Source organism: Pieris napi, chromosome 24 (assembly GCF_905475465.1).
Source record: "Pieris napi chromosome 24, ilPieNapi1.2, whole genome shotgun sequence".
In the NCBI taxonomy this organism is placed as follows: domain Eukaryota; kingdom Metazoa; phylum Arthropoda; class Insecta; order Lepidoptera; family Pieridae; genus Pieris; species Pieris napi.
Genome location: NC_062257.1, coordinates 2,053,685 through 2,274,707, shown reverse-complemented (window position 1 = coordinate 2,274,707; position 221,023 = coordinate 2,053,685). Strand labels below are relative to the sequence as shown.

Genomic DNA, 221,023 nt, shown 5'->3' with positions numbered 1-221,023 from the left:
CTAAATAGTAATTGTTTATTCAAGCCTCGGCTTCTCGGCGTCCTGGTCGCCTTCGGCGACCAAATATTCATATACTAACTCTAACCTAACCAATCTAAATAATATTTTTTTTTGTGAACAGCTCCGATCTAAATAGTAATTGTTTATTCAAGCCTCGGCTTCTCGGCGTCCTGGTCGCCTTCGGCGACCAAATATTCATATACTAACTCTAACCTAACCAATCTAAATAATATTTGTTTTTGTGGACAGCTCCGATCTAAATAGTAATTGTTTATTCAAGCCTCGGCTTCTCGGCGTCCTGGTCGCCTTCGGCGACCAAATATTCATATACTAACTCTAACCTAACCAATCTAAATAATATTTGTTTTTGTGGACAGCTCCGATCTAAATAGTAATTGTTTATTCAAGCCTCGGCTTCTCGGCGTCCTGGTCGCCTTCGGCGACCAAATATTCATATACTAACTCTAACCTAACCAATCTAAATAATATTTGTTTTTGTGGACAGCTCCGGCGCTACGGGAAATGCAGCCCCTCCACCCTTGCGTACCAAAGCACAGGCATTTTATTCAAGCCTCCGCAACCTCGGCTTTTTGGTCGCCTTCGGCGACCAGCCTCAGCCGCTACAGCTTTCATAATGCCTGTGCTTTGTTACAGCGGGTGGGGGCTGCTCTTCCTCCGCGCCTCCGATTATTTATATACACTCTAGGGGTAAGACAGACAAGACCACGTGGATAGTGGGGTGCTCTGATTCGGTTTTGGGTACTTTTTGGATATTAAAGTAAACACTTTATTCTAGTAAAAATTAAATAATATAGAAAGTTGCAAACAGTGAAATACAAGTACTAATTAGAAAATACAGACGAGTAGGTATCGATCATTTAAAAAAATTTCGGAACCCTATAATCTATCAACACGAAATTAGGTTAATTTCAATGTTGATTATTCTATAACTTTAAATTTCAAAAATGAGGAAATAATCGATAAATAAATAAAACGATTATTAACAATCGATAAATTAAAAACACGATTTTTTTAAGTAAACGTCACATCACTTATAACCAATAGAAAAGTAGAAAATGGCGGATTGTTTACAAATTTTAATACATTACACAAAACTTTAAATTTTTTATAAAAATATTAAGACGCGTTTCCGGAGCAAAACTCACTTGGAGGTGTTCCAATGAAGGTCCCCCGGACACTCCTAGATAATTAGTATCGTCAAAAACGTGAGGTGGTATTTAACACCCAACCCTTACTTTAAGGGTATTTATTATACAGTTATTGTAATATATAATTAATGGATAGGTAGAGGAGGTAGGGGTGGCCCTATGGGTGGTCCCCCAGAAGGGCCTCCCATGCATGACCCACATGAGCCCAGTGGTCCACGACCTATGCCTCAAGGAGCCCCTGCACCCACACCCTACAAACGAACAATTGGGCCACCACATGGAGGACTGGGGGAGCACCTAAACGCGAAGGTAGGTTTATTATACTTATACAGAATACCTTATACTGTATTCTTATTTATTTCATTAATTATTTATTGTACAATTCATCCGTGACACCTAGTCCTTTTTACAATAATTGCTTTGGCTATGTAGGTTATTGATATATAACTCTCATCCCTGAGGTCGCAGGTTCGATACCCAGCTGTGCAGCAATGGACTTACTGTCTATGTGCGCATTTAACATTTGCTCAAACGGTGAAGGAAACCGGCTTGCCTTAGATGAAAAAGTTTAAGGAGGCTGATCACCTCATCCAATAGGCAAGTGCCTATTAGATTGAAATGATCAAAAAACAGATGCAGAGATCTGAGGCCCAGACCTAAAATTGGTTGTAGTGCCACTGGTTTGTTGAATTTATATACCTTCAATTTATATTATCACTACATAACACACATTTTATCTAAATTGTAGTGGTATTTTAAAGACCCTAGTTATTGAATACATGTTAGTATTTAGTCTTATTGCCATCAACACATTGATTGGGTAAAAAGGTTGACGGATTCATCAGATAATTGTTGGTACAAACCCCCCTTATTAGGAGTCGCTCCTTAATTCGGAAAAATACATTCATGCAATATTCAACTTCTTTATGGCCCAATACAGCCTTACCATAACATATTATATATATATATCTAGGTTTGATGGCCCCCCTGGAGGTGGTGGTGGTGGTGGCAGACCCTCAGCGGGAGGTTACCAGCCACACAATCCAGCCCCACAGGCCAATGGATAAGCCACTGTAAGTAAACACAAATTTAATAAATATGAAATTTAACAAATTTAATAAATATGACATTTAACAAATTTAATAACTATGAAATTTAACAAATTTAATAAATATTAAATTTAACAAATTTAATAAATATTAAATTTAACAAATTTAATAAATATTAAATTTAACAAATTTAATAAATATTAAATTTAACAAATTTAATAAATAAAGAATATGAACCATTTATATAGTAGTTTGCGCTACTGTGCCACTTTCAACATCGGCTGTGTTTTTGTGCCAAATTAATTTTATAATCGTAAAGAGATCGTGAATTTAACTGTCAAAGACGTGCATTACGGCTCGCAACGTGTGGACAAAGTGAAATCAAGACACCTCACACCGGTGACCGGACTAATCAAACAGTGTTCAAAACAGCGAAAACAGAATACGCACATACAGTGAGTGACTGACCGTGACGGTGCAATACCAATTACCAGGACATTTGCCTTCGGAACTCTGTGATGAGTGGTTTTCAATTTGAAAGACTTAATTATCTACTATATAAAAATAAGTCGGGTTTTCCTTCCTGACGCTATAACTCCAGAACGCACGAACCGAGTTCCACGGTTTTGCATTCGTTTGAAAGGTCTCGGGAAAGAAAAGAAAAGAAAATTCAGGAAAAATCAAATTCAACAGAAAAGCGGGATCACCAAACGAAATGTTACATAAAACGAAGCCATCTGGTGGCGAAACGGAGTTCGCCGAGTTTGCTAGTAACCTATAAATAGTGAGTCATCTAACCGTCAAACACGAAAAACATTGCGTCAACACCGCCTCACGAAGAATACAGGTGCTGCCTCGTCGCACGGAAACTACGAGAAACTAACGCTGCCTACTGGGGAGTGGCAGAACTTCATCCGCTTTGAAATATTGAGCTCAGATATCCCTAAATTGCTCTGCACTTCTATTTATTTATTTATTTATTAACACTTCGTTGCATATACATTAATATAGTACAATTGACATAATTAAATAAAAAGGAGAGCAACTGGCGGCCTTATCGCTTTCGAGCGATCTCTTCCAGGCAACCACTGTGAGAAAAAATAGTATTAAATTACATAAGGCAAGAAGTGCAAAAATACATGTATTACATTTAGTTGTTTAGAAAAAGAAACTTATCAGGAACAAAAAACAAACTAAACTAATCAAGTATACATGAAAAAAAAACAATAATAATAATAAAAAGTGCACATGAATCATTTTTAATCTCCTAAATTAAGATCAGTCTCACGACAGTTGGTAGGTACCTATTATTAAAGTTAGGGATACGATGTGGACAGGTAATGTTTGTAAAGAGTTTTTAGTTCTAGTCTTGACAGTAGAGGGCGCAAAACTTAATTACCTTCATCGTGCAAGTGCCAAATTGAACCACTAGGGGTCACTACCAGTATACAGAAGAAATCAAATCAAGATCTCAATTATTTTACCTAACACAATGGACGAGGTTTTGGCGGCACTTTGCAAAATTCAACTTGAGCTGAACGAACAGAGGAAATTAATAAACAAAAATGGGGAAGAAGTGACAGAAAAAGTAACAACAAATATTTATAAAATTTTGAATGAATAACTCAGTATTATAGAAGAAAAACATGAAAACCTCAAGTTAAGAGTGGAAAGCCGAGAATAAAGAATCTGCTACTTATGGCGCGTCTAAACGGGCCATGTTTTGCTGCAATTGATGGCTGCACTGTTGGCAACTAATTAATAATAATAATAATAAAATATTTATTTGTTTTCTCTCACACAAAAAAAAAATACAGACACAAAATACAAATTTCAGCATTAACAGGCAAAATCTGTGTGAGAGACTGGCGACTGTACTAGGATACCTGTATTACAGATTGCCAGTCCCTCCGCATCCGGACCGAATGGAATTTAAGTAGGTACATCAATTTGATCGAGAAACTATTACAAATATTACAAATATACTCACATTTAAGTGGGTGTATGTGATGGTGCATGTATGGTTTAGTGTATGTAAGTGTTAATGTATGTATGTGTTAGTGAATTTATGACTTAGTGTATATATGTCTTAGTGAAGCATATATGAGCATGGGTGATAGTGTACCTATGTACTCGTATACATAACGTGTTAGTGCTAGGTATTAGCTGAGGACTACTAACAACTTCTCAGTCCCCTCGTAGTCTAGATTTTTAAGCCATTTGACTGTAGCTTTTTTACACTCATATTTAGTAAGCGGATATATGTTGATCAACCTGTTTATCTTGTTATATAGGTGACAGCCCATAAAACCAAAAAACCTTCTTGAGAAAGCTGTGGACCAACGGGTATCTGAGGTGCAGACTTTATATTTGCATCGTTTGTTGTCATTCAAAGAAGGATCATAGCGAGTTATGGAGTGTTGTTTGAGCACAGTGTTCAGTATAAATAGTTGACGAACACTCAACACGTCAGATAAAAGATATAGATCTTTGGTAGGGTAAAAAAATGGTTTAGAATAACTTACTTTCAATAACGCACGCTGAGCCCTTTCCAGTTTTATAAGATTAGTTTTACAAGCCCCTCCCCAGACAGTAACACAATAGCTTAAAACGGATTGGCAGAGGGATTGATAAACCACTTTAATTATCGATTTTTCAGCAATATTACGGAGATTCTTAAAGGTGAAGATAAGTTTCCGAGTTCGCGATAGTAGCAGGTCAATGTGGTAGTTAAAATTTAGCGTGCTATCAACAACGACACCTAGATACTTAGTATTGTTGGCAACAAAGATCTTTTGACAGTCACAAGAATCAGTATCAGAACATACATGAGCAGTTAAACCAAGGTTAGTACTAGAACCAGGAGTTTTTATATAGAACGGTATACATTTAGTTTTATTGACATTGATAGTTAGGGCATTCATTCTGAGCCATTTGTTAACAACGTCGAATCCTCTTTGAGCAATGTCGACAGTATCTTTCCAGCTATCACCATGAAACACAAGTGCAGTATCATCTGCAAATGTTATTATTTTACCATTTTGTAACTGGAGGTCACAAAGATCATTGATAAATGCCAGAAACAGTGTCGGATCTAAAACACTACCCTGTGGCACACCATAGCGTATCGGCAAATCGTCACTAACAATGTTGCCCACCCTTACTCTTTGCTGTCTATCACTCAAGTAGCTTTCAAATAGTTTAAGCTGCAAACCACGTATACCCAAAGCCTCCAATTTATCCAGCAGAATAGGACCAGCGACCGCGTCAAAAGCTTTTGCAATGTCCAAAAATACAGCTAAAATTTTATTTTTCTTATTTAGTTTTGTAACAATATGATCAGTTAATTGATGAACTGCGTCGCTTGTTGATGAACCCGGTCTGAATCCAAACTGTGAGCTGGAGAGTAGGTTATTACTTTCTAAATAATCGATGAGGCGTTTGTTTATCAATTTCTCAATGATTTTGGATAGGGTAGATAGTTTAGAAATAGGTCGGTAGTTACCGACACAATCTCTATTACCACCTTTAAAAACCGGAATTACTTCAGCTAGCTTGAATAGGTCCGGAAAGATCCCTGTAGAAAGAATCAAATTAAATATATATGTAAGTGGAGGGACTAAGATTTCATGATAACGTTTGAGAAAGGCTCCAGAAATATTATCTCTGCCCGCAGCACCGTCCTTCTTCAGTTGCAAGATAAGAGATTGAACTTCAACTTCATCAGTAGGTAGCATGACGAATGAGGACAGTGTAGGATTGATTGATGGTTTTTTATAACAGCTATTAGAATATGATTTTTCGGCAATATCCTTCCCGATAGAAACGAAATATTTATTAATGTTGTTGACTGAGACCATCGGGTCTAGTGGAGAGACCAATTCAAGTGCAGTGCTAGTTGTATTGTTAGAGTAGGTTAGTTGTTTGATAGTGTCCCAGAGAACTTTTGTATTAGTCTTAGTAGCTTTAAGTAGGCGGTTGCTCTCATAAGTATTTTTAATATTTTTTAAGTGAGTTGCAAAAATTTCTATACCTCTTGTAAGTTAACGTTAATATTTCGTTACTAGGATTTTTTCTTGATTTTTGATGTAGTTTGTCACGATGCTTTACACATCTTAGTAGACCTGCAGTCATCCAAGGCCTCTTGATCCTTTTACGATTTGGGATGGTTAAAGTTTTCGTATTTGCTTTAATTACAGTGTCAAGCGCAGTCAGAAGAAATGCTGTTGCCTCATTGGGATCAGTCATTTTATATACAAGGCTTAGATTTAAGTTCTTCATAGCATCGTCCAAAGACGGGTAATCAATCTTTTTCAGAGATGAGTATTTGTCAGTCATAGTGCTACGTTCAAGTTTCAGAATTAAAGTGTCGTGATCCGTGACTGAGGTTTCAGCAACATAACAAAAGACGCGATAAGAACATTTTAATATTACATGGTCAAGACAAGTCCTGCCATGAGTTGGAAATATGTGGGCTGGCAATAAACCGTGAGAAGCCAACATATTCAAATACGTTGAAGAATTAACATCCTTATTGTTATCCAATATATCAATATTGATATCACCTATCAGAACTTTATGTGGACTACTAATCTCAGAAAGAAGTTTGTCAAGAGATACCAAAAACCGTTGAACATCTTTGTAACCAGGTGGTCTATATACTGCAATTAGTGTTACATTATCCTCAAGGTTAATCAGTAAACAGTTGGCATCACAAAGGTCAGGCTCGGATATAACTAATTTCAAATGTTTTTTGTAAAATACTACAACTCCTTCATTCTGTGTGAAGTTTTTCTCGGTTAGAGCAGAGTTGTATCCCTCAAGAGATGGGAAGTTACGATTATTATGCAGCCAACATTCCGTTAAGATTATTAAGTCCCAATCAGTCCTGGATCTAAACAATAAGGTTTGAAAATCAGAAAAGTTACGATTTATACTACGAATGTTTTGATGGATAATTTTTAGACACTTATTCGGGCAGTTCATAAGTCTCTGGCAGTCCTCTATGTCACAAAGAGAAGATTGTGCAACATCAAGTTTATCGATATCATTTATAATTGCATTAGTTTTATCGAATTTTATTTATTGAGTCCGCAACTATGGTAAGACAAAAAGGCACGCGGTACAGCACAACCCTACGAGGATTCCACAATCCCGGGGACAACGCCACACAAATGAGACCAACACAATACACATACACACGGCACGAAAACAGACTGAGATAGTTGTTAACAGTTACATTCTTTCTATGAGTACACTTTGTATAAATTGAGTGCAAGTGATGTATAATTTCAGTGAGTGTGTGAATATAGGTTAAAATAAGTGTAAGAGCAAATACAAATTCAAACGAAAATACATTATAGACTAAACGAGAACTTAACATGAAAAAATTGACTAAGGTAATTTTATTACTAGCAAGACTAAAGTAAATCAATAGAAATAAATAACAATATACAGTTAATTGGCAATATAGGTTAATGAGAAAGCAGTTACATGCAATGAGTCATGATTCCTTTGCCAGCTGAGATAAGCATTTTTCTGATTGGATTAAAATCGGTCTACCAGTCGAATCCTTACGCAAAAGTATTCTTCCATTTGAATGCCAGCACGAGTAGTTATGTTTCTTGGCAAATTGACGGGTTTCAAACATAAGTTTTCTTTGAGATGGACCTAGATGTTCGTCAATGTAAAGTGGAGTCTTTATTCCTGGCAAACCGATAGTATGAGTATTGAGCTTCTCAGAAACCGGCCTTCCTTTGTTAAAGTTTCGCAGCTTAGTCAATAAATCATTTTTAGCATTAACACTCGTAAATTCAACAACAACAGGTCTTGATACTCCTGGTCTACCCGGCAGCCGATACAAGTCACGTACAACACTCCTATTTATATCGACATCCACAGCTTTGCCGATGACAGAAAGGGTCGAGAGTAAGTTGTCAAACTTTTCGTTTTCAGAAATCGGGATATTGCGAATCTCCAGAGTTGCATCTCTTGTACGAAACTGTATATCCTGGATATGCGATTCTAAGTTTTTTATGGCATTTTTATTATTTTTTTGGTTAGTTTCAATTTCCTTTACTCTGTCATTGGTCTCCTCCTGAAACTTGTTAATAAATTCTATTCCTTTTTCTATTTCTGAGTTAGACTTCTTTATTTCCTGGAATTCAGTTTTTATATTGGATAATTCAGAAAATAATTTGTTTAAGGTGTCATTTAGAGTGGACTTCCATTCACGTAGGTTTCGTTCTTGATCCTCTCTCCATTCAGAAAGCATTTTCAGGACATCCGCTCTTAAGTCGCTACTTTCGGAACTAGAATGAGCATTCGGGGAAGAGGTCTCCATTCGTTGTCGCTTGGAGCGCGTTGTTATATTGGTGTCACCCTTGGCAATACAGCCCGCACTCGTCATCGGAGACTTCGAAAGATCAGACTCCGATCGGGAACAAGACATCACAGAAGTGTTACGAGGGGGTGAGCGTAGGATATTGGGCATATCTTCAATGAACCCAGAGTTCAATATCGCAAAGCAACAATAGACAATCGCACCAGTTGATCGTAGTAGGTATAACAGCTTTGTAGTACCGTAGCAAATCACAAGCGTCGTAGTCTAACTTACGTCATTAGCCGAATGTGATGTAGAATTTCGACTCGCCGGCACTCAACCGTTTGGTGTAATGGCAAACAACAGCGCTCACTTCACAGCTTATCCAAGAAGAGGCACGGGTTCAAAACCACAAAAGTCCAAACAGTTCAATTTAGTATTTTAATTTAAGATTTTAAATTTAAATTTCTCACAAAACTCAACACAGTGGACACGTCCAAGCGCTTCCGCGGTCCGGAGGGGAGAGGTTGAGAATTGTCCGGCCATTAGAAAAATATTTTAATGCAGCTGATGGCCGAACAATCTATGGCTGGGCAATGTGTTGCAATATGTCTGCAATAGTATGGCCCATGATGCAGACTCCTAAACGGGCCACACAAACCGGCAACAATGGCTGACGAAATCACACTTGTCCCAGCAGCTTATATTGTTTTAAAAAATAAACAGAAGAAGAAGAGATTGTGGATTCGACCTTACTTAAATAGGCATGAAACTGTAGACAATTTGAGTCTAGAAATAAGTCTTGATAATAAATTATTCAAGAACTAGAATGTCAAAAGCAGTAATTTTTAGCATAGTAATCTAACGTCAAATACAGCTGATCGCAAAACACAGAATATAGCAACAGGCACACTTCACTCATAGCAAACGTCATGTCGCGTAGAAAAGGATACACTATGCCATAACAAAGAGAGTGACTGAAACAACAATAGAACTGGCTGTGCAATATTGCAGTTGAATTCGATAGCCTAGCGATCGTCCGGCCACCCATCGGGGCAACAACGGCTATATGTGGCTATACAAAACATGTTTGGCTATATGGCCGGGACATTACTACAATATTGCATAGTGTGGCTGCTATTGTTTGCAATGTTGCCGGCCACAGTGTTGCAGCCATCAATTGCAGCAAAACATGGCCCGTTTAGACGCGCCATTAGAAAAACATGCAAAACAACGGAATGTAGTATTTTTTTGGACTGCCAGACGAAGAGAACTCCTACTCTAACTTAGAAAATTACACAACAGACTTCATACATAAATACTTCCCAACAAAAATAGATTATAAAGACCTTGAAGCCATCAAAAGACTGGGAAAAAGTCTGATAAACCGCGACCGGATGCTTCAAACATCAGATGTGCCTCCTGCCTGTTTGTTCCCTTTTCTATAAGAAATATTTAGACAGTTAATTTCAAGGGAAACAAATTCTTTAATTGACAATGTCATTCCATATATTATGAGATATTCAATTTACTAGTTTAGGTATTTTGTTAATAAAAAATTGGCACGTTCTATTTCCAATACATACAAAGTTTTTTCATAAACATAATATGTTAATATTTATCATACTATGATGAGACTGTTTTGATAGGAATTGCCGTCTGATATATAGCTGCAGATATAAACAACAGTACTGATAGTTGAAAAATAAACAATAAAAAGAGAAAATAGATAGACCTGGTATTCACAATATATACCTCGCAGCTCCTATCAAGGAGGCAGTTACTCATCTCCGGCTCCAGCGCCAGCTTCGACGGGATACAATTCGGGCTACGGCTCTAACTATGGCTACTCAACAGGCCAAGGGGGATATGAAAATGATAGTTACAGGTAATTATAATATAATAGATGTTTATTGGAAATTCCATCTCACACTTCATCCTTCTTAGGAAATTCATTCACGATCTCCGCCATTAAGTTGTGGAATACGCTGCCCGACTCCGTACGATTGGCTACCTCTCTTTCATCTTTTAAAACTCTTCTGTATAATCATTTCTTAACCTTATCCTATCCTGATCAATCGTGACTTGTATAAATCTTGTTTCCTTTTACACACTATTTGCTGTCCATGTATTTGTAAGATTAGCTTTTAAGTTTTTAGTCTGTTGTTAATATTTTTTTTTGTATTACAAGAGTAGAGTTTGTATTATTAGAAAACTGTTCTCTGCAGTGTCATCTTTCTTAATAAATTGTCTCCAATACAAAAACTTCATAAGTCCAAGTGTCCAGTCTGGTGTGTTGACAATTTAGAGAATATACACAAATCCGGGAAGTGGAATACAATTTCTTTCATAAAAAATCTCCAAAAATTTGCGTGACGTAATACTTACTAAACCAATTTTTGTTTAATGTTCTTTTACTCGTTTAAAACAAATTCAGACGATATTGAACTCCCAAAGTAGTATAAGTATTGTGTTCTCGGTGGTTTGGTTAATTTGTAATCGTTTTATTAAAAAAAATGATTAAATCTGGAATTATGGATTTTTTGAATAAATTTGTGTTTATTTTAAGGCCATGTTTTGTACAGATACTTCTTTATAACACTTTTGTTATTCTGTTCTTCATAATTATTATAAATGTTTCAGTAATTCTGGTGGGGCCGGAGACGCGGGCTACGGAGCAGCGGAGGCCTACACGGCCCAAGAATACGACTCGTATGGTCAGCCCGTATACTCACAACAACAACAACAACACCAACAACACCAACAGTACAACCCTAACTGGCAGGGCTGCTCTTATCTCTTTGTCAATAGTACTAAGGTTCCATTGAGTTCATTTAAGCGATCAAAAATATCCTCCGGATATACAAATTAGATTAGTTTATAATATAACCTCATTTTCCGCTGCCAACAACCAATGACCATGGTACACTGTTCACTTAAACTGCGGAACACTGATCTATCTATGTGATTGTTTGCATTACAGGCAGTTGGTGATTGATAAAGAAACTTAATGTCACAAAATGTTGGATTAAAACAAGAATGGATGTAATTGGATTGTGAAATAGTACATTATGTATATACAGTGGTAAAATTACCATTTCTAGAAATTAAGAAATAAAATACAGTAGAATCTCGTTTCGAACATCCGATTATCCGGACTCATTCGTCTCGGCTTGTTTTAACCCAAAAAACTTTATTAAAGAAAAAAACAACAAGAGAATAATTTTGATAATCACTCACGTCAAATCTGATTTTTATTTTTAATTTTCTTATCTAACCTCATTTTACTGTTATTCATAAAAAGAGGTTGTTACGTCAATATTACTAGTTAAATGAATATAACCAGATTTGAAGCTTTTTACATTAAACATGCCGCGGCCCAAGGACTATATGGGTTCTTTAACCGTGGAAGATACAAACATCTGAACCTTAACTTAAATAGAGTGAGAATCTACAAAACAAGACTATGAACTATAATTTAATTAAGGCTCTGAAGCAGCTAGAGGCAGAGGGCACAGTTTCGTAACTGGTCTCTTAAATACACGATCCTTAAATTTTAAGGAGACTACACGCGTTACACCGTCTGCTCCCGGATGCTTCGCCACAATTCGTCCCAAAAGCCATTTACCTGGAGGTAAACGATCATCTTTCACTAAAACAACCGTACCAACATTTAAGTCGGGGTGATTCTGGGACCATTTGTATCGATGTTGCAACATAGTAAGATTGCCAACGTCGCCACAGACTTTGTACCATACTCAAAAACACACTTATGTAAGCTTTACAAGTTTTTGTGCCAGTACAGAGTACAGAGTACAGTTTCAGCGTAAATGGACCACAAAAGTCTACGCCGCTGGTCAAAAATGGGCGTGACGGATTGACTCTGCACTGTGGTAAATTACCCATTAACGGAGTCATAGGTCGTGCAATTTGGGTAAAACAAGGTTTACATAATCTTAAAATCTTTTTTACCAAGTTTTTTGCTCGGAGAATCCAATATATTTTATGTACAACATTTAATGTGAGCGAATTTCTACCATGTAGTGTTCTCAAATGAGCATCAATTACAATCAACTTGGCTAAGTTACATTTGTGATGTAAGATTATAGGAGACTTCATATCCGGTGGTATTTGAGCATTTACAAGACGTCCACCGACTCCAATAATTTTCTCATTGTCTAGGATCGGATTTAAAGGTAAAAGTTTACTATTTTTTGGGATAGGTTTGCTCTGTGATAAGAATCCTATTTCACTTTCAAAGTAAACAGACTGACATTCGAATGCAAGTTTTTAATGCATTTTTAATTTCATCAGTAGTGAGATATGTCAGTTTTGTTATCGTTTCTTTTGAGAACCTTATCTTTACATAGCCGCAAAAATCGAAAGCAATAGGCTGTCACACGTATAAGTCTAAGTAGATTTGAGTATCTATTGAGGTACATAGTACATTCATTGGGTTCAGAGGTGCATAAATAACTAACTTTTGCTCTCGGTTTTGCTTCGAGTGTGGTTGCAGGTATAGTGAAATTAGGGTAACAAATCTCAACAGACTCGCGAAGAAAAGCTGGACCTTCCCACCATAGTTGTGACTGCATCAGCTCGCCAGGACTGATACCGCGTGAGGCGCAGTCCGCGGGGTTATCCGCAGACTTAATATGATGCCATTGACTACTATTCGTAACATTCAAGATTTCGGTAGTGCGATTACCAACGAATGGCTTCCAAGTATTTGGAGTTTTACGCAACCAAGCCAAAACTATTGTGGAATCTGTCCAAGCAAATACACAATTATCTTCAATATTTAGACTAGATTTGACATACAGTATCAATTTAGACAATAGGACTGCTCCACAAAGTTCAAGACGTGGCAATGAGATCTGTTTAACAGGAGCGACTTTTGTTTTGGCTGCGACCAGACTGACTTACTTTTATCTCATTGTCCGTGATGACTCTGATGTAAATAACCGCAGCGTAGGCGGCGCAAGAGGCGTCACAATAACCGTGCAATTCAATTTTTACATTATTTGCAATCCCTAACCAACGTGGAAGCTGAAGGGCTTGCATGTGTTCAAAATTAGTCAGGTAATTCTGCCATTCATTTTTCAGGTCTTCTGGAAGTTCAGAGTCCCAGTCCAGGCCGGCTAGCCACAACTTCTGCATAAACATTTTTAACATAACTAATCAAGGTGCTAGCCAACCCAGAGGGTCAAACGTTTTTGCTATCGCAGATAGCACACTTCGTTTTGTAACAACATCGTTGTCATGAGGTAAATTAACTACCAGTTCAAATATATCACTTTGTGGTTTTCAGGCTATGCCCAGAGCTTTCACCGAATCATCCATTTTAATATTCACTGAACTTTTTAATGCCTTTTTCGAATCGGGAATCTCATTTAAACAGTTTCACTATTAGACGACCACTTATGTAGAAGAAAACCGCCACGTTTAAACAGTTCAGTTAAGCGACGTTGAAGCCGTTGAGTGTCTTCTTCTGTAGATGAGCCCGTCATCAAATCGTCCATATAGAGATCAGTTTTTAGAAGCTCAGCTTCAGGAAACTCTCCACGTTCGTCTTCTGCAAGTTGATGAAGTGTCCTTATGGCAAGATATGGAGTACATGAACTGCCATATGTGACGGTAAGTAACCGATATTCTCTAATCGGATCTTCCAATGACTCGCGCCACAAGATTCTCTGGTAATCAGTGTCTTGCTTTGAGATAAGTATCTGTCGGTACATTTGTTGTATATCAGCTACTATGCAGTACTTATGTTGTCTCCACCGTGTTACTAATTCTCGTATATCTTGTTGCAGCGGTGGGCCGATGAGTAGCTCATCGTTAAGTGAGTTTCCGTCTACAGGTTTAGCGCTTCCGTCAAAAACTACGCGCAACTTTGTAGTGAGGCTCGAGGCACGAAGAATAGCATGATGTGGTAGGTGATAAGCTCTATTCTTCTTTTCTGTTTCAGGGACGACCTCCATGTGACCGAGTGACTCATATTGCCTCATGAACTTGCAGTATTCTTCGTGAAATTCGGGTCTTCGCTTAAACTTATTCTCCATCTGAAGTAAGCGCTTCAAAGCAAGTTGTCTGGAGTTGCCTAAATTTGGAGCGTCTTCGTCCTTGAAGGGTAGGCTAACCTCATATCGACCGTCAGTGTTTCGAGTGTGAGTTTTCTTAAAATGCTCTTCACACTGCATTTCAGGTTTTTACAGAGGCTTCACGTTTGGTGAATATTCATTGATCTCCCAAAACTGACGTAGCAACTGATCAACTTCGAATTGTGTGTGCATAACAACTACATTGTGTGGACTGATGGCCAGATTGCGCAACTTCGCCGCTTACTAGCCATCCCAATCTTGAGTTCAAAGCGACCAGAGACTCATTGCGTTTTATTATTCCGTCAAGAATAATATGCGCATATACAACTGCACCTAATAGCACGTCGATAGATCCTGGCTTGTGAAAGTGTGGATCGGCAAGATCCGAAATCTCAGAAGGCCAGGTATCTGATGGTAGCTCTTGTGATGGTAATCTCGAATTTATTCGTCTAAGGACGTACGCCTTAGCTGTGATCATGTGTGATGGATTTCTAATAGCATGAAAGTTCAACGTAACTTGTGACTTGGTTGTCAGCGGTATAGATGATATGCCAGTAATTTTTCCGCTGATTTAAGTGCGTTCGAGATTAAGCAGTTGAGCTGCCGCTTCAGTAACAAAGTTTGATTGCGAGCACGGATCAATCAGTGCTCTCAAGACTATAGTGTCGCCGTTCCTCAACTTAACTGCAATTCGTGCAGTTGCCAATATTACTTCTTCACTGTCGCTGTCAACCTCAGCTTTGTAAACGACGGTTGATGTGGTTTGGCTTGTTTCAGGTGTACTGGATGTTGCTGCATCGCTTTCTGGCACTGATGTGGTCTTGTTAGGGTTTGTGAAGTGCAGCAGAGTGTGATGTCGTCGACATTTTCTACAATTAGTGCTCTGCCTACATGCATTAACGGAGTGACCCTTTACAAGGCAATTAAAACAAATGCCATTCTTCTTAATAAAATCGTAACGTTGAGGAACACCTAATGCGGCGAATTCTTTACAATGACAAATATAATGGTTTTATGAGCAATAAGTGCATTCGCTGCTTACTTCTGTGACAAATGATTTCATATTTGTGGGTTTTTGGGTTGTATAATTGTTAACTAAGTCTTTTTTCTGCGGTTGGTCTTTTTTGTGAGTAACATTTACCATTTCCATAGAACGAAAACGATTTTCTAAAAATAATGATAAAATGGTAAATGTGGTTATGTCTTGAGATGATCCAAGTGACTGTTCCCATTGTTTGTGAGTTTCTAAGTCCAATTTGGATACAACTAAATGTACCTACGATGATTGCATCCCATGTGGTATCCACGCCGAGATTATCAAGAGAACTCAAACATTCCTTCGTAGTATCTAAAATTTCCTTTAAGCTTTTAAAACATTCTGTGTTCATCTTCTTTTGATTTAAAAGGCGGCTAATTATTGTAGTGACAATCATACGTTTGTTATTGTATCTACTCTCAAGTGTGCTCCAAGCCTTATCGTAATTAGCCTCCGTGAGTGCAAAATGTTTTAGAAGTTGTTCAGCCTCTCCCGATAAACTAGTTTTTAAATAATGATGTTTTTCAATTGTTGTTAGATGCACGTTGTCATGTACGAGAGCCTTAAACAAATCTTTAAAACTTGTTCAGTCGTTATAATTACCGGCGAACTTTGGAATCGATAAAGGAGGTAATTTAGCTCTAATCGGGGTGGTCTCGCCATCATTTGTTGTTAAAAAACTCTGCGTAGGTTGACCTTGACTTTTCGAAAATTCCAACAAATAATTCAACTCGCAGTAATAAGTACTTAGCCTTTTACACTATTGTTTTTAGCACTTATTACACTTTCTAATCCGGTTCAAGAAGGACCAAACATGTTTTAAACTATACTTTTAACCCAAAAAAACTTTATTAAAGAAAAAAACAACAAGAGAATAATTTTGATAGTCACTCACGTCAAATCTGATTTTTATTTTTAATTTTCTTATCTAATTTTTAAAATTTTTAAAATTTCTTAGTTAAATGAATATAACCAGATTTGAAGCTTTTTACATTAAACACGGCTCTAATTATCAATTTAAAAATGTTTATTCCCGCCTCCGACGGGAGTACACCGGAGGCGGAGGAGGCTCTCATTTGTTGCGGGATAGTGTTTGCAATTGTTTCGTTTCAGTTTCAGTCTTTTATCAGCAGACGACAGTGCAATAGAAACGTTAAAGTTTTTTAGTGAAATTAAATAAAATATTGTTGTTATCTGCTGGTAGAAGCGTGGAACTCTGCAAACATTGAAAAGGGCATGGAATATTAAAATTAACTCTACCTAATTCTTCTTTTTATCAAACTCAAAATATCTTTATTCAAGCGGGTAACCAAGTATACTTTTGAATTGTCAAGTTAAATTAAATGTAAATTTACATTTACTACCAGTTCGCAAGCCAAAGGCGTAGAGCGGGTAAGAAGAACTGGCAAGAAACTTTCCGCCACTCTTTTTAATCGCCAAGTATTGTCATACAAATTGTTTGAACTTGAGCAAATCAATCCCAAGGATTAAGATCATTTAAGTATTCCTCAAATTTATAAAAAGCTTTATTGATTAATTTCCGTTTAATTCGACAACTTTTTCACTATACCGTTTTTTTTATAAAACGTCTTTCGTTTATGGCTTCTAGGTGGTCGCATGAAGAACGGCCCCATTTTTATACTTTACAATACAAATACGACATTTGATTGAGTGAATAGAAGACAGGCCCATTTCTTCAAAATGGGCCGTTTTTCTTCGGACTGGCAACATCGACAGGTTATGTCACTGTCAAACGATTTTGAGGTTATTTTCTGTTCGGCGGTTTAAATTCAATGATGATGACTCCTCCGACGCCTCTCTCAACTCTATCTCCCCTCTACAAAATTTAAGGTTAGACGCGCGATTGAAGTAAAACTTCTTTGGCGTTGACGGCATAGTATATCACTGAAATTATTAAATATTATTTAATTTTTCGTATGCGGAGAGTCCGCACGGGTCGAAGGCCAAGACCCACGTCTCTTTCGTGTTGAAGGGGGCCGCGGCCCCGCCACCTCTTCGACTTCCATTTCAGCTCTACAAAATTTTAGGTTAGAGGGTACATTGACACAAGATAAATTTTAAAATAATATTTATCTATTTTAATACGAGATCATAAATACACAATAAAATATAATGTAGTCTATATATTTAGAAAAAAAACTATGTATTTCTTCTTTGTCTTTTTGAGCGAGGCGTGGAGGACCACCCTTGTCTTGTACGGCACGTTCTTGTCGCGGCCCGAGCGCCTCGCCACGTACAGGTGGTTGTGCGAGCGCCGCACGTGGCGCGTGAGCGACGCCGCGTGCACGAACTTGTCTCCGCAGTACGGGCAGGCCTTGGGCCGCTCCTCGTGCGTCTCCTGGTGCCACAGCAGCTTGGCCCGCGGGAAAAAGGCTCCCGCAGCGGCACACGAAGTCGCGCACCTTGGCCTTCTTCAGGTGGTGTCGGTCCCTGTGCCGAAAGAAACGGTCGCCGTGCCGTGCAACCGTGCTAGCTCTTTCTCATGTATACGGTTTACACACGGTCCCCGGCTATGGTAGTCGCAGTATTATCGAGAATTTTGGGGCTCTTACTATGTACTAAAAACTGGCTCGTATTAACTATTTCGTCTTCGTCTTTTTGTCAGAGGCGTAGAAGACCACCCTTGTCTTGTACGCCTCGCGGTGCGGCGCGGCGAAGCCGCGGTGGCCGGAGGAGTTATCGGAGGCGCCTCCTCCGAAGATGACTCCTCCGACTCCAACCCCTCCGGTCTCAACTCAATCACCCCTCTACAAAATTTAAGGTTAGACGGTACATTGAGGTCTGCTTTTGTGCAACTTGTCCTTGCTTAAAAACCTTTTCTCGCATGTTGCGAAGAATTATATGTTTGGCAGTCTTTATGAAACCAGCGAATGGTTTCAAAATACCTCACTCGTGACCCAACTTATAATTTGGTTCTTGTAGAAGACTGTCAGACAAATGTTCTTGAAAGCTCTGGGATTTTTTGCTTTGCCAATTACACTAATTAATCCAATTTGTGCGTTCCACCAGTAGCATTTGAACACGGCATGAATGTGATTCTATCTTTACTCACTTTACGACCTGGTGCACTTGCTTCTTAGAAGATACGAATGTTTTATTGGGCAACAGTCTCCAGAACAGACCACTCTAGTCTGCGTTATAGACTTGCGTCAGGAAGAAGACCCAGTTCTTCTACATTGTTTTTAAAATGCTGAATAGATGGCTGTACTGCAGATTCGTCGCTTGATAATTTCTCACCAGATATGGTTGATAGACGGATAAGAGATCATTTTTTTAAATTTCTCCAGCCATCCATCGCTGGCACGAAAATCATCTTTGTGGGTAATTTTTTTATAAAATTCGATTGCTTTCGCATTCAGAATTTCTCCAGGTATAGGAGTGTGTTTAAAACGCCGTTGTATGAACCATATGTAAAGAGCGTATTCCATCTTTGGACAATCGCCAACTTTTATTTGATACTTTTTGTTTTACGCTTTCCTGGCCCCGATTCCATTGTCTTGATGTGGTCTACTATCTTTTGACTTTGAACGAATAGGAACCTTGTCCCATTTGACTGAAAAATGAAATGAAAATTACAATATAGGTTTGTAATTTCAAATATAAATTTTCAAATGATATTTATCTATTGTAACACGAAATCGTAAATACACAATAAAATATAATGTAGTCTATATATTTAGAAAAAAACTATGTATTTCTTCTTCGTCTTTTTGAGCGAGGCGTGGAAGACCACCCTTGTCTTGTACGCCTCGCGGTGCGGCGCCTCTGTAGCCGGCGCCTCTCCGTCAGAGGACTCTTCTGAGAACTCTCGCCTCACGCCACGTAACTGAATTATGCCTCTACAAAATTTAAGGTTAGACGGTACATTGACACTTAATAAATACACAATAAAATTTCGTAAATACGTACTGCGTTCGAAATTGGTAACCGCTATCCCCATTCCCCATATTCTATCTGAAAAATGAAAATGATAAAAATTTTAATATGAAGATTATTCATTTAATTTAAAGCCAGTCACCGAAAAAAAAGTGTGAGCGTGTAACCTTTACGCGCGATTGAAGTAAAACTTCTTTTAAAATATTAATTTCTGTTTGTAAAGTTAAAGACATTTTTTAACTTATATTATCATTTTAAGGGGGCAGTATATATATACTGGAAACCTTGGACCTTTACGTAGTTTTTAATTTGAATAAACAAATTTATTTACAGAAATTATTGGAGATCTCGATCGTATGATGAGACATGAGTCAGTACTAAGTTCTCCTGTTTTTGAAATATTAAAAACGTTTTATCTATCTCTAATATTTCCCTTTGAGATTCTTATTTCCTAACTAATTACCTCTATAGAGATTGTAACATATTATGCAAGAATTTTACTAGATTTTCTCTACTCGAAAAAAAAGTAGATGAATTAATTTAAAGAAGGTAAATCTCTCTTTATCTTACGATGTTTAGCAGCGGCCTGAATACCATGGCATAGGCGCTGCCTATTGTGAGATGTGTGAGGAGTGGATTAATTCATTAAGTAAATTTTTATTGCTCACAGTTTTGAAAAACAAATCTCCATATATCTTCCAGTTAAAGAAATATATGTAACTAGATGACCCCGTGAACTTTGTTTCACCAACATATATTTGTGTCAAAACTTTTAAAACAGACCAAAGAGGTCGGTGACAACCAAGTGACAATTTTTTATTTCTAAAAAGACGTTCAATTTCCCATCTAAGAACAGTTTGTATTGGGAAATTCAACTGTCGTTTTTAGTATTATCTTTAATTATTTTTACGTTTCCCATCGTTTAATTGCTCGTTCAGACACGGCGGGAACCGCGGGTCTTATTTGTATGAGTTATTAAGTAATCGTTCAGACATACCCGCGCGGTTAATCAAACCGCACGGTTTCCGCAACCCAACAGCCAGAAAATAGAATCGCGATACTCCCGCGCGGTTCTATTACTATGAAGATCTTACCCAGCGTTCATAAGCATTGCGGGCACCGCGCGATTAACACGTCATAACAAGAGCACCGTGAGCTCGCTATCGCTTCGACACTGAGTTATTTATTGATGAAGTGGAGAGTTTTTCTTCTTGTAACACGCTTGCCCTCATATGTGTTTCAGAGCTTGAAATACCTTCCCTGATTAGTTCAATGAGTTCATCAAAAGATTTTATTGACATTCTCAAATAGTCAATAGTGTTACAAATTTACCATGTGTCATTCGATCCTCTCTGAATCTGCCTTCTCTTTATCAACCACAGACACGTTAGTTACTCTTCGACTTCCATCTTGAAACTGATCGCTAACTAACCACCAATGTTTGAACAGTCGAAATTTTTGCGGTTCAATCCGCCATGTCTGAACGAGCACTAAACCTTCCCGGATCTCCCACAAATATTTCAAGATCATAATTATCTACTGGGCTATTTAACATAAGTTTAAAAAGCATATTATATTTTATTACTGACTATAGAACCTACCCATATTGTTAATTTTAATATGTTAAGGTAATGCGTTTAAAAATTCAAATTAATAGTTCGTAATTTCAAGAATGCACCGAAAATCTTTTCTAGGAATGGCGATTGCGTCGCACCAGCCTCTATGAAGTTCCATGCCTGTAAACACACAACTAACGCCATGTTTTATACAGATCGCATTCAATAATATTTTATTATAAAGTGAATAAAAATAGTTACCGCGATTCGGATTAGACAAATCAAAAATCATGTACGAATAGTATTCTTGTAAAATGTAAATATTATCTTCGCCTGTCTAATTACAATATTGTTTGCGGTCGAAATAATAAACTTGACTTTGGTTGGTGACGTGTTTATAGGTAAGGTACGTCATAGGGACACAACGCTTTTCAGGCAGTCGTTTGGCCAATGAAATTATGAATGTTTACTTTAAATTTTTGAAGCAATAATTAACAGTTTGTGTAATTTTAATAGTAACTAAAAATTTATACTAATAACAAAAAACTTTGTGTATAAAAATTTTGTGTATTTTGTGTGTGCCTAACATAACATATGTATAACATACTTGACATTGACAGTCTGTTGTTTGTGATTAGTGTTTACATATTTTAACTTGTATATTGTATTACTAGCTGACCCGGCTAACTTCGTTCCGCCTAACATTCTTATAATATCGTGTTAACTTTAGTTATACTTAATTTAGAATTTCATAAAAAAAACTAACTATTTTGGAAATACAGAAATGTTTTATTGCTTGCCATTGCGAAAGAAGAATGACAGTTTTACATATTCTTCTCTCTGCGCCAATATTGCGATACTGCATGTTAAATCACTTTCTGATATAGGTACAACATTTTTTGATGAGGTAAACACATGTCTTCGATCAAGATCAAAGCCTGGTTATGCATCTCCTCATTCACTTCAAGATCGGAATTTCTTGAACTGACACGAATTCGATGTAAAATAGTGCGCTATTTTGTCAACAGATGGCACTACATGGTGTTTGCATTCGTAAAATTAATTAATTAATTTATTGTTATTAGATAACTTTTCCGATATTTTATTACTTATTCTGCTATTCGGAGTGAGCTATTTTATCCACCAAAAAAGAGATGATTAATCGATCCAGCCGTTCTCGAGTTATAAGTGTTGTAACAAACACGACTTTATTTTATATATATAGATAAGCAGAAATCGCAGTAGGTGGTTTCGATCCCCACCCGCCTTCTATATAAGAAAGGCCTCAGTGTGTCACGGGTTCTGCCCACTCGTGCGTCCATCAAGTCCATCGGATCACGGAACACATCCTTTCCGGGATGAACAGCTCCCTGAAACCGAGAGCCATGGGTGCGCTCATCTTCGACATAGCAAACGCTTTCGACAAGGTCTGGCACAACGGCTTGGTTTACAAGCTCTACCACCTTCAAGTGCCACTAAGACTCGTGCGTATCGTACACGGCTTCTTGTCCGACCGCTCTATGCGCACCGTGTAGACAGCGACATCCCTTGGGCTCCCGATGTGGAGCTAGCCCTCTATGCCGATGACACCGCTCTCTATACCACTCACAAAGATAGAGGTGTCATTGTATACAGACTCCAGACCGCAACCACGTCGCTAGGCGAATGGTTTTGGAAATGGGGCTTCCAAATAAATCCCGAGAAAAGCGTCGCAGTTCTCTGTGTCAGGGGCAACCCCGGTGCGCTCGCTCATTCTCGGGAAAAATTCCGACTCAAAAAAGAGGTAACCCTATACGGGCAAGCGATCCCATGGCAAAAGTCAGTCAAATATCTAGGAGTCGATAGCAGCATGTCTTTCCGTGTCTGACGGTGCATGACATACGCTAGAGTAGTCTTTGCGCATTGTGCCTCTCCCATATCCACCGGCTACAGGTGCTTCAGTCGCGTTTCATGAGAATTGCGACCGGCGCACCCTCCTACGTGAGACACGTCGATCTCCACCGCGACCTGGAGCTTACCTACCATAGCCCAATGGATGAAGTTGGCGTCCACACGCCACTTCGACAAGGCTAAACATCATCCCAACCCGTTGGTGCGTAAAAGCACCACCTTCCCGACGAAAAAGGCTCGTAGGAGGCCCCGACACGTTCTAACGGATCCGGACGATCCAATAACAATAGCCAATGACAAATTAAAAGCCGCCCCGCGCCGCCAATAACAATAAAAATCCTAATCAGATTAGGGTAGAAAACCGGGGAAGGCGAGGTCCTTTACTTCGTACTTCGCTCACTCCAATGAGCTTCCGTCCTGCCCATCAGGCGATTGACCACCCCGTCACTCACAGGAGACGCCCTTGCGTTAGCCGCGGGAAAAGCACCCATTCAGGCCGAGCTGAGCTGTAAAGGCCCTTAAGGCCGACAGCGAGATTCCTTACAAAAAAAAAGTCACGGGCTCTGTTGTTGCTCGGACGTTGACAAGAAAGGTGGTTGGTTTCGAGCACGCATACTGTGAGTTCGTTCTGTGTTATTTTTATTCGGTGGTTTTTGTGTAATTGTTTTAAGGTTAGCGGTTGTTTTTAAAATACCCAAAGTCGTGTTGTTTTGATTGTATAAGTTAATTTTAAGGTAGATTTAGTGTGATATCGAGAATACCGTGTTTTGTTCTATAATAAAGTTAATTTTTGTTATTTCAAATTGTTTTTTTTATTTGACTATCACTTCTGGTTGCTAAGTGTATAATGTAATAAACGTACGTATATACTATATATTGTATTTGTTTTTAAAATACCCAAAGTCGTGTTGTTTTAATTGTATAAGATAATTTTAAGGTAGATTTAGTGTGATATCGAGAATACCGTGTTTTGTTCTTTAATAAAGTTAATTTTTGTTATTTCAAATAGTTTTTTTTTATTTGACTATCACTTCTGGTTGCTAAGTGTATAATGTAATAAACGTACGTATATACTCAAAACTCAAAAATCATTTAATCTTATAGGTAACACAATGTGCACTTATGAACGTCTAAAAGAAATTAAATGCTTCTAATTTTACATTTACTGCCAGTTCTCAAATCAAGGGCGTAGAACGGAAGAGAACTGGCTATAAACTCTCCGCCACTCTTTATAATCGTCAAGTTTTTTGATTACACAACGTTTGTAAGGAGCTGCAACCATGACGCATGGCCAGCCATCGGCCCCCTAGCCATATTTTAGGGAGAGAGACAACCCAACGCATGGACGCCAGTTCTCCAGTGGCATCTCGAAAAAAAAGTTGCCTAAATACGAAACCAGGCTAGCGCACTTCACTGAGCTACTGCCGGTCTTCTAGCTCTAGATTATGGTGACGTTTTAGTCGACTCACATACTGTCTACTAATGGTGAGTTGGCGAGCAAGTTCATTCGGGTGACAGCTAAAATGTTATTAATTCGATTATTTAAGTCGATCTTTAAGTTCTATGCAGTGAGGGCTCCTGGAGGAGACGGTTTTTCGCCGGGCTTAGCTCCGGCAAAAAACATGACATGCACACACAGCATGAGGCCTAAGTATTTTACAAGTAGGTAGGTACATAATTACACTTACTATAATTATGTCTTAATAAATCTGATGACAAACATGAAGCGTTCTGTTACTACCTACCTACCTTTATTTATTTAAATAAACCATTAATAAACTTATTTTTCACAAAATAATTTTGCCTGTATATTTTTACCAGGCGCTCTGGGGGGGAATTGTAATAACATTGTTCGATATCTTAATTCCATGATTACCTACGAAGATTTGAATACCTAGGAAGAAGCAAAATATGAACTATGAATTAATTGATAATTCATTGTAGTGAGTACAATAGGATAGGTGACCAGCCATTCTGACGTCAGAATGGACGGTCACTTTAATTCTTATGGTTCTCCCAAGATACTAAGGAAGCAAATGTCTTATAGTAGGAATTAAATAGAAGCAATTGGGAAGTAATTTTGAAACTATATTTGAACGTTCTACACGACTAGTGACCGTCCATTCTAACGCTCACAGATGTTTTCCTTCACCGTTCGAGGGAATGTAAAATGCGTTTTAGGCAGAAAGTCCATTGGTGCACAGCCGGGGATGGAACCTACGACCCCAGGGATGCATCGTACGATAAAGCCACTAAACTTTCAGTTCTTATAACGTAGTTTAAATGCATATTTTAATCTAAAATATATGTATAGTTTGTAGAGCAATCTAAAACAAATTTTAGAAAATAAATCCCGACCTAACAAGTTATGCACGATCAAAGTTCACTTCAATAAAATTTCAAAGTTTTCCTTTAGTACCTAGAAGCAATTTACATCCCTCTTTACGAGCGTAACATAATTTCTCTACAAAATTAAGTTAATATAACACCGCTATATCTCATACATTTTTGTTAAACATTGTAAGTCAACCGCCAGATTATAACTTGGTAAGTAGTAATAAGAGCGAAAGCGGTATGGGTAGTGTGTGGTAGTGGGAAATGTTAAGGGTAGTCCACCCCTAAATTATTATTTTTAATTTTTAGAAAAAAAAAATATTTTTTATTTTTTTATGATACAGCATTATCATACATCCAACCCCTAATTTTCACCCCTCTACGATCAACCCCTATTTTTTATTACAAATGATATACATGGCAAAACGACGATTGCCCGGTCAGCTAGTTATCTTATAAAGCAGGACGTTTTCATCTCGCACTTTGACCTGGTAAGTACGAGCCAAGGCTGTACATTTTGCTCACTCAAGCTTTCTTAGTTTTATAAGCATGGCGCTTTCCTAAATCGTCAGAGTTACGCCCCTAAAGCCAGACGTAGGCCGTAGCCGTACATAGCAATTAACATTTCATTATTGTGGGCTGATCGGTTTTAGAGAAAGCATTGCCTTTCTCAAACCTAATTTCGCTGTTTTGATGATGATTTTTCTTTTTTTTCTGCTCTAAGTGCCAACAAATTTCTGTAATTTTATTTCATTTTATTGTGTGCTTTTACTATCGTATATGTTTTAATTGTAATTTTCAATTTCTATTTAAAAATTTTTATGAAACTTATGCTTACTGTTGGTGACGAGGCGAAGAATTAAAAGACTATTTTCGAAAAAGTGTGCAGCTGCGGAAGCAGTGTCGAGCGACGTGTAGTGTGGTCAGTGACCTCAGGTGAATGCACGAGACGATAGCACACCACACGCTCGCCCGGCCCCCGCCCCCCGCAGTTGCATCACACTATTTATTAACAAACTAAACAAAACTACAATTTCATCGTGCACATTCTCCCCCCAGTGCGTCCTGCGCACTCTCCGTCAGCAGCACGATGATTTTCTTGGTTGGCCTCTTTAGTACTCCAGCCTTAGTCTGCACCTCGACCACGCGAGTGACGCCATCTTTGCCCGGGAAAGTCGCCACGACCCTTCCCCTAGGCCACGAATTTCTGGGCAGGGTTCCATCCACAACGAGCACCAGAACTCCCAGCTCTGGAATCTTCCCTCAACCAGCCAGCCGTTGCCACGCCGCCAAATTCGCCCGTGAACCGAAGCAATAATTTGAGTTCTGTGGGATAAGATAATGAACTTTAAAACTCCCCCCGTCATTCTTATTAGGCGCATCCAGGACGAAAATCTGGATGCGTCAGGCAAGCCAGTGATTAGGCGATTTCTTCCACAACTATCGACAACTGACACTCGCTCTTCTCCTGTAGTTTCTTCAGTTACCGCCTCTTCTATTTTTCTCGTAGGCCAAGTCTCTTCTGGAGAATATAAGAAATTGGATCCCCGAAACCATCGATGATCTCTATTGAAATTTCGAGGTACATCTCTAGTGGCATCATCGGCCACCAAACAACCTGGATAACAATGAGGAATGTACAGTTTCTTGTCCCATACATGACCGACGCGCCACGATTTTTGTAATAACCCTCTTGCGGGCAAAGTTATCGATGTAATAAGACCCAAGGGATCAAAAAGAGACATAATAACTTTTAGGAATCCTCGATTAGTGGTTCGCTTGGTCCCTTCGAGTACTTCCAGATTAGCCTTTTTAATATTTAGATTAAAAGTAAGGTGATCATCACTGGTTCTCCAAACTAGACCCAACGGCTTTTCCAACGGAGCTAATGGGCTATTTTGAAGCTCGACTTCTTTACTTCTATTCTGGAGTTGCGGCTCCATCTCGGCTATAACTTCAGGTTCGTTAGTCGCCCATTTTTGTAAATAAAATTTACCTCGACGGTGCATAAAACTGACTTCTTTTGCTATACGCTTAGCTTCTTCCACAGAATCAAAACTTTGGAGATAATCATCCATGTAGCGATTGCGACAAATTGCATCTGCAGCTTCAGGGTACTCCCGTCGATATTCTTCAGCATTTAAATATTTAATATAAATAAAGCAGGCAGTACAAGGTGAAGACGCCGCACCAATAATTACTCTTGTCATACGATATTCTTGAGGTTCATTTTCGCATCTATCACTTCGCCATAAAAAACGCAATGCATCCCTGTCCTCAGTCCTAATTTTGATTTGAAGAAACATTTCACGAATATCTCCTGACACAGCAATTGGTCTTTGTCGAAAGCGCATCAAAACTCCAGGTAGTGATTGTAACAGATCTGGTCCGGTAAGTAACATGACATTCAAAGATATCCCATTCGTTTTAGCAGCAGCGTCCAGAACGATTCGCGGTTTCGGTTTTGATGGATTAATCACAGCAAAATGTGGTAGGTACCAAGTGAGGCCAGAACGAGACGAAGGTAGGGCCTCCTCAGCATAGCCACATTCTAAAAGATACTCAATTTGAGCATTATACTCCATCTTCTGCTTAGGGTTTTTATCTAATTTCTTCTCAATCGCTATCAATCTTCTTAAAGCATTCTCTCTATTTTCTGGTAACTCCAGTTCTTCTTTGCGCCACAACAACCCCGATTCAAAACGTCCATCAGGAAGACGGTGGCTGTAGCTCTTTAATAATGACAACGCGCGTTCCTCTGGATCATTTTTTTGACGTTTTGGTTCGATTCCTAGTGAATCTATACTTAAAAACTGCTTGAACAAATCTTCTAATTTATTTTCATGATTTTCATCTTCTTCTTCATTATGATTTACCAGCTTTAATACACTAACTTTTCCAGGACCCTTAGTAGGCCCATGCAATACCCAACCTAATTCCGTTAGTGATGCAACTGGATCTCTGCACCCACCACTTCTTATCTTCCTCGAAATAATCAAATGCCAGTTGTCCTGGCCAATAAGAAGAGTAGGTGTACCTCGATCATATGTAAGATCCTCGGTTATTTCCAGAAGGTGATCACAACCTTCTATCATATCTGCATCCACCGATTGGTGATTAAGATTCAAACTATCTATTGTTCGTGCTTCTATTTTATGCTCCTTAGCCATGTGAACACCATTAATATAGAGACTCACTCTCCTTGAACTGGAAGCCTCCGTACGTGCTCCTGCTACCCCTTCAATAATAAAAGACTCTTCTGGACCTGTAAGTCCAATCTCAGAAGCAACTTCTTTCTCTATAAGAGTGACCGATGACCCCTCATCAAGCAATGCAAATGTAGTCATGGTCCCCTTGGGACCTCTCAATCTTACTGGCACAATCTTCAACAAAGCTCTACCAACTTTCTGTCGAGTCGCAGCTACAACAGCTGATTTTCCTGCTGGTTCTATTGGCGTCTCTGAGGGAGACGCTGAAAAATGCAGAAGTGAATGATGAGACGCCTTGCAGCCTTCGATCCCACATGGCTTATAGAAACACCTATGACGATGATTGCGACGTCCTAAACATCTAAAACACAGGTTCAAATCTTTAGCCTTCTCCCATCTACATTTACACTCTAAATCTATGAACTGTTCACAGTCTTTTATGTGATGTAAATGATGACAGACAGTACATTCATAGCTCTGTTTCTTTGGCGTTATGGACGTTGCAGGTGTTGCAGTAGTAGATGCTACATTTGTTAGAAACGGTCTTCTTTGTGATGACGAATGATTAACATTTTCAACTTGAGCATACCGACTGCAAAGGTCCGCCTCGCGGGAAAAGAAAGAAGATAATTTAACTAAGTCCGCCTCTTCCTCAGGTCGCCCCGCAGCGTAGTCATACCAACGGTACCTCAAAGTCGGTGTCATCTTCTCCACAACAGCTCTCACAGATTCCGGGTTAAACAAGTAGTACTCCTTTTTTAAAGCCTTTATGACTGTTACAATATTGACTATCTTGCTTGAAAAAATACAAATATCACGAGGATTATCAGAAAGTTTAGAAAGTTGTTTAATCTTGTCCATCTCCGTAATAACTAATGCATCAGGTCGTCCAAATCTTGCTTCCAAGAGTGACAAAATCTCTCCAGGCTCCACATCTGCTATAAACAAAGAAATGGCAGCTTCCTTGGCTGCCCCTTTCAGGCTTCTTCTTAGCCGCACCAAATTTTCCAATTTAGAGAAATTACTGCTAGTTTCATTATATGCTGCTCTAAATGCTAACCACTCACTACTTGCCCCGCTAAAAATAGGTAATTCGAATAGCGTTTTTGGGCTCTGCATCGCTCGTGCGGCTTCAGTAAGCGCAGATACGAGTGTCTTAATATCGAGCTGCTGATTCGAAGTTGTTTGAGCATCACGATCGTTTGAATCCAACCAATCTCTAACTAAACTATCTCTCTCTCTGAAGCCTTTATTTTCCGCCAAGCTATCCAGCTCACTACCCTGCGCTTCAATAGCCGCTAATTCAGCTTCAGCGAAAGCGGCCTTAGCGCAAGCCTCTTCTATTCTTGCAGCTGCTAATCTTTTTAAAGCTTCTGCCCGCTGCACACTCTTCTTGCTCACCACTGATCGCTTCTCTGAAGGAGCCTTAGGGTATTCGTGTAATGACTTCTCTGATTGATGATGAACGGCTGCCATTGATGCAGGAGCTGGCGCTTGCGGATTTGCTAAGTTATCGTCTTCTTGTGTAGGATGTACTGGGGCCGATTCACATTTTACGGCCTGGCGTCTGAGTGACCTAGTAATTGGCATGTTTGGGAGAAAAAAATTAATTAATCAATTTAAAAGAAATCTCAACACTCAACACACACGCCACGCCCAAACGCACATAAAAATATAATATTATTCACTACACAACAAAAGTTATTGAAAAGAACTCGTTACTACGAAACGAAAACGAAAATTATTTACGTATTACGTACGAACACAACAGCAAAATACTATTATTTATAATTGTAATACCGCACTCGAACACTATTATTTTATTTCAAAACGCAACGTAAAAATTAAATCACGAAATTATTCACACTGATATTTCATAAACACACACTTTAATATTATATAAATATAACTTAATGTCCATTTAGTTTCACAAAATATACAACGAACCGAACAACTATTAATTACTCACTAACATTCACTTTAAACGTAGGTACCTAGGTTCACTATCACAAAAAAATAATGAATACCAGTATGAAACAAATAACTATTTTAACAAGTATTTATTTAAATACTTAAAACGAATCGAACGAACAATAATTTTATAGCTATTTATCTCATAATAGTAACTATTTTCACCTCACTAACACTTAAACAGGTATATTTATTACGTACTTCGATGAAACGAAACAAATACCTAATTAACTATTTAAATAATAAAACGAAACGAACAATAATTTTAAATAGTTATTAGTTTTCACGAAATACGTAATTTACCTATAAAATAAATCACTGTACATTCCGCAATAAAAGAATATAAGAACCGAGAACAAAGGAAACAAAGGGCGTGCGCGTGATTCACTATAATATTCACTTGCACACAAAACTTCACGATTCAAATCACTTTTATACGATTACACACTTCACTAATTGTCTATAAATGTTCAAAGATCCGGCCGAAGACCAAAATGTTGGTGACGAGGCGAAGAATTAAAAGACTATTTTCGAAAAAGTGTGCAGCTGCGGAAGCAGTGTCGAGCGACGTGTAGTGTGGTCAGTGACCTCAGGTGAATGCACGAGACGATAGCACACCACACGCTCGCCCGGCCCCCGCCCCCCGCAGTTGCATCACACTATTTATTAACAAACTAAACAAAACTACAATTTCATCGTGCACACTTACATTAATTGTCACACATTTAAGATGTGTGACAATTAATGTAAGCATAAGAATTACTAATTATTTTTTGTAAAATAATTAGTAATTTTAGTACTGTGTGTGATGTCATAAGCTTAATAACTAAATTAAAAAAAAAAAAATATTTCGCTTATTTTTTTTTTTTTTAAAGACAATTCACACCAATTGACCGAGTCCCATGCTAAGCTGGTGAAGCTTGTGTTATGGGTACTAGGCAACGGATATACATACATAGATAGATAGACATATAAATACATATTTAAACACCCAAGACCTAAGCACAACACCAAATGCTCATCACATCGATGTTCGTCTTAGCCGGGGATCGAACCCGGGACATATGGATTTGCAGTCAGGGATACTAACCACTAGACCAATGAGTCGACAAAAATATTATATTGTTGTACGCGAGTGGTTAATATAGAGTAAAACTAAAAATCGTCTATTATTTAAAGATGACTCAGGAACTAACAAACTAAATACCAACTGTTTTATAAATAAAACAAGTAAGAAACATGAAGAAATTAGCTTTATTAAACGAATTGCTTTAATAAATCTTTCTTATCTGTACATGATTATACATAATTCTAAATATGAATAGAAATAGTGGACTCCGTTGCATTTCTAAATGTAAATACATATATAAAGATATATTAAGTCACAATTGACAAACTTTTTGATAGGTCAACCATCGTTTCGTAATAGTAACAAGTATAGGAAACACGTTTTGGAACTAAACTCAAATGTATGAAATGTCAACTGTCAAAATTGACATAACATTGATTAAACTGTCGTAGTTTGTTTATTTGGAAGATATTTCTGAAAAAATCAATGCTTTTTAACTATAGTTCTCTCTTAACATTATATCATCATTTTTTTGTTCTATTGGAAAAGGTGGCGTACCATACTTCTTCATATGGAATAAAACTCGAAAGGGCAAATAGCAATTTTTTATATTCTTAAGATGTAATTTTGACTTTTAAGTGCCTTTTTTTTCTTCTTTTTAATGGCTCTGGCACGATTTGTGCATTAGCCAGCGTCAAGTATAGGACTTTTTATAATTCGTGCTTGTCTTTAAAAATTCGACCGGGTCCTCCATGTACGGTTTAAGCACTCGCCCGGTACCGCACAACCCTCCCAAAGGTCGAGAACAAATTTAAATTAAATTAAAACTTGCCCTCGAACCGGGAATCGAACCCGGTACCCCTCACCTAGCTGCCACTTAATAAGACCGCTAGGCTATGAGGCTAAGTGCCTTTTTAATAGGCTTAATTGAAATAAATGATTGGATTTTGACTAAGGTGTTAAAAAAAGGCCTCTAATACTTTTCGCACTTCATTATATTATACATTGTATGTGATTCGTGCTTTCGTTTAGTTCCAAATACGCTCACGCAGCGCTGTCCACGCTTTTCCGTATATTTCTTACTATCAAGTAAAGTTTCTTACATAAAATTATCAAATTAACTTCATGTGAAATGAAATTAAAAGCAATATTTGTTTAAATATGACGAAATTGATATATTATTTACATTCAGAAATGCGTTTTTAAATTGCACTGGATTAAATAATACTAAATAACTTCCTTGCTTGGGGTGGATATGCCTAAAGCTTCTTCGTAACCGAGTTTTGTTCCGTGTTTGTCTGGAAAAGCGTAAAAAAACCTTAATTCTATGGAATAAAGATATAAATATACCTAAAAACTTGGTAATGGTAGCGGTGGGATATTTATCGAAAACGGCATTTTAGAGAGCGACAATTTAAAGGCCGATTTACATTATCTTAGTGTTTAGGAGAGTGCTTTAGTACAACTTGAAAGGCAAGTTCTTTAGTGCTTTAGTGCGTTGCGAGTGAACGTTTACATTTCTTCCAGTAGAGTATCATTACAGCGCCACAATGAACACGCAACGACGTCGGCAAATACGCTCTATTCTACGCACAATACTAACTGTAGTTATGGAACAAATAGAAGACGAGATTTTATTCGAAATAAATAAACTAAATATAAATAATAAACAAAATAGCTTCTTTTAAGGCAGTGTATGCCGAATGCGTAGCCTATTTGTATAAATTGTTTTTAACGTTCCACAAACATTCGTGAACAAACGAGTCAAGTAGAACCGTACTAAAGCAAGTAGCGTTTACATGTTTCAACTAAAGTACTATCCTAAAGCACTCTCCTAAACACTAAGGTAATGTAAATCGGCCTTAAGACAAAAAGTTTAGTCAGATTTCATTGACAAATGACGTCATTAAAGTGCTAACTTTAAGTGTTGCAGCGTACGACTCCTATCCCTAATGTCATTAGTTCAAGAATCAAGGTACAGATACATAAATCTGAGGTCCAGAGCTAAAAGTTTGTAGACACTTGTTTTATATCTGAACTACGATTAATTGCTGCATTTCTCTAGATTACATTTTACAGTCGAAACGGCATCTCAACTACACAAAAGCCGGCAGCGCATCGATTAGATGTCCATGGATTAAATTAAAAGACGCAAACTCGTCTGGATTGTTGTCAAATGTCAAACTTCATACAGATGGTTTGACAGCTTTTAAAACTAGATTTATGGTCTAAGATGCTTATTTAATGAAACGTATTTTATATTTAATTTAATATGTCAATAAATATTATCCATATGAGTTGCCTAGCAAGTTTCAGTCCAGAGTATTTTAATTAATATTTAAAAAAAAAAATTTTTTAAACATTTATGGTATGATTATTAGATAAATTCTATACCAATCGAAAGTATGAAGCCCATAGAATATGCAATCGTTAGGTTGTTTTTAATCAATTATTTTTTTATGTGACACTAAAGTATATATACATCTTTAGTAAAAAAGAAGGTTATAGTGATACATATATAATACTACCCTGATTAAAAATATTGATTGAAAAAAAAAAAAAATTTACTACATGCAAATTATAAAAAAAAAATTTTTTTTTAAATATTAATTAAACATACTCTGGACTGAAATTTGCTAGGCAACCCATATGGATTATATTTATTGACATTTTAAATTAAATATAAAATACGTTTCATTTAATAAGCATCTCGGTGAAGGTCGTTGTATATCGGGATCTTATACTATTAAGTTTGTAAAATCAAATTGATTTGCGTAGATGAGGGATCAATATATATTTTATTTATTGTGTTTGTGTATTTATAAGAAAAAATTGACAAGCCTGACATTGAATGACATTTCGTCATAGTCGTAGAATAGTGACGGATCTGACAAATAGTAAACTTTACAGGGCAGCCATTTCAAAATAATATAATCATGTCAGTTTTTTCATAACTACTTTAATTCATATTCTGTTATTATAAAAATTGGCATACAAGCAAACAAAAGGGTTTGTTTTGAAATAAAATAAAAATAATAGCAATAAACTACACAGTTTTCTAGAAAAATCTAATGTTTCTATCAAATACGTCACTTTCCGACTGATTAATTTGAAATTTAAAACTCATGAAATTTTTGAAGTTATACTTCTTTAGGCGCGTTATGAAAATTGATGAGAGTGAAATTTTACGATTGCGCGCGCACCGTGACACAAAGTTGTCAGTGTGATTATAGCGTGCGCGAGCGAGATGGGAATAAGACATTCTACAAGTAAAAAGAAATAGAATATGCGTGAAGTTAGCAGCTATGCCAAGAATTTTGAATGACCATAATGACATTTATCTTTTAAACAAATAAAGGAGTTTTAATTATTTTTTCAAAGAAATTTAGCCATGTTTTTTCACAAAGACCTATTGTTACTTAGTTAAAAGGTTATGAAACATACCTAGTTATTAAATTGAATGAATAATATAATAAAATAATAAATAATAATAAGTATTATTATTAATATTAATTAATAATTGAATAATATAATAAAATAATAAATAATAATAAGTATTATTATTAATATTAATTAATAATTGAATAATATAATAAAATAATAAATAATAATAAGTATTATTATTAATATTAATTAATAATTGAATAATATACTAAATATTAAATATTTAAAAAAAATAAGAAACCCAAAGAAGTATAACTTCTTACGCGCGTACATAAATACACGCACCCTTTTTTTTAATGTAGCCGTAATATTTAGTCGATGTAGTATCCAAATATGATAAAAAGGGGATTTTGGATTTTATCAAATCCGACATTGTTCTACGATCATGACGATTTGACACATTCATTGTCTATTGAAACTTTCCGACAAATACAAAAAAAAAAATTGTATATTTTAGCTGGCTTTTAATAGATACGCAATTAAAACATAATATCCAAGAATAATTAAATCGAAACGACACTACACCACACTTTGACAGATGACAATGAGAATCAATAATGACATCTGAAATGTTGCCATTTAAAATATATAAAAAAGTAATATGAATAATACCTTTTTTAGATTTCTTTTTCTTCGAATCCTTTTCTTTCTTTGTCTTGTGTTTATCAGTCTTGTCCTTTGCATTATTTACATCAGTTATCGGTATTAAATCCTCAGTTTTGGGTTTGGATCTCTTCTTCTTCTCTGTTCTCTTCTCTTTCTTCGCTTTTTCTAATGTTACTTTCTCTCCCGGCGCCGGGTATTGTTTCACTCTCGTGACGAGTAACTCTTCATCGCGTAGTGGTCTGAAAATAAAAACATTTAAAAAACCAAATTTATCTGGTGTAACATTCTATTTTAACAGCAAAATGTGTTAGATTGAATAAAGGAGTTTTAATTATTTTTTTCAAAGAAATTTAGCAATGCTTTTTCACAAAGACCTATTGTTACTTAATTAAGAGGTTATGAAACATACCTAGTTATTAAATTTAATGAATAATATAATAAAATAATAATAATAATTATGATTAATTAATAATTGAATAATATACTAAATATTAAATATTATTAAATTATTAACGTTAAATATTTTTTATTCATTATTTAATATTAAAAAAAAATAAAGAAAACCAAAGGAGTATAACTTCTTACGCGCGTACATAAGTACACGCAACATTTTTTTTAAATAAATTTTCATTTAAATCCGTTAAAAATACTTACACATCAAGATCCAAGTCCAAAGCCCGGTGAGGGTCGGACGCCGTTGGCTGCGTGTCTTCGTCAGAGAGCGCAGCCCCTTCCGGGAGTTCGCCCCCCGTCTCCACCTCGGGACGTCGAGACAAGGCTGTCTCACCATCTGAAACAGAATTTTGGAATTAAAATATTTGAAGTCAAACTTCTTTATCGGCGTTGGAAAAAAATTTACACACATTTGTCACATTTTTCGGTTACGCGCCATCTTTTTCTTGTCTCTACCACGGTTGATCCGAAGAGATTCGAAGCCATTAGTAACAAAAATATATAATAACGATAACAATGATAGTAATACTAATAATTCTATTACAATTAATGAAATTCTGTAATAATCTTAGTACTACATAGTAGTACAGTAATAAGTTAAAATGAAATAATTGTATTTGAATTCATGTCTATGATATTAAAAGCCTTTTGTTAAACTTTATCTAATTTAACTTTATTTAACCAATTTCTGTAAAGTTGCATATAGTAGATCATTTTTCGAAAAATAAGGTCATAAAGAAGTTTCACTTCTTACGTGTGTACACCTAGTACACGCACACATTTTTTTTTTGTTATTATGTTTTTGATTAAGGTAATAAAGTATAAATAAATAGCTTATGTCACTGAAAAAATGATTAAAATCGTTTCAGTAGTTTTGATTTATTCATTACTGCCCATGCCCGCACGCGTCCATTTTGAAGTAAAACAATTCCCCTACCCTATACCATGAAGATTCCTGCTATCTTTAAGTTATGTTGTAAAAGGCCATATCTTAATATATATAAATTACGTGTCACGTTGTTTGTCCGCTATGGACTCCTAAACTACTGAACCGATATCAATCAAATTTGCACACCGTGTGTAGTTTAATCCAACTTAAAAGATAGGATAGCTTACATCTCAATTTATACCCGCAATGTAATTTTATTACAAATTATTTGTTTATTATTCGACACAATTCTAACAGATGGCGCTGTGTTGAAAGTACCAACGTTTCACATAAGCTACAATTTAATGGCATTACCACCAAAAAAGCATGGTGGTCCACATGACTGGTGTTCTCCTACCATTTCCCTTGAATAGTTTGCTACTATGTAATATAACAAAAACCTTAGCCACAGCAACGCTTGGCCGAGTATGCTAGTAGCTATATATATATTAAATCAATAATGTATTTAAGATATTTAATTGGATAAGGATTAATGCTGTATTGGTTAAAATCGCTTCGAAAAATAGCCATTATTTGTCGTAAAAAGTAAATGACAAAAAAATTATTGTGGGATATCCATAAGAGATAGACATATACAATCGCGGAGTTTTCTGTAGACCTTTTCAATGTGTAAGCGAAAAAATGTAATTATTTACGACATCACATTAGAAACCTCAAAAATAACAGTATTTCTCCACTATTTAATGGATGTTATCTAATATATAAAATTCTCGTGCCGCGGTATTTGTGGTTAAACTCCTCCGAAACGGCTCGACCGATTCTCATGAAATTTTGTGTGCATATTGGGTATGTCTGAGAATCGGACAACATCTATTTCTCATCCCCCTAAATTATTTGTATATATTTTTTTATAATACAGTATTAAAAAATACATACAACCCCTAACTATCACTCCTCTACGATCAACCCCTATTTTTTTATTATAAATGATATACATGGCAAAACGATGTTTGCCCGGTCAGCTAGTTATATATATATAAATACATATAAACCTTCCCCTTCAATCTCTCTATCTATTAAAACACATCAAAATCTGTTGCGTAGTTTTAAAGATTTAAGCATACAAAGGGACAGAGAAAGCGACTTTGTTTTAAACTATGTAGTGATTATGGTATTTGCAATATAAACTCACCATCACTGTCCGATTCCGTGGTATGTTTCTGCTTGCTCTTGCGTTTCTTCGTCGGTCTCTTCTCTTTCTTTGTCTTCTTGGAACTCTCTCTCGAGACTAAGTACTTGTCAGATCGTTTAGCTGAAAATATAATTAAATATTTTGTTACGTAAATTGTGTTATTAAAAAAACGTTTTTTTTTTGTTTTTTTTTTTATATAATAACGTGTGGCACTCTGAGACGGCCGCGGTAAAGCTATTGAATTATTTATTTTTTATTAATGCAGTATTTTTTTTTATATTAATTCAATCTTATACCACTCTACCAGATTCAGACTAACACACCTATATAGTCTGTCTCACTCTAACGTGTACCGGCTGCACGGGCCGCGCTTACGCTACGTCACCGATCTGTTCAGAGAGATGTGAATACGCAGTATGCGTTCTGTCCCACTCTAACGCGTATTGACCGCACATATATTACGTCATCGTGTGTTAAGTTTATTTCATTACGGAATTTCTTGATTCGGTCGTCGCACTCAAAGCCCGCGATAAAATCTATGAAATAGCTTAAAAATATTTTCTCCAATACCATAGCGACAAGTTTGTTTGTTTGCATACTTTATACAAGCAAGATTTATTAAGCAAATCGCGTTCCCGACGTGTCTTAATTACAAAAATATCTAATTGTTTATTATTTTATTGTATATTTTTGGACGACTCATTGGTCTAGTGGTTAGTACCCCTGACTGCGAAACTATGGGTCCCGGGTTCGATCCCCAGCTGTTATTATATTATTATTATTATCTATAATATGTATGTATATCCGTTGCCTAGTACCCATAACACAAGCTTCACCAGCTTAGCATGGGACAAGGTCAATTGGTGTGAATTGTCTTTAAAAAAAAAAAAAATTGTGCACATAAATCATTCTTGAGTCCACTTGAACACACAATTTAAAATCAGCCCAGCCGTTAGTTTTACAAACGTATACACAAATGATTTATATTTATTATACTATGACTTGACCACATTTCATGGCCTTTTATTTTGAGGGTTTCCAAAATCTCCAATAAAAGCAAGTCCAGGGTCTGAAGATTTCAAAAAGATTTCAACGGCCCGCCTAAACGGAGACACCTAGCGGAATCGCATTTGCGGAATTTGAACAAGAACTGGTAGCAATTAGATAGGGTGGAAATTTAAGTCCAAAAAACCCAAAGACAAGGCTGTCACACTTGCGTTACATCACTGGTTTTGGATTCATATGGTTAACTACTACTTATGCGTACCGAAAGCTAGTTTAGATAAAAATTAAATCTGTTATATTTAATCTACTAATTGCCAAGCTGTCAAATGCTACCTCATTTATAACTTTTTAACCGACTTTAAAAACGTGAAGGATATCAAACTTGTATTATTAATTAGCCTTAAGGGGTCGTCCATAAATTACGTGAGGTGTTTTTTTTAAATTTTCTGTCACTCCCTCTCCCCCTGGTGAGATGTCGTGAGATTTTATTCAACCCCCTCCCCCATCCCCCAATCTCACGTGAGATTTTTAAAAACGAGCTCGAAGATCTCAAAAGCATAAAGAAGCTATCTCTTTGAGTTCGGAGAACTCAAAATAACACAGAATTCGTACTTTTGAGCTCGAAGAGCTCAAAAACAAAATAAGCGAAATGTTGAGCGTTTCGGTATGGAGTTAGCGGGAAGTTGCAGAGATGGCCTAGAGGGTCAACCGTTTTCCTATTTTTTTTTACAATCAGAAAAAAAATTAAACACCTCACATAATTTATGGACGCCCCCTAATACATAATATTTTAGTTAATTCAACCAGCAAAACAAATAGTACGAGATCCGACCGCGTGATTTATACGTTCATATGTTTGATTAATAAAATATAATTTTTATCGATATTTATAACTAAACCAATGCAGATCCGCAAAGGTGGCCATCCAAATTTGGCCGCAATTAATTTTAATTAAAATGTAATTAATTATTTATTTTTGAACAATTACGTTCACTTGTAATTGTTAAAAAATATATTTCATTAGAAAGAAATATACCTGAGATACCGAGAAAGTTCAAGGTGCCATCCCTCACTTGGCCGCAACCTAATGTCAGCCAGGTGTAAACAGGTATAATTTCGTTAAATATATACGTTCATAATGTATTATCATGTTATACATACCAAATTGAAGATTAATTCTTTCCCTACATGATGAGATATAGGTGCCTATGCAAAAATGCCCGCAAATAGTGACTGCCAACGATTAAAGATAAATAAAAGCGAGAGAAACTTAAGATAAACACCACATGTCGAATAAAGATAGAGCATCCCAGCTGCTTGTCGTTTTTATGCTACTGCGCATGCGTCCATAGATAAGGTGCTCAACTAGTAGCTCGCGTATTTGCTTGGAGTTTAAAATACTCCAAAAATTGAGCAGTAAAAATAATATGTCATAATAATTAATCTACCAAACTAGTGTTTTCAATATTTTTTTAATTATATTCAACTAAAACAATATTGATACGATTGCAATATTCAGTACGGTATTTAGTTGAGCACCTTGCCTATGGACGCATGCGCAGTAGCATAAAAACGACAAGTCATCGTTTTTCTCAAACGGCATTTAATCCAATAAATCAGTGGCGCTACAACTTTTTAAGTCTGGGCCTCAGAATTCTGAATCTGTGTCACGATAATTTGTCAATCTAATAGGCGAGTAGGGGATCAGCCTCCTGTGCCTGACAGACGCCGTCGACTGTTTGGGTCTAAGGTAGCGTTTAATTATTACGTAACGAATTTTGGGGGAGGGGGGGTCCTTTTATAAAACGTTACGATGCGGAGCGGGGATTGAATTACGCGTTATTGTTAATTTAGTTTCGACTTTCCAGTACTGCATGGTCACTAAACGATTTACTATACTTGGGTACGGAAAAACGTTACGGCGCGTTACTTGGGGGGGGGGTCGTCAATAATCTCCAAAAATTGCGTGATGTAAAACTCGAACGCTCCCTAAGACATGTCGGTTTCCTCATGATGTTTTCCTTCACCGTTCGAGCGAACGTTAAATGCGCACAAAGAAAGTCCTTTGGTGCACAGCCGGGGATCGAACCTACGACCTCAGGGATAAGTCGCACGCTGAAGCCAACGAAATGATACTCACATTGCACCTGTAAGGGGACTTCAAGAGCGATCTCAGCGATTGGGATGTCATCTTGTTGATACGAGCGCGGAGAGTCATCTTTGAGGTAATGCGGATTGTTCGCTTGCTCCTGTCTTCGGGCTTCGCGAAGCTGGAATAGATATCATTTCCAACTTCAGAGAAAAATTATTATTCGTAAGATATTTCTTAAGTTTTCGGATTTTTTGGCTATTAATCATAATAACAGGAGCTTGCAAATTATGTTGAGTTTATGCACCAGACACTTGTAATCTACTAAATTAAATTCTCGTGTCAAAATGTTCGTACCCATACTCCTCAAAAACGGCTCGACCGATTATTATGATTTTTTTAATGGATTTATGAATTTTATATTCAGTAAGCCGATTAGCAGACTTACTGAATGATAAATAGTAGCCGATTATCAGAATCGGCTACTATATGATATACGTAGATATACAAATACATGGAGTGATCATATAGTGGTACATGATCATCTATTGGGGCTTTTACCTTAGTAATAATTAATTAATACAAGAAAGTTTCACTTCTGGCATATGTACTTTGTACGCACGCACTTTTTTAATAAATAAACAGAACCAGCCCTGCGATTCTGTAACTCTCTTTTCGAACTCACACAGCGGTTTTCGCATCGGCGGTCGCTCTCAAATCAGTCGTGAAGCAGTCATTTTATGATTTGGCATTCTGACAAACAATAAAATACAAGCTCCCACCTTTTCAAAGAGTTCGAAAAGTGAGTTACAGAATCGCAGGGCTGCACTGAAATATTACCATCTCCAGCTCATCCTGTGTTAAATGCGTGACGGGCCTTGCATCAGGCTGTGGCACGGTGAACACCGCACTGCAATCATCTTCGGAGCTGGAACTGTCTGAGGACCAGCGCTCATGTGACAGCCATTGGGATAGATCCAGGCTGGAAATCACGTAATAGTACACATTTGTCAAAAAGATCTTGGGTTCAATTCTCCTTTAAACATAGTGCTGTGCTTTTAAATTTACTTTTCCAACAAATACTTTCAGATAAAATTCTATATTAAACGGGTAAGTAAATTAATATCATATTTGTATTTCTTTTTTTTACACGCTTTATATTAGCTTCACCTGTATGTATGTATGTATGTAACCGACTCCTTCGGACTCGATTTTGACCCACTTTTAACGGACAGATTTAATTCAAACTTTGCGCACCTGTCAAAGATCGATGACAATGCAATAACCCGAAAAAAAAATGAAAAAAAATAAACTTAAAAATAAATAATAGTTTAAAAAAACTAAAAAACATTATTTATTGAAGTTATACATACGTCTTTAGGCGCGTTATGAAAAATTGATGAGAGTGAAATTTTACGATGCGCGCACACCGTGACACAAAATTACCAGAATGAAGTTGCCCACGGAATATGCTACGGCATTGGACATAATTTAAAAACAACATTCGAATAATAATAGAATTTATGTTACACTTAATGTTAGAGAATAATAATAAATATTTATTTAATTTTTCAAATGTAAAGTGAACTTTATTGACTATAATGACTCCTTTTCCAGTCTTTGATTATTTAATTGTAATTAATTATTTGCATGCAATCAAAAACTATTTTTAGTAATGCCAAAGAAGTATAACTTCTTACGCGCGTACATAAGTACACGCACCCTTTTTTTTAATTCTTCTCATTTCCAACAAATACTTTCAGATAAAATGGGTAAATAATAATAATATTTTATCTAGTTTTTTGTTTTTGTTCCCGTTCAGTTTCTTTTCTTTCTTAATAACTATATGTCATACATTGATATACAAAAAACCCAAGATGCACACTCAACGTCAAAAAAACGTCCTCAAAAAATGAGCGCAACATTTTAAATTGTGCGCTCATTTCAAATAGTCTCGCGTCTAATAAGTGGAGTCGATGTTATTTATTTGTGTTTTTTTTTATAAATAAATTTATGTACTTTTGAACTTTTTTGTCTGTAGTTTTTGACAAATATATTTGGTCAGGAGGTAGCCATTTTAACATTTTTTTTTTTATTTAAAGAAAAAACCTTTTAACCGGATTAAAGTTATGTATTATTATAAATTTACAACTATTTAACATCCAACACCTTTTGTCTTCAGTCACCGTGACCACGCACGCTGTAAAGCACCCGAAAAGTCGGATAAATTTAAAATTATGTTAAATAGTTGTAAATAAAAAAGTCATGTTCGACTCCACTCAATACCTTGTCCTACCGACCACGGTCGGTCGTAAAATTTTATTGCTTTAAGTACGTATACACTGCGTTGTAATAACAACTTTAAGCAATTCGCGTAAGGTTGATTTTGCAATAATATATGTTTGTAACATATACTGTTATAGACATACTGTTATAGAAAGGGACAGAAATAGTGTTTCGGGACACTTTCGAGCGTTACTTTTATTCGAGACTGTGCATCTTGGGTTTTTTGTATATCAATGATGTCATATGTATTTTTGCACTTCTTGTCTACCCTATCTAATTTAATACATTTCTTTTTTCTTTTCTCACAGTGGTTGCCTGGATTTTTTTCTGCTCTCAAACATCACACAAGGAGTACAATCAGATACTTATGAATATAATATGTTATATTCACACGTGTGAAAATGGCACGTTTATTGCCAGTTCTTTTCTTCCGTTCTACGCCCTTGATTTGAGAACTGGCAGTAAATGTTAAATTAGAAGCATTTAATGTATTTTTTTGACGTTCATAAGTGTACATTGTGTTACCTATATGAATAAATGATTTTGACTTTGACATGAGTACTTAAGGAAATGAAATCCATGCAAGTTCCTCAGCAGTAGCCCAGTACACAACTCCAAGGGGACCAAGGCACATGGGTCGACCATGCATCCGCGAATATATTTAGATTTAGAGCAGTGTTGGCCTAGTGGCTTCAATCATCTCATCCCTGAGGTCGTAGGTTCGAACCCCGGCTGTGCACCAATGGACTTTCTATGTGCGCATTTAACATTTGCTCATGAAGGAAAACATCGTGAGGAAACCGACATGTCTTAAGACCCAAAAAGTCGACGGCAGAGGACACTGGAGGCTGATCACCTACTTGCCTATTAGATTTAAAAATGATTATGAAACAGATTCAGAAATCTGAGGCCAAGACCTAAAGAGGTTGTAGCGCCACTGATTTTTACACGCTTTATATTAGCTTCACCTGTATGTATGTATGTATGTAACCGACTCCTTCGGACTCAATTTTGACCCACTTTTAACGGACAGATTTTATTCAAACATTGCGCACCTGTCAAAGATCGATGACAATGCAATAATCCGAAAAAAAAAAAAAATTTAACCAAAAATATGAATAATAGTTAAACAAACAAAAAAACACGCTTTTAAAGCACATCAAACTAAAAAGTGAAAAATAATTCCTACGCTTTTTCACAATAATACCAGTATTTTTTGTTCATTACCATTTTCAGCCTAAATTAGGAATTATTTTTCACTTTTTAGTTTGATGTGCTTTAAAAGGGTGTTTTTTAGTTTTTTTAAACTATTATTTATTTTTAAGAAGCATAGAGTAAATAGATATTATGATTATCACTTACTCGGCAGGCATCGGGACTTTCTTCTGCGCTTTGGGCGCGACCGGCTTAAGTTCTCCTTCGAACAAACTCGCAAACTCTTCTATCAGCCCATTACTGAAGTTCCCAGTCTCGCCGTTCAACTCTACGTCGTTTGTTAAGCCGTTACTGGAAGAATAGTTCTATATACTACTGGGAAGGGAGCGTTCAAGTATTACGTAACGCAATTTTCGGAGATTATTGACCCCCCCCATGTAACTCGCCGTAACGTTTTTCAGTACCCAAGTACAGTACTGCCCTGCGATTCTGTAACTCACTTTTCGAACTCACACAGCGGTTTTCGCATCGGCGGTCGCTCTCAAATCAGTCGTGAAGCAGTCATTTTATGATTTGGCATTCTGAAAAGGTGGGAGCTTGTAGTTTATTGTTTATCAGAATGCCAAATCATAAAATGACTGCTTCACGACTGATTTGAGAGCGACCGCCGATGCGAAAACCGCTGTGTGAGTTCGAAAAGTGAGTTACAGAATCGCAGTGCTGTACTCGAGTATAGTAAAACGTTTCGTGACCACCTATTGACTCTTTAGTTACTATTATCCGCCCCGCATAGTAACGTTTTACAAAAGGACCCCCCCCTCCCAAAACTCGTTACGTAATACTTGAACGCTCCCGAAGCTGGAATCGACTCACGGTTGGTCTTCACTGGGAGATTACTTTCAATAGGTTAAATTAATTCTATAATTTAAAATGTAGGGAATCTTTTTGAAGTGAAACTTCTTTATCGGGGTTGGAAAAAAATTTAGTGTAACATTTTTCGGTTACGCGTCACATGTTTCGGTTACGCGTCACATTTGACCGTTACGCGCGTCTTTTTCTCGTCCCTACCACGGTTGATTCGAAGAGATTCTAAACCATTAATAACAAAAATTTATAATAACTATAACAATGATACTAAAAATTATATTACAATTTATGAAATTCTGTAATAACCTTAGTGGTAATAAGGTAAAATGAAATAATTGTATTATTTGTATTTGTATTCAAGTCTGTGATATTAAAAGCCTTTTGTTAAACTTTATCTAATTTAACTTTATTTAACCAATTTCTGTAAAGTTAGTTGCATATAGATAATTTTTCGAAAAATAAGGTCATAAAGAAGTTTCACTGCTAACGTGTGTACACTAGTACACGCACATTTTTATTTTTTTTATAGAACGGGGGGCAAACGGGCAGGAGGCTCATCTGATGTAAAGTGATACCGCCGCCCATGGACACTCTCAATGCCAGAGGGCTCGCGAGTGCGTTGCCGGCCTTTTAAGAATTGGTACGCTCTTTTCTTGAAGTACCCTAAGTCGAATTGGTCTCTTAGAGACAAATTCAAGGAAATTAATATACCTATTATATATTTATGAAAATATTATGTATGTATATGTCACCGTAAAATTGTAAAAACCGTTAGATTGTAATCTATCTCGCGAGATTGTAAACTGTCGAAAGATTGTGAACCTCAACGAACTGCTTACAAATTAACGTATTATTATTCGGTAGTTATATGAAATTGTTGGGAAGTAAAATTAATCTGTAATTGACCAAAGAAGTTTGAATGATAACTAAGTTAGTGTAGTACAATCTACCGAATACCGATAACCGATAGATTACAATCTAACGGTTTTTACAATTTTACGTTAACATATACAAAAATAGTGATAAGTTAACTAGAATAGAACATACAATGTTAATACTCGGAACAAACGCAGGCTGCAATTTCCCCGTACTAGACTATCTAAAGTTAATTCTTTTTTGGGAAAAGGGATATTTTTCTTTAATAAAGTGGGTCTTTTATCTCTGCCTTTCAATAAATTTAAGAAATGTATTAAAGAAAAGCTGTGTAAAAAGGCTTACTATAAAGTCAATGATTAATTATCTAGTTGATAAAAGGGCCTGGGACTAGTGCTAGACAGGCTACTTCTAATTAATTTGCGATATTTGTTTTAAAATAAGTGTTGTTTGATGATTTGCTATTTTAAATTAGTACCGAGTGGTTTATATCCGGCTTTTTCTCTCGGCCTACTCACTGTCTTTTTTTGCCGATGAGTAGGAATTAATAATTTAATGACGTGGAATAAGTGATACCTGTATATTATGTTATAATAATAAACATATTATTTATTTTATTTTAAAGAGTATACTCCTCCCTGAAACACCCACCCTCTAAAATAGGTGCCTATGAGCTGCGATGACCTCCTTTGTGAGCTTCCCCTATGATCGTATCCCCCCCTTGTTAATACCCTTTATCATATAAAAAATATATATATATATATATATCCAGAATTGCGTGCGTACAGATTTCGCTTGAACATTAAGCAGCAAAAAAAGAGTACCAATTCTGAATAGGCCGGCAACGCATGTGCGAACCTTCTGGCAATATGAGTGTTCACGAGCAGCGGTATCACTTAACACTGGGAAACTGTACAGCGTGGATATTTCAAACTACTTAACCGATTTTGATGAAAGTCGGACTGATAAAAGAGTTAATTTTAAATAAATTATCAAATATCGCATTCCTATTGTTAAATTACTCTTTTGATGTCGGTTCAAAAGTACTTTTCCCAATCGTAGAGAATTTAATTAAATTTTTAATAAGATTTTAAAGTCTACCCACGTGTGATTTTTTGGATCTACCCTCAAAAAAATTAAATACCTATTTTTGTCTGAAACACTACTCTAATCTAATACAAATATATGTATATATTATACCTTTCATGTTCCACCAACGTATCGACGATCTCTTTTAAGTCAGCCGTTGGGTCAATCCGTTTCAGTACTAATGTTAATAGGGCCGTAGCGTTGTGGGCCCTTTCTTGCACTTCCATGTCCTCACTACATAACAGGGGCTTCAGATTGGATATAGCTTCTTGTATCACCTGTAAAACATTACTTTACCGGATTAAAACTCGTTTATGATAAATAGACTAGACTTTGAGTTATCCTCTTTTTTCTTTACATACAGAGGGCAAACGGGCAGGAGATATGATAAGTTACACACATGGACACTCATTGACAGAAGGCTTGCTAGTGCGTTGCCGGCCTTTCAAGAATCAGTACGCTCTTTAATAACACCACAAAAATTCATTTGTTTTCTATACTTAACACCATCGGGTGAAATCTTGTGTTTTAAATAGGGTAATCAGAAATCCCCACTATTAAAAACACAAAAGTTTATCAAAAAGGTCGGCAACTCATTTGCGAGGCTGACATTGGGGCTGTTAAGTATTACGTAAGCACTACATTGGGCCGTTAATTTTCTTATTTCGTGACGTATTGATGAAATTATTACTTTTTTTTACACATATTACCATTGATATACAAAAACCCAAGATGCACAATCAACGTCTAAAAAACGTCCTCAAAAAATGAACGCAACATTCTAAATTATGCGTGGAGTCGATGTTATTTGTGTTTTTTTTTATAAATAAATTTATGTACTTTTGAACTTTTTTGTGTGTAGTTTTTGACAAATATATTTACGCTATATAAAGTGTAGGTCAGGAGGTAGCCAATTTAATTTTTTTTTTTTAATTTAAAGAAAAAACTTTTTAACCGGATTAAGTTATGTATTATTATAAATTTACAACTATTTAACATCCAACACCTTTTGTCTTTAGTCACCGTGACCACGCACGCTGTAAAGCACCCGAAAAGTCGGATAAATTTAAAATTATGTTAAATAGTTGTAAATAAAAAAGTCATGTTCGACTCCACTCAATACCTTGTCCTACCGACCAGGGTCGGTCGTAAAATTTTATTGCTTTATGTACGTATAAACTGCGTTGTAATAACAACTTTGAGCAATTCGCGTAAGGTTGATTTTGCAATAATATATGCTTGTAACATATACTGTTATAAACATACTGTTATAGAAAGGGACAGAAATAGTGTTTCGGGACACTTTCGAGCGTTACTTTTATTCGAGACTGTGCATCTTGGGTTTTTTGTATATCAATGCATATTACCCACACATTGTCTATGACTTGAAAACGAAATGCATTTTCGAGGATTCCTACAAAAACTTAATTCTTTTTATTGTTATATTATTTATGAGAGCTTTGCTTACTTTTGCTGACAAATTCAGACAAGGAGGTATGTGTGTGTGTGTATGTGTGTGTGGTAAATTGCAGTAAATCTGCTTAGGTAATACTTGATCGACCCCTGAGCTTTCTGGATTACTTACATCAATAGCACTATCCCGATCTCCTCTCTGTTCGTAGAGCAACAAAAGTTTCGCAATGAGCTTGATGGCTGCGTGTACGCACACGGCACGTGCTCGCATCGCCCCACCCCCTGTGCGTGCGCATCCAAGCACCGACGATATCGACTCGCGCATCACCGATTCCTCACTGATTAAACAATAAATGTAATTAAAGATATATAAACTTACTTATAACTTAAAAATATTAAAAATAAATCAGTGGCACTACAACCTATTTAGTTCTGGACCTCAGATTTATATATTGTTGATCATTTGTCAATCTAATAGGCAAGTTTGTGATTGGCCTCCTGTGCCTGACACACTCCGTCGACTTTTTGGCTCTAAGGCAAGCCGGTTTCCTCACGATGCTTTCCTTCACCGTTCGAGCGAATGTTAAATGCGCACTTAGAAAGTCCATTCGTGCACAGCCGGGGATCGAACCTACGACCTCAGGTATGAGAGTCGCAAGCCACACAGAAATATTCAGTTAGGCTGCCAGTCCACCAGAGCGGAGCGAGGCAGCGGAGCCGAGAAACGGAGAAATATTAACCAATAGGATTGCACAAAATCTCCGCTCCTCTTAAGTGGACAGGGACTTGCGAGCTAGTTTAAAATTTCATATAAAACCGGTATGCGGAGCGGGGAAACGGAGCGGGGAAACGTGCGGGGATGCGGAGCGGGGAAGCGAGTGCGGGCGCGGGCGCACTTTGCGCCGGCAGTGTGCCGCCGTATTCCGACCAGTGCGTATGTGACCGAAGATAATGGATGAAAAACTTATTGAAAGTGTGAAAAAGTTTCCGTGCATTTGGAACACATCTTCAGAATTTTACAAATGCAACGAAACAAAAGATGCTGCGTGGGACCAAATTATCATTGAAACAAACATATCGGATGGTAAATAATATGTATCTTTATTCTATAATACCTTCTAGTAGGTACATATTGATATCTTTTTTTTTATTTAACAAAATAGCCTATATAATGTAATAGCCTAAATAGTTAAATAATGTCCGCAGCTGGCCAAATTATCTATATCTGTCTCACATCACTGACTATTATAGATTCTTTTCAAAATTCGAGTATCTTGCCATGGTACCTTCCCCTGATTATTAAAGTATGAACAATACATTTCACGAACTTGATAACCATCGTTACTAGAATGTTGTGTTTCTATAATATCACCAACTGATAATAATGATTGCTCCATGTTATTTTCAATATTGTTTATATAATTAGGTTGTCTTTGAATTAAATAATTGTGCAAAACACATGTTGCTTTTATTACCTTGTCAACTGTTTCTATTTTGCATTCAAAATCTTTATGATACACGTACCACTTTCTCGTCAATACACCGAAAGTTGCCTCAACAATACGACGTGCTCTTGATAATCGGTAATTAAAAATTTTTTTTTCTGCGTTAAGTCCATCACGTGGGTAAGGCCTCATAAAATTTTCCATTAATGGAAAAGCTTCGTCTCCTATAAATACGAACGGCATTTTTGCTCCACCTTGATAAAATGGTACCGGCTGAGGTAAATTCAATCTCTTTTCTTTTAGACTCTTTCCGAAAATGCTGTTATCAAAAATTCCTGCATCAGAAAATCTTCCCATAGATCCCACATCAGCCATTATGATTTTCCTTTTGGCATCAGCTAAACACATCAATACTACAGAAAATCTCTTTTTGTAGTTGAAAAACGAGGACCCGGTTTTCGAGGGAGCCTTGATATATACGTGCTTGCCATCAAGAGCACCTATACAATTTTTAAATTGCCATAGTTCATCAAAATCTTTTGCGATTTCTTTCCAGTCGTTTTCTGTTGGTTGTGACATGACAAGAGGTTGCAATATATTCCATAAAGCATCACAAACCTCCTCAACAATTCTTGATACACTTTTCAATCCAATTCTAAAATTCTCTCCCATCGTTGTAAATGACTGGCCGGTTGCTAAATACCTAAAAAAAAACGTATTTAATTGTACTTCGCGTAAGTGATGTAATATTTTTGTCATAAATAGACCATGTAATACATTTTTGTGTTTGTTGATTGTTTCAGTTACAACTGCCAAGTCGCGATGGAAACAACTGAGAGATAACCATCGGGATGCCTTAAAAAGACAAAATGCAACAAGGAGTGGACAGGCTAGAAAACAACGAAAAGAATGGAAATATCAAAAAGCCATGTCATTTTTATTGCCTTACATGAGTAACAGAGACCGGTCAACAAATTTTACGCCCCTGGACCACTCAGTAAGCGAAACTTCAAATCCGCCAAATACCATTGAAGAGAGTTCACGGGAATCATGCAATTTTTTGCCATCAAATTCAAATAATCTTCCTTCTGCCGATGATCCTAAGAATCCAACAGCTTCGGAATCTCTTCCATCAACATCCAAAAAAAGAAAGAACGATGAAATTCTAGATTATTTAAAAAAAAATCAAGAACGCCGCGAAGTGTTGGAACGAGAACGGATGGAACTTAAAAACATGATGTCAGCCAGTGATAAATACGATGAAATAGACTTATTTTTTTTAAATTTGGCTGCATCGACAAAAAAGCTGCCGTATTATTTTCAACTTCAAATTAAAAAAAACTGCTTTAATGCGGTAATGTCAGCTGAAGAAAGTAATCTTCAACATAGTTGGTATTCTCCGAATAATTATGGTTATTCTACAGGCTCAACACCTACATCAGATAACATCAACACTAGTATCGATACTCCTAGTGCTTCAGATAATATCAACACTAGTATCAATATTCCTAGTGCTTCAGATAATATCAACACTAGTCTTAATATTCCTAGTGCTTCAGATAATACCAACACTAGTGTCAATATTCCTAGTGCTTCAGATAATATTAACACTAGTATCATTAATCCTAGCGCTTTACAAATTCCAACAACCCAGGATATTGAAACATCTGCAGCAGAGCCAACAGAACCCAATGAAAATGCGGTCAATTTTGAGACAGATTACGATTTTTAAATTAATATAACATGGCTTCTATAACTGTATGCAAAAATAAAAGTTACTTTGATTTAAAATGTGTACTTACTTTAAACACACCGCTAATCTTTCACGGCTACTAATTGAATTTCTGTAATTTGTGTCTTGTTTCCGAATATATGGTTCAATCAGGGAGTGAAGTTCATAAAAAGTACATCTTGAAACTCTATAAGAATTTTCGAAAGTTTCTTCATCAGCTGTTTGGAAAAAAGTAAAATATTCACTGTGTTCTGAACGATGTTTGATATGATTTCTTAACCAAAATCTATGTTTCCTCATAGAATTGTTCAAATGGTATATGGTAAGTATTTCGGCTTCTTCTGACTCCAACTCTTCTTCCTCAAGCAATGTAAGGTAATAATGTATCAACTTTTTCGATGGCATGTCTGCTATCACTGACATTTCGCGTAGAATTAAACCAATCGCCCCACGCCGGGAGCTCGAAATCACTCGTCGCGTACTTGCTGCCTAGCTCCGCATATTGAAAAACACAGCAACTCCGCTCCGCATTACTTCCTCACTCCGCTCCGCAGCCTCGCTCCGCTCCGGTGGACAGTCACAGTACGCAACTCCACTCCGCATTAGTCCGTTTCTCGGCTCCGCTGCCTCGCTCCGCTCTGGTGGACTGGCAGCCTTAGTGTCTTACTAAAACCCTAAATGGGGGCCTCATAGCCTAGCGGACTTATTAAGTGGCAGCTAGGTGAGAGGTACCGGGTTCGATTCCCGGTTCGAGGGCAAGTTTTAATTTAATTTAAATTTGTTCTCGGCCTTTGGGAGGGTTGTGCGGTACCGGGCGAGTGCTTAAACCGTACATGGAGGACACGGTCGAATTTCTAAAGACAAGCACGAATTATAAAAAATCCTATACTTGACGCTGGCTAATGCACAAATCGTGCCAGAGCCATAAAAAAACCCTAAATCATGTATTAAAAAAAACTTCAACTCACGTGCTATATTCAGAGAGAACATATGCGGCCGCATATAGAACCTCCCTAGAGGCGGGGCCGGGGGGCGTGGCCGCAGAGCGGGCGCACATAGCACTGCATTCGCGCGCTGCGAACGCTCGCACGTCAGCCACGCGCGCACCCACCTCTGTCAGCTGGGATGCTATCATGCAACCTACAGAGATTTATGATTAAATTCCAAATTTCATAATTTATGTAACAGGCTTTATGTATTAGGGAGCGTTGAAGTATTACGTAACGAATTTTGGGAAGGGGGGGGGTCCTTTTGTAAAACGTTACGATGCGGGGCGGGGATTAAATTACGCGTTATTTTTAATATTTTTTTTGACTTACACCACATAATAGTAACTTAAGAGTCACTAAGTAGTCACGAAACGTTCTACTATACTTGAGTACAGTACTGTACTTGGGTACTGAAAAACGTTACGGCGAGTTACATGGGGGGGGGGGTCAATAACCTCCAAAAATTGCGTGACGTAAAACTTGAACGCTCCCTTACTTATATTTAAATCCTAATGGGGAACAGTCCCAATTTATCATCTCTATATATATAGTGTATACTCTTTATAACGAATTTAGGAGAACGATCATTTTTTTTCGTTATAGAGAGCGAGGAGAAAAAAAAAACAAAATTAGCAAATTAATAGGTATACTATTCTAAACACATAATACACAACGCTTTTATTTTAAGATGGCCATCTTGACAGTTTCAAAGTTTGTTTACGACTGATAATACTCGATAGGTGACGGTGGTGCGTTTAGTTACTGAGAAATTTCCTACAGGCAATGTAATGTTAGAATAACAACGTTTCAATGCAATTAACAATAACAAAGGAAATTAAGATGATTATAAAAACAATTACACTTAAGTATGTTGTTGATGTCTAAATATGACAATATTTATTCGTTATAGAGAATAGCAGCCTGAAAAGGTGGCAGCTTGTAGTTTATTGTTTATTAGAATGCCAAATCATAAAATGAATGCTTCACGACTGATTTGAGAGCGACCGCCGATGCGAAAACCGCTGTGTGAGTTCGAAAAGTGAGTTACAGAATCGCAGGGCTGTTGCGTTATAAAGACTGAATAAATCTATGCGTTTTGTGTTAAGCCAAACAATTGTAACTATTTTTACGTGTAGAGAGGTTTTCGTTATAACGAATGACGTTATAAAGAATTTACACTGAATATAAAATTCTCCAATCACAATGTTCGTTCCCATACTCATCCGAAATGGCTCGACCGATTCTAATGAAATGTTTTATGCATATAAATTAAGTCTAAAAACTACTATCTATCTTTCAAACCCCTAAGTGATTAGGGGTGTCTACACCAACAAAAAAAATTTTTGGACCATTTTTTATTGTGGCATTAAATAATACATACAACCCTTAATTTCCACCCTCCACCCCTGTTTCATGTGCGAGGCGAGGTTTCCATTTGTATTATCCATCGCCGTGAATATTAAAAGTTGGGGCGAATTCTTACCATGTTTAGAGCTGGTCTCCATCTCCGTGAGTTCAGCGAGTACTGTGACGTACCACTCAAAGTCAACGACGTGCTGGTAGTTATTCTGCGCACAAATCTCGATCATGCGAGTCAACAGTTCGTCCCGGTACAATGTCCCTTCCGCACGTTCCATGTGGGCCATTAATTTCTTCACTATTTCCATTAGATTCTTCTTCGATACCTGAAAGGGGCGGAACCTTTTTAAATAATTTGTCAACATTTTTGAAGTGAAACTTCTTTAGAATCGTTGTGATTTCAAACCGGATGCAACGGAAAAAGCGACAGTAAAAAGAGACAGACACATAAATTAATAGGATTTGGCGTGGGAGAGAGTGAGATACTAGATAAGTTTATACAGTGTATAAACTTTAAATTAGTGTGTATTTGAACATTTTCTAAAATAAAAAAACAGATTTGATGAAAATTAAATAAGTAAGTCAAGTAAGTAGTTTAATTATAAAATTAGATTATTTATCAATTTTATTTACAAATCATTAGTTATAGAAACTTTTTGAAGTGAAAACTTCGTACTACACTTAATTAAAAGTTTATACACTGTATAATGCTTCCTATCTCATTTTCTCCCACGTTGGATCTTGTGAATTTATTTCAAACTTTTATTATTTTAGTTTTTACCAAATTAAAGATTGATATTAAAGTTATAAATAAAAATTTAACATTAAAATATATTTTTTTTTTAAGAAAAGATCCTACATTTAGATAGAGAAAAAGTCTAATTTACATATTTTAATTATAAAAACTTTGTTTTTGAAGGTTTCACTTCTACCACGTGTGAATTGGACACATGATTTTTTTAATCGCTATATAATATATACTAGCCGTTTCCCGCCCTCTATGCTGGGCGAATTAAAATGGGAAATAAATAAAATTTATGTTTCATTATTATTATTTTTTTCATATTTTTTATTTTTTAACTTCCCGCTAAGAAAATTGGAAATTTTCGAAAATCGAGTTATTAACAGATGTTGACGTTTAGAGGTTCTAGGAAGCCTCCCCGAATGTTTCCGCGGTGAAGTCCGTATGTATAAATTTTCATAGGAAAAATTTCGCATCAGGCAGTAGTTTCATTTCGATATTCTTGTAGATTCTTCTATGTAGTGCTAGCTAGTGCATTTTCTTTTTAACAAAATATTCCCATTTTGAAGTTATACTTCTTTAGGCGCGTTATGAAAAATTGATGAGAGTGAAATTTTACGATGCGCGCGCACCGTGACACAAAATTAACAGAATGAAGTTAGTTCTAGGTGGCATGAAAATCGATAATAACTATGTTCAAGTTGTATATTCTAGTATTTTTATATTTAGAACACGTGTTTCGTAACAGTACGATTAAACAGTGTGAATAAATAAATATTATTTTGGTGTTTTTATTAAATCAATTTCATATACGACGGTGATAGTATTTACTAATAATAATTTTATTGATTGATTTTAATATTTATCGTTAATCACTACTGCATTTTTGGTCTAAGATCCCGCTATACAACGACCTTCACCGAGATGCTTATTTAATGACACGTATTTTATATTTAATTTAATAGGTCAATAAATATAATCCATATGGGTTGTCTAGCAAATTTCAGTCCAGAGTATTAGTAGAGTAGTTTAATTAATAATTTAAAAAAAATATTTTTTCAAACATTTCACCGGTATGATTATTAGATAAATTCTATACCAATCGAAAGTATGAAGCCCATAGAATATGCAAACTTTATGCTGCCCATTCTTTTCCGGTCACAACTATCGGGTTGCCAGGTATCAACAGGTAAATCTGTACTAGCATTTTGCAACGGTCTGTTTATTGAATGAAATTTAAATGAAATTAAAGATTATTTTATTCTGAACACGGTGGTATAGGGTTGGCTGCGAAAAATCAGTCCAGAATTGCGGTTGTCGAATTTTCAAAAGTAAAATATTGCTCCGAGTGAATGTGTGCGACTGAGAGGTCCCAACCGACCATCCCATGCGATAGAAGAGGACACAGCATAGCAGCTGTTTAAAGTCCGCCCACTTAAATAAAGAGCGTGCGCATGCTATTTGGCCTTGGAAAAGAAAAGGATAGCGATGGACTCGTATATACTATGCATCATTTTGGAGTAGTTTATTATTTAAATAGAGAAATAGTTATTTAATTTTTTTTTAATCAATTAATTATTTATGTGTATATTTTTTATGTAACACTAAATATAAATATATACATCTTTAGTCAAAAAGAAGGTTATAGTGATTCATATATAATACTACCCTGATTAAAAATAGTGATTGAAAAAAATAAAAAAATTTACTACATGCAAAGTATAAATCTATAAATGTAAACAGAGATATTGAAATCAATTGAAACTATTGGAAAAAATTCAAAACCCATAAAAGTGAATTTTTTTTAATCAGGGTAATCTTGCAAATTTTATTTTTATTATAAGACCATATAAAAAAACAACAATTAAAGAATTACTTCTATTAATTGTAAAAAAAAATACATTTTTTTTTTATTATTCAGAATCCGAGTCATCGGACATAAAACTACGATCTTCAACGTCTGAATCTTCTTCGTCATCACTCTCTGTTTCACTTTTTTCGACAATGTCATCTATCTTTAAAGGTGTATGATCCCCAATGAATCCTACTGGTTTTAAATATTCGTAAAACGTACACTTGTGATTTTTTATCTGTATTTAAGCTTGGAATGATGATCTGTGCAAAACGCTAATCTGTGCACAGTGTTAAAACGTGTCTCATTTACATTTACTGTATATTCAGCACTAAAATTAAGAAATTCTTCGTTAAATTTTTTATTCAAAACGGTCACTTTTTGTAGCACGTGGTATGATAACCTACAAATTGAAGAGACGCACTGGGTAGCTCAACAAAATTGTATTTAAAGTATTTTTTTTACGAAAAGATAACTTTAATACACAGTTTTTAAAAGTTTCATCATTAAAATCAATTATTTCATCATCCGATCCACACAAAAAACACTTTTTTGCCATTTTTCCCAACAATAAATAGTAGCACGTTTTTTCAATTGTATTTATAGCGACACTCTACTCCAAAATGATGCATAGTATATACGAGTCTATCGCTATCCTTTTCTTTTCCAAGCCCAAGTAGCATGCGCACTCTCTTTCTTTAAGTGGGCGGACTTTAAACAGCTGCTATGCTGTGTCCTCTTCTATCGCATGGGATGGTCGGTTGGGACCTCTCAGTCGCACACATTCACTCGGAGCAATATTTTACTTTTGAAAATTCGACAACCGCAATTCTGGACTGATTTTTCGCAGCCAACCCTATACCACCGTGTTCAGAATAAAATAATCTTTAATTTCATTTAAATTTCATTCAATAAACATTGAATGAAATTTAAATGAACAATGCAAAATGCTAGTACAGATTTACCTGTTTATACCTGGCAACCCGATAGTTGTGACCGGAAAAGAATGGGCAGCATAAAGTTTGCATATTCTATGGGCTTCATACTTTCGATTGGTACAGAATTTATCTAATAATCATGCCGGTGAAATGTTTAAAAAAATATTTTTTTTAAATTATTAATTAAACATACTCTGGACTGAAATTTGCTAGACAACCCATATGGATTATATTTATTGACATATTAAATTAAATATAAAATACGTTTCATTAAATAAGCATCTCGGTGAAGGTCGTTGTATAGCGGGATCTAATACTATTTAGTTATTTTTTTCCATTCGCCAAAGAAGTATAACTTCTAACGCGTGTACATTAGTACACTCTTTTATTTTATTTTATTATAAAACAAGTGATCATGAAATGAATTCTTACCATTCCGTATAAAAGTCCCAAAGCCCTGAGTCTTATAGATTCGTCCTTATCATCAAGACAGGCCAATACTAGATCCTTGTGAGCGTGCACCGACTTCGGATGAGATTTCAATATTCGCGACATAGCCAACAGACCCAAATATTTCACTGAAAATATAATTTATTAATTAGAGTTGTTTGCATTATACTACACTAGCTGACTAATAATATGTTTAAACTGTTATTACATTAATACAACATTTTTGCAGATACAGAAATGTTTTATTGCTTGCCATTGCGAAAGAAAAATGGTAGTTTTACACATAAGGCCTCTTCTCTCTTGAGCCAATACTGCGATACTGCATTTTAATGCACTTTCTGATAAACATTTTTTGATGAGGTCTAAGCCTGGTTATGCATCTCCTCATTTACCTCAAGATCGGTATTTCTTGAACTGACACGAATTCGACGTAAAATGATGCGCAGTTTTGTCAACTGATGGCACCACATGCTGTTCGCATTCGTAAAATTAATTTACTTATTATGTTATTCGATAACTTATCCGATATATTAGTACTTATTCTGCTATTCGGAGCGGAGAAGAATCCATCAAAAAAGAGATAACTAACATCTGTCCAGCCGTTCTCGAGTTATAAGTGTTGTAACAAACACTACTTTCTTTTATATATATAGATAGAAGATGTACGTAAATATCAGGAAGTCCGATAGAATCAATAATAAAATCATAAGAAACCACACGAAGATTGAAGACGTCACAACGAGGATACGAAGATTGCAATGGAAATGGGCTGGTCACATAAGAGGTATAGAAAAGTGGAACAAAAAGATCGTTTCGTACCCAAGAAATAAGAAAAGAAAACGAGGTAGACAGTTTCGAAGGTGGGAAGACGAAATAAAATCCGTAACTGGGGAAATATGGACAAGGAAAGCTCAGAACAGAGCTTGGGCAAACAGATGGGTTGTCGGTGTCACCGACTCACTAGTGATAATAGTTTAAGTTTAAAATTATGTAAAATTTTCTATCTGAATAAAGGCTTTTATTATTATTATTAAATGTACCTACAGTGCTTACGTACGTACGTACATACTTTTCTTGGCGTCTGAAATTTGTAGTACCGTTTTTTAGGAATAATGTTTTATTAACCAACTAGCTAGTTAAATTATAAAGCAAAACAAAATCAAGAAATATTCATATATATAATATATGACGACTCATTGGTGTAGTGGTTAGTACCCCTGACTGCGAATCCATGGGTCCCGGGTTCGATCCCCGGCTGAGGCGAACATCGATGTGATGAGCATTTGGTGTTGTTCTTAGGTCTTGGGTGTTTAAATATGTATTTATATGTATATCTATCTATAATATGTATGTATATCCGTTGCCTAGTACCCATAACACAAGCTTCACCAGCTTAGCATGGGACTAGGTCAATTGGTGTGAATTGTCTTTAAAAAAAAAAAAATCTTTTTCGTTCTGTAAAAATAACGAATTATTATGCTTTGTTATAACCGTTTTTTTTTATTCCCAGTCAAAAAAAAAAGTCAAAATAATAAAATATGTTTTTGTATGACCGTTTTCTTTCTTTTCTGAGTCAAAATATCAAATTATTTTGCTATTGTATGCCAGTTTTTTCCTGCTTTCAGTCAAAATAAAAAAAAAATTGTTTTTATGACTTTTTTTTCCAGTAATTTTTTTTTTGTACTTACAATTCTGATCGCTATCTTCAATGAGTATTCTTAATTTCTGCACACACAGTTGAACTGATGCAGTATGTCCCGGCATTCCACTGCTGATGCTTATCAGCACTGCTATCACTGTGTTGATGCATTCGTACAATAACGACATTGCCGATGTACTAAAACATATTTAATTTATTATATACTAGCTGACCTGGCTAACTTCGTTCCGCCCTACAACCTTATAATATCGTTGTTACTTTAATTTAACTTATTTTAGGATTTCATTAATGTTAAGTATTACATTAATACAACTTTTAATACAAATACAGAAATGTTTTATTGCTTGCCATTGCGAAAGAAGAATGGCAGTTTTACACATTAGGCATCTTCTCTCTAGCGTCAATATGGCGATACTGCATGTTAAGCACTTTCTGATATCCAACATCTTTTGATCAGGATCAAAGCATGGTTATGCATCTCCTCATTCACCTCAAGATCGGAATTTCTTGAACTGACACGAATTCGACGTAAAATGATGCGTAGTTTTGTCAACAGATGGCACCATATGGTTTTTGCATTCGTAAAATTAATTTATTTATTTATTGTTATTCGATAACTTATCCGATATTTTATTGCTTATTCTGCTATTCGGGACGGAAACAAATCCAACAAATCAAAAACCATGGCAATCGGTCCAGCCGTTCTCGAGTTATAAGTGTTGTAACAAACACGACTTTCTTTTATATATATATAGATATAAAATTCTCGTGTCACAGTTTTCGTTGCCATACTCCTCCGAAACGGATTGACCGATTTTGATGAAATTTTTTGTGCTTATCCGGTATCTATGAGAATCGGCCAACATCTATTTTTGATCCCCCTCAATGTTAGGGGTAGTCCACCCCTAAATTTTATTTTTTATTTTTTAGACAAAATTTTTAATTTCTATTTTTTTATGATACAACATACAAAAATACATACAACCCCTAACTTTCACCCCTCTACGATCAACCCTTATTTTTTTATTATAAATGATATGGCAAAACGACGTTTGCCCGGTCAGCTAGTTATATATAATAATAATAGCGATTATATGATATATTGTACGAGTTATTTAAATTAAAACATGAGGCGTTACTTCATTTTTGTTCCGCGAAACACCGTATCGTCTCATCTCACGCAAACTTCAGACCGATTGTTTCCCTAGTCACTAGAGCGGGCGGAGAGAGACGCGCGGGTAAAATCAAGAATGTTGCTAGCTCTTAAACATTATTTTCTATAATAGTTAGTAGTAGCAAGCTGTAATGTTTTTCTAAATAAAATTATTAATTTCTTCTATGCTTAGCATTAACTTGACATCGTCCAGTTTCCAATATTACCCAACGAATAGTTTGATAATTGGAAAACCTATTTACATGCCCTTTTGTATGGCTGATTGTGCGGTTTTTTTATAATTAATCAATCTAAATGTACCACTTTACTGGCAAACAATTTATTTACGAAATTAGGACTAATATGCCCAGCACAAAAGCAAATTTAATTGATGACATTTGACAGGTGTCAGATTTAGCTTCATAGTAATCTGTGTAAAATTGTGAATAAAATTGGTAATCCTCTTAATTTAAAGAGTCTACTACCTGTCAAAACAGTAAACGGGGGCTAGAGACAGGCGGCACCCACTACATCTGGTATAGTTGGTCCAAGCGAACTAGTATGAAAATGGTCACGTGACTAAAGATAAGCTAATGTCTGTCCCATACAAATTCCTTTAGTGTTAGTGTGTTACGCCTGGCGAAAAGAGATTTTGTCTCAGGCCCCACACATTAAATTCTGAATATTTTAAAATTAATACATTAATAGAGCCTATACAGAAATAATAGTCGTGGTATTTGAGTAGGCTGCAGTGATATATTACCTCTTCGTGTTAACACATTCTAGTACGACATACATAATATAAAAAGTTTTTGTGCATTAATGAAATTACGACAAGAAATATATTTGCATAACTGCCATGTCAACTCTTTCCACGCAGACTCTACTATACATTTTACAGATAAAAACAAATCTAGTGTCAAATGTCATCTGTCATAATTCAATAAAGCGAAATAAATCCGATGTCCTAGCATATCACGGTTTTTATAAATAACTTTAACACCCGGTTATACGTTCCAGTCTTAATTTCTACGGGTCGTATTTGAATATAGAAACCGGGCTACAAATACATCAGCAGCAGCCTTCTGTGCAGACGCCGTGTTTGGGTCAAAAATATGAGTTTCCTCACGATGTTTTCCTTCACCGTACTATAGTCGTATTTTTAATTAGACGAAGTCAACTGACGTTTACGGTGTTGTCAGTTTTTAATGAAATAAAAATAGTGTTGTGACAAAGTAAAAACCCCTGAATTAATGATCGGTGATGGCACTAGTCGACGCGCCGCGCTTTGTAATAAGACGTCAAATACTGATTGTAGTTACATAGTACTAGTACCTTACTTATATCAGAGCACTTTTATACAATTTTGAAATAGAAATAATATTATTTTATTGATTGAAATGATTAACTATTCACACTCATTGTTCATTCATCTGATTGAACAAGAACTGAACGCATCACTATTACTTTAAATATAGCAACATTATTTTACAAAGTGACATTAGCTACTGTCAGTTGGCTTCGTCTAATTAAAAATACGACTATAGTGATAAATGCGCAGATAGTAATTTGTGCACATTGGTGCAGAGTCCAAACCGACTTAGGATATGAGACGCTAAAGCCGTATAAAAATAGCTATATATAATATATATATTATATATATTAGCATATAACAGTGATATCTATTGTGAGTGACATGTATTGCAATAATCTAGCTTGCCTCAAACATTTGAGTGATGTTTCGTGATAAGTGCAATTTTGCAAGTGAAATACCTTCAACAAATATCCACTGAAAAATCGATTAATAAGCATAACTTAAACTCCCTTACTTATAATCGCTTAACTTTAAACTACAACTAACCTAAACACTATACTAAAAGCTAAGAGGTCAGAGGTATACCCCACGAGTACTAAAGCCTTATTACTGAGGAGCTATTGAAGTAAGCTTGCATTTTGGAACGAAGTTCCTTATCGCGCGTTGTGAAAGGGGGCTAGACGGAATAAATTCTTACGAAAAGTTGTCACGACACTTTTTTGCTATTTGCTATTGTAATACACCGGTTCTCGTCCGATCACCGAAGTTAAGCAACGTCTGGCGAGGTCAGTACTTGGATGGGTGACCGCCTGAGAACACCTCCTCCTGTTTTTTTTTTTTCGTCGTAAGATTGGTGTCGAGAAAATCTATCATACTGTTATGATACCAATTAACATAAAAATGGAAAGGAATTTCGTTCCATTCGGGTGTCCCTTGACACCTCTAAAGTTTTTTGTATTACCACTATTGAAATATATATTATAAAATATTTTTTTATAAGTAAGAGAGAAAAGCGATAGAAGCTAATAGAAAAGCCACCTCTAAACTCCCTTCACCCCATAGAGACCAAAGTATCAAGGATCATCGTTATCGACTCACCTATGAATTAAATTAGTTAATGGTTCAATCAGTTTCTTGCCAAGTCGAGGCTCTAATGGGGTCAAGGCACCAAACTGTAACAAATACAATGTCACTAAGACTAGCTTATGAGAGAGCTCTATGAGTTTGTAGTCCTCTATCCTCTTTGGTTTCGGTGTTGCCAGCAAAAAAAATCACATGCCAATTGTGTTCCTTCCGGTTGACAGTGCTACAAGTTTGTTTTGGCACAGATTAAGAAAACATTTTGGGCTAAGGTTATTTTGTCTCTGCCAAAAGATCCTTGTACAACTGTTGTGTAATGAAAATGAGCTGAAAATAAGCTGCTCTGTGTGAATGCTAGCGTTAATTTGTACCTGCAAATAAGATCAATGAGGCTTTGTGTTATTTTTCTCCCGATATCAGGCTCATAATGTGTCATTAAACCAAACTGAAAAATTCGCAAGTTAATACTTACAATATTAGTTATGTTTAACATGTTTCTTCTCTAAAATATACTATATGAGAACATATGTGATTATTTTATCAATAATATAGTGTCTATAAGTTAATTTAATTTTAATTGAAATATTAATTAATCTTTACAAGTGACAGTTCTGTGTTGCTATAATAAACATGACTGAAACTAAAAAATAAAAATTACTTGTGTTGCATTGATATATAAAAAACCCAAGATGCACAATCAACGTCTAAAAAACGTCCTCAAAAAATGAGCGCAACATTCTAAATTGTGCACTCATTTCAAATAGTCTCGCGTCTTATACGTGGAGTCGATGTTATTTATTTGTGTTTTTTTTTATAAATAAATTTATGTACTTTTGAACTTTTTTGTGTGTAGTTTTTGACAAATATATTTACGCTATATAAAGTGTAGGTCAGGAGGTAGCCAATTTAACATTTTTTTTTTAATTTAAAGAAAATCTTTTTAACCGGATTAAAGTTATGTATTATTATAAATTTCCAACTATTTAACATCCAACACCTTTTGTCTTTAGTCACCGTGACCACGCACGCTGTAAAGCACCCGAAAAGTCGGATAAATTTGAAATTATGTTAAATAGTTGTAAATAAAAAAGTAATGTTCGACTCCACTCAATACCTTGTCCTACCGACCACGGTCGGTCGTAAAATTTTATTGCTTTAAGTACGTATACACTGCGTTGTAATAACAACTTTAAGCAATTCGCGTAAGGTTGATTTTGCAATAATATATGCTTGTAACATATACTGTTATAGACATACTGTTATAGAAAATGACAGAAATAGTGTTTCGGGACACTTTCGAGCGTTACTTTTATTCGAGACTGTGCATCTTGGGTTTTTTATATATCAATGTTGTGTTGCCATTATCAATATCACAATAATCTTTTACATCATATGTAAATATTATTAGTACTGTTGCTACAATAAACATACCAATTTGATAATCTTTATCAACATCCAATTATTAGTAGACGTTGTCATCAGTTTGAAGAACACCGGAGCTAAAGATAAATAATTTTTAGGATTCTTTCTTGCTAATTCACACACTACATTCACAGCTGCCGATTGTACACCTGTAATTAAATATTATTTATATATACCGACTGTAAGTGAAAACAATGCATTCTTTACTGTACTATTGCCTCATTGGTCTTGACTTAGGTTTAACGGTTGGAGAAGCAAATATAAAAATGCCATTGCATTTCTAAGAGAACACACAACCTTTCTTATATTTGGACAGTTATGAAATAAGATTGTTGTACACACTGGTGTACATATATCACATGCCAACGGCCAATATCAATAGAGATAAGCCGAAATAACTGAATAGGTCTCCATTATAATGTATGTAGATAAAAATTACGAATAATACATAGCCTCTGTTCATCTAAGCTCGCATTTTATACTAAAACTATATTTGCTTTGGGACTACTAAAGCTGGTCACCCATTCTTCACCATTAAAAAAACAGATAACTTCTACACAGCCTAATGCCATACCATATAAATCATAAACAAACTAAAGGGCAACGTGTAACAAAACACAAAAACTTCATTAAAATCAGTTGGTTATGTTCTATCTCTTGTATGTCCTGTTTGCAGACAAATATTTAGCACCATTAATTTTGCGAATAACCAATATTATTAGATCAATCATTGATATAGGTATGTTATCTAAAGCTGGCGGCTTCAACACATTTACACTTTGTGCTTGTGTAGTGTCTGTGAATAAGCGCGAGACGTGATGTCAAACTAAAATGTTGATCTTTACTGTACATGTTGATCTTTTTTTTAAACATTACCAGGGCAATCTCGTAAAATGGTGCACAATGTTTTTAATTATTTTAAGCATCTTAATAAAAACAGTTTAATGAAAAAATGTTTTATTTAATTTGACATCAGATGCGACTGGGGTTTCTAAGAGGAGTATTGAAAGAATAGTTAGTGCAGTCAAAGTGAAGTGTGTTGAGCTAGATGGAGCTTATGTCGAAAAATGAAAAATTATTTACACAAACTACTCTTTTACGTTCTTGGTCGGGCTTACAACTTTGGGTTCCACCATCGTATCACGTATGCACATGATATTTATATGTATTTGACACATTTTTATTTATTTACAACCCACCCAACCTTACTAAAACCAGAGTAGACTAAAATATATAGCTTGGCAAAAAAGTCATATTTTTAAACATACTGTATAGTGAAATTGCATTAGTGTGAGTACTGTGAACGTGCCAGCTTTCGATAACCGACCTATACAGCTACTTTATTAAGTCCCAAGGACTATAGGAGATTTATTTCCACATCATTATAATTTGACATTAAATAATAATAAAATAATTACTCTTTCCTATCGAACAACCTATTAATATTTAATAAAGTATTACCAGGATCGGGATCTTCTAATTTCTCCTTAAGTTTAGGGAATGCTGGCCTAAGTGCTTCTGGATACCTTAAAAATACCTTATACATCATCAACACTGCTTTCATTCTTAGGTAAGGCTTAGTTGAACTCATCTGTAAACAAATTTTATATGAATATATAATTTGACTATCTCATTGAAAAAATTATCATACACAACCAATCAAAGGTTAGTAACATGGTAATAAAATTAACGATATTAAAATAGTGATGAGAACTATTTTTGTGACCTGATTTACATAATTATATCACATTTAACAACAAAATAAAAGCTTTTAAACTAAGTGGTTGATATTAAAACCACAAAAAACTATAAAAATTAATTATAATAAAGATGATTACTCCAATAGTGTTGAGTGTATTAAAATATTATCTAAACTGTCGAAAGAACTTGATTCTTCAAATAAATATAATTACAGTCGACTCTCGATAATTTGAAACTCAAGGGACCAGAGATAAATTTCAAATTATCAAGAGTTCAAAATAACAAGTGTTTGAATAACCACGAGGGGGAAGGAAATAAGAATAAGATCAAAATTTGTTACTTATTATTTCTATATTCTTATTATGTATTAACAATTATTCACAAATTTTTATTTTGAAAAGAAGTCTGTATGTTTTTTTGAGTGAGTGACTCATTTATGTAAACAATTGACAAGTCTGTGCATGTATGTAAATAAACGACAGGTATGTGCATGATAAACGCTTCAAATTATAGAGAGTAGGGAAGACCGGATTTCAAATTATCGCATGTTGGCGAGCAAGATAATACTTTTTCAACTTCAAATTACCGAAGGGACCAATTATCATTGATTTTATTCAATTTATCGAGTATTTTTCAAGGGACCGGAAAAAATATTCAAATTATCGAGAGATTCAAATTAACGAGTGTCAAATTATCGAGAGTCGACTGTATATAAATTATATTTTTAAACAAAATTATCACATATAGGGCACTTATGCACACTATATTTCATATAGAGATATATTTTATGTTTAATCATGTTTTGTTATCTAATGCAATATGTTATTATTGTCGAGAATTGTATGAGAGCTTACCAGTGTCATGATGTCATTAGCTAAATCTCTGGCCAAGTCATGTGAAATAAAACAACTTAGCCCACTTAAAGCAAGTCCAGCTTCATATTGATTTTGAGCATTCAGATCTTTTCTTATCATATTAGTAGTTAACATAAGTAACTCGGAATCTGCATGGAATGATTGACTAGCAGCTAAATACCCAATCCTTTTGAATGTAAACTTATTCGAACTCATAACTTCTATAATATTAAAAATTGCCCAAGATATATCATATCCAAGCATTTGGAGCTGAAAGAAAACAAATTTATACAGTGAGATAAATTTAGAATAATTTTCATCTGTAACTGTTTTTGATTATGTTCAGTCATAATTAAATAAATATTTCTAATTAAGTTTTTATTTACTAATAAACACTTATAATACAGACAATTATTTTCAGAGAAGAGCAGAAAAGTCTTCAAATTTATTGTAAAACGTTTATACAATATATATAGGTACGTGCGCAATTTGTTTAAAACAAAATATTTACATTATACTTACATATGTTAGTTTCGCGACGGCATTCGCTTTCACTCCTATATTATCTTGTCGTAATTCCACCTTGATTTCTTCCATACATTGTGCTATATATTTTGCCTGAAAGCATTTTATGTTATGTATGGTATATGGCCAAATAAATAACAACTATAAAGATATACATTTTATATTGAGAAACAAGTCATTTACCTCATTATCTTTGTTATTTCGGATCCCACGCACTAAATCCGTGAGATTTTTATCAAACATCCTCTCAAAGTTACCTTTAACCTTTTTTAAAGCCATATTGTTTGTTTTTCTAAAATATTCATCACTTTTATATTAATAATTTAAGAAATTTAATAAAAACGATACCGAATTGAGAAAACGAATAAATCCGCTATCATGAATTTCTATTGTAAAATGTGTCAAAAAAGAATAAAATTGACAATTTAGTTGACATGCAATGTTGGCGTTTAGTATTGCTATTTTTCAAATTAGTGGTGCCAACCGTAGTCTGTATATTTTCAAAATCAATTAATGGCTCATGGTTATTTGCAAATTGCGAAATTTTGCAGACCTGCCTTTATCATAATTCTTATACATAAATATAGTTTCCTCTTCCTTTATAGTTGTGATTTATTATTAATATAAAAATAAGTCGGGTTTTCCTTCCTGACGCTATAACTCCAGAACGCACGAACCGATTTCGACGGTTTTGCATTCGTTGGAAAGGTCTCGGGCTCTGTGAGGTTTATAGCAAAGAAAATTCAGGAAAAATTTCAACAGAAAAGCGGGATCACCAAACGAAATGTTACATAAAACGAAGCCATCTGGTGGCGAAACGGAGTTCACCGAGTTTGCTAGTTATTTCATAAAAAAGAAACCGTGGTAAATTTTTAGCCTTTTACACTCGCGCAGGAAGAAGTTGTAGTTTTTTTTTATGGCAAGTGGAAACCATAAAATATAATTGTAAAATTTTAGTCCTAGTAACACAATTTGTTAAGCCAATAATAAAAAGAAAGGCGGGAAACGGGAATTAGCTTAATATTTTTACGTCTTGCTAATTGTTGGACTTGTTAAGTTAAAAGTATCGCTCTCAGTTAAAAAACTATTACTAGCTTAATTATGAGTTCCGTAACAAAGGAATGTAAAAATAAGTTCATACCAGACGATATTGAAGATTTCATAACGTTTGAGCCAAAACTATCGCCAAAATGTAAGAAGACTCTAAAGCGTCGTAAACTAGTTGATGAAATGGATCAAGACATTCGTGGAAAAGATGTTAACAATAAAAAAGGCAAAAAAAGTAATAGAATTACTAATGACTCCCAAATATGTAGCGAATATAAACAGAAGATATTGAATAATATGAACGAGCAGTTAAACTCCGGGTAATCCCTAGCTTACTTACTAATTGTTATTTTAACTTAATCTCAGTATAAGTTGTTTATCAGATACACTATGAATTTTTTATAATGCGTGGAAATATATTCCATAAAAATTTGTGTATTACCATATTATGCAAGTTTCATCTATCTTGTACTTTTTGGCGCGTTAACATTATCTTGATAATCCCTATATATTAAATAAATTAGTACATTATGATGTAAAGGTCTGTTATGTGTACGGTTTGTGAAGGTTATTAACATTATGTGATAATTTCGTTGTGTCTTCTGCTGTAAAAAACATCAGCATGTATAGGACCTATATAAGTGTTATTTTGCTGCATACATATTCTAAAGGTGTCTAAACTGCTTGTATAATGTATATTTATCTTCTGCCTGAACCGAATATGGTGATTTCATGCTTTTGTCAGATAAATCTACAGACGACCTTCTTCGATGATCTTCTTAGTTCCATACAGGATGGATAAAGTAGAAATATTTTGTTTGTCGTGATCGTCTACATATAGGAGTAACAGCAAGGGTATAATATATATGTAGAAGGCATCATTCGCAACATACCATTAAGTGTTGCTATTGTTATGGCAGCTTTTGTAATAACAGCTCGTAGTCGTCTTTAAAAAAATACATCATGGTATCAATTATATGGTCCTATGACGTATCGAGTTGTCATCCTCTTCTATCGGTTTTTATTTTAATAACTTTCAGAAATCAAATGAACGAGACTATGCAAAAGAAAGTTTCTGAATTCATAACAGATTTGGAGAGAGATTACTCTGTCTTAAAAAACAATGTGAAAGAGTTGGAAGAATTCACTACTGCCACTATGAATTGCCTGCATCAAACTACAACTGCGATTAAGCAAAAAATTGATATTTTAAAGGAAATGGAGCAGACTTATAAAAAACAGTAAGAAAACTGCTTAATATCTTTTGAAAACCTTTTTATAGTTCGATTAAGCGAAATTGGGTTTCGTTATCCGATGACGTCATTAATATTATTTATTATATAAGCTATAGTTAGCTAATTATTGAGAAATCGGTTCTGAATTCACAAGGGGTTAATACTGGACAATTATTTTTGTAGATGTAAAGCTACGGAGGAAAGACACCAATTAGAAATAAACCAATTAGAGGAAGATTTAAATAGAGAGGTGGAGAAAGTAAAAGAAAAATTGGCATCTGAAACTAAGAAGACTTATTTAGACATGTTTCAACGATCGTTTATTCAAGCTATGAAGAATAATAATTAGTTTTCTGTAATGCATTCAATTTGTTACTAATAAAAAACTTAATTTCTTCTTTAACAAAGAGATTGATTAATTGTTTTTTTTTTCGTTTTAATATTATATGCTTCCAACGCCGTCAATGTCAACACTCAATGTTAACAATTCTGTAGCGATTGTCGTTGACAGTTGACAAGCAATCATAATATCAACTAAAACTAATAACATTACTTATAAATTAAATTATTTATATAAATCTAAATTGAATATTATAAAACTATTATTAAGATTTAAGACTTCTACAACGGGAATCTGAGTATTTGTAATATATACAACGATAAATATTAAGGACATATCCAATTAAAATACGGATCTAGTAAGAAATCTTTTATATATAATAAATAAGGGCTTAGACTGATCGATTACATTGTAAACTTAGTAATTAACGCATTAATCAAGTGCATAGATTTAATATGATCATATTTTTGAGTGAACTACAAAAGGAACATCTCAGTTTGCTTCATAATCATTCTCCACAGGGTAAGTAGAATTTAAATTCTAATATTTTTGTTAATTAAATTTCAATGTAGTTATTATATGTTGTTGTCTATTATTGAATGTAAATACAATAGGGACAATATATTCTTGTTGACTATGGAGCGTATTCAATGATTTGTGTTGTATTATACAGATTAACCATACATCAATTTGAGTTGTCCGTAGTACAACTTCTAGATCAATACAATAAACATTATTAATTTTATATTTCAGTTCTAATTGATTTCTGCAAGTTAACAATTGATTATCTAAATAATGGAATTAATGAAAAGAAATACGCCTTGGCAGCAGGTGAGATAATTGTATTTTTATTTCAATGGTTTCTTAGGTATTTTTTAAATACTTTACTTTACTCTGATAGGTTTGATTAGCTATGATCCTGTAAGAAGTCTAGTGTTGTTGCTTGACAATAAAAAAATGAACAAAATGACAATAAAAATTCTTTGTAAAGGCTGATATATAATTCATTGAATGTAATCTTTAAATATATTTTTTTATAGTACAATATAAATTTGACATAACTTTATGGTGTATCTGTAAATCAATATATAATATGTATTTGTGTTACCTACCCACATTAAATGACATAAGTATAAGATTATCATAGATAAGGTTACTGGCATCTACTTAAAAATTATTAAATTATTGCATTACAGAGAAATTGGAGACATTGCCATCTGTTATTCAAAATTTGATTCAAGCCTTAGCTCACCTCATTTTAGAAGGTTGCAAACATAATGTAAGTATTTCTATGTACCTAAGCTGTTTAATAACATCATATGTTGATAAATTTGTCTAATTAATATCAAACTATAAGCCTTTTAAACAGTGGCACATTTATATATTTCAAGGCTGTTTTTGCCGCCTTGCCTCTACAATTGTTATGTCCTAGATTTTCATATGAGTCCTATGTTTTTTGAGCACAAAATTATACACAATCCATTCAGTTTGCAGTCTCCAGTTGTAGAATGACATGTATGGGTTGATAGGGGGAAAGAGGGAAACAGAAAACAGTTATTCAGTTCCCAAACTTGCCGCCCCAAAAATCTTCCAGCCTAATCAACCTGCTGGTAAATCTGCCACTGCTTTACTTATTTGCAATGTCATAATGACAAATCAATTGGACAGGACAAAAATATACAACAATTAATGTTTTTTTTTTTAATGGCTCTGGCACGATTTGTGCATTAGCCAGCGTCAAGTATAGGATTTTTTATAATTCGTGCTTGTCTTTTTAGAAATTCGACCGTGTCCTCCATGTACGGTTTAGGCACTCGCCCGGTACCGCACAACCCTCCCAAAGGCCGAGAACAAATTTAAATTAAATTAAAACTTGCCTTCGAACCGGGAATCAAACCCGGTACCCCTCACCTAGCTGCGGCTTGATGTTTATAAAACAGACAATATGTAATTTATAACTACTTAGTTTGTATACAACAAAACAAAACAATTAAGTGTAGGAGGGGTTGGACAAATAAAAATTCCTTAAAGACAAAATTTTCGTTTTACAGTTATCAGAGCAGAATTTTAAATCATCACTAGCTATCGCAGGATTTTCTGATGATCACCAACAAGTGTTGGTAAAATTCTATTCAAGAAAGAAAGGAGAGCTTTCCGCTGCATTAAATTTACTCCAACGGAAAGATCCTACATATCAGGACTTGGCTTGGAGATTTGAAGTGCAGGTAATGTTAAACAAATTCTTTACAAACACACATAGCGTGAACAAGTATCATAATATATCTTAAGAATATATTCAAATTCAAATTCAAAAATCATTTATTCACGTAGGTAACACAATGTACACTTGTGATTCGTCATTAAAGAAATAAATATTAATGCTTCTAATTTTACATTTACTGCCAGTTCTCTAATCAAGGGCGTAGAACGGAAGAGAAGAACTGGCAATAAACTCTCCGCCACTCTTTTTAATCGCCATGGTTTTTTTTTTTTTTTTTTTACACAACGTTTGTAAGGAGCTGCAACCATTACACCATGTTCCACATGACATTTTAAGTAATTAATAATAATAACATAAATAAAAACAAAGACTTGTCCCCTATCAGCAGGAGGCATGGTGAAATAGGAGCACGCACTTACATTCTCGTGGGAACAACACGCAAACACATAGTCGAAATAATTAACATCACCGCATACACGCATTCAAGTACGACCAGTCACCACAAGTAGCACCCGTTCACGAGTATGACGCATGGCCAGCCATCGGCCCCCTCGCCATATTTTAGGGAGAGAGACAACCCGACGCATGGACGCCGCCACAAGCAATGACATTTAAGCGAGCATGACGATCCTTGAAATGTGGACTTGGCTACATAAGAATAATATTTGGGTAAAACGTTACGATGCGGGGCGGGGATTGAATGACGCGTTTTTGTTAATATTATTTTAGAATTTCCGGATCCGACAATTAAAATTAAAATAGAAATGCATATTTCCCGTGTCATAAAAAAATAAAATTTCAAGTTTGACTATTCCTTTTTTTCAGATGGCATCAAAAAGTTGTCCAGAAATAATGAAACCCATGGTCACTATGGACTATGTTCTATCTGTACCGAAAAGTTACGACCATAGTATAGACAAACATACCCATAGAGAATCAGATGACATTTGTATAAGTTCTTCAGTAGAAGAAGCAAAGGCGGCTAGTCATTGTCAAAATGTAGTAAAACATGTTATAATGCAATGCGATCTACCAACTTTAGTACATTTAACCAATACATTGAATGAAGCTGCCAACGAATCGAAAAGTCAACATATACGGAAGATTCAAAGAGCATTGTAAATTAAAAAAAAAAAACAGCCATAGACGAAGTATCTTCTAGATCTGTGCCGCATGAGATTGATTGAAAATAATATTGAATTACATCGATGTTGTTTTATTAATTAGTTTTCAATGCTGTCAGAAAATAAATTAGAATATTTATATATATCATTGCGATAATAATTTATAACCCCTATACATATAAGTACCTAAAAATAATCTAAAACAATTAATTCGGCCTCAGTAACTGAAGTTAATCGGCAAAATATGCAAAACGAAAGACAAGATGTCATTATTTCGTTATGTACGTTTATATACTCGTATAGTGCTGTCTCTTTTATTATTTCAATCCAAAATTCATTAGTTTGTCGAGAACTTTAATGCCAGCCTTTATTATGTATGTCATTCCCAACCTATGTTTTGGTGTCAATAATTACTTTGACAGTCAGAAATGGATTGAAAAATCAATCTCTAGTAGTAAATAAAGGGTGCGTGTACTTATGTACGCGCGTAAGAAGTTATACTTCTTTGGCATTATTAAAAATAGTTTTTGATTGCATGCAAATAATTAATTACAATTAAATAATCAAAGACTGGAAAAGGAGTCTTTATAGTCAATAAAGTTCAGTTTACATTTGAAAAATTAAATAAATAAATATTTATTATTATTCTCTTACATTAAGTGTAACATAAATTCTATTATTATTCGAATGTTGTCCATCTTCCGTGGGCAACTTCATTCTGTTAATTTTGTGTCACGGTGCGCGCGCATCGTAAAATTTCACTCTCATCAATTTTTCATAACGCGCCTAAAGATGTATAACTTCAAAAATAAAGTAAAAAAAAGCCGTTAGACAGTAAATATATTCTAGATTACTGTCTATTAATTATAGTATTGTTAATTGTAAACGTATTGTTTTCTTTGTAAATTTTAGTATATTCTGTAGAATAAATTATTTGAAATATATCAATAATCAAGGAACGAAGGAGGAAGGTTTTTTTTGTGTTTAAAAACTCCTATGTATAGAAGATTACTTCGTGGCTCTGTTGACTTATGCTGTGTTAAAAATTAAAACAAGGAATCTACCATCTTCTGACCATCTTTGTAAAACCTGTGTCGGGTTAGATCAACAGTCGAAACTTTCTGGTCTTATTTTCGTAACTCGCCCACAAAACTACTTTACAATAATTTACCAAAAGAAAAGATCTTCCGACTAGAGTCTTTAAAAAGCGACTTGGTGTATTACTTTTGGAAAAAAATTACTATTCAATAAATGATTATTTGCGTGAGACACTGTAGTTGATATAAATTTAATAAAGTATGATATACGTACGATACAGATAATATAAGAATTGACCAAGTCATTTGACTATTAATAACGTAAAATTCCTTTATGGGGCGTTCCCACGGAGCGTTAATCACGACAGTCAACTACGCTAGTCAACTGTCGTTCGTGACACTCACGAAAGTGTGAATTGATGAAACGTTCACATGGTTGGGGGATTTCGTGCCATTCACGCTTCGTGTTTCGACTTAGTCATTATCGAAACATCGATATATAAATCTCTATCACGGTATTCCTCCAAACTTGGACCATATAACACCTTTTCCATAGAATATAACTCCAAAAAACGCGTAGTTTCACTGTCGTTAAACTTAATTCCACGTTGTTGTGACGACATCTTGGCTTCACGAACGGTATATCACGACTGAAAATCAAACACGTTTGATCTATCCACGCTTGAGTCGTGCGCCGTTCCTCACGTAAGCAAGTTTAACGCCTATGCGTTCACACAGAAGTGTATTTCACGAAAGCGTGGTTGACTGTCGTGATTAACGCTTCGTGGGAACGCCGCTTAAAAGACAAATTTGCGCGCCATTGTGTGTGGCAGAATATGCGAACTTACGATTGTACCACCTTACACTTTATAATTCTTGCAACAATTATTATTAAGTTTCACTGAAGAACGTCAGATACAGGATTTTCCGGGCATTGGAATCGTTAGGTCCCAACTTCGATTACCTGATATTGCAATGCAATATTTTATAGATTTTGTCATGTGTCATAGACCACTATAATACTCGAAACAGAACTAATCTAAGCGTACGACCAACCAGGCTCCAGAGGATAAACCACTGCGTATAATGAAATTTAATTTGTTTTAACAACAAACTCAATTTTTTAACAACAATCAATCGTGACTTGTATAATTCTTATGTTTCCTTTTACATCACTATTCGCTGTTCATGTATTTGTAAGATTAGCTTTTAAGTTTTTAGTTTGTTATTAATTTTTTTTGTATTACTTTAGATTAAGAATTCTGCACTTCTCGCACGCATGTTTCTTTTTTTTTAAAGTTTTTCTCTTAACTAGGGTTGCCTGGAAGAGATCGCTTATTAGCGATAAGGCCGCCCGTTGCATCCCTTATAATTTTTATGTATTGTGTTTCTTTCATTTGCAACGATGTGTAAATAAATAAATAAACTCCCAAGCGAAATTAGAGAATTATCATTGAATAAATTCAAAACTCTCGTTAAACATAAATTAATCAATTAAGCTTTTTATAAATTTGACGATTATTTAAATGATCCTGATCCTTGTGATTGATTTCCTCCAGTTCAAACAATTTGTATGACTCAAAACTTGTCGATTAAAAAGAGTGGTGGAGAGTTTCTTGACAATTCTTTTTGCGCGCTCGACGCCCTTGACTTGCGAACTGACATTGACTTAGTAAATGTAAATTTAGAATCAATTTAGCATCTTTTCTGTTGACGTTCATAAGTGTACTTCGTTACCTATATAAATAAGTTTATTTTGAGTTTCAGGACAGTAGTGAGCTCAGTAGTACGATGCGACCACATATCCAAAGAGAGAAAATTTAGGGAGTTAAATAAATATAGTTTAAAAAAACTATAAAACACGCTTTTAAAGCACATCAAACTAAAAAGTGAAAAATAATTCCTAATTTAGGTTGAAAATGGTAATGAACAAAAAATACTGGTATTATTGTGAAAAAGCGTGGGTTGCTCGATAGACGAAAAATATGAAATACAGGTGAAGCTAATATAAAGCGTGTAAAAAGCGTATCTCAAAGGTTATGCAACGCACTGGCTCACTGGTATGAAAATTGTGTGTAAATGTAATATAATTTTATAGTTTTAAGCCATTTGAAATATTACCGAAGTAGCCTAGTAAACGTGCGACTTTCATCGCAAGGGCGTAGGTTCTATCCTCGACTCCTACTGTTTACTTTCTATGTGATAAATGGTCGTGTGCAGTGCCGGATTAGCCACAAAGCAAGAGTAGCAAATGCCCTTAATCCGCGGGGCCCCGCGCTCCAACGCCTGTCTGACCGTAATAAAAAAAGCATTAATTTAGATAGCAACACCTGCATCAGCAATTTTATAAACTTGCAGTAGCGAACGTTCTTTTTCAATATTAAATGGTATTAAGCAACACGATGGGCCACTTTGTTCAATATAGAGCATGATTTTCTTAAAGAATTTGATATCGATAGTGTTATCTCTAAATTTGCCCATATTAAATCCAGAAAAGTTTATTTGAAACAGTTTTGTTTGTTTGAAGGGGCAATTAGAATCTTTTTTATATTATACTAGCTGACCTGGCTAACTTCGTTCCGCCCTACAACCTTATAATATCGTTGTTACTTTAATTTAACTTATTTTAGGATTTCATTAATGTTAAGTATTACATTAATACAACTCTTTTGCAAATACAGAAATGTTTTATTGCTTGCCATTGCGAAAGAAGAATGGCAGTTTTACACATTAGGCATCTTCTCTCTAGCGTCAATATGGCGATACTGCATGTTAAGCATTTTCTGATATCCTACATCTTTTGATCAGGATCAAAGCATGGTTATGCATCTCCTCATTCACCTCAAGATCGGAATTTCTTGAACTGACACGAATTCGACGTAAAATGATGCGTAGTTTTGTCAACAGATGGCACCATATGGTTTTTGCATTCGTAAAATTAATTAATTTATTTATTGTTATTCGATAACTTATCCGATATTTTATTGCTTATTCTGCTATTCGGGACGGAAACAAATCCAACAAATCAAAAACCATGGCAATCGGTCCAGCCGTTCTCGAGTTATAAGTGTTGTAACAAACACGACTTTCTTTTATATATATAGATTTGACGTTCAAAGGTGCCATTTTAGGTGGTCTGATTGAAATAAATGATTTGACTTTGACTTTTGCATAAAAGTCAACCTTGGTACGACAATATCAAGTTTCTGGGTCATCTAAAAGTGGGTTAGGTTTAAGTCGTCTAAGTCTCGGAAACCTAAAGTTTTTGATTTGTATAAATATGAACCAGAGTTAAAAATTTGTTTGCCAAAGAAACATCACTTCTGACATGTGTAATTTGTACACACGCACTTTTTTTTTAATTCTTAACTTACCTTCCCGCCAATAAAAGTCCGTAGGCGTCCTCAACATATCTCAACGGATCCAATAACAAAAAAACTTTAGAGGTGTCAACGGATGGAACGAAATTCCTTTCGATTAATTTATATGTTAATTGGTATCATAACAGTACGATAGATTTTCTCGACACCAATCTTACGTCGAAAAAAAAAAGCCAACATCACGAGGTGTTCTCAGGCGGTCACCCATCCAAGTACTGACCTCGCCCGACGTTGCTTAACTTCGGTGATCGGACGAGAACCGGTGTATTACAATAGCAAATAGCAAAAAAGTGTCGTGACAACTTTTCGTAAGAATTTTTTCCGTCTAGCCCCCTTTCACAACGCGCGATAAGGAAGTTCGTTCCAATAATGACAAAATACAAGCCATTTCGCGGTAAGGCAAATTCAAAGATTAGGGTAAAAAACCGCCTTCACCGAAGAAGTCCTTTACTTCGCACTTCGATCGTTCCAGTCTGCTTCTGTCTTTCCGGTGCTTGACTACCCTGCGGCGGCCCAAGCCGAGATCCAAGTGTAGCAGGAAGATGCGCCCAGGCGCTAGGCGCGGGAAAAGCCTATTACGCACGCCAATACAGCCCGAGCTAAGCTGCCAAGGCCCTTGAGGCCAACAACGAGATTCCATTGAAAAAATAGCCTTAACCTTCACACAAGTAATTCTTTAAAAATGGCCGTGGATTCTCCCTTTAAGTTGGAGAAAGACATCCTTCCACTAATTCAGTGTTTTCCAATGTGGGGCCCACGCCCCACAGGGGGGAAATTTGATTGTTAAGGGGACAATAGAAATCAGCTGGATATAACACAACGAGACTTGAGACTGAAGCTAACCTAAGCTAAGGTGGGAAACAAAAAAGTTTGCACTAAAAAACATTGGTTCGAATTGAAATAGAAAAAAAATTGGTTCAAATTCATTCAAATGTCGAAATGGTTCGTGTACCACAAGCAAGCAATTTAAAAAAAAAAAATTGTTTTTGGCACTATGTGCACAGAATATAAATAATAAAAACTTAAGATAGAACCGTATTCAAATGTAATAAAATAACGTAAATATTAAGAAGAGATTATATATAATCTTATATTTTATATCTTAGTTCCTACTCAGCATTAGTAAGGGGAGAACGGAACTAACATGAATAGTATGTGGCATTGTACAGCTTTATAACGGCTAGACAATCGATGAATTATATAAAAACAAGTCCACCAAGATAAAATCAAAAACTACTTTTTTTGCGGTTTTTACCGATATCTAGAATGATTCATATAATATAATAATTCAAGGTTGTCGGGTCGGTAGTATATCAATTACTTTAGCTTACCTTGCAATTTAAATTAAAAAATAACTTGGCATGTTTCTCATTCTACCTTGCATATTATTTGCCTATTTTGATTTATTTTTATAGCTCAAACTAAAAACTTGGGGATAGCAAATGGTGGCGGTGAGTTTCTTGTTATTTGCCCCTATTTACTCCGAACTATGTAGAAGGAAAAGTTAATTCGACCTATCTTTTTAAGTGAAGGTATTTTTTTTCATATTAGTAACCAAGTACACTTATTGGGGGCCTCATAGTCTAGCGGTGTTATTAAGTGGCAGCTAGGTGAGGGGTACCGAGTTCGATTCCCGGTTCGAGGGCAAGTTTTAAATTAATTTAAATTTGTCCTCGGCCTTTGGGAGGGTTGTTGCGGTACCGGGTGAGTGCCTAAACCGTACATGGAGGACACGGTCGAATTTCTAAAGACAATCACGAATTATAAAAAATCCTATACTTGACGCTGGCTAATTCACAAATCGTGCCAGAGCCATAAAAAAAATAAAAAAAATATGAATAGGTACGTCAATGACCTCTGTCAATTGTCACTTGAAAATTACGTTTCGCATAAATACAATTGAAAAACATTTTTAAAAGTTATTAATAGCTATGTCGTCACAATTTGCCGAACTCCTATTTACACTCGCATATTATTTAATAATTATTTTCTCATATTTTAATAAATAAAAAATAATGTGTTTACCAACCTTTTTTGTCCCACCATAGCGTTTTTGCTAAAGTTCTTACGTATGTACATACATAATATTTAATATTACACAATTTATTTATTTACATAAAAACTTAAAAGTTTAGGAAGAAATTATGTACTAGGAAATTATTAACGAAAGACAGTAAGTAAATAACAATAATAACAGTAATAATAAAAAACAAAACATAATGAAACTGCCCACAACCAATGCGACTTTGGGTCCTTCAAGGAAAGGACGTACCAATTCTTAAAAGCCTGCAACGCACTCGCGAGCCCTCCGGCATTAAGTGTCCAAATGAGCTTCCTGCTCGTATGCAAAAAAAAATTAAATTAAAATTCCAAATCATTTGAATAAATTTTCGAATAAGCCTGAAATAAGATTAGATATTGAAGCTCCCTTATCACAAATTAAACGGTTTAACCAAATGATCTCTCTATTTTTAACAAATTATAAACAGTTTTTAATAGATAGAATCTTTCGTAAAACACTGCAATAGAACTGAATTCATTGTTTATACTTAAATCTTTGTACTTTGGACGTGGGAGAGTTGACAATGGTGGAGTAATAACTGGTCATTACAAAAGTACCATGTACACGCTCGGGTATATCATATGTTTACTGAACGTGATTCAGCATAAACCGAGAGCAGTTTTTTAGTTTCAGATAGGAAATTACAGGATATACCGAAAAACAGTAGATTACTAATGTTTATTTATTTATTTAATTATAAGTAATCTTACAGCTAACATACATAATATTACAAAACAAACACTTAGACAGTACAGAAAGCCAAAACAGATTACATAGATAAACAATATTATATACGAAAAATAAAACAAATAATAGATAAAACTATATAAAGAAAACTGAAATTTAATATTTTAAACAACAAATAAAACTAAACATTTCGAATCACCTGAACAAAATTAGAGTCTTCCCGCCTCTTCAAATATTTTCTCACTTGTTCTTTGGTGAGGTGGAAAATATCAATATCCTCAAAATTAGTGTCATAGTTAGATAAAACCCGAAACACTGGCGAATTATGCAGGTATGTTGTAAAATTTATAAAAATTATATGGAGTTTGAATTTCACTTTTACGTTCTATGTTGTTTCACTTTTCCACACTATCCATACAGTACCAATCCAATACGATAGTGTTGAAATAAAAAAAAATGTTTTTATTCATTTAAATAAGTATTACAATGTGTTAGATTTGGGAACCCTTTATAGAAGGAAGTAAAGTTAGTCAGGATTTCCCAGCTCTTCCATAACAAAGTTAATATTTAAATCCTGAACAAATTTAATATAATTTTAAAGTTTTTTTTAAAATTACGATTTCGAAATTACTTATATGATTTGAATAAAGGCGTAAATTTAAATTTAATAATCCATGCCTAAATATCTTCTTGGGCGCAAAGTAAGAATTACGTATTGTAATTTAATCAGAAATCTGAATTCTATGATTTAGCAGTTTTTAAGAAAAAGGTACATTATTAATTTCAAAATAACTTCCGAATCGTAAATAAGGTCCACCAGTGTACAAGTATTATATGATCAGAAAAAGTATAATAACTAGACATTTAATGAATAAAAAAATAAAAACTTTAGAGGTGTCAAGGGACACCCGGATGGAACGAAATTCCTTTCGATTCATTTATACGTTAATTGGTATCATAACAGTATGATAGATTTTCTCGACACCAACCTTACGACGAAAAAAGAAGCCAACATCACGAGGTGTTCCCAGGCAGTCACCCATCCAAGTACTGACCTCGCCCGACGTTGCTTAACTTCGGTGATCGGACGAGAACCGGTGTAATACAATAGCAAATAGCAAAAAAGTGTCGTGACAACTTTTCGTAAGAATTTATTCCGTCTAGCCCCCTTTCACAACGCGCGATAATTTTTTTAATATTTATCGAAATCACTTCTCAACTTATCTATTTTTCTCATAAACCCTTGACAACCCATACAGGATATATTTATATTAGGCGTAAACACAATTCACATTTTCTGTATTACTTTTATGTGAAATTTATTACCATTGTCAACATTTAATTATATTGACACTGTTTTTTGTAGGTTAATGCAATACGCGACCTTAATTATATCCTTATCCGTATGCAATATGCATTCAATGTATTATATGTATATATAGTTCAGAAACTTGTGTCACACCAAAACCTCACGAGCGCGATCGCAGGTATAACGAGAGAGAGACGGACCGATCTCCCGTCTCATCTCGAGCGCTGCCAGTCATTCCGCGAATGTATGAAGAAAAATGTATATCATAGTCGAATAAGTAAACTTGTCATTTTACACCCGAAATTTATCATCAAAAGTGTGAATAAAACGATAGATGTAATTTAAAATTTGAAAAAATTGTTATCTTCATTAATTCCTTACTTCCCAAAAACTTATATCACCAATAAGACGTTATCACGTAAACATCTCGATCGTAAACCTACTTTACAAACAACCAATATTTTTTTTCCAGTAATAAATGGCAGTCTACTGAAATAACAGTAGATCGGGAAGCATGTAAAGATATCAAATACGAGCACTCGACTCGAGTGGCACGGGCGGGTTAACTCGGCAGTCGGCCACTACGTCCCTTGTTCGCTGCTCCTATGTAAAAACATCGATCGACACACGCGACGCGCGTTCAAAATCCCGTTTGTTAATATTTCCACTCACAATTCTATTTATAACTCACTGTGATACATTCGTTTTTAATACGGAGAAGATTCGTGTTGTGTTGTGTCCATTGTGATTCCTAGAAAGTTGCCATTTTGCATAATGTGGCGTCGAACCTAAATTAGGACTGGAAGACTATTTTGTGCCTTATTAGAAGTAAATTGTGAAAATGGATTCAAAAGTCGTGCTTAAGGAGAAAAATCCACATGATAAAGCGAATATTATTTCGAAGATATTTTTATGGTAAGCAATTTTAAAACATTTACGTTGTATTCATTATGAAGGTAGTGTATTAACATTTAAATAACAGAGCTAAAACGTCGCGAATATTGGATTCGCTTAAATAACTATTCATGTTGATAAGTTGACCAAACGGTTGTGAAGGTCAAATCAGAGACCGTTACCATATCATGGTGACACGGATTTTGAGACGGTATAACAGATAAATAAATTGATCGATACATTTACATGTGCATAATAATTCAAGAGATATTTGATCTAGTTCAAAAACAAAACGTATTCTTATAATTTAAATATGTTGTTTTTTCGAACGCGTCTGTGTGACAATAATTTATTTTTAGATTAGGTATAAAACATTTCGACGACATCTTTTTTAAATGGGTAAAAAGAAAGGTCACGTTTGCCGTATTGTAAAATGTCATGAACAAAGAGCGTTTATAAATAAAAAATTACTGAGAAAATTATTCACTTCCTAATTATAATGTACATATTTACAATTTTCTTAAAATTAATAATACAAAAAAATAGAAATTAATCAAAAGAAAATTAAAACAAATTGTGGCAGCATTTCCTCGCTGTATTGCGCTATTTACTCGTTGAGAAAAGCAACAGCTCTGGGGTCACCGGTACTATCTACCAGGCGTCAACTTAAATCTTTATTAGCGCCTGTGCACTGGGAACAAAATCGAAATTGGAGGAAAGACTTGAGCCGTTTATTATTTTCCGCCTGCTCTGCGGCCCAGCTTCTATGCTTGTAACAAATAATTATATTATAACCTACAAAAATTACAATACCATATCCCAATTGCTCTTTACTAGTTTGAAGCTTAGAGCCATGCTTCATAATAATAATCTAGTGAATATTACGCTATTATTAAGGACGCTAATTAATTAAATACTTTAAATTTTCCCTTTCGTTTAGTTGTTTAGTTTGTTAGGTTAGATCAGAGTTCCCCAAACTTTTTTGTGTCGTAGACCCCTTGCCATGTTTTTCCGTGTCGGGTAGACAAAATGTATTGCGACCATAAAGCGAATACCAACATCCTACAACTTACACAATTTTATAAACATACTAGCTGGCCTGGCGAACATCGTACCGCCTAACAGTCGATTCTTTATTTTTAAAAAATACTTATTCTGCTATTCGGGACACCGGTGTAGCTAGTAAGATAAAAAAAAGAAAGTTGATGATACAACTAATAAAATATCTCAAAAAATAAAAATTTACCTTCCCGGAACCCCTCCACTAACACTTGAACTTTATGATATGGTATTAAAGTTCAAATCGCCTTTAAATATAATTACGAATATTTTGTATGGGAATATAGAAAAGTGTTGGTTTTAGACTTTTTCACTCAATTTTTTTTAATTTTTCTCTCTGTAAGAACCATCCTCGTACTTCAAGGAATATTATAAAAAAAGAATCAGACAAATCGGTCAAGCCGTTTTCATGTTATGTCGTGACAACGGAAAACGGGTTTCATTTTTAAGATATAATATTTTTTTTACTTCATAGGTACTTTTATAAATAATGTATATGTTTTGATATTATAAGATAGTATCGATACCTCCTAAGTATACTGAGTCAACTGACATTTTAGTAATTTTACAGGAGAGCCATTTTAAGGCAAATTGTTTATATTTTAATGAAATCAAACTAATTCGGAATAAATTAAATGTTTTTTTAATAAAGATTGAAAGCTCTTTCTTTGGTATAACATGATTTTGCTGAATTTTGTTTATAAATGATATTTTATGTACATGACTCATTATACACGGGCGGGACTCAATAGTAAAATGGTTTAACTACCAGTTATATTCATGTACGTTGTACATGAAAATCCATGGCTTACTCGAGAATATTACGAAATATGATAATCATTTTATTAATATCATACTACTTTTGGTTATTTTCGATTTTTTTTGTCCCACTTAATAATAAAATGTTTAAATTACATCACTTGACTCATTATACTAGGAAAGTACTTACCTATGTTAGTAGTTAAAACCTCAACGTATACTGGACTAATATAAGTAATCGAGGCTTTTTAACTCATTTTAGGTATTTCGAATACCTCACGAAATTAATAAAGGTTAGGAAGAAGTAGTCTCATTAACAAAACAACACATTTAAAGAATCACGATGTATTTTTCGTTTATACTAAGTAGGACCCTTTTTTGTAGCATGTAGTATCATTAAAGTTTCTTGAAAAGTAACAAACATCAATAAAAATAATAGAAACTAAAAATAGTAACTTACGTTAAACAATATTAATAAAAATAATAGATATGAATAATATAAATATCTAAAAATCTAGGAAATTCTAACGCTCAAAAAATTGCTATAAGGTTAAACAAAATAAATAAAAATATTAAAGGTTGAACGAATCAAAAATCAGTCTGAATCACTATCTTCTGCTCCATTAGAGTTATTTAGATAGATAGATAGATCCATCATTAGTAGTTGTCCAGTTGTTTATAAGTTTTGACTTTGATTTGAAGTCCTTTATTAAATCTAAAAGCTGTATATCATTGATCAGGCATATAAAGCTTTTTATCTTTGTCTGTCTTTCAATTAAAGCGTGCATACTGTCGCCTTCACTTTGTGAATGACCCACTATTAGAAAGCGATGGCTAAATAGCTATACTACACTTTAAACTACCTAACATATACATTAAGAAATAAATCCTATTTCTATTTTGACCTTCACCACCCGTATCTTCTATAAACTTAAAATGATAGCTGGAAATTTCAATTGCACCTCTCTTTGCTGTCTGTTGATACCATCAAAAGCAATCACCTTGGCGAAATCCCAGAATTAATATCGTGAAATTATACAAATAATGTTTCCGTTTATAATAAAAAGTACTCACGCTTCCGTGAGGTACATACATTAAGACACTTTTGAAGATCAGATGCTGATGTAAGGATTTCATCATTTTGTAACGCTGATTTTTTATCTTTTGTTTTCATCTTTCTAGGTTTCTCTTTTTTTTTAAATGCTCTTCATGCTTTTCTTTATCTACCTGCAGAACTTGCTTGTTATTTTCATAAATGTGACATTGTTCACAAATATCTTTTTTGGGTTTATAAAACCTATATATAGATATTGTCTCACGGTAGTCCATAAACCATTCGATTCATGAACAGTTTTGGGAAGGATAAAAAGCCTTCCGGATAATGTTTACTTGATTTTTGGCGAGTGTAATGTGACTCTACAGGAGAAAATGCTTCATCGTGATCTATAACACTGTGAACGTTATCGGATGGATTATATGTTCATCCAAAGACCACGCTGATCTGATTTAATAAATCCATTACCTTTATCGGACTTTTCTAAATCTGTATAAGCAAAATCAAAACTAATAGAAAGGGTTCTCAAGAACATAGTTTTGCAAACCGATATTTTTGTGTTCTTAATAATATTATCTCCTTCACTGCTTTTTGTATCGACAATATTTTTTCTCTTTTTTTCCAGCTTTTACAACATATCTTGCCAAAAAACCCATTGTCTTCGGTGGTCCAATAATCCAAAACATTCTGTTAATTTCTCACTCCTTTTTTTTTCGACAAGTTGAGGGGCAAGAAGTTTTCATAATTCTCGTAGCATGTACTCTTCCGTTTCTACTGACATATTCCAATCCTCTATTAAGCTTATATTTCCTCTCCTTATCCTTAGATTTTTTATGAAAACTCTTAGCCTTTCTTTATCTTTTTTCGCAATGGAAATGCGCTTTTGGCGTTATTGGACGATGAGTATGGGATGTCATTAATGTCAGAAATGAACAAGAGATGAGTCAAAAGAATTATACGGCGATGGTACTGGAGTAATATCACAATAATTTTCTATAATGCTATTCTGGATGGGCGAATTACCTGGAGTGTTCTCTATGACTGATGGCGATCGATCTCCTTTTTGAGTTCAGTTATCAACATTCGATACCCAAGGCGAAGAGCAAAGAATATAATCTAGGTATAATATGTAAGCATTAGAAGGGATATTCTGCGATACTTCCTTGCTATCATTCTAATCAATATCATCAAGTATTGATAGCTCCTCTTCCATAAAATTTGCATCCGGTGGCAATGGAGACTCTAAAACAAACAACAACAATTCATATTTTTATATTTAACGTGCCAATATCAAGTTATAAAATTTATAACACATAAAAAAATATATTATACCACAATTAAAACAAATATATCAAAAATTGAATTAGTACATTATTATAGCCAGATAAATCAAGTGTCTTCTTTATAAAGTTTGTTCGTTGTAAACAGGTGTAAATATAGTTGTATCAGTATACGGCGTACTAAGCAACGTGTAACAATTATCAAACAAAAATGGCAAAATCACACTATATTATGTAACATAAATAAAGTATATCAATGTAACTTACCATATTCATCCCTGTTTTGGATTATATCACCGATTCCTGAGATATTGCTAATTGTATCATTAGTATTATTCACCTTATTATTGAGAAAATTAAAAAAATTTCGCGCCCTCGCCGTCATTTATCGTATACTGAGCCATAATACACTTGTATCAATGCGTCCCTCCTCACGCCCCGCGAATACTGATACAATGTTATTTGGATCAGTATACAATGTACGATTTTAACTGATGTTGAAATTGATTTAGTATTCGTGAAATTATCTCGGTAATTATAGGTCTTTTTTAAAAAAAAAATAACACTAACATTAAGATCATGGTTTATTATGTACTTTTGTATAAAAAAAACAAAATACCTAAATTTGTTAGATGACTCAGTATACTTAGGAGGTATCGGTATGATGTAAGTAAATAGGTACTATCAGTGTATGTGTTGAGATCCACTATCGTGGACCTTTTCATTTCATGGATCCCCAAATTTTTTTTCGCTGACGTAAACCCCTGGCAGGTTGTCATAGACCCCTAGGGGTCGATATAGACCACTTTGGGAATCACTGAGATACTAACTTTAATTATCTAATAAAAAGCGTCGGGGAAACTTAAATGTGACGCGGGGAGTGTGACATTTAGTTCGTGAGGTACCCACTATAACCTAATTACTATTCGGCAAGCGTTATTTCATTTATTAACATATTGGTGGTTATGCCATTAAATTGTAGCTTATGTGAAACGTTGGTAATTATTTTGATAAGGATGTATTTTTATAAAAAAAAAGGACGCTTATTGTGACGTAACTATAAAAGATAGAGACATGCTGTCGGGACAATTTTTATAGATAGTGATGAGTCCTAAAAAAATGTAATACATCATTTTGTTCTATCATTAATAGTTTTCGCAGCGCACACGATTGAAGGAAGTTTTTTGTTTATTTTTTACACCTCGGGTTAGATTATTCAAGTTTTAGTAAGCATCCCTAATTTTTTTTGAAAATAAGACATAGCCTATGTCACTCGGGAATAGTGTAGCTTGCCAACGGTGAAAGAATTTTTGAAATCGGTCCAGTAGTTTCGGAGCCTATTCATTTCAAACAAACAAAAAATCAAACCTTTCCTCTTTATAATATTAGTATAGATGTTTTTAATTATGAAATCGAATGTAGGACTATGACATAACTTTGTCATCAGAATGCAGATAGTATGCACTGACCTCAAATCTCACGGTTCTCTTTTGTTGGGCGAAATATTTTATTACGTTTAATTTTAACTAGTTAAGATAAAGTAGGTTAAGGAACGAAATTATCTTTAATCTGTTTTATCATATAAATAAATATATCTATATATGTATATTAATATAATGACAAACATAATATATCATGACGTTATATCGATATTTACCAGATATTTTCAATAAGTATAATATATAAAATTATTAAAAATGAATCCCTATTTCCCTTGGTTACGACATCACGCGTGAACGGCCGGACCGAATTCGCTAATTTTTTTTTTGTTAAGAAAAAACTAAGAAAACTGCGCGGAAAATAAGAAAATTTAAGAATATTTAACCATCATACAATTCAAACTTTTTTGATGTAACTTATGGCGTTTGACATAATATTGACAGAATGTGTGCTGCAAATATTGTCAAAGAGGATGTAAGAAAAATGAATATCGTTTAAAATAAATGCTTCGATCGGAGTTGTTATAGTGATAAAATACATTTAAAATAATATCCAATAAATTTATTTGAAAAAGGTAAAATATGTAATAGACTATACTTATAACTAGATCAGAACAACATCAAAAAGCTTTTAGAAAGGGAGACAAGAAGAAACTGTATGAGCTAATATGTAGGTATATAATATATAATTCTGCTGAACGTGTGTATGTCACTGAACTCCTCTTAAACGGGTGGACCGATTTGAATGTTTTTGGATGCGTTTGGCTGACGGTGGTTTAGATTCAAAAATCAGCCCAGCAGATGGCGCTGCACTCGATTCTTTCATACTTTGATTCATAAAATCCCAAAAAAAAATTCATACTTTGTTTAATATCCTAATCGCTTGAAATATCATGCAGGGCAACGTCTGACGGATCCGCTAGTATATTCATACAAATTAAAAAGGAGTGCTAATTCATATTTAAATTAGTCATTTTTTATGTATGTATATCCTTCACTTTCATCACTTTTATGTCAAAAGTATTTCCGAACCAATTCGAGTCTCAAGAAAAGAGCGTACCTATCCTTAAAAGGCCAGCAACGCACATGCGAGCCTTCTGGGAGGCGGTATCGCTTAACATCAGGTGAGCTTCCTGCACCTTTACCTTCATAAAGTAAATAGTTATATATTTTATTCCAATATATCAATATCAATAACATAACATGCTTTGATTGATATGCAAGGTAAACTTTATATGCACAAATATATTTCTCAACCCACTTATTAATATTATAGTATGTTATAGTAAATGAACTTTTAATAATCCTTATCTCAAAAAATAATGAACCGATTTTGATGAAACTTAGACTTCTCAAATCATCTCCATATGACCGTATTAACTGTCAAATATGTCAAAGTTTACAAGTCTATCTATACATACATATAGATCTTGATCTAATTATCGCTAAGGATGACATTCAGAGTCCAGAACCGTTGTCTGACGTACGTCAAAAACATATTCGTTTTGACATACGATAATTCGCGCCAAATCCTACGCCATGATTGTCTCTAGTTGTCTTTGTTCCTTAATTACATAAAAGTAGTTTAGCAACTGTCACATAATAGAGGGTATTAAAACATGAGCGTAGTTTTTTGATTTAACACGAGTGTATACAGGGTGGCCAAAAAGTCGTGGATCAAACGCAAATAGGGGATAGATGAGGTCATCAGCGGCAAAAAATTGTTCTACGGGAGGTCCCTAAGGTCAACCCCTGCAGAGTTATGATTTATTTTGGTTTTTATATGAAAATTGACTTTTTTTACTAATTCTTCTTAAAATTCGAAAATATCTACATCCTGTTTCTTTCTCATAATATTCACTAGATTGGTACTGATGAGTTCTTGCGTTAGACATACTATTTATAGTTGTTTATTGAGTGTATTCAAGATAATATTAAGTGATCCGATATAACATTTTTTCAAATCATAATTTTTTCTTTACTTTGGACCCCACTGTGAAAAAAAATTACTCTACCGAAAAGTGTCCCTGTACTACAAGTTTTGGCGCATTTAATAGGGATTCTGAAAAGGTATTACACGTGGCCATGAGTTGCTCTAATATCTTTCTAGGAAGAATTACAAACAACGATTGTGAAATAATAATTGTATTAAAACAATTATTTCTCAATGGTTGTTTGTAGGAAACAAATTATTTTACAATAAAATATGCTCAAAATTCCTGACTCTGACCATAATACTTAATCTGCACCGTCTAATCAAATTCCTACGTAACCCTCCAGCCATCTGTCCAATTTTTTGAATTTAGTCCGATTCACACAGTACTGGTCACAGGTAGGTAAATAATCTATCATAAGTCCGAATCGTTGTTGTTTTTTCGTCCCAGAAAGATTTTAGAGCAACTCATGGCCATGTGTAATACCTTTTCAGAATCCATATTAAATGCGCCAAAACTTGTGATACAGGGTCACTTTTCGGTAGAGTAATTTTTTTTCACAGTGGGGTCCGAAGTAAACAAAAAGTTTTGATTTGAAAAAAAAATTATATCGTATAACTTAATATTATCTTCAACACACTCAATAAACAACTATAAACAGTATGTGGTAAGCAAGAACTCATCAGTACCAATCTAGTGGATATTATGAAAAAGATACAGGATGTAGATTTTATCGAATTTTAATAAGAATTAGTAAAAAAAAGTCAATTTTCTTATGAAACGCAAAATAAATCATAACTCTGCAGGGGTTGACCTTAGAGACCTACCGTAGAACAATTTTTTGCCGCTGATGACCTCATCTATCCCCTATTTGCGTTTGATCCACGACTTTTTAGCCACCCTGTATATGCAGTTGCATACACTACTTTATTTAATCTCATGACTATAGGTAGCTTACCACAGATAATATGTACTTAAATTGGATTAAAACCTTCTTGGTCGGGACACATTGTACTTTAATAATTAAAAAATTGTTTTAAAGCATTGTTTTGTTAGGAGAATAATGCTTTAATTTAATTTTTTAATATTCTTAATAAAGTATGTAAATAAAATATGTCTATAAAAGTCTGTATTTAATTTCATAATTAGAATATAAGAATATGAATGAGATTATATAAATATAATTAACATAATAGTTATTTAAATATATTTTCATAAATATGTTGTGTAAACGTAATTATGTACTTTAAAATTACAGTAGGTAACTACTGGTATTATCAATGTTTTTATGCTATTGACAGAGTATTAACGTAATGAGTATAATAGATAAAAAAAATATTGTCTATACTATTATTGTCTATATATTAAAATCGTGTGTCTACTTTGATTTTTCTATGCAGTTAAATACTTGATCGAGAAACCACATTTACTAGAACTATGACACCCGTATCTTATCTATATTGTATTCATACATTCTATATTGTTTTATAATCATAACAATCAAATATACAATTTTCTTAATCTATATAGTAATAATAAAAAATAAAAATTAAAACAACATGCAGCATTTCCTCGCTGTATTGCGATACTTCTTCGTTGAGGAAAGCACCAGCTCTGGGGTCACCGGTAGTACCAGACGCCTAATCTTTAATTAAATTCTATAATTGTATTCAAATAAAGTCAAACTATACTGTGTGCGCTGTAGCATGGTGACAATTGCGTGTTGTTCCCACGAGAATGTAAGCGTGTGCTTCTATTTCACCATGCCTCCTGCTGATAGAGAACAAATCTTTGTTTTTAATTTATTTTACTATTAATAATTAACTATTAGTTACTCAAGATGTCATGTGGAACATGGTGTAATGGTTGCAGCTCCTTATAAAAATTGTGTAAAACAAAAAACTTGGCGATAAAAGGTGGCGGAGAGTTTATTGCCAATTCTTCTCTTCCGTTCTACGCCCTTGATTTGAGAACTGGCACTAAATGTAAAGCATTTCATATATACGTACCTTTGTTTTTTGGCGTTTATATGTATACATTCTGTTACCTATATGATTAAATGATTTTTTACTTTTATAAATAAATATTACCAACAACACAGGAATGTTCTAGAGTCGGCTATAAAATGCGTTAATCAGGTGTAATTAATGTAGTTATTATAATAATAAAAATAAATACTTTTTATACACGAGTAACTTATGGTTTAAGTTGGTTAGTTCGTGAATCATAGGCCGGGTGATTTGTACCAGTATGGCGGTTCTACAGGGAAAAAGTTAAGTTCTTTCTTCTGCAATGAAAAAAAGAAAAATGATGGTCAGAGCGCTGGTACCGGCAGCCTAATCGCCTTTTCTTGATCGGTCCAGCGAGTAGAGGATTGCCCTCGAGGTCTACTAGATACGCTAAGCTTTTCTAGACTTTCTGGATCTCTGTCTAAAAAGCTCAGGATGTGTGGGTAACAAAGTGTCGATTTTTTCTGTCTTAGTATACACACACATAGACACGTTTATTTGCTTAGTTTCCTCCTTCCTGTATACAATATATGTATTCAATTTATTCACCTAAAAAACTACATGATATAAAATCATAGGCGCCATTTTTTACGTAAGCGTAGGTCAAGGTTGAAAAACAGGAAAAATCGATATATTTCTTACTGATTGTGTTGTACGCGTCTATGGTTTGTCATTGTCTTCAATGCTATCTACTTCTATGTAAATTGTCAGAGCTGTGTTTTTTTTTTTATTGAACAGGAGGCAATTGGCCAGGATGGAAATATTTAAAAATAAATAAATCAGTAGCGCTACAACGTCTTTAGGTCTTGGCCTCAGATTTCTTAATCTGTTTCTTCATCATTTTTAAATCTAAACGCCGTCGACTTTTTGGGTCTAAGACATGTCGGTTTCCTCACGATGTTTTCCTTCACCGTTCGAGCAAATGTTAAATGTGCACATGGAAAGCAAATTCATTGGTGCACAGCCAGGGTTCGAACCTACGACCTCAGGTAAGAGAGTCGCACGCTGAAGCCACTAGGCCAACACTGCTCTAGATGATAACGTTTGGTTTTCCTATTTATTGATAATAAAAACTGGAAGTAACTGTACATTTAGAAGCAATAATTATTTTACTGACGTTCATAAGTGTACATCGTCACCTGATGTTAACTGATACCCCCGTGATACCGCGGTCAAGGACGTGACAAGGCCGAGTATTTTGGCTAAGATTCGTTAATGGATTTTTTTTTTTAATTTTTAAAGACAATTCACAGCAATTGACCTAGTCCCATGCTAAGCTGGTGAAGCTTGTGTTATGGATACTAGGCAACGGATATAAATACATATTATAGATAGATACATATATAAATACATATTTAAACATCCAAGACCTAAGCACAACACCAAATGCTTATCACATCGATGTTCGTCTCAGCCGGGGATCGAACCCGGGACCCATGGATTTGCAGTCAGGGGACTAACCACTAGACCAATGAATCGTCAAACTGTTTCCAGGGGAATCGATTAATGGATGGTTAAAATGTGGCGGATTGTGAGGTCCGGTATGGCTAAACAATATATTGAAACAGTAATTTAAGATAATAATTATTTATGATCAATACGTGGAGTACTAAACCGAATTTGAAGAAATTTTGACTGTTATGACACCGGGATATACTCGATATTAAGACTTAAAGCCCTATCCCAACACGAATTCCTGTGTTAGTGTCTCGGGGTGGACTGCGGGGCGCAGTGGAAAGCTGGAGCACTGAGGCGCGCCGGCCCGTAATGACAATTAGTTGTCTAAAACATTAAATGAAATTTTGTAAATTTCTTTTAACTGAAATGGTAGGGGAGCCCACGATGCTAAATGGGGATTTACTCGAGCGTCGTAGAGACCTATTGGGATGCAAAGCTTAGATAATAAGAAGAAAAAAATGTTATATGATATATACCTTTTCATCGGTGGGGGAAGCGGCTATAGATTGTTAAATATGTAAAAAAAAACTGTTGCATGGACATCCTCGAGCGCGTCAGATATTGATAGCATCAATGCCCTACGTATTTTTAATAATGTACGTATGTTAATCTGATCGTTTGCATGATGCGGGTGGTTGTATTTAAGGGTTGAAAATGAAAAAAAAAAAAAATATCGAGCGCGTCAGATTTTCTAAGGGAGTGTTAATCACTATGACGATGTATTCACTAATCTAACGATTTCGATGGGACGCTATCCCACGGCCATTTTCATAATTTGCAAAAAAAAAATCGCAATTTTGAAATACTCAAGCGCGTCAGATTAAGATATATGTGGTTCATCTTTATGTTCTAAACGTACTGTCTCATAATCTGACGATTATCTAGACTCTAGATTCTAGAGGGATTCGCCTGATCTGACAAATTTTTTTTAGAAAAACGGTTCACCTAAAGGGCCATCCCTGCAACTTCCCGCTAATTCCATTCGTGGGCGCTTAAAATTGATATTTTGAGCTCGCTGAGTTCAAAGAAATAACATTTCTATGCATTTGAGCTCTCCCAGCTCGAAAGTCTGATAGAAGTTTCATAGAACACTATTTTTGGAATTTTCAAACCGCAATAACTTTTGAATGGATCAAGCAATTTTTACGCGGTTGGTGGCATTCGACGCAGTTTTATCATCCTCTTAAGTAATTTTACAATTTTAATTTATCGAACCACAAATTTCGGAGTAATCCCGAAAAAACACTTTTTCGGGTTTCTTTCGTTCACGATATCTCTCGAACGAATCAACCGCTTTTGACCAGCTTGGTAACGATCGACGTGGTTTTTCAAGCTCAAAGGCGGATTAGTTTTTGAAGTTGATCGATAAAGAAACCACTTAAAAAAAAATATTTCTTATTTTTTTAAGATTTTTCAAAATTTCTCAAAATATATCGGTCCGAATCGGTTCAAATTCACAGGAAATGTAATTTTGAAGGAAATATTTAGAACGCCGTTTAGTAGATTCCGATCGGTTTAAGGAAATGTAGGCATCACGCAGCTGCACGCATTTAACTTTATCAACTAATTTTTGTTATTTCGGCTTGCGGAAATCGTCAGATTATATATTTTTCATTATTCTTGAATTATTTCCTTCAAAATAAAAAAAAATTAGCTACGCTCGAGAATGTCGAGATGACGTTTTTTTTTACAACTTTGTTGCCCTCCCCTTCGTCACTCTCAAATTGTCAGATTAGTGGAATATACACTTTTTAGGATGTAATTAACTCACCCTACCTTAATCTGACGCGCTCGGGAATTTCTGATGGTCAATTTTTTTTTACTAATCTGATCCTGTCTCCTTCACAGACGGCCTTATATATGGGCCTCATATTTTGTGGAGGTCTTAACCGGGTACAAGGTATCCCCCTATATCTTAATCTTAATCTGCCGCGCTTTAGTAAATCCCGAAATCCCCTCTTCGGCTCCCCTACCAAAATGAATTACTTGGCTTGCGATAAAATATATCGTGTATTTCAAAATCATGTTCAATATACACTTTCGTCATAAAATGAATTCAAAGTGTCAAAAATTGGCTTTTTTTATTTTATAGTAAGGGGCAAACGAGCTTGCGGAACGACCAAAAAGGGTACTTTTCACAGCCCATAGACACCCATTTTTAGTGGGTGCGTTGCCGGCCTTTGTTGCTGGCTATTGTTGGATTTTTTTTATCGAGCGAAGTTATTTAAATCGTGTACCGATGTTTCAAAATGGATACATAAACTACTCAACTTCCCCATTTCCCCAAAATGGAAAGAAACATTGTATTTTTTTGTTTGAGTTTGCCGATCATATCGGTCCTTAACGAAATTGGACAAACATACACTTATAATAATAAGCCTTTATTTATCCACATCTTATTTACAAAACTAAATGTATACAATTTTACTTTCCAACTTTAAGAAGAAGATTTCCAACTTTTTCCATCCTATTTCATTTCTTGCCGTCATCATCAAATACATACCAGTACCAATCTTGTCGGCCCATCACTCTTTTGGCCAGCCCTTGGGTTTCCTTTAAGAAAAACATACTTACCGAGACCTACATTAATCACACTACATCCAATCCACACATTACTTCATCCTCCTTTTGAAATCGGTTAAAAATTGTTGCGAGAATTCCAACGTTATCAACACAACGTATAATTGAAAACACGCTTCAATGTTTTTTTTAAATTGGCTTGTGTTTATGACAATTTCAAAAGTTGTTTTGTTGATAATTTAGTGATTATGATGCTTGTATGGACTTATTCCAGCTGTGGGGCTGTACATCCAAATAATCCAACGATTCCAAAGTGCACAGGAATATCCAATGCTCCCTGGTAATTTTGCAATAACGATCTCCATCGGGACCTTAATGTACAGGACTTCGCCACAATAGTCAAAAAGATTGCTGGGGCCCACGAACAAAGGCTCCATACATGAATGTATGTAATGTTATAACATTCCTTAATAAAAGGTCTACAAAAGTTTATTTTCATTAAGGGTCTGTTTCACAATGTATGGATAAAGTACCAAATAGCTATGCAACACATATTTATGTGTATATCAATATGTGTGTATAAATAATTTTATTTGGAAGATAAATTGTGCTATTTGACATTCATCGGACTCATAACTTATGATGGACTTTATGTGACGAAAAGCGCTATCTGAGATTCGTGAAACGCAACAATGATGTTTATCCTACCAATAAGTAATAAATAGCTAATTTGGAACTTATGTAGAACTTATCCGTACATTGTAAAACAGACCCTAAAGCAAGACATTACTTTTTAAATCCAAATGTTTAACAAGCAATGACAAATGATTTCGCGCCTTTTTACTGTTGCTTACATTTTTCTTTTTAATTTGGCGCGCGTTTAATTGACAGCCATGTTATACATTCGTGTACGACCTCTTTGGTAACGAAAACTATTTTACTATATCCATATTTTTATCTTTTAACTATTTATAGGAAACCTTTATTTAAGAATTAATTCTACTATCATAGTATGTGCGCAAATCACTTGCTTAGCTTTATCACGTTATCTGTTTATATTTGCACTACATATACATCTGTTATCTTTGGAATGGCCGCGTGCCAAATCAACACAGCATTGTTCTAAATAAAATAAAGCCACGAGGAACGTTCGAACCCCGTCTGTGCACGAACTTTCTATGTTTATTTATAAAACCTTTTTTCTAAACTTTGCGAGAAAACTTGCTTATGCCTTAGACCCAAACGGTCGACGGTGTCAGGCACAGGAGGCTAATCACATGCATTACTGTTCTTATCTCTTTGACGGCTCATTGGTCTAGTGGTCAGTACCCCTGACTGCGAATCCATGGGTCCCGGGTTCGATCCCCGTCTGAGACAAACATCGATGTGATGAGCATTTGGTGTTGTGCTTAGGTCTTGGGTGTTTAAATATATATTTATATGTCTATCTATCTATAATATGTATGTATATCCGTTGCCTAGTACCCATAACACAAGCTTCACCAGCTTAGCATGGGACTAGGTCAATTGGTGTGAATTGTCCAATAAAAAAAAATAAAAAAAAATATAAAATATAAATATATCTCTGGACGGGAGCTCCCCATTACCAGCACCTTCCACTTGACCGTATTCAACGAAGAGCGATTCGGATCGTCGACGACCAGTCACTTTCCAAGTAGCTTGATCCCTTGACGTTGCGTAGAGATGTGGAGTATCTCCTACCGCATTTAGCATGGAGAGCGTTCAGAGGAGTTGTTCGGATTAATACCTGCAGCTGACGCCCGTCCGTCGTTCCACAACTGAGCGTTTTTAAGGCAGTTTCTGCCCCGCATTACCACTTTTTAGAGCCAGCTACCCATTGAAGTATTTCCGAACCAATTCGACTTAGGATCCTTCAAGAAAAAAACGTACCAACTCTTAAACGGCAACGCACTGGCCCTCTGACATTGAGTGTGTCTATGGGCGGCTATATCACTCACGTCAGTTGAGCCCCCTAATTGCCCCAAGTGATATTTAAAAAAAACACATATTTGCCTGGTTAATTTGTTTTTTATGTGCATCATACTTGAACGGTACCTAAATCTACCTGGCTTCAAAAATATCACGCATCAATCCAAGCCCAATACTACACACACACACATATACTGTGTGGTCTTTGTTGCACACAGAGCGTGCAACAAAGATGTCGAGAGGGGTGAGCTTTAACCCGTTAGGGGCATATGCCCTCTTCGGGTGGTGTTTCCATGTTCGCCCTGCTAATAAAAGGCGGCACAGGGGCGGGCATTATAGCCCTTGGTGGGGCAAGAAGACGTGGGCTTAACTGGCTGCGCGATTTTAGAATCATGGGTTGTGAATCCAGGTGGTGAGGGGTAATCTCAACGTGGCCCTGGTGTGTAACCGAGAGAGACCCAGAAAGTGAACAGCGATCCCAATGGTCTAAGATCCCGATATACAACGACCTTCACCGAGATGCTTATTTAATGAAACGTATTTTATATTTAATTTAATATGTCAATAAATATAATCCATATGGGTTGCCTAGCAAATTTCAGTCCAGAGTATTTTAATTTAAAAAAAAAAATTTTTAAACATTTCACCGGTATGATTATTAGATAAATTCTATACCAATCGAAAGTATGAAGCCCATCATAGAATATGCAATCGTTAGGTTGTTTTTAATTAATTAATTATTTATGTGTATATTTTTTATGTGACACTGAAGTAGGTATATATGTCACCGTAAAATTGTAAAAACCGTTAGATTTTAATCTATCTCGCGAGATTGTAAACTGTCGAAAGATTGTGAACCTCAACGAACTGCTTACAAATTAACGTATTATTATTCGGTAGTTATATGAAATTGTTGGGAAGTAAAATTAATCTGTAATTGACCAAAGAAGTTTGAATGATAACTAAGTGTAGTACAATCTACCGAATAATAATACGTTAAATTGTAAGCAGTACGCTGAGGTGTTTGCAATTTTACGTTAACATATACACATCTTTAGTAAAAAAGAACGTTATAGTGATACATATATAATACTACCCTGATTAAATAAAAATATTGATTGAAAAAAATTTGGACTGAAACTTGCTAGGTAACCCATATGGATTATATTTATTGACATATTAAATTAAATATAAAATACGTTTCATTAAATAAGCATCTCGGTGAAGGTCGTTGTATATCGGGATCTCATACTACAAGACCGAGGGTGTAGCGCCACTGTTTTATTCTTTAATCAATTCGTTTGGCTATATGATTCAACAAATGTCGAGTTGATTATCATCAATTGAACAAATTGAGATCTATTTCACTACAATACAAATGCATGTCGCAATGTACTTGGCTTACGTCAGGAGTTTTAAATGATTTAAACAAACAAATCTCGTTTTCTCACGTTCGTTCTTTTAAATGAACCTGATGAATATAAAATAAATGTGTGCAATTCACACGTGGTAGAAGAAAAACCTTCAAATATTTTCAAGATAATGAGACGAATATAATTTTAATTTTTATAACAGGTAATTAGTTAGTGTGCCTTTTAAAATAAATTAAATTAGACGTTTTTCATTATCTAAATGTATTTATACTTTTCTTTAAATTAATTTTTTATTTTAAGTTTTAATAAGTACATTTTTTTTTTTCTCACAGTGGTTGCCTGGAAGAGATCGCTCGAAAGCGATAAGGCCGCCAGTTGCCCTCCTTTATATTTAAATATGTTAAATTTTTTATTGTAATGCTACGAAATGTAAAAAAATAAATCAATCAAATAAATAACGTTGGAAATTCGATGAAACGACAGTGAAAGAGACAGACACATAAATTCATAAGATTTAACGTGGGATTTCATGAGATAAGAAGCATTATACAGTGTATAAATTTAGTCGAAGTAAATAGTGTATATAAGGCTCAAAAGAAATGTATTAGAGCAATTTGTGGAGCAAACTGTCTTGATAGTTGTGTACCCTTATTTAAGAAGCTCAAAATTTTATCTCTTTCCCTTTATTTATATTTTAGAAATGTCCTTATTCGTGCATAGAAACATACATATTATTAAGTCGAATGTAGAAGTCGAAGTAAGAAGTATACATGGGGAGAAATTGGCTGTGCCAAAAATCACTCTGGAGCTGTTTCGGAAAAACACCTTTTGTATGGCAATTAAGGTTTACAATAATTTACCAAAAGAATTAAAAGATCTTCCGACCAGTCTTTAAAAAGCGACTTGGTGTATTACTTTTGGAAAAAATGCTACTATTTAATAAATGATTATTTGCGTGAGACACTGTAATTGATATAAATTTAATAAAGTATGATATTTACGATACAAATAATATAAGAACTGACCAATTCATATGACTAATAATGTAAAATTCCTTTAAAGACAAATTTGCGTGCCATTGTGTGTGGCAGAATATGCGAACTTACGATAGCACCTTACACACTTTTGTACCTATATACTTGCAATAAATAAATTATTGAAGTGAAACTTCTTTATCGGGGTTGAAAAAAAATTTAGTGTAACATATTTTCGTTACGCGTCAGCGTCACATTTTTCGGTTACGCACCATGTTGCTTTTTGAAGTCAAACTTCTTTATCGGCGTTGGAATGAAAGTTCTTTATCGACGTATGGGAGAAACCATGGGACGCCATCTTTTTCTTGTCCCTACCACGGTTGATCCGAAGAGATTCGAAGCCATTAATAACAAAAATATATAATAACGATAACAATGATAGTAATAATTCTATTACAATTAATGAAATTCTGTAATAATCTTAGTAGTAATTAGGTAAAATTAATTAATTGTATTTGTATTCATGTCTATGATAGATAATAAAAGCCTTTCGTTCAACTTTATTTAACCAATTTCGTTAAGTTGCATATAGTAGATCATTTTTCGAAAAATAAGGTCATAAAGAAGTTTCACTTACGTGTGTACACCTAGTACACGCACACATTTTTATTTAAATTATATGTGTGTATTTGATTATTTTCTGAATTAAACACATATCTTAGTGTTGTTCGGCATTTGAGTAAAGAAAAATTTCTTTTCAGTTGGAGCCTGCCATTATTTTACAAGGGCTACAAGCATGGTATCAACGTGGAGGACCTGTGGCAAGCGAGGGATATCGACCATTCAGGCAAACTTGGCGACCGTCTCGAGGAAGCCTGGAATACAGAACTGAAAAGATCACGCACTAATAACACAAAGCCATCCCTACAACGAGCTTTGGTTTCGTGCTTTTGGCTGGAGTATATGTTGATTGGTGTACTGGTCGGAATACTTTTTATTATACTATGGTAAGTTGGATCTGTAATTTGTTATCTGCGATATGCCAAATCTCTGACAGCTGTCATGTATTAGTATTTCGATGGAGCAGTGTGTGACTTAAACTGTCGTAGGTTCGAACTTGCACAAATGGATGTTATGAGCGTAAAAAGTCGACGGCGTGTGTCAGGCACAGGCTGATCAGCTATTTGCCTATTAGGAAACAATCAAAGAATACAGAAATCTAAGAACCAGACTTTAAAAGATTGTCACGGTTTATTTTTGACGTGACAACGTCTTATAATTCGATGGAGCCGGCTGCACGCACGAAAAAACATGACTCATGCGGCGTTACCTCGCTCTGAGGCGTTCCATTTAAAATTGACATAATTGTATTTATGCGTACAAATAAATGTAACTTGATTAATTCAATTGTGATTTCCATTTACCTCCTTCTCTATATCCATACATAATACCTATCAAACAAATATTTTTTTTTTTTTTTTTAATGCAACCATCTCATCAATATTTTTTATGATGTTGTCACGTTCAACTATCGTCAGTAAACCGACTTTACAGACAACCGATTTTTTTAGATAATTTGTAATGGCGGGTTAAGTCGCTATCAATTAGAATTTGGTACTTATCTATTAAGCTAAAACGGATTATATATTTAAACAATATACAGAAAGTATAAGTATGTATATGTTAACGTAAAATTGTAAATACCGTTAGATTGTAATCTATCTCGCGAGATTATAAACTGTCGAAAGATTGTGAATCACAGCGTACTGCTTACAATTTAACGCATTATTATTCGGTAGATTGTAATCTATCGAAGTGAAACCGTCAAATTGTGAAACGGATCGAACCTCGCGCGCTGATTGGTTGAACGGAATATGCCCCGCGCCATATTTGTTTGTTAATTCGTTTGTTGTCGAACGTAAATTGATTGTTTTGATAATTGTAAATTGATGCCGTGTTGAAAGTAACTCACAGCTTTAGAATTAGTTATATGAAATTATTGGAAAGTAAATTAAACTGTGGTTGACCAAAGAAGTTTGAATGATAACTAAGTTAGTGTTGAAAATGAAATAAAAGAAAATTTCATTAATTTTTCAATTTTAATTTGTGTGAAGAGAAAATATTGTTACGTTTCTGATTTTTTTATTTTGATATATTTTTTTATCATGTGATGTCAGATTTATTGATGTGCATTCATTTTATTAGACGGATACCCTTGTTTCATTCCTAACTCTATAGACATATAACGGTCTAATATAAAGCCGACCAATCAGGGACAACCTTCGGACAGTTGACAATTTTAGATTGTAATTTGACAAAAGAACAAAATCAAAGTTGAAGAAGAGTCCTATATTTGAGCTGTTTATTATTTTCAGAAATTAAAAAAAATCTGTGGCGCTAGGTCTAGGTCTTGGCCTCAAATTCTGAATCTGTTTCATGATCATTTTTAAATCTAATAGGCAAGTAGATGATCAGCCTCCAGTGCCTGACGCCGTCGACTTTTTGGGTCTAAGACATGTCGGTTACCTCACGATGTCCTTCACCGTTCGAGCCAATGTTAAATGCGCAAATAGAAAGAAAGTCCATTGTTGCCGGGGATCGAACCTACGACCTCAGGTATGAGAGTCGCACAAAACTTGCTGAGTTTCTTGCCCGTTCTTCTTAGAACAAGGCCTCCTGGTAGTTTTGCGAAGATGGCGTAGTCTTGCTCTTTTGTGAATTTTGTAAACGTTGTTGACATTCATAAGCATGCTCTAAGAAGCATCTAAATTGAATAAACGTATTTTGATTTGATTTGATTGATTTGATTTGCACGCTGAAGCCACTAGGCCAACACTGCTCAACTTTTCAGCAATTACATCTCTCTTTTGTTTCAGGCCCATGATTCCATTTACGCTAGCACTATTTATTGGATATTTCTCCGGGGAAAAAACACCGGAGTCGTACAGAGACGCTCATATCTACAATTTCCTTTTGAATTTCATAACAGTCAACACAGCGATATTTTTATGTCACTCACAATTGGGTCAAGGGTGCGTTGGCATGCGGGTGAGGATAGCGTGCTGCTCGCTGATATACAGAAAGGTATATATAATATATATCTTGATATATAAAAATTACGTGTCACGTTGTTTGTTCGCTATGGACTCCTAAACTACCGAACCGATATCAATCAAATTTGCACACCGTGTGTAGTTTGATCTAACTTAAAAGATAGGATAGCTTACATCTCAATTTATACCCGCAATATTATTTTATTGCAAATTATTTGTTTATTATTTGATACAATTCTAACAGATGGCGCTGTGTTGTAAGTACCAACGTTTCACATAAGCTACAATTTAATGGCATAACCACCAAAAAAGCATTGGTGGTCCCCATGACTGGTGTTCTCCTACCGTATCCCTTGAATAGTTTGCTACTATGTAATATAACAAAAACCTTGGCCACAGAAATGCTCCGAAACCGAATTTTCAAAATTCGTATAAATGTTCATGAAACAGATTCAGAAATCTGAGGCCAAGACCTAAAGTAGCGCCACTGATTAATTTTTTAGATATCCATTGTACATTATTTCCTGGAATGTACCAAACTTATAACTAGACACGTTTTATACACGATAAAACTAAAGTTATAATGTTTCGAAAGGTTCTAACAATGAGGTAAACTACCTGGCAACTATGCAATCTTTAGATGAGATTTGCATTATTATCAACTACCTTGGAATGGCATTCACTGTAAAAAACAAAAACAGAATTTATGCCTTGTTTACGCTATCGCGGAATTTTAAAAGCAGTATTAAGAATATCCATAGCGCTCAACTTGCATCATGAGCACATTACATACACAGCCACACTCACACCATCACACAACACACCCGAATTTAGGTATTACTGTTATTATATAGTTTATTAAAACATAACAATCAAATATATATATATATATATATATATATATTTATACAATTTTCTTAACCAACATAGTAATAATAAAAAGAAAATCAAAACAAATTTAAAAAGTTTGTTCCCTGTGGCAGTGTACCTTTAATGCAACATTTCCTCGCTGTATTGCGATACTAATTCCCTACAGCTCGGGATCACCGCTAGTATCTAGCAGGCATCAACTTAAGTCTTTAATTAGCCAAAAGTATTACTTAGTTAATAATTGATTTTTCCTGTCGTTAAGAACCTTTTCGTGTATAATTTATTTCATCTTTAGTATAATTGTTTTTCGTTATATATAATTGATGTTGTAGGAATAAGTCAAAAATCATTAATTCATATAGGTAACACAATGTACACTTATGAACGTTAAAAAGAAATTAAATGCTTCTAATTTTACATTTACTGCCAGTTCTCAAATCAAGGGCGTAGAACTCACCACTCTTTTTAATCGCCAAGGTTTTTGTTTTACACACGTAAGGAGCTGCAACCATTACACCATGTTCCACATGACATCTTAAGTAATAAATATAAAATAAATTAAAAACAAAGATTTGTCCTCTATCAGCAGTAGGCATGGTGAAATAGGAGCACACACTTACATTCTCGTAGGAACAACAAAATAAACAGTCGAAATGTATTAAGAAATATTTTTTTGACGTGATAACGTCTTTAAAATCGTTTTAGTCGGGTGACATGTTCAGAAACTTGTGTGACACCAACGAGCGCGATTGCAGGTATGACGAGAGAGAGACGGACCGATCTCCCGTCTCATCTCGAGCGCTGCCAGTCATTCCGTGAATGTATGAAGAAAAATGTATATCATAGTCGAATAAGTAAACTTGTCATTTTACACCCGAAATTTATCATCAAAAGTGTGAATAAAACGATAGATGTAATTTGAAAAAATTGTTATCTTCATTAATTCCTTACTTCCCAAAAACTTATATCACCAATAAGACGTTATCACGTAAACATCTCGATCGTAAACCTACTTTACAAACAACCAATATTTTTTTTTTTAATAAAAATTCTAAACATTCTTCTAGATCCTCAAACTAAACCGTGCTGGAATGAGTAATACAGAGCCTGGCCAAGTGATTAATTTAATGTCAAATGATGTCAATCGATTCGATTTGGTTGCCATGTTCCTGCATTATATATGGGTGATGCCTATCGTTGTCATAGTGGTGTCATATTTGGTCTGGCAACATATACAGTGGGCTATGTTCGCCGCGCTCGCTGTTATATTTCTTCAGACTGTTTTTATTCAAGGTAACACTAAGATTTTTAATACATTTATGTAATTATTAGGGGCCATCCATAAAGTACGTCACACGAATTTTAGGACTTTTGAACCCCTCCCCCCTCCCCACATTTTTATAACCCCCCCTCCTGATGTGACGTCACACATTTTTTTAAATTTATGTATGTTTTTAAAAATAATCGAGAGAACAGTTATTTTCATTTTTTACTTATTTTTATTAAATAATAATCTAATAAAATCAACATAAAGTCCAACATTTTATAAAACCGAAAAAACAAACGACAAGTTAGAAAATAATAAACGATTAATTATATTAATTAAAGATAAAAATATTTATATTTTTTATATATCAATGTAAATATAGATCAAGTTCGTAAATTTTTAATTCACATCCAAACTTTGCGTTTTAGTATTTTAAATTTTAACATGTGACGTCACAAAAGTATTGACCCCCCATGCCCCTTGTCACACGATGTCACACTTCGGTGAGACCCTCCCTCCCCATTAACGTGTGACGTACTTTATGGATGGCCCCTTATATGTAATATATTTTACATATGTTATTACTTTGCCTTTTTAGTAGCTACATACCAACAAATGGTATTATTATGCTAACCCATAGAGACTGTTTGCTTTTCCTGGTTTTCCTGGTTTTTCGTGAAATTTTTAAATTTGTCTTCATATAAAAAAAATATCTTAATTGATCTTCGAGTTTTGCGCTTAGATATTTGGCGATTTATATAGATTTTATTCTAGGTTAATAAAGCACGTTTATTTCCAATCTTACAAATATTAAATATATATACGTAGTTTAGGTTTGCTATATAATTTTTTTTCTTGGTATAAGAATATATAATAATAAAATAGAAATAATTAATTACAATTTTGATCAAACTTATATACTTGAGCACACCCCCCATATACCCCCTCGTGGTTATTAAACTTGGTAATTTGAAATTTATTCCTTGAGTTTCAAATTATCGAAAATCGATTGTATCTATTTGTAAAGAGCTTTTTTCAGTCTGTTTAAATCGCCATAATTTTTGAGTGGAGTCAATATGAATTTTATATTTCCAGCGTATTTGAGCAATAAGCAAGGAGTTCTTCGCGGGAAAATAGCGAAACGGACGGACGAGAGAGTGAAAGTGATGAGCGAACTTGTAAACGGTGTTCAAGTTATAAAAATGTACGCGTGGGAGAAGCCATTTGAGAAACTTGTTGCTACCCTCCGAAAGTAAGTATAGATACCGTCACACAAAATATGAAATAAATAATTCTTGACGTTATACTTCTTTTGGTGCGTTAAGGAAAAATTATAAGAGTACATTTTTACGATGCATGCGTCACAAAAAACCGACACCCGTTCACCGTCACAAAAAACCGACACCCTGAAGTTAATAAAGTCAACATTTTAAAATAAAAAATGACAATTCTTTCATATATGTAGAATTTTTGTGATATTTAAATAAACTTAATTTAACTAGATAATGCGTTATAATAAAACTTTCAATGTATTAAATATCTTTTTTCTATTGTGTCGTTTTTTCTACAAACGTAAAATACAATTTTTGCAAAGATTTTTATCTTGTAGAAGTCTGTCTCTAAAGAAGTATCACTTCTAACTCGTGTACATAAGTACACACACTTTTTTTTTTAACATCCGTATACTTCATTAATTCAAAGACCGCCGTTTAAAGCTTGGGGTGATCATTTCGTAAATGACATACATATGTCATGTTTCTGGCGCGGAATGCGACTGCTTAGCATATAAGGGTAAAAAACCTTAATCAAGGAAGGTGTGGATGATTACTTTGCTCACTCCAACGAGCTTCCGTCCTGCCTTTCAAGGGAATGACCACCCGGCGATAGCCCAAGCGGAGGTCCGAGTCACGCAGGAGACGCCCTTTCGTTATTTGCGGGAAAAAGCCTATTCCGGCCTAGCTACGCCAAAACAGCCGAGCGGGATGCTATTAAAAAAAAAATTTTTTTTATATATACATGTGTCTTTACTAAGACATCATGGCACATTACAATCTTGCCTAACTTAAAACTAGTAAGTAATTTAAGTCTAACCTAATTTACTAACAAGGATTTTTACATAAGAAAGTGTCCAATAACAGTTACAGTCTCTATTAAAGGGAAGACACTCTGTTCTTGTTCTATTTTTTTTTCTTTCACTCACTGTGTATTTAATACAGATGTGCACTAACACTAATTCACTAGTTCAAATGGTTTTGTCCTTTTAAGTCTTCGAGCCTATTGCGGCCAACAAGTTCAATATTTCATATTATTGTTATCAGTATATTTTAATATCACTCATATCAATTTAATCCTGACATTATCAAGAAATCGATTGGCGTTATTGTCTTCTAATCGAGATATAGCTTAAACTTAGATAGTTAGTACCGTGTTACTATTATTTTTTAAATTTTGACTTGTTTAAGTTATCGCGGAACTTGCACACACACGTACAAACCCTCGCATTCACACCAACACAGTACCGAATTATTACGTACTAGCTGGCCTGGCGAACATCGTACCGCCTAACAGTCGATTCTTTATTTTTTTAAATACTTATTCTGCTATTCGGGACACCGGTCTAGCAAGTAAGATAAAAAAAAAGAAAGTTAATAAGACAACAAATACATTATGTCAAAAAATAAAAATTTACTTTCCCGGAACCCCTCCACTAACATTTGAACTTTATGATATGGTATTAAAGTTCAAATTGACTTATAAGTATTATTACGAATATTTTGTATGGCAATATAGAAAAGTGTTGTTTTTAGACGTTTTCACTCAATTTTTTTTAATTTTTCTCTCCGTAAGAACCATCCTCGTACTTCAAGGAATATTATTTTTTAAAAATCAGACAAATCGGTCAAGCCGTTTTCATGTTATGTCGTGACAACGGAAAACGGGTTTCATTTTTATATATATAGATTTATTAATTTTCTAGATTTTTCCATTCGTAAATATTGGAACCTATTTGTAGTCGCCTGGTTTGAATTTTTGGACTATTTGGATCTTATTAGAATGTAATCTTACTCGAAGGCCAGAATTCGTTGAAGTCTTGAACGGTGGAGGCTCAAACAGGCAGCATGTGCTCTAATTGATCGTCGTGGATGCTCCGCGACCGCAGCGGAAATGCGGTCGATAGTTTCAATCGATCGCACAGGTCTATTTCAATTAATTGATTCAGTAAAAATCCTGTCGCTCTGAACTCTTCTACCTACGAGTTTATTAACTGAATGCTAGGGGCGTCATTTAAACGGCGGATTTCAAAACTTGCACTCAAGGTAAATGCTCAAAAGGCTCGTAGGAGACACATACTAACGGATCCGGATACAATCGCTTCAGCTAACTAAATAATAATAAAAATCGTAATCAGATTAGGGTAAAACCCGCCTTCACCGGAGCGAGGACCTTTACTGCGTACTTCGCTCACGCCAGTGAGCTTCCGTCCTCCCCTTCAGGCGATTGACAACCCCGCGATGGCCCAAGCCGAGGTTCGAGTGTCACAGGAGACGCTCTTGCGCTAGTCGCGGGAAAAAACGCCCATTCAGGCCGAGCTACGCTCGCCAAAACAGCCCGAGTTGAGGCCAAGGACTTAAGGCCAAGAGAGATTCCACGTCAAAAAAATTGCTTTTACGAAACGGTATTACGCCAAAAACACCCTTTGTCGCTACTCCTCTCTTCGATGACACTCTCTTAAAACCCACAGCTAGCATAGGACTACTAGGCGTTGACATATCGAATCACGTTCAGTTTCGCGTTATTTGGAAGGGAAATTAGCCTCTAAGAAGCTTGGTGTGAGATGGTACTTCACTTCGGGCCACCGGTTGCAACGAAGAGCGGTACGAATCGTCGACAACCACTATCCGAGCGGCTTGATCTTTCGGCGTTGCTTAGAGATGTGGGGTCTCTTCTACAGCATTTCCCATGCAGAGTGTTCAGAAGAGTTGTACGGATTAATAGCAGATGAGTTTCATCATTGGACATGCAGAATACGAAATTCCACCCGTAGTCTAGTCGACAAGTTGAAAATGGTATAAAATAGAGATACTGCTCTTAAAATTATGTGCGATAGCTCATTGGATCCGGAATGACGTCTAGAAAAATGTGCCAAAAGCGTGTATTAGCACATAAAAAATTGCAGAAGTTATAAACAATTAAAGATGGAAAAAAAAATGGCATTTCGTTTTTTGCCAATATTTAATAAACTATTAATATTTAAGAAATTTCAAGATTCTGAAAGAGGAGGAAATTTCGAATAAAAAACTCCTAACTCCCGGAACTCTATCTCCATTATTTATAATTTTAATTTAACGCTGAAAATAGGTCTGCGCGTGATATTTTTAGGATTCGCGCGTGGCGTCAATAGCGAGTACGGCTCATTAATTCATTTATTTAAGGTATTGAATATTTTTTTTTTAAATTTGAAAAAATTATGATGTGTTCTGAACACTATAATTAATTTATTCCCGTTGGAAATTTTACTTAAAGTTAATTTTTCAACAAGTTAAACAATTGTTAACTAACGAAATTTTCTCGAACTACCGTCTTAATTGTAAGTGAAAAAAAATGTTTAAATAATGGTCGTAAATATTTTTCGCTTCGTAGAGCCTTTCTTACATACATACTTAACTAGATCGTGCCATAAAAAATAAGAAAAATATTTATACTTTGTTTATAACAATTTTTTTACTTGAAATTGAAATTTCTTAAATATTAATAGTTTATTAAATATTGGCAAAAAACCAAATGCCATTTTTTTTTCATCTTTAATTGTTTATAACTTTTGCAATTTTTTATGTGCTAATACACGCTTTTGGCACATTTTTCTAGACGTCATTCCGGATCCAATGAGCTATCGCACATAATTTTAAGAGTAGTATCTCTATTTTGTACCATTTTTAACTTGTCGACTAGACTACCGTATCAGCTCGACGTCCGTCATTCCGCAACCACCACCGCTATTTGGAACTAACCCAATTCGATCATGTTCATGGGCGGTATCACATAACATCAAGTGTTCTCCTGCCTGTTTGCCCCGTAATATAAAAAAGAGAGACATTAAAATATGAAGTATTCCTAAATGATCTCTAAAACAGTTTTAAGGTTACGGGCCAATGTTCTCTTATCGGAATGACTATTAACTAATAACGGATTGTTAAGTCTCATTAACTAAAAATTCTCTATAATTAACAATTGTATTTGGAATTTATCAGTAAGTGTAAGTAAATGTTTTCTCTAGTTGGAGAAACTTACAGCAGAGGGCTATATCTAGCCCTTATCGGGAAGTTATGATTATAGAATTTTTATAAGAAAAACATTAATTTATTTGTTTGCACCGACCTATTATTCAACACAAAAAAACATGTGTGTGTACTTATGTACACGCGTAGAAGTTATACTTTGGCGTAACAAGATAAAAATCTTTTTAAAATTTTTATCTTTCGCCTCAAAAAATAGAACAAGTTATTTTATTCATTGAAACTACTGACAGAAAACTGTCTATGTGTATATAAAAACAAACAATTACACTAAAAGTAGCTAGCCATAGTAAATACATAGTATGAAATACATAGTATTTACAAAAAGGTTTCAACATTTATAAATGGGAAAAAGCAATAAAAAATATTCAATACATTTAACTAAGTAATACCATTCGGCTGTGTTGTGTGATGGTGTAAAAGTATGTGGGGTATGCTCATTATGCAGGTGATTTTGCGCTTTGGATATTCTTTATACTCCTTTTAAGTATATTCCGCGATAACTAAAACAAGTCAAGGCGTAAATATTGGTCGTTGTATGTCATGTAGGGCTGTGCGATACAAACTGGGTTTTTTGTATAGTTAGTGTTAATGTGAGGAACATGAAACAATAATGTCGAGAAGTTCAAACTCAAACTCAAAATATCTTTATTCATGTTGGTAAACAAGTACACTTATGAAAGAAGTTAAATTAATTGTAAATTTACATTTACTACCAGTTCGAAAGTCAAAGGGCGTAGAGCGGGTAAGAAGAACTGGCAAGAAAGTTGACAGACGATTAAATTTTATGTACTTTAGTGTTGCCAGTGTAAGCACATCGAATATAAATAAGATTAAACTTTGAGCACATTAGTGTTGCCAGTGTAAGCACATCGAATATAAATAAGATTAAACTTTGAGCACATTAGTGTTGCCAGTGTAAACACATCGAACATAAATAAGATTAAACTTTGAGCACATTAGTGTTGCCAGTGTAAACACATCGAACATAAATAAGATTAAACTTTGAGCACATTAGTGTTGCCAATGTAAGCACATCGAATATAAATAAGATTAAACTTTGAGCACATTAGTGTTGCCAGTGTAAGCACATCGAATATAAATAAGATTAAACTTTGAACACTGTAGTGTTGCCATGTCGCACTTTAATAAGCTTAAATTTTGTATTTGTTTCAGATACGAAGTCAAGTTTATCCTACACACATCCTTCATAAAGGGATTCTCCACAGCCCTCACTGTATTTACTGAGAGATTCATTTTGTTCTCAGCGGTTGTTGCCTTTGTCGTGATTGGAGGTGACATAAGATCAACAATAACATTCTCACTCGTACAGTATTATAACTTGCTGCAATTGGCATGTAATATATTCTTTCCTCTTGCTCTTGCTTGTCTCGCGGAAGCAAGGGTATCTGTTCGAAGATTGGAGGTGAGTAAACATTCATAGACAACATTTTAGTTTTTTCTATTATTAGTGTCGTACTATGGAAAAGATTTTTATCTTGTTACGCCAAAGAAGTATAACTTCTAACGCGTGTACATAAGTACACACACGTTTTTTTGAAGTGAAACTTCTTTATCGGGGTTGGATAAAAATTTAGTGTAACATTTTTTCGTTATGCGTCACATTTTTCGGTTACGCGCCATGTTGCTTTTTGAAGTCAAACTTCTTTATCGGCGTTGGAATGGAAGTTCTTTATCGACGTATGGGAGAAATTTTGTAGCAAATCGCCACGTTTTTCGGTTACGCGCCATGTTGCTTTTTGAAGTCAAACTTCTTTATCGGCGTTAGATGATCTTAGTAGTAATAAGGTAAAATGAAATAATTGTATTTGTATTCATGTCTATGATAATAAAAGCCTTTTGTTAAACTTTATCTAATTTAACTTTATTTAACCAATTTCTGTAAAGTTGCATATAGTAGATCATTTTTCAAAAATAAGGTCATAAAGAAGTTTCACTTCTAACGCATGTACATAAGTACACACACGTTTTTTTTTCCTTTAGATTTTTCTTTATTTTAGTTATAGTACATGTTTTTTGTGTTGTTTGTTAATTATTTATGCACTGGAGTTTCTTCTTTTATTGTTCCATATTAGGGTTGCCTGAAAGAAATCGCTTGTCAGCGATAAGGCCGCCCGTTGCCTAATAACTTATGTAACATGATTCGTATATGTATGTTTTTGTATAAGGTAACGAAGCGTAAATAAATAAAAAAAGGGTGCGTGTACATGTACGCGGGTGAGAAGTTATACTTCTTTGGCTTTCTTAATTTTTTTTTAAATATAATTAATTAATATTTAACGTAAACAATTTAATATTTAGCATATTATTCAATTATTAATTAGTATTAATAGCAATTATTATTATTATTTTATTATATTATTAATTCAATTTAATAACTTGGTATGTTTCATAACCTTTTAACTAAGTAACAATAGGTCTTTGTGAAAAAACATTGCTAAATTTCTTTGAAAAAATAATTAAAACTCCTTTATTTCTTTAAAAGGTAAATGTCATTGTCAGATGTCATGGTCATTCAAAATTCTTGGCATAGCTAACTTCACGCATATTCTATTTCTTTTTACTTGTAGATTGTCTTATTCCCATCTCGCTCGCGCACGCTATAATCACACTGACAACTTTGTGTCACAGTGCGCGCGCAATCGTAAAATTTCACTCTCATCAATTTTTCATAACGCGCCTAAAGAAGTATAACTTCAATAATGTTTGTTTCAGGAATTCCTTAGCTTAGAAGAACTAGATTCGCCGGAGAAAGTTAAAGGTGCGAAGTATATAAAGGAAAATGTTATTTTAAATGGTGGTGAAAAGGAAAATGGGTATAAGGACAAAAATCACAACACAGGACTGGTGCTATCCAACGTCACGGCCAGCTGGTTACCAAATCCAATCGTTCATACATTGAGAAACATAAATATAACAGCTGCACCTGGAGAGTTCATCGGTGTCGCTGGACTGGTGGGTGCTGGGAAGGTCAGTTTTTCCTATCTATACTAATATTATAAAGAGGAAAGATTTGATTTTTTGTTTGAAATGAATAGGCTCCGAAACTACTGCACCGATTTCAAAAATTCTTTCACCGTTGGCAAGCTACACTATTCCCAAGCGACATAAGCTATGTTTCATTTTCAAAAAAATTAGGGATGCTTACTAAAACTTGAATAATCTAACCCAAATAAACTAACTTCCTTCAATCGCGTGCGCTGCGAAAACTATTAATGATAGAACAAAATGATGTATTTCAATTTTTCAGGACACATCACAATCTATAAAAAATGTCGCGACAGCATGTCTCTATCTTTTATAGTTACGTCACAATAAGCGTCCTTTTATTAATTTTTTTTATTAAAATACCACCGCTAGAAAAGGCTATTTATTCGTACCTAGATCCTTATCAAAATAAATACCAACGTTTCACATAAGCTATAAGCTATATTTTTTTTAATATTACATATATATATATTTATATATATATGTAATATTAAAAAAAATCTTAGCCACAGCAACGCTTGGCCGAGTCTACTAGTCCCTGATAATGTACAAATCCGAATAGGAACAATCATGAAAAGAGTAGGTACCCAAATTTTGAGCTTTCTGGTGGTGTGATTGGCGGTTTTTTTTATAGAACAGGGGGCAAACGGGCAGAAGGCTCACCTAATGTTAAGTGATACCGCCGCCCATGGACACTCTCAATGCCAGAGGGCTCGCGAGTGCGTTGCCGGCCTTTTAAGAATTGGTACGCTCTTTTCTTGGAGGACCCTAAGTCTTCTTAAAAATCTCGGAAATACTTCAGTGGGCAGCTGGTTCCACAAAGTGGTGGTACGCGGCAAAAACTGCCTTGAAAAACGCATACGATTTAACATCAGATGAGCTGCCAGTTCTAGCATTTTTCTCCCACTTTGTTGTATAAAATGTGTATCATCATCATTTGTTTTTCTAATAGGTGATCATTGCCTTCTGTGTACACACGCCGTCGACTTTTGAATTGCGAATTTCCTTACGATAAAAATATCGTACGTGCGAATGTTAAATGCGCACACAACGATAACAGCTACACGCTAAAGTCTAGGCTAACTCTGGTCTTTATAATCATGCGAATATTTTAAAATCAAAAGTCATCAACCTAAGTCTATATAATAAATTTGTATAAACAATTATGAACATAAATGTCAAACAAATAATTTTCTAATAAATACCACAGCTAATAAACAAAAAAGTCCACATGAATGATAGACAATTCAATATACATCTTAGTACTGATAACGCAAACAAAACCCAATCCACCAACCATAGACAACAAATTATAGATTTAACTAGCTGACCGGCAAACATTTGTTTTGCCATGTATATTTTTTAGTTCAATAAAAATAACTATCTACAATCTATATCTATCTATCTCTCGATCTAGAGGGGTGAAAATAGCGGTTTAATGTATTTGTATGCTGTATCAAAAAAAAAAAAAAACTAAAAAATAGAGGGTGGGCACCCCTTATCACTTAGGGGTTTGAAAGATAGATAGTAGCCTAGTCTAGCCTAGCCTAGTAGATAAGAATCGGTCTAGCCGTTTCGGAGGAGTATGAGAACGAACATTGCGACACGAGAATTTTATATATTAGAAGATAATAATCGTTATAATTGCCCACAGTCATCATTGCTGCAAGTCATACTTGGCGAATTGAAGCCCTCACAAGGCACACTCTCCTTGGGCGGTGCTCGAGTCTCCTACGCAAGTCAGGAACCTTGGCTCTTTGTAGCTACTGTTCGACAGAACATCCTCTTCGGCCTGCCATATGATCGCCTGCGCTACAAAAAGGTATTTTGCTTATAGAACTATTGATTTACTTCTCCGTAGATCCGTCTCTTTTGTTCACAGCGTAATCACAATTTGTAAGAAAGAGACGAAACTTTAATGAAAACCGTCAGTTTATATTATCTCATTCGGTAATATTCTAATTATGAAATGAAATACAGACTTTTATTGGCATATTTTATTTACATACTTTTTTAAGAAAATTAAAAAATTAAATTAAAGCATTATTCTCCTAACAAATCAATTCTTTAAAATATTTTTTTAATTATTAAAGTACAATATGTCCCTACCAAGGAGGTTTCAATTCAATTTAAGATCACAGTATTTGTGGTGAGCGCGCGTAACGTGCTGGTTCCGAGCCGATAGACCAATAACAGACTTACAATAAATAAGTTTCTTTTATATTGCATTTTATTTAAGGCGAGTTTCAAAATAAGACTACACTCATGTTTTAATACCCTCTATTATATGACAGTTGCATAAACTACTATTTGTCAACAAGAAAGAAGACAGATAATGATTTGTACGCACGTATTTTCTTGATAACATAGTGTTTTTGCCTATAAATCAATGTACAGTGAAATTAGTCTCGAGAAATTTTTGCATATGTAGTGGTGTGTATATTACTCAGATCTTAGAGCGCGTTTCCACTATATCGTTCTGGCCTATACAAAAATGTTTCGATATCCTAACATTACTATTTAATATTATACTTATCCCTAGCAACACTCTGATTTTTGTTATCAATAAAAACAAGTTTTTATTTAAAAAAAAAGGTTTTGACTTTATAAAAAAAAGGTGTGTGCGCGATTCACACACGATAGAAGTGAAACTTCAAAGAGGAGAGACCGATATATATTTTTTTTTCCTTTCATCTAGGTTTTTAAAACTCCGGGGGGTCTACGGGGGGGTCAAAATTTATTTTTGGCCTAGGACGCACCGTTTCCGAGATATTTCAATCTAAAGCAAAAAATCGTCACTTGATAGTGGAAAGTGGAAACACGCACAAAACCAGAATAAACCAGTTTACGCTGTCCGCAGGTGCCACGTGCAGTCCGGCGTCAGTCGCTTGGTACTGTTAGAACATAAAGCACACATTTCATTCAAAAATTATAATTATTACGTTAATTGTTAAATTTTGTATTTGTTGATTGTTGTTATTGTTTGTTATTATTGTTATAATATTTGTTGAAGTGTTTAATTTGTGTGTAAGTGTTGCAACTTTATATTGTTAATTAAAAATGGCTCCAGTGTTAAAACATGGTCGAGGCAAGCCTTTGACTTCTCAAACTAAAGAAGTTTTGTACTGTTTGTACAAATATTTCGAAAATGAGTGTAATAACAACCCGAGCAGTATTATGACTCCCACTCAATTAGTTGCTAAATCAACGGGAATTTCAATAGCATCCGTCAGAAAGGTAGTATCAGAAAGCAAATGTCGACCTTCAGATCAGGAAGTAACATTTAAATCTCCTAAAAAGAAACCGAATCGTAAACCTACAATAGTAATCGATAACTTTGATCAGCAAGTTATCAGAAGAACAATTCATGACTTCCACATCACAAATAAAGAAATTCCCACTTTGAAAACTTTGCACGCAAAATTAAAAGAAGATATCGATTATAAAGGTTGTGTCAGCACGTTACGAAAACACGTCATGTCATTAGGTTTTAATTGGAAGCAAACAGAAGATAACCGGAAACTTCTTATGGAAAAACACGAAATTAGATACTTGCGAATTAATTATTTGATGAAAATTGCTGAATATCGTGAACAACGCCGACCAATTGTTTACACCGACGAAACATATATACATACATCACATACCCTCTCGAAATCTTGGTCAGATGGAAGCACTTCAGGTTTGAAGCAACATATATCGAAAGGCAACCGCTTAATCATTGTTCATGCCGGTGGTATGGATGGCTTTATACCAAATGCATTGCTTATGTTTAAAGCCAACCAAAAAAGTGGAGATTACCACGACAATATGAACTATGACAACTATTCAAGGTGGATTCAAACTCAATTAATACCCAACTTACAACCAAATAGTGTTGTTGTTGTTGACAACGCACCATATCATAACTCAATACAAAATCCTGCACCGAATAGTAATTCTAGAAAACAGCAAATGATTGACTGGCTGACATTGCGAAACATTGAGCATTCATCCACGTTGCTTAAGCCTCAATTATATGAACTGATTCTGCAAAACAAGGCGAGATTTGTAGAGTACAAGATAGACGAAATATTACGACAGCACGGTCATACTGTGCTGCGTTTACCACCATACCATCCGGAGTTTAATCCTATAGAAAATATATGGGGGATAGTGAAAACATATGTCGCAAAAAAGAATGTCGCAATGAATATGAAGGTTATAATGTCATTAGCTGAAGAAAAAATGAACGCCATAACTGTAGAGGAATGGAGAAAAGTTTGTCTGCATGCTATTGAGGAGGAAAACAAATATCAGGGTAGAGACGCAGCTTTAGACACAATATCAGAACGAATCATAATTAATTTAAATAATTCATCTGATGAAAGCGAGGATGGGGATGATTGTGATATGCCTGGGGTTGATGAATTATTAGAATAAAACATTTATGGCCGGAGAACACCTAATTCATACACGTCTTCACTGAAGTGAAAACCGGCATTCACTGCTTGTAATATTTGGAACTGGCTTATCTGCCTCATACAGTTCCATAGATTACAATGCAGTGGATACACATTTTCACGTCCGTATTAGTACGTAGTGCGTATGCGTAGACGTGTACGCATTTGGTGTGCTCCAGCCACAAACGTATATTACCTTTAAAAAAATAAAAACTAAAAATAAAATGTTGTTTTTTTTTTATTTGCTGACCATACACTACTACAAACGCAAAAATTTCTCCAAGCTAATTTACCTGTATTGTGGGACTGCAGTACTTGATAAGTACGTAGATTGATACGAAATCAAATTTTGTATCGTTGTCATCAATATAGCAAGTAAGCATGATATGGCGATTTCCTATGTAAAAAACAACTGTTGAACTTTATGTAATACTTTCATACTTAGTTAAACAGCAATGGTAAAAATAAATTTGGAAAATATATATAATTGCTAAGCGTAAAACTTGATAACGGCTGGACAAATTCGAATGTTTTTATTCCTTGAACTCTGAGGAATTATAGGTGGTCGAAAAAGAAAAGTAATAATATTGTAATAGTGCCGCTTTTTTTCTGTACTGGCGGACCGCACTGCCGTACCCCTTTAAAGGCCGATTTACATTATCTTAGTGTTTAGGAGAGTGCTTTAGGATAGTACTTTAGTTGAAACATGTAAACGCTACTTGCTTTAGTAAACGCTACGCTAAAGAACTTGCCTTTCAAGTTGTACTAAAGCACTCTCCTAAACACTAAGATAATGTAAATCGGCCCTAAGGCGAAACGAAGTTCGCGGGGCCAGTAATAAAAATATCATATCACATATAGTTCCAGCTTTAGGGATGAAATTGAATCGAAACTAGCATGGCATTTTCTTGGATCGTCGTGATCTTCCCTGAGAGATACGAGCTCCAACTATTCAAAATTCGAGTGTGTTCCTCCCTCAAAAGCCGGCAACGCACCCACTAAAAATGGGTGTCTATGGGCTGCGATAACTGCCTTTTTTAGGCGTCTCGAAGGCTCGTTTGCACCCCTATTATATAAAAGTAAAAACTTAATTTTTATAAGTTATACTTTGGCGCGTTAGGGAAAAATGTTGAGATTAAATTTGTACGATGCGCGTGTCACAAAAAACCGACACCCTGAAGTTAGCTATAGTCAAATTTTTTTTTTTTTAATTTTTTACAATAATTGCTGCTGTATTTGTACGATATTTAGACGATGTTTCTACAAGAATATTTGTATCATACTTTAGCTATCATAAGCCTCTTGTAAGTTGTACCTCACATGTCTACTGAACTCCAACCAATGGGCGTGAATTAAATAGTAAATATCAATATGTATAAGTAAAAACTAAAATAAAATATGTCCATTTATTTAATTATGTAGAAATATTTTTTGTGATATTTAAAGAAACTTTATTTAACTAGATAATGCGTTATAATAAAACTTTCAATGTATTAAATATCTTTTTTCTATTGTTAGTGTCGTTTTAAGTACGTAGAATAGAATTTTTGAAAAGATTTTTATCTTATTACGCCAAAGAAGTATAACTTCTAACGCGTGTACGTACACACATGTTTCTTTATCATTCTCGTTGTATTCCCAGGTGGTGACCGCCTGCGCACTTGTGCGTGATTTTGAGCAACTACCTCAAGGAGATTCTACGTTAGTAGGAGAGCGAGGTATCAGCCTGAGTGGTGGGCAGCGCGCGCGCATCGGACTGGCTCGGGCTTGTTATAGAGAGGTATGTGGTCATTTTGATTTCGTGTAGTCTGCTACTATAATCGTTAATTAATATACGTAATGAATTACATACTTAGGGTCTGTTTCACAATGTACGCATAAGTTCTACATAAGTTCCAAATTAGCTATTTATTACTTATTGGAAGGATAAACACTATTGTTGCGTTTCACGACTGTCAGATAGCGCTATTCGTCACATAAAGTCCATCATAAGCTATGAGTCCGATGAATGTCAAATAGTACAATTTATCTTCCAAATAATTTATGTGTTGCATAGCTATTTGGTACTTTATCCATACATTGTGAAACAGACCCTAAGTGAAGTCCGGCGGCGTTTTTGGCCTTAAGGGCCTTAAGGCCCTATCCCAGCACGAATTGCTGTGTCAGTGTCTCGGGGTGGACTGCGGTGCGCAGTGGAGAGGCGCGTCGCGTCGGCCCGTAATAGCAATTAGTTATGTAAAACATTAAATTAATGTAATTTTATCATTTTTTTTTCTGAAATGGATTACTTGGCTTGCGATTAAATATATCGTGTATAAAATTATGTTCTATATACATTTTCGTCATAAAATGAATTCAAAGTGTTAAAAATTGGCTATGTTTGGATTTTTTTTCTATCGAGCGAAGTTATTTAAATCGTGTATCGATCTTTCAAAACGGATACATAAACTACTCAACTCCACCATATATTTTTTCTATTCGCCCTTCTTCAAGAAACGACGACGAAAAATGGGAAGAAACAATGTACTTTTTTGGAGTTTGGCGATAGGATAGGCCCTTAAAGGATTCGCCAAGAAAGGAAGATTTGTGATATGGGATTTCGAGGATGTTTTCGGAAGAGGGCATCCAAAAATTTGAAAAAGGTTTTGAGAAACTAACGACCTACAGTGCCACATACATTTCATGCCCGGTAAGAGCGTCGCTGTCATGGATAGTTGCCAGTAAATAAAAATTAACCATTATAAGGGGAATAATTTGAAGTAATGCTAACTTAATAATGTATTGAAATGTCTTAATAAAGCAATGTATCTAGAAAAAACAGTTCTAGGTTTAAATAAATGTGACACAACCGTAGGAACATGAACTGATATGGGGTTTGTTACCTGTACTATTAAAATAATTACTTGTAATTAATAATTAAAAAATTAAAAAAATGCAAGGAATAAATATAAATACGTTTTAGTTGGATTTTTATTAGATGTTGGTAGATAGTAAAATTAATTATTGTACGCACCAAAATGGCGGTGGTAGTACCAATTTCAGCCGCCGACCTTTTAGGTTTTTATCTCGATTAAAATTTTATTTTATATACAAATTAAAAAAATATTTTATAAAATTTGCTATACTGCATTTTTAGTGTTAAATTGCGTAACTGAAAGATTATAATTCCAAAGGTCACAGATAAGGTCACAAACCGGTTGAATTTTCTCAGAAACTTACAATAGACAATAGAATTGTTTGATTAACCCAGCGTTATATCCAATCCAACGGGTTTAAACCGATTTGATTCGTAATCTAGTGCAGATCTATAAAATAAAAATCAATCTAATAGGCAAGTACTTTTGCCAGCCAGCCAGCCAGGGACCGTACATTTTGGTCCTTCGAGCCGGATGTACGAGCCAAGGCTGTACATAGCAATTAACACTTACTTCGCGACTGGCTAATATAGAGCAAAAAAAACCCTCTATTATTTAAAGCACCCCCATGACCCAGTTTATATAACAGGAAATAAAGATGAATTTGATAATTACATGTTAAGTGCATTGTAATTAATGTTTTGTTATCTTGATGTCAATAACCTTTGTATGTTAAAACACAATTTCGAAATAATATTGATTAGATTATTTTATAAGTGACAATCAGCAACGTGACTATAAAATAAAATAATGAAACCCAAAACGAAGATATTATTTGAATACTATCTTAAATGTAAGATTTATAAAATATTCAGTTAGAATTTTGAATTTCAATTTTTTTTTGGCGCCAATATTTTTTCGTATCGGTCAAATATCAAAGAGCAGGAATAAGACTCTCATCCTTGAGGTCGTAGTTTCGATCCCCAGTTGTGTACTTTCTTTCTATGTGCGCATTTAACAAACGCTCGAAAAGTGAATGAAAACATCGCGAGTAAACCTACTTTAGACACAAAAAGTCGACGGTGTCAGGTACAGGAGGCTGAGCACCATCCATATTAAATTGATCATGCAACAGATTCAGAAATCTGAGGCCCAGACCTAAAGAGGTTGTAGCGCCACTTATTTATTTTAAGAAGGTCATAAGCAGATAAAAAGAAACTTACCAGACCAGTTATACAAACCAGAAATAATGCATGGCCTCGATAATATGTATACGGTATGCACAAACATAATGCTGATAATATATTATGTAAATTATATTTACATATACAAAAAAATACTAAAAATTTACATTATAGCAAAGGAACCTATGGAAGTGATAATGAGAAAGGATTCCCTGTGTGGGCTAGTATCTTCCATTTTACATATTAATATGAGTACCTACTTATTTATTTATTTACAACTTCAACGCTCGGCACACTGATACACACACACACACACACAATAAAATACAATTTTTAATGGGCAAACATAACACACAAAGAGATAAAACGAATTAAACAAAATAATTAAATGATAAAACCTAAACGAGAATCGATTTCAAAGTGCTATGGATATCCAGACCTAGCTCGATATTAGTTTTTCGAATACTGAAAAACATTTTTTTAAATACATTATATACTTAAGAAATTCTTAAAATCCTGACCATAGCAAAACTTGTACAAATTATGACAAAACTCCATTAAAATTGGCCATTACGGTTAAGAACTAATAAAAGGATGCACTCGCGAGCCTCTGGCAATTATCTATTTATTTCTTATAAATAATATATAACAAAAAACAATTATACTAAATATACAAATATGGTATACATTATATACAAAAAGGTTCAAACATTTATAAAAGGACAGAAACATTAAAAAATATTAAATACAATTACCTAAGTAATACCTAATTCGGGTGTGTTGTTTGATGGTGTGTAAGTTAGGGTGTGTAATGTGTATGTGGGGTTTGCTCATGCACGCCACTGGCGGCGGTATCACTTAAGGATCAATCCGGTCGCCAAACTCCAAAAAAGTTCATTGTTTCTTCCCATTTTTCGTCGTCGTTTCTTGAAGTAGGGCGAATAGAAATAATATATGGTGGAGTTGAGTAGTTTATGTATCCATTTTGAAAGATCGATACACGATTTAAATAACTTCGCTCGATAGAAAAAAAATCCAAACATAGCCAATTTTTGTTGTTGAGTTCATTTTATGACGAAAATGTATATACACGATTTTGAAATTTACACGATATATTTTATCGCAAGCCAAGTATTACATTTAAAAAAAAATGATAAAATTACATTAATTTAATGTTTTACATAACTAATTGTTATTACGGGCCGGCGCGCCTCAGTGCTCCAGCTCTCCACTGCGCCCTGCAGTCCACACCGAGACACTGACACAGCAATTCGTGCTGGGATAGGGCCTTAAGCATATTCCGCGATAGCTTGAACATCCACGGGCGGCACCATCACATACCATCGAGTTAGCCTCTAATTTTATCAGAGTCAAATGCCAAGATAGAACCCTAATCAATCAATTTTAACAGTTTTTGCTAATATTATCTTTTATAACATGTTTCCTATACTGATAAGCGTTCTCTGAAAATATCAAAGCTGCTTTATCATCGATTCCTTAAGTACTTATTACTGACTGATTTTTGTAGATAGTTCACTTGCGTCATTTGCCAAATAATTTTAAAGACAAAATATGTAGAAAGCTGGAAAAATATTAGTGTGAAATGTAAGGAGAATTTCTCGGTTCAAAACATTGAATACAGCGTTAGACGTAGTTGATATAAATTTAATTACGTATGATATGTAAAATTCGTTTAAAGACAAATTTGCGCGCCATTGTGTCTGACAGAATACGCGAACTGACGATTGTACCACCTCACACATTTTTGTACCATATTCTTGCAATAAATTATTATTATTAATAAAAATATGTTTATTCATTATAACAATGCATGTGTAAGATTTGGGAATTTGTTTTTTATTGAGGTTTTCCAGCTCAATAACAAACGGAATATTTTTTTTAAACGTTTCCTTTTTTTAACAAAAACATTACGCTAGAGAATGTGGATTTCCATGTATTCATCTCTTCAGTCCATCGAGCTGGTAATGGAGTTGTCTACTGGTCTGCGCACACACTTCTTGTGTCTCCCACTTGTATATCCCACCATCACCACAATACACCTGTCTCAATACTTATTTTTTTGCTATGATTATTCTTCATAGGCTTAAATTTTAAATTTTCGTAACAATTTATTTAAAAATATTATCACACTCTCAAATACGCACATACATACATACTCATACATTCACGAGGCAAGGCCCATTTAGATGGAGAGAGAGAAAGAATAAATTCAAGCAATAACTAAATTCTCACCTACTATTACATCATACGAGATTCGCCAGTGATCTATCGCTAGGCGATAATTTCCTGCGTATGTTTACACATTACACATTTCAGTAAGAAGATTTTTACTTTATACTACGATATTACACCCATAAACATGTACCACGGAATAATTATAATCTAGTTACCCACAACACTGGGATGTGGGGACTACATTAGATTAATTTGTCACAACCATATTTCTATCTAACCATATTCTATCTAGATGATGTTAGTTATTTCGACTATGTATTTGCGTGGTCTTCCCATGAGAATGTAAGTACGTGCTTCTATTTCACCATGCCTCCTGCTGATAGAGGACAAATCTTTGTTTTTAATTTATTTTATTATTATTTATTACTTAAGATGTCGTGTGGAACATGGTGTACTGGTTGCAGCTCCTTACAAACGTTGTGTAAAACTTGGCGATTAAAAAGAGTGGCGGAGAGTTTATTGCCGGTTCTTCTCTTCCATTTTACGCCCTTGATTTGAGAACTGGCAGTAAATGTCAAATTTGAAGCATTTAATGTATATTTCTTTTTTGACGTTCATAAGTGTACATTGTGTGAACCTATATGAATAAAAGATTTCTACTATATATACAGGCTAAGTGATCAACCCATGCTTATCAAAAGATTTCCGCCAGATAATTCTATAAAAGATATGCTATCTGTATTAAAGTAGATTAAACTTGACAGACAACAGTTGAACATTGACAGTTGACATTTTATATCGATTACGTTATCGTAATTACATAATATATTTCCTGATTTATTATGATAAGAATATTTTATCTTTTCTTACGAATGTAAATTTTAGGATAATATGTGCTACACAAAAAGTGAGAAATACTAGCACTGAGAAAATTGCGCCAATCTATTAATTTTATTTATTTATTACAGAACTATATACAATATAGAAATAAAAATAATCTTCTAATATATATATAAAATTCTCGTGTCACAATGTTCGTTCCCATACTCTTCCGAAACAGCTCGACCGATTCTTATGAAATTTATTTTGCATATTCAGTAAGTCTGACAATCGGACAACATCTACTTTTCATCCCCCTAAATGTTAAGGGATGGGAAATAAATTATTTAAAACAAAAAGTTGTCTACAAAATAAAAATATAGGGGCTTAAATAAATTAATGATTAATTATTATTTCAAATAATAATTAATCATTAATTTATTTAAGCCCCTATATTTTTATTTTGTAGACAACTTTTTGTTTTTTTTTTTTATGATACAGCATACAATAATACATACACTAAAACAATATTAGATAGTTATTCTTATTGAACTCCTAGAAATAATATACATGGCAAAACGTTTGCCGGGTCAGCTAGTAAAGTATATAATATTAAACACATAATATAAACAATATCGCTACTATGAATTCATTCTGCGAACATATAAATATGTCGATAGTGTCGGAGACAGCATTCAGTTTCAACGTCTTTGATAACGAGGATCTGTGCAACAGACTGGTTCTAGCCCTCACACTAATAAAACATCCCCTGACATGTCGATGACAGATCAGAACAGTCAGAAGGCTGATAATGCTATCTGAGGCTAAGATCCATAGGGTTGTTGCGGTTTCCTCACGATGTTTTTTCTTCAAAGTAGGAACGAGTGCAAATTACGCATATAAACTAAAAAAAACTATTCATAGGTAACCAAATACACTTATGAACGTCAACAGAAAAGATGTTAAATTGATTCTAAATTTACATTTACTACCAGTTCGCAAGTCAGGGGTGTAGAGCGGGTAAGGGAACGTTCAAGTATTACGTAACGAATTTTGGGGGGGGGGGGGGCCTTTTGTAAAACGATGCGGGGCAGGAATTGTATTACGCGTTATTGTTAATATAATTTTCTAATTACACCACATAATAGTAACTAAAGAGTCACTAGGTGGTCACGAAACGTTTTACTAGACTTGGGTACAGTACTGTACTTGGGTACTGAAAAACGTTACGGCGAGTTCATAGGGGGGTGGGGGGGGGGGGGGGGGGGGGATCAATAATCTCCAAATTGCTTTACGTAATACTTGAACGCTCCCTAAGAAGAACTGGCAAGAAACTTTCTGCTACTCTTTTTAATCGCCAAGTTTTGTGTCATACAAATTGTTTGAACTGGAGCAACTCGATCATTTAAATAATGGTCATTTTTTTATGATTTAAATTTATTCAGTGATAATTCTCTAATTTCGGTAGTCCATGGTATCTTTCTACAAATGGCGTGTAATTTAATAAAATAAAATATGTTTACAGGCTGATATCTACCTCTTAGACGACCCACTATCAGCCGTCGACACACATGTGGGGAAACACCTTGTCGCCGAATGTGTCAACGGCCTATTGCGTCACGCCACTCGGATCCTCGTGACCCATCAGCTCCATCACCTGAAGACCGCTGATAAAATTGTTATACTTCATAATGTAAGTAATACCAAGCAATTTTAACAAATACTTGGTAATATACTTTGCGTGTTGTTTTGTCGATGTATGCGCCTGCGCCTATTTACAAAATGCCTATTGCTGATAGAGAATTCCACCGTCGGACGTCGAAGTAGACGCAATATTGCTAGTGTTCCAGAACATAGCGCTTTTTGGCCATCTTTTTTTTATTGAAGTTATAACTTCTTTAGGCGCGTTATGAAAAATTGATGAGAGTGAAATTTTACAATGCGCGTGACACAAAATTAATAGAATGAAGTTGCCCACGGAAGATGCTACGGCATTGGACATAATTTAAAAACAACATTCGAATAATAATAGAATTTACACTTAATGTAAGAGAATAATAATTAATATTTATTTGTTTAATTTTTCAAATGTAAACTGAATTGACTATAATGACTCCTTTTCCAGTCTTTGATTATTTAATTAATGTAAATGTAATTAATTATTTGCATGCAATCAAAAACTATTTTTAATAATGCCAAACAAGTATAACTTCTTACGCGCTTACATAAGTACACGCAACATTTTTGCTTTAAGATGTGATGTGATAAAAATATTTTGTTAAGTAAATCTCATAAAGTTACGTGAAAATCATAAAAGTGCCATAAAAGTCTCGATTCTTGTCGGCCGAGAGAAAAAGCCAGCGTAACGTGTTTCTGTACCCAAGTATAACCCAACGTTTCGTGACCACCTAGTGACTCTTTATACCTAAAAGTTACCATTTTGTGGTATAAAGTACTGGAAAGTCGAAAATAATATTAACAATAACGCGTAATTCAATCCCCGCCCCGCATCGTAATGTTTTACAAAAGAACCCCCCCCCCCCCACAACATTTGTTACGTAATACTTGAACGCTTCCTATGGAATACCATAGATGGCAGAAACAGAAGGAGGGAAATCCATCCGCTCTTTATTTGTATTAAAACAAAACTGAACGGAAACCTCAACGTCCATGGCTGGCTCTTACGTCATGCTAGAACCCCCCCCCCCACAAAATTTGTTACATAATACTTGAACGGTTCCTATGGCAACCATAGATGGAAGGATGGAGATACGGTGCGCTCTTTATTTGTATTAAAACAAAACTGAACCACAACGTCCATGGTTGGCTCTTACGTCACCTGTTTACCAGCATGACGTACGCCAGCCATCGTTTCACACATATTTGAGGAAATTAAACGACCAGTCATACAACAACACATTGAAAGAGATGACGCTAAAGATGCCAGTCAGAATGACGAGTCGAATAGTACGATTTGACCCGCACAGGTTATCAGAACTCAACAACAGTCAACGTAGAAATCGTATAGCGGTACTGATAACATATTTATTCTTTACTAGCTGGCCTGGCGAACATCGTACCGCCTAACAGTCGATTCTTTATTTTTTTTTAATACTTATTCTGCTATTCGGGACACCGGTCTAGCTAGTAAGATAAAAAAAGAAAGTTGATAAGACAACAAATACATTATGTCAAAAAATAAAAATTTACCTTCCCGGAAGTGGAGTTAGTGGAGGGGGCACTAACACTTGAACTTTATGGTATGGTATTAAAGTTCAAATTGCCTTTAAATATTATTACGAATATTTTGTATGGGGATATAGAAAAGTGTTGTTTTTAGACTTTTTTACTCATTTTTTTAAATTTTTCTCTCCGTAAGAACCATCCTCATACTTCAAGGAATATTATAAAAAATGAATCAGACAAATCGGTCAAGCCGTTTTCATGTTATGTCGTGACAACGGAAAACGGGTTTCGTTTTTATATATAAAGACTAGTGGACCCGACCGACGTTGTCCTGCATGATATTTCAAGCGATTAGTAAAGCAAAGTATGAAAGAACCGACTGCAGCGCCATCTGGCGGGCTGATTTGTGAATCTACACCATTCCCAGATCCCCATGAACACACACAACAAATTTCATCAAAATCGGTCCAGTCAGTGAAGTTCAGTGACATACACACTCACAGAAGAATTATATATATTAATATTTTATTATTCATTGTTCTTAATGAGTAAGCAGTGTTGGCAGTGGCTTAAGCGTGCGACTCTCATCCCTGAGGTCGTAGGTTCGATCTGTGCACCAATGGACTTTCTTTCTATGTGCATTTAACATTCGCTCGAACGGTGAAGGAAAACATCGTGAGGAAACCGGCTTGCCTTCGACCCAAAAAGTCAACGGCGTGCGTCAGGCACAGAAGGCTGATTTTTTAAGTCTGGGCCTCAGATTTCTGTATCTGTTTCATGATCATTTTTAAATCTAATAGGCAAGTAGGTGATCAGCCTCCAGTGTCCTCCGCCGTCGACTTTTTGTGTCTAAGACATGTCGGTTTCCTTACGATGTATACCTTCACCGTTCGAGCGGTTAAATGCGCACATAATCCATTGGTGCACACCAGGGAATCGAACACTAGGCCAACACTGCTCATCTTAATATATATATTTCTTGTGTGCGTGTGTATGTGACTGAACTCCTCCTAAACGACTGGACCGATTTTGATGAAATTTTTTGTGTGTGTTCAAGGGGATCTGGGAATGGTTTAGATTCACAAATCAGCCCGCCAGATGGCGCTGCAGTCGGGACTTTCATACTTTGCTTTACTAATTGCTTGAAATATCATGCAGGACAACGTCTGTCGGGTCCACTAGTATATATGTATAACTTTATTTTATATAAACATAAAAACAGATATATGAGATTAGCTTTGCGTTTACTAAAGCTTTATCTTATTAACTGAAATTCTGAATATCGTTGAATAAACACAGATTTCATGTTATCATTAACAATTCCTTGTTTGAACATCTTTTGATAAGAGCACGGATAAAGGTCACTTAGATAAGCTGTCTTTATCAAGCGTTATACGAATTAAATACTCAACAGATTTGAAAGATATACATTATACGTAGATATAACATTTATTACTAATAAAAGTTATGTGTATATTAGGAAATGATATTTTTTGCTGGAAAACCTTAGAACGAATAATCACAAAGGGTAATGAATCCCTCCCGGAATCTATTGTCAAAAAGCAGTAATACTAATATTTTATTATTATAAGTTATAATCTTAATATATATAAATCTCGTGTCACAATGTTTGTCCTCAATGGACTCCTAAACTACCGAACCGATATCAATCAAATTTGCACACCGTGTGTAGTTTGATCCAACTTAAAAGATAGGGTAGCTTACATCTCAATTTATACCCGCCATATTATTTTACTGCAAATATTTGTTTATTTTTTGATACAATTCTAACAGATGGCGCTGTGTTAAAAGTACCAACGTTTCACATAAGCTATCTACCTTTCACATAAGTTCTACCGTTTCCCTTGAATAGTTTACTACTATGTAATATAACAAAAACCTTAGCCACAGCAACGCTTGGCCGAGTCTGCTAGTTATAATAAAAATAATATTGCAAGCGACAAATAACTCACATAAATCTTTATTGAATTCTATTTTATTTGAAGTATCCGAATTAGAAGTTGAGATATGGGGCAGTAGTTGTTGTCGACTTCTTGTAGGTTTCTGTCTTGCAGCTAAATGGGAAGTAGCATGCCAAACACGTATATACCTAACTATTGAAATAAGCACTATCAATGAAAAAGTACCAAAATATGCAATAATGCTGTAAAAATAGAATTATATGCATTTGCATATGCAAACATGCAAATGCATATAATCCGATGTCTAATTATAACCCATAAACAAAACTGTGCTTAGGTGCTAACTAGGCTTAGGTGTGCAACAGTGTACCAGGATCATAAATCGATACTGAGATAAAGTAAACAGTTACTAAACATAATAAGAATAAATCGTTTATCTGCAATGGAGCAGTGTAGGCGTAGTGGCTTCAGCAATGCGACTCTCATCCCTGAGGTCGTAGGTTCGATCCCCGGCTGTGCACCAATGGACTTTCCTTTATGTGCGCATTTAACATTCGCTCGAACGGTGAAGGAAAACATCGTAAGGAAACCGACATGTCTTAGACAAAAAGTCGACGGCGGAGGACACTGGAGGCTGATCACCTTGCCTATTAAATTTAAAAATGATCATGAAACAGAATCAGAAATCTAAGGCCCAGACCTAACGAGGTTGAAGAGAAAGTGGTACATTCAACCAGCCAAATAGGCATGCAAATATCATATTAATAATGTCATTAATAATAAGAACAGTTATTTATAATTGTTGCCAAAACTTTGGTCAAAAACTCTCCCATTAAAGGCACCATGCCATGCCAAGCATCAGTTATCTATAACTTCTGGTAATGGAAATATATGAAAATTGTTTTTTTTTTTTTAAATACAGCTGTGCTGTGTTATTAGGAGGGTATTAAATTAGTTCTTGCAAAATAAAAAAAAACGCTGTATTCAGAGTTAATTATCTTTAGGCTTAGATATATATTAAGTTATATATATATACATACTATATAAACTCAAACTTAAACTTAAAATATCTTTATTCAAGTGGGTAACCAAGTACACTTTTGAATCGTCAAGTTAAATTAATCGTAAATTTACATTTACTACCAGTTCGCAAGTCAAGGGCGTAGAGCGGGTAAGAAGAACTGGCAAGAAACTTTCCGCCACTCTTTTTAATCGCTTAAGTTATAAAAATTAAGTGAAAATCTCTTTCAGGGGGAGATCGAGACTCTTGGTTCATTTGAAGTTGTGTCTAAGAGTCCGCTATTTGAAGAGTTATTGGAGGAAGAGGAGCCGGCTCAAGATGAGATGAAGAAGACAGGGCTACAAAGACAACGGACAATGTCTATTCAGGTATTATTGTAGAAAGCTTTAATTTAAAAAAATATTTTATAGATGACGTCAGATAATCAATAAAATTAAATATAGTTACCATTTTTCGTTTTCTACATATGTTTTACGTCTGAAGTACCTTATTTATTTCCTATTATTACAGTAACTTAATACTAATACAATAGAAAACTTATTAATATAAAAATGAAAAAAATATAATACAGTGGAATCTCAATAACTCGAATGTCAAGGGAAATGCAAATCGAGTTTTCGACTTAAAAACTTCGATATATGATTTGTTGAAAATTGGCAATATTTTCAATAAAATTGGTAGATTTCTTATTAAACCAATGTTTAATCACTATTACAATTTGCATTACACTGTTACATATTTTTAATGTAAAGAAAAAAAAAAAATTATATTTATTCAATATGATTTAAGTACTGAAATTTTGACAAAAAAATCTACCATCTGCGTGCGCTGCCAAAACCGCTAGAGTTACACATATATAATGTGTGATGGAAATGTTTATATTAAATAGTAAATATCTTAAGTAGCTAATATAAGCTACTCGAAATACTAATCCAGCGCAGACGAAGTCGCAGGCACCAGCTAGTAAATTATTAATATTAAACATAAAAGCTCTTCTAGTTGTGTGTTAAGGTATTAAGGTTTGCATTGCAATACAATAAAAGCTTTTGGTGTTTGCCCATGAGCGGCGGTAACTCGCTTGTCCCATAATGTAACTAACTAAGCCTTTAAGAGCCAAAAACATCTTTGTACTACGAAATCTAATTGTTGGAAACCATCTTTTTCAGTCTCACACCAGTGTCAGTACAGTAGTCGAAGGAGCTCAGGAAAACGATGAACCAGAAGAGACTGCTGAACTAATGGAGAAAGGTATTATTTCTTATTATTTTTACCAAAAGAGGTGAGGAATGTAAAGCAAAATGAAAATGACGTTTAAGATCAAGAGCCCAGGACTGCCAGACCAAAATCAAAATCCAAAATCTACCTGTTATCTACCAAAGTAACCACTATCCAAACTCTATAGTCTCTGGTCGTTCTTACCTGTATAGGGGACACGCACAGAAGAACTTTCAGCTTTTATAAAATGACGAAGGTCTGGCCTAAGCAAAGAGCCCTGGGCTCTTAGGATATTTCGTTTATTATCACAATCGGCTTTCAAATAGCCCATAAGCGATTATCGAAGCTATACAAATGTTGAATTATGATGATGGCTTTATTACCAGTTCTTCTCTTCCGTTCTACGCCCTTGATTTGAGAACTGGCAGTAAATGTTCAATTAGAAGCATTTAATGTATATTTCTTTTTTGACGTTCATAAGTATAGGTACATTGTGTTATGACATGAATAAATGCTTTTTGACTTTTGACTTTTTAAAAATTCAAATGAAACATTCATAATTTCAAAAACCCGCCAAATCGCTTCTCTAGAAATGGCGTCGCCCAAGTCCCGTTGTCAATGTCTCTCTCAGTACGTAAATAAATAATTGCTTTTGACGTGAATTAAGTTCAGTCACGGTTGTTGTATGGAGATACTAAAACACTTTGAAGCTAGGTAACTACTGACTTTATTACGTGTTAATTATCAATCTAAAATTACAAAAATAATATTACGTCATCGTCGATTCGACTAACATGTGACCGGTTTGAGTCACGTGACTCATATACGACGAAAATCGACAGTTTTAACTATGGAGTTAGTGTATAAATGAGTCTTTTGTAAGTATTCAATTTACAATTTGACAGTAGTTAAATGTCGGGTTTTGTATACCATTCGTCTTTTGTTTCTTAATTCCGTTTTTAAAAAAGGAAATGTTCGCGTCGTGTTGTGATTGGTCAGTCTCTAGACCAATCATAATCAAGCTACATATTCTATAGTTTTAAATGGTTTTGTTTCGCTTGACCTGTATGGGTCAAATCTCGTAATTGAAATTGTAAAGCCATGTTAGATATACAACGATATCGAATATAATATTGTCATCAGATCAAAAGGTGCAAGACAAAAATTCACATAATTCCTATTCGACGAAATTATAAGCCAGCTTATTTTATTTATATTTAATTATTTTTCTCCAGGTCGTGTCCCGCCATCCGTATACAGAAAATACTTCCATGCCGGGGGTAGTTGGGGGCTGTTAATCTTCACTGTGATATTCATACTCATAACACAAGTCGTCACCTCAGCTGGTGATCTCTGGCTGACACACTGGTAATATTTAATATTACAGCCTTTCACGAGCTTATCCAATGAATAGCCTTAATACCAGCCCTGCTATTCTGTAACTCACTTTTCGAACTCACACAGCGGTTTTCGCATCGGCGGTCGCTCTCAAATCAGTCGTGAAGCAGTCATTTTATGATTTGGCATTCTGAAAAGGTGGGAGCTTGTAGTTTATTGTTTATCAGAATGCCAAATCATAGAGCGACCGCCGATGCGAAAACCGCTGTGTGAGTTCGAAAAGTGAGTTACAGAATCGCAGGGCTGCAGCTGAGCATCAACGGACGTCGAGGCAGAATTTTCAATGCCATCCGTATCACCTCGACGTCCTCCGTTCCACAACTGAGCGTTTCTTAAGGCAATACTAAACTACTATTGAACCAATTCGACTTTTGGTCCTTCGAGAAAAGAGCGTACCAATTTTTTAAAGGCCGGCAACACACTCGCGAGCCCCAGAGGGAGAGTATCAGTTAACATCAGATGAGCCTCCTGCCCGTTTGCCCCCTGTTGTATAAATAAAAGCTTTCTAACAGTCAAAGTAATCTAGCTGATTTACTAGTAATAATAGATAAATAGTTTTCAGCAGCATTTCCTCGCTGTATTGCGATACTTATTCGTTGAGGAAAGAACCAGCACTGTGGTCATCGATACACCGGGGTTTAAGTGGACAGGCGCTAATAAATAGATAGAAGAATAATTAAATAGATTTAAGTTGGCGCCTGGTACTACCGGTGACCCCAGAGCTGGTGCTTTCCTCAACGAATGAGTATCGCAATACAGCGAGGAAGTGCTGCCAGCGTTAAAGGTACATTGCCACTTTTATTACGCTTTATATTAGCTTCACCTGTATGTATGTAACCGACTCCTTCGGACTCGATTTTGACCCACTTTAAACGGACAGATTTTATTCAAATTTTGCGCACCTGTCAAAGATCGATGACGATGCAATAATCCGAAAATTTAACTAAAAAATCAAAAATAAATAATAGTTTAAAAAAACTAAAAAAAACACGCTTTTAAAGCACATCAAACTAAAAAGCGTGGGGCGCTCTGTGCCATATTTTTCGTCTATCGAGCAACCCACGCTTTTTCACAATAATACCAGTATTTTTTGTTCATTACCATTTTCAGCCTAAATCAGGAATTATTTTTCACTTTTTAGTTTGATGTGCTTTAAAAGCGTGTTTTTTAGTTTTTTTTAAATATTTTTTTTTTATTACTATGGAGATAAAGAAAATTGTAAAAACTGTATGTTTTTAGGATGAATCAAGTGGAAGCCAACCACGCAAAAGACACACTAAGAACCCACTCGAATACCACAAATGCGACTGACATATTGCCGGAAGGAAACCATACAATTATAGGCACTATATTAAAAACTGGTGTCGTCATGCAGGAGATAGCACAAGAGGAACCTTTTGACCATAGTTTTTATATTTATTTGTGGGCAACCGCTATTCTTGGATGCATACTATTCACTACTGGCCGGTAAGCTTTTAAACTTTGGTAATTTTAATCTACTGCATAATCTTAATATATAAAATTCTCGTGTCGCGGTGTTTGTAGTTAAACTCCTCCGACACGGCTTGACCGATTCTTATGAAATTTTGTGTGCATATTGCGTATGTCGGAATCGGACATCTATTTTTCATCCCCCAAAATGTTAAGGGTAGGCCAGGCCACCCCTAATTTTTTTTTTATTTTTAGATTTTTTTTCAGTTTTTATTTTTTTATGATACAGCATTAAAAAATACATACAACCCCTAATATTCACCCCTTCACGATCAACCCCTATTGTTTATTATAAATAATATACATGGCAAAACGACGTTTGCCGGATCAGCTAGTAATTATTATAATTATCGATCCAACGATGCTGTATGAGTTACTGATTGGAAAGTATTTTTTTTTAAATATATTTTTGACATTTATCTTTTTTATATTATAACTATTAATTAAAACTGTGTCTATGTCTCATATGAGAAAATAAAATCGATTCATTCATTCATTATTTAGAGGAAGACAAAATCTAGAAAATTTGCTAGCTATAATAATATTAAATTATTACAAAAACATCGTTTGAAAAGCAATTAATTATAAATTATTAACCACAGACCATCCTCCATAGACTACAACTTGATTACACGCAATAAACAATTCCTCACAGACTACTAAAAAAAATTAAAAGTAAAACAAATGTCTCGCCTTGTTTCGAAGCATTATTTTTTAATGGCATTTAAATATTATCTACATTTAAATGCAAATCAATTGACACTAATTATTTTTTATATAGTCTGTTGTTAACTTGTTATTTTTTATTTGTTTTGCTATATTTTTATTTTGTGTATTGTTAACTGTTTGTGTTGGTCTATTAAATAAAAATAATCTGTGGTTGGCGTTTAATGTAGATAATATATCATTGTGTTATATATTATCTGTGATGGCCTCTAGCTATATAAATAAAATAGTAAACCATTGTTATAGATCTCTGGTATTCCTGTTCGTGTGCATGCGCAGTTCAATCAACTTGCACAATAAGATGTTTAGCAATATTTTGTCTGCTACAATGAGATTTTTTGACACAAATCCTTCTGGTCGCATCCTCAATCGATTCTCTAAAGATATGGGTGTGGTCGACGAAGTTATGCCTAGAATGTTCTTGGACAGTATCCAAGTAAGTACTCTACAATCTAAGACATACTGTTGTTTATAATCTGTATAAATTGTAACATAGCGAGAAAATGTTGCCAGCACTAACGGTGCCACAGACCAAACTTTTTAACTGTAGAGTCTGCGCGGAAATAAATGTTTGGCATACGATATAAGCGAATTAATATACTACTTTTTTATGATGCCAACTTTCAAACGGTAATTTGGCCCAGCAGCGACCTTTTGTCGTTGAGTCATAGTTCACATAATCTATATAATTATACTACTTGTCATAATTCATCTTATAATTTATTTATTCAATAACAGATGGCGTTGTGCATGTGTTAAACGCGATAACAAAATGACGTCCTAGATATATTAGTATTTTAAGATTTCATATTCATATCTATGTTGATCCCATTCCGGACGAGCTACGCTCGCCAACACAGCCCGAGCTGAGCTGTAAAGGCCCTTAAGGCCAACAGTGAGATTCCATTAAAACAATTTAAAAAAAAAGGCCCGCGACCCATCTTAACTGATACGAATGATCCAATCACCGTCTCAAACAGCAAAGACATATCAGACTAAAAAACTGTCTTTTCCGGGGAAGGTACGATCCCGTCTTGAGGTGTGTCGTACTAGGTAAAGGACAGCCCTAGGTCTTAGGAGTACAAGTACTGAAAAAAAACTAGATAGAGAGTTTGCGCTAGATGCGGGAAAAAGCCCATTTCCGGCCCGAGCTGAAACTCGGCCAACAGCGAGGTTCTTTCAGAAAAAAAATGTGTGCGTGTACTAGGTGTACACACGTAAGAAGTGAAACTTCTTTAGGACTTTATTTTTCGAAAAATGATCTACTATATGCAACTTTACAGAAATTGGATTAATAAAGTTAAATTAGATAAAGTTTAACAAAAGGCTTTTATTATCATAGACATGAATACAAATACGATTATTTCATTTTAACTTATTACTGTACTACTATGTAGTACTAAGATTATTACAGAATTTCATTAATTGTAATATAATTATTAGTATTACTATCATTGTTATCGTTATTATATATTGTTGTTACTAATGGCTTCGAATCTCTTCGGATCAACCGTGGTAGGGACAAGAAAAAGATGGCACGTAACCGAAAAATGTGACAAATGTGTGTAAATTTTTTTCCAACGCCGATAAAGAAGTTGGACTTCAAAAAGCAACATGGCGCGTAACCTGCTTCAAAATTTCTCCCATACGTCGATAAAGAAGTTTCACTTCAAAAGTTGGCGCGTAACGGAAAAATGTGACGCGTAACGAAAAAATGTTACACTACATTTTATTTCCAACCCCGATAAAGATGTTTCACTTCAAAAATTAAGTTGAAGTTTTCACTATTGTTCAATGTATGTGTCCCTCTCTTTGATTAATAATAAAGGATAGTGTGTGGTGTGTCATTCCGTATGTTATACTCTGCTTTCAAATTCCGTAGAATTCTGACATTTCATAAATGTTTCTACTAAAAAATTCTCCACTGAAAAAGGGACAAATTTGACCCATTTTAAGGCAATAAAATAAAATGCTACGTATTTTATGTTTTACCTACAAAAAGGTAAATCTAAATATTTACACACTCAAGTAACCTAATACAAAAATAACAAATATTTCAATATCACGAACAATATATCGAATTAACTTTAATTACTTCTTTTATTGTTTAGCTGGCATCACTGCCTAGTAATTCCAGGTTTAGTAAACCTTTAAAAAAAAAATGTTATCTTTACTTGTGCGTTTTTTACTGTTTGTGATGAAAAGAGACGTAATTATGAACCGTCGTAAACCTAGCCGTCGTTGATATTTTGAGTTTGAGTTTGAATAAATAATTCTTCCGTCTAGAGTCTAGACCAGAGTTCCCCAAACTTTTTTGTGTCGTAGACCCCTTGCCATGTTTTTCCGTGTTGGGTAGACCCCCTACTTACCTGATATTGATTTCCTGTAAATTTCTAACTGTAGTGAAGTTTAGTGTTAAAAACTTAAAGTAAAAAGACATGTTAATCCATACATTTATTAATTGAATTTAAATTAAAACTACTCAAAATATATTTTTTTATCTGATATGTAGGTACTTTTATAAATAATGTATATGTTTTGATATTATAATATATGTAGTATGATGTAAGTAAATAGGTACAATCAGTGTACGTGTTAAGATCCACTACATTTTCATTTCATGGACCCCCAAATTTTTTTTCGCTGGCGTTGACCCCTTGCAGGTTGTCATAGACCCCTAGGGGTCGATATAGACCACTTTGGGAATCACTGGTCTAGACTAACATTTAGTCTTTGACGTGACGCGTACCGCTTTAACCGAACCGAAAATTAAATGCATAATTTTCAGGTGTTCATGGTGATGGGTGGTATTATTGTGATGGTGGCGATTGTAAGCCCATACATGCTGTTGACAACTGTCGCCTGCGGCATACTGATGTACCTATGGACTTTGGTTTATCTAGCAACAGCACAGGCTATTAAACGGTAAGAAATTTAGACAGCGCGGTTAAAATATTGCTCGCATTATAATTCTAGTAGCTTCGATCCCCGGCCGTGCACCAATGGACTTTCTTTCTATGTGTGCATTTAACATTCGCTCGAACGGTGAAGGAAAACATCGTGAGGAAACCGACATTAGACTCAAAAAGTCGACATGTGTCAGGCACTGGAGGCTGATCACCTGCTTGCTTATTAGATTTAAAAATGATCATGAAACATATTCAGAAATCTGAGGCCTAAAGAGGTTGTAGCGCCACTGATTTATTTTCATTTATTTATATACTAGCCGTTTCGCGCCCGCTTTGCTGGACGAATTAAAATAAATTTTATGTTTCATTATTTTATTTTTTTTCATATTTTTATTATTCTTCTTTTTAACTTCCCGCTAAGAAAATTGAAATATTTCGAAAATCGAGTTTTTAACAGATGTTGACGTTTTGCGGTTCTAGGAAGCCTCTTTTGTTTTTATTAGCGGGAAAAATTTTCATAAAAGTAAAACAGCAATAAAAAAATGAAGGAACGTTGGAATTAAATAAATAGCCATAAACCATCTAGGATCGAATGGTGGTAGTTTCATGTCGATACGATCAGTGGTTTAGGCGTGATTGAGCCTCAAACGAAGACCATTTTCATTATATATATATTTATTTATTTATATATAACATTAATATATTTAATTTATAGAGTTGAAGGAGTGACCCGCAGTCCAGTTTTCTCTCATGTATCGGCAAGTATGGCTGGTCTTAGCACAGTGAGAGCATGTGAAGCCCAAGATATGCTTCGGATCCAGTTTGACAAGAAACAGGACGTGCATACTGCTTCATGGTAAGATTTTAAAACCTTTGGCTTTTTAGATAATTTTGAATTTGGAACAAAAATTTGAGAAATAGTAGACGCAATTACAGATTTCAAATTTAGAACATTAATTTGAGAAATTTTAAATTTAGAACACTAATTTCTATTTTTTGAGAAAAAGAAGACGTAATTACAGATTTTAAATTTAGAACACTAATTTGAGAAATAGTAGACGTGATTACACATTTCAAATTTAGAACACTACTGTCAGAAATATTAGACGTGAAGAATTTAAATTTAGAACACTAATTTGAGAAATAATTTCAAATTTATATCTCTTAAAGTTTTGCTTTAGTTCGACAAGACTAAGTTTATATAAATAAAGTTCAAGTTCCTAAGTTATTATTATAGCCTAATATGTCAATTTGTATATATTTTGTAGATCTAGTTGTCATATCGTAAAAAAAACAGTTGAGATTCTATACCCCTAATCTAGTTTTAATTTCCATACATTTTCAGGTACTTAACCCTCGTAACCAATACAACGTTCTCAATTTATCTGAGTTTGATATCTGCCCTCTACGTTATCGTCGTTGCATATACATTCCTCTTACTAGACGATGGTAAGTGTTTATTCATAAATTTTGCTTAAGAATAATACCGTCAAAAAAGACCGGCAACGCACTCGCGAGCCCTTTGGCATTGAGAATGTCTATGAGCGACGGCAACATCATATGACCCTCCTGCCCGATTCATCCTGTTCTAAAAAAGGGGTTCTTACACATTGGTATTATATTGATAAGGAATATTTTTCCGAATAAATTGTCAATGACTTCATTAAAAGATATTCAAACATTTAATCATATTAATGATCTAAGCTACCTCATGTCTTTTGTGACTGAAACATGTCAGGAATTAGATCGTGGGCGCCAGATTGATGCTATATATACTGACTTTAGCAATGCCTTTGACAAAGTCAGTCACGCGTTACTGATTCAGAAGCTTCGTGGTTATGGCATGGGAGAGAATTTGCTGAACTGGTTTAAGTCCTATCTTCGTAACAGGCCTCAGTCAGTAGTTGTTGGAGGCGCTGAGTCTACTCCCTATATTGCGCGATCTGGTGTTCCGCAAGGTTCCCATTTGGGACCGTTGCTATTCTTACTATTTGTAAACGACGTTAGGAATCATATAAAGCACTGTAAAGCGTCTCTCTTCGCTGATGATTTAAAAATTTATAAAGTTATTAACACTGTCTGTGATGCTGCTCTAGTTCAAAGTGATCTTAATGGTATACAACATTGGTGCTTTTTAAATGGTATGATCCTCAATATAAATAAGTGCTTTCATATTAAATACACAAGAAAAAAAAAACCACTTGTTACTGTGTATAAGCTTGACAGCGCGCCATTGCAGGAGGTTCAGGAGATTCGTGACTTGGGTGTTATTATTGACAAAAAATTAACGTTTACATCACAAGTCAATAAAGTAGTCACCACATCCACACGAATGCTTGGATTTCTTAAACGGAATGCGGATTGTTTTGGTTGTACGACTAAAACAATTTTGTACAACGCTCTGGTGCGCAGTCATGTAGAATTTGGCAGTATTATATGGAATCCACCATATGCGATCCATTCGCAACGCGTGGAAAGCATCCAAAGATCTTTTACGCGGCACCTAGCTTTCATAAGCAGAGGATTTTCACATAGGCACCCGTACCATCAGCGACTCAAAAAATTTAATATGATATCTCTGTACAATCGAAGAACTTTAGCCGGTGTTACCTTCTTGCATAAATTACTCAATAACTATATACAGAGCAGTGACCTCTTACAGGAAATCAAATTTGTCGTCCCTCACTCATTCCCTAGGTTTAAAATCAATAATATCTTTCAAATTCCTTTTGCCAAAACCAACCTAGGAGTTCAGGCACCTCTCGTTCGAATTCTTCGCGATTTCAACAAATTGAACACAGCGTATCCAGAGCTGGATATATTCGGTAGTGGGCTGATCGGTTTTAGAGAAAGCATTTGCAAGTGCCTTTCTCAAACCTAATTTCGCTGTTTTGATGATGATTTTTCTTTTTTTTCTGCTCTAAGTGCCAACAAATTTCTGTAATTTTTATTTTATTTTATTGTGTGCTTTTACTATCGTATATGTTTTAATTGTAATTTTTATTTCTATTTAATTTTTTTTGTGTGAAACTTATGCTTACATTAATTGTCACACATTTTAGATGCGAGATTTTTTGTAAAATAATTAGTAATTTTAGTACTGTGTGTGATGTTATAAGCTTAAACTAAATAAATAAAAAATAAATAAATAAGCTACCAGACCCCAAATCAAGGTCCGTAAAGAGGGCTCAAAAATTGTGGAAAAAAAGTGTTTTAAGTTTAATATGGCAGATCTGGGAAACACATATGTTTTACTTAAAATGGTTTCCAAAACGCACAATTGTAATAGATAAACAAATTTTTACGATAGATTATATAGACTCACAGATAACGTTTGACAGTTGACAGCACATTTTATATTTATGTTTTATTTAACGTGACGTAATGTCTAAGAAAAGAAATCAATTGTCATCGTGACGTAAGATTATATAGACTCGCAGATAACGTTTGACAGATGACAGCACATTTTATGTTTATGTTTTATTTAACGTGACGTAATGTCTAAGAAAAGAAATCAATTGTCATCGTGACGTATATTTTGCTAATCACGATGGCTTTGATGTCTCGCAGATAACATGTGACAGATGACAGATCTAAAATTAGATGCAAAATTTATCTGCTTGTCACGAATAAACACATTCTTTATTTATGTTTATCTTACGTGACGTAAAGTGATCAATTGTCATCGTGACGGATATTTTACTAATCATCATGGCTTTGATGACTCGCAGATAACATTTGACAGATGACAGTTTTAAAATGAGTCAAAATTTATCTGCTTGTCATGAATAAACACATTCTTTATGTTTATCTAACGTGACGTAATATGTAATAAAACACATCAATTGACATCGTGACGGATGTTTAACTATTCTCTGATTTTTAATTCCGTAGAATTCTGACAGCTATCATGTGACACTGTTCAAACATTTTTTAGTTCAATAAAAATAACTATCTACTATAATAAAAAATAGGGGTTCGTAGTAGAGGGGTGAAAATTAAGGGTTGTATGTATTTTTTTATGGTATTTGAAGGTATATTTTAATTTGAACATTAAACTCTCAAACTCAAACTCAAAATATCTTTATTCAAGTGGGTAACCAAGTACACTTTTGAATCGTCAAGTTAAATTAATCGTAAATTTACATTTACTACCAGTTCGCAAGTCAAGGGCGTAGAGCGGGTAAGAACTGGCAAGAAACTTTTCGCCACTCTTTTTAATCGCCAAGTATTGTCATACAAATTGTTTGAACTGGAGCAATTCAATCCCAAGGATTAGGATCATTTAAGTAGTCCTCAAATTTATAAAAAGCTTTGTTGATTAATTTTCGTTTAACGAGGGCTTTGAATTTATTTAGTGATAATTCTCTAATTTCGCTTGGGAGTTGTTGTAAAAACGAATACAATTTCCATATAAGGAGTGGTTTATCTTTTGGAGCCTGGTTGGTCGTACACTCAAATTAGTTCTATTTCGCGTATTATACTGGTGAAAGTCACCATTTGTTTTAAAATCGTTTATATTTTTTTGGACATACAACAAGGCTTCAAGAATATATTGACCAGATAGTGTCATAATATTTAATTCCTTAAACTTATTCCGTACCGACTCCCTCGGAGAAACACAACATTATTTTACCAATAGAAAGCCACATTATTTGTTTGTGTCATAGACTATATCCGAAGAATAAAATTACTTTTTCGTGGTAGTCCTTTTTTTCTAAACAGGAGTGAAAGCCTTCTCCAAAATCTTCCATCAGTCTCTCATCTTCGCTATTTCCAATCTTCCGCTATCTCGTTTATTTCATCTTCCCAGGTTTCTGGTTCCATTTTCTTTCCACTGAGCCATTTCGGGATGTTTTTGACGCATCTGTCATAGCGAACGCGGGCAATGTGATTTTATTATATTACATACTAGCAGACCGGCCAAGCGTTGCTGTGGCTAAGGTTATTGTTATATCTTCTATCTATCTTCTATATATATATAATGAAAATGGTCTTCGTTTGAGGCTCAATCACGCCTAAACCACTGATCGTATCGACATGAAACTACCATTAACATTCGATGCGAAATTTTTCCTAGATGGTTTATGGCTATTTATTAATTCCAACGTTCCTTCATTTTTTTATTTCTGTTTTACTTTTATGAAAATTTTTCCCGCTAATAAAAACAAAAGAGGCTTCCTAGAACCGCAAAACGTCAACATCTGTTAAAAACTCGATTTTCGAAATATTTCAATTTTCTTAGCGGGAAGTTAAAAAGAAGAATAATAAAAGTATGAAAAAAAATTAAATAATGAAACATAAAATTTATTTTAATTCGTCCAGCAAAGCGGGCGCGAAACGGCTAGTTTATATATATTAAGATTTATATAATGGCTCATTTCCAATATAACTTTATTAGTGTCCTAATTTTCACCCTCTTACAGGTAATACACAGTCAGGAAACGTTGGCTTAGCCCTCAGCCAAGGTTTGATATTGGTCAGCATGATGCAACACGGTATAAAGCAAACCACCGAGGCAATATCGCAAATGATAAGTGTGGAACGTGTCATACAATATACGAAGTTGCCACAAGAGAAATTGGAGGGAAAGACTCCTCCAAGCAACTGGCCTCAAAGAGCCAAGGTTGTGTTTAAGGATCTCTATCTGAGATATGATTCGGAAGCTGAGCCAGTTTTGAAGAATTTGAATATTGTTATCGAAAGTGGATGGAAGGTATGGATCTATATGTTAACGTAAAATTGTAAAAACCGTTAGATTGTAATCTATCTCGCGAGATTATAAACTGTCGAAAGATTGTCAACTCAACATACTGCTTACAATTTAACGTATTATTATTCGGTAGATTGTAATCTATCGAAGTGAAACCGTCAAATTGTGAAACGGCCATTTTCTACTTTTCTATTGGTTATAAGAGATGTGACATTCTCGTTTTCTATTGGTTATAAGTGATGTGACATTCTCGGTAAATTAATCGAATCTATTATTTCCTCATTTGTTAATTTTAAAGTTAAACCTAATTTAACCATTACTTGTCAAATGTACATACATTACATTAACTTCATGTTTCAATTAGTGTAGGGTTCCGAAAATTTTGAAATTGTTCAAAAATAATCTAGGTATTTTTTAAAAGTGAAAATCGATTTTTGTATTCGATTACAATTTTACGTTAACATATATAACAAATTAATCATTTCTATTTTTAAGTATATATTTTGTTAAAATTTTTAAAATTCTCAATTTTGAATCTGTTACGACGTCAATATTTAGGTGGTGTATGTAGTCTGTGTACTGAGAGTCGGTACTGTCACTGATTGGCCTAAAGGTCTAGATACCAGGCCAAAAACTCAAAAAAAAAAAAAAATACTGTCACTGATGTTAGTTACAGAGGCGGGAAATATAAATTAGTCTTTTGAAATAATCCAACTATAATTAGGATTATATAAAATAGCCATGCCAAGTTACTTTTATGTATTCTAAAAGCTACAATGTACAAAATGCACGTAGGTCGGTTTCGGTTTAGATAATATTTATCAGGTATTTGAGTTAAATAGATCTTTTATAGAAGAATGCTAATTTGTATGACGTGACTATGATTTCATACAATTTTGGCGTTAATGAGTCGAAAAGTGATTTTGTCTCAAGCCCCATATTGCGCGAAGCAGACTAGTTGTACACTGTTGAATTTTATTAATATAAACTAAATTTGTAACACAATGTACATTCAATGCTTCTAATTTACATTTACTGCCAGTTCTCAAATCAAGGGCGTAGAACGGAAGAGAAGAACTGGCAATAAACTCTCCGCCACTCTTTTTAATCGCAAAGTTTTTGTTTTACACAATGTTTGTAAGGAGCTGCAACCATTACACCATGTTCCACATGACATCTTAAGTAATCACGTTTGTTTAGGTGTGTTTACGCTATGAAAAGAGATTCATTTTAAATGAGGTTCTTATTAAACAAAGTTATCTAATATATACCTAAAATTCTTGTGTCGCGGTGTTTGTGGTTAAACTCCTTCGAAACGGCTTGACCGATTCTCATGAAATTTTGTGTGCATATTGGGTATGTCTGATAATCGGACATTTTTTTTTATCCCCCTAAATGTTAGGGGTAGTCCACCCCTAAATTATTTTTTTTTTTTATTTTTAGATACATTTTTATTTTTTTATGATACAGCATTAAAAAATACATACAACCCCTAATTTTTTTTTTAATTTTTTGATAAATTTTTGTCGTTTTATTTTCTTATGATACAGCAATAAAAAATACATACAACCCCTAATTTTCATCCCTCTATGATCAACCCCTATTTTTATTATAAATGATATGTACATGGCAAAACGACGTTTGCCGGATCAGCTAGTTTATTTATAAAAATATTCACAGGTTGGAGTAGTAGGTCGCACAGGCGCTGGAAAATCGTCTTTAATCGCTGCCTTGTTCAGATTGGCTCCAATAGATGGACACATCCTTATTGACGATCTGGACACAGGTGACGTGGCTTTGAAGGTAACTTCTTTTTATAGTTTCATCTCCTTTCGAAGGTTGGCGATCTTTAATTTTGGACCGCGCTTCTAAACAATGACTTGACGCTTTGTCTATGGATTTTCAACCAAGACTTGCGTCTGCGGCCACTTTCCCTTTCCTTACCCTACGTTACGTTAGGGTTCGTTACCCTACGTAACATCTTATATCTAATATATAAAATTCTCGTGTCGCGGTGTTTGTGGTTAAACTCATCCGAAACGGCTTGACCGATTCTCATGAAATTTTGTGTGCATATTGGGTATGTCTGAGAATCGGACAACATCTATTTTTCATCCCCCTAAATGTTAAGGGTAGTTCACCTCTAATTTTTTTTTTTAATTTTTTTATGATACAGCATTAAAAAATACATACAACCCCTAACGATCCCCCCTTTACGATCAACCCCTATTTTTTAATATAAATGATATACATGGCAAAACGACGTTTGCCGGATCAGCTTGTAAGCTATATAATTTTTGAAGTGAAACTTCTTTAGGCGCAATAGCGTAAATTTTTTACGGATGAAACGCAATAATAATATTAGCGTCACGAAGATGTGCAGCGTTTTTGTCGAAGAAAAGGGAGAGAGCGATTGAGAGTGAGAAGGGCGAATTACCTTATAGAATTATATTTTTATTAAAAGTTATGCAATATTCAATAAATATAATTTATTGAAATCTCAAATGACGAATTGTAGATTAAAATGCAACGTGTTTTATTATCGAAGAAATAAATTTAATAAATAATTGATAATGAAAATTAAATTCCTAACATATCTTCTTTTTTGCCTCCCTCAAAATCTCTCTTGATATATAATATATTACGATAGTGCAATTCAAGTAAAAACTAATGGAAATTCTTAAATCTCGTGCACTGCTGGAACTATTGACAATAGAGCAAAGTGATGTAGGGTCGGTTGTTGAACAGTGAACCAACCAGGAACATTGAACCACCACCATGTTGAAAAAACTGCGAGGTTGTCAATTCGACCGATCATGTTAAAACTTCTCTCGTAGGCACCCTTCCCCTCTCCCGTAGCTAGCCGGTGGCCGCGGCTTAAGTGTGACGTGTGACAGCGGTTTGTTTGTTTCTCGCCAAAAAAACATAGATTTCTCACGTAAGTATCTCGATTTTTATATATTTTGTTATTAATTCCAGCACCAAAAGCATTATGGTGTCGATATTGTTGTAGTTTTAGACGTTTTATGAGCATATTGCTTTGTGACAATTTAGCCTACAACCCTTTTTTTTTAAATATTATATGTTGAATAGTGTGTGTATTGAACAGTGAACCAGGTTCGCATAGTACACAGTGAACCGGTTCACTGTGTACCTTACGATCCTGGTTCACTGTTCAATGATAGTGTTATGCTGAAAATCAATAATATTTTTGATTGTTTTAGGATGCCAAGGCCAAGAAATAAGGAAAGAAAAATTGGAAAACACAATAAAGAGGATATGATGTCAGCATTACTAATGATAGAAAATGGTAGCTCCATTAGGACGGCGGCAAAATCCAGTAAAATTCCCTACCCTACATTGCGCCGTTACGTTAAAAAAAACGTCAACATGGTGATAATATATCACTTGAACCGAGGTATGATATTAATAAAGTGTTTACTGAAGAACACGAACAAATATTATTAAAATACTACAAAGACTGTGCACTAATATTCTACGCTTTGACCATCAAAGAATGTAGGAAGGTGGCTTACGAAATGGCAAAGGTTAATGGCATTGAAGTACCCAGCTCATGGGAAAGGGATAAAATGTCAGGTTTGGGATGGTTTCGCTTATTTAAAAAAAGACATCCTGATATTTCAGTAAAGAAACCAGAAGCTGTAAGTCTCGCACGAGCTACCTCATTCAATCGGGAAGCTGTGGCAATATTTTTTACTAATTTGGAGGAATTGCTAAAACGGGAGCCTAGATTCGTGGATGGAACTCGAATATTTCTTCTCGAATCTTGACGAAACCGGCACAACAACCGTCCAGAAACCACAGAGAGTTGTGGCTCCAACAGGAGCTAAAGTGACAAGTGGAGAAAAAGGCACTCTTGTCATTTTAAATATTCCTTCAATGTAAACTTATCTTTACTAAGTATGGTGTAAATATTTACCTACTTTGACGCATTTTGATGTGATTAAGAAGTTAACTGCTGTGAAGACTATACGAAACCTTTATAATTTGAAACTTTAATTATTGATATGTTATGTTTATTTTTTGCTGAATTTATTATTATTATTACCATAGAAAACCATTTTTTTTTGTTATTAGAATTAATATTTTTTTATTGGATTTTGTACAACAAAAATAAAAGACGATTATCAAAAATTGTATGGTGTCTTTTCACAAATAAGGATTTTTACTGGTAACGACATTGTGGTTCACTGTTGAAATACAGGTGGTTCAGTGTATACTCCCTATAGTACACAGTGAGCCAATTTTTGTTTTTTTTTAAACTTAATTTACGGTCTTAATTTTTTTCTCTGGCTTTCTGTAACCTGAATATGAGATACTGTATAAAATTGCCTAAACCATGAGACCAAAACGAAATTCTTAACTTTAATTTCTTACAAGTTATATGACTTAGAAAAAAGGTTTTATAGAAGACATCAATATCTACTGAAACAATACCACTTTTGATAAAAATAATATTTTTGAAGTTATACTTCTTAAGGCGCGTTATGAAAAATTGATGAGAGAGAAATTTTACGATGCGCGCGCACCGTTACACAAAATTAACAGAATGAAGTTAGTTCTAGGTGGCATAAAAATCGATAATAACTATGTTCAAGTTGTATATTCTAGTATTTTTATATTTAGAACACGTGTTTCGTAACAGTACAATTAAACAGTGTGAATAAATAAATATTATTTTGGTTATTTTATTAAATCAATTTCATATACGACGGTGATAGTATTTACTAATAATAATTTTATTGATTAATTTTAATAGGTATTTATCGTTAATCACTACTGCATTTTAGTTATTTTTTTCCATACGCATCGAAGTATAACATCTAACGCGTGTACATAAGTACACATACTCTTTTTTTCATTTAAAAGTCTCTTAACCAAAAAAAATGGTTTTTTTTTTCTAATTTTTTTTTTTAAACATTGTAGGAACTGCGATCTAAGATTTCAATCATCCCGCAAGAGCCCGTGTTGTTCTCGGCGAGCTTGCGATACAACTTGGATCCCTTTGATAAATATTCAGACGCTGATATATGGAAAGCTTTGGAACAGGTAAGCCCAAAATGGAACTCGTTTTTCTGCTTTTATTGGAACGAAGTTCCTTATCGCGCGTTGTGAAAGGGGGCTAGACGGAAAAAAATCTTACGAAAAGTTGTCACGACACTTTTTTGCTATTTGCTATTGTAATACACCGGTTCTCGTCCGATCACCGAAGTTAAGCAACGTCGGGCGAGGTCAGTACTTGGATGGGTGACCGCCTGGGAACACCTCGTGATGTTGGCTTTTTTTTTTCGTCGTAAGATTGGTGTCGAGATAATCTATTATACTGTTATGATACCAATTAACATATAAATTAATCGAAAGGAATTTCGTTCCATCCGGGTGTCCCTTGACACGTCTAAAGTTTTTTTTTTTTTTTAATGGCTCTGGCACGGCATTACCCATCGTCAAGTATAAGATTTTTGAAAAATTGATGAAAGTGAAATTTTACGATGCGCTCGCACCTGAGACACAAAGTTGTCAGTGTGATCATAGCGTGCGCGAGCGAGATGGGAATAAGACCTTTTTTTATAATTCGTGCTTGTCTTTAGAAATTCGACCGTGTCCTCCATGTACGGTTTAAGCACTCGCCCGGTACCGCACAACCCTCCCAAAGGCCGAGAACAAATTTAAATTAAATTAAAACTTGCCCTCGAACCGGGATTCGAACCCGGTACCCCTCACCTAGCTGCCACTTAATAAGACCGCTAGTTCTGCTTTTATTGTGATCCGGGAAAAAAGGTCAGGGCCTCAGATTTCTGTATCTGTTTCATGATCATTTGTCAATCTAATAGGCAAGTTTGTGATCAGCCTTCTGTGCCTGACACACGCCGTCGACCATTTGTGTCTAAAGCCGGTTTCCTCACGATGTTTTCCTTCACCGTTCGAGCGAATGTTAACTGCGCATAGACAGAAAGTCCATTGATGCACAGTACACAGTACACACTTGCCTATATTAGAAATTAATTTTATATTTATGAGTAATAATCTAATATATAAAATTCTCGTGACACCATGTTCGTTCCCATACACCTCCGAAACGGCTCGACCGATTCTTATGAAATTTTTATGCATATTCAGTAAGTCTGAGAATCGGTTAGTAGGTATCTATCTTTCAAACACCTAAGTGATAAAGGGGTGTCCACCGCAAAAAAATATTTTTTTATCTTTAAGAAAAAAAAAATGTTTTTATCTTTTTATTATACAGCATAAAAAATACATATAACCCTTAATTTTCATCTACTATTTTTTATTTGTTAAATAAGAACTTGAGAACTCCTAAGGTTTATATAGAGAAAAATCACAGAAACACAGTTTTCATTCCGGAAAACCCTCTGTTTTGAAACATTCTGGAAGTCTCTGGGATAGCATAGCAAAATGTCCCATGTTGGTATGTACTAAAAAGATAGGCTAAGTAAAATCAAGGAGAAACGAAGTTCGCGAGGCAGCTAGTTAAATATTTCTTAACACGTACGACAGGTGGAGTTAAAGCACAGCGTGACATCTCTGTCTAGCGCAGTAGAGGCGGGCGGAACAAACTTCAGCGCGGGACAGAGACAGTTATTGTGTCTCGCTCGCGCCGCTCTCGCTAACAACAAACTTATGGTGCTGGATGAGGCAACAGCTAATGTAGATCCTAAGTAAGTATGGTCGTGGCATAAATAAAAATAAGGTGAAAAAAATTATGTTCTGTAGTTTTTTAATATGTCCATTTAAAGCACGATTCTTTTAATAAAGTTGTATATCACCCTAATGGTGCATTACAATATTGTAAAAAAATCGACCGTAGACACGATAATTTGAATAAAAATAAATAAATCGTAAAAAAATAAATAAATAGTTCTGGGCCTCAGATTTCTGTATCTGTTTCATGATCAGTCTCACAAGTAGGCAGGTAGGTGATCATCCTGCGCTCGACACACGCCGTCGACTTTTTGGGTCCATTGGTGCACAGCCGGGGATCGAACCTACGACCTCTGGTATGAGAGTCGCATGCTGGCCACAGGCCACTAGGCCAACACTGCTACTACTAAAATTTAAGCCCACCTAAATACAGACATTTTATATAATATATAGATTATATAAAAAGTATTTATTAATTACGCTCAGGTGTCAGGCTAAGCCCTTTGGGCAGTTACGTTAACTAAGTATTATCTATATTTTTGGGTAATTTATTAATAGACATTTAAGTCAAATTTTCTACGTAAGTTTTCAAATTCTCATTCCCTTTTAACAGAATTTCACCGTTCAATACATTTTATTTATTTTAAGTTGTGTATATGTAACGGGTCAAACCAAATGATAAGTGCCCATAGACACATTGCCAGAGTGCTCGCACTTGCCGGCCTTTTAAGAATTCCTACGGTCTTTTCTTGAAGGACTTTAAGTATTTAAGCAAAGCAAATGTCGTCCTAAATGTTTATTCCTTAATCTTTTACAGCACTGACGCGTTGATCCAAAAATCCATACGAAGGCACTTCACGAACTGCACTGTGATTACAGTCGCGCATCGTCTTCATACTGTGGCCGATTCAGATCGTGTCGTTGTAAGTATATATCAATTATTTACAGAAAACTTAATAATTAATATTTGGCACGGTTTTGGCAAAGCTTCATATGGCAAACTTTGGTTGTCGGTAATGTGATTCCTCGTGTCTATGGTTAAAAATTCGACTTTAATTGAACTTTTGGAACGTATTAAAATCTTTTTTTTTAATTCTTAAACCATCTGCAATCAGCCTCTTGGCTTTTATCAGATTTTATGGGAAATGATGGCAATTAGGGAACGCAAATCCAACAATTTTTATTCCCTCCGTAATTTGTAAACTGTTAGACTGCGGCAAGTTTCGCCCTTTTTAGCCGATACACAAAGTCCGTCGTTTCCAAGAGGCCCGAAGTTAGGGGGTTGACGTGTTGCTGAAGTCTCATTTTGTATCGCACGGTTGATCTTTTAATGTCTTCCTCGACAGTGGCTCCCAAATATTTATGGACTTCAGAATTTCGTGTTAACCACAGCGCACCGCTCATAGTATTAAAATCTGCATGATATTTTAAAATGGTGATATTAATTTCTCAGATCTATTCTACTAAATTTGACTCCAAATTTTACGTTTGTCTGTAATTTTTGACTGTAAATGCAAAACTGTTTTTGTTTCTGGTCAACATAGGTTTTATTAAGTGGGCAGTAAAGCTAGGGATTCTGTGTCATTGTGAAGTAACATTAATTATGATCACTCTTACTAAATTTAAGTACACAAATAAAACGTTTCATTAATCTTACAGGTAATGGAAGCTGGTCAAATTGTTGAATGTGGTCACCCACACGAGTTGCTGCAAAAAGATGGTCACTTTACAAAAATGGTCCAACAACTCGGTCCCGCTTCGGAACAAAGTTTGCGTGATCTTGCACACACCGCCTATTTGCAACACATTAAATATGTAGATGAACAGTAGATATACTTTCTTAAGAATGCCCTGACAAGAAAATAGTTATATAAATATAATTTTTTGGGTCAATGGTTAATGATTCATAATCAACCATCTTTAAGAACTAAATGTAAGACGACTTGGCGGGAAAATGGCTGTCAATGTCAAAATCTACGTTATAACGGGAGTTATATTCATGGCTAATCGCGACTGTGTTACTTGACTAATTTTTTATTGTCCTTAACAATGGTTGTATGTAGATTTTTATTTTCGTTTATATTATAAAAAGCCCAATTTCAAAAATTCTATTAGAACCATAGCATAGACAAAATACTAGTAACTTTTGTTTTTAAAAATTCCTTTTTTTATGGGCATTAATAAGTTAACAAAATCGAATATTAAAAGTTCCTTCTAAATATGATTAATTTGTATGCAAAGTACTTACTGCATTCTCAATTTCGAGAGTACCTGATTTTGACATTTACCTAATTAGTGACATTTGTCTCAATCTTTAATTTATGAACAGACCATTGATAAAAGACTTAGACTAAGGCCATTTAATATTTGTTCTTCGAACCATATAAAACAATATTTTTATTACTCAAATATTAATTATAATAATATACTCAAAATTGATTACATATACATACTATTACATGTACTTTAAGCTTGTCCAAGATTTACAATAATGTGACTTAATTAATGAATATTTTTATAAAACTTTTGCTATTCTGAGATTATTAAGCATAGAATTATTTTGCCTGGCGTGTAAAAAAATCCAGTGAAACAAATCTTACTTTCTCACAACCTAAATCTTGATTATCAAATAATGGAAATGTTATATAGATACATATTTTTCGACATTTTTAAAAGTTACTTGAGATTTTAATTGCATTTGTACTTAGATCAGACTGCCAATGTTAGTAATTTGAATGTATGTACTTATGTCAAAGATGCAACTTGACTATTTTCTGTGCTAGAAAATGTTACTTAATTGTAAGAAATGTGATAAATAAAATATTCAATTCTTTAACTTTGCTTTATTCATTTATTTTTGACTTCCTTTCACTACTATTATTTTTATTTAACATGGTTCAAAGTTAAATAATTAAAAATTTCTTCACAGGAAATGTAACACCTACTTGAGAAATACACAATTGTAGGATTCTACTGTGATTTAGTTTTTATGAATAAGGAGTAGTCTATTTTTTTTAAATATAATGAATTTTTTGGTGTATTAATTTACTTATTCAAAATGGTATTAAGTTCTTTATAGAAGTGTCATATATCATCATTTCAAACTACATTGTATCTTCATACTAATGTTAATACAATGAAAAATACTTGAGTTTAAAAAATATTTAATTCTTATAATAAAACAGTTACAAAAATAGTTCATTTGATTTCCAAGCTTAACCACCAATGGATTAAACTAACTGAACTTTTCCATTTTTGACCAAGTCTGCTATGAATTTGTACTGCAAAATATGTTGTGATCCCTCTGAAACAAATCATTTGCATTTAATTAGTTCAGAGAAATATCTACAAGCTAAGAATTATTTTTAGTCATGTTTGTAAAAACCTGTATTATGGGGTTAAAGTTTATATTTCCATTTAAACATTTATGATTAACATTTTTGTTGGCAAACAGGAGCCTTGAGTATTTAGCTTAGCCATCTATTTATTACCTAGCTTTAGCTAGATTCAGTTTTGGAATTTATAAGATTATGAATGTCAAATTTACTCAATATATCTACACTGACTTGAATAATGTTTGTACAGGTTTAAGAATAGTAGTAGATAATAAAATTACCTTCTAAATCAATCTCTTCATCTTGATCACCAAAATGGTCCTCTAAAACAATACCATTTACTGTTTCGTTTGCTTTTAAGAACACATGAGATTGCAGAGCAGGTACTATTGCCATTTTATTAATTTCAAAAGCTTGCATATTCCCAGGGACACGATTAAGTATAGTCTCTTTTAAATGATGCTCTATGCTGAGGAGATATTCTTGTGCATATCTGAACTCAGAGGGTGTTAAATAATTTGTCCCCGATTCTGTTCTTTGCTTTTCATCATTGACTATTGTTATACAGTACTTTTCTATCTTATCAAGTCTAGTCTTGAGATAGTTGCAAATTATGTATTTTATTCTGTTTAATTCCATTTTATGTATTGAAGCCCGAAGATCAGTTTTAGGTAGTTTGTTTATATTACGCTCCATGTGTTGAATCTGACCTAACATACATTCTATCATGTCATTTCGGTGCGGTAATATTTCAGGTGATAACCGTTCGTTTTGCCATAAATTTTGTATTGTTTTTAGAACAACATCGGCTGTTATTTCTTCCTCTTCGTCGCTTAGTTCCAAATCTTCGGTATCCATTTAAAAGATGAATTAGACTTAACTTAGTAAATGATATCAAAAATTAGAATATTGGAATTATTTTTTGTAGAACTTAACAAATCTTTATTTTTCTTATGTGTGTCACTACAGGACAGGTTGTTTACACTTTCTGTTCTAAAAAATATATATTATAACTTGAAGAGTTATATTACAATTTTGCTGAAAGTTGAGTATGTTAGTTTACTATTTATTAATTTTTAGCTTTTGCAATTTCCAGTTGGATGGATTGTTGTGAAGTCTTGATTACCGTTAATCTTAATCGTTATCGTATGGCATTGACAAAGGGCCATGTGATAAACTGTTTGTCACAAACAGCCACCTATTGGCAATTGACATTTGACACACGGAATGAAACGAAGTTTCGAATCCAAATTATTGTCTATGCTGTGATTTTTCACAATTTAAAAAATAATTACCTAAAACCTAAATTACAATAGAATGCAAGTTTAATTTAATTGTAGTAATCGCTTCTAGACCAGGGGGTCTAGCCAAGATAGCTTAACAGTAGTGTATGTAGAAAGTCGAAAACTAAATTTGTATGAAAATGACAGCTCGTGTCGACAGTCGGTAGCCTAGGCCCTAAAGGCGTGAGTCGGGATACAATAAGCGACGCCATGACAGTGCTACGAAAAGACACACATTAACGCTTACGCTATTCGGTAGCCAACGGCCAATTAATGTTTCGGCAGTGTAGAAAAAACGGCGTTTCTCCGCCATGTTTTAGCGTGATCTCAAAAGCTGCTGTTTGCAATAATTCAGTACAACTATTGCCATCTTTAATGACTACCGTTTTAAAAACATCTCATATTTTGGACGTTTTAACGAAATGGTTTTAATTTGTTATCTGTCGTTTTTTAACGTTCTCGTGTAATTATAATAATTTAAACTAGAGTTAATATTTTTAAGTTAAGAGTTTTAGTTTTTCTATGAATCAATGCGAGGATAACATAATAGACACGGATAAATATGAAAATATCAAGAAAATCAGCAAATTAGTAGAGGTAAATCCTGTTTATATTGGATATCTTTTATTGATATTTATATTGCATGTAAGTTCATGAAATTGTTCTTTAATTTGAAAAATACATAAACCATTTAATATTGCTTATATTATGTAATCACAAAGTAAAATGATTATACGTTTTATTTGTATATTTCAGATGAGAAAGCAGTCACTAATGAACATAATTAGAAGTTCTAAATATATTTTATTGTAATTATAATAGAAGCCAATGATATAATATTGATTTAAATTAATCAAATAAAGTGGATTTATACTTCATGAACTTTGGAAATATAAAATCTAGTGAGCAATACTAAGTAATGGTAAGCAGATATTTTCTTTAATTATTTACTAAGTTAATATACTAGAGAAGTTATTATAATATTGTTAATGAATGAGAAGTATGAATTCAAGTCCCTTGGGAGTTACTGACATTGTTTGGTTATTAAAAACTTTAATTGACAATAAGCAGCAAAGTGACAAATTAAGTATATTTTTAAGTTTAGAATTAAGTAAAGAGTTTTAATATTAAAGTTACCTATTGAACAAACCTTGGACCGATCTTACAGTTTAATTTGTCAGTTTTCTATTTGATCAAAGTACTAACTAAAATATTTTATTTTCAGAAAAAGAGAAGCTAATAAGACAACTAAAAATATATTAAAAAACCACAAATGGACAAGTTTTATTAAAATCTTACCTTTTAATTAATTTAAGTGTTATATTATGTACCTGAAAATTAATTTGATAATGGGGAATGAAGCATTTTATGAATAATGTAAAAAATAAGACAAGTATGAAATAATGGTTGGTTAAGTAACATTACCTCAAGAACAGGAAACAGTAACTGAAACTATGTTCGTCCACATTTAATCTTAATAAGTTCAGCAGTTTGAATGTTAATGAGATATTATTATAAACAAACTGCATTTGTAGATTTTGGGAAGAATTATATCTTTACAATAACTATTATTATTTATAATTGTTGTGTTACGGAAACAATCACTATTTTTAGTTTTTTATTAGTTAATTATCTACATATATAAATATGAATACATCTACATTAGGTAGTAATGCATTTAATTTGGTGCACCTGTGTGTGTTCAGTAGTAATGTCTGTATTGTTTAATAAGTTGTTACATATGCTTATTTTTCTATGTAGACTGCATTATGTTAAGGAAGATATTTGGTGCCTTATTTTAATAAAAAATAACCATAACTGACACATTTTTATTTTGCTACCTGTTTGTGTAATATTCCTAACTATTAGTAGGTATGGGTCATTCATACAATGTTTATTCATTTCTTACTTAAAAAGAATTATATAAAAATTTTGCATTTACATATTAACTAGTAGGAAATCACTGATATTACCAAAAGTTAATTGACAAAAATTGAACTTAAAATCAGCATCAAACTTTAATTTATATCAAAGATGTTGGAGCATGCTTTCAAATTGACATTAAAAATGTTCAAGCACAAACACCAAACCTAATTAAAGCTTAAATCAAACTCTAATTTCAGTGTTCACACTAGTCTACGTTTTTTTTCTATCGTTTTTTAATTCCTTGGACTTTATCAACTTCTAGTCAACCTTATTTTCAATCTTTATTCATCAATCCACAGTACTATTTCTATTGTTTCTTCTAACCGGTAACAAAATATGTTGCTTCTTCATTTTGCAGATTAGTTGTGAGGTCAAATCCTAAAAATATCAAAGTATGAGTACTACTAATTATTACATATCGCGATTATGCAATTTCAAAATATTGTATTTATTTGTAGCCTTAAATTTCTGACAAAACATGAAACGAACCATAATTAATTTAAACATGCAATCAAATTTATATATTCACTTTGCACCTTCCGTAAATTCCACTTAAATCGAAAATTGTTCCGACCTTGCTGACATTCTAATGTCCTTTTTGCAGCTTCCAATTGCAAATTTACAATAATATTGTAAAGTTTTAACTTTTATTTGTTTATAAAAGTGACATTAGGAATACATTTAATCCAGAGACAATATGACGGAATAAGGTGCTACGAACAGCAGCTCGCATCTACGCTGTCGACTTTGCGGTAATGTATCGACATGCCTCTTGGCTACGAACGAAGCGTTTTCGACAGTACAATTACGCAAAAGCGGTAGTGTATGTAGAATACTTTTCGACACCAATATGGCTAGACCCCCAGTGCCGATAATTTTTGAAACCTAAAAAAATAATAGTAGGATGAAACCTATTGGAAAAGAAGGAGAATATTATAAAAATTAAAGGAAAAATAATTTACGGGCGCTCTGAGGTCGGGAAGGGGTAGGGGGGGGAGTTTTAAGGGGAAAAAACGGTTTATCTCGATTTCCGGCAAAACTAAAAGTCCTATCGAAGAAAGTTAAATGGCAAAGTTGTAGGTAATGAAAAGATCTAAAACTTTTGTATTCACACATTTTTCACATAACCTCAAAATTTATGTGAAAAATTCAAAAAACCAAGTTTTTGGTTTTTAATTTTTATCTTTTACAAATTTCTTTTTTTTTTTAACGAAATTTGGTGAAAACTTACCTTTCTATATACCAAATACGCTGTAATTTATTTGATAAAAAATATTTATTTTTTCACCTTATTTTGAATGAATATCGAAAAAACACCCTAATTTTCAATCGAAAATTCACCCGTCAAAATATCAGCTTTTTACAAAAAGTTGGTGTGCTTTCAGTTCGATGAAATCTCTACTTTCCTATGGTAAAAAAATATATATACATTACCATAGTAAATCTTCTCAGAAAATGCAAAACATCGTATGCAGTAACGCCCAGACCCGTCATACCTAATTATTTTTCCTTTAATTTTTATAATATTCTCCTCCTTTTCCAATAGGTTTCATCCTACTATTATTTTTTTCACTTTTTATTTATTTTGAAGGCTATCTGCACTGGTCTATTCGGCAGTACATATACTACTAAATTTAATTGTAGTATGTAAATTGTAATGCCATCGAAAATTATTGTATGTTGTATTTCCTGTATGCTTCGCCCTTCTGTACTGCTTTTCCAATGGGCATAGTGCATTTTGACTTCTATTTCATTAATAATTTTATAAAGATTTACGAAATGTAAATAAGATCCCATATAAAAATATAAATTCTTCAGTGTGAAGGTGTATGGTCTACTTTCGAATGCCTAAGAATTTATTTAGACGAGTATGAATGAATGCAATATGCATGCAATACTATCAAAGTAGATAAAGCAAGAGTGTTACGTCACCCACGTAGAGGTCCCTTGTCTCTGCCTTCCCCTTCCGAAAATCGTGCTTATATAAATATTTTGGAAATAATTACCATCTATACCTAGAAAAAAATGCAATATTCTATTAAAATTTATTGTCACTTTTATCGTCACCCAACAATTCGGATAAATCAATTTCACTATCATCCTTCTTTATTTTATTCGTCGTATTTTTATTCGTAATTGATAAATTGTCACTCTCATCTAATATGGAGCTCCCTAGGCTTGTGTTGCTGCCTCCTAAACTTGTTCTTGCCATTGGGACAGGCGTCGGTAAAATGTTAACACTCCCCGCCAAAACTGTGCTCGGTGTTTGAACTCTGCGCGCCATTTGGGACTCTATGGCCTGTTTTAATTCCGCTATGCGTGGAGTTGTCCGAGTTGATACTTGGATAGTCGGATTAATTTGATTCTCATTTTCATTGCTGAAAGAAACAATATGTTCTTAAATACTTATAATCTTATTAATAAACCCTACTTTATTACGCATTTCGCATAATTACTATATTAAAGTGATCACGGACCAAACTAGCGTCAGTCGAGTCTTTTTGGCATCATCCCATTTGGATGCATTACTAAACACTGTTTTTTTTTTATTGGACAATTCACACCAATTGACCTAGTCCCATGCTAAACTGGTGAAGCTTGTGTTATGGGTACTAGGCAACGGATATGCATACATATTATAGATAGATAGACATATAAAAAATACATATTTAAACACCCAAGACCTGAGCACAACACCAAATGCTCATCACATCGATGTTTGTCTCAGCCGGGGATCGAACCCATGGATTCGCAGTCAGGGATACTAACCACTAGACCAATGGGCCGTCAATTGATATATTATTATGGTTTTTATTCTCAATATACGTGATGAAGAGTACCAATAACTGAAGAATTTAACTTATACTACGAACTAATAGAAGATATCTGTCTTCATTTACCTTGATGGATCCCATTCATCTGCATCTAAATTAATAATTCCCAACGTATAATTTTCATTATCGCTGTTTTCAGCTAAACTTTGAGATGGAGACGCGCTTATAGACTTCATTTGTATTGCGTCCATATCAAACAACACTTTCTTCTTATTTAAGGACGAGGTTGATGATGCATTTCTTAAAACGCCTTTTGTTTGTTTAATTAAATTTTCTTCAGAAAACGCCTTTCGCGGCGAGACAATATCCTCTATTGATTCTATATCATCACTTGTAAGATCATTATTAATATATTTACTTTGATTTGGCTCAGGTTTTTTAGGGGAAATAATTTCTGAGATTTTATCTGCTTTTTTTGGAGTAAATTGTGGTGTTTGATGGATTATTCTTTCATCTGTTATTTTTTTACAATACTTTCTTGGGCTATTGTCTGTTTCCGAATCGTCACTAGACTCCGATTCACTATCTTCTTCAACATGTTTTGATATTTTATTTTCCTTCTTATTTATTTTACAACGAATCGGTGATTTTATTTCTTGAATATTTCTAGGACTAGATTGCATTGAACTGGGAGATTTAAGTAGAGCCATTGCTCTATCAGTGACTGGATTATTTTTCTTTTTGTTTTCAGCATCGTTGGGTTTTACTAGAGATAATGCTTTTGTTTTGACATTCGATATTACAGAGGCAAGACTGAAGGTTTTAGTTTTACTAGGCGATGTTTTTTCTAGATCCTCTTGTTGGTTTAGACCTTCTGGAGACGTATTAGTGTCTAAGTGCGTCAGAATAGAATGGTAAATCTTCTCTCTTGAAGGAAATTTCTAAAAATGGGCAATAAATTAAAAAACGGTGGTACAACCTTTAAGGTCTGGGCCTCAGATTTCTGAACTAATACAGAAAAAACAATTAAGTGTTTTTTGAAGTGAAACTTCTTTAGAATCGTTGTGATTTCAAACCGGATGCAACGGAAAAAGCGACAGTAAAAAGAGACAGACACATAAATTAATAGGATTTGGCGTGGGAGAGAGTGAGATAGGAGGCATTATACAGTGTATAAACTTTAAATTAGTGTGTATTTGATCATTTTCTGAATTAAAAAATCAAGTAAGTAGTTTAATTATAAAATTAGAATATTTATCAATTTTATTTACATATCATTAGTTATAGAAACTTTTTGAAGTGAAAACTTCTTACTACACTTAATTAAAAGTTTGCTTTAAAGTTTATACACTGTATAATGCTTCCTATCTCATTTTCTCCCACGTTATTATTTTAGTTTTTACCAAATAAACATTGATATTAACGTTATAAATTGAAATTTAACATTAAAATATATTTTTTTAAAGAAAAGATCCTACATTTAGATAGAGAAAAAGTCTAATTTACATATTTTAATTATAAAACTTTGTTTTTGAAGGTTTCACTTCTACCACGTGTGAATTGGACACATGATTTTTTTTTAAATAGGGAAGTAAGTGATCAGCCTTCTGTTTCTGACACACCGTTGGTCTATGGTGCCGGTTTCCTCGCGATGCTTTCCTTCAACAAAAATTTAACAAGACAAAGTTCATTGACACAGCCGGATTTTGAACCTACGACCTCAGTCCTCGCACGTTGAAGCTACTAGGCCAACACTCGTCTTACAATAACCATAACAGATAATATATGGCAACACAATACCGAAACCATTACAAGGACGTTAATACAAATAAATAGTAGTAATAATGGATTCCTAAAGATATAGAAAAAAGATATTTTACCTGAAAGGCGACTTTGTCGAAAAGTAAAATAACATTTAATAAAAACTATTTAAGTCATACTCATTATAACTTTTAATTAATCGGTTTATCACCCTAGTATAGGTCGGTTATCGAAAGCTGGCGCGTTCACATTACTCACACTAATGCAATTTCACTATACAGTATGTTTAAAAATATGACTTTTTTGCCAAGCTATATATTTTAGTCTACTCTGGTTTTAGTAAGGTTGGGTGGGTTGTAAATAAATAAAAATGTGTCAAATACATATAAATATTATGTGCGTACGTGATACGATGGTGGATCCCAAAGTTGTAAGCCCAACCAAGAACGTAAAAGAGTAGTTTGTGTAAATAATTTTACATTTTTCGACATAAGCTCCATCTAGCTCAACACACTTCACTTTTACTTCACTAACTATTCTTTCAATACTCCTCTTAGAAACCCCAGTCGCATCTGATGTCAAATTAAATATAACATTTTTTCATTAAACTGTTTTTATGAAGTTGCTTAAAATAGTTAAAAACATTGTGCACCATTTTACGAGATTGCCCTGGTAATGTTTAATGTGTTGAAGCCGCCAGCTTTAGATAACATACCTATACTACTAGTGAGTACTTTTTGAAATCTTTTAAAAATTATGTTATTAATTACATATACTAATATACGGTATTGTAAATGTATTTAGTTCAGGAACATGGCTGTAAAATCTTAAGGGCACATGCATACGTGACGGTTTTTCGCCGGGCTTAGCTCCGGCTGGTCTAGGTCCGGTCGTCAGTCTTGTTTGGGACACAATGACGCCAAACACGACGCCGGCCCTAGTGGCCCTAGTAGGGGTTTCTCATTAAATCGAGGGACGTTACATGGAGATTACACTATATAAAGATAATACACTGTAAACTCCTGTTCCATAAAGCCACTAATTATCAAATTTTATCTTACCTTAGTTTTTATTTCTTGTTGCTCTTGCAACATTGTCCTTTGTTTTTGAAATGCGTTTCTAGGAAGTCTGTTTTTAAGTGGATCGACACCTAGTTGTACCAATCGTTGATTCACTTCTTCTGTTATTTTTGCTCGTACAACTTTTACTGGACTAAAATAAAAAAGGGTACTTAAATTCAATTCAATTATTAATTAATATTAATAACAATTATTATTATTATTTTATTATATTATTAATTCAATTTAATAATTTGGTATGTTTCATAACCTTTTAACTAAGTAACAATAGGTCTTTGTGAAAAAACATTGCTAAATTTCTTTGAAAAAATAATTAAAACTCCTTTATTTGTTTAAAAGATAAATGTCATTATGGTCATTCAAAATTCTGCTAACTTCACGCATATTCTATTTCTTTTTACTTGTAGATTGTCTTATTCCCATCTCGCTCGCGCACGCTATAATCACACTGATTACTTTGTGTCACGGTGCCCGCACAATCGTAAAATTTCACTCTCATCAATTTTTCATAACGCGCCTAAAGAAGTATAACTTAAAAAAAATATTTATATTTATAAGCTATATCAATATGTATTCGTTTATTTTAACTTTTATTATATAAATGTTGGCCTTAGCTTCATCGTGCGGCTCTCATCCCTGATATCGTAGGTTCGATCCCCGGCTGTGCGTCAATGGACTATCTTTCTATGTGCGCATTTATGATTCGCTCGAACAGTGAAGGAAAACATCGTGAGGAAGCCGGCTTGCCTTAGACCCAAAAAGTCAACAGCGAGTGTAGCACAAGAGACTGATCACCTACTTGCCTATTAGATTGACAAATAATCATGAAACAGATACAGAAATCTGAGGCCCAGACCTAAAAAGATTGTAGCGCCACTGATTTATTTATTATGTATAAATTTCCCTTTGTTTAATATCAGACAATGATAAGTACAGTTTAAAAAATATTACTAAATATTACTTTAGTGCCTTCAAGATTTCTTAATAATTTATTTGAAAAAAATACTATTCATTATAAAATAAATACTATTCATTATAAAATAAAAACTATTAATTATAAAATAAATTAAATACCTAACAGGAAGTGTAACCACTCCATTTTCCTTTCCCATTTTTGGTTTTTTACTTTTTCCATTTAAAATTTTACTACGCATTTTGCTCGCTCCTTTTTTATCTGCTGACTTCTTTTGGTAATGAATATTAGGACTGTCATTTGGTTTGTCTTTTAGATCTTTAACTTTGCTATTAACTTTTGTTTTGGGTAAACTATCGTTTGCATCACTTGAATCTGTACTGCTCTGTACTATGTTAAGTAGATCCTGTGCTTGCTTCTGCAATTTCTCAAGCATCAGTCGATCAGGTGTTGGCTTGCTTTTTTTTGACTTCACTTTCTCTTTTTCATTGTTATTCTGTTTAACCTAAAAAGTAGAAGGTATTCATGATGTTTACCGAGTTGTCTTTACTTTTCTAAGACCCTTGGATAAAACAATATCACATATTGATTGCTATTATTCAAAGGATCGCTGACAATTGACTAATGACAATTAAAATATGCGCGCCACAATTTTTGAACACTCCTATGCATGTGAGAGGTAGAGACTTAGAGTAAGACAGATTTAGAGTCAGGCAAAATGCTTGTAACAATACAGCGGAAGAGACGCTATTACATGTCCTTATTATATGGCTACCACAGGTACAACACTGAACAAATTATGGGAATGAACATAACACAGACAAACTTAAAAAAAAATAATATTAAACAAGCTTAAGACTTACTTAATCATACTAGTTGCAAATTATATTTTGCTAATGATAATATTTACACGCACTATAGTCGAGGAATTTACTAAAGAAAATATATAAAAGCTATTCAAAAAATTGTGTAATAATACCTATGTGACGTTATGTTTCAAATCTCGTATCTTAGTATATATTCTGACAATAAATTAAATTATAATCAAAAACTATCAAGGAATTTATCTATATAAATAAAAATTAATCGCTTTTTATTCCTTGAGTTCTGCGAAAGGTTTTTATGGAAACAAATTGGAAAATTGCACAGAAAGTCTCAATAGGGTAGCTGCTAAAGGTAGGCTACGTAAAAAAAATCATATTATCATCTATTCAATATATACTGTTCCAAATTCCAAAGCAATCATTTTCGTAAATTTTAAAAAATTGATGTTTCCACTTAAAACTAAGATAGACAAAAGTCTAAGTTTTTTGTTCTGCTATTTTATAGACTCAACGAGCTTAACTGATGGACGCCCAAGGGTCACACACACCATCACCTGTCCTGCCGACATTTTTTTAGAATAACGGTACGCTCTTTTCGTGAAGAACTCTTCGAATAAGTTTGGAAACAATTCAATGTGCAGCTGGCCCCACATAGTGGTAGCGAAAAGTGTACTAAAAATTATAGAATTATGAACGTCAAGGTACGATATGCAGTAAAGAATATCGTAGACCGAGGCGAATCGGATCAAAATAAGAAATCTGTTGATAATTTAAATATCACATTCACATAGAACACGCTCAACCGGCGTTTTGTGTCTCTCCATTTACTGAGTTTCTCCCGACATAAACAGTATTTCGATCGCGCTTGTGGATCAGTGGCAATGCCGCTCGTCAGCCACTCGGTTTTGACGTGATAACGTCTTTAAAATCGTTTTAGTTTAGACATGTTCAGAAACTTGTGTCACACCAAAACCTCACGAGCGCGATCGCAGGTATAACGAGAGAGAGAGACGGACCGATCTCCCGTCTCATCTCGAGCGCTGCCAGTCATTCCGTGAATGTATGAAGAAAAATGTATATCATAGTCGAATAAGTAAACTTATCATTTTACACCCGAAATTTATCATCAAAAGTGTGAATAAAACGATAGATGTAATTTAAAATTTGAAAAAATTGTTATCTTCATTAATTCCTTACTTCCCAAAAACTTATATCACCAATAAGACGTTATCACGTAAACATCTCGATCGTAAACCTACTTTACAAACAACCAATATTTTTTTGTGTGTGTCGCAATTTGGCGCTCATCTAAGATACGTACTTAAGATTTCTTTGTGTCGTATCACGGATTTGTCTTAAAATTCAACTACATTGGTTTATATTTTATTATTTATAATTAGTTATAAAATTGTTTAGGTTTTTAAGTTTTTACTTGTTATGGTTATATTATGTTTTACGTTAGTTTTCTATTGTATTAGTATTAAGTTACTGTAAAAATAGGAAATAAGGAATAAATAAATAAATATTGTTAAGCAAGGTGTTTATATTAAAGAACCAATTACTTACAGGGCTTTCCTCCATTAAATTGTTGGTTTTAATAAGTTGCTGTTTATTTAATAATTCCTCTAGTTGTGCAGCCCTCTCTCTTTCTGCTTTAGCAAGAACTTTGTATTCGTGTACTTCTTTGGCCGTTTCATTTAATTTTTGTACTAACGTTTGGCATTCACTCGATTGGACTTCTAGTTTTTTAGCCCAATTGGCCATTTTCAATTCTATTTCCTTCTTTCTTTCATTTTCCATGTAATCTTTTGTCTGTTTCTGTAATAGGAGTAGGTGTTTTATTGATAGCACTAATGGAAATTACTTCTTTTTTATATAGTAAATATTATAAAGAGGAAAGATTTGATTTTTTGCTTGTTTGAAATGAATAGGCTCCTTAACTACTGGACCGATTTCAAAAATTCTTTCACCGTTGGCAAGCTACACTATTCCCGAGTGACATAGGCTATATATATTTCATTTTCAAAAAAACTAGGGATGCTTACTAAAACTTGAATAATCTAACCCAAGGTGTAAAAAAATAAACAAAAAACTTCCTTCAATCGCGTGCGCTGCGAAAACTATTAATGATAGAACAAAATTATGTATTAAATTTTTTCAGGACACATCACTATCTATAAAAATGTCGCCATAGCATGTCTTTATCTTTTATAGTTACGTCACAATAAGCGTCCTTTTATTAATTTTTTTTTATTAAAATACCACCGCTAGAAAAGGCTCTTTATTCGTACCTAGGTATTGATCCTTATCAAAATAAATACCAACGTTTCGCATAAGCTACAATTTAATGGCATAAACACCAAAAAAGCATGGTGGATTGGTGTTCTCCTGCCGTTTCTCGTGAATAGTTTACTACTATGTAATATAACATAAACCTTAGCCACAGCAACGCTTGGCCGAGTTTGCTAGTTGTTTTATATTATATTCAGCCATATATGTATAAGACTAGTCAAAATCAATTATTCATTTAGGTAACACAATGTACACTTATGAACGTCAATCAATAAATATAAAATGCTTCTAATTTTGCATTTACTGCCAGTTTTCAAGGGCGTAGAATGGAAGAGAAGAACTGGCAATAAACTCTCCGCCAGTCTCTTTAATCGAATCATTACATACTATAGTTGATATAAAAATAATTACAGAATTTATCAGCTCTTGTCTAAGCGCCACCAGCTCTTCGCCTTGCTGTTTGATTGTCAAATGCAGTTTTTCAATAAGCTTATTATCATTATCAACTTTTATATTTTCATTTCTTTTCTCTGCATCCATTAATTGTGATATTTGCGTTCTTAACAAACTTAATTCTTTGTCATATTTATCAAATTCCTGCTTTCTATAATCTTCTATTTTATTTTCAACAACAATATTCGTTAGAACTTCAGCGTCTTTCATTTGTTTCTCTTCCTTTTTCGTTTCATTTGATTTTTGCTCGGATTCTGGCACTTTTTGTAGTAACATAGTTTCCATTTCCTGTAATTTACTTTTTAAATTGTCTATTTCCGACTGAAGTTTACTTTCGTCTGGTATTTGTGGGGTATCTGTATCTCTCTGTGGTATCTCCGTTACATTCGGATGACGTCTTGATAAATGGCTTTTCAGGTAAAGTTGATTTAAAAACACTTTATCGCAGTACACACACTTGTGGTGAACATCTGTGTGAGTAGAAAATATATTCGATTGATTCTTCAGACTGTTAAGAATCATTGTAGCTATATTTTCGTTGTTAACTGGTAAAGGAGTTCGTACAAAATGACGTTTTCGAAGGCGTCGCATATCATCTTCTTTATCTCTTAAATTTCGTTTATAGTTGTCTAATTCCTGCAATGAAAATACATTTAATACTAACGATATTAAAATAGAAGTAGATTCCAAACGAAACATTACTATTTCAATAATATTATCAATAATATTAGTAACATTAGTTCAAGAAAAAACTTTTTAACCGGATTAAAGTTATGTAGTATTATAAATTTACAACTATTTAACATAATTTAAAAATGGCTCACGGTGTCCTCTAGAGCCATTTTTGCCAAAACCCTCCATCTTTTAGTCGATACCAACTCCGGGGAAATAAATACAGATAATGCAACTTTCTCTACAGCTGTTATACTTTTTGAAATCCAACACCTTTTGTCTTCAGTCACGTGGTCACACGCTGTAAAGCACGCGAAACGTCGGATAAATTTAAAATTATGTTAAATATAGTAGGTAGTTGTAAATTTATAATAATACATAACTTTAATCCGGTTAAAAAGTTTTTTCTTTAAATGTGTAAAGGTTGTCAATCAAAGACAATAGAACATTAGTTCAAGCTTAATAACGTTACTGACTCAAGCAATTTTAGTTTTATAGAAATATTTTTTTTGTCAGATTTTTATCTCTTTTATTTTTGCCATATGGTCACTCTATCGTAGGAAAGCATTAGCCAGCCAGTGTTACAAACGCTACGGCTGAATATCTTTCAGGCCGCTAATTAAACGGCGCTGCTTAGTTAAATGGCTAGGCTGTTGATTGAACGGCTTATTTAGGTAGTTGGCTGCATTAAAACATTACCTCTATCATCAATCTGTTACTCAGTTATTTTAATACATTTTTTTAAGGCATGAAATCAATAATTATCTTTAATTTCAATTCACACTGTCGTCTAACTTTAGAGGGTGATTTCTAAAGTTCTTTTTAACGTTATATCTAATATATAAAATTCTCGTGTCGCGATGTTTGTAGTTAAACTCCTCCGAAACGGCTTGACCGATTCTCATGAAATTTTGTGTGTGTATTGGGTATGTCTGAGAATCGGACAACATCTATTGATCCCCCTAAATGTTAAGGGTAGTCCACCCCTAATTTTTTTTTTTAATTTTTAGATAAATTTTTATTTTTATGATACAGCATTAAAAAATACATACAACCCCTAATTTTCACCCCTCTACGATTAACCCCAATTTTTTATTATAAATGATATACATGGCAAAACGACATTTGCCAGGTCAGCTAGTATGTTTATAATAATTTAAAGTCTAGGTTCCTGTGTCTTTAAAAATACTGTTTTATACAAAAAAAAACCTTCTTTTAACAATGTTCGCTAATAGGGCTTGTCATAACGCTGTTGATAACTTTTTTGTTGTTGATTATTGTTGATGAAGTTTTTATTTGGATAGGAATAATGTCATTTTTGAAAACACATTCGCATGCCTGCCCTGCGATTCTGTAACTCACTTTTCGAACTCACACAGCGGTTTTCGCATTGGCGGTCGCGCATAAACAATAAACTACAAGCTCCCTCCTTTTCAGAATGCCAAATCATAAAATGACTGCTTCACGACTGATTTGAGAGCGACCGCCGATGCGAAAACCTCTGTGTGAGTTCGAAAAGTGAGTTACAGAATCCCAGGGCTGAGCTCCTATTCAGTAGCATCTAGAGCTTTCTAAAAAATGTATAAACATACCTTGGCGAGTGCCGTAATTTCTTCACGCAACACATACACACTTCTATCGAGGTAATGACGGCAGAACTGCTGATACTCCACGGCCAGTTGTGCCAGACGAAATATCTTGACAACGCCATCATCCAGGATCCTAACATCGAATTCGGATTCCAGAACACAATCTAATATCTGAAAGAACCTTCTTTTTATCATGCGCAGTTGAGCACTAACTAATTGAGTATACTCAAAATACGATTTTCCAAATACTTTTTATGAAAAAAAATACACAATGAAACTGTAATTAAATAAATCAGTGGCGCTACAATTTTTTAGGTCTGGGCCTCAGATTACTGTATCTGTTTCCTGATCATTTGTCAATCTAATAGGCAAGTAGGTCATCCTCCTTTGCCTGACACACGCCGTCGACTGTTTGAGTCTAAGGTCAGTCTTACCAGTGGCGTAACAATAGGGTGGCAGGGCTGGCAAAATGCCACGGGCCCCCGACCCAAGAGGGCCCCTGCCCAAGAGATGTTATGTTCTATGGATGAATGTGAAGTCTCCAATACGCATTGGCTCGCTAGCGTGGGGACTAAAGACCATTCCCTCTCGCCTAAGAGAGGAGGCCCATTAGTGGGACATATATAACGTGTAATTGAGTACGCTGAAAATCTCGAAGTTTATTAAAATGAAACTGAGTACAACGTGACGATTTTTACTGATAGGGCCCTATCAAAAGAATTTGCCACGGGCCTCAGATGGTATAGTTACGCCACTGAGTTTTACGATGCTTTCCTTCACCGTTCGAGCAAATGTTAAATGCGCCCATTGACAGAACGTCCATTGGTGCATAGCCAAGGATCAGAGCCGTCGCACTGAAGCCACTAGGCCAACACTGCTTACGAACAAGCTAATACAATATATTAAAAATAAATAATAAAAAATCATGTGTAATTGTGCAGCGCCGGAACATTTGGAATTTAAACGTACGTAAAACTATAGATACGCGTGAGACTTGAAATCTAACCCAGATAGTTCCAAGGGATTTAAGGGTTTAAACATACAATATACTTACATCATTGATATGTTGCTCAATTAATATAAACTTTTTCTCTCGTATCAGACTATCTACATCCAGAAGACCTAAAAACAAAACATGGGTCATAAAACTACTTCTTTAAACCAAAGCATTTATGAAACAAACGGCTAGGAGTGTCACCCGTACTCTAAATCAAATCATATCAAAATCATTTATTCATTTAGGTAATACAATGTACACTTATGAACGTCAATAAAGAAATACATATTAAAAGCTTCTAATTTTACAATTACTGCCAGGTCCCAAATCACGACGTAGTCTGTATATAATATAATCTTGTAAATTAATAAGCGTGAACACTCTGGATATAGGGGAGGGCAATAGAGACTTCGGAAAACATGTTATATATATATCTTAATATATATAAATTACGTGTCACGTTGTTTGTCCGCTATGGACTCCTAAACTACCGAACCGATTTAAATCAAATTTGCACACCGAGTGTAGCTTGATGCAACTTAAAAGATAGGATAGCTTACATCTCAATTTATACCCGCAATATTATTTTATTGCAAAATATTTGTTTATTATTTGATAGTCACAATTCTAACAGATGGCGCTGAGTTGAAAGTACCAACGTTTCACATAAGCTACAATTTAATGGCATTACCACCAAAAAAGCGTGGTGGTCCCTATGACTGGTGTTCTCCTACCGTTTCCCTTGAATAGTTTACTACTATGTCATATAACAAAAACCTTAGCCACAGCAACGCTTGGCCGGTCTGCTAGTATATCTATATATATAAAGATACGTATATGTATTTATATGCTTGTTAAATATTACAAGAATTAACTTGGATTCACAGTAAATTATTGATTAAATGACTCGGCTGAAAAAAATATTAATTTATTTGGAAAATAATTTGGGGCCTGGGGGCCTCCACTCCTTTGTTGCCCCGAGAGTCCAGACCTCTGCGCGTCAATTGAATAGTGACATTATTTTTATTAATTTTTGATGAATTCTTTTTACTTTTTTTAATTACATATAATGCCCGGTGTTTTTGCAAAAGTGTTTATTAAGTACATAATAAATTGGTAATTTAGACTTCTGCAGAAATAATTTATTCTATCGATTCTGTTTTTTATGTTAACTCCTTGAAGACACGTATTACACATTTTTCCTCTTTATAATCAATATTAAGAAAGTTGTTTTAAACAGGCACGATGTACCACGGAATAATAATTATTGTAATATATGGATAAACGTTAAATCAATTTTGTCACACACATATTATTTCAGTAATTAATAAAGTTTTTAATTATATGTATAAAATCTAAAACTTACGTATTTTATTCCATTCGATATGCACTCGTGGCCGATGTGTGTTGAATGCAAAACCAGCTTCTTCAGCGAGTTTGGGAAAGTTATGGTGCAAAGCAAAAGAGGCTTTGCAGGCCATTATTATTCGTAAAATCTATTTACGCTTATAATATATCATTACTTCTTAAATATTACATTTTCGCTTTAATAATTCCGTAGATCAGGAATTGTTTGTTTATTAGATCGGTTGCCAGGCAACGCTTATCACATGGCGACATTTGATTTCATTGACGGTTGCAAAACAATGTTTTGTCCTTATTACTCTTGTACTATAAACAAAAGACAAAACATAACTTGAATTTTAAGGGCGAAACTAATACAAAGTTTTGTATTACGTATTTATAAATATTTGCCAACGCTCCGCATACTGATACATGGGTACTTACAAGAAAAATAAAATACAAGATTTAATGTGACAAAACAATGAAAATATAGAAACTAAACGAAAATCGATTTCAAAGTGTGAAGAAACTATGGATATAGAAGATACTAGCATGGTTGGCCGAATGCTATAAACATCGGTTTTGGTCAAAATGAATTCTTCTAAAATAAGGGAAAATTACCTTCAACTTCTTTCGTCTATATCTATAACATGGCCTTAGTGCGAAAACTTTTGTAGAAATCTTAAGTAGGTACGAAATAGAGTTTACGTTGTTATAATAATTAATTTTATTTTCCTCCTGAATTCCTCCAATCGGCAACTCTCCTACTGCACAGTATAAACATCCCACTTCACGTTTATCACCATTCTGTGTTTGGCATATTCCGACGTTCTTTTGGTCTTATAAGTCGTAAATACAGCCTTGCGATTCTGTAACTCACTTTTCGAACTCACACCATTGATATACAAAAAACCCAAGATGCACAATCAACGTCTAAAAAACGTCCTCAAAAAATGAGCGCAACATTCTAAATTGTGCGCTCATTTCAAATAGTCTCGCGTCTAATAAGTGGAGTCGATGTTATTTATTTGTGTTTTTTTTTATAAATAAATTTATGAACTTTTGAACTTTTTTGTGTGTAGTTTTTGACAAATATATTTACGCTATATAAAGTGTAGGTCAGGAGGTAGCCAATTTAACATTTTTTTTTAATTTAAGAAAAAAACTTTTTAACCGGATTAAAGTTATGTATTATTATAAATTTACAACTATTTAACATCCAACACCTTTTGTCTTCAGTCACCGTGACCACGCACGCTGTAAAGCACCCGAAAAGTCGGATAAATTTAAAATTATGTTAAATAGTTGTAAATAAAAAAGTCATGTTCGACTCCACTCAATACCTTGTCCTACCGACCACGGTCGGTCGTAAAATTTTATTGCTTTAAGTACGTATACACTGCGTTGTAATAACAACTTTAAGCAATTCGCGTAAGGTTGATTTTGCAATAATATATGCTTGTAACATATACTGTTATAGACATACTGTTATAGAAAGGGACAGAAATAGTGTTTCGGGACACTTTCGAGCGTTACTTTTATTCGAGACTGTGCATCTTGGGTTTTTTGTATATAAATGACTCACACAGCGGTTTTCGCATCGGCGGTCGCTCTCAAATCAGTCGTGAAGCAGTCATTTTATGATTTGGCATTCTTAAAGGTGGAAGCTTGTAGTTTATTGTTTATCAGAATGCGATGTCGATGCGAAAACCGCTGTGTGAGTTCGAAAAGTGAGTTACAGAATCGCAAGGCAGCCGTAGGAGTACTCTATCGCCGCTCTCTTTTACACTACTTTTGAATCAACAATGACATCGTTGCATGTTATGTATTGTTAAAAGATTGAAGACACTATTTGTAATAGTCAACTGTCTATTATTTTTCAATCTATCTATATAAATCTATCGCATTATATGTTGCGCAAAGCTTGAAAACGGCTGGACCATTCGACTATTATTATTGATATTCCTAGAACTCAGAAAAAAATAAAATTACAATTTTGAAAAATTATTAGTGAATTATTTTATTACTTGGGTTTTTATTCCGGAAAATTGGTAAGTACCTAGCTACTCGAAAGATAGTCTAAATAAAAAAAAGCTAGTAACTAATAAATATTGCATTTGAATACGTTTGGTCGCTAGTAAGATTTGTTTACATTATTAATAATTTTTGTACATGTGTTTGAGTCTAGCCATTTTGTAGATTATGTGATTGTTTTGTATAAATATTTAGAAATAGATATTATCATATATGTCACCAATATGTAGTGTTATATTTTTTTAAACATATTTTTTTCAATTGTTATAATTAATATATCATTTTTCGTTTAATAAATTTGTTTTTTAATTCTAGTCTGTTAAAGTTAGCTCTTGTTGTTCTGTTCTTTGTTTATATATTTTTAATATTGGTGTGTAATTCTAATTATAAATAGGGTAAGTAAAACAACTGAATAATGTGGTCATGAACCACGTTGCATGTAAATAATTTATTAGTCCAAGTTACAAAGCGTTTTTCATCGATAGTTCGTCACATTTTAGATTCTAATAGGAGCAGTCTCGCGGTAAGGGGCGGCCTGGCGACACTTTTTAAGTCGTATCACTTTTTTTTGTAATTTTCCAAATGTCGCCGACCAATTAAAGCGAGGGAAACAAAAGTGTGCAACGTTTCACTTAAAACACAAAACGCGGTCCCAAAATATGCAAGTTAGGAGGAGAAACAAAAAACACTACTTGAGGCAAATGAAATGATGTCCTGAATATTTTGTCCAGTCCGCGTTCTGTGTTCAAGTCGAGAACTTTGTACAGCCGTATAAAAATAAAATCGTGTTGGCAAAGTCGTGTCGGTAGAGTCGTGTCCGAGCCGTGGTCGTGCTGGGTCCGTAGATTTAAGCAGATGGTTTCTCCTCGGTGCAAGCGGTTGCGGCGGAGGCCACTGAGCCGGTCTCCTCAGCTGGTGATGGCTGGCAGGCCAGGGCTGGGAACCTCTGATATAGAGCAGCGCGGTATTTCGGGTGGCTGAGAAGAGTTTATATAAGTCAATTATACAAATAAATAAATCAATGGCGCTTCAACCTTTTTAGGTCTATGCCTCAGCTTTCTGTATCTGTTTTATGATCATTTGTTATTCTAATAGGCAAGTAGGTGATCAGCCTCAGATTCTGGGCGTAGACTGTTTGGGTTTCCTTACGATATTTTCCTTCACCGTTCGAACGAATGTTAAATGCGCACATAGAAAGAAAGTGCATTGGTGCACAGCCGGGGATCGAATTTACGACCTCTGGGATGAGATTTGCATGCTGAAGCCACTAGGTTACCAATGCTCAGCTCCAAATACAAATAGTGCCGCGATATTTTTCTGATTAATGATGAATTAAGAAATCATAAATCATAGTTTATTTCAATGTGACCAGAAAAGTTGTGGCTTTACTATCTTTATCTATGGTTTTTTTTTATTTTTTTATTATGTCATACCTGATGCCATATACAATTGGATTGTACACGGCATTAGCTTTAGCAAAGACGGATCCCCAGATGGTTGATAGTGGGCTGATTGGTGAGGTCTCGAAAATTCCCGCGAAGTTGATTACCAGGTAAGGGGTCCATGCCATGAACCAAAGAGAGATTGTCATCAGTGCAACCTGTGATAAAGATGGTTTACATTACCAAATTGTCTCATGTTTTAAATTCTACGAGGAAACGACAGTGTGTATCGGCTGAAAAGGACGAAACTTGCCGCAGTCTGACAGTTCACGAATTACGGAGGGAATAATCTCATAAAATCTGATAACAGCCAAGAGGCTGATTGCAGATGGATTAAAAAAAATTAAACGCTCACGTTTTTTATATGCCGGCAACGCACTTGCGAGCAATGTGAATGTCCATGGGCGGCTGTATCACTTAACATCAGGTGAGCCTCCTGTCCGTTTGCCTCCTATTACATAAAAAAGGTGAGATGTATGGAGTAATGTGTATTACCTTAGCCAATTTGCACTCAGCGCTCGTGTTAGCCTGTTCCGAAGATCTAAGAGAAGCAACGTTCATTTTCTTAGCCTGTTCCCTCATGGCCCTCTCGTGGGCTGCGACAGCCTGGAGTGCAAAACATCGTTGTAAATTCCAATCAAGATTTCATAACTGCCCTGCGATTCTGTAACTCACTTTTCGAATTCACACAGCGCTTTTCGCATCGGCGGTCGCTCTCAAATCAGTCGTGAAGCAGTCATTTTATGATTTGGCATTCTAATAAACAATAAACTACAAGCTCCCACCTTTTCAGAATGCCAAATCATAAAATGACTGCTTCACAACTGATTTGAGAGCGACCACCGATGCGAAAATGCTGTGTGAGTTCGAAAAGTGAGTTACAGAATCGCAGGGCTGTCGCAGTTATGGTAACAAATATTACCTGTACAATAAACCAGTATGAGTAGACGATGAGGAAAAGAGGCAGGAAGTAGCAGGCGATCGCATAAAGAATGATGTAGCTTCGGCTGAACCAATCCTTGCTAAGGTAGTCGGTTCCACAAGCGGTCATGTTGCCCTCAGGAACGTATCTATATACGATATAGGAAATACATTTCAAGTATTTTTTTTACAGTGTAACCTCTTTATAACGTCAAGGTACCGAGTGTTTTTTTTCGTTATAGAGAGTTAAAATTTATTACCATCAATAGGTAAGTTATTCTAGACACATATATTCTGTTATCTTTGCCTGACGTGTTTTGCTATGACAGGCAATGTAATCTAAGAATAATGGCACACGTGTTAATGCAGTTAACAATAACAAAGGCGAGACGGCTGTCAACTCAAAAGGTTAGTTTTGTAAGCTGATTATAAAAACAATTGCACTTAAGTATGTTGTTGTCTAAATATGAAAATATTTCTTCGTAATATAGAATGGCTGTGGCGTTATAAAGAGAGAAGTAACGTATGTGTTTTGTGTTAAAAACCAAACAAATTTATCTCATTTTTACGTTATAAAGAGTTGAATCGAAAATAAAACTCACCGGCTCCAGCCAAAGATGGGCGCAAGAGTCCATGCAAGAGAGAATAGCCATACACCAAGGATCCTCAGTAAAGCGCTGTTAATGGTCATCGGTTTTGCAGCAATACCCTTGACGATCACGTTGTAACGGTCGAAGGCAATAGCTGTCATAGTCCAGATTGAGACGCATCCAAATAGTGACCCGAAGCAGGCATAGAATTGGCATGCAGTCGGACCTAGATGAAAATGTTGGTCGAATAAACGTTACTAATAGACAATTTAGACGGACAATAGAGAACTGTCTTACCAAATACCCATGTTTCATTGTAACTGTTGACCACCAGAGGTGGAGCCATCATTGCCATCATCAAGAAGTCGGAGAAAGCCAAATTAACAACTAGCAGGTTTGATGGCGTCTTGAGTGACTGGAAACCAAAATCAATCGTCAAAATTTAAGGACAAAGATAAAAAAAAAAGATTTTGTGATATTTGTCTTACCTTTGTCGTCGAGAAAATGTATACCACCATACCATTGCCAGTTATGGAGATGAAAGCCAAGACACTAATGGTGAATCCGAGAAGAGCGTGCCATAGTGGGTTCAATGGTGGAAACTGGTACCTGAAGGATAAAGATTTTGAGAGGAAATTCATAGAAGAATCAATTTCAATTGAAGTACAATTACCAGTGTGGGTCAATCAGGTGCATCATTTCAGGCAGAACCTTGTCGATGACGGTCTGGTTGGACCCGAAGGCTTCGGCGTGGATACCGAAGGACTGCATGGCTGCTACGCCCGGTGCTGGGTCCAGGTTGGTGATTGCCATTTTTACGATCTAAATTTCCTAAGCTAAAAACTGGAAAAAAAAATATCTCTTAGTATGAGGTCCAGCAAGATTTACTGAGGGTTGAGAAAGCAATTTTCTGGAGGAACAATGAATGCTACCAATTTGACTCACTAAATGGAGTTTCACCCCGAGTTGGTATTACCAAAAATACTGAAGAAAATCGCTGCACGAACTACTCCAGTCTTTAGTTTAACCAATCTCCGGCGGGTGCTCAGGTTGTGTTGCGGAGACTACTCGATGTTTGCAAGACCGTCCTCAGCTTTTATAAGAAAACAAAGAGGATTAACCACGGTGTCACGAGGAAAATCAATATTCATAATTAGATATAAGTTAAGTCCAAGACGTTGAATACATTATCTACTTATTCTTGATACAGGACCGAACTTTCTTCCTTGCATATTTTAAATATTATGAACCAGTACAGTAATAATAACAAAAAATGGTTAAATAAAAATTTCAAAACAGAGTAAATTTTTTGTCCCTGCAGTGTACCTTTAATACCGCTGTATTGCGATACTTGTTGAGCGAGGAAAGCACCAGCTCTGGAGTCACAGGTACTATCTGCCAGGCGCCAACGTAAATCTTTAATTAGCGCCAGGGAACCAAATCGAAGTTGGAGTAAAGACACTAATATTAATTCCTCCAAAATAAATTATCCAAGTTTCTTCTTAATATATTCGTATGTATAAAAAACACGCACAATTTTTCCAAGAGGCAAAATCTCCTTTAGGTACGGATAAGGTGGGAGCTTGTAGTTTATTGTTTATCAGAAAGCCAAATCATAAAATGACTGCTTCACGACTGATTTGAAAGCGACCGCCGATGCGAAAACCGCTGTGTGAGTTCGAAAAGTGAGTTACAGAATCGCAAGGCTGGTGCTTTCCTCGCTCAATGAATAAGTATCGTAATACAGCGCGGAAATGCTGCCAGCGTTAAAAGTACACTGCCACAGGGACCAAACTTTTACTTATTTAAATTTTCATTTTATTATTTTTTAATTAATTTTATTATTGCCATGTAGGTTAGGAAAATTGTAAATACTGTTATGTTTAGGTTTTAATAAACTATAGAATTATTATTATATAGGTACCAGTCTTTTTACCTTACCAGTATTAAATATACATAATTGATAACGCGAGACCCTGTTCATGATCCGTCCTTGAAACCGCCCATGGGTAAAAATACCTAAGTTAAACGCATTGCGTCCAAAAAAAGCGTGTCCAAAAATTTAATTATATAATAATAATAAGTTAATTTAAATTTCGCAATTCATGAATCCGTAAGATTAGCTTTTTAGTTTATTTTATTATTATTTCAGATTAAGTCGATGGTCAACGGTTAGCGATAAGGCCGGCCGTTGTTTCCCCCTCTAATTTTTATGTATGATGTCTTTTGTTTTTCTGTAACTGTAACGTAGTGTAAACAAATAATTAATAAAATAAATACTTAGGTATAGACAAAGAAATGTATTGTTCGCATTGAGAATCAGTATATTAATACGGCCCTGTATTTCTTGAAGCACCCTTGTATAAACACTTATAAGTTATGTAGGTAAAGAAAAATATTCCTGTTAACTGGATTACTGTAACCAGAGAATTTCAGTATGTAACACTAGCTCGCATCTTTCATGGGCATTCGTCATACAAAGCAGGCGTAAGTTATATGTTTTTAATTAAGATCTTGGAAATACACAACGCAGCGAAAATGTTGCCAGCATTAAGTCAGTTGCCACAGGGACCAAACTTTTTATTGTTTTTTGAAGTTATACTTCTTTAGGCGCGTTATGATAAATTGATGAGAGTGAAATTTTACGATGCGCGCCACCGTGACACAAAATTAACAGAAAGAAGTTGCCCACGGAAGAGGCTACGGCATTGGACATAATTTAAAAACATCATTCGAATAATAAAAAAAAACTTTAGAGGTGTCAAGGGACACCCGGATGGAACAAAATTCCTTTCGATTAATTTATATGTTAATTGGTATCATAACAGTATGATAGATTTTCTCGACACCAATCTTACGACGAAAAAAAAAGCCAACATCACGAGGTGTTCCCAGGCGGTCACCCATCCAAGTACTGACCTCGCCCGACGTTGCTTAACTTCGGTGATCGGACGAGAACCGGTGTATAATGTATTACAATAGCAAATAGCAAAAAAGTGTCGTGACAACTTTTCGTAAGAATTTTTTCCGTCTAGCCCCCTTTCACAACTAATTAAACGCGCGATAAGGAACTTCGTTCCAATAGAATTTATGTTACACTTAATGTAACAGAATAATAATAAAAAATAAAAATAAAATAAAAATAAATAAAAATAAAAAAGCCTATTTATTTCTTGCAAAATAACAGAGTTAATTTAATACTATTTTTACAAATATATTTTAAGAAAGTAAATTAGACAATTATTATTATTATTATTTTTTCCTAATATTTGTATATATTTCTCAATTATCACTTTGCAAGAACCCTTCCACAGGTGTAGGCCTCCTCCAGGGATCTCCATGTTTCTCGATTTTGGGTGAGCTGCATCCAGCTCGGGCCAGCCGTTTGAGCAATGTCGTCCGCCCATCTCGTGAGCGGTCTTCCTCTGTTTCGTTTCCCAATAGGGCCACCCCACCTGGTCACCCTTATGGTCCATCGATCGTCAGAGAGTCTTGCTACATGACCTGCCCATCTCCATTTAAGCTTTAGAGCATAGTTTAGGGCATCAGTAGCTTTAGTAACGCTTCTTATTTTTGAGTGTCTTATTTTATTAATTTTTCTAATGTTAAGCATGCTCCGTTCTAGGCCCCTTTGACAAGTTCTGATTTTTCTTTTTATCTTCTCTGTATATTTCCAAGTCTGGCAAGCATATGTTAGACATGGCAAGAGACAGCTCGACATGGCTTTGGTTTTAAGTGATACTGGCATATTGCTTTTAAAAATTTCCTTTAGACTCCAGAACTTGTTCCAAGTGTGTTGAATTCGCCTTTCAATTTCTAAATAGTTGTTGTCCTTTTCAAAGCTGATTTGTTTTCCTAGGTAAACATAATTGTTTGTATATTTCAGAATTTCTCTATCGACCGATACTGTCATTTCTAAACTGTTTGTCATTAACATTGTCTTTGTGAGGTTCATCTCTAGACCTACCTTCTTGCTAGCCGCATTTAATGATTGAATCATGACTTGTAATTGTGAGCTTGATTCGGATACAAGCACTAAGTCATCAGCAAAGCGCAGGTGACTCAGGTATTTTCCGTTAATATTTAGGCCGCTTGTGCCCCAGTCTAGATTTCTTATTATCGACTCGAGGATGGCAATAAACAGCATAGGTGATATCGGGTCGCCTTGTCTCACACCTCTTTTTATGGGAAAGCTTGGGCCGACTTTCTCTAGTTTGACTCTGCCCGTGTTGTTACTATATATACTCTTTAATATTTGTATATACTCCGTCGCTACCCCTTGCTCCGTTAGTGCTTTCCAGATGCTTGCATGTGAGACGGTGTCGAATGCTTTTTTTGTAGTCAATGTAAGCGATATAAAGTGCTCGGTGTCTCTCTTGGTATTTTTCAATGAGAAGTTCCAGAGTGTGGATGTGGTCCACAGTTGAGAAACTCTTTCTGAATCCCGCTTGCTCCATTGGTTGTTCTGCATCTAGTATGATACTTATTCTTCGGTTTATAAGAGATGAGAATAGTTTGTATAAGCACGGTAGTAAGCTTATTGGTCTATAATTAGCAACATCACATGGGTCGCCCTTTTTATAAATCAGTATTATATCTGACTCTGACCATTGTGTCGGTGTTTTAGCATTTTCCAAAATACGGTTGAACAATTGAGTTAGCGGTACTGCCAGTAATGACTGCACTGATTTTATAGACTCGTTTGTGATGCGGTCTGAGCCAGGACTTTTGTTTGTTTTTAGTCTATTAATTGCTTGCATAACTTCTGGTACGGTGAATTCTATACATCGAGTTGAGATTAGGTCGGACTGTAGTATATTATGGTCAGTGGCATTTTCGCACAAATCTACGCTGTAGAGTGTTTTATAGAAGTTAGTTGCTATTCCTATGATATCGTTGCGATTGCTTAGGATTGTTCCTTTACTTTTTAAACCGTCTATCCATGTTTTGTTTGTCCTCAACTGTTTGTATGCTTTTTTTGAGCTTCCTGATCGCATTAGATGTTTTTCCAGCGCTTCCGATCTATACTTTGTATAGTCGCTTTTTATACGCCTGCTTACTAGCTTGTATAACGCTGAAAGTTCGTTTTTCATAGACCTAGACTTATTCTTTGGTATTTTGCAGAAGCTTTCTTCTCTTCAAAAGTGCTAAAGTACGCTGTGATAAAATCGTATGTCTTGTGTCTTTATTACTTATTCTAGCTTCTTGGAGGCTGTGTGTGATTGCTCTTAGTATGTTGTCGTGTAAATTTTGTACCGATAAACTATTTTCTTCTAGTATGTTTGGTAGATGGGCTGTGATGCATTCCTTATATTTGTTTATTTCTTCTTCGCTTTGTAGGGTGGCATTAGGAGTGCTATTAAATCTAGTCCGGTTCTTTTTTATTTTTGACAATGTTATTGTTGCTCTTACTGGTCTATGGTCCGACGAAAAATTGAGATTCAAAACATCCATGTTGTGTACAATGCTAGGTCTGTTTGATAGAATATAATCTATTTCGTTTTTGTACTCTCCGTTAGGTGAGCGCCATGTCCATCTACGTTCCGGTTTTTTCTTGAAGAACGTATTTAGGATCGCAAGTTTATTTTCGACGGCGAAGTCAATGAGTCTTTGTCCTCTTAAGTTCCTTTTGCCATAACCATGTGATTTCATTATCATATACTCGTCTGCCCTAGGTTGGCCTATTTTTGCATTTAGGTCCAGACAGACAACAGAATAATAATAAATATTTATTTATTTAATTTTACACATGTAAACTGAACTTTATTGACTATAATGACTCCTTTTCCATTCTTTGATTATTTAATTGTAATTAATTATTTGCATGAAATCAAAAACTATTTTTAATAATGCCAAAGAAATATAACTTCTTCCGCGCGTACATAAGTTCACGCACCCTTTTTTTTATTGTACAATTCACACCAATTGACCTAGTCCCATGCTAAGCTGGTGAAGCTTGTGTTGTGGGTACTAGGCAACGGATATACATACATATTATAGCTAGATAGACATATAAATACATATTTAAACACCCAAGACCTGAGCACAACTCCAAATGCTCATCACATCTTTGTCACAGCCGGGGATCGAACCCGGGACCCATGGATTCGCAGTCAGGGGTACTAACCACTAGATCAATGAGCCGTCAAATTGTAGTTTTTTTATTCACTTATGTTAACTGTTAAGTCACTCTTGTTAATATTGCTATAAATATTTTATTTACACATTATACGGTAAATAATTTTATTATGAATTTACGATTTTAATGTAATATTAAATTTTACATATAAATTACAGAGATTATCTTTTAATAAATCTATGCAAGTTTCAGGGTTCAAGTGCACAGGCGCTAATTAAAAATTTAAGTTGGCGCCTGGTAGATAGTAGTAGAGACCCCAGAGCTGGTCGTTGGCTCCAGAGCTGATGCTTTTCTCAACGAATAAGTATCGGAATACAGCGAGGAAATGCTTCTATTAAAATAACATTGAGACAGGAACCAAACTTAAAATTTACTTTAGTTTTGTCTCCATCAATTTTTAATTATAATATATATAGGTTAAAATAATTTTTAAATACTGTATATTTGTATGTTGAGCAGTGTTGACCTAGTGGCTTCAGCGTGCGACTCTCATCCCTGCCCTGCGATTCTGTAACTCACTTTTTGAACTCACACAGCGGTTTTCGCTTTGGCGGTCGCTCTCAAATCAGTCGTGAAGCAGTCATTTTATGATTTGGCATTCTGATAAACAATAAACTACAAGCTCCCACCTTTTCGTGGGTGTGTTTCGTGGGAAAAGTGAGTTACAGAATCGCAAGGCTGAGGTCGTAGTTTCGATCCCCGGCTGTGCACCAATGGACTTTCTTCCTTAGTGCGCATTTAACATTCGCTGCGTGCATGTCAGGCACAGGAGGCTGATCACCTACTTGCCTATTAGATTTAAAAATGATTATGAAACAGATTCAGAAATCTGAGGCCCAGACCTTGTAGCGCCATTTTTTTTTTTAAATTTGTGTGTTGGAAATAAATCGAGTAACAGAACTGCAAGTCCTAAACTATTTTAAATTTTTTCTCTATTACTATTTATTAACCACTGACGTGTAGCGAAATAATAATGCTTATTAATTAAATGTTATGAAATGAATATCTAACATTAATGCCGGCCATACACACTACGGTCTACCGGAGAGGTCTTAAATTTTGAAGAAAAATGATATGAAAAACAAGCGAAGAAAGTGGTGTAAGCATTGGTTATTGAAGAGAAAAACATATAGTCATGAATATTAAATGAATTGAAATTTGAACTATTATTATTACTATTAAACCGATTACTATCTTAACAACCTGCGCAGACGACCGGAGTACACGCACACATGCACAGGCACACCGAAAGAATCGATTATCGATCTTGCGCCAGTCGCCTGCGCAGGTTCAAATACCTGCACAGGTCTATTCCCACACACATTCCGGTCTACCTGCGCAGGCATACCTGCACTGGGTGCCTGGGTCTGGCTACTCTGGGGCGTAATAACGACGATTTAGGTAATTGCTGCGCTTAAAAAACTAAGAAAGCTTCAGTGAGCAAAATGTAGACATGCCATGTATGGTCGACGAGAATAGTGGTAGGGCTAATGGCTTAGATGCGACAGCGACTATTTCATATCTGAGGTCTTATTATCGAACTCTTGCTGTACGCCAATAGACTATATGCGTCGAACATCAGCTCAGTGAAGGAAATATCGTGAGAAAATTAATGCTTTAGAGCCAAAAATGTCGTGACCGTCAGGTTGGCTGACCAAATTTGATATCGCAATCAAACTATGCGCCATATTTCTCTACCTATTTCATACTATTTGCTACCTTTAAAGACGCATTTGCTACCTCTGCATTAAAGAACATAATAAAGAAATAAAGTGGTCGGCCATTCTTACGTCAGGTTGACCACTATCATTTAATTGAAGATTCTAAGAATCTTTAAGTGATAGCGTTTTTTACATATTTACTACCTATTTTCTACCTGAGCAAACAAACTTTAAAAGAAGTCTCAGAAGCCTATAATTTTTTAAATCATTAATAAAGCCATAAGGGGTCCAAAAACGCCTACGAAAAAGGTTAGGCAACAGTTCGGCACGTATAACTTATCACAACATTGCAGGCGCTTAGTGTTTTTCCAAAGAAGATGCTATACTTAGAGGGTATTTTTTCACAACTGTTATTAAGTGTGCTTAAACAATATATATTATTTACTTATTGCTATAGAGTTTAAACGATTCATTTCAGTTAACGAGTTTTAGCAGAAAGAGGTCTTGGGTTTTGAGGTAATGACGAAATCGTTGGTTCACCTCACAATGGAAATTATTTACCTCACTGGATATTATTTAGGCTTGTTAGAATTAATAGCCCATAGCTGAACATATCAACATATATTTCCTTTATTAACAATCATGCAAATTAAGGCTTTTACCTATCGATGGGGTGTTCTTAGACACGAGATGGTCAGCCCGAGTCGATGCTACGAAGGCACTTTTATGCGGTTTTATCAATATTAAACAAGTTATAGAAGATTTTCAATAAAGTTGATCAAATAGCGGAGTGCCGTAATAAAGCTTACGGACTAGTTTCAATGACAAACGGGAATAATGATAATTATGTGGAACGGAATCCTAGAACGCTTGTAGGTAAGCGGCTAATGCATCGCTGCAGTCGTATGATCAAAACCTTAATACAGGATATTCCCTTTATGAATCATTAAATGGCTACGTCCAAGCAATGTGATCCACATTTTCAGATATTGAAGCAAGAGCAAAGGATCCGACCAACTGTGAAGATTACCAGCAACATACATCAAGATGGATCAAGCGAAATACAAAGTACGACCATTTTAGCGGCTCTACTACACTAGACCACTTTGTTTAAAATAGAAACCTGGACAACGTTTCGAAGTTTAGATTTTTAATGTTATTATTCATATAGCCCTGTCTTCTTTAACTAAACGTATGAAAGTATATCATAAGATTTTGTTTTTGAAGTATTTCGATAGCTAAAATCTTAACACAGAGAGAACTCTTATAAACTGTCATTAAATGATTCCTTAGAATCGTGTTTCCCAAACTTAGATATTGTTTACCTCTCTCGTGATCACTTATTGCAGTGGCGAACGTTTTTTTTTTCAATATTAAATGGTATTAAACATGAATTAAGGAACATAATGTCTTAATTATCTCGCATGATTAGCTGAAAGAAGCCGATATGGATAGTGTTATCTCTAAATTGCCCATATTAAACCCAGAAAAGTTTATTTGAAACTGTTTTTTTATTTAATACCCTTAACTTGAAAACCTAAAGCAAACCAAGGCAGGTTTGCTTTAGGTTTTCAGGTAGGCAGAATTTTCTACAGGGCCCGCGCTGGCTTAATCCGGCACTGACCATGTAGTGCCTTAAATGAGCATCAATTACAATAAACTTTGCTAAGTTACATTTTTGATTTAATATTATAGGAGACTTCATATGGTGGTATTTGAGCATTTACAAGTCCACCGACTCAAATAATTTTGTCATTGTCTAGGATCGGATTCAAAGGTAAGTTTACTATTTTTTTTATAGGCTTCCGACTTCTTTTAAGGTTTGTTTGCTTAGGCCTTAGGTAGAAAAAAGGTAGTAAATATGTATAAAAACTCACTCAAAGATTCTTAGAATCTTCAATTAAATGATAGTGGTCAGCCAACCTGACGTCGGAATGGCCGGCCACTTTATTTCTTTATTATGTTCTTTAATGCAGAGGTAGCAAACAGTATCAAATAGGTAGAGAAATATGGCGTATAGTTTGATTGCGATATCAAATTTGGTCAGCCAACCTGACGGTCACAAAATGTCGACAGGGTCGGCGACAGGCCCAAAAAGCTGATCATTGTCTATCAGAGAAAACAAATGATCACAAAAATATGAGTAGACCTAAAAGTTTGTAGGGCCACTTATTTTTTTTAAATAGAACTACTTGATTCAGACCATTAACATGTAATAAATTATCTCTCGAACACTTGGTTCCTATTCATTGCAATTCTTGCACTTAAAAAGACTAATGACGATGTGTGGGTAATTTTTGAACCAATTTGGGATTTAGAAATCAAAAAATTATTCTTGCGCTGTCTGTTATGCTACTCTTTACTCAAATAACATCATTCCATAGACTAAAAATAAAATGAGCATTGTTGTAAAACTCTTTATTATATATACGCCTACGCCTCCTTCTTGGTTTCTGTCTTGCCTCCACGAATTCTTCCGGTTCTGCGGGCAGCGATGAGACCGACCTTGCGACCGGCTGATGTTCCTCTCTTGACCGTAGAAGCCTTACCTGAAATTTTTCAATGGATATTTATAAAATAAATCAAAAACATTTTATTTCTTTACAAATAACATAGAAATTCGACAATAGTCAACAAATTTATATGTAATAATAAAATGTCATTTCCATAGACAACACTATAACATACCATAGGACAAAATATATATTTGTAATAGTTAAATAAAAGCAATTTACTTTGGAATAATATCTTTGCTTGGATAAAAACCTATTTCTACCAATCTTTACACTAAAGCAAACTAAATAAAAAATTTTGGTAAAAACTTAGAATATTTGTAGTCTTACATTTGTTTATGGATTAACTGAACTGAGCTAAGGTAGCATTTATGTTGGTATAGTAAATATATACTAGTTTAAGTTACATTAGACTTAAGTTAATCCATTGTTTAAAATTGTATAATCCATTGAGTAATCTGTGCAAAACAGTAATCTAGAGTGAACCATTCTAAAAACAAAGGCTTGGACACATTTGTAAGCATATTATTTTTTAACAAAATACTTCTTGGCATGGAAATTCATTAATTTTTTTTTTATTTTTATACAATTTAAAAAGTGGGTCAAAGGTCAAATATGTACTTGTACATGAATAAAAACTTTCCAATTAAAAAGGACTACATAAACATAAATAATTTTGTTGCTTTATGTATCTACAACAGATTTATAATTAATAATTTTGAGTCTCTTGTTGTATAATTAGCACAATTTCTTGATGGGCAATCTTAAAAAATAACATACTTTTAAATTGTCCTTAACTTTGATAAATAAACTGTACTCACCAATATGTTGATGGTTACCACCTCCGTGAGGATGCTCGACGGGGTTCATGGACACACCTCGTACATATGGCCAGCAGTTACGCTTAACCTTGTACTTGTGGTAGGCACGTCCAGCCTTCAATATGGGCTTGTCAATACGACCACCGCCAGCAACAATACCTAAAAATTGTTTTATTATTAATATCTAAATTCAATTGAAATATAATAATTATTAAATAATTTAGCTTCAGAAAGAGCCTCTGTGTAATCATTCACACCCAGTGCGTTCAGGGTAGGTAAGGTAGTCATCATGTTTTAAGGCGTGTTAATTATTCCATAACTTCATAAATAGGTTGCAGTATTTAAAAATAATATTGAACTTGTATTTCTAGAGTTACATTACTCACAAATTTGTTGATTGGTACTAATTGATATGCTTTTTAAAATTTGATATAAACCAATCGCAAAATTTATCACATTTTAACTATTTTACTACTTATGTCTTCAACATATTACAAGTAAAATACAATGTAATAGTGGTGTACAATTTTTTTTTACATATTATAGATAGAACTACTAACAGCTATGAGAGATGATGTTAAAACATCTTCACTTACCAACCATTCCTCTGTTGCTAGATGGTAGAACTTTCTTAGCTCCTGATGGCAGCTTTACCCTGGTACGCTTAGCATCAGGATTGTGTCCAATTACTGTGGCAAAGTTACCAGAGGCACGGGCAAGCCGACCCCTGTCACCCATCTTCTCTTCAAGGTTACATACAATGGTACCTTCAGGCATGGCGCCAACTGGCATGACATTTCCTAGAATAAAAAATTTAACTTAGAAACTTGTTGAGTAAATATACATATACAAAACTTATTTAGTATCATCAGAAAGAGCCTCTGTGTAATCATTGAATTCAGAGTAGGTAAGTAAAAACATCATATTAGGTATTATTTGTGTATGGCAGGAACAATAATTTTTAAACTAAACAGTATTTTTAATATTTGTAGGTTATGTTTAGGTAACATATTACATTTTCATACTACAGTAATAAATAAAATAATCATTTAGACATACCGACTTCAAGTGTAGCCTTCTTTCCACAGTAAACAAACTGTCCAGTGTAAAGACCTTCTGGGGCGATGAAGAGCTCCTTACGTGTCTTAAACTTGTAAGGGTCACGGAAATGAACAACTGCTAAAGGTGCACCACGACCAGGATCGTGGATAATATCCTGAAATAATAGATAATAAGTTACTCACGTGGTACTGATAGCATAAACAGAGTATTGCAATTATCAATTAATTACCTTTACAACACCCTTGATATAACCATGACGTTCAGCATAGTCTAAGGATCTGAGTTTGGGAGCTCCTTTCCTTTTCTTGGTGTGCGATACGAAAACTGAACCGGCACCTTTACGTTGAGCACGAATCACACGACCCATTGTTACGGTTTGTCGCCCTCACTGAAAAAAATACACTGCTTAGAAACTACACTTTTCATCAAGTGGCGCGCCAAAAACTGCGCGTATTTGTCTAAAATAATAACAAAATTTATTCTATTTCATAGAGATTTATATGGATTATTGAATTTATAGAAATTTACGTACACTCTTCGTGAGGGAAACTTTTGAAAGAATCACTATGACAAATGTCAAACGTCAAATGTTTATTAGATGACATTTATTGACAATATTTCTTTTGAGACCTATGGTACACTCAACAGACTATTGCATTTAAAACAATTAGGACACTTCACATCAACCAAGCAAGTGCTGTCGACTGGTAATCATTGGATCAAATAGCAATAATTATAACATTGTAATCCTGTTTGGTATCTAAAAATATTTTGTTTTTTTTTCCGAAACATAGTATGATTGAATAAAAACAAATACTAAGTACATATATAATATAGCACAGTAGATTGTGATAGACACATGAAAGAATTAAAGCTACCCATATTTCATTGTCAATAAATAAATAAATACTAGTAAATAAATAAATAATAATAGTACAATCACTAAAACTGGCCCATAACCTTGGCCTTTACTAATAAAGAAATAAGTTACATTAAACTCACTTTTTATCCCATCATTTTTTTATATTAACTTATAGCAACGGCTACACTACACAGTTGTCCATTAAATTAAAAAATGGCATGAGTAATATTAATAAACATTTGAAATCTGATTATAGCGACTTGTTACTTACTAAAAACTATTGGTACTATAATAATGTGACTCAAATCGTACTCGTTTGGGGGTGGATTACCACACGGCTACAGTGTGAGGCTCGTCTGTTGGCACCTTTATATACCTATTTTTTAATTATCGGGTCACGTTGCAAGCGGCGTGGAGTGTGGACTCACCGATTAGTTATGACAGTTTTCTGAATGATATTGCTTGCAGTTTGAATTTCTTAATAACACTAAATAAATCCTTAATTTGCGTTTATTTAACAATTTCACGTTTAACAGTCAAAGTCTAAGATTGAAATTATGTAAAGCTATAATAAAATAGCATATTTAATAATCTTAACATACTTATTAGTGGTAAAACGTAGTGTTCATAAGTTATAACGTCCCTGGATTTAGATGTTTTATAAATATTGTGATTGAGGTCTTAATATAGCGAGTGAATATTAAAGTTTGTGTCACAGTTACAATAAACTACAGTCGGACGAAATCTAATCTAAAAATGAATTTTCTTTTTCCTGAGGGTGTTTGTTTACGTTCAGTTTAACTGCTACCCAGTGCCAATAAAACATTTATAAATAAAGGTAAGTTATTGTATATACTAAACAACTACTCTATTTTAATTTGTATTATTCGGTCTATTTATACAAACAATAACAATGCATTTTCCTATATTGTTGACAATTGAAAATATATTTTATTACAATGTATTAGGTATTAGATTCAAGTAGTGGCATTGAACATTCTAGAATAAATAGAATGACACATGAAGGTAAAAAATCTTCATATGGTTTGGGTAAATATAAGCATAAAAAATTTATGATTATTTATCTTTTCCTATTTTTAACAAATTTTAGTATGACAAATAACTTATTGAATTTAAAGGCATACTTTAGAAACAGACACTAAAAAGTATTAAAGAGTATATTTAATATTTGTGTCTAAGCTACACCTTAATATACACCATTACCATACAAAAACAAAATCATAAATTAAACAGAGAAAGTGTATGTTGTTGTAACAAAACCTTTGTTGCATGTATAAATGTATAGAAAATTGCATATTATGTGGTTATCTATACTTAATTTTAATAGCATTCTGTTGTGTTATTAATGTAGGTAATTTTTTTAATGATAATAGAAAATACCTAACATGTTTTATTAGTGTTTGATTCTCTTACGTGCTTATTATGTTGTAGTAGCCATAAAATTAAGGTGTTTTAACAATGTACAAAAGTATGGCTCAATTGCAAGCAACTGGTCTTGGCATAGATTATTAGTTTTTATTTTTATATTGTAAAGGAAAGATTTGTAATACTTAATGATTGTTTGCAAAAAATAATCTTACTATTTTAAAAATTCTCTCACCATTTAAATGCTACAGTATCAATAAGCAAAAAAATAGTGATAGTGCCAATGTGTTGCCAGGACCGTCTGATTTTATATACTAGTTTTATTTTATTTTGAAAGGCTGGCAAGACTAATGGCATACACAGAGACAGATTAATATTACATTAATTTAATGAAGAGATAGACTTTACACCTAAAAATCTGTGACGAACCAGCACAGAAGGTGGTTGGTAATTTTGTGTCTAAAAAAATTATCAATGTAAAAGATCAAATTGACAACCAAAACCCATAAAGGTACCTCCAACATTTGGAGAGACTTCTTTGCAATCATTTGAGAGCTGGTAGTTAATGTCAATTAAGAAATTTTTTTATTTACATTCATAAGTGTTATTTTAAAAGTTATTATTTTGAGGTGTGATTTTAAAAATTCAGAATCGGCACTAAGAGCTAAATGGCATTTTTGTATGTATATCAAAAACGTATAGGATTACAGCATACCATCGACATGAGAGTAAGAAAAAAATCTGTATCTGTGATCATTTGTTTTTTCTAATAGGCAAGTTGATGATTAGCATTCTGTGCCGGATATACGCTGTCGGATCCAACCTACGACCTCAGACAATAGAACCTTGCAGAATTTATTACTAGGATTTGTTGTGGCAGTTAATACAAATCTATCCTGTGTACGCATGCGCTGAACAACGCACGTGGATATAAAAAAAACAACCAACGTTTGGTTAACGTGACTCACCCTCGATGTTTTACACTTGGGAAGTTTACAAGGAACACGAAATGGTTTCTTTTTCGTGCTTTTTTATTTTTTATCGTAATTGATCAAATCAAAATCATTTATTTATATAGGTGTACACTAAACGTCAAAAAAGAAATACATATTAAATGCTTCTAAAACTAAAGAATGTTTCCTAGAAATAATATACATGGCAAAACGACCCCCCTTCCAAAAGGTCCTGAGGAGACAATCCACATCGCAGTCCACGCGAAAGGACTCTTAAATCGCACTCGTCCACGTGACCAGTAAGGAAAGCCGGGCTATATATAGCCCGGCCTTCGTACGAACAATCGTGACCCGTGAACCATGAAAAATATAGCGACCCTCCCTCATGAATTATTCTAGGTATTGGGGAAGGCGTAATAAATTCAAAACTCTCGTTAAACGTAAATTAGTTAATAAAGCTTTTTATAAATTTGACAATTATTTAAATGATCCTAATAGACAATAATAACATGTATTACTAACGAAACACACGTACAGAAACACACAAAATAATAAAAAAGAATGAAAATTAACATTTTTTTCTTTTAATGAACAAGGTACGTTTTAAGTATGTAATGCGTGTGTGTTGTGGTTGTAACTGGCCCTGGCTCAGCATTATGCTGAGGAGCAGAGTGTTCCACAGGCCACAGCGCTGGTCATTCTGCTAGAGCACAGCAGCTAGTTGTGTAATAAATACTTATTAGAAAAGAAAAAATAATAATATCAGAAAAAGTTAGCAGTGTAAGTAATGAAGTTTTGTGTAAAGGTGTGTAGTAAATAAAATATAAATAAAAGTTAAAAATAAGAATAATTGTTAAGAAGTAGATACATATTTTTTTCTATTATTAGTATTGTTATTAAATATCTTAAATGTAAACGATATGAATTAATTTTCAACGATTTTTATATTAAACTAAAACTTCCTTAAGAGCGGCCAACCCGTCTATCTTTTCATACAAACGCTTGTACGTGATTATGGCGTTATAACAGATATATCTTTCAAACTTTTGAACTAATAGGCACCTTGTGCACTATATCTAGGTTTCTATTAATCAAAATTTTAAGAAACAAATTCAGTACAAACCTCCAAAAATCAGCCTTTTTACACAAATTTTTATATGAAGTTTGGGCGTTTATAATGTACTCTTTAATTGTAACCGTAAAGAAATATGCATAGAAACCTTGCAAATGTACTGAAGTTTCTAAATGTAAAACTTTTTTTTCATAATCTTGTAAGGCTTACGAAAAAACAGGTATTTCTTGGAACAAGTTGTATGAAATTTCCGCACACTATTTTCACTATGCTCGCGTTGACGTTCGTCGGACGGGGAAGAGAGAGAGTTACAGAATCGCAAGGCTGATACTAAATTCAAAGTGCTATAGGGAGAACCGCGGCCTCCGACGCGATATGTATAGGCACGCTCCTGCCCTGGCCGGCCGGTACGCAATTTTTAAATCTGTAATATCTTCGAAAATATTCATATAAAATTTAAATCATATGCTGTAAAGGGCCATATTGATCTACATTAAATCAAGAATGTATTTAAGGTATTTAATTGGATAAGGATTAATGCTGTATTGGTTAAAATCGCTTCGAAAATTAGCCATTATTTGCCGTAAAAAGTAAATGACAAAAAATGTTATTGTTTGATATCCATGAGAGATAGACATATAGAGTTTTCTGTAGAGCTTTTTAATGTGTACAATACTTAGTACATTATTTTGATAAACCTCGTAGGGTTCAGCCTGCGTTAGCAATGTAAGCGAAAACATGTAATTATTTACGACATCGCATTAGAAACCACAAAAATAACAGTATTTCCCTTCTATTTATTGGATGTTATTATACATATAAACCTTCTTCAATCACTCTATCTATTTAAAAAAACCGCATCAAAATCCGTTGCGTAGTTTTAAAGATTTAAGCATGCATAGGGACAGAGAAAGCGACTTTGTTTTATACTATGTAGTGATAACCTGTATATTGTGTATAATAAAGTTTTTTCTCTTTTTCTTTATATTTCTGAACAAATAATATGACGTATTATGTGTTCATAGGAATGTCGGTAACGTAGTGATGTCAACCGCTGCAGAGGCGCGGTCAGCGTCGCAAGATGCTTCATTATCGAATCCAACAAAGAAAGACAAACACACAGTACATTGGTTCAGGAAGGGTCTCCGACTTCACGACAACCCGGCGTTGAGGGAAGGTCTGATCGATGCGTCGACCTTTCGTTGTGTCTTCATCATTGATCCTTGGTTTGCAAGTTCGTCAAATGTCGGGATTAATAAATGGAGGTAAGTTTTTTTACGTATTCATTGATACTCACTAACATACACCCACACACTCTCATGCCCTCAGGCGTGTTGAAAACAGTTTAAAAAACAAAAATAAATGAAATGAAAGATGTAATTACTAATTATATCTTAATATATATAAATTACGTGTCACGTTTTTTGTCCGCTATGGACTCCCATACTACCGAATCGATTTCAATCAAATTTGCACACCGTGTGCGGTTTGATCTAACTTAAAAGATAGGATAGCTTACATCTCAATTTATACCCGCAATATTATTTAATTGCAAATTATTTGTTTATTATTTGATAGTCACACTTCTAACAGATGGCGCTGTGTTGAAAGTACCAACGTTTCACATAAGCTACAATTTAATGGCATAACCATCAAAAAAGCATGGTGGTCCCTATGACTGGTGTTCTCCTGCCGTTTCCCTTGAATAGTTTACTACTATGTTATATAACAAAAACCTTAGCCACAGCAACGCTTGGCCGGTCTGCTAGTATATATTATATTTACATATATATAAACTAGCTGACCCGGCAAATGCTTGTTTTGCCAAGTATATTATTTCTAAGAAACATTGTTAAGTTCTATTGAACTATCTACTGTAATAAAAAATAGGGGTTGATCGTAGAGGGGTGAAAATTAAGGGTTGTATGTGTTGGGTTATAAGTGTGCAGCGGTAGTCGCGTGCAGCAGTCCAGTTTATTAATAATTGACAATATAAAAACATAACAAGACCATAGCAACGCCAACTTTAAATAACGAACTATGACGATATAATATGTATGCAAATTACCAAAGAGTTTCCTCTAATACACCCCCTTGATTTGCATACACATTTAACAACAAATATGTACTAAATAGTCATTACAAAAATATACAGACATGCAATCTTAATCTACACCTAACATTGAGATGCAGCGGTAATGTTTCTGTCTTTGTAAAGCTTTTGTTAGCACATCCGCCGCCATCTCCTCGGTAGACACATACGATAATTGTATGTCAGTATTCTCCCTTAAAACACTTCTTATAAAATAATATTGAATATCGAAATGTTTAGTTCGGGCGTGGAAGACTGGATCCTCCGATAGAAATAAGGCACCTTGATTATCGCAGTACAACACTATGTTCCCGAAATCGCGCAACCCTATCTCTTTCATAAGACTATTCAGGTAAACTGCCTCTTTTATCGCCAAATTTAAACTAATATATTCGGCTTCGCACGTTGAAGTTGCTACGCATTTCTGTTTCTGGGATTTCCATGAAATCGCAGCCCCTCCTAACAAAAAAGCATACCCGGAGTATGACTTCCTATCTATAGGACAATTTGCCCAGTCAGCATCCGAATAACCAATTAAGCTCTTACCTGTTTTTCGATAAATCAGTCCATAATCGGCTGTCCTCTTAAGATAACGAAGTAATCTTTTCACCGCATTCCACTGTATCTGTCCAGGATTATCACAAAACGCTGCTAATCTTGTCACGGCGTGTGTGATATCCGGACGAGTTCCTGCTGAAAGATAAATCAAGCTTCCGATTAATTCTCTATATGGACATTCCTTCTCCAGCGGAATTTGTGAACCATCGGGTCTAAAATTCACCTCCATCGGCGTGGTCACTGTTTCTTTACAATTCTCCATGCCGAATTTTATCATCAAATCATTAATATATTTTTGTTGTGACAGTTTCGTGGCATACTCATTTTTGACAATGTCAATGCCTAAAATATATTTCGCCAGTCCATAGTCTTTTAAATAAAACTCTTTGGAAAGTTCATCTTTGAAAGATTGTATGAGACCTTTATTGCGTGAAACTATCAGTAAATCATCAACATAAACCGCTAAGTATATAGACGTATCAATGGAGTTACCGTCCAAATAGTAGAGACACGGTTCCTTCAAAGACTGTTTAAAATGCATTGACTTCAATTTATTGTCAAGTCTTTTGTTCCATTGACGTCCAGCTTGTTTCAAGCCATACAGTGATTTCTTCAATCGACATACATCTCCACCTGTCTTCAGATCATTTAACATCTTACGAGCCTGCTCTTTTAAGCTTTCGTCTCTTTCTTCTTTAATAATTCTACCTAAGCACTCTGTCAACAATTCTGGAACCTCCATATAAATTTCCTCGTCAAGATATCCATTCAGATATGCAGTATTGATATCCAACTGGTGTATCTCCATGTCTAATTCAACCGCGAGCGCTGTAAGCAGTCTTACCGTGTCTAGTCGGACGACAGGTGAAAAAGTGTTTCGGTAATCGATGCCATATCGTTGACTGTAGCCCTTGGCTACCAACCGTGCTTTCTTCTTCTCGGTTTTGTCAACGTTAAGCTTCGTTGTCAATACATATCGGCATCCTACCGCTTTTCGATTTCTCGGCTTTTGAACAATTTCCCATGTTTCATTTTTTACAAGACTTTTGACCTCAGACAATATTGCTTCCTCCCATAGAGCACGTTCAGCGCTACTTAGGGCATCCCTTAAGGAAGTTTCCACAGTCAACGCAACATCCTCAGGTAAAGTTTCTTCTGCACGGCCATTATTATCATTGGGTATCATTTTATAGACCTTCTTAGGTCGGCCAACTTGGCCTTTCTGAAGTTTTGGTCTTCCGGGACCTCTCTTATACGTTACCTCTGTATCAGCTTGCGCTATTTCACTATCTTCCTCATGACATAGAGAAGGTGAACCAAGGGGTGAATCAGTCGTCTCCACGATCATTTCTCGAGTTCCTGAATAAGATGTACTTGGTATTACGTCCACCTCTACATATTTCGGCTTCGGTGTATCAACATCAGCAGAAAATTGATCTAGCTGAAAAGGATCATGAGTAATTGCCGATTTCCTGTCATCATTAGTATCGAGCCTCGTCTTGCAGAATTTCACATCCCTAGCTATAATGGTTTTATGGTCTACTGGTATCCATACCTTATATCCCTTTTGGTTCATTGGATATCCAATAAATATTCCATTGACACTTCTGGCAGCAAATTTGTCCTTGGTTGGACTCTTGTCTAGAACATAAACTTCAGCTCCAAACTTCTGAAGATACTCAATCTTCACTGGAGAGCCAAACCACTTCTCGTACGGAATTGTACCACCCAAACTACTCGTGGGACAACGATTCCTAATATGACATGCCACCAATACAGCATCTCCCCAAAAACCTGCTGAGAGATTAGATGAAAGTAACATACACCTAGCCATTTCAACTAATGTCCTGTTCATTCGTTCTGCTACGCCATTCTGCTGTGGGGTTTGAGGTATAGTCAGTCTTCTTATTATCCCCTCTTGTTTCAGGAATTGATCAAACTTATTATTACAGTATTCTCCACCGTTATCAGTTTGTAAATACTTTATTCTCTTAGCGGTAAGGTTCTCAACATAGCTCTTGTATTCTTTGAAACATTCCAGAACACCACTCTTACTCTTCAGTAAGTAAACTTCGCACCATCTAGTACAATCGTCAATAAACGTGACAAAATATTTTGCACCACCGACAGTTTCATTTCGAATTGGCCCAACTACATCGGAATGGATGATGGACAGTTTTTCGTCACATGGTCCACTCGACTTGGAAAATGGAAAAGAAGTCATCTTACCCTGCACACAATACTTACAGTCGTATAAAATATTTATATTTGACATATCAACTTTAATGCCCACATGACCTAATACTTTTATTAAATCCTTCGCATTTAAGTGACCTAAACGTTCGTGCCAGGATAGTAAATCGTTCTTAGTTTCGGAAATCGCAGAAACAGAAGCATGGCCCTCCCGCATATAATAAAGGTTGTTTTTTCGATCTGCTATGAACTTAATATTTCCTTCAGAATCGGTTACATAAGCTGAATCTTTCTTAAAAGTTACAGTAAAACCTTTGCTTGTAATTTTAGAAACGGAAATTAAGTTACATCGCAAATCGGGAACATATAAAGTGTCTGATAGTTTTATCGGAACCTCCCCATTCAAACTCACATTTCCTTTACCTTTTGCAAATGTACTCACATTAGTGGCCAAACTTAACTTACTACTGCAATTTGTCAAGGTGTCAAATTTTCCTTTCGATCTACAAAGGTGCGATGTACACCCACTATCTATGAGCCAGTTTCCTCCACATCCCGAACCAATCACTCCGTTACACTCTGAAACAGATAGAACACATGAGTTAAAATTCTCACTAGCACCTAACTCACTAACACATTTTGAGTCCTGCCTTGTTCCTTTACACGGGCATTCCGAAGCTTTATGCCCAAATTTATGACATCTGTAACATTTAAATTTAAACGCTTGATCCGGTTTATAATTCTGCGGATTTTTAGATGTAGAACTCTTCGTGGTTTTTCTCCTAGCGAACATTGCTGACGACCCCCTCTCTGTCTCCTTCCTTTGCTGTCGCCTAGAGGCATCTTCTTCAAGAATTTTAACTTTCAAAGAATTCGGGTCTGGCAATGAATCTCTAGTCTCCATCGCACATCTAAAGTTCTCATAACTTGGGGGCAGACTATAGAGTAAAATAATAGATGCAAGATCATTATTTATATTTATGTCCATGTCTAGTAACTTTTCTTTGGCTTCAAAGAAGCTTAACAGATATTCACGCATGTCGTCCTCCTCACACATCTTGTGTAATATGAGCTGCTTTAACAGTGTCGCTTTCTTAGCGGGACCCGAAGACGCGAAGATGCTTTCTAATTTTAACCAGCATTCTCGCGACGTGCTCGTCCCCTTAATGTGTCGTAGCTCACCTGGACTTATTGAGAGAATAATCTCCGCTCTCGCCTTTGCATCCGCCGCTTCCCAAAGCAACGCCTCTGCTGGCTCAGCTGGCTTCTTAATGCTACCATCCACATAGCCCCACACATCGCTCTTAATCAATAGAGCATGGGCCTGGATTCGCCATGAGTCGTAATTATCACGGCTTAATAATTCTATCCGCACACTCGCCATCGTTACTAGGTTAAGCACTCTAGTTCCCCCTTTTTTTTTTATTAATTTACTAGACTATGACTGGGCCCATAACCTTTGTTGGGTTATAAGTGTGCAGCGGTAGTCGCGTGCAGCAGTCCAGTTTATTAATAATTGACAATATAAAAACATAACAAGACCATAGCAACGCCAACTTTAAATAACGAACTATGACGATATAATATGTATGCAAATTACCAAAGAGTTTCCTCTAATAGTATGTATTTCACAACAACAACTGTATGTTGTACCATAAAATATTTAAAAAAAATTGTTTAGGGTGGACAATTAAGGGGTAGAAAGATAGTAGCCGATTCTCAGACTTACTGAATATACGTAAAAAAATTTATAAGTATCGGTCGAGCCGTTTCGGAGGAGTATGGGAACGAACATTGTGACACGAGAACTTTATATATTAGATATTTTAAGGAATTTATGATTAAGTTTTTTATGGAAGAGCTGGGAACTCTGACACAGGTATTTTTTTATTGGAACGAAGTTCCTTATCGCGCGTTGTGAAAGGGGGCTAGACGGAAAAAATTCTTACGAAAAGTTGTCACGACACTTTTTTTGTCTATTGTAATACACCGGTTCTCGTCCGATCACCGAAGTTAAGCAACGTCGGGCGAGGTCAGTACTTGGATGGGTGACCGCCTGAGAACACCTCGTGATGTTGGCTTTTTTTTTTTTTTTCGTCGTAAGATTGGTGTCTTGAGAAAATCTATCATACTGTTATGATACCAATTAACATATAAATTAATCGAAAGGAATTTCGTTCCATCCGGGTGTCCCTTGACACCTCTAAAGTTTTTTATATTTGTGCACAGACTAACAATACTCTGGCATATAAAGAGCATTGTTGCCCACGATAATTGTTGAGTCACGTGGCCAATGAAACGTTTCAATGAGGGCGTGTTTCAAGGAAAACATTGTGAGGAAATTCATGCCTTAAAAACGTGCGTTTAGAAGCAGAAATTACATTAAGATAAAAAAAAAATTAGTGGCGCTACAACCCTTTTTAGGTCTGGGCCTCAGATGTCTGTGATACATGGTCATAGTCCAATCTAATAGACAGATGTGCCTGACACACGCCGTTGACTTTTTGGGTCTAAGGCAAGCTGGTTTCCTCTGTTGTTAAATGCGCACATAGAAAGTCAATTGGTGCACAGTCAGAGATCGAACCTACGACCTCAGGGATGAGAGTCGCACGCTAAAGCCACTAGGCCAACTCTGCTCTGAGCAGTAATAATTTTAAATCATTACAAATATAATTGGTGTACATACATTTTCTTTTCTTGTTAATCTAATTTTCTTTAGTACCATTGATCGGAACCCCACTGCTAAAGCTTTTCCAGCTTTTTCCAAATAAATCCATGGCTTTCTTTCTCCATTCGCTTCCTGGTACTCTTTTCCTTCTTCTCTTTCCATGTACATAGTTGTCATAAAGTCCACATTTAAGTATGGTGTACCTTGAGACAAGAAACGAACTGGAAATTAAACATTTGAAACACATTCTCTAAAAATCGGATATATTACAAGTATGGAGTTTCTTGCCCATTCTTCTCCATATGAAACTCCCTTTTGGAAGTCAATTTTTTTAATATTTTCAACTTTCAAAAGTGCCTTTATAATCTTAATATATATAAATTGCGTGTCACGTTGTTTGTCCGCTATAGACTCCTAAACTACCGAACCGATATCAATCAAATTTGCACACCGTGTGCAGTTTGATCTAACTTAAAAGATAGGATAGCTTACATCTCAATTTATACCCACAATATTATTTTATTGCAAAATATTCGTTTATTATTTGATACAATTCTAACAGATGGCGCTGTGTTAAAAGTACCAACGTTTCACATAAGTTCTCCTACCGTTTTCCTTGAATAGTTTACTACTATGTAATATAACAAAAACCTTAGCCACAGCGACGCTTGGCCGGTCAGCTAGTTGAAATATATGAGTTGACTTTGTCAATTGCAGATTTCTCTTACAATGCCTGGGAGATTTGGACAATAGTTTGAGGAAATTGAATTCACGATTGTTCGTGGTACGCGGTCAACCGGCGGATGCGTTGCCGAAATTATTTCAAGAATGGGGCACCACCGCATTGTCGTTCGAGGAGGACCCGGAGCCCTACGGTCGGGTCAGGGATCATAATATAACGACGAAATGCCGCGAAGTTGGGATAAATGTGTTGTCGCGGGCGTCTCACACCCTGTATAAACTTGACAAGTAAGTTTGGTTAAAGTTGTTACGAAAAATTTACGCTTGGCAAATGTTTTGTGATTTTTTTTTATTGAGAAAGATTTACAGCTTATTACTAACTTACTACAATATTCTTTTATGCCATTAAATAAATCTTTACAAATAGTTAGGTACTAATAATATTAACTGTAATCCTCTTCTTTCTTCTACGCGTTGCATATTAGTAATACAATGGGGTAATTAATAAAATACTATTAATTTAGGGGCGTGTAAATGATTTATGACTATTATCAGAATTCACAAAAGCATTTGGAGGTGTTTTACAAAGACTTTTAATAATAAAGCACAGGTTTAAAGACTTTATTTCTCAAAAAGAGAAAAAATGCCACATGAGATAATACTTTAACATAACATTGTAGTCGTTCTTAAAATAATCACAATAAAAGATAGCCGTACATGCAATAAACTTAAAAGTAACTAAAGAAATATGAATTAAAAGTAATTATAAAAAATGAATTTAAAAGTAATTTTGTCTAACTCACCTTCGATTTGAATGAATTGATAGAAGTAATATTTTTTATATTTGTGGGTAGTTTATTATTGTGCGCTTTCGTAGGTTAACACTTTTTTGCCGTAGTTCGCCACTTTAATTACATTCTGTTAAAAATTGCATATCAAATGTGTGTTAGTCATTGTTATTTCCGTTTATTTACTGCAGTATGAACCCCGTTTGGTTAAATGCCTCCTCCTGAACTCTCCATTTGGATCTGTTCTTAGCTTCCTCCATCTATTTCTCTCCAGAAACCATAACTGTGTTTTTAGCCGATCGCTTTTGTGGTCTTCCCAAGTTTCTTTTTCCTGGAGATTTTCCAGCTTTGGGAGTCCATCTTTTATCTGTACACCATGCAATATGGCCTGCCCATTGCCCAGCTGTAAGGCGTGGGTAAGCGCTTCGGTGATCATAGTTTTCGCCCTGGTCACTTCGTATTTTGTGTATCTTTTTTTTTCTATTTTGAGGATGCTACTTCGACCTCGCTCTTTCCATAAACGTCATAGTTTGGCTTTTTTATGTAATAGGAGGCAAACGGGCAGGACGCTCACCTGATGTTAAGTAATACCACCGCCCATGGACACTCACACGGCCAGAAGGCTCGCAAGTGCGTTGCCGGCCTTTCAAGAATTGGTACGCTCTTTTCTTGAAGGACCCTAAGTCGAATTGGTTCGGAAATACTTCAGTGGGCAGCTGGTTCCACATAGTGGTGGTGCGCGGCAAAAACTGCCTTAAACTCAGCTCCCTTCGACCGGGCATGGGGAAATGCTAGTTTCTATAACAGTATTTTTTAATCTTGGCTGTAGTTTTTTTTAACTTTTATACGAGCTATAGATTTCCTTTGGCTATATCAGATTTTGCCCATTGTATACTAGTATCTATTAAATAGGCGACTTCAAAATGACAGTTTCGATTTTGCAGCATCATTGAAAGGAATGGTGGCAAAGCTCCACTAACATACCACCAATTTCAAGCGCTAATAGCAAGTATGCCCGCCCCGCCGCTTTCAGAGGCGGCCATAACGCTGGAATCTTTAAATGGCGCTACAACACCGCTATCCGCAGACCATGATGATCGTTTTGGAGTTCCAACGCTGGAGGAGCTTGGTACGTTTTTATTACTAAATTTTACCAAATTCAGCTCTCGTAGTATCGTCACGAAGTCAATGAATTTTTACACGCTTTTTATTAGCTTCACCTGTATGTATGTATGTATGTATGTAACCGACTCCTTCGGATTCGATTTTGACCCACTTTTAACGGACAGATTTAATTCAAACTTTGCGCACCTGTCAAAGATCGATGACAATGCAATAATCCGAAAAAAAATGAACTAAAAAATAAATAATAGTTTAAAACGTGCCATATTTTTCGTCTATCGAGCAACCCACGCTTTTTCACAATAATACCAGTATTTTTTGTTCATTACCATTTTCAGCCTAAATTAGGAATTATTTTTCACTTTTTAGTTTGATGTGCTTTAAAAGCGTGTTTTTTAGTTTTTTTAACTATTATTTATTAGTTTTAAAATGTTTTTTTTATCGCTCACCTGTTATTACACGCTACAACCAGTGAAGGAAAACATCGTGAGGAAACCGGCTTGCCTTAGATAAAAAAAGTTGAGGCATAGTCAGGGATAGGAAGCTGATATTTGTCTACACAGGGCACTTAAATCTAGACGCAATATCAGGGAAATGGTGGAGGGCACCCAAAAATAAATCATGAAACAGAAATCTTGAAACTGGATAAAGAAAAGTGCGTGCGAACAAAGTACACAATATGTCAGAAGTGAAACTTCTTTGGCAAACAATTTTTTAAGTCTTGTTCATATTTATACAAATCTAAAACTTTAGATTTCCGAGACTTAGAGGGAGGGAAAAGGAAAGATATGTTAGGAATTTAATAGTCATTTAAATCTAATATATAAAATTCTCGTGTCACAGTTTTCGTTGCCATACTCCTCCGAAACGGCTTGACCGATTTTGATGAATTTTTTTGTGCTTATCCGGTATCTATGAGAATCGGCCAACATCTATTTTTCATCCCCCTAAATGTTCGGGGTAGTCCACCCCTAAAATTGTTATTTTATTTTTTAGACAAAATTTTTAATTTCAATTTTTTTATGATACAACATACAAAAATACATACAATCCTCAATTTTCACCCTTCTACAATCAACCCCTATTTTTTATGATAAATGATATACATGGCAAAACGACGTTTGCCCGGTCAGCTAGTATTATTAAAAATTTAATTTATTTCTTCGATAACAAAAATGCGTGGCATTTTAATTTACAATTCGTCATTTGAGATTTCAATAAATTATTTTGCATAAAATCTAAAATACTAATATTTCATAAATTCTCTTTACGAAATTTTAATTTTAAAAATAGAATTTCTATAAGGTAATTCGCCTTTCTCACTCTCTTAATCGGTCTCAATCGCTCTCTTACTTTTCTTCGACAATAACGCTGCACATTTTCGTGACGCTAATATTATTGAAGTGAAACTTCTTTAGAATCGTTGTGATTTCAAACCGGATGCAACGGAAAAAGCGACAGTAAAAAGAGACAGACACATAAATTAATAGGATTTGGCGTGAGAGAGAGTGAGATAGGAGGCATTATACAGTGTATAAACTTTAAATTAGTGTGTATTTGAACATTTTCTGAAATAAAAAAACAGATTTGATGAAAATTCAATAAGTAAGTCAAGTAAGTAGTTTAATTATAAAATTAGATTATTTATCAATTTTATTTACAAACCATTAGTTATAGAAACTTTTTGAAGTGAAAACTTCGTACTACACTTAATTAAAAGTTTATACACTGTATAATGCTTCCTATCTCATTTTCTCCCACATTGGTTCTTGTGAATTTATTTCAAACTTTTATTATTTTAGTTTTTACCAAATTAAAGATTGATATTAAACTTATAAATAAAAACTTAACATTAAAATATATTTTTTTAAAGAAAAGATCCTACATTTAAATAGAGAAAAAGTCTAATTTACATATTTTAATTATAAAAACTTTGTTTTTCAAGGTTCTACCACGTGTGAATTGGACACATGATTTTTTTATTTTTCCGTTTCATCCGTAAAAAATATTCAATTAAAAAAAATCTTTTTCAGGTTTTGAAACTGATGGTCTAAAAGCGCCAGTCTGGATTGGAGGTGAGACCGAAGCTTTGGCGCGTTTAGAGAGACATTTGGAGAGGAAAGCGTGGGTCGCCTCATTTGGGAGACCCAAAATGACACCACAATCTTTGTTGGCGAGTCAGACTGGTCTATCACCGTATTTAAGGTATTTCACTTGAGGTTTATTTTTTTATAGGGTTTTATTTCGTGGAATTAAAAGGAATCTAGTAATTTAAGATATATTTAAATTCGTAATAAAATACATTTGGAATGCATTTTTTAATTTGAAATATTATTATTTATGTTCATGAGAAAATTGTAGATAATTTATGAAAGCAAAAGAACAGGTTAAATATTAAAATCTTAACCCAATAAAGACGCCATTACATTTCATTGTTAAGGATTTTGGATTTTGTCATAATTTGACTGTATAATGTAATTTGTTATTATCAGAAAGATTACATAGATGCACAGAGAACTCAGATATTCCACTTATTTTCATTTTTAATTCTGTTATTGGCTTAATTTTAATAATTTTAACCCGCCAAAACGTTTGCTAAGATGGCGTCGCATGTGTCGCTATGACATACCATGTCTGGAAACAGATGTTAAGTTTTTTTTATTAATGTCCTAGACAGGCGATTTATTTTTAATCTGTGACGGTTTTGTGTCACGTGACTGATGTATAAAAATTTATATTTCTAATTATATATTATTTATACTCAACGCTTTTGAAAACCATATTTTATACAGATTACGCTCAATTACACTTTATTTTTCATACTGTCAAATAGCCAATAGTTGTAATTATTTTATCTTTTGTCTCTTTCTAACGTATTGTTGACGCTATGGTGAAAAGAAATGGTACTTAGTACGATTAGACAGATTTTTATTCTTTATCACAGATTATTAAACATAGAGATATGAACCCAAATATTTTCATAACACAGAATTATAATTGTTGGGCCAATATAGTACAAAAAATATATTATATACAATATATTAATTCGATTGAATCAATAATAATTAATTGTAGGGCGTGAAGTTTTTGTTAATATAGGTATCTATTACATATATTAACAACATTTTATATAATGTATCGAATCGAATACGAATTGTTTGCTAAAATTCTTTACCACAGATTATTATATTATTTCGACCAAAATATTTTATACCACAGATCTATAATTTTAAACATAGATAATATATTTTTTATCGATAAAACGACACTAAATGTAATATTTATTTTAGATTCGGTTGTCTATCGACGCGTTTGTTTTACTACCAACTAACCGATTTGTATGAGAGGATTAAAAGGGTTCGACCTCCGCTATCTTTGCATGGACAGATACTGTGGAGGGAGTTTTTCTATTGTGCCGCAACTCGCAACCCAAATTTTGATAGAATGGTTGGAAATCCAATTTGCGTACAGATACCGTGGGAAAAAAACCAGGAAGCACTGGTTAAATGGGCCAATGTAAGAATTTTATTTCTATATTTTCTGTTCTTTATTTATAAATAATATAATTTAAATACAGTGGTAACTCGATATAAGCAGCAGTGTTGCTTTAGCGTCTGACTCTCATCCCTGATGTCGTAGGTTCGATCCCCGGCTGTGCACAAATCGACTTTCTTTGTGCGCATTTAATACTCGTACGAAGGAAAACATCGTGAGGAAACCGGCTTGCCTTAGACCCAAAAAGTCGACATGAGTCAGGCACAGGGGGCTGACACTTGCCTATGTGGACGGCGTGTGTCAGGTTTAGGAGGCTGATCACCTACTTGCCTATTAGATAGACAAATGATCATGAATTATACAGAAATCTGAGGGCCTGACTTAAAAAGGTTGTAGCGCCACTGATTTTTTTTTGTACCTCGATGAACGAGTGTCTAGAGAGTATTTTGCTTTGTAATGAGAGCAAGATTTGTGGTACGAGGAATCGCACACTACACTAACATACTCTACAACACACTAACATACAACTCCCATCTCGGCCTTAGACCTCTTTTTGCTTGTTTTCCTCGTTTTCGAGGCATTTTTGACAAGTAGGATTTTCGGTTTTGCTTTTTGTACATTTAGACATAGTATAGACATAACATTTATTACTCACGAAACACATAATAATGATTAAAAAAAAAATTTAAAGAACAAAGTACGTTAGTGTGTAATGTGTGTGTACTGTGGTTGTAATTGGCCCTGGCTCAGCATTATGCTGAGGAGCAAAAAGTTCCACAGCGCTGGTCATTCTGCCAGATACCACAACAGCTAGATACAAAACATTATCACATTTATTTTTATAACTATGGGTCCGAAGATGTCTATTGAATTAAAGCGTGAAATCATTTTCTTTTTTAAAACACTTAACAAAAATGGTGTTTTTGGTGCTCAAACTCAAACTCAAAATATCTTTATTCAAGTGGGTAACCAAGTACACTTTTGAATCGTCAAAATCTGGATTGCTGATGCACATAAATTGCATTGAGATGCGAATAAGGTTACGGAACGAATTAAACTTTGTCGAGGTACCACTGTAGTATAAATTTTTACAATATTCGAATAAGACAGTTAGATTAATTTATTCTTAGGACTTTTGGTTAGTGTAAGCTATGGACTTTTAGCTCAATTTATGATTTGTACTTTTAACTAAATTTATGATGTGGCCTTTTTGCTTAATTTATGCTTTGTACTTTTAACTAAATTTATGATATGGACTTTTCGCTCAATTTATGATTTGTACTTTTAACTAAATTTATGATATGGCCTTTTCGTTCAATTTACGCTTTGTACTTTTCGCTCAATTTATGATATGGCCTTTTCGCTCAATTTATGATTTGTACTTTTAACTAAATTTATGATATGGACTTTTCGTTTAATTTATGATTTGTACTTTTGGCTAAATTTATGCTTTGGACTTTTCGTCACATGTTATTGAAATGTTTATTTGTAGGGTCAGACAGGGTTTCCGTGGATTGATGCGATAATGACGCAGTTGAGGGAGGAAGGCTGGATCCATCATTTGGCACGACATGCCGTGGCGTGTTTTCTCACTCGTGGTGATCTTTGGATTTCATGGGAGGAAGGAATGAAGGCAAGTTTAAATTGTTTAGAATTATCACCGAAGAGTGTTTAATGGTTTACAATTGTCACGGTAGGGTAGGTTTGTTTTTTGTCAAGAGATGGCGCTGCTGGCCCAATAACACGCTATATCAATGCTCTTTTATAGTAGTGAAGGTAACGAAGGGCAATCTAATTTTATCTCTTTCACACATCGTCATGATCATAAAATGTCGGATTTGAAAAAAAAACAAAATAGGTACACTTTTTTATCATATTTGGATACTACATTGACTAAATATTATGGCTACATAAAAAAAAAACCATGTGTTTTAAATTTCAAATTAATCAGTCGGTAAAGTGACGAATTTGATAGAAACGTGATGTTTCTAGAAAACTGTGTAATTTAATGTTTTAATTTTTTTTTTTTCAACCCTTTTTGTTTGCTTGTATGGCAATTTTCATAATAACAGAATATGAATTAAAATAGTTACGACTAAAACTAACATGATTATATTATTTTAAAATGGCTGCCCTGTAAATTTTACTATTTGTCAGATCCGTCACTATTCTACGACTATGACATATCGTAACCGATAGAGTAGATATACATAGTTGAATTCGACTATTCTTTCTCTTTTACACATACTGTAGCCGACAGAGTAAGATGGTATTGAATTCCACAAGGTTTTCTCTTTTACACATATGGTAGCCGATAGAGTAAGATAAAGTTGAATGCGACTAGTCTTTCTCTTTCACACATATTGTCGCCGACAGAGTAAGATAAAGTTGAATGCGACTAGTCTTTCTCTTTCACACATATGGTAGCCGACAGAGTAAGATAAAGTTGAATGCGACTAGTCTTTCTCTTTCACACATATCGTAGCCGATAGAGTAAGGTATATTTGTTGACAGTTCACGCAACGACGTTTCGAGAACAATGCAATGCGTGTCGTTTAATAATAACTACGTCACAAAAAGATTTTAGACAATTTAATAAATTTGTTATACATAGGTTTTTGACGAATTACTTTTGGATGCCGACTGGTCAGTGAACGCTGGTATGTGGATGTGGTTGTCCTGTTCATCGTTCTTCCAACAATTCTTCCACTGCTATTGTCCGGTTCGATTCGGACGAAAAACTGATCCAAACGGAGATTTTATAAGGTACTTACAGACCCAACAAACTTTCTGTACACGTCTTAAATACAAAAATCATATTGTAAACCATTTTAATTACACTTGAACTCATAAAATTTCATCAAATTCAGTCCAGTTAGAAGCGTTCAAGTATTACGTAACAAATTTAGGGGGGGGGGGGTTCCTTTTGTAAAACGTTACGATGCGGGGCGGGGATTGAATTACGCGTTATTGTTAATATTATTTTCGACTTTTCAGTACTTTACACCACATAATGATAACTGTTAGGTATAAAGAGTCACTGTGTGATCACGAAACGTTTACTATTGGGTACAGAAAAACGTTACCGCGCGTTACATGGGGGGGGGGGGGTGTCAATCATCTCCAAAAACGTGACGTAATACTTGAACGCTTCATTAGAAGTTTATTCATGCACAGAAAATTTACTTATATAATATTATTGGTATACGCACAACGGACCTATTGAGAGTCTAAGTGCGTCCACAAACCAACATTATTGGTAGTCTGTTTTGACTGTTATTAATAAACGTATACTCTGATTTTTAATTCCGTAGAATTCTGACATTTCATAAGTGTTGCTACTTTTTTTTTATTTTATTTTTTTTATTCTTTTTTTTATTGGACAATTCACACCAATTGACCTAGTCCCATGGTAAGCTGGTGAAGCTTGTGTTATGGGTACTAGGCAACAAATATACATACACATATAAATACATATTTAAACACCCAAGACCTAAGCACAACACCAAATGCTCATCACATCGATGTTTGTCTCAGCCGGGGATCGAACCCGGGACCCATGGATCCGCAGTGAGGGGTACTAACCACTAGACCAATGAGCCGTCAAAAGTAACTTAAAAAGTTCTCCACCGAAAAGCGACAAATATGACCCATTTGAGGACAATAAAAAAAATGCTACGTATTTTACCTTACTCAAGTGACTTAATCCAAAAATAACAAATATTTTAATATCACGAACAATATATCGAATTAAGTTTAATTACTTTATTTTATTCTTTAGCTGGTATCACTACCTACTAATTCCAGGTTTAGACAACCTTTAACAATTTTTTTATCATAACTTGTGTGTTTATTACTGTTTGTGATGAAAAGGGACGTAATTATCACTCGCCGTAAAACCACTTTTAATGTGAGCCCCGCACTTAATTAAATGGATACATTCACTAACAAATAAAATGTATGTATAGACTCGTATTTGTAATCTCTGACATGTCAAAAAATGATAGCTGTCAGAATTCTACGGAATTAAAAATCGGATAGTACATAGTTTTTGTCTAGGTATGACCTCCAGTAACAATCGTTTATTAAAACGTTATTACAGGAAATATATTCCCGCGTTAAAAAATATGCCGACACGATATATACACGAGCCGTGGATGGCGCCATCTAGCGTCCAACAGGCGGCGAGATGCGTTGTAGGGAGGGACTACCCCATGCCCATAGTTGACCATGCCAAGACTTCGCTGGTCAATATTGAGAGGATCAAACAGGTGTACGCACAGCTGGCGAAGTTTAGACCTCAAGGTGAGGTCACTTTTGTTATAATTGGTTTTACCAGAGGTTTAAGTATTACGTGAGAATAAAGTTCATGGTAATTCCAAGATGGCCGCTAGCTTCGAATTTTTATCTGTTAGGCTAAATGACAAAAACGTATTTGATTTAGCATCTTAACCTACGATATCTTATGATCTTTAATTTTACTAAAACCGTGAAACTTTTACCGATTTTGTGAATCTTAAATTCTGTTTATCTTGAAATGGCTAAATTAGTTTTTAGAATTGTCAAAGTATTTTTGACGTTAGACATATTTGACAATGACGGGCCTAAGAATAGAAAAGAGCGTTCCAATTCTTCAAAGACCTGTATCTCCTAACATCAGATGATCCGTAATATATAAAAAATTAAATGAAATAAAAAACGTATATATTATTCAAATGTTTTTTTTTTCTTCAGGGGTTCTGAATCCTCAAATCGTACAACGTCCGAATGTGATGCAGTCATCTCCGAGTCCCACATCAATAATCACCAGTATCAATCAGTCAAATTTCCTGTGCAATACCACCCCTGAAGGACAGAGTTCGAGTCCTCCAGACACACAGCGGAAGGAAGATGACATTTTTATTCGTCCAGCTAGTTACATTCGCCCCATATTGGATAATTCAAAATCTCTATTCAAGCAAGTTGTGTTAGTGCAACAACAGAAGACAACGAAAATATACCAACAGCCCCTATGCCCACCTAAGGAACACTATGTTATGAACGGTGAACTGAATATAGCTTACAAAGATAAAACAGAAGATGACTTCAAAGAAGAAAAGGAGACGTTCACATATGATTCTTCGGATACAGAGAAAAAGTACAATGATATGAACAATATTGAAGGGAATTATATGGACACACCCCTAAATGAGTATGATTTAAAGCAAGGAGAGGATGAAAATGGAAAGATAGAGCAAATGGTTATCAATAGTGATCGACAGGTTCTTGGTTTACCCGAACATAGTCCTGAGTCACACAAAAATTGAGAGCCGTTAAATCTGAGCGGGAACTGTCAAATGTCAGTTGACAGTTGGAGTTTATTAAACTGTCATGTTTATTGACAAGTGACGGTTTTGAAACTGGAGTTATGAGAACTGTCAAATGTCAGAGATTTAGCAGTTTTGAAACTATAATTAAACATTGTAATATATTTCGAAAAGATCTTAGTGCAATTTATTATGTAAAACTTGAATAGAAAAGTATAATTTTTGAATGTCTTTAATTAATAGTTTTACAGATTTTTTTTAAATTATAAAGGCAAATTTATTTCTAAATTTAGAATGGCCTACAATAAAGAAAATGGTTTTATATAAATACATAATTATTTCTAATAAGGCTTTCTTAATTTTCTATAATACTGGTAATTACATAATTCATAATATTTAAGGCTTTACAGCAATTAGGAGGGAAACCCTCTAAAATTGTTTGGTGACACCACAACTCTTGACTCATGAAACTCTTAACCACAGATTTAATAGAGGTAAACCAAAATTTTACCGCCAAAAACATCGTGTCAACTGTCAATGACGTAATTATAGGCATAATCCAAGTTTGTGTTATTCGCTGTGATGCCAAATCCATCATAGTTCAGCATAATATTGGGAAAGCTTGAATAGAACATTAGATTTTATACAAGGAGAATGACAAGGCAAAAGATAGGTAATTGAAATTTTATTGTCGAGTTACACACAAGATTCACATTAAATAGGTTTTAAGGTATTTTTATAAACGCCATAGTTTACGTATATTCTATGAAGATAAAAGAGGCAAATAGGCTGAGCTGCTTGTTTATTAAATAAGCCTTGCAATGTTTTTGACCTGTCTACGTAAATACAATATACGTAAGATAAGGCGTCTACAGACTGCTGGCAAAAAAACATACATCTATATAATCTGTGTTAAAGTTATTTTGGCGGCAATGCTGGATCTACATATAAAGATTTCACCGTTTCTAAATGTTGCCTCATAGCCTTTTGTACTTTTCTGGATTTGGCTGTCGGTCTTTCTCTTGGCTCCCTTTTATTGCAGCGTAGCTCTTGTTTTATAGCTGTTATAATATTAATCTACAAAAGACAATACATTTCTTTAACTATACAAAAATCTTCAAATATGGCAGAACTATTTTTTGATGCTATTTATAAGTAAGCCGTGTTGATACCATGCCAACACAAGCAATATTGAATTTCTAACTGAATTAAAAAAAATATGGAGTAGGAGGTTCTTAATTTGATGTGTACTTTTTTTTATTTTTAAATCTTAATGTTTTCGTTTATGGTGAATTTTACATTGCAACTAGATAATTCTGTTTTATTGGCCTAGCTTTAATTATTATAAAAAATCACTGAATAATAATAAAACATGTTCCTAATAGTGAAATAGGCAGAGTCTGTAGTATTTATTAAGAGGATATTACCATCCAACCCGTAATTTAGTCTTCATAGGTAAGTAACCACTGTAATTGTTTATTTGTAAGTAAATGAAGATTAATTAGATTTCATTGTTGAACTGAAGTTATTAACTGGATTTAAAAAAAATACTTACTGACTGGGGAATGTGAACATATCTTACATTTCTTGCATGAATAAAAATATTTTCAAATAAGTATTCATGGCCTTGGGGATCACAAAACACAGCATTAGATAAAGATAAGTTCATATATCTGTAAAAATAAATATAGATTATATTTACCCATGTTGTAAAAAAAAAAACAATTATTAGGGAATACAGTATGTTGTTTAAATTAGTTATTAATTCTGAAAATATATAGATATTGGCAAAAACTTTTAAATACTAACCCATCTACCAATGTTAGTTGTCCACACACACATGAATCATTCCGAAGATCAACAGTTATGCTTTTATTTTCTAATGACTTGACTAAACATAGCAATGTGTTGTGATAGGAGAATTTCTCTTTAGATTTACCAATAAACATTTTAAATACTGTTAATAGGCTGAAACCAACATAATAGGGTGTTAATCAAAATACTATAAATATTTAACCATTTATTTCACTAATTGCTACATTATATACAATTTTTGACTGAATCTATTATTTTATAATAACTAATCTTTCATCTGGTTTTGATTTTAATTCCAATTCTGCTTTTGTTAGTGACCAACTGTCACCCTCATTTATAGCCCAGAAAAAATAACTTCCTCGATCTTTTGTCCCACTTACTGGCACTTTAAATCTAGCTAGTTTTTGGTCACAATAATTATTTTCGTTATCTGTAATTTTAAAGCGCTTATCTTTTATTGGTTCCCCTAAGTGGTAAACGGCACCTGGGTGAGATCTTAGTTTTTTCATTGCGACCTTATAATAGTCCATTTCCCGCACTTTTTCTATGAGTTTATTCTGTAGATAAAAGCCAGTACTTACAACGATAAACCCGCCAATAGCGGCAATTTGCATGAGTTTTGAATTAGACACGTTAATCATGACTATTCATGAATATTTACTTACAACCACGGTTAAATCGCTTGCAAATCGGTATAGCAAGAGTACTGTGTAGTCACTAGTCACGTAGCTAAACAGTAAACTTATGGTTTTGGTTGTAGTTTTAGGTATACGGTATACCTATAGTCGAATTTTTAATTAGACGATATCAACTGACGTTTACGGTGTTGTCAGTTTTTAATGAAATAAAAATAGTGTTGTGACAAAGTAAAAACCCCTGAATTAATGATCGGTGATGGCACTAGTCGCCGCGCCGCGCTTTGCAATAAGACGTCAAAAAACTGATTGTAGTTACATAGTACTAGTACCTAACTTATATCAGAGCACTTTTATACAATTTTGAAATAGAAATAATATTATTTTATTGTTTGAAATGATTGACTATTCACACTCATTGTTCATTCATCTGATTGAACAAGAACTGAATGCATCACTATTACTTTAAATGTGGCAACATTATTTTACAAAGTGACATTAGCTACTGTCAGTTGGCTTCGTCTAATTAAAAATACGACTATAGTGACTCGTGGTTGATTAGAAGAACACATCTAAAGAAGGTAAATTAGAAGAAAAGTAGGTCTTATCAAATGATCAAAATTCTATATTTGTTAATTGCATAAACTTGAGACTTCAAACTATGTCAATTGTCATTCGGTTTTAGTACTGTCAATATCACATATATTTTAGTAGAGGTAAAATCAACATAATTTAGCGTAGATAGAGTAGAACTAGATGAGCTTCTAAAATAACGATAATAACTAAAGAGAGAAGGCATTAACGTGAAATACTTAAGTGCGAGCGAAACAGAGTATCAGTTTTTCTGTGTCTATTTGCGTAAGGGTTTTATTTGTTTACCACCGAGCAACATTGATAAATACAATGTCATTTGTACATTGTATTAATGTACAAATGACATTGTTTTTTTATTTTCATTCGAAAAAGAAAAGTTGTCAAAGTGACAACATGAAAAAAATATTTATGAGAATTTAGAAATAAAAATTGATTAAATTAAATGGAATATGTTGCAAAATGATGATATTGAATGCGTAAAAAATGGAAATAAACAAAAACAAAATAAAATAAAATTACGTAAAGTCTAAGAAACGGACAATTTAATAAATAGTGGTCAGACAAAATTTGCTTATGCCTAAACCTGAACCTTTTTTCTCAGTGCTCTTGCTTGTGCTCTTTATGCTTTTGCTTGTGCTCCTGCTTCTTCTTGTGTTGTCCTCCTGCTTTTGCTTGTGTTGTGTTCCTGCTGATGCCTGTGCGTTTATTTTATTTTTATCCCGTGACGAAACGACGAGTTACCAAAACCAGCAGCCTTCATTTTTATTTTTGATCTTGTCCTATTTTTTGTTATGTGTCCTTTTTAAGTTACTTTTTTGTGTTTTTAAATTTGTTTTAAGTTAATGTTTTTTTTATGTTAGTTTATTAACTGTTGTGAATGCAGGCCGTGACCCTATCTTGTGATGGCACGTCAATCGCGTCCCATACATGTACATTTTGCAACAAGTCTTTCAAATCTTTGAAAGGCCTCAAAATACACATTTCTAAAACACACAGGAACTGTATAAGCCAACCCAGTTCACTTTTAGACATCCATCCCATTATTCCGAGTGCGCCTACTTTTGTAGCCAACACTACAACTCCTTTCCATACATTACTTAGCCATTTGAAAAATAGTATACCAATTGTTAAAAGAATCCCTCGAGGAGCTCGATTAACTGTTGCTACACATTTGTCAAAATTAATCCAGAAATGTTATGTAAGCAATTGTACTCAAGACTGGCAGAACTTATTTTTATTTTCATACAGTACTCTACACATAATAAAAACTGATGAACCGAATTTATCCCTGACACAAAAGATAAAAAATAACTGTGCTGTAAGTTCCTCACTTTCACCCGCACCTCTAATTAAACATGATGCCCCTTTTAATCGCAAAAAACTCATCGAGAACAAAATTTGTGACGGAGATCTTAAAGGTGCCGCTCGCCTTTTGTTCTCCAATGACGTGCTATCCCCAGATACCCCTGACACCCTTGAGGCATTACGGACAAAACATCCCCCAGCTCCAGTAAACCCATATTTTCTCGACCCACCAACAGCAGGGCAAGCATGCCTTAAAATTCGAAACAAAGATGTAACTGATGCAATTTTATCTTTTAAACCAGGTTCGGCTGCAGGATTGGATGGAATCTCACCCCAACATTTGAAAGATTTAACATCGCATTCTGTGGGTGATGCAGGCGAGCAACTTATTAACTCGATCACAAAATTAATAAATTTTATGTATTCCGGGGATGTCAATACAGAAATTGTTCCCATTCTTTTCGGCGCGAACCTCATTGCCCTCACTAAAAAGGACGGAGGGGTGCAAACACTAAGACGTCTGGCTTCCAAAATTGCTGTTCGACATATTTTACCAAAATTAAATTCAGAATTTGAACCTGTACAGTTAGGCTTCGGTGTGAAAGGAGGGTGTGAGGCAGCCGTCCATGCCCTACGCTCTTTCCTAAGTCACGGAAAGCCAGACGTGTTGCTCAAAATTGATGTGAAAAATGCATTTAATTCGGTAAATAGGGATACCCTGCTGACTGAAATAAAACAACATATACCGGAAATATACAATTATCTTCTTCTCAGTTACGCTGATCCAACTAAATTGTTATATCGTTCTAATGAACTTTCCTCGGAAGTAGGTTGTCAACAGGGTGATCCCCTTGGGCCTGCAATTTTTAGTTTGGCTATAAATCCGATAATCAAAAATTTAAATTCTAATTTCAATGTTTGGTATTTGGACGACGGAACCCTAGGAGGTGATGTGGATACTGTGTTTTCGGACCTTCTTTTAATCAAAAATAAATTTGAAGCCATTGGTTTGGAGCTTAATTTTAACAAATGCGAACTTTTCATAAATAACTGCGACTTAAATTTAAATGATGTAAAAAAAAAATTTCAAATTTTGGCTCCAAATATTAAAATAGTTAACAGGAATTCCCTTTACCTTTTAGGTTCTCCAATTTTTAATGAATCTATTTCTGATTATATTCATTCTTCAATTACTAAATTTCAAAATTCTGCTGACCGTCTCCTTGAAATTAGTCCACATTATGCACTTTGCATCTTAAAATTCTGTCTTTTCCTCCCAAAATTTACATATGTGCTCCGTTGCTGCTCCTTTTGGAATCACCCAGATCTTTTAACACCATTAGACGACTTAATCAAAATTAGCTTAGAATCACTTCTTAATATGCAGCTGAACGAGCAATCTTGGACCCAAGCTTCCCTACCCATCCGTTATGGTGGTTTAGGGATTCGCAAAATTTCCAGTGTCGCTTTGCCAGCTTTTCTATCTTCTGTCCATAGTTCAGCAAATCTCATAAGTAAAATTTTAAGGGCTTCCCCTTCAAACTTTGAGATTGCTGGCTTGGAAGAAGCTAGAAACGATTTCTTGATTGCATGCCCAGGTCAAAATTTTCCATTATCTCAAAATTCACAGAGGAGCTGGGATGACATACACTGCAAACTGACTTTTGACGATCTTTTGAGTTGTAGTACAGGTTCGGCGCGTGCTAGGCTTTTGGCCGTGGGTACGCATGAGGCCGGCTACTGGCTTCACGCTTACCCATCGTCAAATACAGGAACTTTTCTTGAGCCTGACACGCTTCGAATCGCAACCTGTCTACGGCTTGGGGTTCCGGTCTGCGCTCCTCATATATGTCCCTGTGGCAGTGATGTCGACAAGTTAGGACATCACGGCCTGTCATGCCAAAAAAGTGCAGGCCGCTTCTCGAGACATGCCGCACTTAACGATATCATACGCCGTTCCCTTGCCACCGTCAACGTGCCAAGTCTACTTGAGCCGAGTGGTATTGCAAGAGACGATGGCAAGAGACCAGACGGTATGAGTTTGGTTCCATGGAAGATGGGTCGGGTACTGGTATGGGATGCAACCTGTTCAGACACGCTGGCCCCTTCCCATCTACATGGAACCAACTACAGAGCTGGTGCGGCTTGTGAAGCGGCTGAAAAAAATAAAGCATGCAAATACAGGGGTCTGGGCTCAGAATATGATTTTGTCCCATTCGGTGTCGAGACCCTTGGTCCGTGGGGTCCTAGCGCTTTAAGGCTTTTTAAAGAAATTTCAAAAAGGTTAGTCGACATCACAGGAGACCGAAGATCTGGCAGCTACCTCGGACAAAGAATTAGTCTAGCAATTCAAAGGGGGAACGCTGCCAGTATCTTCGGAACCTTGCCTAAAGGGACTCCTTTTAATGATATATTTTAGTTTATGTTAAGTTTAGTTATTTATTTCAATGTATATTATTTTATTATTAGTTTTATGTATAATTATTTCCTATATTT

The 221,023-nt window shown here is 34.6% G+C and overlaps 12 protein-coding genes, 1 long non-coding RNA gene and 1 pseudogene across 14 annotated transcripts; 7 read left to right on the top strand and 7 right to left on the bottom strand.

Annotated features, from left to right (window-relative positions):
• Positions 1 to 1,084: 1,084 nt before the first annotated feature.
• LOC125061771 (cryptochrome-1-like) lies at positions 1,085 to 214,401 on the top strand. Its single transcript, XM_047667370.1, has 11 exons — positions 1,085 to 1,252; positions 192,690 to 192,702; positions 196,301 to 196,540; positions 203,504 to 203,755; positions 205,200 to 205,384; positions 207,411 to 207,582; positions 208,668 to 208,893; positions 210,365 to 210,505; positions 211,487 to 211,638; positions 212,975 to 213,177; positions 213,607 to 214,401. The coding sequence occupies exons 3-11, from the start codon at positions 196,320 to 196,322 to the stop codon at positions 214,176 to 214,178; spliced, it is 2,124 nt and encodes a 707-aa protein (XP_047523326.1). The 5' UTR covers positions 1,085 to 1,252; positions 192,690 to 192,702; positions 196,301 to 196,319; the 3' UTR covers positions 214,179 to 214,401.
• On the bottom strand, positions 32,569 to 68,590 carry LOC125061770 (AP-3 complex subunit delta). The gene is made up of 19 exons (XM_047667369.1): positions 68,365 to 68,590; positions 68,179 to 68,274; positions 67,657 to 67,926; positions 66,563 to 66,692; positions 65,111 to 65,250; positions 63,698 to 63,771; positions 60,160 to 60,308; positions 58,454 to 58,599; positions 54,614 to 54,815; positions 53,110 to 53,281; positions 49,137 to 49,302; positions 47,663 to 47,829; positions 44,930 to 45,073; positions 42,122 to 42,263; positions 41,333 to 41,462; positions 38,188 to 38,307; positions 36,308 to 36,443; positions 35,660 to 35,892; positions 32,569 to 32,901 (listed from the first exon to the last, which is right to left on the bottom strand). The coding sequence occupies exons 1-19, from the start codon at positions 68,458 to 68,460 to the stop codon at positions 32,831 to 32,833; spliced, it is 2,784 nt and encodes a 927-aa protein (XP_047523325.1). The 5' UTR covers positions 68,461 to 68,590; the 3' UTR covers positions 32,569 to 32,830.
• On the top strand, positions 49,652 to 52,200 carry LOC125061778. The gene is made up of 2 exons (XM_047667379.1): positions 49,652 to 50,048; positions 51,213 to 52,200. Exons 1-2 carry the CDS (start codon positions 49,916 to 49,918, stop codon positions 52,139 to 52,141), a joined length of 1,062 nt encoding a protein of 353 aa, XP_047523335.1. The 5' UTR covers positions 49,652 to 49,915; the 3' UTR covers positions 52,142 to 52,200.
• LOC125061773 lies at positions 50,033 to 52,776 on the bottom strand. Its single transcript, XM_047667372.1, has 2 exons — positions 52,212 to 52,776; positions 50,033 to 51,112 (listed from the first exon to the last, which is right to left on the bottom strand). The coding sequence occupies exons 1-2, from the start codon at positions 52,562 to 52,564 to the stop codon at positions 50,200 to 50,202; spliced, it is 1,266 nt and encodes a 421-aa protein (XP_047523328.1). The 5' UTR covers positions 52,565 to 52,776; the 3' UTR covers positions 50,033 to 50,199.
• Positions 69,047 to 70,882, top strand: LOC125061783 (chromosome partition protein Smc-like). Its single transcript, XM_047667383.1, has 3 exons — positions 69,047 to 69,548; positions 70,269 to 70,469; positions 70,647 to 70,882. The coding sequence occupies exons 1-3, from the start codon at positions 69,283 to 69,285 to the stop codon at positions 70,810 to 70,812; spliced, it is 633 nt and encodes a 210-aa protein (XP_047523339.1). The 5' UTR covers positions 69,047 to 69,282; the 3' UTR covers positions 70,813 to 70,882.
• Positions 70,987 to 74,233, top strand: LOC125061781 (COMM domain-containing protein 2-like). The gene is made up of 5 exons (XM_047667381.1): positions 70,987 to 71,325; positions 71,557 to 71,634; positions 72,000 to 72,082; positions 72,855 to 73,028; positions 73,850 to 74,233. Exons 1-5 carry the CDS (start codon positions 71,259 to 71,261, stop codon positions 74,144 to 74,146), a joined length of 699 nt encoding a protein of 232 aa, XP_047523337.1. The 5' UTR covers positions 70,987 to 71,258; the 3' UTR covers positions 74,147 to 74,233.
• Positions 83,176 to 154,447, top strand: LOC125061768 (ATP-binding cassette sub-family C member 4-like). Its single transcript, XM_047667365.1, has 24 exons — positions 83,176 to 83,538; positions 102,088 to 102,333; positions 104,203 to 104,410; positions 106,317 to 106,542; positions 107,612 to 107,768; positions 112,987 to 113,236; positions 114,547 to 114,801; positions 116,474 to 116,641; positions 120,904 to 121,041; positions 127,841 to 128,008; positions 132,675 to 132,812; positions 133,611 to 133,692; positions 134,895 to 135,027; positions 136,297 to 136,524; positions 137,521 to 137,710; positions 140,063 to 140,199; positions 140,899 to 141,039; positions 141,529 to 141,632; positions 145,610 to 145,899; positions 147,577 to 147,699; positions 150,844 to 150,966; positions 152,434 to 152,594; positions 153,395 to 153,500; positions 154,237 to 154,447. Exons 1-24 carry the CDS (start codon positions 83,465 to 83,467, stop codon positions 154,405 to 154,407), a joined length of 4,017 nt encoding a protein of 1,338 aa, XP_047523321.1. The 5' UTR covers positions 83,176 to 83,464; the 3' UTR covers positions 154,408 to 154,447.
• Positions 117,206 to 119,490, top strand: LOC125061772. The gene has a single exon (XM_047667371.1). It carries the CDS (start codon positions 117,880 to 117,882, stop codon positions 119,239 to 119,241), a length of 1,362 nt encoding a protein of 453 aa, XP_047523327.1. The 5' UTR covers positions 117,206 to 117,879; the 3' UTR covers positions 119,242 to 119,490.
• Positions 155,725 to 156,958, bottom strand: LOC125061782 (DNA replication complex GINS protein SLD5). Its single transcript, XM_047667382.1, has 2 exons — positions 156,194 to 156,958; positions 155,725 to 155,881 (listed from the first exon to the last, which is right to left on the bottom strand). Exons 1-2 carry the CDS (start codon positions 156,768 to 156,770, stop codon positions 155,808 to 155,810), a joined length of 651 nt encoding a protein of 216 aa, XP_047523338.1. The 5' UTR covers positions 156,771 to 156,958; the 3' UTR covers positions 155,725 to 155,807.
• Positions 161,155 to 174,039, bottom strand: LOC125061785 (cilium assembly protein DZIP1L). Its single transcript, XM_047667386.1, has 9 exons — positions 173,842 to 174,039; positions 172,533 to 172,600; positions 171,482 to 171,649; positions 169,176 to 169,853; positions 168,039 to 168,290; positions 165,810 to 166,153; positions 164,718 to 164,868; positions 162,022 to 162,836; positions 161,155 to 161,499 (listed from the first exon to the last, which is right to left on the bottom strand). The coding sequence occupies exons 1-9, from the start codon at positions 173,954 to 173,956 to the stop codon at positions 161,160 to 161,162; spliced, it is 2,931 nt and encodes a 976-aa protein (XP_047523342.1). The 5' UTR covers positions 173,957 to 174,039; the 3' UTR covers positions 161,155 to 161,159.
• Positions 176,267 to 179,917, bottom strand: LOC125061776 (opsin-1-like). Of its 2 annotated transcripts, none has more exons than XM_047667376.1 (9): positions 179,783 to 179,917; positions 179,480 to 179,649; positions 179,295 to 179,415; positions 179,104 to 179,221; positions 178,819 to 179,032; positions 178,218 to 178,365; positions 177,791 to 177,901; positions 177,287 to 177,453; positions 176,267 to 176,830 (listed from the first exon to the last, which is right to left on the bottom strand). In XM_047667376.1, the coding sequence occupies exons 2-9, from the start codon at positions 179,617 to 179,619 to the stop codon at positions 176,701 to 176,703; spliced, it is 1,149 nt and encodes a 382-aa protein (XP_047523332.1). In that variant the 5' UTR covers positions 179,620 to 179,649; positions 179,783 to 179,917; the 3' UTR covers positions 176,267 to 176,700. The 2 variants fall into 2 exon arrangements, with proteins under 2 accessions (XP_047523332.1, XP_047523333.1); XM_047667377.1 differs by having other exon boundaries at positions 179,752 to 179,888.
• On the bottom strand, positions 189,010 to 191,667 carry LOC125061779 (60S ribosomal protein L8). Its single transcript, XM_047667380.1, has 6 exons — positions 191,535 to 191,667; positions 191,232 to 191,390; positions 191,000 to 191,156; positions 190,537 to 190,740; positions 189,941 to 190,099; positions 189,010 to 189,155 (listed from the first exon to the last, which is right to left on the bottom strand). The coding sequence occupies exons 2-6, from the start codon at positions 191,367 to 191,369 to the stop codon at positions 189,040 to 189,042; spliced, it is 774 nt and encodes a 257-aa protein (XP_047523336.1). The 5' UTR covers positions 191,370 to 191,390; positions 191,535 to 191,667; the 3' UTR covers positions 189,010 to 189,039.
• Positions 197,914 to 198,308, bottom strand: LOC125061790. The gene is made up of 2 exons (XR_007119083.1): positions 198,149 to 198,308; positions 197,914 to 198,060 (listed from the first exon to the last, which is right to left on the bottom strand). It is a non-coding gene; the product is annotated as an uncharacterized LOC125061790 (long non-coding RNA).
• Positions 202,081 to 202,199, top strand: LOC125061964 (annotated as a pseudogene).
• Positions 214,402 to 221,023: the final 6,622 nt, after the last annotated feature.

Bases quoted from the DNA above. Each gene is read 5' to 3' on its own strand.
- LOC125061778 (XM_047667379.1), top strand. From the start codon at position 49,916: ATGGATGAAAAACTTATTGAAAGTGTGAAAAAGTTTCCGTGCATTTGG. The intron at 50,049-51,212 runs GTAAATAATATG...TGATTGTTTCAG, and splicing joins TGAAACAAACATATCGGATG to TTACAACTGCCAAGTCGCGA.
- LOC125061773 (XM_047667372.1), bottom strand. From the start codon at position 52,564: ATGTCAGTGATAGCAGACATGCCATCGAAAAAGTTGATACATTATTAC. The intron at 51,113-52,211 runs GTAAGTACACAT...GTTTTTTTTTAG, and splicing joins AGATTAGCGGTGTGTTTAAA to GTATTTAGCAACCGGCCAGT.
- LOC125061770 (XM_047667369.1), bottom strand. From the start codon at position 68,460: ATGGCTTTAAAAAAGGTTAAAGGTAACTTTGAGAGGATGTTTGATAAA. The intron at 63,772-65,110 runs GTATGTTTATTG...TATTTGTTACAG, and splicing joins TGATAAAGATTATCAAATTG to TTTGGTGCCTTGACCCCATT. The intron at 58,600-60,159 runs GTAAGTACAAAA...TTATATTTTCAG, and splicing joins TGAAGATAGCGATCAGAATT to TGAAATATTTGGGTCTGTTG.
- LOC125061783 (XM_047667383.1), top strand. From the start codon at position 69,283: ATGAGTTCCGTAACAAAGGAATGTAAAAATAAGTTCATACCAGACGAT. The intron at 69,549-70,268 runs GTAATCCCTAGC...AATAACTTTCAG, and splicing joins AACGAGCAGTTAAACTCCGG to AAATCAAATGAACGAGACTA. The intron at 70,470-70,646 runs GTAAGAAAACTG...TTATTTTTGTAG, and splicing joins GAGCAGACTTATAAAAAACA to ATGTAAAGCTACGGAGGAAA.
- LOC125061781 (XM_047667381.1), top strand. From the start codon at position 71,259: ATGATCATATTTTTGAGTGAACTACAAAAGGAACATCTCAGTTTGCTT. The intron at 71,326-71,556 runs GTAAGTAGAATT...TTTATATTTCAG, and splicing joins TCATAATCATTCTCCACAGG to TTCTAATTGATTTCTGCAAG. The intron at 73,029-73,849 runs GTAATGTTAAAC...CCTTTTTTTCAG, and splicing joins CTTGGAGATTTGAAGTGCAG to ATGGCATCAAAAAGTTGTCC.
- LOC125061768 (XM_047667365.1), top strand. From the start codon at position 83,465: ATGGATTCAAAAGTCGTGCTTAAGGAGAAAAATCCACATGATAAAGCG. The intron at 137,711-140,062 runs GTAAGTACTCTA...CATAATTTTCAG, and splicing joins TGTTCTTGGACAGTATCCAA to GTGTTCATGGTGATGGGTGG. The intron at 145,900-147,576 runs GTATGGATCTAT...AAATATTCACAG, and splicing joins TTATCGAAAGTGGATGGAAG to GTTGGAGTAGTAGGTCGCAC.
- LOC125061772 (XM_047667371.1), top strand. From the start codon at position 117,880: ATGGCTCCAGTGTTAAAACATGGTCGAGGCAAGCCTTTGACTTCTCAA.
- LOC125061782 (XM_047667382.1), bottom strand. From the start codon at position 156,770: ATGGATACCGAAGATTTGGAACTAAGCGACGAAGAGGAAGAAATAACA. The intron at 155,882-156,193 runs GTAATTTTATTA...GATTTGTTTCAG, and splicing joins TGAAGAGATTGATTTAGAAG to AGGGATCACAACATATTTTG.
- LOC125061785 (XM_047667386.1), bottom strand. From the start codon at position 173,956: ATGGCCTGCAAAGCCTCTTTTGCTTTGCACCATAACTTTCCCAAACTC. The intron at 172,601-173,841 runs GTAAGTTTTAGA...TTTTGTTTTTAG, and splicing joins TATCGAATGGAATAAAATAC to GTCTTCTGGATGTAGATAGT. The intron at 166,154-168,038 runs GTAAGTAATTGG...TCTACTTTTTAG, and splicing joins ATTTAATGGAGGAAAGCCCT to GTTAAACAGAATAACAATGA.
- LOC125061776 (XM_047667376.1), bottom strand. From the start codon at position 179,619: ATGGCAATCACCAACCTGGACCCAGCACCGGGCGTAGCAGCCATGCAG. The intron at 179,033-179,103 runs GTAAGACAGTTC...ATTTTCATCTAG, and splicing joins CAATGAAACATGGGTATTTG to GTCCGACTGCATGCCAATTC. The intron at 176,831-177,286 runs GTATGACATAAT...AACTCTTCTCAG, and splicing joins CCAATTGTATATGGCATCAG to CCACCCGAAATACCGCGCTG.
- LOC125061779 (XM_047667380.1), bottom strand. From the start codon at position 191,369: ATGGGTCGTGTGATTCGTGCTCAACGTAAAGGTGCCGGTTCAGTTTTC. The intron at 191,157-191,231 runs GTAATTAATTGA...CTATTATTTCAG, and splicing joins ATATCAAGGGTGTTGTAAAG to GATATTATCCACGATCCTGG. The intron at 190,100-190,536 runs GTAAGTGAAGAT...AACAATTTTTAG, and splicing joins TAGCAACAGAGGAATGGTTG to GTATTGTTGCTGGCGGTGGT.
- LOC125061771 (XM_047667370.1), top strand. From the start codon at position 196,320: ATGTCAACCGCTGCAGAGGCGCGGTCAGCGTCGCAAGATGCTTCATTA. The intron at 203,756-205,199 runs GTAAGTTTGGTT...TCGATTTTGCAG, and splicing joins ACCCTGTATAAACTTGACAA to CATCATTGAAAGGAATGGTG. The intron at 207,583-208,667 runs GTATTTCACTTG...TATTTATTTTAG, and splicing joins GGTCTATCACCGTATTTAAG to ATTCGGTTGTCTATCGACGC.